General features: G+C 48.5%; 3 protein-coding genes across 7 annotated transcripts in view; 1 reads left to right on the forward strand and 2 right to left on the reverse strand.

Moving 5' to 3' along the window:
• Positions 1-20,203: 20,203 nt before the first annotated feature.
• On the reverse strand, positions 20,204-23,638 carry LOC129851349 (protein ATP6V1FNB). Its single transcript, XM_055917822.1, has 3 exons — positions 22,054-23,638; positions 21,100-21,281; positions 20,204-20,611 (listed from the first exon to the last, which is right to left on the reverse strand). Exons 1-3 carry the CDS (start codon positions 22,299-22,301, stop codon positions 20,493-20,495), a joined length of 549 nt encoding a protein of 182 aa, XP_055773797.1. The 5' UTR covers positions 22,302-23,638; the 3' UTR covers positions 20,204-20,492.
• Positions 23,639-25,590: 1,952 nt separating this feature from the next.
• Positions 25,591-225,476, reverse strand: LOC129851348 (sarcolemmal membrane-associated protein-like). 5 transcript variants are annotated; one of them, XM_055917818.1, is made up of 22 exons: positions 225,228-225,476; positions 223,830-224,242; positions 208,403-208,550; positions 201,661-201,733; positions 188,661-188,697; positions 183,189-183,251; positions 167,398-167,493; positions 161,357-161,428; positions 160,430-160,570; positions 146,238-146,375; positions 144,394-144,562; positions 144,108-144,158; positions 139,472-139,531; positions 131,458-131,532; positions 126,971-127,051; positions 126,361-126,420; positions 118,681-118,881; positions 113,405-113,710; positions 83,883-84,000; positions 53,254-53,425; positions 45,431-45,565; positions 25,591-29,164 (listed from the first exon to the last, which is right to left on the reverse strand). In XM_055917818.1, exons 2-22 carry the CDS (start codon positions 224,025-224,027, stop codon positions 29,069-29,071), a joined length of 2,490 nt encoding a protein of 829 aa, XP_055773793.1. In that variant the 5' UTR covers positions 224,028-224,242; positions 225,228-225,476; the 3' UTR covers positions 25,591-29,068. The 5 variants fall into 5 exon arrangements, with proteins under 5 accessions (XP_055773793.1, XP_055773792.1, XP_055773795.1 ...); XM_055917819.1 differs by adding an exon at positions 32,980-33,067 and having other exon boundaries at positions 29,076-29,164; positions 223,830-225,475; XM_055917817.1 differs by having other exon boundaries at positions 223,830-225,476.
• A 27,547-nt stretch (positions 225,477-253,023) lies between these two features.
• Positions 253,024-255,708, forward strand: part of LOC129834876 (interleukin-10-like) — a 10,276-nt gene continuing 7,591 nt past the window's right edge. The window contains exons 1-2 of the mRNA XM_055900232.1: positions 253,024-253,194; positions 255,248-255,307. Coding sequence (XP_055756207.1) covers positions 253,024-253,194; positions 255,248-255,307 — 231 coding nt within the window. The remainder of the gene's footprint in view (positions 253,195-255,247; positions 255,308-255,708) is intronic.

The following is a 255,708-nucleotide window of genomic DNA, read 5'->3' on the forward strand; positions in this document are numbered from 1 at the left end:
GTTTTCGCTCTGACCTGCACTGTCAACTGTGGGACCTTATATAGACAGGTGTGTGCCTTTCCAAATCATGTCCAATCAATTAAATTTACCACAAGTAGATTCCAATCAAGTTGTATAAACATCTCAAGGATGATCAATGGAAACAGGATGCACCTGAGCTCAATATCGAGTCTCATGGCATCTTAATACTTATGTAAATAAGGTATGTTTTTTACATTTTTAATACAGTTGCAAAAAATTCCAAAAACCTGTTTTTGCTCTGTCATTATGGTGTATTGTGTGTAGATTGAGGATTATTATTATATATTTTTTAATCCATTTTAGAATAAGGCTGTAACATAACAAAATATGGAAAAAGAAGGGGTCTGAATACGTTCCGAATGCACGGTCACTGTGGGGACGACGTCGTCGATGCACTTATAGATGACGCCGGTGACTGATGTGCTGTACTCCTCAATGCCATCGGATGAATCCCGGAACATATTCCAGTCTGTGCTACATAACAGTCCTGTAGCGTAGCATCCGCGTCATCTGACCACTTCCGTATTGAGTGAGTCACTGGTACTTCCTGCATTGGTTTATGCTTGTAAGCAGGAATCAGGAGGATAGAATTATGGTCAGACTTGTCAAATGGAGGGCGAGGGAGAGCTTTGAATGTGTCTCTGTGTGTGGGGTAAATGTGGTCAAGAGTTTTTTTTTCCTCTGGTTGACATGCTGGTAGAAATTAGGTAAAATCGATTTAAGCTTTCTTGCATGTATAACTGATTTGAGTTCCCCTGCATTAAAGTCCCCGGCCACTAGGAGGGCCACTTCTGGATGAGCGTTTTCCTGTTTGCTTATGGCGGAATACAGCTCATTGAGTGCGGTCTTAGTACCAGCATCGGTTTGTGGTGGTAAATAGACAGCTATGAAAAATATAGATAAACTCTTGGTAAATAGTGTGGTCTACAGTTTATCATGAAGTACTCTACCTCTGGCGAGCAACACCTTGAGACTTCATCAATATCGCACACCAGCTGTTATTGACAAATAGACAGACCACTTCCGCTCGTCTTACCGGAGGTAGCTGTTCTGTCTTGACGGAAAACCCAGTCAACTGTATATTATCCATGTGGTCGTTCAATGACGACGACGACTCGGTGAAACATTAACTGTAATGTACCGTTGGTAGTATGGTCTCGAACGCTCATCCAGTTTATTCTCCAGCGATTCCACATTGGCCAACAGGTCGGATGGTAGAGGCGGGTTACCCACTCTCGGATGAATTCTCGACTCGTCTTCATGTGGATTTGGGCCTGGTCTGGGAGCAGCAGTATATCCTTTGCGAGCGACTGGTTAAAGAAAAATTATTAGTCCAGTTCGAGGTATCGCTGCTCTGAAGCTTTTTGGTCATAAGAGACATACAGTTGAAGTCGGAAGTTTACATACACCTTAGCCAAATACATTTACACGCAGTTTTTCACAATTCCTGACATTTAATCCTGGTAAATATTCCCTGTCTTAGGTCAGTTAGGATCACCACTTTATTTTAAGAATGTAAAATGTCAGAATAATAGTATAGAACGATTTATTTCAGCTTTTATTTCTTTCATCACATTCCCAGTGTGTCAGAAGTCGACATACACAAGTCGTATTTGGTAGCATTGCCTTTAAATTGTTTAACGTGGGTCAAATGTTTCAGGTAGCCTTCCACAAGCTTCCCACAATAAGTTGGGTGAATTCTGGCCCATTCCTCCTGACAGAGCTGGTGTAACTGAGTCAGGTTTGTAGGCCTCCTTGCTCGCATACGCTTTTTCAGTTCTGCCCACAAATTATCTATGGGATTGAGGTCAGGGCTTTGTGATGGCCACTCCAATACCTTGACTTTGTTGTCCTTAAGCCATTTTGCCATAACTTTGGAAGTATGCTTTGGGTCATCATTGACCCATTTGCGACCAAGCTTTAACTTCCTGACTGATGTCTTGAGATGTTGCTTCAATAGATCCACATAATTTCCCTGCCTCATGATACCATCTATTTTGAAGTGCACCAGTCCTTCCTGCAGCAAAGCACCCCCACAACATGATGCTGCCACCCCGTGCTTCATGGTTGGGATGGTGTTCTTCAGCTTGCAAGCCTCCCCCTTTTTCCTTCAAACATAACGATGGTCATTATGGCCAAACAGTTCTATTTTTGTTTCATCAGACCAGAGGACATTTCTCCAAAAAGTACGATCTTTGTCCCCATGTGCAGTTGCAAACCGTAGTCTGGCTTTTTTATGGTGGTTTTGGAGCAGTGGCTTCTTCCTTGCTGAGCGTTCTTTCAGGTTGTCGATATAGGACTCGTTTTACTGTGGATATAAATACTTTTGTACCTGTTTCCTCCAGCATCTTCACAGGGTCCTTTGCTGTTGTTCTGGGATTGATTTGCACTTTTTGCCCCAAAGTACGTTCATCTTTAGGAGGCAGAACGCGTCTCCTTCCTGAGCAGTATGACGGCTGCGTGGTCCCATGGTGTTTATACTTGTGTACTATTGTTTAAAGGTAGGCCTTGAAATACATCCACAGGTACACCTCCAATTGACTCAAATTATGTCAATTAACCTATCAGAAGCTTCTAAAGCCATGACATAATTTTCTGGAATTTTCCAAGCTGTTTATAGGCACAGTCAACTTAGTGTATGTAAACTTCTGACCCACTGGAATTGTGATACAGTGAATTATAAATGAAATAATCTGTCTGTAAACAATTGTTGGAAAAATTACTTGTGTCATGCACAAAGTAGATGTCCTAACTGACTTGCCAAAACTATAGTTTGTTAAACAAGAAATTTGTGGAGAGGTTGAAAAGCGAGTTTTAATGACTCCAACCTACGTGTATGTAAACTTCCGACTTCAACTGAATGTACAAATAAGTTTAACAATGCAAAAAAATAAAAAATGTAGAAATAAAAAGAGATCAATTTGTTAGTAGCCCATAAAAACGTCAGCCACCCCCCTCTGGCGCCATTCTCCTCTAACTGCTACTAATGATCGTAAGTTCAGTTTATATAAAAACATTTACAAATCAAATGTTTGACCCCATAAATAGGACACTCACCTCACATTCAACCCCCTCCTTAGCCAGGACACTCACCTCACATTCAACCCCCTCCTTAGCCAGGACACTCACCTCACATTCAACCCCCTCCTTAGCCAGGACACTCACCTCACATTCAACCCCCTCCTTCGCCAGGACGGCCGCTGCATCCAAACAGAAACCCACACAACGGGAATGTGACACTAGAGTGATATGGGTTCCTGGAGAAGACAGGCAGAAATGGTTGGGTCATGTACAACGTTTTGTAACAAGAGCCTACGAGTGAAATTACGCACCCTTAGGAGTTTTCTGTTTTCCACCACCCACAACTAAGTGGCACATTCCAGGCCTAGATTTCCAGTTCTGTTACTGACCCCTTCAAGCTTCCCTTCACAAGAACAAATAAACTGCCTTGTTTTTCTCCTTTTACCTGAGTGGCCCGGAGGAGGGGGGGGGGGGGTCTGGAGACAGAAAAAAACAGACGCCATCTGCCAATCAGCAGACCGCCTTGTGATTTGCATGTTTTACTGGGAATGACCAGCCAGGCTTTCAAGTAGCAAAGGAAGAGCAGTAGCCAGGGTAGTGTATTGCAGGGGAAGAGCAGTAGCCAGGGTAGTGTAGTGCAGGGGAAGAGCAGTAGCCAGGGTAGCGTATTGCAGGGGAAGAGCAGTAGCCAGGGTAGTGTATTGCAGGGGAAGAGCAGTAGCCAGGGTAGTGTAGTGCAGGGGAAGAGCAGTAGCCAGGGTAGTGTATTGCAGGGAAAGAGCAGTAGCCAGGGTAGTGTATTGCAGGGGAAGAGCAGTAGCCACGGTAGTGTATTGCAGGGGAAGAGCAGTAGTCAGGGTAGCAGTAGCCAGGGTAGTGTATTGCAGGGGAAGAGCAGTAGCCAGGGTAGTGTATTGCAGGGGAAGAGCAGTAGTCAGGGTAGCAGTAGCCAGGGTAGCGTATTGCAGGGGAAGAGCAGTAGTCAGGGTAGCAGTAGCCAGGGTAGTGTATTGCAGGGGAAGAGCAGTAGTCAGGGTAGCAGTAGCCAGGGTAGCGTATTGCAGGGGAAGAGCAGTAGTCAGGGTAGCAGTAGCCAGGGTAGTGTATTGCAGGGGAAGAGCAGTAGCCAGGGTAGCGTATTGCTGGGGAAGAGCAGTAGCCAGGGTAGCGTATTGCTGGGGAAGAGCAGTAGCCAGGGTAGCATATTGCTGGGAAAGAGCAGTAGCCAGGGTAGCGTATTGCTGGGGAAGAGCAGTAGCCAGGGTAGTGTATTGCAGGGGAAGAGCAGTAGCCAGGGTAGTGTAGTGCAGGGGAAGAGCAGTAGCCAGGGTAGTGTATTGCAGGGAAAGAGCAGTAGCCAGGGTAGTGTATTGCAGGGGAAGAGCAGTAGCCACGGTAGCGTATTGCAGGGGAAGAGCAGTAGCCACGGTAGCGTATTGCAGGGGAAGAGCAGTAGTCAGGGTAGCAGTAGCCAGGGTAGTGTATTGCAGGGGAAGAGCAGTAGCCAGGGTAGCGTATTGCTGGGGAAGAGCAGTAGCCAGGGTAGCGTATTGCTGGGGAAGAGCAGTAGCCAGGGTAGCATATTGCTGGGGAAGAGCAGTAGCCAGGGTAGCGTATTGCTGGGGAAGAGCAGTAGCCAGGGTAGCGTATTGCAGGGGAAGAGCAGTAGCCAGGGTAGCGTATTGCAGGGGAAGAGCAGTAGCCAGGGTAGTGTATTGCAGGGGAAGAGCAGTAGCCAGGGTAGTGTATTGCAGGGGAAGGGCAGTAGCCAGGGTAGTGTATTGCAGGGGAAGAGCAGTAAACAGGGTAGCGTATGGCTGGGGAGGAGCAGTAGCCACGGTAGCGTATTGCAGGAGAAGAGCAGTAGCCAGGGTAGCAGTAGCCAGGGTAGTGTAGTGCAGGGGAAGAGCAGTAGCCAGGGTAGTGTATTGCTGGGGAAGAGCAGTAGCCAGGGTAGCATATTGCTGGGGAAGAGCAGTAGCCAGGGTAGCGTATTGCTGGGGAAGAGCAGTAGCCAGGGTAGCGTATTGCAGGGGAAGAGCAGTAGCCAGGGTAGCGTATTGCAGGGGAAGAGCAGTAGCCAGGGTAGTGTATTGCAGGGGAAGAGCAGTAGCCAGGGTAGTGTATTGCAGGGGAAGGGCAGTAGCCAGGGTAGTGTATTGCAGGGGAAGAGCAGTAAACAGGGTAGCGTATGGCTGGGGAGGAGCAGTAGCCACGGTAGCGTATTGCAGGGGAAGAGCAGTAGCCAGGGTAGCAGTAGCCAGGGTAGTGTAGTGCAGGGGAAGAGCAGTAGCCAGGGTAGTGTATTGCTGGGGAAGAGCAGTAGCCAGGGTAGTGTATTGCTGGGGAAGAGCAGTAGCCAGGGTAGCGTATTGCAGGGGAAGAGCAGTAGCCAGGGTAGCATATTGCAGGGGAAGAGCAGTAGCCAGGGTAGCGTATTGCTGGGGAAGAGCAGTAGCCAGGGTAGTGTATTGCTGGGGAAGAGCAGTAGCCAGGGTAGTGTATTGCTGGGGAAGAGCAGTAGCCAGGGTAGTGTATTGCTGGGGAAGAGCAGTAGCCAGGGTAGTGTATTGCAGGGGAAGAGCAGTAGCCAGGGTAGTGTATTGCAGGGGAAGAGCAGTAGCCAGGGTAGTGAATTGCAGGGGAAGAGCAGTAGCCAGGGTAGCAGTAGCCAGGGTAGCAGTAGCCAGGGTAGCGTATTGCAGGGGAAGAGCAGTAGCCAGGGTAGTGAATTGCAGGGGAAGAGCAGTAGCCAGGGTAGTGTATTACTGGGGAAGAGCAGTAGCCCGGGTAGTGTACTGCAGGGGAAGAGCAGTAGCCAGGGTAGTGTATTGCTGGGGAAGAGCAGTAGCCAGGGTAGCATATTGCAGGGGAAGAGCAGTAGCCAGGGTAGTGAATTGCAGGGGAAGAGCAGTAGCCAGGGTAGTGTATTACTGGGGAAGAGCAGTAGCCCGGGTAGTGTACTGCAGGGGAAGAGCAGTAGCCAGGGTAGTGTATTGCTGGGGAAGAGCAGTAGCCAGGGTAGCGTATTGCAGGGGAAGCGAACTAGGACCTTTTTTCCTCTATGTAAAATAAGAAATGGCGCCAACACACCCCAGTGACCCTTATGAACAATATAACTGGAGGACATGTTGGTATAACATCACGCATATTTTGACCATTTTCTCCTGGTTGTTCCATGTCATTAATAAAAGGGGTAGAATAAGGATTTACTGTGACATAGAAGGTATGTTTGGCACCTGCAGGCTATGCATTTCATCCTAGAGACAAACTGTTTTCTGTACAGTAGAATCATTCTGTGAACACTTATGAGGAAATCACATATTTATCTCATATGAACATAAATGTGTGGCGTTCTCCGAATCAAGAGTCCGCCCTCTGTGAGTATCACTATAAAATTACAGGACTCGCTAACAGACGTGGTGATCAAGTTTCTTTGAGATGCGGCCACACCAAGTTGAACTGAATAATTCCCATCTCCTTGGAAAACAAACACCTACCGACGACACCCTATCCGACTCAGACAGAATCAATCAATCCCAGAGAACCTGCGGAGAGCACTGTTGTTCATTCAAGACCAACGGACTGAGTTCACAATACATCCCGGGTGGGATCAGAGAAACGGAGGGGGGGAAAAACTAGTAGACATGACTTTCCTGGACTGAGGCCAGAGCGAAGCCGGTCTCGCTCCTTTGGCTGTGAGATATTTTTTGGCCTCAAGCACGACTGTCAAGAGAAGAGGACAACAGACCTTTACGTCATCCTATCCTAGCGGGAACCAACCGGGCAGGCAACGTCAGCATACAAGTAAATGACCCATAGCATTCTTAAATTCCTCTGAAAGTGGCATTGTGTGTGTCTGTAAAGTAGTGGAAGTCATTGAGTAATAGTGGGATGGCAGGTATAATTTACAAGCCCCATGATCAATACTGTCCCAGCATTGTCCACAACGGATGCTGACTGACAGCCTAGCCCCATTGTCCCAGCATTGTCCACAACGGATGCTAACTGACAGCCTAGCCCCATTGTCCAGAACGGATGCTAACTGACAGCCTAGCCCCATTGTCCCAGCATTGTCCACAACGGATGCTAACTGACAGCCTAGCCCCATTGTCCAGAACGGATGCTAACTGACAGCCTAGCCCCATTGTCCATTCCTGTTTGGTGAAGCTATAATTCACAGTCTATAATTCACAGTTGTGACAGTTGTCAATGTAGCCCTCTCACACTTTCTCTTTCAATGAATATGAATCACATAATTCTCAAAGTCCTGTGAAAGTGTTATTGTATTTGAGTCGAGCACGGAAACCAATCATATTCAACTTTGGAGATTCACCTCAAACTGCATTGTATCCCATTGTACATACAGTCTTTATATTGTATCTGTTACCTAATATTTACAACTTATTCTAGTAAATAAAACCTTGAATTAATTATTTGTGACATTAACTTAATTTGTGAGTGATTGGGTTATTGAGGTTTCCAGTGGTAAAACAAAATAATCCTATAACTGAAATTTAAGTCTCAGATGAACTGTCCGGGGCCAAGTTAACCTTATTTGTATACCGGCCACTCATGGTCACTCAGTTGGCTGTTTCCTGTGTCTGTACCATACGGGACTGTTTCGGGTTGTTTGTACTTTTGTTAATTTCGTTCAGTGTTCGTTTTGATTTATTAAAAAGTATCATTATGGACACTTACCACGCTGCGTATTGGTCCTCCGATCCTTCCTACTACTCCTCGTCAGACGAAGAGGACAAAACCCGTTACAATCCATACATCTCCGTTTTGGATAGATAATTCTTCGTGTTGTTGTTTGTTTAGTGTTTTCCAATTTTCCCAGAAGTGGTTAGAGTCTATGGATTCTTCAATTACATTGAGCTGATTTCTGACGTGCTGTTCCTTCTTTTTCCGTAGTGTATTTCTGTATTGTTTTAGTGATTCACCGTAGTGAAGGTGTAGACTCAGGTTTTCTGTATTGTTTTAGTGATTCACCGTAGTGAAGGTGTAGACTCAGGTTTTCTGTATTGTTTTAGTGATTCACCATAGTGAAGGTGTAGACTCAGGTTTTCTGTATTGTTTTAGTGATTCACCATAGTGAAGGTGTAGACTCAGGTTTTCTGTATTGTTTTAGTGATTCACCGTAGTGAAGGTGTAGACTCAGGTTTTCTGTATTGTTTTAGTGATTCACCGTAGTGAAGGTGTAGACTCAGGTTTTCTGTATTGTTTTAGTGATTCACCATAGTGAAGGTGTAGACTCAGGTTTTCTGTATTGTTTTAGTGATTCACCATAGTGAAGGTGTAGACTCAGGTTTTCTGTATTGTTTTAGTGATTCACCATAGTGAAGGCGTAGACTCAGGTTTTCTGTATTGTTTTAGTGATTCACCATAGTGAAGGCGTAGGCTCAGGTTTTCTGGGTCTCTATGTTTTGGGTTGGACAGGTTTCTCCATTTCTTTCTTAGGTTTTTGCATTCTTCATCAAAACATTTGTCATTGTTGTTAATTTTCTTTGGTTTTCTATTTGAATTGCCAAGTTTATACCTTCACTATTACAGTGGAACGTTTTGTCCAGGAAGTTGTCTAAAAGGGATTGAATTTGTTGTTGCCTAATTGTTTTTTGGTTGGTTTCCACACTACTTTCCTTCCATCTATAGCATTTCTTAATATTATTCAGTTCCTTTGGTTTTAATGCCTCATGATTGAGTATTGCTCTGTTCAAGTAGACTGTGATTTTGCTGTGGTCTGATAGGGGTGTCAGTGGGCTGACTGTGAACGCTCTGAGAGACTCTGGGTTGAGGTCAGTGATAAAGTAGTCTACAGTGCTACTGCCAAGAGATGAGCTATAGGTGTACCTACCATAGGAGTCCCTTTGAAGCCTACCGTTGACTATGTACATACCCAGCGTGCGACAGAGCTGCAGGAGTTGTGACCTGTTTTTGTTGGTTATGTTGTCGTAGTTGTGTCTAGGGGGGCATATGGGGGGGGGGAATACTGTCACCTGCAGGTAGGTGTTTGTCCCCCTGTGTGCTGAGGGTGTCAGGTTCTTGTCCAGTTCTGGCATTTAGGTCGCCACAGACTATCACATGTCCCTGGGCTTGGAAATGATTGATTTCCCCCTCCAGGATGGAGATGCTGTTTTCATTCAAGTATGGGGGTTCTAGTGGGGGGGAATCTAGTGTGTGTGTGTGGGGGGGGATTCTAGTGGGGGGGGGGTTCTAGTGGGGGGGATTCTGGTGTGTGTGTGGGGGGGGGGGGATTCTAGTGGGGGGGGGGTTCTAGTGGGGGGGAATCTAGTGTGTGTGTGGGGGGGGGGGATTCTAGTGAGGGGGGGAGGGGGGGATTCTAGTGGGGGGGGTTCTAGTGGGGGGGGGATTCTAGTGGGGGGGGGGATTCTAGTGGGGGGGGGGGTTCTAGTGGGGGGGATTCTGGTGGGGGGGGTTCTAGTGGGGGGGATTCTAGTGGGGGGGGATTCTGGTGGCTGGTGGACATTAGGTGACATGGCAGGCTGGTGGACATTAGGCGACATGGAGGCTGGTGGACATTAGGTGACATGGCAGGCTGGTGGACATTAGGTGACATGGAGGCTGGTGGACATTAGGTGACATGGAGGCTGGTGGACATTAGGTTACATGGAGGCTGGTGGACATTAGGTGACATGGCAGGCTGCTGGACATTAAGTACTTTACAAGCTGAATCAGTCACCTTAGCCCATGCATGCTACATCCATCAGTTTGGGACATCTGAGACTTCAGCCGGTCACTCAGGGAAAAAACAAAGGAGCCATTGAGGTGTTTGAGGGAAGGCGATTCTCCTGATCCTGTAACCTGGCAGGGAAAAGCTGAGGACCCTAGTTCTAGCCTATTACTGCGTGGTTATAGCCCTTTAACTCGGGCGAATCATCCCCAGGATGAATCAGTGACATACTTTGTGCCCCAGACAGAATGTCAGGACGTTGATACACGGCCTATGACTAGGGCCCAGAGTTATTCCTCCCACTCTGTTCATTCATGAGTCCTCGGTAGTCTAGCAGGTAGCCTAGCAGTTAAGAGCATTGGGCCAATAATCAAAAGGTGGCTGGTTCGGTTCCCCAAGCCAACTATGTAAAAAAAAAATATCTGTTGATGTGCCCTTGAGCAAGGCACTTAACCTTATCTGCTCCTGCTAAGTGATGAAAATGTGAGTATGAACCTGTACCGTGCCAGTCGTAGGAATTTATACCAGGCAACTGATGAAGAGGTGACCAGACCATGCTAGCTTGTTAATTATAAACCACAACATTTAAGATGTGGGTTTCCATGTTGCTAGGAGACCAGTTGAACCTGTGACCAACTCATGTCGAGCGTGGCAGCCTGCTTTCTCCTCATGTTGAGCGTGGCAGCCTGCTTTCTCCTCATGTAGAGCGTGTCAGCCTGCTTTCTCCTCATGTAGAGCGTGGCAGCCTGCTTTCTCCTCATGTAGAGCGTGGCAGCCTGCTTTCTCCTCATGTAGAGCGTGGCAGCCTGCTTTCTCCTCATGTAGAGCGTGGCAGCCTGCTTTCTCCTCATGTAGAGCGTGGCAGCCTGCTTTCTCTTCATGTAGAGCGTGGCAGCCTGCTTTCTCCTCATGTCGAGCGTGGCAGCCTGCTTTCTCCTCATGTAGAGCGTGGCAGCCTGCTTTCTCCTCATGTAGAGCGTGGCAGCCTGCTTTCTCTTCATGTAGAGCGTGGCAGCCTGCTTTCTCTTCATGTCGAGCGTGGCTGCCTGCTTTCTCATGTAGAGCGTGGCAGCCTGCTTTCTCCTCATGTAGAGCGTGGCAGCCTGCTTTCTCCTCATGTAGAGCGTGGCAGCCTGCTTTCTCCTCATGTAGAGTGTGGCAGCCTGCTTTCTCCTCATGTAGAGCGTGGCAGCCTGCTTTCTCCTCATGTAGAGCGTGGCAGCCTGCTTTCTCTTCATGTAGAGCGTGGCAGCCTGCTTTCTCCTCATGTCGAGCGTGGCAGCCTGCTTTCTCCTCATGTAGAGCGTGGCAGCCTGCTTTCTCCTCATGTAGAGCGTGGCAGCCTGCTTTCTCTTCATGTCGAGCGTGGCAGCCTGCTTTCTCATGTAGAGCGTGGCAGCCTGCTTTCTCCTCATGTAGAGCGTGGCAGCCTGCTTTCTCCTCATGTAGAGCGTGGCAGCCTGCTTTCTCTTCATGTAGAGCGTGGCAGCCTGCTTTCTCCTCATGTAGAGCGTGGCAGTCTGCTTTCTCGTCATGTAGAGCGTGGCAGTCTGCTTTCTCGTCATGTAGAGCGTGGCAGCCTGCTTTCTCTTCATGTCGAGCGTGGCAGCCTGCTTTCTCATGTAGAGCGTGGCAGCCTGCTTTCTCCTCATGTAGAGCGTGGCAGCCTGCTTTCTCCTCATGTAGAGCGTGGCAGCCTGCTTTCTCCTCATGTAGAGCGTGGCAGCCTGCTTTCTCTTCATGTAGAGCGTGGCAGCCTGCTTTCTCCTCATGTAGAGCGTGGCAGCCTGCTTTCTCCTCATGTAGAGCGTGGCAGCCTGCTTTCTCATGTAGAGCGTGGCATCCTGCTTTCTCATGTCGAGCGTGGCAGCCTGCTTTCTCCTCATGTAGAGCGTGGCAGCCTGCTTTCTCCTCATGTAGAGCGTGGCAGCCTGCTTTCTCCTCATGTAGAGCGTGGCAGCCTGCTTTCTCCTCATGTAGAGCGTGGCAGCCTGCTTTCTCCTCATGTAGAGCGTGGCAGCCTGCTTTCTCATGTAGAGCGTGGCAGCCTGCTTTCTCCTCATGTAGAGCGTGGCAGCCTGCTTTCTCCTCATGTAGAGCGTGGCAGCCTGCTTTCTCATGTAGAGCGTGGCAGCCTGCTTTCTCATATAGAGCGTGGCAGCCTGCTTTCTTCTCATGTAGAGCGTGGCAGCCTGCTTTCTCCTCATGTAGAGCGTGGCAGCCTGCTTTCTCCTCATGTAGAGCGTGGCAGCCTGCTTTCTCCTCATGTAGAGCGTGGCAGCCTGCTTTCTCATGTAGAGCGTGGCAGCCTGCTTTCTCCTCATGTAGAGCGTGGCAGTCTGCTTTCTCCTCATGTAGAGCGTGGCAGCCTGCTTTCTCATGTAGAGCGTGGCAGCCTGCTTTCTCTTCATGTAGAGCGTGGCAGCCTGCTTTCTCATGTAGAGCGTGGCAGCCTGCTTTCTCTTCATGTAGAGCGTGGCAGCCTGCTTTCTCTTCATGTAGAGCGTGGCAGCCTGCTTTCTCTTCATGTAGAGCGTGGCAGCCTGCTTTCTCTTCATGTAGAGCGTGGCAGCCTGCTTTCTCTTCATGTAGAGCGTGGCAGCCTGCTTTCTCTTCATGTAGAGCGTGGCAGCCTGCTTTCTCCTCATGTAGAGCGTGGCAGCCTGCTTTCTCCTCATGTAGAGCGTGGCAGCCTGCTTTCTCATGTAGAGCGTGGCAGCCTGCTTTCTCATGTCGAGCGTGGCAGCCTGCTTTCTCCTCATGTAGAGCGTGGCAGCCTGCTTTCTCCTCATGTAGAGCGTGGCAGCCTGCTTTCTCCTCATGTAGAGCGTGGCAGCCTGCTTTCTCCTCATGTAGAGCGTGGCAGCCTGCTTTCTCCTCATGTAGAGCGTGGCAGCCTGCTTTCTCTTCATGTAGAGCGTGGCAGCCTGCTTTCTCCTCATGTAGAGCGTGGCAGCCTGCTTTCTCCTCATGTAGAGCGTGGCAGCCTGCTTTCTCCTCATGTAGAGCGTGGCAGCCTGCTTTCTCCTCATGTAGAGCGTGGCAGCCTGCTTTCTCCTCATGTAGAGCGTGGCAGCCTGCTTTCTCCTCATGTAGAGCGTGGCAGCCTGCTTTCTCTTCATGTAGAGCGTGGCAGCCTGCTTTCTCCTCATGTCGAGCGTGGCAGCCTGCTTTCTCCTCATGTAGAGCGTGGCAGCCTGCTTTCTCCTCATGTAGAGCGTGGCAGCCTGCTTTCTCCTCATGTAGAGCGTGGCAGCCTGCTTTCTCCTCATGTAGAGCGTGGCAGCCTGCTTTCTCATGTAGAGCGTGGCAGCCTGCTTTCTCCTCATGTCGAGCGTGGCAGCCTGCTTTCTCCTCATGTAGTGTGGCAGCCTGCATTCTCATGTCGAGCGTGGCAGCCTGCTTTCTCCTCATGTAGAGCGTGGCAGCCTGCTTTCTCCTCATGTAGAGCGTGGCAGCCTGCTTTCTCCTCATGTAGAGCGTGGCAGCCTGCTTTCTCCTCATGTAGAGCGTGGCAGCCTGCTTTCTCCTCATGTCGAGCGTGGCAGCCTGCTTTCTCCTCATGTAGAGCGTGGCAGCCTGCTTTCTCCTCATGTAGAGCGTGGCAGCCTGCTTTCTCCTCATGTAGAGCGTGGCAGCCTGCTTTCTCATGTAGAGCGTGGCAGCCTGCTTTCTCATGTAGAGCATGGCAGCCTGCTTTCTCATGTAGAGCATGGCAGCCTGCTTTCTCATGTCGAGCGTGGCAGCCTGCTTTCTCCTCATGTCGAGCGTGGCAGCCTGCTTTCTCCTCATGTAGAGCATGGCAGCCTGCTTTCTCCTCATGTAGAGCGTGGCAGCCTGCTTTCTCATGTAGAGCGTGGCAGCCTGCTTTCTCCTCATGTAGAGCGTGGCAGCCTGCTTTCTCCTCATGTAGAGCGTGGCAGCCTGCTTTCTCCTCATGTCGAGCGTGGCAGCCTGCTTTCTCCTCATGTAGAGCGTGGCAGTCTGCTTTCTCCTCATGTAGAGCGTGGCAGCCTGCTTTCTCCTCATGTAGAGCGTGGCAGCCTGCTTTCTGCTCATGTAGAGCGTGGCAGCCTGCTTTCTCATGTAGAGCGTGGCATCCTGCTTTCTCATGTCGAGCGTGGCAGCCTGCTTTCTCCTCATATAGAGCGTGGCAGCCTGCTTTCTCCTCATGTAGAGCGTGGCAGCCTGCTTTCTCTTCATGTAGAGCGTGGCAGCCTGCTTTCTCCTCATGTCGAGCGTGGCAGCCTGCTTTCTCCTCATGTAGAGCGTGGCAGCCTGCTTTCTCTTCATGTAGAGCGTGGCAGCCTGATTTCTCCTCATGTAGAGCGTGGCAGCCTGCTTTCTCCTCATGTAGAGCGTGGCAGCCTGCTTTCTCGTCATGTAGAGCGTGGCAGCCTGCTTTCTCATGTAGAGCGTGGCAGCCTGCTTTCTCTTCATGTAGAGCGTGGCAGCCTGCTTTCGCTTCATGTAGAGCGTGGCAGCCTGCTTTCTCCTCATGTAGAGCGTGGCAGCCTGCTTTCTCCTCATGTCGAGTGTGGCAGCCTGCTTTCTCCTCATGTAGAGCGTGGCAGCCTGCTTTCTCTTCATGTAGAGCGTGGCAGCCTGCTTTCTCCTCATGTAGAGCGTGGCAGCCTGCTTTCTCTTCATGTAGAGCGTGGCAGCCTGCTTTCTCTTCATGTAGAGCGTGGCAGTCTGCTTTCTCTTCATGTCGAGCGTGGCAGCCTGCTTTCTCTTCATGTAGAGCGTGGCAGCCTGCTTTCTCCTCATGTAGAGCGTGGCAGCCTGCTTTCTCCTCATGTAGAGCGTGGCATCCTGCTTTCTCTTCATGTCGAGCGTGGCAGCCTGCTTTCTCCTCATGTAGAGCGTGGCAGCCTGCTTTCTCCTCATGTAGAGCGTGGCAGCCTGCTTTCTCTTCATGTAGAGCGTGGCAGCCTGCTTTCTCTTCATGTAGAGCGTGGCAGTCTGCTTTCTCTTCATGTCGAGCGTGGCAGCCTGCTTTCTCTTCATGTAGAGCGTGGCAGCCTGCTTTCTCCTCATGTAGAGCGTGGCAGCCTGCTTTCTCCTCATGTAGAGCGTGGCAGCCTGCTTTCTCATGTAGAGCGTGGCAGCCTGCTTTCTCTTCATGTAGAGCGTGGCAGCCTGCTTTCTCATGTCGAGCGTGGCAGCCTGCTTTCTCATGTCGAGCGTGGCAGCCTGCTTTCTCCTCATGTAGAGCGTGGCAGCCTGCTTTCTCCTCATGTAGAGCGTGGCAGCCTGCTTTCTCCTCATGTAGAGCGTGGCAGCCTGCTTTCTCCTCATGTAGAGCGTGGCAGCCTGCTTTCTCATGTCGAGCGTGGCAGCCTGCTTTCTCCTCATGTCGAGCGTGGCAGCCTGCTTTCTCCTCATGTCGAGCGTGGCAGCCTGCTTTCTCCTCATGTCGAGCGTGGCAGCCTGCTTTCTCCTCATGTAGAGCGTGGCAGCCTGCTTTCTCTTCATGTAGAGCGTGGCAGCCTGATTTCTCCTCATGTAGAGCGTGGCAGCCTGCTTTCTCCTCATGTAGAGCGTGGCAGCCTGCTTTCTCGTCATGTAGAGCGTGGCAGCCTGCTTTCTCCTCATGTAGAGCGTGGCAGCCTGCTTTCTCTTCATGTAGAGCGTGGCAGCCTGCTTTCTCTTCATGTAGAGCGTGGCAGCCTGCTTTCTCCTCATGTAGAGCGTGGCAGCCTGCTTTCTCCTCATCTCGAGCGTGGCAGCCTGCTTTCTCCTCATGTAGAGCGTGGCAGCCTGCTTTCTCTTCATGTAGAGCGTGGCAGCCTGCTTTCTCCTCATGTAGAGCGTGGCAGCCTGCTTTCTCTTCATGTAGAGCGTGGCAGCCTGCTTTCTCTTCATGTAGAGCGTGGCAGTCTGCTTTCTCTTCATGTCGAGCGTGGCAGCCTGCTTTCTCTTCATGTAGAGCGTGGCAGCCTGCTTTCTCCTCATGTAGAGCGTGGCAGCCTGCTTTCTCCTCATGTAGAGCGTGGCATCCTGCTTTCTCTTCATGTCGAGCGTGGCAGCCTGCTTTCTCCTCATGTAGAGCGTGGCAGCCTGCTTTCTCCTCATGTAGAGCGTGGCAGCCTGCTTTCTCTTCATGTAGAGCGTGGCAGCCTGCTTTCTCTTCATGTAGAGCGTGGCAGTCTGCTTTCTCTTCATGTCGAGCGTGGCAGCCTGCTTTCTCTTCATGTAGAGCGTGGCAGCCTGCTTTCTCATGTAGAGCGTGGCAGCCTGCTTTCTCCTCATGTAGAGCGTGGCAGCCTGCTTTCTCTTCATGTAGAGCGTGGCAGCCTGATTTCTCTTCATGTAGAGCGTGGCAGCCTGCTTTCTCATGTCGAGCGTGGCAGCCTGCTTTCTCATGTCGAGCGTGGCAGCCTGCTTTCTCCTCATGTAGAGCGTGGCAGCCTGCTTTCTCCTCATGTAGAGCGTGGCAGCCTGCTTTCTCCTCATGTAGAGCGTGGCAGCCTGCTTTCTCATGTCGAGCGTGGCAGCCTGCTTTCTCCTCATGTCGAGCGTGGCAGCTTGCTTTCTCCTCATGTCGAGCGTGGCAGCCTGCTTTCTCCTCATGTCGAGCGTGGCAGCCTGCTTTCTCCTCATGTAGAGCGTGGCAGCCTGCTTTCTCTTCATGTAGAGCGTGGCAGCCTGCTTTCTCATGTAGAGCGTGGCAGCCTGCTTTCTCTTCATGTAGAGCGTGGCAGCCTGCTTTCTCCTCATGTAGAGCGTGGCAGTCTGCTTTCTCTTCATGTCGAGCGTGGCAGCCTGCTTTCTCCTCATGTAGAGCGTGGCAGCCTGCTTTCTCATGTCGAGCGTGGCAGCCTGCTTTCTCCTCATGTAGAGCGTGGCAGCCTGCTTTCTCCTCATGTAGAGCGTGGCAGCCTGCTTTCTCCTCATGTAGAGCGTGGCAGCCTGCTTTCTCTTCATGTAGAGCGTGGCAGCCTGCTTTCTCATGTAGAGCGTGGCAGCCTGCTTTCTCATGTAGAGCGTGGCAGCCTGCTTTCTCTTCATGTAGAGCGTGGCAGCCTGCTTTCTCATGTCGAGCGTGGCAGCCTGCTTTCTCCTCATGTAGAGCGTGGCAGCCTGCTTTCTCCTCATGTAGAGCGTGGCAGCCTGCTTTCTCCTCATGTAGAGCGTGGCAGCCTGCTTTCTCCTCATGTAGAGTGTGGCAGCCTGCTTTCTCTTCATGTAGAGCGTGGCAGCCTGCTTTCTCCTCATGTCGAGCGTGGCAGTCTGCTTTCTCCTCATGTAGAGCGTGGCAGCCTGCTTTCTCATGTAGAGCGTGGCAGCCTGCTTTCTCTTCATGTAGAGCGTGGCAGCCTGCTTTCTCATGTCGAGCGTGGCAGCCTGCTTTCTCATGTAGAGCGTGGCAGCCTGCTTTCTCCTCATGTAGAGCGTGGCAGCCTGCTTTCTCCTCATGTAGAGCGTGGCAGCCTGCTTTCTCCTCATGTAGAGCGTGGCAGCCTGCTTTCTCTTCATGTAGAGCGTGGCAGCCTGCTTTCTCCTCATGTAGAGCGTGGCAGCCTGCTTTCTCCTCATGTAGAGCGTGGCAGCCTGCTTTCTCATGTAGAGCGTGGCATCCTGCTTTCTCATGTCGAGCGTGGCAGCCTGCTTTCTCCTCATGTAGAGCGTGGCAGCCTGCTTTCTCCTCATGTAGAGCGTGGCAGCCTGCTTTCTCATGTAGAGCGTGGCAGCCTGCTTTCTCATGTAGAGCGTGGCAGCCTGCTTTCTCCTCATGTAGAGCGTGGCAGCCTGCTTTCTCATGTAGAGCGTGGCAGCCTGCTTTCTCCTCATGTAGAGCGTGGCAGCCTGCTTTCTTTTCATGTAGAGCGTGGCAGCCTGCTTTCTCTTCATGTAGAGCGTGGCAGTCTGCTTTCTCTTCATGTCGAGCGTGGCAGCCTGCTTTCTCTTCATGTAGAGCGTGGCAGCCTGCTTTCTCATGTAGAGCGTGGCAGCCTGCTTTCTCCTCATGTAGAGCGTGGCAGCCTGCTTTCTCATGTAGAGCGTGGCAGCCTGCTTTCTCTTCATGTAGAGCGTGGCAGCCTGCTTTCTCATGTCGAGCGTGGCAGCCTGCTTTCTCCTCATGTAGAGCGTGGCAGCCTGCTTTCTCCTCATGTAGAGCGTGGCAGCCTGCTTTCTCCTCATGTAGAGCGTGGCAGCCTGCTTTCTCATGTCGAGCGTGGCAGCCTGCTTTCTCCTCATGTCGAGCGTGGCAGCCTGCTTTCTCCTCATGTCGAGCGTGGCAGCCTGCTTTCTCCTCATGTCGAGCGTGGCAGCCTGCTTTCTCCTCATGTAGAGCGTGGCAGCCTGCTTTCTCCTCATGTAGAGCGTGGCAGCCTGCTTTCTCTTCATGTAGAGCGTGGCAGCCTGCTTTCTCATGTAGAGCGTGGCAGCCTGCTTTCTCTTCATGTAGAGCGTGGCAGCCTGCTTTCTCCTCATGTAGAGCGTGGCAGTCTGCTTTCTCTTCATGTCGAGCGTGGCAGCCTGCTTTCTCCTCATGTAGAGCGTGGCAGCCTGCTTTCTCATGTCGAGCGTGGCAGCCTGCTTTCTCCTCATGTAGAGCGTGGCAGCCTGCTTTCTCCTCATGTAGAGCGTGGCAGCCTGCTTTCTCATGTAGAGCGTGGCAGCCTGCTTTCTCATGTAGAGCGTGGCAGCCTGCTTTCTCTTCATGTAGAGCGTGGCAGCCTGCTTTCTCATGTCGAGCGTGGCAGCCTGCTTTCTCCTCATGTAGAGCGTGGCAGCCTGCTTTCTCCTCATGTAGAGCGTGGCAGCCTGCTTTCTCCTCATGTAGAGCGTGGCAGCCTGCTTTCTCCTCATGTAGAGTGTGGCAGCCTGCTTTCTCTTCATGTAGAGCGTGGCAGCCTGCTTTCTCCTCATGTCGAGCGTGGCAGTCTGCTTTCTCCTCATGTAGAGCGTGGCAGCCTGCTTTCTCATGTAGAGCGTGGCAGCCTGCTTTCTCTTCATGTAGAGCGTGGCAGCCTGCTTTCTCATGTCGAGCGTGGCAGCCTGCTTTCTCATGTAGAGCGTGGCAGCCTGCTTTCTCCTCATGTAGAGCGTGGCAGCCTGCTTTCTCCTCATGTAGAGCGTGGCAGCCTGCTTTCTCTTCATGTAGAGCGTGGCAGCCTGCTTTCTCCTCATGTAGAGCGTGGCAGCCTGCTTTCTCCTCATGTAGAGCGTGGCAGCCTGCTTTCTCATGTAGAGCGTGGCATCCTGCTTTCTCATGTCGAGCGTGGCAGCCTGCTTTCTCCTCATGTAGAGCGTGGCAGCCTGCTTTCTCCTCATGTAGAGCGTGGCAGCCTGCTTTCTCATGTAGAGCGTGGCAGCCTGCTTTCTCATGTAGAGCGTGGCAGCCTGCTTTCTCCTCATGTAGAGCGTGGCAGCCTGCTTTCTCATGTAGAGCGTGGCAGCCTGCTTTCTCCTCATGTAGAGCGTGGCAGCCTGCTTTCTCCTCATGTAGAGCGTGGCAGCCTGCTTTCTCATGTAGAGCGTGGCAGCCTGCTTTCTCATATAGAGCGTGGCAGCCTGCTTTCTCCTCATGTAGAGCGTGGCAGCCTGCTTTCTCCTCACGTAGAGCGTGGCAGCCTGCTTTCTCCTCACGTAGAGCGTGGCAGCCTGCTTTCTCCTCACGTAGAGCGTGGCAGCCTGCTTTCTCCTCATGTAGAGCGTGGCAGCCTGCTTTCTCCTCATGTAGAGCGTGGCAGCCTGCTTTCTCCTCATGTAGAGCGTGGCAGCCTGCTTTCTCCTCATGTAGAGCGTGGCAGCCTGCTTTCTCTTCATGTAGAGCGTGGCAGCCTGCTTTCTCTTCATTTAGAGCGTGGCAGCCTGCTTCATCATGTAGAGTGTGGCAGCCTGCTTTCTCCTCATGTAGAGCGTGGCAGCCTGCTTTCTCCTCATGTAGAGCGTGGCAGCCTGCTTTCTCATGTAGAGCGTGGCAGCCTGCTTTCTCCTCATGTAGAGCGTGGCAGCCTGCTTTCTTCTCATGTAGAGCGTGGCAGCCTGCTTTCTCCTCATGTAGAGCGTGGCAGCCTGCTTTCTTCTCATGTAGAGCGTGGCAGCCTGCTTTCTCCTCATGTAGAGCGTGGCAGCCTGCTTTCTCCTCATGTAGAGCGTGGCAGCCTGCTTTCTCATGTAGAGCGTGGCAGCCTGCTTTCTCCTCATGTAGAGCGTGGCAGCCTGCTTTCTCCTCATGTAGAGCGTGGCAGCCTGCTTTCTCCTCATGTAGAGCGTGGCAGCCTGCTTTCTCATGTAGAGCGTGGCAGCCTGCTTTCTCCTCATGTAGAGCGTGGCAGCCTGCTTTCTCCTCATGTAGAGCGTGGCAGCCTGCTTTCTCCTCATGTAGAGCGTGGCAGCCTGCTTTCTCCTCATGTAGAGCGTGGCAGCCTGCTTTCTCCTCATACTTGGCAACCTTTTCACATCTATTATTTTCCCACAGAAATGTTGAAAGCACACAAACCTGACAGCAAATGACTAGAAAAAGTTTTATCCAAACACATGTTATTATAACAACACATTGTCTCCAACAGTTATAACAGTGTGTATATGTAAAGTAACAGCGTTTTCCTAAGAACGGCACATGAACATTATTTATAGCTAACACACATCTGTTTATCCTATAGAAGAGAATATGTTATAAATCAAACAAAGATAGCATCCTCATACAGTGAAAACAAATGAAAGTTATTCTTCATCAATAAAGTATAAAAACCAGGTGAGAAATGAAGCCTCGTCATCCTCGTCATCCTCGTCATCCTCGTCATCCAAGGCGATCAGTTTCGGAGGGAAAATTGAAAATTCCATTCCTGGCGTAAAAAGTGTTCCTCACGAGTCCTGATCTTCCATTGGCTGGCGACCTGTAGTCTCTTCCATAGTCACCTAGACACAGATGGAATGTTGACATTGTAATACCCCATTTTAAATGTGTATTTGAATATTCTGTCTTTATTATTTATTATTTATTTTTATTTATTTATAGCATTGCTTTGTGATAAACACGCTCAAAACAAACACAAACTCATTTGTAATCCTTTCAAGCTTCTTTATTTTGTTATTGTATTGTATTTGATTCTGTTATATTTATTAGCAAGGGGAAATAGCATTAAGATTAACATGATATTTTTCCATTCAGCCCTTCAAAAGGTCTGGCTATATGAAGCATCCCAGAACCAGTCTCCATCCATAGTCATAAAGGCTCATACATGCTTATAACAAGCAACGAAGCATTATACCTGCAGACATAGTGTTATTTAATGGTAAAGTGTTACCATACAATTTCACCAACTCTCCATCCATAGTTATATAGTGTCATACACGCTTATAACAAGTACTACAGCTTCAAGTAACAAGATGACCAAACATCTCACCCAGTCTCCATCCGTAGTCCCAGGAAGACAGTAGAGGGTAGTCAAACTTCTCCTCTGGGCCTTTCTGGGTGCGTGTGTGGAGGTACAGGCTGCGCCCCTTCCCCTCCTTGGAAAAACCCTGGTAGAGAGATTCCTTGGTCTGGGGTGTCACTGCTCTCATCAGAGGAGCCTCGCTCAGTGACCTGGGTTAAAGGTAACCAGGAACATAATTCCGGTAGACATGTTTTAAATCCTCAAAGATTTTTGATATGAAATTGTACAGTTGTATTTGTCTAAAAACGGCCTCATCTGGTGTATTCTGAGCCTGTGAAGGTACAACTGAATAGGTCCATCTTAAAGGTTGAGTTCCTTCTCATTAAACCAAAAAGGTGGCGTAGCCGACTGTAGTGACCCGAGGCTTAGGCCCCTGGGTTTAGGCCCCTGGGCAGTGAAGTAAAGTAAGTCCCTGACACACAAAAGAGCTCATTATATTTCAAATGCTCAGGCATGACAGAAAAAAATGATCCAATTTACACACTTATCAAGAGAATGCATCATCTCTACTGCCTCTGATCTGTCGGACTCGACGAAACCCAAGTTCTACGTTTTATAAGTGATAAGTGTGTGTTTTGGAGTATGCCCCTTGCTGCGTGAAAAAAAAAGAGAAATATAAGCAATTTGATGTATAGCATTTACTTTTGATACATAAGTACATTTTTAAATAAATACTTTAATACTTTTACTCAAGTAGTATTTTACTGGGCACTTTCACTTTCTATTTGGTCATTTTCTATTGAAGTATCTTTACTTTTACTCAAATATGACAATTGGGAACTTTTCCCACCACTGGGCTTAGGTTACCACACACATGTTGGCGTAGTCGGCAAAATCAATAATTGTTGTACTCCTGTGGCTGAGGCAACTCTAGTTGTATTTAAAATGTGTCAAATAAAATGTATTCATTAATTCACTCACCTGTCCATGGGCACTGCAGCCTCTCTCCTCCTCTCCAGGGTAGATAACACAGGTGGCAGGATGGTCTTAGAGGTGGTCAGGGGGAGCTCAGGGAGCCTCAGCCCTACCTGCTCATTGGCCCTGCGGGAGACGAAGCTGGTGGGGTAGTCTCGTCCGTAGCGGCTCTTCCAGGCCAGCCGGGCGTAGAACTCCTTCTCTATCTGCTCCCGGTAACAGTTCTGGTTCTCGGTGGTCAGGAGGTTCCTCATCCTCTAGAGTGTTCCGTCCAGTTCTAGAATGTCCTGTACCTCTTCTAGAGTGTTCTGTCCAGTTCTAGAATGTCCTGTACTCTTCTAGAGTGTTCTGTCCAGTTCTAGAATGTCCTGTACTCTTCTAGAGTGTTCTGTACAGTTCTAGAATGTCCTGTACTCTTCTAGAGTGTTCTGTCCAGTACCTCTTCTAGATTGTCCTGTACTCTTCTAGAGTGTCCTGTACTCTTCTAGAGTGTCCTGTACTCTTCTAGAGTGTCCTGTACTCTTCTAGAGTGTCCTGTACTCTTCTAGAGTGTCCTGTACTCTTCTAGAGTGTCCTGTCCTGTTCTAAAATGCCCTGTTCTGTTCTAGAATGCTAGTTTCTGGTCTAGAATGTCTCTTTACTGTTCTGACCGGTCTGTAGAATAGGCTGTTGCTGCACTGGTTGGCTGGTTCTGCTGTTCTAGTGTCCTGTCCTGGTTGGTTTCAGAGTGAAGACTTCTGGAATATTTATCTTCTCCCTCACTGAACCAGAAGTCTGTCTGCTTTTCCACAGGTATTATCTCAGTCAGAAACCTAACCTTGTGGCTCAGATTCAGAAACCTAAGAACAGTTTGTCAGGTTTCTCTCTCTCTCCCTCTATGGTTAACCAATCAGAGACCAGAACGTTCCAGACAGGTGCCTTTGTGTGTGTGTGTGTGTCTAGAAAACAGATTTCATTTTACCAGCCAGCCTCACAGTGCCCCCACCAGCCAGCTGACAGAACTACAGAACATGACGGAACACAGCATATACAGAACGAGAGAGAGCAGTTCTGCTTCCAGTCCAGATGATGGCGCTGTAGTGTTAAAGTAGTGTTTTCTCTCTGTGAGTCTGCATACTGTGGTCCCTGCTGAGCAATGATACTTAAAGAGAACCTCCATTTTTATTCCAGGAATAGGCTTAATATGGGTCTGGAAACCGGTGCATACCGTCTATAAAGAAGAGAACTGATTTACCCGGCAACAGTGTTTTTTAAAAGGTGTGTGCATGTTTGCCAAGACTGGTATGCCATCCACTATCCTTGCTATCCGGGATCCTTGGGACGTCCCTACCCATTTGAAGCTGACATTTAATGTCCCCCTTCTGTTGCTGTCTAGTGTCTCTCTCCATCATATCCTATTCTAGACCTTTCTAGGTAACACTAGAGGCATAACTCTAGATAACACTACAGGACAGAACCCTCTAGATAACACCACAGACCCATCTAGATAACACTATATGCCTACATATCTAGATAACACTATATGCCTACATATCTAGATAACACTATATGCCTACATATCTAGATAACACTATATGCCTACATATCTAGATAACACTATATGCCTACATATCTAGATAACACTATATGCCTACATATCTAGATAACACTATATGCCTACATATCTAGATAACACTATATGCCTACATATCTAGATAACACTATATGCCTACATATCTAGATAACACTATATGCCTACATATCTAGATAACACTATATGCCTACATATCTAGATAACACTATATGCCTACATATCTAGATAACACTATATGCCTACATATCTAGATAACACTATATGCCTACATATCTAGATAACACTATATGCCTACATATCTAGATAACACTATATGCCTACATATCTAGATAACACTATATGCCTACATATCTAGATAACACTACAGACAGACCCATCTAGATAACACTACATGCCTACATATCTAGATAACACTACAGACAGACCCATCTAGATAACACTACATGCCTACATATCTAGATAACACTAGACAGACCCCTCTAGTTAACACCACCGACAGACTCCACTCTAGATTGCAATACATACCCCTACAGACCTCTCTGGTTCTACAGTTCCACTGAGTGAGGCGAACTGTAGCTTACTGTCAGAGAACAGCATTCACCCTAAAGTCTGCTGGATTTAGTGGACATTAGTTGTCAGGGGTCAGAGGCCACCTTGTGTTCAAAACCGACAACACACAGAAGGCTGCTATTGTCTTGTGGAGGGCCCGATCCGTGCGGGGCGGAGGGCCCGTTATTCATCCCCAGCAGCACGTTGGACATTACCAATACCACTGTTATTCATCCCCAGCAGCACGTTGGACATTACCAATACCACTGTTACTCATCCCCAGCAGCACGTTGGACATTACCAATACCACTGTTACTCATCCCCAGCAGCACGTTGGACATTACCAATACCACTGTTATTCATCCCCAGCAGCACGTTGGACATTACCAATACCCCTGTTATTCATCCCCAGCAGCACGTTGGACATTACTAATACCACTGTTACTCATCCCCAGCAGCACGTTGGACATTACCAATACCCCTGTTATTCATCCCCAGCAGCACGTTGGACATTACCAATACCCCTGTTACTCATCCCCAGCAGCACGTTGGACATTACCAATACCCCTGTTACTCATCCCCAGCAGCACGTTGGACATTACCAATACCACTGTTATTCATCCCCAGCAGCACGTTGGACATTACCAATACCACTGTTATTCTCCTCCAGCAGCACGTTGGACATTACCAATACCACTGTTATTCTACCCCAGCAGCACGTTGGACATTACCAATACCCCTGTTACTCATCCCCAGCAGCACGTTGGACATAACCAATACCACTGTTATTCATCCCCAGCAGCACGTTGGACATTACCAATACCCCTGTTACTCATCCCCAGCAGCACGTTGGACATTACCAATACCCCTGTTACTCATCCCCAGCGGCACGTTGGACATTACCAATACCCGTTACTCATCCCCAGCAGCACGTTGGACATTACCAATACCACTGTTATTCATCCCCAGCAGCACGTTGGACATTACCAATACCCGTTACTCATCCCCAGCAGCACGTTGGACATAACCAATACCACTGTTATTCATCCCCAGCAGCACGTTGGACATTACCAATACCCCTGTTACTCATCCCCAGCAGCACGTTGGACATAACCAATACCACTGTTATTCATCCCCAGCAGCACGTTGGACATTACCAATACCCCTGTTATTCATCCCCAGCAGCACGTTGGACATTACCAATACCACTGTTACTCATCCCCAGCAGCACGTTGGACATTACCAATACCCCTGTTACTCATCCCCAGCAGCACGTTGGACATTACCAATACCCCTGTTACTCATCCCCAGCAGCACGTTGGACATTACCAATACCCCTGTTACTCATCCCCAGCAGCACGTTGGACATTACCAATACCCCTGTTACTCATCCCCAGCATCACGTTGGACATTACCAATACCACTGTTACTCAACTTTTATTTTGTGTATGGAATGTCTATATTTACACACATACATAGAAACATTGTGTCTGCTTTACAACTGAATTCTTCTCCATATTAAAGCAATAATTATATCAATGTTAAAACATGACATTTCGAAAAGCATGAAAAGGAAATATTTTTGTCTTGTCCTTCAGATGATCCTACGACGTAGCACACAATTACTGAGGGACTCCTCTGTGTTAAGACTTGTGCGTTCGCGTACTAGTCGGAACTAGGAAACTGTGAAATGTCCAACTTGCTAACTGGTTGTAGTTACACACGTGCTGCGTTCAACCAGTTCCTAGTTCAGACTAGCACGTGAACGCTGCAGGTGTCACATACAGGTTTCTAGTTCAAGGTGGTCTGCTGACTGTTAAAGGACCGACGTGTTAACCTTCATAGTTACATCCTCCGGTCTACTTGATAGTAGTTTGTCTTCCCTCCTGTGTACAGAAGAGTTCTGTCCAGGCCTTTGTGGTGGTGTAACGGATGTGAAATGGGTAACGACGCTTCGTGGGTGACTGTTGTTGATGTGTGCAGAAGGTCCCTGGTTCGCGCCCGGGGCGAGGGGACGGCATAAAGTTATACTGTTACAGTGGCTCAACAGGAACAGGTTTAGAACAGGGTTAAAGTGTTGACAATGTATTGACACAGTGGAATATGATGTATAGCTTGTTTGTTCTTGGAGTGACTCAGTGTTTAATGACAGCAACAACACGGGCAGTAATGTGGTAAAACCAGACAATCAGTGAGAACAAAGGTTAGTGAACCCTTAGGCATTCCTTCACCCCATAGTTCATTCGGTTGTCTTCCTCTCAGCACCTCCTGACTCGCATTCAGCCTCATAACCCATTCATCAGATCCAGTCTCTCTTCACAGGAGGTTCACCACTGCCCTTTCACCCCATTATAAACCACACGGCACTGGTTTCAGTGTTGTCCTTAGTAGGGGTAGGAGCACAATGATACGAAAACAACCAGTCCATCATGTTTAAAGCTTTCTGCTCCAGATTCAGTCTGGAGGTGAGACAGACTGGTCAGACAGTCCAGGTGGGAGACAGACAGGGAGACTCCGTGTCATAGACAGGTAAGGCAGCAGAATCATCCCAGAGCCTTTGATGAGTTTGTAGTAGTGATCTGATCCACACTACAGAGGGCTTTCTGTGGGCTGGCTAGGGACTAAAACCAACACACTGGTATGGGTCTAGAACCCAGAGACTGCAGAGAACAGAGTCAGAGTACAGAATCTGGGACTAGAACCCAGAAAGTACAGAGAACAGAGTCTGGGACTAGAACCCAGAGAGAATAGAGAACAGAGTCTGGGACTAGATCCCAGAAAGTACAGAGAACAGAGTCTGGGACTAGATCCCAGAGAGAATAGAGAACAGAGTCTGGGACTAGATCCCAGAAAGTACAGAGAACAGAGTCTGGGACTAGATCCCAGAGAGAATAGAGAACAGAGTCTGTGACTAGATCCCAGAGAGTAGTGGGGGCTAGAATAGAAATAGAACCCAACAAGTACTGCGAGCATGAGGCTGGGGACTAGAACCCAGAGAGTACAGAGAGCCAATAACCCAGAGACTAGAAATCCGAGTTAGGCAGGCTAGAGTTTAAAGCAAAGGAAGACAATTGGTTCAGTCCACTTACAGCCTTTACAGACGTTCAACCTGAAGGGGTTTGTGGGCCATAATGTCTTCCAGTGTCCACCCTCTCAAACCCGTGACCACAAACTGTGTTCCAAGTCAACAAGCTCCAAAAAAATGCCCCCCCCCCCCCCAAAAAAAAACCCATCCAAGTAGCACATCAAACTTTCCATTTTAATGACACATGTTCTGTAGTGTTCTCTTGAAACATTCGGATTATTTAGTCCCTAGTTGTTTACAACACACAGCTGAGACAAGACAGTAGGACAGACATACAGGACAGACATACAGTACCATCGTGTGGGGTATAAAAGTTCTTCTGAACATAGTTATCTACCAACAAAGTTATTTAAATGGGTTGTTGTTTTAGTTCAAATGACGTGCCTCTGTAGGAGTGGCACTGTCTTCACAAACACACCTCTGCTGTTCCTTCCCACAGGCCCTTAACCCCGTGTGCACAATGAACGTAAGACCAGTCCCAAATGGCACCCTATTCCCTATATAGTGCACTACTTTACACCAGCCAAATGGCACCCTATTCCCTATATAGTGCACTACTTTACACCAGCCAAATGGCACCCTATTCCCTATATAGTGCACTACTTTACACCAGCCAAATGGCACCCTATTCCCTATATAGTGCACTACTTTACACCAGCCAAATGGCACCCTATTCCCTATATAGTGCACTACTTTACACCAGCCAAATGGCACCCTATTCCCTATATAGTGCACTACTATACACCAGCCAAATGGCACCCTATTCCCTATATAGTGCACTACTTTTGACCAGGGCCGAGGGCACTATACAGAAAATTGGGATTAATTAGGGACGTAACCTCAGAATAATCAGATTGATGATTAAGCTTTAATAATAAACCCTGTTATGTAATAGAACATTAACACCCCGACCTGATAAACCAACCACACAGGAAGTCAACTCAGCTAAACCAACCTGGTAAACCAACCACACAGGAAGTCAACTCAGCTAAACCAACCTGGTAAACCAACCACACAGGAAGTCAACTCAGCTAAAACAACCTGTTAAACCAACCACACAGGAAGTCAACTCAGCTAAAACAACCTGGTAAACCAACCACACAGGAAGTCAACTCAGCTAAACCAATCTGATAAACCAACCACACAGGAAGTCAACTCAGCTAAAACAACCTGGTAAACCAACCACACAGGAAGTCAACTCAGCTAAAACAACCTGGTAAACCAACCACACAGGAAGTCAACTCAGCTAAAACAACCTGGTAAACCAACCACACAGGAAGTCAACTCAGCTAAAACAACCTGGTAAACCAACCACACAGGAAGTCAACTCAGTTAAAACAACCTGGTAAACCAACCACACAGGAAGTCAACTCAGCTAAAACAACCTGGTAAACCAACCACACAGGAAGTCAACTCAGCTAAAACAACCTGGAGCCAAAATAAAAAAATAAAGGTTTGGTACCCATCAGAAAAACTAAACCAAAGCCTATTTTAGGCCACTTTAATAATACCAATAATATTCCCATCATCAAACTGATTAAGAACTGCTGATAAATACTATATCTACGGTAGAAATACTACTATATCTACGGTAGAAATACTACTTCTCTTCTTCCCGTGATCTCTCTCTCTCTATATATACAGTTATACTTTGTACAGTTTAAAGCAGAGGGACTTTCTGTAGGGGAACCGACCAGAGGTAATCAATTAATGGATTAATGAATCAATCAAAATGGGCAGGGGGTTGGTGTGGGCAGAGGTAGAGATGCCAGGCCAGAAGAAGACGTGGTACAGGACATGTAGTAGGTAAGGTCTCAGGTGGAGGTGCTCTTGGAGAAGTTGGGATAAAGCACTGCAGCAGTCACTGCTACCATCACTGCTACGACTGGCATCCAGGGGCTCCAACCGCTCTGCAGGAGACAGATGGACAGAGAGAGACTGGGTTAGTCTAGGCCGTCAGCTAGCCTACACCGGGGCCACAGGTTGGAGAGAGAGAGGGAGACAGATGGACAGAGAGAGACTGGGTTAGTCTAGGCCGTCAGCTAACCTACACCGGGGCCACAGGTTGGAGAGAGAGAGGGAGACAGATGGACAGAGAGAGACTGGGTTAGTCTAGGCCGTCAGCTAGCCTACACCGGGGCCACAGGTTGGAGAGAGAGAGAGAGACTGGGTTAGTCTAGGCCGTCAGCTAGCCTACACCGGGGCCACAGGTTGGAGAGAGAGAGAGAGACTGGGTTAGTCTAGGCCGTCAGCTAGCCTACACCGGGGCCACAGGTTGGAGAGAGAGAGAGAGACTGGGTTAGTCTAGGCCGTCAGCTAGCCTACACCGGGGCCACAGGTTGGAGAGAGAGAGAGAGACTGGGTTAGTCTAGGCCGTCAGCTAGCCTACACCGGGGCCACAGGTTGGAGAGAGAGAGAGAGGGAGATAGAGGGGGGGAGATGGGGTGTAGGAAAGTAACAGCGAAAGAGAGAAGGGGGAGAGAAACAGCGTGGTACCATTACTGGGAGCGAGCCAGTTAAGTTTCCTCACGGGAGAAAAATAATCAGAAAATCAAACACGACTGCTCTGACTGAGAGAACAGTCAAAGGACAAATACTCATTTGTTTTAAAGACAGGAAAACATTTTACAGCTGCAGAAGTATGATGGTCATAAAGCAATCAAAGACAGACGGGCAGCAGGCATCAATTAGTATAGAGTGATCAAAGACAGAGGGCAGCAGGCATCAATTAGTATAGAGTGATCAAAGACAGAGGGCAGCAGGCATCAATTAGTATAGAGTGATCAAAGACAGAGGGCAGCAGGCATCAATTAGTATAGAGTGATCAAAGACAGAGGGCAGCAGGCATCAATTAGTATAGAGTGATCAAAGACAGAGGGCAGCAGGCATCAATTAGTATAGAGTGATCCAAGACAGAGGGCATCCATGATGGTGATAATACATACAGTATAGAGTGATCCAAGACAGACAGAGGGCATCCATGACGGTGATAATACATACAGTATAGAGTGATCCAAGACAGACAGAGGGCATCCATGACGGTGATAATATATACAGTACATTCAGAAAGAATTCAGACCATTGACTTTTACAGCCTTCTTCTAAAATGGATTACATTTATTTTCTGTCAAACTACACACAATACTCCATGACAAAGCAAAAACAGATGAACATTTTGGCAATTGATAATAAAAATAAACTGAAATATCACATTAACATAAGTATTCAGATCCTTTACTCAGTACTTTGTTGAAACACCTTTGGCAGCAATTACAGCCTTGAGTCTTCTTGGGTATGACGCTACAAGCTTGGTACACCTGTATTTGGGGAGTTTCTCCCATTCTTCTCTGCAGATCCGCTCAAGCTCTGTCAGGTTGGATGGGGAGCGTCACTGCACAGCTATTTTCAGGTCTCTCCAGAGATGTTCAATCTTGGTTTCATCAGACCAGAGAATCTTGTTTCTCATGGTCTGAGAGTCCTTTAGGTGCCTTTTGGCAAACTCCAAGAGGTCTGTCATGTGCCTTTTACTGAGAAGTGGCTTCCGTCTGGCCACTCTACCATAAAGGCCTGATTGGTGGAGTGCTGCAGAGATGGTTGTCCTTCTGGAAGGTTCTCCCATCTCCACAGAGGAACTCTGGGGCTCTATCAGTAACCATTGGGTTCTTGGCCACCTCCCTGACCAAGGCCCTTCTCCCCGGGTGTCAACCTCTAGGAAGAGACTTGGGGGGTCTAAACTTCCTATATTAAAGAATGATGGTGCGTTTCTTTCCAAATCCTGTCCAATCAATAGAATTTACCACCGGTGGACTCTAATCAAGTTGTAGAAACATCTAAAGGATGATCAATGGAAACAGGATGCACCTGTATTTCAAGTCTCATCTGTTTTGTTTTTTTAATACATTTGCAAAAAAAATTGCTTTGTCATTATGAGGTATTGTGATGTCATTATGGGGTATTGTGATGTCATTATGGGGTATTGTGATGTCATTATGGGTATTGTACGTAGATTAATGAGGGTAAAACATGTTTTTAATCCATTTTAGAATAAGGCTGTAACGTAACAAAATGTGGAAAAAGTCAAGGGGTCTGAAAACTTTCCAAATGTACTGCAGACTGATAATGCTGACAGGTTAGTTTAGTGCAGGGCTGGTCAACTGATAATATATAGACTGATAATGCTGACAGGTTAGTTTAGTGCAGGGCTGGTCAACTGATAATATACAGACTGATAATGCTGGCAGGTTAGTTTAGTGCAGGGCTGGTCAACTGATAATATATAGACTGATAATGCTGACAGGTTAGTTTAGTGCAGGGCTGGTCAACTGATAATATATAGACTGATAATGCTGACAGGTTAGTTTAGTGCAGGGCTGGTCAACTCCAGTCCTGGTTTTCCTCCTCTCCCTCTACTCAGGGACTGATTCAGACCTGGGACACCAGGTTAGCGCAACTAACTACCAGGTAGAAACAAACACCAGAAGTGAATTTGCCTCCAGGACCAGAGTTGACCAGCCCTGGTTTACTGTAGTTCCCCAGTGTTGGTTCTCGCCAAGCAGCAGGAGTGGATCAATTATAGCCATGCACTGGAAAGTTAGAGTGGATGACACCGACGAGGGCAGTTAGAGCGGATGACACCGACGAGGAGAGTTAGAGCGGATGACACCGACGAGGAGAGTTAGAGCGGATGACACCGACGAGGAGAGTTAGAGCGGATGACACCGACGAGGGCAGTTAGAGCGGATGACACCGACGAGGGCAGTTAGAGCGGATGACACCGACGAGGGCAGTTAGAGCGGATGACACCGACGAGGGCAGTTAGAGCGGATGACACCGACGAGGGCAGTTAGAGCGGATGACACCGACGAGGGCAGTTAGAGCGGATGACACCGACGAGGGCAGTTAGAGCGGATGACACCGACGAGGGCAGTTAGAGCGGATGACACCGACGAGGGCAGTTAGAGCGGATGACACCGACGAGGGCAGTTAGAGCGGGTGACACCGACGAGGGCAGTTAGAGCCACAGTGTCTCCTGACTCAGCCTCCAGTATTTATGCTGCAATAGTTTATGTGTCGGGGGGCTAAGGTCAGTCTGTTATATCTGGAGTATTTCACCTGTCTTATCCGGTGTGAATTTAAGTATGCTCTCTCTAATTCTCTCTCTCTCTTTCTCTCGACTGTTCTGCCTGCGGCTATGGAACCCTGACCTGTTCACCGGACGAGCTACCTTGTCCCAGATCTGCTGTTTTGGACTCTCTCTCTACAGCACCTGCTGTCTCTAACTCTGAATGATATGCTATGAAAAGCCAACTGACATTTACTCCTGAGGTGCTGACTTGCTGCACCCTCAACAACCACTGTGATTATTATCATTTGACCATGCTGGTCATTTATGAACATTTGAACATCTTGGCCATGTTCTGTTATAATCTCCACCCGGCTCAGCCAGAAGAGGACTGGCCACCCCTCATAGCCTGGTTCCTCTCTAGGTTTCTTTCTAGGTTCTGGCCTTTCTAGGGAGTTTTTCCTAGCCACCGTGCTTCTACACCTGCACTGCTTGCTGTTTGGGGTTTTAGGCTGGGTTTCTGTACAGCACTTTGATATATCAACTGATGTAAGAAGGGCTTTATGAATACATTTGATTGGTTAGAGAGGATGCTACTGATGAAGATAGATGATACTGATGATGAAGATAGGAGACAGACGACACAACAGGACCACGGTGTACCTTTCTACCACAACTGGCTGAAGCACCAATACAGCAAAGGCAGGATAAGGCCGAGGAAAAGGGCCTGGGCAGGCTGCAATATGGGTGGCTGAGGGAGGGATCAGAGAGAATAATCAAATAGAATAACCAATATTTTAAACTAATCAAAGAAATTGAAACTAATACAAAATTTAAACTAATCAAACAAAAAACTTGAATGGGGGGGGCCATGGGGATAGTAGCGGCAGGGGGGGAACGGGAGGCAAGAGGAGGGGAATGGGAGGCAGGAGGAGGGGGGGAACGGGAGGCAGGAGGAGGGGGGGAACGGGAGGCAGGAGGAGGGGGGGAACGGGAGGCAGGAGGAGGAGGGGAACTGGAGGCAAGAGGGAGGGAATGGGAGGGGGGGAACTGGAGGCAGGAGAGGGGGAACGGGAGGCAGGAGGGGGGGAACGGGAGGCAGGAGGGGGGGAACGGGAGGCAGGAGGGGGGGAACGGGAGGCAGGAGGGGGGGAACGGGAGGCAGGAGGGGGGGGGGGGGGAACGGGAGGCAGGAGAGGGGGAACGGGAGGCAGGAGGGGGGGAACGGGAGGCAGGAGGGGGGGAACGGGAGGCAGGAGGGGGGGAACGGGAGGCAGGAGGGGGGGAACGGGAGGCAGGAGGGGGGGGGGGGGGGAACGGGAGGCAGGAGGAGGGGGGGAACGGGAGGCAGGAGGAGGAGGGGAACGGGAGGCAGGAGGAGGAGGGGAACTGGAGGGGGGGAACGGGAGGCAGGAGGGGGGAACGGGAGGGGGGGAACGGGAGGCAGGAGGAGGAGGGGAACTGGAGGCAGGAGGGGGGAACGGGAGGCAAGAGGAGGAGGGGAACGGGAGGCAGGAGGAGGGGGGGAACGGGAGGCAAGAGGAGGGGAACGGGATGCAAGAGGGAGGGAATGGGAGGGGGGAAACTGGAGGCAGGAGAGGGTGAACGGGAGGCAGGAGGGGGGGACGGGAGGCAAGAGGGAGGGGAACGGGAGGCAAGAGGAGGGGAACGGGAGGCAAGAGGAGGAGGGGAACTGGAGGCAAGAGGAGGAGGGGAACTGGAGGCAAGAGGAGGAGGGGAACTGGAGGCAAGAGGAGGAGGGGAACTGGAGGCAGGAGAGGGGGAACGGGAGGCAGGAGGGGGGGAACGGGAGGCAGGAGGGGGGGAACGGGAGGCAGGAGGAGGAGGGGAACTGGAGGCAAGAGGAGGAGGGGAACTGGAGGCAAGAGGAGGAGGGGAACTGGAGGCAAGAGGAGGAGGGGAACGGGAGGCAAGAGGGAGGGAACGGGAGGCAAGAGGGAGGGAACGGGAGGGGGGGAACGGGAGGCAAGAGGGAGGGAACGGGAGGGGGGGAACGGGAGGCAAGAGGGAGGGAACGGGAGGGGGGGAACGGGAGGCAAGAGGAGGAGGAACGGGAGGCAAGAGGGAGGGAACGGGAGGGGGGGAACGGGAGGCAAGAGGAGGGGAACTGGAGGCAAGAGGAGGAGGGGAACGGGAGGCAGGAGGAGGAGGGGAACTGGAGGCAAGAGGAGGAGGGGAACTGGAGGCAAGAGGAGGAAGGGAACTGGAGGCAAGAGGAGGAGGGGAACGGGAGGCAAGAGGGAGGGAACGGGAGGGGGGGAACGGGTGGCAAGAGGAGGAGGAACGGGAGGCAAGAGGGAGGGAACGGGAGGGGGGGGACGGGAGGCAAGAGGAGGGGAACTGGAGGCAAGAGGGAGGGAACGGGAGGGGGGGAACTGGAGGCAGGAGAGGGGGAACGGGAGGCAGGAGGGGGGGAACTGGAGGCAGGAGAGGGGGAACGGGAGGCAGGAGGGGGGGAACGGGAGGCAGGAGGAAGGGGGGAATGGGAGGCAAGAGGGGGGGAACGGGAGGCAAGAGGGGGGGGGACTGGAGGCAGGAGGGGGGGGACTGGAGGCAGGAGGGAACGGGAGGGGGGAACAGGAGGCATGAGGGGGGAACGGGAGGCATGAGGAAGGGGGGAACGGGAGGCAGGAGGAGGGGGAACGGGAGGCAGGAGGAGGGGGGAACGGGAGGCAGGGGGGGGGACGGGAGGGGGGAACGGAAGGCAGGAACGGGAGGGGGAACTGGAGGCAGGAGGGGAGAACAGGAGGCAGGAGGGTGGAACGGGAGGGGGGAACTGGAGGCAGGAGGGGGGGACGGGAGGGGGGAACGGGAGGCAGGAACGGGAGGGGGGACCTGGAGGCAGGGGGGGTGAACGGGAGGCAGGAGGAGGGGGGGAACGGGAGGCAGGAGGAGGGGGGGAACGGGAGGCAAGAGGAGGGAACGGGAGGGGGGAACGGGAGGCAGGAGGGGGGAACTGGAGGCGGGAACGGGGAACTGGAGGGGGGAACGGGAGGGAGGGTCAGGAGGCAGGAGGGGGGAACGAGAGGCAGGAGGGGGTGACGGGAGGGGGGAACTGGAGGCAGGAGGGGGGGGACAGGAGGCAGGAGGGGGGGACAGGAGGCAGGAGGGAGGGAGGGGAGGACGGGAGGGGGGACGGGAGGGGGGAACAGGAGGCAGAAGGGGGGGAGACTAGAGGCAGGAGGGGGGAACGGGAGGCAGGAGGTGGGGACTGGAAGCAGGAGGGGGAAACGGGAGGCATGAGGGGGGAACGGGAGGCATGAGGGGGGAACGGGAGGCATGAGGGAGCGACGGGAGGCATGACGGAGCGACGGGAGGCAGGGGAATGGGAGGCAGGAGGGGTTGACGGGAGGGGGGAACTGGAGGCAGGAGGAGGGAACAGGAGGCAGGAGGGGGGGACGGGAGGGGGGAACGGGAGACGGGAGGGGGAGGGCGGGAGACAGGAGGAGGGGGGGAACGGGAGGCAAGAGGGGGGGAACGGGAGGCAGGAGAGGGGGGCCGGGAGGCAGGAGGGGGGAACTGGAGGCGGGAACGGGAGGGAGGGACAGGAGGCAGGAGGGGGGAACGGGAGGCAGGAGGGGGGGACAGGAGGCAGGAGCGAGGGAGGGAGGGGAGGACGGGAGGCAGGAGGGGGGGACGGGAGGGGGCAACTGGAGGCAGGAGGGAGGGACAGGAGGCAGGAGGGGGGGGGACGGGAGGCAGGAGGGGGGGGGTTGCAGGCAGTAGGGGGGAACTGGAGGCAGGAGGGGGGGGAGGGGGGGTATAGTAACACGTCACATCTAGAAGCTGAACACAGGTGTTATTTCTATTCAGGGAGGTCTAGTAGCAGCGAGAACCAGTTATAACTCCCTGAGGTGTATGCTAGCTCACCCGCCATCTTGGATATAAAAGCATTCGCCATCTTAGATATAAAAGCATTCGCCATCTTAGATATAAAAGCATTCGCCATCTTAGATATAAAAGCATTATGCCGTTAGGGTGGATGTAGCCTAGGCTAGAGGCAGTTCCACTATATCTCTTCATTATACCGTTAGGGTGGATGTAGCCTAGGCTAGAGGCAGTTCCACCATATCTCTTCATTATACCGTTAGGGTGGATGTAGCCTAGGCAGTTCCACCATATATCTTCATTATACCGTTAGGGTGGATGTAGCCTAGGCTAGAGGCAGTTCCACCATATCTCTTCATTATACCGTTAGGGTGGATGTAGCCTAGGCAGTTCCACCATATATCTTTATTATACCGTTAGGGTGGATGTAGCCTAGGCTAGAGGCAGTTCCACCATATCTCTTCATTATACCGTTAGGGTGGATGTAGCCTAGGCTAGAGGCAGTTCCACCATATCTCTTCATTATGCCGTTAGGGTGGATGTAGCCTAGGCTAGAGGCAGTTCCACCATATCTCTTCATTATGCCGTTAGGGTGGATGTAGCCTAGGTAGTTCCACCATATCTCTTCATTATGCCGTTAGGGTGGATGTAGCCTAGGCTAGAGGCAGTTCCACCATATCTCTTCATTATGACGTTAGGGTGGATGTAGCCTAGGTAGTTCCACCATATCTCTTCATTATGCCGTTAGGGTGGATGTAGTCTAGGCAGTTCCACCATATCTCTTCCTTATGCCGTTAGGGTGGATGTAGCCTAGGTAGTTCCACCATATCTCTTCATTATACCGTTAGGGTGGATGTAGCCTAGGCTAGAGGCAGTTCCACCATATCTCTTCATTATGCCGTTAGGGTGGATGTAGCCTAGGCTAGAGGCAGTTCCACCATATCTCTTCATTATGCCGTTAGGGTGGATGTAGCCTAGGCAGTTCCACCATATCTCTTCATTATGCCGTTAGGGTGGATGTAGCCTAGGCTAGAGGTAGTTCCACCATATCTCTTCATTATGCCGTTAGGGTGGATGTAGCCTAGGCAGTTCCACCATATCTCTTCATTATGCCGTTAGGGTGGATGTAGCCTAGGCTAGAGGCAGTTCCACCATATCTCTTCATTATGCCGTTAGGGTGGATGTAGTCTAGGCAGTTCCACCATATCTCTTCATTATGCCGTTAGGGTTGATGTAGCCTAGGCTAGAGGCAGTTCAACCATATATCTTCATTATGCCGTTAGGGTGGATGTAGCCTAGGCTAGAGGCAGTTCCACCATATCTCTTCATTATGCCGTTAGGGTGGATGTAGCCTAGGCAGTTCCACCATATCTCATCATTATGCCGTTAGGGTGGATGTAGCCTAGGCTAGAGGCAGTTCCACCATATCTCTTCATTATGCCGTTAGGGTGGATGTAGCCTAGGTAGTTCCACCATATCTCTTCATTATGCCGTTAGGGTGGATGTAGCCTAGGCAGTTCCACCATATCTCTTCATTATGCCGTTAGGGTGGATGTAGCCTAGGCTAGAGGCAGTTCAACCATATCTCTTCATTATACCGTTAGGGTGGATGTAGCCTAGGCTAGAGGCAGTTCCACTATATCTCTTCATTATGCCCTTAGGGTGGATGTAGCCTAGGCAGTTCCACCATATCTCTTCATTATGCTGTTAGGGTGGATGTAGCCTAGGCTAGAGGCAGTTCCACTATATCTCTTCATTATGCCGTTAGGGTGGATGTAGTCTAGGCAGTTCCACCATATCTCTTTATTATGCCGTTAGGGTGGATGTAGCCTAGGCAGTTCCACCATATCTCTTCATTATGCCGTTAGGGTGGATGTAGTCTAGGCAGTTCCACCATATCTCTTCATTATGCCGTTAGGGTGGATGTAGCCTAGGCAGTTCCACCATATCTCTTCATTATGCCGTTAGGGTGGATGTAGCCTAGGCTAGAGGCAGTTCAACCATATCTCTTCATTATGCCGTTAGGGTGGATGTAGCCTAGGCAGTTCCACCATATCTCTTCATTATGCCGTTAGGGTGGATGTAGCCTAGGCAGTTCCACCATATCTCTTCATTATGCCGTTAGGGTGGATGTAGCCTAGGCTAGAGGCAGTTCCACTATATCTCTTCATTACGCCATTAGGGTGGATGTAGTCTAGGCTAGAGGTAGTTCCACCATATCTCTTCATTATGCCGTTAGGGTGGATGTAGCCTAGGCAGTTCCACCATATCTCTTCATTATGCCGTTAGGGTGGATGTAGCCTAGGCTGGAGGCAGTTCCACCATATCTCTTCATTATGCCGTTAGGGTGGATGTAGTCTAGGCAGTTCCACCATATCTCTTTATTATGCCGTTAGGGTGGATGTAGTCTAGGCAGTTCCACCATATCTCTTCCTTATGCCGTTAGGGTGGATGTAGCCTAGGTAGTTCCACCATATCTCTTCATTATACCGTTAGGGTGGATGTAGCCTAGGCTAGAGGCAGTTCCACCATATCTCTTCATTATGCCGTTAGGGTGGATGTAGCCTAGGCTAGAGGCAGTTCCACCATATCTCTTCATTATGCCGTTAGGGTGGATGTAGCCTAGGCAGTTCCACCATATCTCTTCATTATGCCGTTAGGGTGGATGTAGCCTAGGCTAGAGGCAGTTCCACCATATCTCTTTATTATGCCGTTAGGGTGGATGTAGCCTAGGCTAGAGGCAGTTCCACTATATCTCTTCATTATGCCGTTAGGGTGGATGTAGCCTAGGCAGTTCAACCATATCTCTTCATTATACCGTTAGGGAGGATGTAGCCTAGGCTAGAGGCAGTTCAACCATATCTCTTCATTATACCGTTAGGGTGGATGTAGCCTAGGTAGTTCCACCATATCTCTTCATTATGCCGTTAGGGTGGATGTAGCCTAGGCAGTTCCACCATATCTCTTCATTATGCCGTTAGGGTGGATGTAGCCTAGGCTAGAGGCAGTTCCACCATATCTCTTCATTATGCCGTTAGGGTGGATGTAGTCTAGGCAGTTCCACCATATCTCTTCATTATGCCGTTAGGGTGGATGTAGCCTAGGCTAGAGGCAGTTCAACCATATATCTTCATTATGCCGTTAGGGTGGATGTAGCCTAGGCAGTTCCACCATATCTCATCATTATGCCGTTAGGGTGGATGTAGCCTAGGCTAGAGGCAGTTCCACCATATCTCTTCATTATGCCGTTAGGGTGGATGTAGCCTAGGCAGTTCCACCATATCTCTTCATTATGCCGTTAGGGTGGATGTAGCCTAGGCTAGAGGCAGTTCAACCATATCTCTTCATTATACCGTTAGGGTGGATGTAGCCTAGGCTAGAGGCAGTTCCACTATATCTCTTCATTATGCCCTTAGGGTGGATGTAGCCTAGGCAGTTCCACCATATCTCTTCATTATGCTGTTAGGGTGGATGTAGCCTAGGCTAGAGGCAGTTCCACTATATCTCTTCATTATGCCGTTAGGGTGGATGTAGTCTAGGCAGTTCCACCATATCTCTTTATTATGCCGTTAGGGTGGATGTAGCCTAGGCAGTTCCACCATATCTCTTCATTATGCCGTTAGGGTGGATGTAGTCTAGGCAGTTCCACCATATCTCTTCATTATGCCGTTAGGGTGGATGTAGTCTAGGCAGTTCCACCATATCTCTTCATTATGCCGTTAGGGTGGATGTAGCCTAGGCAGTTCCACCATATCTCTTCATTATGCCGTTAGGGTGGATGTAGCCTAGGCTAGAGGCAGTTCAACCATATCTCTTCATTATGCCGTTAGGGTGGATGTAGCCTAGGCAGTTCCACCATATCTCTTCATTATGCCATTAGGGTGGATGTAGCCTAGGCTAGAGGCAGTTCCACCATATCTCTTCATTATGCCGTTAGGGTGGATGTAGCCTAGGCTAGAGGCAGTTCCACCATATCTCTTCATTATGCCGTTAGGGTGGATGTAGCCTAGGCAGTTCCACCATATCTCTTCATTATGCCGTTAGGGTGGATGTAGCCTAGGCTAGAGGCAGTTCCACTATATCTCTTCATTACGCCATTAGGGTGGATGTAGCCTAGGCTAGAGGTAGTTCCACCATATCTCTTCATTATGCCGTTAGGGTGGATGTAGTCTAGGCAGTTCCACCATATCTCTTTATTATGCCGTTAGGGTGGATGTAGCCTAGGCAGTTCCACCATATCTCTTCATTATGCCATTAGGGTGGATGTAGCCTAGGCTAGAGGCAGTTCCACCATATCTCTTCATTATGCCGTTAGGGTGGATGTAGCCTAGGCTAGAGGCAGTTCCACCATATCTCTTCATTATGCCGTTAGGGTGGATGTAGCCTAGGCAGTTCCACCATATCTCTTCATTATGCCGTTAGGGTGGATGTAGCCTAGGCTAGAGGCAGTTCCACTATATCTCTTCATTACGCCATTAGGGTGGATGTAGCCTAGGCTAGAGGTAGTTCCACCATATCTCTTCATTATGCCGTTAGGGTGGATGTAGTCTAGGCAGTTCCACCATATCTCTTTATTATGCCGTTAGGGTGGATGTAGCCTAGGCAGTTCCACCATATGTCTTCATGATGCCGTTAGGGTGGAGGTAGCCTAGGCAGTTCCACCATATCTCTTCATGATGCCGTTAGGGTGGATGTAGCCTAGGCAGTTCCACCATATCTCTTCATTATGCCGTTAGGGTGGATGTAGCCTAGGCAGTTCCGCCATATCTCTTCATTATGCCGTTAGGGTGGATGTAGCCTAGGCTAGAGGCAGTTCCACTATATCTCTTCATTATGCCATTAGGGTGGATGTAGCCTAGGCTAGAGGTAGTTCCACCATATCTCTTCATTATGCCGTTAGGGTGGATGTAGCCTAGGCAGTTCCACCATATCTCTTCATTATGCCGTTAGGGTGGATGTAGCCTAGGCTGGAGGCAGTTCCACCATATCTCTTCATTATGCCGTTAGGGTGGATGTAGTCTAGGCAGTTCCACCATATCTATTTATTAAGCCGTTAGGGTGGATGTAGCCTAGGCAGTTCCACCATATCTCTTCATTATGCCGTTAGGGTGGATGTAGTCTAGGCAGTTCCACCATATCTCATCATTATGCCGTTAGGGTGGATGTAGCCTAGGCTAGAGGCAGTTCCACCATATCTCTTCATTATGCCGTTAGGGTGGATGTAGCCTAGGCAGTTCCACTATATCTCTTCATTATGCCGTTAGGGTGGATGTAGCCTAGGCTAGAGGCAGTTCAACCATATCTCTTCATTATGCCGTTAGGGTGGATGTAGCCTAGGCTAGAGGCAGTTCCACCATATCTCTTCATTATGCCGTTAGGGTGGATGTAGCCTAGGTAGTTCCACCATATCTCTTCATTATGCCGTTAGGGTGGATGTAGCCTAGGCAGTTCCACCATATCTCTTCATTATGCCGTTAGGGTGGATGTAGCCTAGGCAGTTCCACCATATCTCTTCATTATGCCGTTAGGGTGGATGTAGCCTAGGCAGTTCCACCATATCTCTTCATTATGCCGTTAGGGTGGATGTAGCCTAGGCAGTTCTACCATGTCTCTTCATTATGCCGTTAGGGTGGATGTAGCCTAGGCAGTTCCACCATATCTCTTCATTATGCCGTTAGGGTGGATGTAGCCTAGGCTAGAGGCAGTTCCACTATATCTCTTCATTATGCCGTTAGGGTGGATGTAGCCTAGGCTAGAGGCAGTTCCACCATATCTCTTCATTATGCCGTTAGGGTGGATGTAGTCTAGGCAGTTCCACCATATCTCTTCATTATGCCGTTAGGGTGGATGTAGCCTAGGCTGGAGGCAGTTCCACCATATCTCTTCATGATGCCGTTAGGGTGGATGTAGCCTAGGCAGTTCCACCATATCTCTTCATGATGCCGTTAGGGTGGATGTAGCCTAGGCAGTTCCACCATATCTCTTCATTATGCCGTTAGGGTGGATGTAGCCTAGGCAGTCCCACCATATCTCTTCATGATGCCGTTAGGGTGGATGTAGCCTAGGCAGTTCCACCATATCTCTTCATTATGCCGTTAGGGTGGATGTAGCCTAGGCTAGAGGCAGTTCCACCATATCTCTTCATTATGCCGTTAGGGTGGATGTAGCCTAGGCAGTTCCACCATATCTCTTCATTATGCCGTTAGGGTGGATGTAGCCTAGGCTAGAGGCAGTTCCACCATATCTCTTCATTATGCCGTTAGGGTGGATGTAGCCTAGGCAGTTCCACCATATCTCTTCATGATGCCGTTAGGGTGGATGTAGCCTAGGTAGTTCCACCATATCTCTTCATTATGCCGTTAGGGTGGATGTAGCCTAGGCAGTTCCACCATATCTCTTCATGATGCCGTTAGGGTGGATGTAGCCTAGGTAGTTCCACCATATCTCTTCATTATGCCGTTAGGGTGGATGTAGTCTAGGCAGTTCCACTATATCTCTTCATTATGACGTTAGGGTGGATGTAGTCTAGGCAGTTCCACTATATCTCTTCATTATGCCGTTAGGGTGGATGTAGCCTAGGCTAGAGGCAGTTCCACTATATCTCTGCATTATGCCGTTATAGTGGAACTGCCTAGACTACATCCACCCTATCTCTTCATTATGACGTTAGGGTGGATGTAGCCTAGGCTAGAGGCAGTTCCACCATATCTCTTCATTATGCCGTTAGGGTGGATGTAGCCTAGGCAGTTCTACCATATCTCTTCATTATGCCGTTAGGGTGGATGTAGCCTAGGCAGTTCCACCATATCTCTTCATTATGCCGTTAGGGTGGATGTAGCCTAGGCTAGAGGCAGTTCCACTATATCTCTTCATTATGCCGTTAGGGTGGATGTAGCCTAGGCTAGAGGCAGTTCCACCATATCTCTTCATTATGCCGTTAGGGTGGATGTAGTCTAGGCAGTTCCACCATATCTCTTCATTATGCCGTTAGGGTGGATGTAGCCTAGGCTGGAGGCAGTTCCACCATATCTCTTCATGATGCCGTTAGGGTGGATGTAGCCTAGGCAGTTCCACCATATCTCTTCATTATGCCGTTAGGGTGGATGTAGCCTAGGCAGTTCCACCATATCTCTTCATTATGCCGTTAGGGTGGATGTAGCCTAGGCAGTTCCACCATATCTCTTCATGATGCCGTTAGGGTGGATGTAGCCTAGGCAGTTCCACCATATCTCTTCATTATGCCGTTAGGGCGGATGTAGCCTAGGCTAGAGGCAGTTCCACCATATCTCTTCATTATGCCGTTAGGGTGGATGTAGCCTAGGCAGTTCCACCATATCTCTTCATTATGCCGTTAGGGTGGATGTAGCCTAGGCTAGAGGCAGTTCCACCATATCTCTTCATTATGCCGTTAGGGTGGATGTAGCCTAGGCAGTTCCACCATATCTCTTCATGATGCCGTTAGGGTGGATGTAGCCTAGGTAGTTCCACCATATCTCTTCATTATGCCGTTAGGGTGGATGTAGCCTAGGCAGTTCCACCATATCTCTTCATGATGCCGTTAGGGTGGATGTAGCCTAGGTAGTTCCACCATATCTCTTCATTATGCCGTTAGGGTGGATGTAGTCTAGGCAGTTCCACTATATCTCTTCATTATGACGTTAGGGTGGATGTAGTCTAGGCAGTTCCACTATATCTCTTCATTATGCCGTTAGGGTGGATGTAGCCTAGGCTAGAGGCAGTTCCACTATATCTCTGCATTATGCCGTTAGGGTGGATGTAGTCTAGGCAGTTCCACTATATCTCTTCATTATGACGTTAGGGTGGATGTAGCCTAGGCTAGAGGCAGTTCCACCATATCTCTTCATTATGCCGTTAGGGTGGATGTAGCCTAGGCAGTTCCACCATATCTCTTCATTATGCCGTTAGGGTGGATGTAGCCTAGGCTAGAGGCAGTTCCACCATATCTCTTCATTATGCCGTTAGGGTGGATGTAGTCTAGGCAGTTCCACCATATCTCATCATTATGCCGTTAGGGTGGATGTAGCCTAGGCTAGAGGCAGTTCCACCATATATCTTCATTATGCCGTTAGGGTGGATGTAGTCTAGGCAGTTCCACCATATCTCTTCATTATGCCGTTAGGGTGGATGTAGCCTAGGCTGGAGGCAGTTCCACCATATCTCATCATTATGCCGTTAGGGTGGATGTAGCCTAGGCAGTTCCACCATATCTCTTCATTATGCCGTTAGGGTGGATGTAGCCTAGGCTAGAGGCAGTTCCACCATATCTCTTCATTATGCCGTTAGGGTGGATGTAGTCTAGGCAGTTCCACCATATCTCTTCATTATGCCGTTAGGATGGATGTAGCCTAGGCAGTTCCACCATATCTCTTCATTATGCCGTTAGGGTGGATGTAGCCTAGGCTAGAGGCAGTTCCACCATATCTCTTCATTATGCCGTTAGGGTGGATGTAGCCTAGGCTAGAGGCAGTTCCACTATATCTCTTCATTATGCCGTTAAGATGGATGTAGCCTAGGCTAGAGGCAGTTCCACTATATCTCTTCATTATGCCGTTAGGGTGGATGTAGCCTAGGCTAGAGGCAGTTCCACCATATCTCTTCATTATGCCGTTAGGGTGGATGTAGCCTAGGCTAGAGGCAGTTCCACCATATCTCTTCATTATGCCGTTAGGGTGGATGTAGCCTAGGCAGTTCCACCATATCTCTTCATTATGCCGTTAGGGTGGATGTAGCCTAGGCAGTTCCACCATATCTCTTCATTATGCCGTTAGGGTGGATGTAGCCTAGGCTAGAGGCAGTTCCACCATATTTCGTCATTATTCATTTTGTTATTCTGGTCATCCCTCAGGCTGGGAACTCTAAATAGTAGTAGTAGTAGTAGTATATAGTCTTCGGCATCCCAACACTCTGGACAGCTACTTTCACCTGCCTTTGTAGATCTCATAAAAGTATGTGTGATTGACTGATAGAAATAAATTACAATGAAATGCCCTATGGGACATTCTGACTCCAGGCAATCCTTTACTTGTCCAAGACGTACTCACAATCAAATGTCTTGCAAAAATAACATTTCATTGGAAGCATCATTAAATGGTTCTTATAACAGACATAGCTGTCCCAGAGCACCCAGTGGGATCCCTGTAGCATATCCAGTACAGGCTCTGAACCAGAGGCAAGAGAGAGATTGGTGGCCACTGTTTAGGGTCAGGGGGGGGGGGGGGGGGGGGGGGGGTCGGTCACTACTCACATTCTTGCCCTTGTCCTGCAGCAGTTTGAGGTTAACTTTACACTGTTCCAGCTCCTCGTTGATGGATCGTTTCTCCTGCTCTGTCCTCTCATAACGCTGCCTCAGATCACACAGCATGTTCTGAGTGTCCTCATACTGTGGGGGGAGAGAGAGAAGGGTGGGAGAGAGAGAGAAGGGTGGGAGAGAAGAGTGGGAGAGAGAGGTAGAGAGGGAGAGAGAAGGGTGGGAGAGAGAGAGAGAAGGGTGGGAGTGAGAGAGAGAAGGGTGGGAGAGAGAGAGAGAAGGGTGGGAGAGAGAGAGAGAAGGGTGGGAGAGAGAGAGAGAAGGGTGGGAGAGAGAGAGAGAAAGGTGGGAGAGAAGGGTGGGAGAGAGAGAGAAGGGTGGGAGAGAGAGAGAAGGGTGGGAGAGAAGGGTGGGAGAGAGAGGTAGAGAGAGAGAGAGAAGGGTGGGAGAGAGAGAGAGAAGGGTGGGAGAGAGAGAGAGAAGGGTGGGAGAGAGAGAGAGAAGGGTGGGAGAGAGAGAGAGAAGGGTGGGAGAGAGAGAGAAGGGTGGGAGAGAGAGAGAGAAGGGTGGGAGAGAGAGAGAGAAGGGTGGGAGAGAGAGAGAAGGGTGGGAGAGAGAGAGAGAAGGGTGGGAGAGAGAGAGAAGGGTGGGAGAGAGAGAGAGAAGGGTGGGAGAGAGAGAGAGAAGGGTGGGAGAGAGAGAGAGAAGGGTGGGAGAGAGAGAGAGAAGGGTGGGAGAGAGAGAGAGAAGGGTGGGAGAGAGAGAGAGAAGGGTGGGAGAGAGAGAGAGAAGGGTGGGAGAGAGAGAGAGAAGGGTGGGAGAGAGAGAGAGAAGGGTGGGAGAAAGAGAGAAGGGTGGGAGAGAGAGAGAAGGGTGGGAGAGAGAGAAGGGTGGGAGAGAGAGAGAGAAGGGTGGGAGAGAGAGAGAGAAGGGTGGGAGAGAGAGAGAAGGGTGGGAGAGAGAGAGAAGGGTGGGAGAGAGAGAGAAGGGGGGAGAGAGAGAGAAGGGGGGAGAGAGAGAGAAGGGTGGGAGAGAGAGAGAAGGGTGGGAGAGAGAGAGAGAGAAGGGTGGGAGAGAGAGAGAGAGAAGGGTGGGAGAGAGAGAGAAGGGTGGGAGAGAGAGAGAAGGGTGGGAGAGAGAGAGAAGGGTGGGAGAGAGAGAGAGAAGGGTGGGAGAGAGAGAGAAGGGTGGGAGAGAGAGAGAGAGAAGGGTGGGAGAGAGAGAGAAGCAACAGAAAGCATCAGACACGTGTTTGTACCATACCTCTCTCTGCAGGCTAAGTGTCCTGCTAGCAGCCTGGTCCAGCTGTGTGTGTCCTGTATGATAATACCTCTCTCTGTGTCCTGCTAGCAGCCTGGTCCAGCTGTGTGTGTCCTGTATGATAATACCTCTCTCTGTGTCCTGCTAGCAGCCTGGTCCAGCTGTGTGTGTACTGTATGATAATACCTCTCTCTGTGTCCTGCTAGCAGCCTGGTCCAGCTGTGTGTGTACTGTATGATAATACCTCTCTCTGTGTCCTGCTAGCAGCCTGGTCCAGCTGTGTGTGTACTGTATGATAATACCTCTCTCTGTGTCCTGCTAGCAGCCTGGTCCAGCTGTGTGTGTACTGTCTGCTAATACCTCTCTGTGTCCTGCTAGCAGCCTGGTCCAGCTGTGTGTGTACTGTATGATAATACCTCTCTCTGTATCCTGCTAGCAGCCTGGTCCAGCTGTGTGTGTCCTGTATGATAATACCTCTCTCTGTGTCCTGCTAGCAGCCTGGTCCAGCTGTGTGTGTACTGTCTGCTAATACCTCTCTGTGTCCTGCTAGCAGCCTGGTCCAGCTGTGTGTGTCCTGTATGATAATACCTCTCTCTGTGTCCTGCTAGCAGCCTGGTCCAGCTGTGTGTGTCCTGTATGATAATACCTCTCTCTGTGTCCTGCTAGCAGCCTGGTCCAGCTGTGTGTCCTGCTAGCAGCCTGGTCCAGCTGTGTGTGTCCTGTATGATAATACCTCTCTCTGTGTCCTGCTAGCAGCCTGGTCCAGCTGTGTGTGTACTGTATGATAATACCTCTCTCTGTGTCCTGCTAGCAGCCTGGTCCAGCTGTGTGTCCTGCTAGCAGCCTGGTCCAGCTGTGTGTGTCCTGTATGATAATACCTCTCTCTGTGTCCTGCTAGCAGCCTGGTCCAGCTGTGTGTGTACTGTCTGCTAATACCTCTCTCTGTGTCCTGCTAGCAGCCTGGTCCAGCTGTGTGTGTCCTGTATGATAATACCTCTCTCTGTGTCCTGCTAGCAGCCTGGTCCAGCTGTGTGTGTACTGTATGATAATACCTCTCTCTGTGTCCTGCTAGCAGCCTGGTCCAGCTGTGTGTGTACTGTCTGCTAATACCTCTCTCTGTGTCCTGCTAGCAGCCTGGTCCAGCTGTGTGTGTCCTGTATGATAATACCTCTCTCTGTGTCCTGCTAGCAGCCTGGTCCAGCTGTGTGTGTCCTGTATGATAATACCTCTCTCTGTGTCCTGCTAGCAGCCTGGTCCAGCTGTGTGTGTACTGTCTGCTAATACCTCTCTCTGTGTCCTGCTAGCAGCCTGGTCCAGCTGTGTGTGTCCTGTATGATAATACCGCTCTCTGTGTCCTGCTAGCAGCCTGGTCCAGCTGTGTGTGTACTGTCTGCTAATACCTCTCTCTGTGTCCTGCTAGCAGCCTGGTCCAGCTGTGTGTGTCCTGTATGATAATACCTCTCTCTGTGTCCTGCTAGCAGCCTGGTCCAGCTGTGTGTGTACTGTCTGATAATACCTCTCTCTGTGTCCTGCTAGCAGCCTGGTCCAGCTGTGTGTCCTGCTAGCAGCCTGGTCCAGCTGTGTGTGTCCTGTATGATAATACCTCTCTCTGTGTCCTGCTAGCAGCCTGGTCCAGCTGTGTGTGTCCTGTATGATAATACCTCTCTCTGTGTCCTGCTAGCAGCCTGGTCCAGCTGTGTGTGTACTGTATGATAATACCTCTCTCTGTGTCCTGCTAGCAGCCTGGTCCAGCTGTGTGTGTCCTGTATGATAATACCTCTCTCTGTGTCCTGCTAGCAGCCTGGTCCAGCTGTGTGTGTCCTGTATGATAATACCTCTCTCTGTGTCCTGCTAGCAGCCTGGTCCAGCTGTGTGTGTCCTGTATGATAATACCTCTCTCTGTGTCCTGCTAGCAGCCTGGTCCAGCTGTGTGTGTACTGTATGATAATACCTCTCTCTGTGTCCTGCTAGCAGCCTGGTCCAGCTGTGTGTGTACTGTATGATAATACCTCTCTCTGTGTCCTGCTAGCAGCCTGGTCCAGCTGTGTGTGTACTGTATGATAATACCTCTCTCTGTGTCCTGCTAGCAGCCTGGTCCAGCTGTGTGTGTCCTGTATGATAATACCTCTCTCTGTGTCCTGCTAGCAGCCTGGTCCAGCTGTGTGTGTCCTGTATGATAATACCTCTCTCTGTGTCCTGCTAGCAGCCTGGTCCAGCTGTGTGTGTACTGTCTGCTAATACCTCTCTCTGTGTCCTGCTAGCAGCCTGGTCCAGCTGTGTGTGTCCTGTATGATAATACCTCTCTCTGTGTCCTGCTAGCAGCCTGGTCCAGCTGTGTGTGTACTGTCTGCTAATACCTCTCTCTGTGTCCTGCTAGCAGCCTGGTCCAGCTGTGTGTGTCCTGTATGATAATACCTCTCTCTGTGTCCTGCTAGCAGCCTGGTCCAGCTGTGTGTGTACTGTCTGATAATACCTCTCTCTGTGTCCTGCTAGCAGCCTGGTCCAGCTGTGTGTCCTGCTAGCAGCCTGGTCCAGCTGTGTGTGTCCTGTATGATAATACCTCTCTCTGTGTCCTGCTAGCAGCCTGGTCCAGCTGTGTGTGTCCTGTATGATAATACCTCTCTCTGTGTCCTGCTAGCAGCCTGGTCCAGCTGTGTGTGTACTGTATGATAATACCTCTCTCTGTGTCCTGCTAGCAGCCTGGTCCAGCTGTGTGTGTCCTGTATGATAATACCTCTCTCTGTGTCCTGCTAGCAGCCTGGTCCAGCTGTGTGTGTCCTGTATGATAATACCTCTCTCTGTGTCCTGCTAGCAGCCTGGTCCAGCTGTGTGTGTCCTGTATGATAATACCTCTCTCTGTGTCCTGCTAGCAGCCTGGTCCAGCTGTGTGTGTACTGTATGATAATACCTCTCTCTGTGTCCTGCTAGCAGCCTGGTCCAGCTGTGTGTGTACTGTATGATAATACCTCTCTCTGTGTCCTGCTAGCAGCCTGGTCCAGCTGTGTGTGTCCTGTATGATAATACCTCTCTCTGCAGGCTCTGTGTCCTGCTAGCAGCCTGGTCCAGCTGTGTGTGTCCTGTATGATAATACCTCTCTCTGTATCCTGCTAGCAGCCTGGTCCAGCTGTGTGTGTCCTGTATGATAATACCTCTCTCTGTATCCTGCTAGCAGCCTGGTCCAGCTGTGTGTGTCCTGTATGATAATACCTCTCTCTGTGTCCTGCTAGCAGCCTGGTCCAGCTGTGTGTGTCCTGTATGATAATACCTCTCTCTGTGTCCTGCTAGCAGCCTGGTCCAGCTGTGTGTGTACTGTATGATAATACCTCTCTCTGTGTCCTGCTAGCAGCCTGGTCCAGCTGTGTGTGTCCTGTATGATAATACCTCTCTCTGTGTCCTGCTAGCAGCCTGGTCCAGCTGTGTGTGTACTGTATGATAATACCTCTCTCTGTGTCCTGCTAGCAGCCTGGTCCAGCTGTGTGTGTACTGTATGATAATACCTCTCTCTGTATCCTGCTAGCAGCCTGGTCCAGCTGTGTGTGTACTGTATGATAATACCTCTCTCTGTATCCTGCTAGCAGCCTGGTCCAGCTGTGTGTGTCCTGTATGATAATACCTCTCTCTGTGTCCTGCTAGCAGCCTGGTCCAGCTGTGTGTGTCCTGTATGATAATACCTTTCTCTGTGTCCTGCTAGCAGCCTGGTCCAGCTGTGTGTGTCCTGTATGATAATACCTTTCCCTGTGTCCTGCTAGCAGCCTGGTCCAGCTGTGTGTGTCCTGTATGATAATACCTCTCTCTGTGTCCTGCTAGCAGCCTGGTCCAGCTGTGTGTGTCCTGTATGATAATACCTCTCTCTGTGTCCTGCTAGCAGCCTGGTCCAGCTGTGTGTCCTGCTAGCAGCCTGGTCCAGCTGTGTGTGTCCTGTATGATAATACCTCTCTCTGTGTCCTGCTAGCAGCCTGGTCCAGCTGTGTGTCCTGCTAGCAGCCTGGTCCAGCTGTGTGTCCTGCTAGCAGCCTGGTCCAGCTGTGTGTGTCCTGTATGATAATACCTCTCTCTGTGTCCTGCTAGCAGCCTGGTCCAGCTGTGTGTCCTGCTAGCAGCCTGGTCCAGCTGTGTGTGTCCTGTATGATAATACCTCTCTCTGTGTCCTGCTAGCAGCCTGGTCCAGCTGTGTGTGTCCTGTATGATAATACCTCTCTCTGCAGGCTCTGTGTCCTGCTAGCAGCCTGGTCCAGCTGTGTGTGTCCTGTATGATAATACCTCTCTCTGTGTCCTGCTAGCAGCCTGGTCCAGCTGTGTGTGTCCTGTATGATAATACCTCTCTCTGTGTCCTGCTAGCAGCCTGGTCCAGCTGTGTGTGTCCTGTATGATAATACCTCTCTCTGTGTCCTGCTAGCAGCCTGGTCCAGCTGTGTGTCCTGCTAGCAGCCTGGTCCAGCTGTGTGTGTCCTGTATGATAATACCTCTCTCTGTGTCCTGCTAGCAGCCTGGTCCAGCTGTGTGTCCTGCTAGCAGCCTGGTCCAGCTGTGTGTCCTGCTAGCAGCCTGGTCCAGCTGTGTGTGTCCTGTATGATAATACCTCTCTCTGTGTCCTGCTAGCAGCCTGGTCCAGCTGTGTGTGTCCTGTATGATAATACCTCTCTCTGCAGGCTCTGTGTCCTGCTAGCAGCCTGGTCCAGCTGTGTGTGTCCTGTATGATAATACCTCTCTCTGTGTCCTGCTAGCAGCCTGGTCCAGCTGTGTGTGTCCTGTATGATAATACCTCTCTCTGTGTCCTGCTAGCAGCCTGGTCCAGCTGTGTGTGTCCTGTATGATAATACCTCTCTCTGTGTCCTGCTAGCAGCCTGGTCCAGCTGTGTGTGTCCTGTATGATAATACCTCTCTCTGTGTCCTGCTAGCAGCCTGGTCCAGCTGTGTGTGTACTGTCTGCTAATACCTCTCTCTGTGTCCTGCTAGCAGCCTGGTCCAGCTGTGTGTGTCCTGTATGATAATACCTCTCTCTGTGTCCTGCTAGCAGCCTGGTCCAGCTGTGTGTGTACTGTATGATAATACCTCTCTCTGTGTCCTGCTAGCAGCCTGGTCCAGCTGTGTGTGTCCTGTATGATAATACCTCTCTCTGTGTCCTGCTAGCAGCCTGGTCCAGCTGTGTGTGTCCTGTATGATAATACCTCTCTCTGTGTCCTGCTAGCAGCCTGGTCCAGCTGTGTGTGTCCTGTATGATAATACCTCTCTCTGTGTCCTGCTAGCAGCCTGGTCCAGCTGTGTGTGTCCTGTATGATAATACCTCTCTCTGTGTCCTGCTAGCAGCCTGGTCCAGCTGTGTGTGTCCTGTATGATAATACCTCTCTCTGTGTCCTGCTAGCAGCCTGGTCCAGCTGTGTGTGTCCTGTATGATAATACCTCTCTCTGTGTCCTGCTAGCAGCCTGGTCCAGCTGTGTGTGTCCTGTATGATAATACCTCTCTCTGTGTCCTGCTAGCAGCCTGGTCCAGCTGTGTGTGTACTGTCTGATAATACCTCTCTCTGTGTCCTGCTAGCAGCCTGGTCCAGCTGTGTGTCCTGCTAGCAGCCTGGTCCAGCTGTGTGTGTCCTGTATGATAATACCTCTCTCTGTGTCCTGCTAGCAGCCTGGTCCAGCTGTGTGTGTCCTGTATGATAATACCTCTCTCTGTGTCCTGCTAGCAGCCTGGTCCAGCTGTGTGTCCTGCTAGCAGCCTGGTCCAGCTGTGTGTGTCCTGTATGATAATACCTCTCTCTGTGTCCTGCTAGCAGCCTGGTCCAGCTGTGTGTGTCCTGTATGATAATACCTCTCTCTGTGTCCTGCTAGCAGCCTGGTCCAGCTGTGTGTCCTGCTAGCAGCCTGGTCCAGCTGTGTGTGTCCTGTATGATAATACCTCTCTCTGTGTCCTGCTAGCAGCCTGGTCCAGCTGTGTGTGTCCTGTATGATAATACCTCTCTCTGTGTCCTGCTAGCAGCCTGGTCCAGCTGTGTGTGTCCTGTATGATAATACCTCTCTCTGTGTCCTGCTAGCAGCCTGGTCCAGCTGTGTGTGTCCTGTATGATAATACCTCTCTCTGTGTCCTGCTAGCAGCCTGGTCCAGCTGTGTGTGTCCTGTATGATAATACCTCTCTCTGTGTCCTGCTAGCAGCCTGGTCCAGCTGTGTGTCCTGCTAGCAGCCTGGTCCAGCTGTGTGTGTCCTGTATGATAATACCTCTCTCTGTGTCCTGCTAGCAGCCTGGTCCAGCTGTGTGTGTCCTGTATGATAATACCTCTCTCTGTGTCCTGCTAGCAGCCTGGTCCAGCTGTGTGTGTCCTGTATGATAATACCTCTCTCTGTGTCCTGCTAGCAGCCTGGTCCAGCTGTGTGTGTACTGTCTGATAATACCTCTCTCTGTGTCCTGCTAGCAGCCTGGTCCAGCTGTGTGTGTCCTGTATGATAATACCTCTCTCTGTGTCCTGCTAGCAGCCTGGTCCAGCTGTGTGTGTCCTGTATGATAATACCTCTCTCTGTGTCCTGCTAGCAGCCTGGTCCAGCTGTGTGTGTCCTGTATGATAATACCTCTCTCTGCAGGCTCTGTGTCCTGCTAGCAGCCTGGTCCAGCTGTGACTGCAGCTTGTTAGCGTCCTGGAGGTGTTGGTCCTGTAGTGAACCCAGTCTAATCTGCATCTCTCCCCGGGACTTCTCCAGACGCTCCAGACTGCTGCTCAGACTGGCAGTCTGCTTCCTGGAACTGAGGGGGACAAAGAGACCATATAAAACCATGTCCAGAACAGGGTCTAGTGGATCTTCTGAACACATCAGTCTGCTGCTGACTGGCAGTCGGCTCCGTGGAAGACGAGGACAGTAGAAGATCCTGTCTGGATAAGGTCAGCACACGGGCGGAAGTCTAAAGTCTTTGTAAATGTTGTATATCAGAGAAAGGACAGTTACTACCTGCTAGCCCAGCCACCTCTACCCCACACAGTTACTACCTGCTAGTCCAGCCACCTCTACCCCACACCCACACAGTTACTACCTGCTAGTCCAGCCACCTCTACCCCACACAGTTACTACCTGCTAGCCCAGCCACCTCTACCCCACACAGTTACTACCTGCTAGTCCAGCCACCTCTACCCCAGACAGTTACTACCTGCTAGCCCAGCCACCTCTACCCCACACAGTTACTACCTGCTAGCCCAGCCACCTCTACCCCACACAGTTACTACCTGCTAGTCCAGCCACCTCTACCCCAGACAGTTACTACCTGCTAGCCCAGCCACCTCTACCCCACACAATTACTACCTGCTAGCCCAGCCACCTCTACCCCACACAGTTACTACCTGCTAGCCCAGCCACCTCTACCCCACACAGTTACTACCTGCTAGTCCAGCCACCTCTACCCCAGACAGTTACTACCTGCTAGCCCAGCCACCTCTACCCCACACAGTTACTACCTGCTAGCCCAGCCACCTCTACCCCACACAGTTACTACCTGCTAGTCCAGCCACCTCTACCCCAGACAGTTACTACCTGCTAGCCCAGCCACCTCTACCCCACACAGTTACTACCTGCTAGCCCAGCCACCTCTACCCCAGACAGTTACTACCACTAGTCCAGCCACCTCTACCCCACACAGTTACTACCTGCTAGCCCAGCCACCTCTACCCCACACAGTTACTACCTGCTAGTCCAGCCACCTCTACCCCACACAGTTACTACCTGCTAGTCCAGCCACCTCTACCCCACACAGTTACTACCTGCTAGTCCAGCCACCTCTACCCCACACCCAGACAGTTACTACCTGCTAGCCCAGCCACCTCTACCCCACACAGTTACTACCTGCTAGCCCAGCCACCTCTACCCCACACAGTTACTACCTGCTAGTCCAGCCACCTCTACCCCACACAGTTACTACCTGCTAGCCCAGCCACCTCTACCCCACACAGTTACTACCTGCTAGTCCAGCCACCTCTACCCCACACAGTTACTACCTGCTAGTCCAGCCACCTCTACCCCACACAGTTACTACCTGCTAGTCCAGCCACCTCTACCCCACACCCAGACAGTTACTACCTGCTAGCCCAGCCACCTCTACCCCACACAGTTACTACCTGCTAGTCCAGCCACCTCTACCCCACACAGTTACTACCTGCTAGTCCAGCCACCTCTACCCCACACCCAGACAGTTACTACCTGCTAGCCCAGCCACCTCTACCCCACACAGTTACTACCTGCTAGTCCAGCCACCTCTACCCCACACAGTTACTACCTGCTAGTCCAGCCACCTCTACCCCACACCCACACAGTTACTACCTGCTAGCCCAGCCACCTCTACCCCACACAGTTACTACCTGCTAGTCCAGCCACCTCTACCCCACACAGTTACTACCTGCTAGTCCAGCCACCTCTACCCCACACAGTTACTACCTGCTAGTCCAGCCACCTCTACCCCACACCCAGACAGTTACTACCTGCTAGTCCAGCCACCTCTACCCCACACAGTTACTACCTGCTAGTCCAGCCACCTCTACCCCACACCCAGACAGTTACTACCACTAGTCCAGCCACCTCTACCCCACACCCAGACAGTTACTACCACTAGTCCAGCCACCTCTACCCCACACCCAGACAGTTACTACCACTAGTCCAGCCACCTCTACCCCACACCCAGACAGTTACTACCTGCTAGTCCAGCCACCTCTACCCCACACCCAGACAGTTACTACCTGCTAGTCCAGCCACCTCTACCCCACACCCAGACAGTTACTACCTGCTAGTCCAGCCACCTCTACCCCACACCCAGACAGGTACTACCTGCTAGCCCAGCCACCTCTACCCCACACAGTTACTACCTGCTAGTCCAGCCACCTCTACCCCACACAGTTACTACCTGCTAGTCCAGCCACCTCTACCCCACACCCAGACAGTTACTACCTGCTAGCCCAGCCACCTCTACCCCACACAGTTACTACCTGCTAGCCCAGCCACCTCTACCCCAGACAGGTACTACCTGCTAGTCCAGCCACCTCTACCCCACACCCAGACAGTTACTACCACTAGTCCAGCCACCTCTACCCCACACCCAGACAGTTACTACCTGCTAGTCCAGCCACCTCTACCCCACACCCAGACAGTTACTACCTGCTAGTCCAGCCACCTCTACCCCACACCCAGACAGTTACTACCACTAGTCCAGCCACCTCTACCCCACACCCAGACAGTTACTACCACTAGTCCAGCCACCTCTACCCCACACCCAGACAGTTACTACCACTAGTCCAGCCACCTCTACCCCACACCCAGACAGTTACTACCACTAGTCCAGCCACCTCTACCCCACACCCAGACAGTTACTACCACTAGTCCAGCCACCTCTACCCCACACAGTTACTACCTGCTAGTCCAGCCACCTCTACCCCACACCCAGACAGTTACTACCTGCTAGCCCAGCCACCTCTACCCCACACCCAGACAGTTACTACCTGCTAGCCCAGCCACCTCTACCCCACACCCAGACAGTTACTACCTGCTAGTCCAGCCACCTCTACCCCACACCCAGACAGTTACTACCTGCTAGTCCAGCCACCTCTACCCCACACCCAGACAGTTACTACCTGCTAGCCCAGCCACCTCTACCCCACACCCAGACAGTTACTACCACTAGTCCAGCCACCTCTACCCCACACAGTTACTACCTGCTAGTCCAGCCACCTCTACCCCACACAGTTACTACCTGCTAGCCCAGCCACCTCTACCCCACAGTTACTACCTGCTAGTCCAGCCACCTCTACCCCACACAGTTACTACCTGCTAGTCCAGCCACATCTACCCCACACCCAGACAGTTACTACCTGCTAGTCCAGCCACCTCTACCCCACACAGTTACTACCTGCTAGCCCAGCCACCTCTACCCCACACAGTTACTACCTGCTAGTCCAGCCACCTCTACCCCACACCCAGACAGTTACTACCTGCTAGTCCAGCCACCTCTACCCCACACAGTTACTACCTGCTAGTCCAGCCACCTCTACCCCACACAGTTACTACCTGCTAGTCCAGCCACCTCTACCCCACACAGTTACTACCTGCTAGTGCAGCCACCTCTACCCCACACCCAGACAGTTACTACCACTAGTCCAGCCACCTCTACCCCACACCCAGACAGTTACTACCTGCTAGTCCAGCCACCTCTACCCCACACCCAGACAGTTACTACCTGCTAGTCCAGCCACCTCTACCCCACACAGTTACTACCACTAGTCCAGCCACCTCTACCCCACACAGTTACTACCACTAGTCCAGCAACCTCTACCCCACACAGTTACTACCACTAGTCCAGCCACCTCTACCCCACACCCAGACAGTTACTACCTGCTAGCCCAGCCACCTCTACCCCACACCCAGACAGTTACTACCTGCTAGTCCAGCCACCTCTACCCCACACCCAGACAGTTACTACCTGCTAGTCTAGCCACCTCTACCCCACACAGTTACTACCACTAGTCCAGCCACCTCTACCCCACACAGTTACTACCACTAGTCCAGCCACCTCTACCCCACACCCAGACAGTTACTACCTGCTAGCCCAGCCACCTCTACCCCACACCCAGACAGTTACTACCACTAGTCCAGCCACCTCTACCCCACACCCAGACAGTTACTACCACTAGTCCAGCAACCTCTACCCCACACCCAGACAGTAACTACCACTAGTCCAGCCACCTCTACCCCACACCCAGACAGTTACTATCACTAGTCCAGCCACCTCTACCCCACACCCAGACAGTTACTACCTGCTAGTCCAGCCACCTCTACCCCACACAGTTACTACCTGCTAGCCCAGCCACCTCTACCCCACACAGTTACTACCTGCTAGTCCAGCCACCTCTACCCCACACCCAGACAGTTACTACCACTAGTCCAGCCACCTCTACCCCACACCCAGACAGTTACTACCTGCTAGTCCAGCCACCTCTACCCCACACCCAGACAGTTACTACCTGCTAGTCCAGCCACCTCTACCCCACACCCAGACAGGTACTACCTGCTAGCCCAGCCACCTCTACCCCACACAGTTACTACCTGCTAGTCCAGCCACCTCTACCCCACACCCAGACAGTTACTACCTGCTAGCCCAGCCACCTCTACCCCACACAGTTACTACCTGCTAGTCCAGCCACCTCTACCCCACACAGTTACTACCTGCTAGTCCAGCCACCTCTACCCCACACCCAGACAGTTACTACCTGCTAGCCCAGCCACCTCTACCCCACACAGTTACTACCTGCTAGCCCAGCCACCTCTACCCCAGACAGGTACTACCTGCTAGTCCAGCCACCTCTACCCCACACCCAGACAGTTACTACCACTAGTCCAGCCACCTCTACCCCACACCCAGACAGTTACTACCTGCTAGTCCAGCCACCTCTACCCCACACCCAGACAGTTACTACCTGCTAGTCCAGCCACCTCTACCCCACACCCAGACAGTTACTACCTGCTAGCCCAGCCACTTCTACCCCACACCCAGACAGTTACTACCTGCTAGTCCAGCCATCTCTACCCCACACCCAGACAGTTACTACCACTAGTCCAGCCACCTCTACCCCACACCCAGACAGTTACTACCACTAGTCCAGCCACCTCTACCCCACACCCAGACAGTTACTACCACTAGTCCAGCCACCTCTACCCCACACCCAGACAGTTACTACCACTAGTCCAGCCACCTCTACCCCACACCCAGACAGTTACTACCACTAGTCCAGCCACCTCTACCCCACACAGTTACTACCTGCTAGTCCAGCCACCTCTACCCTACACCCAGACAGTTACTACCTGCTAGCCCAGCCACCTCTACCCCACACCCAGACAGTTACTACCTGCTAGCCCAGCCACCTCTACCCCACACCCAGACAGTTACTACCTGCTAGTCCAGCCACCTCTACCCCACACCCAGACAGTTACTACCTGCTAGTCCAGCCACCTCTACCCCACACCCAGACAGTTACTACCTGCTAGCCCAGCCACCTCTACCCCACACCCAGACAGTTACTACCACTAGTCCAGCCACCTCTACCCCACACAGTTACTACCTGCTAGTCCAGCATCCTCTACCCCACACAGTTACTACCTGCTAGCCCAGCCACCTCTACCCCACACAATTACTACCTGCTAGTCCAGCCACCTCTACCCCACACAGTTACTACCTGCTAGTCCAGCCACCTCTACCCCACACCCAGACAGTTACTACCTGCTAGCCCAGCCACCTCTACCCCACACAGTTACTACCTGCTAGTCCAGCCACCTCTACCCCACACAGTTACTACCTGCTAGTCCAGCCACCTCTACCCCACACCCAGACAGTTACTACCTGCTAGCCCAGCCACCTCTACCCCACACAGTTACTACCTGCTAGCCCAGCCACCTCTACCCCAGACAGGTACTACCTGCTAGTCCAGCCACCTCTACCCCACACCCAGACAGTTACTACCTGCTAGTCCAGCCACCTCTACCCCACACCCAGACAGTTACTACCTGCTAGTCCAGCCACCTCTACCCCACACCCAGACAGTTACTACCTGCTAGCCCAGCCACCTCTACCCCACACCCAGACAGTTACTACCTGCTAGTCCAGCCACCTCTACCCCACACCCAGACAGTTACTACCTGCTAGTCCAGCCACCTCTACCCCACACCCAGACAGATACTACCACTAGTCCAGCCACCTCTACCCCACACCCAGACAGTTACTACCACTAGTCCAGCCACCTCTACCCCACACCCAGACAGTTACTACCTGCTAGTCCAGCCACCTCTACCCCACACCCAGACAGTTACTACCACTAGTCCAGCCACCTCTACCCCACACCCAGACAGTTACTACCACTAGTCCAGCCACCTCTACCCCACACCCAGACAGTTACTACCACTAGTCCAGCCACCTCTACCCCACACCCAGACAGTTACTACCACTAGTCCAGCCACCTCTACCCCACACCCAGACAGTTACTACCACTAGTCCAGCCACCTCTACCCCACACAGTTACTACCTGCTAGTCCAGCCACCTCTACCCCACACCCAGACAGTTACTACCTGCTAGCCCAGCCACCTCTACCCCACACCCAGACAGTTACTACCTGCTAGCCCAGCCACCTCTACCCCACACCCAGACAGTTACTACCTGCTAGTCCAGCCACCTCTACCCCACACCCAGACAGTTACTACCTGCTAGTCCAGCCACCTCTACCCCACACCCAGACAGTTACTACCTGCTAGCCCAGCCACCTCTACCCCACACCCAGACAGTTACTACCACTAGTCCAGCCACCTCTACCCCACACAGTTACTACCTGCTAGTCCAGCCACCTCTACCCCACACAGTTACTACCTGCTAGCCCAGCCACCTCTACCCAACACAGTTACTACCTGCTAGTCCAGCCACCTCTACCCCAAACAGTTACTACCTGCTAGTCCAGCCACCTCTACCCCACACCCAGACAGTTACTACCTGCTAGTCCAGCCACCTCTACCCCACACAGTTACTACCTGCTAGCCCAGCCACCTCTACCCCACACAGTTACTACCTGCTAGTCCAGCCACCTCTACCCCACACCCAGACAGTTACTACCTGCTAGTCCAGCCACCTCTACCCCACACAGTTACTACCTGCTAGTCCAGCCACCTCTACCCCACACAGTTACTACCTGCTAGTCCAGCCACCTCTACCCCACACAGTTACTACCTGCTAGTGCAGCCACCTCTACCCCACACCCAGACAGTTCCTACCACTAGTCCAGCCACCTCTACCCCACACCCAGACAGTTACTACCTGCTAGTCCAGCCACCTCTACCCCACACCCAGACAGTTACTACCTGCTAGTCCAGCCACCTCTACCCCACACAGTTACTACCACTAGTCCAGCCACCTCTACCCCACACCCAGACAGTTACTACCACTAGTCCAGCCACCTCTACCCCACACCCAGACAGTTACTACCACTAGTCCAGCCACCTCTACCCCACACAGTTACTACCTGCTAGTCCAGCCACCTCTACCCCACACCCAGACAGTTACTACCTGCTAGCCCAGCCACCTCTACCCCACACCCAGACAGTTACTACCTGCTAGTCCAGCCACCTCTACCCCACACCCAGACAGTTACTACCTGCTAGCCCAGCCACCTCTACCCCACACAGTTACTACCTGCTAGCCCAGCCACCTCTACCCCAGACAGGTACTACCTGCTAGTCCAGCCACCTCTACCCCACACCCAGACAGTTACTACCTGCTAGTCCAGCCACCTCTACCCCACACCCAGACAGTTACTACCTGCTAGTCCAGCCACCTCTACCCCACACCCAGACAGTTACTACCTGCTAGCCCAGCCACCTCTACCCCACACCCAGACAGTTACTACCTGCTAGTCCAGCCACCTCTACCCCACACCCAGACAGTTACTACCTGCTAGTCCAGCCACCTCTACCCCACACCCAGACAGTTACTACCACTAGTCCAGCCACCTCTACCCCACACCCAGACAGTTACTACCACTAGTCCAGCCACCTCTACCCCACACCCAGACAGTTACTACCTGCTAGTCCAGCCACCTCTACCCCACACCCAGACAGTTACTACCACTAGTCCAGCCACCTCTACCCCACACCCAGACAGTTACTACCACTAGTCCAGCCACCTCTACCCCACACCCAGACAGTTACTACCACTAGTCCAGCCACCTCTACCCCACACCCAGACAGTTACTACCACTAGTCCAGCCACCTCTACCCCACACCCAGACAGTTACTACCACTAGTCCAGCCACCTCTACCCCACACAGTTACTACCTGCTAGTCCAGCCACCTCTACCCCACACCCAGACAGTTACTACCTGCTAGCCCAGCCACCTCTACCCCACACCCAGACAGTTACTACCTGCTAGCCCAGCCACCTCTACCCCACACCCAGACAGTTACTACCTGCTAGTCCAGCCACCTCTACCCCACACCCAGACAGTTACTACCTGCTAGTCCAGCCACCTCTACCCCACACCCAGACAGTTACTACCTGCTAGCCCAGCCACCTCTACCCCACACCCAGACAGTTACTACCACTAGTCCAGCCACCTCTACCCCACACAGTTACTACCTGCTAGTCCAGCCACCTCTACCCCACACAGTTACTACCTGCTAGCCCAGCCACCTCTACCCCACACAGTTACTACCTGCTAGTCCAGCCACCTCTACCCCAAACAGTTACTACCTGCTAGTCCAGCCACCTCTACCCCACACCCAGACAGTTACTACCTGCTAGTCCAGCCACCTCTACCCCACACAGTTACTACCTGCTAGCCCAGCCACCTCTACCCCACACAGGTACTACCTGCTAGTCCAGCCACCTCTACCCCACACCCAGACAGTTACTACCTGCTAGTCCAGCCACCTCTACCCCACACAGTTACTACCTGCTAGTCCAGCCACCTCTACCCCACACAGTTACTACCTGCTAGTCCAGCCACCTCTACCCCACACAGTTACTACCTGCTAGTGCAGCCACCTCTACCCCACACCCAGACAGTTACTACCACTAGTCCAGCCACCTCTACCCCACACCCAGACAGTTACTACCTGCTAGTCCAGCCACCTCTACCCCACACCCAGACAGTTACTACCTGCTAGTCCAGCCACCTCTACCCCACACAGTTACTACCACTAGTCCAGCCACCTCTACCCCACACCCAGACAGTTACTACCACTAGTCCAGCCACCTCTACCCCACACCCAGACAGTTACTACCACTAGTCCAGCCACCTCTACCCCACACAGTTACTACCACTAGTCCAGCCACCTCTACCCCACACCCAGACAGTTACTACCTGCTAGCCCAGCCACCTCTACCCCACACCCAGACAGTTACTACCTGCTAGCCCAGCCACCTCTACCCCACACCCAGACAGTTACTACCTGCTAGTCCAGCCACCTCTACCCCACACCCAGACAGTTACTACCTGCTAGTCCAGCCACCTCTACCCCACACCCAGACAGTTACTACCTGCTAGCCCAGCCACCTCTACCCCACACCCAGACAGTTACTACCACTAGTCCAGCCACCTCTACCCCACACAGTTACTACCTGCTAGTCCAGCCACCTCTACCCCACACAGTTACTACCTGCTAGCCCAGCCACCTCTACCCCACACAGTTACTACCTGCTAGTCCAGCCACCTCTACCCCACACCCAGACAGTTACTACCTGCTAGCCCAGCCACCTCTACCCCACACAGTTACTACCTGCTAGTCCAGCCACCTCTACCCCACACAGTTACTACCTGCTAGTCCAGCCACCTCTACCCCACACCCAGACAGTTACTACCTGCTAGCCCAGCCACCTCTACCCCACACAGTTACTACCTGCTAGCCCAGCCACCTCTACCCCAGACAGGTACTACCTGCTAGTCCAGCCACCTCTACCCCACACCCAGACAGTTACTACCACTAGTCCAGCCACCTCTACCCCACACCCAGACAGTTACTACCTGCTAGTCCAGCCACCTCTACCCCACACCCACACAGTTACTACCTGCTAGCCCAGCCACCTCTACCCCACACAGTTACTACCTGCTAGTCCAGCCACCTCTACCCCACACAGTTACTACCTGCTAGTCCAGCCACCTCTACCCCACACAGTTACTACCTGCTAGTCCAGCCACCTCTACCCCACACCCAGACAGTTACTACCTGCTAGTCCAGCCACCTCTACCCCACACAGTTACTACCTGCTAGTCCAGCCACCTCTACCCCACACCCAGACAGTTACTACCTGCTAGTCCAGCCACCTCTACCCCACACCCAGACAGTTACTACCTGCTAGTCCAGCCACCTCTACCCCACACCCAGACAGGTACTACCTGCTAGCCCAGCCACCTCTACCCCACACAGTTACTACCTGCTAGTCCAGCCACCTCTACCCCACACCCAGACAGTTACTACCTGCTAGCCCAGCCACCTCTACCCCACACAGTTACTACCTGCTAGTCCAGCCACCTCTACCCCACACAGTTACTACCTGCTAGTCCAGCCACCTCTACCCCACACCCAGACAGTTACTACCTGCTAGCCCAGCCACCTCTACCCCACACAGTTACTACCTGCTAGCCCAGCCACCTCTACCCCAGACAGGTACTACCTGCTAGTCCAGCCACCTCTACCCCACACCCAGACAGTTACTACCACTAGTCCAGCCACCTCTACCCCACACCCAGACAGTTACTACCTGCTAGTCCAGCCACCTCTACCCCACACCCAGACAGTTACTACCTGCTAGTCCAGCCACCTCTACCCCACACCCAGACAGTTACTACCTGCTAGCCCAGCCACCTCTACCCCACACCCAGACAGTTACTACCTGCTAGTCCAGCCACCTCTACCCCACACCCAGACAGTTACTACCTGCTAGTCCAGCCACCTCTACCCCACACCCAGACAGTTACTACCACTAGTCCAGCCACCTCTACCACACACCCAGACAGTTACTACCACTAGTCCAGCCACCTCTACCCCACACCCAGACAGTTACTACCACTAGTCCAGCCACTTCTACCCCACACCCAGACAGTTACTACCACTAGTCCAGCCACCTCTACCCCACACCCAGACAGTTACTACCACTAGTCCAGCCACCTCTACCCCACACAGTTACTACCTGCTAGTCCAGCCACCTCTACCCCACACCCAGACAGTTACTACCTGCTAGCCCAGCCACCTCTACCCCACACCCAGACAGTTACTACCTGCTAGCCCAGCCACCTCTACCCCACACCCAGACAGTTACTACCTGCTAGTCCAGCCACCTCTACCCCACACCCAGACAGTTACTACCTGCTAGTCCAGCCACCTCTACCCCACACCCAGACAGTTACTACCTGCTAGCCCAGCCACCTCTACCCCACACCCAGACAGTTACTACCACTAGTCCAGCCACCTCTACCCCACACAGTTACTACCTGCTAGTCCAGCCACCTCTACCCCACACAGTTACTACCTGCTAGCCCAGCCACCACTACCCCACAGTTACTACCTGCTAGTCCAGCCACCTCTACCCCACACAGTTACTACCTGCTAGTCCAGCCACATCTACCCCACACCCAGACAGTTACTACCTGCTAGTCCAGCCACCTCTACCCCACACAGTTACTACCTGCTAGCCCAGCCACCTCTACCCCACACAGTTACTACCTGCTAGTCCAGCCACCTCTACCCCACACCCAGACAGTTACTACCTGCTAGTCCAGCCACCTCTACCCCACACAGTTACTACCTGCTAGTCCAGCCACCTCTACCCCACACAGTTACTACCTGCTAGTCCAGCCACCTCTACCCCACACAGTTACTACCTGCTAGTGCAGCCACCTCTACCCCACACCCAGACAGTTACTACCACTAGTCCAGCCACCTCTACCCCACACCCAGACAGTTACTACCTGCTAGTCCAGCCACCTCTACCCCACACCCAGACAGTTACTACCTGCTAGTCCAGCCACCTCTACCCCACACAGTTACTACCACTAGTCCAGCCACCTCTACCCCACACAGTTACTACCACTAGTCCAGCAACCTCTACCCCACACAGTTACTACCACTAGTCCAGCCACCTCTACCCCACACCCAGACAGTTACTACCTGCTAGCCCAGCCACCTCTACCCCACACCCAGACAGTTACTACCTGCTAGTCCAGCCACCTCTACCCCACACCCAGACAGTTACTACCTGCTAGTCTAGCCACCTCTACCCCACACAGTTACTACCACTAGTCCAGCCACCTCTACCCCACACAGTTACTACCACTAGTCCAGCCACCTCTACCCCACACCCAGACAGTTACTACCTGCTAGCCCAGCCACCTCTACCCCACACCCAGACAGTTACTACCACTAGTCCAGCCACCTCTACCCCACACCCAGACAGTTACTACCACTAGTCCAGCAACCTCTACCCCACACCCAGACAGTAACTACCACTAGTCCAGCCACCTCTACCCCACACCCAGACAGTTACTATCACTAGTCCAGCCACCTCTACCCCACACCCAGACAGTTACTACCTGCTAGTCCAGCCACCTCTACCCCACACAGTTACTACCTGCTAGCCCAGCCACCTCTACCCCACACAGTTACTACCTGCTAGTCCAGCCACCTCTACCCCACACCCAGACAGTTACTACCACTAGTCCAGCCACCTCTACCCCACACCCAGACAGTTACTACCTGCTAGTCCAGCCACCTCTACCCCACACCCAGACAGTTACTACCTGCTAGTCCAGCCACCTCTACCCCACACCCAGACAGGTACTACCTGCTAGCCCAGCCACCTCTACCCCACACAGTTACTACCTGCTAGTCCAGCCACCTCTACCCCACACCCAGACAGTTACTACCTGCTAGCCCAGCCACCTCTACCCCACACAGTTACTACCTGCTAGTCCAGCCACCTCTACCCCACACAGTTACTACCTGCTAGTCCAGCCACCTCTACCCCACACCCAGACAGTTACTACCTGCTAGCCCAGCCACCTCTACCCCACACAGTTACTACCTGCTAGCCCAGCCACCTCTACCCCAGACAGGTACTACCTGCTAGTCCAGCCACCTCTACCCCACACCCAGACAGTTACTACCACTAGTCCAGCCACCTCTACCCCACACCCAGACAGTTACTACCTGCTAGTCCAGCCACCTCTACCCCACACCCAGACAGTTACTACCTGCTAGTCCAGCCACCTCTACCCCACACCCAGACAGTTACTACCTGCTAGCCCAGCCACTTCTACCCCACACCCAGACAGTTACTACCTGCTAGTCCAGCCATCTCTACCCCACACCCAGACAGTTACTACCACTAGTCCAGCCACCTCTACCCCACACCCAGACAGTTACTACCACTAGTCCAGCCACCTCTACCCCACACCCAGACAGTTACTACCACTAGTCCAGCCACCTCTACCCCACACCCAGACAGTTACTACCACTAGTCCAGCCACCTCTACCCCACACCCAGACAGTTACTACCACTAGTCCAGCCACCTCTACCACACACCCAGACAGTTACTACCACTAGTCCAGCCACCTCTACCCCACACCCAGACAGTTACTACCACTAGTCCAGCCACTTCTACCCCACACCCAGACAGTTACTACCACTAGTCCAGCCACCTCTACCCCACACCCAGACAGTTACTACCACTAGTCCAGCCACCTCTACCCCACACAGTTACTACCTGCTAGTCCAGCCACCTCTACCCCACACCCAGACAGTTACTACCTGCTAGCCCAGCCACCTCTACCCCACACCCAGACAGTTACTACCTGCTAGCCCAGCCACCTCTACCCCACACCCAGACAGTTACTACCTGCTAGTCCAGCCACCTCTACCCCACACCCAGACAGTTACTACCTGCTAGTCCAGCCACCTCTACCCCACACCCAGACAGTTACTACCTGCTAGCCCAGCCACCTCTACCCCACACCCAGACAGTTACTACCACTAGTCCAGCCACCTCTACCCCACACAGTTACTACCTGCTAGTCCAGCCACCTCTACCCCACACAGTTACTACCTGCTAGCCCAGCCACCACTACCCCACAGTTACTACCTGCTAGTCCAGCCACCTCTACCCCACACAGTTACTACCTGCTAGTCCAGCCACATCTACCCCACACCCAGACAGTTACTACCTGCTAGTCCAGCCACCTCTACCCCACACAGTTACTACCTGCTAGCCCAGCCACCTCTACCCCACACAGTTACTACCTGCTAGTCCAGCCACCTCTACCCCACACCCAGACAGTTACTACCTGCTAGTCCAGCCACCTCTACCCCACACAGTTACTACCTGCTAGTCCAGCCACCTCTACCCCACACAGTTACTACCTGCTAGTCCAGCCACCTCTACCCCACACAGTTACTACCTGCTAGTGCAGCCACCTCTACCCCACACCCAGACAGTTACTACCACTAGTCCAGCCACCTCTACCCCACACCCAGACAGTTACTACCTGCTAGTCCAGCCACCTCTACCCCACACCCAGACAGTTACTACCTGCTAGTCCAGCCACCTCTACCCCACACAGTTACTACCACTAGTCCAGCCACCTCTACCCCACACAGTTACTACCACTAGTCCAGCAACCTCTACCCCACACAGTTACTACCACTAGTCCAGCCACCTCTACCCCACACCCAGACAGTTACTACCTGCTAGCCCAGCCACCTCTACCCCACACCCAGACAGTTACTACCTGCTAGTCCAGCCACCTCTACCCCACACCCAGACAGTTACTACCTGCTAGTCTAGCCACCTCTACCCCACACAGTTACTACCACTAGTCCAGCCACCTCTACCCCACACAGTTACTACCACTAGTCCAGCCACCTCTACCCCACACCCAGACAGTTACTACCTGCTAGCCCAGCCACCTCTACCCCACACCCAGACAGTTACTACCACTAGTCCAGCCACCTCTACCCCACACCCAGACAGTTACTACCACTAGTCCAGCAACCTCTACCCCACACCCAGACAGTAACTACCACTAGTCCAGCCACCTCTACCCCACACCCAGACAGTTACTATCACTAGTCCAGCCACCTCTACCCCACACCCAGACAGTTACTACCTGCTAGTCCAGCCACCTCTACCCCACACAGTTACTACCTGCTAGCCCAGCCACCTCTACCCCACACAGTTACTACCTGCTAGTCCAGCCACCTCTACCCCACACCCAGACAGTTACTACCACTAGTCCAGCCACCTCTACCCCACACCCAGACAGTTACTACCTGCTAGTCCAGCCACCTCTACCCCACACCCAGACAGTTACTACCTGCTAGTCCAGCCACCTCTACCCCACACCCAGACAGGTACTACCTGCTAGCCCAGCCACCTCTACCCCACACAGTTACTACCTGCTAGTCCAGCCACCTCTACCCCACACCCAGACAGTTACTACCTGCTAGCCCAGCCACCTCTACCCCACACAGTTACTACCTGCTAGTCCAGCCACCTCTACCCCACACAGTTACTACCTGCTAGTCCAGCCACCTCTACCCCACACCCAGACAGTTACTACCTGCTAGCCCAGCCACCTCTACCCCACACAGTTACTACCTGCTAGCCCAGCCACCTCTACCCCAGACAGGTACTACCTGCTAGTCCAGCCACCTCTACCCCACACCCAGACAGTTACTACCACTAGTCCAGCCACCTCTACCCCACACCCAGACAGTTACTACCTGCTAGTCCAGCCACCTCTACCCCACACCCAGACAGTTACTACCTGCTAGTCCAGCCACCTCTACCCCACACCCAGACAGTTACTACCTGCTAGCCCAGCCACTTCTACCCCACACCCAGACAGTTACTACCTGCTAGTCCAGCCATCTCTACCCCACACCCAGACAGTTACTACCACTAGTCCAGCCACCTCTACCCCACACCCAGACAGTTACTACCACTAGTCCAGCCACCTCTACCCCACACCCAGACAGTTACTACCACTAGTCCAGCCACCTCTACCCCACACCCAGACAGTTACTACCACTAGTCCAGCCACCTCTACCCCACACCCAGACAGTTACTACCACTAGTCCAGCCACCTCTACCCCACACAGTTACTACCTGCTAGTCCAGCCACCTCTACCCTACACCCAGACAGTTACTACCTGCTAGCCCAGCCACCTCTACCCCACACCCAGACAGTTACTACCTGCTAGCCCAGCCACCTCTACCCCACACCCAGACAGTTACTACCTGCTAGTCCAGCCACCTCTACCCCACACCCAGACAGTTACTACCTGCTAGTCCAGCCACCTCTACCCCACACCCAGACAGTTACTACCTGCTAGCCCAGCCACCTCTACCCCACACCCAGACAGTTACTACCACTAGTCCAGCCACCTCTACCCCACACAGTTACTACCTGCTAGTCCAGCATCCTCTACCCCACACAGTTACTACCTGCTAGCCCAGCCACCTCTACCCCACACAATTACTACCTGCTAGTCCAGCCACCTCTACCCCACACAGTTACTACCTGCTAGTCCAGCCACCTCTACCCCACACCCAGACAGTTACTACCTGCTAGCCCAGCCACCTCTACCCCACACAGTTACTACCTGCTAGTCCAGCCACCTCTACCCCACACAGTTACTACCTGCTAGTCCAGCCACCTCTACCCCACACCCAGACAGTTACTACCTGCTAGCCCAGCCACCTCTACCCCACACAGTTACTACCTGCTAGCCCAGCCACCTCTACCCCAGACAGGTACTACCTGCTAGTCCAGCCACCTCTACCCCACACCCAGACAGTTACTACCTGCTAGTCCAGCCACCTCTACCCCACACCCAGACAGTTACTACCTGCTAGTCCAGCCACCTCTACCCCACACCCAGACAGTTACTACCTGCTAGCCCAGCCACCTCTACCCCACACCCAGACAGTTACTACCTGCTAGTCCAGCCACCTCTACCCCACACCCAGACAGTTACTACCTGCTAGTCCAGCCACCTCTACCCCACACCCAGACAGTTACTACCACTAGTCCAGCCACCTCTACCCCACACCCAGACAGTTACTACCACTAGTCCAGCCACCTCTACCCCACACCCAGACAGTTACTACCTGCTAGTCCAGCCACCTCTACCCCACACCCAGACAGTTACTACCACTAGTCCAGCCACCTCTACCCCACACCCAGACAGTTACTACCACTAGTCCAGCCACCTCTACCCCACACCCAGACAGTTACTACCACTAGTCCAGCCACCTCTACCCCACACCCAGACAGTTACTACCACTAGTCCAGCCACCTCTACCCCACACCCAGACAGTTACTACCACTAGTCCAGCCACCTCTACCCCACACAGTTACTACCTGCTAGTCCAGCCACCTCTACCCCACACCCAGACAGTTACTACCTGCTAGTCCAGCCACCTCTACCCCACACCCAGACAGTTACTACCTGCTAGCCCAGCCACCTCTACCCCACACCCAGACAGTTACTACCTGCTAGTCCAGCCACCTCTACCCCACACCCAGACAGTTACTACCTGCTAGTCCAGCCACCTCTACCCCACACCCAGACAGTTACTACCTGCTAGCCCAGCCACCTCTACCCCACACCCAGACAGTTACTACCACTAGTCCAGCCACCTCTACCCCACACAGTTACTACCTGCTAGTCCAGCCACCTCTACCCCACACAGTTACTACCTGCTAGCCCAGCCACCTCTACCCCACACAGTTACTACCTGCTAGTCCAGCCACCTCTACCCCAAACAGTTACTACCTGCTAGTCCAGCCACCTCTACCCCACACCCAGACAGTTACTACCTGCTAGTCCAGCCACCTCTACCCCACACAGTTACTACCTGCTAGCCCAGCCACCTCTACCCCACACAGTTACTACCTGCTAGTCCAGCCACCTCTACCCCACACCCAGACAGTTACTACCTGCTAGTCCAGCCACCTCTACCCCACACAGTTACTACCTGCTAGTCCAGCCACCTCTACCCCACACAGTTACTACCTGCTAGTCCAGCCACCTCTACCCCACACAGTTACTACCTGCTAGTGCAGCCACCTCTACCCCACACCCAGACAGTTCCTACCACTAGTCCAGCCACCTCTACCCCACACCCAGACAGTTACTACCTGCTAGTCCAGCCACCTCTACCCCACACCCAGACAGTTACTACCTGCTAGTCCAGCCACCTCTACCCCACACAGTTACTACCACTAGTCCAGCCACCTCTACCCCACACCCAGACAGTTACTACCACTAGTCCAGCCACCTCTACCCCACACCCAGACAGTTACTACCACTAGTCCAGCCACCTCTACCCCACACAGTTACTACCTGCTAGTCCAGCCACCTCTACCCCACACCCAGACAGTTACTACCTGCTAGCCCAGCCACCTCTACCCCACACCCAGACAGTTACTACCTGCTAGTCCAGCCACCTCTACCCCACACCCAGACAGTTACTACCTGCTAGCCCAGCCACCTCTACCCCACACAGTTACTACCTGCTAGTCCAGCCACCTCTACCCCACACAGTTACTACCTGCTAGTCCAGCCACCTCTACCCCACACCCAGACAGTTACTACCTGCTAGCCCAGCCACCTCTACCCCACACAGTTACTACCTGCTAGCCCAGCCACCTCTACCCCAGACAGGTACTACCTGCTAGTCCAGCCACCTCTACCCCACACCCAGACAGTTACTACCTGCTAGTCCAGCCACCTCTACCCCACACCCAGACAGTTACTACCTGCTAGTCCAGCCACCTCTACCCCACACCCAGACAGTTACTACCTGCTAGCCCAGCCACCTATACCCCACACCCAGACAGTTACTACCTGCTAGTCCAGCCACCTCTACCCCACACCCAGACAGTTACTACCTGCTAGTCCAGCCACCTCTACCCCACACCCAGACAGTTACTACCACTAGTCCAGCCACCTCTACCCCACACCCAGACAGTTACTACCACTAGTCCAGCCACCTCTACCCCACACCCAGACAGTTACTACCTGCTAGTCCAGCCACCTCTACCCCACACCCAGACAGTTACTACCACTAGTCCAGCCACCTCTACCCCACACCCAGACAGTTACTACCACTAGTCCAGCCACCTCTACCCCACACCCAGACAGTTACTACCACTAGTCCAGCCACCTCTACCCCACACCCAGACAGTTACTACCACTAGTCCAGCCACCTCTACCCCACACAGTTACTACCTGCTAGTCCAGCCACCTCTACCCCACACCCAGACAGTTACTACCTGCTAGCCCAGCCACCTCTACCCCACACCCAGACAGTTACTACCTGCTAGCCCAGCCACCTCTACCCCACACCCAGACAGTTACTACCTGCTAGTCCAGCCACCTCTACCCCACACCCAGACAGTTACTACCTGCTAGTCCAGCCACCTCTACCCCACACCCAGACAGTTACTACCTGCTAGCCCAGCCACCTCTACCCCACACCCAGACAGTTACTACCACTAGTCCAGCCACCTCTACCCCACACAGTTACTACCTGCTAGTCCAGCCACCTCTACCCCACACAGTTACTACCTGCTAGCCCAGCCACCTCTACCCCACACAGTTACTACCTGCTAGTCCAGCCACCTCTACCCCAAACAGTTACTACCTGCTAGTCCAGCCACCTCTACCCCACACCCAGACAGTTACTACCTGCTAGTCCAGCCACCTCTACCCCACACAGTTACTACCTGCTAGCCCAGCCACCTCTACCCCACACAGGTACTACCTGCTAGTCCAGCCACCTCTACCCCACACAGTTACTACCTGCTAGTGCAGCCACCTCTACCCCACACCCAGACAGTTACTACCTGCTAGCCCAGCCACCTCTACCCCACACCCAGACAGTTACTACCACTAGTCCAGCCACCTCTACCCCACACAGTTACTACCTGCTAGTCCAGCCACCTCTACCCCACACAGTTACTACCTGCTAGCCCAGCCACCTCTACCCCACACAGTTACTACCTGCTAGTCCAGCCACCTCTACCCCAAACAGTTACTACCTGCTAGTCCAGCCACCTCTACCCCACACCCAGACAGTTACTACCTGCTAGTCCAGCCACCTCTACCCCACACAGTTACTACCTGCTAGCCCAGCCACCTCTACCCCACACAGGTACTACCTGCTAGTCCAGCCACCTCTACCCCACACAGTTACTACCTGCTAGTGCAGCCACCTCTACCCCACACCCAGACAGTTACTACCACTAGTCCAGCCACCTCTACCCCACACCCAGACAGTTACTACCTGCTAGTCCAGCCACCTCTACCCCACACCCAGACAGTTACTACCTGCTAGTCCAGCCACCTCTACCCCACACAGTTACTACCACTAGTCCAGCCACCTCTACCCCACACCCAGACAGTTACTACCACTAGTCCAGCCACCTCTACCCCACACCCAGACAGTTACTACCACTAGTCCAGCCACCTCTACCCCACACAGTTACTACCTGCTAGTCCAGCCACCTCTACCCCACACCCAGACAGTTACTACCTGCTAGCCCAGCCACCTCTACCCCACACCCAGACAGTTACTACCTGCTAGCCCAGCCACCTCTACCCCACACCCAGACAGTTACTACCTGCTAGTCCAGCCACCTCTACCCCACACCCAGACAGTTACTACCTGCTAGTCCAGCCACCTCTACCCCACACCCAGACAGTTACTACCTGCTAGCCCAGCCACCTCTACCCCACACCCAGACAGTTACTACCACTAGTCCAGCCACCTCTACCCCACACAATTACTACCTGCTAGTCCAGCCACCTCTACCCCACACAGTTACTACCTGCTAGCCCAGCCACCTCTACCCCACACAGTTACTACCTGCTAGTCCAGCCACCTCTACCCCACACAGTTACTACCTGCTAGTCCAGCCACCTCTACCCCACACCCAGACAGTTACTACCTGCTAGTCCAGCCACCTCTACCCCACACAGTTACTACCTGCTAGTCCAGCCACCTCTACCCCACACCCAGACAGTTACTACCACTAGTCCAGCCACCTCTACCCCACACCCAGACAGTTACTACCACTAGTCCAGCCACCTCTACCCCACACCCAGACAGTTACTACCACTAGTCCAGCCACCTCTACCCCACACAGTTACTACCTGCTAGTCCAGCCACCTCTACCCCACACCCAGACAGTTACTACCTGCTAGCCCAGCCACCTCTACCCCACACCCAGACAGTTACTACCTGCTAGCCCAGCCACCTCTACCCCACACCCAGACAGTTACTACCTGCTAGTCCAGCCACCTCTACCCCACACCCAGACAGTTACTACCTGCTAGTCCAGCCACCTCTACCCCACACCCAGACAGTTACTACCTGCTAGCCCAGCCACCTCTACCCCACACCCAGACAGTTACTACCACTAGTCCAGCCACCTCTACCCCACACAGTTACTACCTGCTAGTCCAGCCACCTCTACCCCACACAGTTACTACCTGCTAGCCCAGCCACCTCTACCCCACACAGTTACTACCTGCTAGTCCAGCCACCTCTACCCCAAACAGTTACTACCTGCTAGTCCAGCCACCTCTACCCCACACCCAGACAGTTACTACCTGCTAGTCCAGCCACCTCTACCCCACACAGTTACTACCTGCTAGCCCAGCCACCTCTACCCCACACAGGTACTACCTGCTAGTCCAGCCACCTCTACCCCACACCCAGACAGTTACTACCTGCTAGTCCAGCCACCTCTACCCCACACAGTTACTACCTGCTAGTCCAGCCACCTCTACCCCACACAGTTACTACCTGCTAGTCCAGCCACCTCTACCCCACACAGTTACTACCTGCTAGTGCAGCCACCTCTACCCCACACCCAGACAGTTACTACCACTAGTCCAGCCACCTCTACCCCACACCCAGACAGTTACTACCTGCTAGTCCAGCCACCTCTACCCCACACCCAGACAGTTACTACCTGCTAGTCCAGCCACCTCTACCCCACACAGTTACTACCACTAGTCCAGCCACCTCTACCCCACACCCAGACAGTTACTACCACTAGTCCAGCCACCTCTACCCCACACCCAGACAGTTACTACCACTAGTCCAGCCACCTCTACCCCACACAGTTACTACCTGCTAGTCCAGCCACCTCTACCCCACACCCAGACAGTTACTACCTGCTAGCCCAGCCACCTCTACCCCACACCCAGACAGTTACTACCTGCTAGCCCAGCCACCTCTACCCCACACCCAGACAGTTACTACCTGCTAGTCCAGCCACCTCTACCCCACACCCAGACAGTTACTACCTGCTAGTCCAGCCACCTCTACCCCACACCCAGACAGTTACTACCTGCTAGCCCAGCCACCTCTACCCCACACCCAGACAGTTACTACCACTAGTCCAGCCACCTCTACCCCACACAGTTACTACCTGCTAGTCCAGCCACCTCTACCCCACACAGTTACTACCTGCTAGCCCAGCCACCTCTACCCCACACAGTTACTACCTGCTAGTCCAGCCACCTCTACCCCACACAGTTACTACCTGCTAGTCCAGCCACCTCTACCCCACACCCAGACAGTTACTACCTGCTAGTCCAGCCACCTCTACCCCACACAGTTACTACCTGCTAGCCCAGCCACCTCTACCCCACACAGTTACTACCTGCTAGTCCAGCCACCTCTACCCCACACCCAGACAGTTACTACCTGCTAGTCCAGCCACCTCTACCCCACACAGTTACTACCTGCTAGTCCAGCCACCTCTACCCCACACAGTTACTACCTGCTAGTCCAGCCACCTCTACCCCACACAGTTACTACCTGCTAGTGCAGCCACCTCTACCCCACACCCAGACAGTTACTACCACTAGTCCAGCCACCTCTACCCCACACCCAGACAGTTACTACCTGCTAGTCCAGCCACCTCTACCCCACACCCAGACAGTTACTACCTGCTAGTCCAGCCACCTCTACCCCACACAGTTACTACCACTAGTCCAGCCACCTCTACCCCACACAGTTACTACCACTAGTCCAGCCACCTCTACCCCACACAGTTACTACCACTAGTCCAGCCACCTCTACCCCACACCCAGACAGTTACTACCTGCTAGCCCAGCCACCTCTACCCCACACCCAGACAGTTACTACCTGCTAGTCCAGCCACCTCTACCCCACACCCAGACAGTTACTACCTGCTAGTCTAGCCACCTCTACCCCACACAGTTACTACCACTAGTCCAGCCACCTCTACCCCACACAGTTACTACCACTAGTCCAGCCACCTCTACCCCACACAGTTACTACCACTTGTCCAGCCACCTCTACCCCACACCCAGACAGTTACTACCTGCTAGCCCAGCCACCTCTACCCCACACCCAGACAGGTACTACCTGCTAGTCCAGCCACCTCTACCCCACACCCAGACAGTTACTACCTGCTAGTCCAGCCACCTCTACCCCACACCCAGACAGTTACTACCTGCTAGTCCAGCCACCTCTACCCCACACCCAGACAGGTACTACCTGCTAGCCCAGCCACCTCTACCCCACACCCAGACAGTTACTACCTGCTAGTCCAGCCACCTCTACCCCACACCCAGACAGTTACTACCTGCTAGTCTAGCCACCTCTACCCCACACAGTTACTACCACTAGTCCAGCCACCTCTACCCCACACAGTTACTACCACTAGTCCAGCCACCTCTACCCCACACAGTTACTACCACTTGTCCAGCCACCTCTACCCCACACCCAGACAGTTACTACCTGCTAGCCCAGCCACCTCTACCCCACACCCAGACAGGTACTACCTGCTAGTCCAGCCACCTCTACCCCACACCCAGACAGTTACTACCTGCTAGTCCAGCCACCTCTACCCCACACCCAGACAGTTACTACCTGCTAGTCCAGCCACCTCTACCCCACACCCAGACAGGTACTACCTGCTAGTCCAGCCACCTCTACCCCACACCCAGACAGTTACTACCACTAGTCCAGCCACCTCTACCCCACACCCAGACAGTTACTACCACTAGTCCAGCCACCTCTACCCCACACCCAGACAGTTACTACCTGCTAGTCCAGCCACCTCTACCCCACACCCAGACAGTTACTACCTGCTAGTCCAGCCACCTCTACCCCACACCCAGACAGTTACTACCTGCTAGCCCAGCCACCTCTACCCCACACCCAGACAGTTACTACCTGCTAGTCCAGCCACCTCTACCCCACACCCAGACAGTTACTACCTGCTAGTCCAGCCACCTCTACCCCACACCCAGACAGTTACTACCTGCTAGCCCAGCCACCTCTACCCCACACCCAGACAGTTACTACCACTAGTCCAGCCACCTCTACCCCACACAGTTACTACCTGCTAGTCCAGCCACCTCTACCCCACACAGTTACTACCTGCTAGCCCAGCCACCTCTACCCCACACAGTTACTACCTGCTAGTCCAGCCACCTCTACCCCACACAGTTACTACCTGCTAGTCCAGCCACCTCTACCCCACACCCAGACAGTTACTACCTGCTAGTCCAGCCACCTCTACCCCACACAGTTACTACCTGCTAGTCCAGCCACCTCTACCCCACACAGTTACTACCTGCTAGTCCAGCCACCTGGGAGAGATGCTGAAATGTCTAACCACATGAACACCGTAGTGAAGAAACAACAGCGACTCTTCAATCTCAGGATGCTGAAGAAATTCGGCCTATCCCAGAGGGCCCTCAGTGTTCTACAGGAGCGCCAGAGAGCACACGTTCTGATCCACGGACCACAAAGCACTTCAGAGATGCAGCTGAACGCTGGGTGACCACTGCCTGCCTAACAGGACACCTACAACACCAGTTGACACTGGAAGGCCAAGAAGATCACCCCTGCCACGACCTGTCCTCCCTGCCACGCCCTGCACCCCAGCCACGCCCTGCACCACAGCCACGCCCTGTCCTCCCTGCCACGCCCTGCACCACAGCCACGCCCTGTCCTCCCTGCCACGCCCTGCACCCCAGCCACGCCCTGCACCCCAGCCACGCCCTGCACCACAGCCACGCCCTGTCCTCCCTGCCACGCCCTGCACCACAGCCACGCCCTGTCCTCCCTGCCACGCCCTGCACCCCAGCCACGCCCTGCACCACAGCCACGCCCTGTCCTCCCTGCCACGCCCTGTCCTCCCAGCCACGCCCTGTCCTCCCAGCCACGCCCTGTCCTCCCAGCCACGCCCTGTCCTCCCAGCCACGCCCTGTCCTCCCTGCCACGCCCTGCACCACAGCCACGCCCTGTCCTCCCTGCCACGTCCTGCACCACAGCCACGCCCTGTCCTCCCTGCCACGCCCTGCACCACAGCCACGCCCTGTCCTCCCTGCCACGCCCTGTCCTCCCTGCCACGTCCTGCACCACAGCCACGCCCTGTCCTCCCTGCCACGTCCTGCACCACAGCCACGCCCTGTCCTCCCTGCCACGCCCTGCACCACAGCCACGCCCTGTCCTCCCTGCCACGTCCTGCACCACAGCCACGCCCTGTCCTCCCTGCCACGCCCTGCACCACAGCCACGCCCTGTCCTCCCTGCCACGCCCTGCACCACAGCCACGCCCTGTCCTCCCTGCCACGCCCTGTCCTCCCTGCCACGCCCTGTCCTCCCTGCCACGCCCTGTCCTCCCTGCCACGCCCTGTCCTCCCTGCTTCAATCACTCAGACGAGGGCAAATACTGTAAGCCTGGACAATAGTTTATACCCACAGACCATCAGGCTGCTGAATAGCCACCACTACTTAGCTACCTGCTCCCCCCTCCCCCAACTCTCACTAACCTTACCTGCTACTCCCCCCACTGTTCCCCCTATGGTCATCCCCCCCACCTCCTCAATGATCATACTGCTGTTCCCCCTATGGTCACCCCCCCACCTCCTCAATGATCATACTGCTGTTCCCCCTATGGTCACCCCCCCCACCTCCTCAATGATAATACTGCTGTTCCCCCTATGGTCACCCCCCCACCTCCTCAATGATAATACTGCTGTTCCCCCTATGGTCACCCCCCCCCACCTCCTCAATGATAATACTGCTGTTCCCCCTATGGTCACCCCCCCCCCCACCTCCTCAATGATAATACTGCTGTTCCCCCTATGGTCACCCCCCCCCCACCTCCTCAATGATAATACTGCTGTTCCCCCTATGGTCACCCCCCCCACCTCCTCAATGATAATACTGCTGTTCCCCCTATGGTCACCCCCCCCACCTCCTCAATGATAATACTGCTGTTCCCCCTATGGTCATCTCCCCCCACCTCCTCAATGATAATACTGCTGTTCCCCCTATGGTCACCCCCCCCCACCTCCTCAATGATAATACTGCTGTTCCCCCTATGGTCACCCCCCCACCTCCTCAATGATAATACTGCTGTTCCCCCTATGGTCACCCCCCCCACCTCCTCAATGATAATACTGCTGTTCCCCCTATGGTCACCCCCCCCCACCTCCTCAATGATAATACTGCTGTTCCCCCTATGGTCACCCCCCCCACCTCCTCAATGATAATACTGCTGTTCCCCCTATGGTCACCCCCCCCACCTCCTCAATGATAATACTGCTGTTCCCCCTATGGTCACCCCCCCCCACCTCCTCAATGATAATACTGCTGTTCCCCCTATGGTCACCCCCCCCCCCCCACCTCCTCAATGATAATAATGGTGTTCCCCCTATGGTCACCCCCCCTCCTCAATGATAATACTGCTGTTCCCCCTATGGTCACCCCCCCCACCTCCTCAATGATCATACTGCTGTTCCCCCTACGGTCACCCCCCCCCTCCTCAATGATAATGCTGCTGTTCCCCCTATGGTCACCCCCCCCACCTCCTCAATGATAATACTGCTGTTCCCCCTATGGTCACCCCCCCCACCTCCTCAATGATCATACTGCTGTTCCCCCTACGGTCACCCCCCCCTCCTCAATGATAATGCTGCTGTTCCCCCTATGGTCATCCCCCCCCACCTCCTCAATGATCATACTGCTTTTCCCCCTATGGTCACCCCCCCCCCCCCCCCCCCCCACCTCCTCAATGATAATACTGCTGTTCCCCCTATGGTCACCCCCCCCCCCCCCCACCTCCTCAATGATCATACTGCTGTTCCCCCTATGGTCACCCGCCCACCTCCTCAATGATAATACTGCTGTTCCCCCTATGGTCATCCCCCCCCACCTCCTCAATGATAATACTGCTGTTCCCCCTATGGTCACCCCCCCCCACCTCCTCAATGATCATACTGCTGTTCCCCCTACGGTCACCCCCCCTCCTCAATGATAATGCTGCTGTTCCCCCTATGGTCATCCCCCCCCACCTCCTCAATGATCATACTGCTGTTCCCCCTATGGTCACCCCCCCACCTCCTCAATGATAATACTGCTGTTCCCCCTATGGTCACCCCCCCCACCTCCTCAATGATAATACTGCTGTTCCCCCTATGGTCACCCCCCCCACCTCCTCAATGATAATAATGGTGTTCCCCCTATGGTCACCCCCCCACCTCCTCAATGATAATACTGCTGTTCCCCCTATGGTCACCCCCCCCACCTCCTCAATGATCATACTGCTGTTCCCCCTACGGTCACCCCCCCCCCCCCCCTCCTCAATGATAATGCTGCTGTTCCCCCTATGGTCATCCCCCCCCACCTCCTCAATGATCATACTGCTGTTCCCCCTATGGTCACCCCCCCCCCCCCTCCCACCTCCTCAATGATCATACTGCTGTTCCCCCTATGGTCACCCCCCCACCTCCTCAATGATAATACTGCTGTTCCCCCTATGGTCATCCCCCCCCACCTCCTCAATGATATTACTGCTGTTCCCCCTATGGTCACCCCCCCACCTCCTCAATGATCATACTGCTGTTCCCCCTATGGTCATCCCCCCACCTCCTCAATGATAATACTGCTGTTCCCCCTATGGTCATCCCCCCACCTCCTCAATGATAATACTGCTGTTCCCCTTATGGTCACCCCCCCCCCCCCCTCCTCAATGATAATACTGCTGTTCCCCCTATGGTCATCCCCCCACCTCCTCAATGATAATACTGCTGTTCCCCTTATGGTCACCCCCCCCCACCTCCTCAATGATATTACTGCTGTTCCCCCTATGGTCATCCCCCCACCTCCTCAATGATAATACTGCTGTTCCCCCTATGGTCATCCCCCCACCTCCTCAATGATAATACTGCTGTTCCCCTTATGGTCATCCCCCACCTCCTCAATGATAATACTGCTGTTCCCCCTATGGTCACCCCCCCCCCCCCCCCCCTCCTCAATGATAATACTGCTGTTCCCCCTATGGTCACCCCCCCCCCACCTCCTCAATGATAATACTGCTGTTCCCCCTATGGTCACCCCCTCCCCCCCCCACCTCCTCAATGATAATACTGCTGTTTCCCCTATGGTCATCCCCCCACCTCCTCTATGATAATACTGCTGTTCCCCCTATGGTCACCCCCCCCCACCTCCTCAATGATAATACTGCTGTTCCCCCTATGGTCACCCCCCCCCCCCCCCCTCCTCAATGATAATACTGCTGTTCCCCCTATGGTCACCCCCCCCCCACCTCCTCAATGATAATACTGCTGTTCCCCCTATGGTCACCCCCCCCCCACCTCCTCAATGATAATACTGCTGTTCCCCTATGGTCACCCCCCCCCCCACCTCCTCAATGATCATACTGCTGTTCCCCCTATGGTCATCCCCCCCACCTCCTCAATGATAATACTGCTGTTCCCCCTATGGTCACCCCCCCCCCCCCCTCAATGATCATACTGCTGTTCCCCCCATGGTCACCCCCCCACCTCCTCAATTATCATACTGCTGTTCCCCCTATGGTCACCCCCCCCCCACCTCCTCAATGATAATACTGCTGGTCATCCCCTCATACTGCTGCTATTCCAGTTTCAACTGTTCTGCCTGCGGTTATGGAACCCCTACCTGTCCCAGACCTGCTGTTTTCAACTCTTAATGATCGGCTATGAAAAGCCAACTGAAAATTATTCCTGATTATTATTTGACCATGCTTGTCATTTATGAACATTTGAACATCTTGGCCATGTTCTGTTATAATCTCCACCCGGCTCAGCCAGAAGAGGACTGGCCACCCCTCATAGCCTGGTTCCTCTCTATGTTTCTTCCTAGGTTTTGGCCTTTCTAGGGAGTTTTTCCCTAGCCACCGTGCTTCTACACCTGCATTGCTTGCTGTTTTGGGGTTTTAGGCTGGGTTTCTGTACAGCACTTCGATATATTAGCTGATATACGAAGGGCTGTATAAAATAAACTTGATTTGATTTGATCATACTGCTGTTCCCCCTATGGGGTGACCTCAACCCACCTGGTACAGGCAGCGGTGAGAGTGACCTCAACCCACCTGGTACAGGCAGCGGTGGGAGTGACCTCAACCCACCTTGTACAGGCAGCGGTGGGAGTGACCTCAACCCACCTGGTACAGGCAGCGGTGAGAGTGACCTCAACCCACCTGGTACATGCAGCGGATGGAGTGACCTCAACCCACCTGGTACAGGCAGCGGTGAGAGTGACCTCAACCCACCTGGTACAGGCAGCGGTGGGAGTGACCTCAACCCACCTTGTACAGGCAGCGGTGGGAGTGACCTCAACCCACCTGGTACAGGCAGCGGTGGGAGTGACCTCAACCCTGTACCTTGTACAGGCAGCGGTGGGAGTGACCTCAACCCTGTACCTTGTACAGGCAGCGGTGGGAGTGACCTCAACCCACCTTGTACAGTTAGCGGTGGGAGTGACCTCAACCCACCTGGTACAGGCAGCGGTGAGAGTGACCTCAACCCACCTGGTACAGGCAGCGGTGGGAGTGACCTCAACCCACCTGGTACAGGCAGCGGTGGGAGTGACCTCAACCCACCTGGTACAGGCAGCGGTGGGAGTGACCTCAACCCTGTACCTTGTACAGGCAGCGGTGGGAGTGACCTCAACCCACCTGGTACAGGCAGCGGTGGGAGTGACCTCAACCCTGTACCTTGTACAGGCAGCGGTGGGAGTGACCTCAACCCACCTGGTACAGGCAGCGGTGGGAGTGACCTCAACCCTGTACCTTGTACAGGCAGCGGTGAGAGTGACCTCAACCCACCTGGTACAGGCAGCGGTGGGAGTGACCTCAACCCTGTACCTTGTACAGGCAGCGGTGGGAGTGACCTCAACCCACCTGGTACAGGCAGCGGTGGGAGTGACCTCAACCCTGTACCTTGTACAGGCAGCGGTGGGAGTGACCTCAACCCACCTGGTACAGGCAGCGGTGGGAGTGACCTCAACCCTGTACCTTGTACAGGCAGCGGTGGGAGTGACCTCAACCCTGTACCTTGTACAGGCAGCGGTGAGAGTGACCTCAACCCACCTTGTACAGGCAGCGGTTGGAGTGACCTCAACCCACCTGGTACAGGCAGCGGTGGGAGTGACCTCAACCCACCTTGTACAGGCAGCGGTGGGAGTGACCTCAACCCACCTTGTACAGGCAGCGGTGGGAGTGACCTCAACCCACCCCCTAACATGTCTAGTGTGACGGCTACGGTGTTCAGTTGACAGTCCCCCCCCCAAATCTGCAGTGTGTAGACCCACCTGTCCAGGTCAGTCTCCAGTCTGTGCAGTCTGTTCACCAGGGTAGTCTTCTCAGAACGGAGACAGTCACACTCCTGCTGCAGACCGGACCAGCCCTTCTGAAGACGCTCCACCTCCCCTACAGAGAGGAGACGTAGACCGGTTACAACAGCTGATCCTCTATGAACAGTCATAGAGCCTTAAAAACATTCATAACATTCTTCTTGAGCCATTTGTTGACATGTAACAGACAGGATGAAGGCAACATGGTAGTAGGTAGTATGGTACGGGATATGGCAGTAGGTACCATGTTTTGTGCTGCTGCCATGTTGTGTTGCTACCATGCTGTTGTCTTAGGTTTCTCTGTTGTCTCTCTTGTGATGTGTGTTATGTCCTATATTTATATTGTATTTTTTATTAATCCCAGGCCACCGTCCCCGCAGGAGGCCTTCTGCCTTTTGGTAGGCCGTCATTGGAAATATTTTTTAATTTCAAATTTCTTTAACCATGTAGGCCAGTTGAGAACAAGTTCTCATTTACAACTGCGACCTGGCCAAGATAAATCAAAGCAGTTCGACACAAACAACAACACAGAGTTACACATGGAATAAACAAAAGTACACTCAATACCAGAAAAATCTATATACAGTGTGTGCAAATGGAGTAAGGAGGTAAGGCAATAAATAGGCCATAGTAGCGAAGGTGGGCTTTTTACAGATGAGCTATGTACAGCTGCAGCGATCAGTTAGCTGCTCTGACAGCTGGTGCTTAAAGTTAGTGAGAGAGATATGAGTTTCCAACTTCAGCGATTTTTGCATTTCGTTCCAGTCATTGGCAGCAGAGAACTGGAAGGAAAGGCAGCCAAAGGAGGAATAGGCTTTGGGGATGACCAGTTAAATATACCTGCTTGAGCGCGTGCTGCAGGTGGGTGCTGCTATGGTGACCAGTGAGCTGAGAGAAGGGGGGACTTTACCTAGCAGGGTCTTGTAGATGACCTGGAGCCAGTGGGTTTGGCGACGAATATGAAGCGAGGGCCAGCCAACGAGAGTGTACAGGTCACAGTGGTGGGTGGTTTATGGGGCTTTGGTGACAAAACGGGTGGCACTGTGATAGATTGCATCCAATTTGTTGAGTAGAGTGTTGGAGGCTATTTTGTAAATGACATCCCCGAAGTCAAGGATCGGTAGGATAGTCAGTTTTAAGAGGGTATGTTTGATAGCATGAGTGAAGGAGGCTTCTACATCACTAGAGAGTCTGGTGACGTGTTCTACATCACCACTAGAGTCTGGTGACGTGTTCTACATCACCACTAGAGTCTAGTGACGTGTTCTACATCACCACTAGAGAGTCTGGTGACGTGTTCTACATCACTAGAGAGTCTGGTGACGTGTTCTACATCACCACTAGAGAGTCTGGTGACGTGTTCTACATCACTACTAGAGAGTCTGGTGACGTGTTCTACATCACCACTAGAGTCTGGTGACGTGTTCTACATCACCACTAGAGAGTCTGGTGACGTGTTCTACATCACCACTAGAGAGTCTGGTGACGTGTTCTACATCACCACTAGAGTCTGGTAACGTGTTCTACATCACCACTAGAGAGTCTGGTGACGTGTTCTACATCACCACTAGAGAGTCTGGTGACGTGTTCTACATCACCACTAGAGTCTGGTGACGTGTTCTACATCACCACTAGAGAGTCTGGTGACGTGTTCTACATCACCACTAGAGAGTCTGGTGACGTGTTCTACATCACCACTAGAGAGTCTGGTGACGTGTTCTACATCACCACTAGAGAGTCTGGTGACGTGTTCTACATCACCGCTAGAGAGTCTGGTGACGTGTTCTACATCACCACTAGAGAGTCTGGTGACGTGTTCTACATCACCACTAGAGAGTCTAGTGACGTGTTCTACATCACCACTAGAGAGTCTAGTGACGTGTTCTACATCACCACTAGAGAGTCTGGTGACGTGTTCTACATCACCACTAGAGAGTCTGGTGACGTGTTCTACATCACCACTAGAGAGTCTGGTGACGTGTTCTACATCACCACTAGAGTCTGGTGACGTGTTCTACATCACCACTAGAGTCTAGTGACGTGTTCTACATCACCACTAGAGAGTCTGGTGACGTGTTCTACATCACTAGAGAGTCTGGTGACGTGTTCTACATCACCACTAGAGAGTCTGGTGACGTGTTCTACATCACTACTAGAGAGTCTGGTGACGTGTTCTACATCACCACTAGAGTCTGGTGACGTGTTCTACATCACCACTAGAGAGTCTGGTGACGTGTTCTACATCACCACTAGAGAGTCTGGTGACGTGTTCTACATCACCACTAGAGTCTGGTAACGTGTTCTACATCACCACTAGAGAGTCTGGTGACGTGTTCTACATCACCACTAGAGAGTCTGGTGACGTGTTCTACATCACCACTAGAGAGTCTGGTGACGTGTTCTACATCACCACTAGAGAGTCTGGTGACGTGTTCTACATCACCACTAGAGAGTCTGGTGACGTGTTCTACATCACCACTAGAGAGTCTGGTGACGTGTTCTACATCACCACTAGAGTCTGGTGACGTGTTCTACATCACCACTAGAGAGTCTGGTGACGTGTTCTACATCACCACTAGAGAGTCTGGTGACGTGTTCTACATCACCACTAGAGAGTCTGGTGACGTGTTCTACATCACCGCTAGAGAGTCTGGTGACGTGTTCTACATCACCACTAGAGAGTCTGGTGACGTGTTCTACATCACCACTAGAGAGTCTAGTGACGTGTTCTACATCACCACTAGAGAGTCTAGTGACGTGTTCTACATCACCACTAGAGAGTCTGGTGACGTGTTCTACATCACCACTAGAGAGTCTGGTGACGTGTTCTACATCACCACTAGAGAGTCTGGTGACGTGTTCTACATCACCACTAGAGTCTGGTGACGTGTTCTACATCACCACTAGAGTCTGGTGACGTGTTCTACATCACCACTAGAGTCTGGTGACGTGTTCTACATCACCACTAGAGAGTCTGGTGACGTGTTCTACATCACCACTAGAGTCTGGTGACGTGTTCTACATCACCACTAGAGAGTCTGGTGACGTGTTCTACATCACCACTAGAGAGTCTGGTGACGTGTTCTACATCACCACTAGAGAGTCTGGTGACGTGTTCTACATCACCACTAGAGAGTCTGGTGACGTGTTCTACATCACCACTAGAGTCTGGTGACGTGTTCTACATCACCACTAGAGTCTGGTGACGTGTTCTACATCACCACTAGAGTCTGGTGACGTGTTCTACATCACCACTAGAGAGTCTGGTGACGTGTTCTACATCACCACTAGAGAGTCTGGTGACGTGTTCTACATCACCACTAGAGAGTCTAGTGACGTGTTCTACATCACCACTAGAGAGTCTGGTGACGTGTTCTACATCACCACTAGAGTCTAGTGACGTGTTCTACATCACTAGAGAGTCTGGTGACGTGTTCTACATCACCACTAGAGAGTCTGGTGACGTGTTCTACATCACCACTAGAGAGTCTGGTGACATGTTCTACATCACCACTAGAGTCTAGTGACGTGTTCTACATCACCACTAGAGAGTCTAGTGACGTGTTCTACATCACCACTAGAGAGTCTGGTGACGTGTTCTACATCACCACTAGAGAGTCTAGTGACGTGTTCTACATCACCACTAGAGTCTGGTGACGTGTTCTACATCACCACTAGAGTCTGGTGACGTGTTCTACATCACCACTAGAGTCTGGTGACGTGTTCTACATCACCACTAGAGAGTCTGGTGACGTGTTCTACATCACCACTAGAGTCTGGTGACGTGTTCTACATCACCACTAGAGTCTGGTGACGTGTTCTACATCACCACTAGAGAGTCTGGTGACGTGTTCTACATCACCACTAGAGAGTCTGGTGACGTGTTCTACATCACCACTAGAGAGTCTGGTGACGTGTTCTACATCACCACTAGAGAGTCTGGTGACGTGTTCTACATCACCACTAGAGTCTGGTGACGTGTTCTACATCACCACTAGAGTCTGGTGACGTGTTCTACATCACCACTAGAGTCTGGTGACGTGTTCTACATCACCACTAGAGAGTCTGGTGACGTGTTCTACATCACCACTAGAGTCTGGTGACGTGTTCTACATCACCACTAGAGAGTCTAGTGACGTGTTCTACATCACCACTAGAGTCTGGTGACGTGTTCTACATCACCACTAGAGAGTCTGGTGACGTGTTCTACATCACCACTAGAGAGTCTGGTGACGTGTTCTACATCACCACTAGAGAGTCTAGTGACGTGTTCTACATCACCACTAGAGTCTGGTGACGTGTTCTACATCACTAGAGAGTCTGGTGACGTGTTCTACATCACTAGAGAGTCTGGTGACGTGTTCTACATCACCACTAGAGTCTAGTGACGTGTTCTACATCACTAGAGAGTCTGGTGACGTGTTCTACATCACCACTAGAGTCTGGTGACGTGTTCTACATCACCACTAGAGAGTCTGGTGACGTGTTCTACATCACCACTAGAGTCTAGTGACGTGTTCTACATCACCACTAGAGAGTCTGGTGACGTGTTCTACATCACCACTAGAGAGTCTGGTGACGTGTTCTACATCACCACTAGAGAGTCTAGTGACGTGTTCTACATCACCACTAGAGTCTGGTGACGTGTTCTACATCACCACTAGAGTCTGGTGACGTGTTCTACATCACCACTAGAGAGTCTAGTGACGTGTTCTACATCACCACTAGAGAGTCTGGTGACGTGTTCTACATCACCACTAGAGAGTCTGGTGACGTGTTCTACATCACCACTAGAGAGTCTGGTGACGTGTTCTACATCACCACTAGAGAGTCTGGTGACGTGTTCTACATCACCACTAGAGAGTCTAGTGACGTGTTCTACATCACCACTAGAGAGTCTGGTGACGTGTTCTACATCACCACTAGAGAGTCTGGTGACGTGTTCTACATCACCACTAGAGAGTCTAGTGACGTGTTCTACATCACCACTAGAGTCTGGTGACGTGTTCTACATCACCACTAGAGAGTCTGGTGACGTGTTCTACATCACCACTAGAGAGTCTGGTGACGTGTTCTACATCACCACTAGAGAGTCTGGTGACGTGTTCTACATCACCACTAGAGAGTCTGGTGACGTGTTCTACATCACCACTAGAGTCTGGTGACGTGTTCTACATCACCACTAGAGTCTGGTGACGTGTTCTACATCACCACTAGAGTCTGGTGACGTGTTCTACATCACCACTAGAGTCTGGTGACGTGTTCTACATCACCACTAGAGAGTCTGGTGACGTGTTCTACATCACCACTAGAGTCTGGTGACGTGTTCTACATCACCACTAGAGAGTCTAGTGACGTGTTCTACATCACCACTAGAGTCTGGTGACGTGTTCTACATCACCACTAGAGAGTCTGGTGACGTGTTCTACATCACCACTAGAGAGTCTGGTGACGTGTTCTACATCACCACTAGAGAGTCTAGTGACGTGTTCTACATCACCACTAGAGTCTGGTGACGTGTTCTACATCACCACTAGAGAGTCTGGTGACGTGTTCTACATCACTAGAGAGTCTGGTGACGTGTTCTACATCACCAGAGAGTCTGGTGACGTGTTCTACATCACCACTAGAGTCTGGTGACGTGTTCTACATCACCCTAGAGAGTCTGGTGACGTGTTCTACATCACCACTAGAGTCTGGTGACGTGTTCTACATCACCACTAGAGAGTCTGGTGACGTGTTCTACATCACCACTAGAGTCTGGTGACGTGTTCTACATCACCACTAGAGAGTCTGGTGACGTGTTCTACATCACCACTAGAGAGTCTAGTGACGTGTTCTACATCACCACTAGAGTCTGGTGACGTGTTCTACATCACCACTAGAGTCTGGTGACGTGTTCTACATCACCACTAGAGAGTCTGGTGACGTGTTCTACATCACCACTAGAGAGTCTGGTGACGTGTTCTACATCACCACTAGAGTCTGGTGACGTGTTCTACATCACCACTAGAGAGTCTGGTGACGTGTTCTACATCACCACTAGAGAGTCTGGTGACGTGTTCTACATCACCACTAGAGAGTCTGGTGACGTGTTCTACATCACCACTAGAGAGTCTGGTGACGTGTTCTACATCACCACTAGAGAGTCTGGTGACGTGTTCTACATCACCACTAGAGAGTCTGGTGACGTGTTCTACATCACCACTAGAGTCTGGTGACGTGTTCTACATCACCACTGAGAGTCTGGTGACGTGTTCTACATCACCACTAGAGTCTGGTGACGTGTTCTACATCACCACTAGAGAGTCTGGTGACGTGTTCTACATCACCACTAGAGTCTGGTGACGTGTTCTACATCACCACTAGAGAGTCTAGTGACGTGTTCTACATCACCACTAGAGTCTGGTGACGTGTTCTACATCACCACTAGAGAGTCTGGTGACGTGTTCTACATCACCACTAGAGAGTCTGGTGACGTGTTCTACATCACCACTAGAGAGTCTAGTGACGTGTTCTACATCACCACTAGAGTCTGGTGACGTGTTCTACATCACCACTAGAGAGTCTGGTGACGTGTTCTACATCACCACTAGAGAGTCTAGTGACGTGTTCTACATCACCACTAGAGTCTAGTGACGTGTTCTACATCACCACTAGAGAGTCTGGTGACGTGTTCTACATCACCACTAGAGAGTCTGGTGACGTGTTCTACATCACCACTAGAGAGTCTGGTGACGTGTTCTACATCACCACTAGAGTCTAGTGACGTGTTCTACATCACCACTAGAGAGTCTGGTGACGTGTTCTACATCACCACTAGAGTCTGGTGACGTGTTCTACATCACCACTAGAGAGTCTGGTGACGTGTTCTACATCACCACTAGAGAGTCTGGTGACGTGTTCTACATCACCACTAGAGAGTCTAGTGACGTGTTCTACATCACCACTAGAGAGTCTGGTGACGTGTTCTACATCACCACTAGAGAGTCTAGTGACGTGTTCTACATCACCACTAGAGAGTCTAGTGACGTGTTCTACATCACCACTAGAGAGTCTGGTGACGTGTTCTACATCACCACTAGAGAGTCGAGTGAAGTGTTCTACATCACCACTAGAGAGTCTGGTGACGTGTTCTACATCACCACTAGAGAGTCTGGTGACGTGTTCTACATCACCACTAGAGAGTCTAGTGACGTGTTCTACATCACCACTAGAGAGTCTGGTGACGTGTTCTCCATCACCACTAGAGAGTCTGGTGACGTGTTCTACATCACCACTAGAGAGTCTAGTGACGTGTTCTACATCACCGCTAGAGAGTCTGGTGACGTGTTCTACATCACCGCTAGAGAGTCTGGTGACGTGTTCTACATCACCGCTAGAGAGTCTGGTGACGTGTTCTACATCACCGCTAGAGAGTCTGGTGACGTGTTCTACATCACCACTAGAGAGTCTGGTGACGTGTTCTACATCACCACTAGAGAGTCTGGTGACGTGTTCTACATCACCACTAGAGAGTCTGGTGACGTGTTCTACATCACCACTAGAGAGTCTGGTGACGTGTTCTACATCACCACTAGAGAGTCTAGTGACGTGTTCTACATCACCACTAGAGAGTCTGGTGACGTGTTCTACATCACCACTAGAGAGTCTAGTGACGTGTTCTACATCACCACTAGAGTCTGGTGACGTGTTCTACATCACCACTAGAGAGTCTGGTGACGTGTTCTACATCACCACTAGAGTCTGGTGACGTGTTCTACATCACCGCTAGAGAGTCTGGTGACGTGTTCTACATCACCGCTAGAGTCTGGTGACGTGTTCTACATCACCGCTAGAGAGTCTGGTGACGTGTTCTACATCACCGCTAGAGAGTCTGGTGACGTGTTCTACATCACCACTAGAGAGTCTGGTGACGTGTTCTACATCACCACTAGAGTCTGGTGACGTGTTCTACATCACCACTAGAGAGTCTAGTGACGTGTTCTACATCACCACTAGAGTCTGGTGACGTGTTCTACATCACCACTAGAGAGTCTGGTGACGTGTTCTACATCACCACTAGAGAGTCTAGTGACGTGTTCTACATCACCACTAGAGTCTGGTGACGTGTTCTACATCACCACTAGAGAGTCTGGTGACGTGTTCTACATCACCACTAGAGAGTCTGGTGACGTGTTCTACATCACCACTAGAGAGTCTGGTGACGTGTTCTACATCACCACTAGAGAGTCTGGTGACGTGTTCTACATCACCACTAGAGAGTCTAGTGACGTGTTCTACATCACCACTAGAGTCTGGTGACGTGTTCTACATCACCACTAGAGAGTCTGGTGACGTGTTCTACATCACCACTAGAGAGTCTGGTGACGTGTTCTACATCACCACTAGAGAGTCTGGTGACGTGTTCTACATCACCACTAGAGTCTGGTGACGTGTTCTCCATCACCACTAGAGAGTCTGGTGACGTGTTCTCCATCACCACTAGAGAGTCTAGTGACGTGTTCTACATCACCACTAGAGAGTCTAGTGACGTGTTCTACATCACCGCTAGAGAGTCTGGTGACGTGTTCTACATCACCGCTAGAGAGTCTGGTGACGTGTTCTACATCACCACTAGAGAGTCTGGTGACGTGTTCTACATCACCACTAGAGAGTCTGGTGACGTGTTCTACATCACCACTAGAGAGTCTGGTGACGTGTTCTACATCACCACTAGAGAGTCTGGTGACGTGTTCTACATCACCACTAGAGAGTCTGGTGACGTGTTCTACATCACCACTAGAGAGTCTGGTGACGTGTTCTACATCACCACTAGAGAGTCTAGTGACGTGTTCTACATCACCACTAGAGAGTCTGGTGACGTGTTCTACATCACCACTAGAGAGTCTAGTGACGTGTTCTACATCACCACTAGAGTCTGGTGACGTGTTCTACATCACCACTAGAGAGTCTGGTGACGTGTTCTACATCACCACTAGAGTCTGGTGACGTGTTCTACATCACCGCTAGAGAGTCTGGTGACGTGTTCTACATCACCGCTAGAGTCTGGTGACGTGTTCTACATCACCGCTAGAGAGTCTGGTGACGTGTTCTACATCACCGCTAGAGAGTCTGGTGACGTGTTCTACATCACCACTAGAGAGTCTGGTGACGTGTTCTACATCACCACTAGAGTCTGGTGACGTGTTCTACATCACCACTAGAGAGTCTAGTGACGTGTTCTACATCACCACTAGAGTCTGGTGACGTGTTCTACATCACCACTAGAGAGTCTGGTGACGTGTTCTACATCACCACTAGAGAGTCTAGTGACGTGTTCTACATCACCACTAGAGTCTGGTGACGTGTTCTACATCACCACTAGAGAGTCTGGTGACGTGTTCTACATCACCACTAGAGAGTCTGGTGACGTGTTCTACATCACCACTAGAGAGTCTGGTGACGTGTTCTACATCACCACTAGAGTATCTGGTGACGTGTTCTACATCACCACTAGAGAGTCTAGTGACGTGTTCTACATCACCACTAGAGTCTGGTGACGTGTTCTACATCACCACTAGAGAGTCTGGTGACGTGTTCTACATCACCACTAGAGAGTCTGGTGACGTGTTCTACATCACCACTAGAGAGTCTGGTGACGTGTTCTACATCACCACTAGAGTCTGGTGACGTGTTCTACATCACCACTAGAGAGTCTGGTGACGTGTTCTACATCACCACTAGAGAGTCTGGTGCCGTGTTCTACATCACCACTAGAGAGTCTGGTGACGTGTTCTACATCACCACTAGAGAGTCTAGTGACGTGTTCTACATCACCACTAGAGTCTGGTGACGTGTTCTACATCACCACTAGAGAGTCTAGTGACGTGTTCTACATCACCACTAGAGTCTGGTGACGTGTTCTACATCACCACTAGAGTCTGGTGACGTGTTCTACATCACCACTAGAGTCTAGTGACGTGTTCTACATCACCACTAGAGAGTCTGGTGACGTGTTCTACATCACCACTAGAGAGTCTAGTGACGTGTTCTACATCACCACTAGAGAGTCTAGTGACGTGTTCTACATCACCACTAGAGAGTCTAGTGACGTGTTCTACATCACCACTAGAGAGTCTGGTGACGTGTTCTACATCACCACTAGAGAGTCTGGTGACGTGTTCTACATCACCACTAGAGAGTCTGGTGACGTGTACTACATCACCACTAGAGAGTCTAGTGACGTGTTCTACATCACCACTAGAGTCTGGTGACGTGTTCTACATCACCACTAGAGTCTGGTGACGTGTTCTACATCACCACTAGAGAGTCTGGTGACGTGTTCTACATCACCACTAGAGTCTGGTGACGTGTTCTACATCACCACTAGAGTCTGGTGACGTGTTCTACATCACCACTAGAGTCTGGTGACGTGTTCTACATCACCACTAGAGAGTCTGGTGACGTGTTCTACATCACCACTAGAGAGTCTGGTGACGTGTTCTACATCACCACTAGAGTCTGGTGACGTGTTCTACATCACCACTAGAGAGTCTGGTGACGTGTTCTACATCACCACTAGAGTCTGGTGACGTGTTCTACATCACCACTAGACAGTCTGGTGACGTGTTCTACATCACCACTAGAGTCTGGTGACGTGTTCTACATCACCACTAGAGAGTCTGGTGACGTGTTCTACATCAACACTAGAGAGTCTAGTGACGTGTTCTACATCACCACTAGAGAGTCTAGTGACGTGTTCTACATCACCACTAGAGAGTCTGGTGACGTGTTCTACATCACCACTAGAGAGTCTGGTGACGTGTTCTACATCACCACTAGAGAGTCTGGTGACGTGTACTACATCACCACTAGAGAGTCTAGTGACGTGTTCTACATCACCACTAGAGTCTGGTGACGTGTTCTACATCACCACTAGAGTCTGGTGACGTGTTCTACATCACCACTAGAGAGTCTGGTGACGTGTTCTACATCACCACTAGAGTCTGGTGACGTGTTCTACATCACCACTAGAGTCTGGTGACGTGTTCTACATCACCACTAGAGTCTGGTGACGTGTTCTACATCACCACTAGAGAGTCTGGTGACGTGTTCTACATCACCACTAGAGAGTCTGGTGACGTGTTCTACATCACCACTAGAGTCTGGTGACGTGTTCTACATCACCACTAGAGAGTCTAGTGACGTGTTCTACATCACCACTAGAGTCTGGTGACGTGTTCTACATCACCACTAGAGAGTCTGGTGACGTGTTCTACATCACCACTAGAGTCTGGTGACGTGTTCTACATCACCACTAGAGAGTCTGGTGACGTGTTCTACATCACCACTAGAGTCTGGTGACGTGTTCTACATCACCACTAGAGAGTCTGGTGACGTGTTCTACATCACCACTAGAGAGTCTGGTGACGTGTTCTACATCACCACTAGAGAGTCTGGTGACGTGTTCTACATCACCACTAGAGAGTCTGGTGACGTGTTCTACATCACCACTAGAGAGTCTGGTGACGTGTTCTACATCACCACTAGAGAGTCTGGTGACGTGTTCTACATCACCACTAGAGAGTCTGGTGACGTGTTCTACATCACCACTAGAGAGTCTGGTGACGTGTTCTACATCACCACTAGAGAGTCTAGTGACGTGTTCTACATCACCACTAGAGAGTCTGGTGACGTGTTCTACATCACCACTAGAGTCTGGTGACGTGTTCTACATCACCACTAGAGAGTCTGGTGACGTGTTCTACATCACCACTAGAGTCTGGTGACGTGTTCTACATCACCACTAGAGAGTCTAGTGACGTGTTCTACATCACCACTAGAGAGTCTGGTGACGTGTTCTACATCACCACTAGAGTCTGGTGACGTGTTCTACATCACCACTAGAGAGTCTAGTGACGTGTTCTACATCACCACTAGAGTCTAGTGACGTGTTCTACATCACCACTAGAGAGTCTGGTGACGTGTTCTACATCACCACTAGAGAGTCTGGTGACGTGTTCTACATCACCACTAGAGTCTGGTGACGTGTTCTACATCACCACTAGAGTCTGGTGACGTGTTCTACATCACCACTAGAGTCTGGTGACGTGTTCTACATCACCACTAGAGAGTCTGGTGACGTGTTCTACAGCACCACTAGAGAGTCTGGTGACGTGTTCTACATCACCACTAGAGTCTGGTGACGTGTTCTACATCACCACTAGAGAGTCTAGTGACGTGTTCTACATCACCACTAGAGTCTGGTGACGTGTTCTACATCACCACTAGAGAGTCTGGTGACGTGTTCTACATCACCACTAGAGTCTGGTGACGTGTTATACATCACCACTAGAGAGTCTGGTGACGTGTTCTACATCACCACTAGAGTCTGGTGACGTGCTCTACATCACCACTAGAGAGTCTGGTGACGTGTTCTACATCACCACTAGAGAGTCTGGTGACGTGTTCTACATCACCACTAGAGAGTCTGGTGACGTGTTCTACATCACCACTAGAGAGTCTGGTGACGTGTTCTACATCACCACTAGAGAGTCTGGTGACGTGTTCTACATCACCACTAGAGTCTGGTGACGTGTTCTACATCACCACTAGAGTCTGGTGACGTGTTCTACATCACCACTAGAGTCTGGTGACGTGTTCTACATCACCACTAGAGAGTCTGGTGACGTGTTCTACATCACCACTAGAGAGTCTGGTGACGTGTTCTACATCACCACTAGAGTCTGGTGACGTGTTCTACATCACCACTAGAGAGTCTAGTGACGTGTTCTACATCACCACTAGAGTCTGGTGACGTGTTCTACATCACCACTAGAGAGTCTGGTGACGTGTTCTACATCACCACTAGAGAGTCTGGTGACGTGTTCTACATCACCACTAGAGAGTCTAGTGATGTGTTCTACATCACCACTAGAGTCTGGTGACGTGTTCTACATCACCACTAGAGAGTCTGGTGAAGTGTTCTACATCACCACTAGAGAGTCTAGTGACGTGTTCTACATCACCACTAGAGTCTAGTGACGTGTTCTACATCACCACTAGAGAGTCTGGTGACGTGTTCTACATCACCACTAGAGAGTCTGGTGACGTGTTCTACATCACCACTAGAGAGTCTGGTGACGTGTTCTACATCACCACTAGAGTCTAGTGACGTGTTCTACATCACCACTAGAGAGTCTGGTGACGTGTTCTACATCACCACTAGAGTCTGGTGACGTGTTCTACATCACCACTAGAGAGTCTGGTGACGTGTTCTACATCACCACTAGAGAGTCTAGTGACGTGTTCTACATCACCACTAGAGAGTCTAGTGACGTGTTCTACATCACCACTAGAGAGTCGAGTGACGTGTTCTATATCACCACTAGAGAGTCGAGTGACGTGTTCTACATCACCACTAGAGAGTCTGGTGACGTGTTCTACATCACCACTAGAGAGTCTAGTGACGTGTTCTACATCACCACTAGAGAGTCTGGTGACGTGTTCTACATCACCACTAGAGAGTCTGGTGACGTGTTCTACATCACCACTAGAGAGTCTAGTGACGTGTTCTACATCACCACTAGAGAGTCTGGTGACGTGTTCTCCATCACCACTAGAGAGTCTAGTGACGTGTTCTACATCACCACTAGAGAGTCTAGTGACGTGTTCTACATCACCACTAGAGAGTCTAGTGACGTGTTCTACATCACCACTAGAGAGTCTGGTGACGTGTTCTACATCACCGCTAGAGAGTCTGGTGACGTGTTCTACATCACCGCTAGAGAGTCTGGTGACGTGTTCTACATCACCGCTAGAGAGTCTGGTGACGTGTTCTACATCACCACTAGAGTCTGGTGACGTGTTCTACATCACCACTAGAGAGTCTAGTGACGTGTTCTACATCACCACTAGAGAGTCTGGTGACGTGTTCTACATCACCACTAGAGAGTCTGGTGACGTGTTCTACATCACCACTAGAGAGTCTGGTGACGTGTTCTACATCACCACTAGAGAGTCTAGTGACGTGTTCTACATCACCACTAGAGTCTGGTGACGTGTTCTACATCACCACTAGAGAGTCTGGTGACGTGTTCTACATCACCACTAGAGTCTGGTGACGTGTTCTACATCACCACTAGAGAGTCTGGTGACGTGTTCTACATCACCGCTAGAGAGTCTGGTGACGTGTTCTACATCACCGCTAGAGAGTCTGGTGACGTGTTCTACATCACCGCTAGAGAGTCTGGTGACGTGTTCTACATCACCGCTAGAGAGTCTGGTGACGTGTTCTACATCACCACTAGAGTCTGGTGACGTGTTCTACATCACCACTAGAGAGTCTAGTGACGTGTTCTACATCACCACTAGAGTCTGGTGACGTGTTCTACATCACCACTAGAGAGTCTGGTGACGTGTTCTACATCACCACTAGAGAGTCTAGTGACGTGTTCTACATCACCACTAGAGTCTGGTGACGTGTTCTACATCACCACTAGAGAGTCTGGTGACGTGTTCTACATCACCACTAGAGAGTCTGGTGACGTGTTCTACATCACCACTAGAGAGTCTGGTGACGTGTTCTACATCACCACTAGAGAGTCTGGTGACGTGTTCTACATCACCACTAGAGTCTGGTGACGTGTTCTACATCACCACTAGAGAGTCTAGTGACGTGTTCTACATCACCACTAGAGTCTGGTGACGTGTTCTACATCACCACTAGAGAGTCTGGTGACGTGTTCTACATCACCACTAGAGTCTGGTGACGTGTTCTACATCACCACTAGAGAGTCTAGTGACGTGTTCTACATCACCACTAGAGTCTGGTGACGTGTTCTACATCACCACTAGAGAGTCTGGTGACGTGTTCTACATCACCACTAGAGTCTAGTGACGTGTTCTACATCACCACTAGAGAGTCTGGTGACGTGTTCTACATCACCACTAGAGAGTCTAGTGACGTGTTCTACATCACCACTAGAGAGTCTAGTGACGTGTTCTACATCACCACTAGAGAGTCTAGTGACGTGTTCTACATCACCACTAGAGAGTCTGGTGACGTGTTCTACATCACCACTAGAGAGTCTGGTGACGTGTTCTACATCACCACTAGAGAGTCTGGTGACGTGTTCTACATCACCACTAGAGAGTCTGGTGACGTGTTCTACATCACCACTAGAGTCTGGTGACGTGTTCTACATCACCACTAGAGAGTCTGGTGACGTGTTCTACATCACCACTAGAGTCTGGTGACGTGTTCTACATCACCACTAGAGAGTCTAGTGACGTGTTCTACATCACCACTAGAGTCTGGTGACGTGTTCTACATCACCACTAGAGAGTCTGGTGACGTGTTCTACATCACCACTAGAGAGTCTAGTGACGTGTTCTACATCACCACTAGAGTCTAGTGACGTGTTCTACATCACCACTAGAGAGTCTGGTGACGTGTTCTACATCACAACTAGAGAGTCTGGTGACGTGTTCTACATCACCACTAGAGTCTAGTGACGTGTTCTACATCACCACTAGAGAGTCTGGTGACGTGTTCTACATCACCACTAGAGAGTCTGGTGACGTGTTCTACATCACCACTAGAGAGTCTAGTGACGTGTTCTACATCACCACTAGAGAGTCTGGTGACGTGTTCTACATCACCACTAGAGAGTCTAGTGACGTGTTCTACATCACCACTAGAGAGTCTAGTGACGTGTTCTACATCACCACTAGAGAGTCTGGTGACGTGTTCTACATCACCACTAGAGAGTCTAGTGACGTGTTCTACATCACCACTAGAGAGTCTGGTGACGTGTTCTACATCACCACTAGAGAGTCTGGTGACGTGTTCTACATCACCACTAGAGAGTCTAGTGACGTGTTCTACATCACCACTAGAGAGTCTGGTGACGTGTTCTCCATCACCACTAGAGAGTCTAGTGACGTGTTCTACATCACCACTAGAGAGTCTAGTGACGTGTTCTACATCACCACTAGAGAGTCTGGTGACGTGTTCTACATCACCGCTAGAGAGTCTGGTGACGTGTTCTACATCACCGCTAGAGAGTCTGGTGACGTGTTCTACATCACCGCTAGAGAGTCTGGTGACGTGTTCTACATCACCACTAGAGAGTCTGGTGACGTGTTCTACATCACCACTAGAGAGTCTGGTGACGTGTTCTACATCACCACTAGAGAGTCTGGTGACGTGTTCTACATCACCACTAGAGAGTCTGGTGACGTGTTCTACATCACCACTAGAGAGTCTGGTGACGTGTTCTACATCACCACTAGAGAGTCTAGTGACGTGTTCTACATCACCACTAGAGAGTCTAGTGACGTGTTCTACATCACCACTAGAGAGTCTGGTGACGTGTTCTACATCACCACTAGAGAGTCTAGTGACGTGTTCTACATCACCACTAGAGTCTGGTGACGTGTTCTACATCACCACTAGAGAGTCTGGTGACGTGTTCTACATCACCACTAGAGTCTGGTGACGTGTTCTACATCACCACTAGAGAGTCTGGTGACGTGTTCTACATCACAGCTAGAGTCTGGTGACGTGTTCTACATCACCGCTAGAGAGTCTGGTGACGTGTTCTACATCACCGCTAGAGAGTCTGGTGACGTGTTCTACATCACCGCTAGAGAGTCTGGTGACGTGTTCTACATCACCACTAGTGTCTGGTGACGTGTTCTACATCACCACTAGAGAGTCTAGTGACGTGTTCTACATCACCACTAGAGTCTGGTGACGTGTTCTACATCACCACTAGAGAGTCTGGTGACGTGTTCTACATCACCACTAGAAAGTCTAGTGACGTGTTCTACATCACCACTAGAGTCTGGTGACGTGTTCTACATCACCACTAGAGAGTCTGGTGACGTGTTCTACATCACCACTAGAGAGTCTGGTGACGTGTTCTACATCACCACTAGAGAGTCTGGTGACGTGTTCTACATCACCACTAGAGAGTCTGGTGACGTGTTCTACATCACCACTAGAGAGTCTAGTGACGTGTTCTACATCACCACTAGAGAGTCTAGTGACGTGTTCTACATCACCACTAGAGAGTCTGGTGACGTGTTCTACATCACCACTAGAGAGTCTGGTGACGTGTTCTACATCACCACTAGAGTCTGGTGACGTGTTCTACATCACCACTAGAGAGTCTGGTGACGTGTTCTACATCACCACTAGAGTCTGGTGACGTGTTCTACATCACCACTAGAGAGTCTGGTGACGTGTTCTACATCACCGCTAGAGTCTGGTGACGTGTTCTACATCACCGCTAGAGAGTCTGGTGACGTGTTCTACATCACCGCTAGAGAGTCTGGTGACGTGTTCTACATCACCGCTAGAGAGTCTGGTGACGTGTTCTACATCACCACTAGAGTCTGGTGACGTGTTCTACATCACCACTAGAGAGTCTAGTGACGTGTTCTACATCACCACTAGAGTCTGGTGACGTGTTCTACATCACCACTAGAGAGTCTGGTGACGTGTTCTACATCACCACTAGAGAGTCTAGTGACGTGTTCTACATCACCACTAGAGTCTGGTGACGTGTTCTACATCACCACTAGAGAGTCTGGTGACGTGTTCTACATCACCACTAGAGAGTCTGGTGACGTGTTCTACATCACCACTAGAGAGTCTGGTGACGTGTTCTACATCACCACTAGAGTCTGGTGACGTGTTCTACATCACCACTAGAGTCTGGTGACGTGTTCTACATCACCACTAGAGTCTGGTGACGTGTTCTACATCACCACTAGAGAGTCTGGTGACGTGTTCTACATCACCACTAGAGTCTGGTGACGTGTTCTACATCACCACTAGAGAGTCTGGTGACGTGTTCTACATCACCACTAGAGAGTCTGGTGACGTGTTCTACATCACCACTAGAGAGTCTGGTGACGTGTTCTACATCACCACTAGAGAGTCTGGTGACGTGTTCTACATCACCACTAGAGAGTCTGGTGACGTGTTCTACATCACCACTAGAGAGTCTAGTGACGTGTTCTACATCACCACTAGAGAGTCTAGTGACGTGTTCTACATCACCACTAGAGAGTCTGGTGACGTGTTCTACATCACCACTAGAGAGTCTGGTGACGTGTTCTACATCACCACTAGAGAGTCTAGTGACGTGTTCTACATCACCACTAGAGAGTCTGGTGACGTGTTCTCCATCACCACTAGAGAGTCTAGTGACGTGTTCTCCATCACCACTAGAGAGTCTAGTGACGTGTTCTACATCACCAATAGAGAGTCTAGTGACGTGTTCTACATCACCGCTAGAGAGTCTGGTGACGTGTTCTACATCACCGCTAGAGAGTCTGGTGACGTGTTCTACATCACCACTAGAGAGTCTGGTGACGTGTTCTACATCACCACTAGAGTCTGGTGACGTGTTCTACATCACCACTAGAGAGTCTGGTGACGTGTTCTACATCACCACTAGAGAGTCTGGTGACGTGTTCTACATCACCACTAGAGAGTCTGGTGACGTGTTCTACATCACCACTAGAGAGTCTGGTGACGTGTTCTACATCACCACTAGAGAGTCTGGTGACGTGTTCTACATCACCACTAGAGAGTCTGGTGACGTGTTCTACATCACCACTAGAGAGTCTGGTGACGTGTTCTACATCACCACTAGAGAGTCTGGTGACGTGTTCTACATCACCACTAGAGAGTCTAGTGACGTGTTCTACATCACCACTAGAGTCTGGTGACGTGTTCTACATCACCACTAGAGAGTCTGGTGACGTGTTCTACATCACCGCTAGAGTCTGGTGACGTGTTCTACATCACCACTAGTGTCTGGTGACGTGTTCTACATCACCACTAGAGAGTCTAGTGACGTGTTCTACATCACCACTAGAGTCTGGTGACGTGTTCTACATCACCACTAGAGAGTCTGGTGACGTGTTCTACATCACCACTAGAAAGTCTAGTGACGTGTTCTACATCACCACTAGAGTCTGGTGACGTGTTCTACATCACCACTAGAGAGTCTGGTGACGTGTTCTACATCACCACTAGAGAGTCTGGTGACGTGTTCTACATCACCACTAGAGAGTCTGGTGACGTGTTCTACATCACCACTAGAGAGTCTGGTGACGTGTTCTACATCACCACTAGAGAGTCTAGTGACGTGTTCTACATCACCACTAGAGAGTCTAGTGACGTGTTCTACATCACCACTAGAGAGTCTGGTGACGTGTTCTACATCACCACTAGAGAGTCTGGTGACGTGTTCTACATCACCACTAGAGTCTGGTGACGTGTTCTACATCACCACTAGAGAGTCTGGTGACGTGTTCTACATCACCACTAGAGTCTGGTGACGTGTTCTACATCACCACTAGAGAGTCTGGTGACGTGTTCTACATCACCGCTAGAGTCTGGTGACGTGTTCTACATCACCGCTAGAGAGTCTGGTGACGTGTTCTACATCACCGCTAGAGAGTCTGGTGACGTGTTCTACATCACCGCTAGAGAGTCTGGTGACGTGTTCTACATCACCACTAGAGTCTGGTGACGTGTTCTACATCACCACTAGAGAGTCTAGTGACGTGTTCTACATCACCACTAGAGTCTGGTGACGTGTTCTACATCACCACTAGAGAGTCTGGTGACGTGTTCTACATCACCACTAGAGAGTCTAGTGACGTGTTCTACATCACCACTAGAGTCTGGTGACGTGTTCTACATCACCACTAGAGAGTCTGGTGACGTGTTCTACATCACCACTAGAGAGTCTGGTGACGTGTTCTACATCACCACTAGAGAGTCTGGTGACGTGTTCTACATCACCACTAGAGTCTGGTGACGTGTTCTACATCACCACTAGAGTCTGGTGACGTGTTCTACATCACCACTAGAGTCTGGTGACGTGTTCTACATCACCACTAGAGTCTGGTGACGTGTTCTACATCACCACTAGAGAGTCTGGTGACGTGTTCTACATCACCACTAGAGTCTGGTGACGTGTTCTACATCACCACTAGAGAGTCTGGTGACGTGTTCTACATCACCACTAGAGAGTCTGGTGACGTGTTCTACATCACCACTAGAGAGTCTGGTGACGTGTTCTACATCACCACTAGAGAGTCTGGTGACGTGTTCTACATCACCACTAGAGAGTCTGGTGACGTGTTCTACATCACCACTAGAGAGTCTAGTGACGTGTTCTACATCACCACTAGAGAGTCTAGTGACGTGTTCTACATCACCACTAGAGAGTCTGGTGACGTGTTCTACATCACCACTAGAGAGTCTGGTGACGTGTTCTACATCACCACTAGAGAGTCTAGTGACGTGTTCTACATCACCACTAGAGAGTCTGGTGACGTGTTCTCCATCACCACTAGAGAGTCTAGTGACGTGTTCTCCATCACCACTAGAGAGTCTAGTGACGTGTTCTACATCACCAATAGAGAGTCTAGTGACGTGTTCTACATCACCGCTAGAGAGTCTGGTGACGTGTTCTACATCACCGCTAGAGAGTCTGGTGACGTGTTCTACATCACCACTAGAGAGTCTGGTGACGTGTTCTACATCACCACTAGAGTCTGGTGACGTGTTCTACATCACCACTAGAGAGTCTGGTGACGTGTTCTACATCACCACTAGAGAGTCTGGTGACGTGTTCTACATCACCACTAGAGAGTCTGGTGACGTGTTCTACATCACCACTAGAGAGTCTGGTGACGTGTTCTACATCACCACTAGAGAGTCTGGTGACGTGTTCTACATCACCACTAGAGAGTCTGGTGACGTGTTCTACATCACCACTAGAGAGTCTGGTGACGTGTTCTACATCACCACTAGAGAGTCTGGTGACGTGTTCTACATCACCACTAGAGAGTCTAGTGACGTGTTCTACATCACCACTAGAGTCTGGTGACGTGTTCTACATCACCACTAGAGAGTCTGGTGACGTGTTCTACATCACCGCTAGAGTCTGGTGACGTGTTCTACATCACCGCTAGAGAGTCTGGTGACGTGTTCTACATCACCGCTAGAGAGTCTGGTGACGTGTTCTACATCACCACTAGAGAGTCTGGTGACGTGTTCTACATCACCACTAGAGAGTCTGGTGACGTGTTCTACATCACCACTAGAGAGTCTGGTGACGTGTTCTACATCACCACTAGAGTCTGGTGACGTGTTCTACATCACCACTAGAGAGTCTGGTGACGTGTTCTACATCACCACTAGAGTCTGGTGACGTGTTCTACATCACCACTAGAGAGTCTGGTGACGTGTTCTACATCACCGCTAGAGTCTGGTGACGTGTTCTACATCACCGCTAGAGAGTCTGGTGACGTGTTCTACATCACCGCTAGAGAGTCTGGTGACGTGTTCTACATCACCGCTAGAGAGTCTGGTGACGTGTTCTACATCACCACTAGAGTCTGGTGACGTGTTCTACATCACCACTAGAGAGTCTAGTGACGTGTTCTACATCACCACTAGAGTCTGGTGACGTGTTCTACATCACCACTAGAGAGTCTGGTGACGTGTTCTACATCACCACTAGAGAGTCTAGTGACGTGTTCTACATCACCACTAGAGTCTGGTGACGTGTTCTACATCACCACTAGAGAGTCTGGTGACGTGTTCTACATCACCACTAGAGAGTCTGGTGACGTGTTCTACATCACCACTAGAGAGTCTGGTGACGTGTTCTACATCACCACTAGAGTCTGGTGACGTGTTCTACATCACCACTAGAGTCTGGTGACGTGTTCTACATCACCACTAGAGTCTGGTGACGTGTTCTACATCACCACTAGAGAGTCTGGTGACGTGTTCTACATCACCACTAGAGTCTGGTGACGTGTTCTACATCACCACTAGAGAGTCTGGTGACGTGTTCTACATCACCACTAGAGAGTCTGGTGACGTGTTCTACATCACCACTAGAGAGTCTGGTGACGTGTTCTACATCACCACTAGAGAGTCTGGTGACGTGTTCTACATCACCACTAGAGAGTCTGGTGACGTGTTCTACATCACCACTAGAGAGTCTAGTGACGTGTTCTACATCACCACTAGAGAGTCTAGTGACGTGTTCTACATCACCACTAGAGAGTCTGGTGACGTGTTCTACATCACCACTAGAGAGTCTGGTGACGTGTTCTACATCACCACTAGAGAGTCTAGTGACGTGTTCTACATCACCACTAGAGAGTCTGGTGACGTGTTCTCCATCACCACTAGTCTAGTGACGTGTTCTCCATCACCACTAGAGAGTCTAGTGACGTGTTCTACATCACCAATAGAGAGTCTAGTGACGTGTTCTACATCACCGCTAGAGAGTCTGGTGACGTGTTCTACATCACCGCTAGAGAGTCTGGTGACGTGTTCTACATCACCACTAGAGAGTCTGGTGACGTGTTCTACATCACCACTAGAGAGTCTGGTGACGTGTTCTACATCACCACTAGAGAGTCTGGTGACGTGTTCTACATCACCACTAGAGAGTCTGGTGACGTGTTCTACATCACCACTAGAGAGTCTAGTGACGTGTTCTACATCACCACTAGAGAGTCTGGTGACGTGTTCTACATCACCACTAGAGAGTCTAGTGACGTGTTCTACATCACCACTAGAGTCTGGTGACGTGTTCTACATCACCACTAGAGAGTCTGGTGACGTGTTCTACATCACCACTAGAGTCTGGTGACGTGTTCTACATCACCACTAGAGAGTCTGGTGACGTGTTCTACATCACCGCTAGAGTCTGGTGACGTGTTCTACATCACCGCTAGAGAGTCTGGTGACGTGTTCTACATCACCGCTAGAGAGTCTGGTGACGTGTTCTACATCACCACTAGAGAGTCTGGTGACGTGTTCTACATCACCACTAGAGTCTGGTGACGTGTTCTACATCACCACTAGAGAGTCTGGTGACGTGTTCTACATCACCACTAGAGAGTCTAGTGACGTGTTCTACATCACCACTAGAGTCTGGTGACGTGTTCTACATCACCACTAGAGAGTCTGGTGACGTGTTCTACATCACCACTAGAGAGTCTAGTGACGTGTTCTGCATCACCACTAGAGTCTGGTGACGTGTTCTACATCACCACTAGAGAGTCTGGTGACGTGTTCTACATCACCACTAGAGAGTCTGGTGACGTGTTCTACATCACCACTAGAGAGTCTGGTGACGTGTTCTACATCACCACTAGAGTCTGGTGACGTGTTCTACATCACCACTAGAGAGTCTGGTGACGTGTTCTACATCACCACTAGAGATGTGGTGCTCCGGTCTTGCTCCGGTTTGGAGCGAGCGGTCGCATTTGCATTCGCTCTGCAGGTAGTATAAATTTTCATTTCATTTTCATTACATTTCATTATAGTACAACGGTTTAATTTGTCTAACCTTAGCAATTTCTTCTTAGCTAGCTACTTAGCCGTCTGTGTATAAAAGATAATTGCGTAATTATCGTATTCCGTCGTCTATCGTAGTCCACACTGCTATCTGCCCAGTAGCTAGCAAACGTCCACCGTCTACCGAATAGTAGTATAAACTTTTCATTATAGTACAACGGTCTGATTTTCATTTTCACTACAGTACAACGGTTTGATTTGTTTGATCTTAGCTAGCTACATAGCCGTCTTTGCATCAAACATAATTGTGTAGTTATTGAGGTTCGCCAGCCAGCTATTTTCGCCCTAACATAACGCAACGTAGCCAAACACTGCTAGCTAGCCAGCTTGCCACCGAATAGCAGCATTGTAGAAACGAGTGCATTACAACGGAACGACTTGATCAGTGTAGTGTTGGCTGACTACACAGTTGTCTTTGCTATCTTTGATTTGTATTTGTTCGATCTTAGCTAGCTACTTAGCTGGCTACATAGCCGTCTTTGTATCGGTGATAATTGTGTAGTTATCAAGGTTCGCTGAGGTTCGCTAGCCAGGTATTCTCGCCCTAACGTAACGTAGTCAACCCTGCTAGCTAGCCAGCTAGCCACCGATTAGCAGCACTGTAGAAACGATTACATTACAACGGAACGACTTGACTTGTGTAGTGTTAGCTAGCTACATAGTTTTCTTTGCTATCTTTCTATCTAAGATAATTGTGTAGCTTTGAGTAATTATCGGTTAGCTAGCCAGCTATTTTTCGCCTCCCGCGCTGCCGTCCTCCTACCTAGCCAACACTGCTAGCTAGCCAACTTCTACCGAATAGCAGCACTGTAGAAACTTACATTACAATAGGAACGACTTGATTAGCGTAGTGTTAGCTAGTTGTCTTTCCTGTCCTTGTATCCATGATAATTGTGTAGTTTAGAGAAATTTAGTGAAATTGTCGAGGTTACCTAGCCAGCTTCACTTTCAACAACGTAGCCACTGCTAGCCAGGCTACTTCACCAGCCAGCAGTACTATATCATTTTAGTCAATAAGATCTTGTATTTTATTCTTATTTTTTGCAACGTAAGCTTAACTTTCTGAACATTCGAGACGTGTAGCCCACTTGTCATTCTAATCTCCTTTGCATTAGCGTAGCCTCTTCTGTAGCCTGTCAACCATGTGTCTGTCTATCCCTGTTCTCTCCTCTCTGCACAGACCATACAAACGCTTCGCACCGCGTGGCCGCGCCCACCCTAACCTGGTGGTCCCAGCCCGCACGACCCACGTGGAGTTCCAGGTCTCCGGTAGCCTCTGGAACTGCCGATCTGCGGCCAACAAGGCAGAGCTCATCTCAGCCTATGCGTCCCTCCAGTCCCTCGACTTCCTGGCACTGACGGAAACATGGCTCACCACAGATAACACTGCTACTCCTACTGCTCTCTCTTCGTCTGCCCACGTGTTCTCGCACACCCCGAGACCTTCTGGTCAGCGGGGTGGTGGCACCGGGATCCTCATCTCTCCCAAGTGGTCATTCTCTCTTTCTCCCCTTACCCATCTGTCTATCGCCTCCTTTGAATTCCATGCTGTCACAGTTACCAGCCCTTTCAAGCTTAACATCCTTATCATTTATCGCCCTCCAGGTTCCCTTGGAGAGTTCATCAATGAGCTTGATGCCTTGATAAGCTCCTTTCCTGAGGACGGCTCACCTCTCACAGTTCTGGGTGACTTTAACCTCCCCATGTCTACCTTTGACTCATTCCTCTCTGCCTCCTTCTTTCCACTCCTCTCCTCTTTTGACCTCACCCTCTCACCTTCCCCCCCTACTCACAAGGCAGGCAATACGCTTGACCTCATCTTTACTAGATGCTGTTCTTCCACTAACCTCATTGCAACTCCCCTCCAAGTCTCCGACCACTACCTTGTATCCTTCTCCCTCTCGCTCTCATCCAACACTTCCCACACTGCCCCTACTCGGATGGTATCGCGCCGTCCCAACCTCCGCTCTCTCTCCCCCGCTACTCTCTCCTCTTCCATCCTATCATCTCTTCCCTCTGCCCAAACCTTCTCCAACCTATCTCCTGATTCTGCCTCCTCAACCCTCCTCTCCTCCCTTTCTGCATCCTTTGACTCTCTATGTCCCCTATCCTCCAGGCCGGCTCGGTCCTCCCCTCCCGCTCCGTGGCTCGACGACTCATTGCGAGCTCACAGAACAGGGCTCCGGGCAGCCGAGCGGAAATGGAGGAAAACTCGCCTCCCTGCGGACCTGGCATCCTTTCACTCCCTCCTCTCTACATTTTCCTCTTCTGTCTCTGCTGCTAAAGCCACTTTCTACCACTCTAAATTCCAAGCATCTGCCTCTAACCCTAGGAAGCTCTTTGCCACCTTCTCCTCCCTCCTGAATCCTCCTCCCCCTCCCCCCCCCCTCCTCCCTCTCTGCAGACGACTTCGTCAACCATTTTGAAAAGAAGGTCGACGACATCCGATCCTCGTTCGCTAAGTCAAACGACACCGCTGGTTCTGCTCACACTGCCCAACCCTGTGCTTTGACCTCTTTCTCCCCTCTCTCTCCAGATGAAATCTCGCGTCTTGTGACGGCCGGCCGCCCAACAACCTGCCCGCTTGACCCTATCCCCTCCTCTCTTCTCCAGACCATTTCCGGAGACCTTCTACCTTACCTCACCTCGCTCATCAACTCATCCTTGACCGCTGGCTACGTCCCTTCCGTCTTCAAGAGAGCGAGAGTTGCACCCCTTCTGAAAAAACCTACACTCGATCCCTCCGATGTCAACAACTACAGACCAGTATCCCTTCTTTCTTTTCTCTCCAAAACTCTTGAACGTGCCGTCCTTGGCCAGCTCTCCTGCTATCTCTCTCAGAATGACCTTCTTGATCCAAATCAGTCAGGTTTCAAGACTAGTCACTCAACTGAGACTGCTCTTCTCTGTATCACGGAGGCGCTCCGCACTGCTAAAGCTAACTCTCTCTCCTCTGCTCTCATCCTTCTAGACCTATCGGCTGCCTTCGATACTGTGAACCATCAGATCCTCCTCTCCACCCTCTCCGAGTTGGGCATCTCCGGCACGGCCCACGCTTGGATTGCGTCCTACCTGACAGGTCGCTCCTACCAGGTGGCGTGGCGAGAATCTGTCTCCTCACCACGCGCTCTCACCACTGGTGTCCCCCAGGGCTCTGTTCTAGGCCCTCTCCTATTCTCGCTATACACCAAGTCACTTGGCTCTGTCATAACCTCACATGGTCTCTCCTATCATTGCTATGCAGACGACACACAATTAATCTTCTCCTTTCCCCCTTCTGATGACCAGGTGGCGAATCGCATCTCTGCATGTCTGGCAGACATATCAGTGTGGATGACGGATCACCACCTCAAGCTGAACCTCGGCAAGACGGAGCTGCTCTTCCTCCCGGGGAAGGACTGTCCGTTCCATGATCTCGCCATCACGGTCGACAACTCCATTGTGTCCTCCTCCCAGAGCGCTAAGAACCTTGGCGTGATCCTGGACAACACCCTGTCGTTCTCCACCAACATCAAGGCGGTGGCCCGTTCCTGTAGGTTCATGCTCTACAACATCCGCAGAGTACGACCCTGCCTCACACAGGAAGCGGCGCAGGTCCTAATCCAGGCACTTGTCATCTCCCGTCTGGATTACTGCAACTCGCTGCTGGCTGGGCTCCCTGCCTGTGCCATTAAACCCCTACAACTCATCCAGAACGCCGCAGCCCGTCTGGTGTTCAACCTTCCCAAGTTCTCTCACGTCACCCCGCTCCTCCGCTCTCTCCACTGGCTTCCAGTTGAAGCTCGCATCCGCTACAAGACCATGGTGCTTGCCTACGGAGCTGTGAGGGGAACGGCACCTCAGTACCTTCAGGCTCTGATCAGGCCCTACACCCAAACAAGGGCACTGCGTTCATCCACCTCTGGCCTGCTCGCCTCCCTACCACTGAGGAAGTACAGTTCCCGCTCAGCCCAGTCAAAACTGTTCGCTGCTCTGGCCCCCCAATGGTGGAACAAACTCCCTCACGACGCCAGGACAGCGGAGTCAATCACCACCTTCCGGAGACACCTGAAACCCCACCTCTTCAAGGAATACCTAGGATAAAGCAATCCTTCTGCCCCCCCCCCCCCCCCCCCTCCCTTAAAAGATCTGATGCACTATTGTAAAGTGGCTGTTCCACTGGATGTCATAAGGTGAATGCACCAATTTGTAAGTCGCTCTGGATAAGAGCGTCTGCTAAATGACTTAAATGTAAATGTAAATGTAATGTGTTCTACATCACCACTAGAGAGTCTAGTGACGTGTTCTACATCACCACTAGAGAGTCTGGTGACGTGTTCTACATCACCACTAGAGAGTCTGGTGACGTGTTCTACATCACCACTAGAGAGTCTGGTGACGTGTTCTACATCACCACTAGAGAGTCTGGTGACGTGTTCTACATCACCACTAGAGTCTGGTGACGTGTTCTACATCACCACTAGAGAGTCTGGTGACGTGTTCTACATCACCACTAGAGAGTCTGGTGACGTGTTCTACATCACCACTAGAGAGTCTGGTGACGTGTTCTACATCACCACTAGAGAGTCTGGTGACGTGTTCTACATCACCACTAGAGAGTCTGGTGACGTGTTCTACATCACCACTAGAGAGTCTGGTGACGTGTTCTACATCACCACTAGAGAGTCTGGTGACGTGTTCTACATCACCACTAGAGAGTCTGGTGACGTGTTCTACATCACCACTAGAGAGTCTGGTGACGTGTTCTACATCACCACTAGAGAGTCTGGTGACGTGTTCTACATCACCACTAGAGAGTCTAGTGACGTGTTCTACATCACCACTAGAGAGTCTGGTGACGTGTTCTACATCACCACTAGAGTCTGGTGACGTGTTCTACATCACCACTAGAGAGTCTAGTGACGTGTTCTACATCACCACTAGAGTCTGGTGACGTGTTCTACATCACCACTAGAGAGTCTGGTGACGTGTTCTACATCACCGCTAGAGAGTCTGGTGACGTGTTCTACATCACCACTAGAGAGTCTGGTGACGTGTTCTACATCACCACTAGAGAGTCTGGTGACGTGTTCTACATCACCACTAGAGAGTCTGGTGACGTGTTCTACATCACCACTAGAGTCTAGTGACGTGTTCTACATCACCACTAGAGAGTCTGGTGACGTGTTCTACATCACCACTAGAGAGTCTGGTGACGTGTTCTACATCACCACTAGAGTCTGGTGACGTGTTCTACATCACCACTAGAGAGTCTAGTGACGTGTTCTACATCACCACTAGAGTCTGGTGACGTGTTCTACATCACCACTAGAGAGTCTGGTGACGTGTTCTACATCACCACTAGAGTCTGGTGACGTGTTCTACATCACCACTAGAGAGTCTGGTGACGTGTTCTACATCACCACTAGAGTGTCTGGTGACGTGTTCTACATCACCGCTAGAGAGTCTGGTGACGTGTTCTACATCACCACTAGAGAGTCTGGTGACGTGTTCTACATCACCGCTAGAGAGTCTGGTGACGTGTTCTACATCACCGCTAGAGAGTCTGGTGACGTGTTCTACATCACCACTAGAGTCTGGTGACGTGTTCTACATCACCACTAGAGAGTCTGGTGACGTGTTCTACATCACCACTAGAGTCTGGTGACGTGTTCTACATCACCACTAGAGAGTCTGGTGACGTGTTCTACATCACCGCTAGAGTCTGGTGATGTGTTCTACATCACCACTAGAGTCTGGTGACGTGTTCTACATCACCACTAGAGAGTCTGGTGACGTGTTCTACATCACCACTAGAGTCTGGTGACGTGTTCTACATCACCACTAGAGTCTGGTGACGTGTTCTACATCACCACTAGAGTGAGCCAGACATTAGAAATAAAACAAGTTTTAATCATCGTCGTATTGAAAAGTGCAACAGCAAACTGGACTGATGACAATTAAACATGTCAGGACAGTCATTTGCCTTTCTTCTTTTTTTTGTTGGTGCTCCTTACTTTTTGAAGTTAGATTAACATAGTATCGTATCTGCTGTTGGAAGGGTTAGGGGTCAGTGATTAGGTTTAGTATAGTATCGTACCTTGTAGATCGTTAGTACTCTGCTGGTGCAGGCTCTGCTGTTGGAAGGTGGCCTGCAGGGAGTTGATCTCCTGTTCGTATTTGGACGCAGCCTGACGCCACTTCTCCAGCTCGGCCGTGACACCTCCCAGGTCCCTCTGCAGGGCGGCGATGTCTCGCTCCCTCTCGGCCGTGGCGGCCTCCATGGCGTGGTGGAGAACTAGCACCTCCTCCTGAGCCGAGTACAGCTCCTCCTGTGTGCTGCTGACGCTGCTCTCTCTTTGCTCCTTCAGCTCCTCCATGTCTACCGCTAGCTTCCCCAATTGACCTGGAAACAGATGGTATATACTGTCATATACACATAGATAATAGACACATGCACATTTGTGGCCTGCTGGAGGTCATTTTGCAGGGTTCTGGCAGTGCACCTCCTTGCACAAAGGCGGAGGTAGCGGTCCTGCTGCTGGGTTGTTGCCCTCCTACGGCCTCCTCCACGTCTCCTGATGTACTGGCCTGTCTCCTGGTAGCGCCTCCATGCTCTGGACAATACGCTGACAGACACAGCAAACCTTTTTTCCACAGCTCGCATTGATGTGCCATCCTGGATGAACTGCACTACCTGAGCCACTTGTGTGGGTTGTAGACTCCGTCTCATGCTACCACTAGAGTGAAAGCACCGCCAGCATTCAAAAGTGACAAAAACATCAGCCAGGAAGCATAGGAACTGAGAAGTGGTCTGTGGTCACCACCTGCAGAATCACTCCTGTTTTGGGGGGTGTCTTACTAATTGCCTATAATTTCCACCTTTTGTCTATTCCATTTGCACAACAGCATGTGAAATTTATTGTCAATCAGTGTTGCTTCCTAAGTGGACAGTTTGATTTCACAGAAGTGTGATTGACTTGGAGTTACATTGTGTTGTTTAAGTGTTCCCTTTATTTTTTTGAGCAGTGTAGAACATCTCTCCCCCAACTGACCTGGAAACAGATGGTATATACTGTCATATACAATAGATAATATAGGACATCTCTCCCCCAACTGACCTGGAAACAGATGGTATATACTGTCATATACACATAGATAATATAGGACATCTCTCCCCCAACTGACCTGGAAACAGATGGTATATACTGTCATATACACTAGATAATATAGGACATCTCTCCCCCAACTGACCTGGAAACAGATGGTATACACTGTCATATACACTAGATAATATAGGACATCTCTCCCCCAACTGACCTGGAAACAGATGGTATATACTGTCATATACACATAGATAATATAGGACATCTCTCCCCCAACTGACCTGGAAACAGATGGTATACACTGTCATATACACTAGATAATATAGGACATCTCTCCCCCAACTGACCTGGAAACAGATGGTATATACTGTCATATACACATAGATAATATAGAACATCTCTGCCCCAACTGACCTGGAAACAGATGGGATATACTGTCATAAAGACATAGATAATATAGGACATCTCTCCCCCAACTGACCTGGAGACAGATGGTATATACTGTCATATACACTAGATAATATAGAACATCTCTCCCCCAACTGACCTGGAAACAGATGGTATACACTGTCATAAAGACATAGATAATATAGGACATCTCTCCCCCAACTGACCTGGAGACAGATGGTATATACTGTCATATACACTAGATAATATAGGACATCTCTCCCCCAACTGACCTGGAAACAGATGGTATACACTGTCATATACACATAGATAATATAGGACATCTCTCCCCCAACTGACCTGGAAACAGATGGTATATACTGTCATAAAGACATAGATAATATAGGACATCTCTCCCCCAACTGACCTGGAAACAGATGGTATATACTGTCATATACACATAGATAATATAGAACATCTCTCCCCCAACTGACCTGGAAACAGATGGTATATACTGTCATATACACATAGATAATATAGGACATCTCTCCCCCAACTGACCTGGAAACAGATGGTATATACTGTCATATACACATAGATAATATAGAACATCTCTCCCCCAACTGACCTGGAAACAGATGGTATACACGATATAATAGAACAACTCTTTCATGACATACACTGACCAAGTGAATTCTATGATCCGTTATTGATGTCACCTGTTAAATCCACTTCAAATCAGTGTAGCTGAAGGGGAGGAGACGGGGTTAAAGATGGATTTTTAAGCCTTTTGATAATTGAGACATGGATTGTGTACATGTGCCATTCATTTACATTTTACATTTAAGTCATTTAGCAGACGCTCTTATCCAGAGCGACTTACAAATTGGAAAGTTCATACATATTCATCCTGGTCCCCCCGTGGGAATTGAACCCTGGTCCTCCCGTGGGAATTGAACCCACAACCCTGGCGTTGCAAGCGCCATGCTCTACCAACTGAGCCACACGGGACCATGAGGGTGAATAGTAGTAGGTGCCAGGCGAACCGGTTTGTTTTCCAGAACTGCAGAGCTACTGGGTTTATAACGCTCAACAGTTTCCCCGTGTGTATCAAGAATGGTCCTCCACCCAAAGGACCTCCAACCAACTTGACACAACTGTGGGAAGCATTGGAGGCAACACAGGCCAGCATCCCTGTGGAACGCTCGACACCTTGTAGAGTCCATGACCCGACAAATTGAATTGAGGCTGTTCTGAGTGCAACTCGTTAATAGGAAGATGTCCTTCATGTTTTGTACACTCAGTGTACACTACAAGGCCAAAAGTATGTTGACACCTGCTCTTCGAACATCTCATTCCAAAATCTTGGGCATTAACATAGAGTTGGTCCCCCCATATACTGCTATAACAGCCTCCACTCTTCAGGCTTTCCACCAGACAACCTCACTTTGTGCACATGGGAATTGTCATGCTGAAACAGGAAAGGGCCTTCCCCAAACTGTTGCCACAAAGTTGGAAGCACAGAATCGTCTAGAATGTAATTTCCTGCTGAAGCGCTAAGATTTCCCTTCACTGGAACAAAGGGGCCTGAACCATGAAAAACAGCCACAGACCATTATTCCTAGTCCACCAAACTTTACAGTTGGCACTATGCAGTCGGGCAGGTAGCGTTCACCAGGCATCCGCCAAACCCAGATTTGTCCATCGGACTGCCAGATGGTGAGTGATTCATTACTCCAGAAAATACGTTTTCACTGCTCCAGAGTCCAATGGTGGCAAGCTTTACACCACTCCAGCCGATGCTTGGCATTGCGCATGGTGATCTTAGGCTTGTGTGCGGCTGCTCGGCCATGGAAATCCATTTCATGAAGCTCCCGACGAACAATTCTTTGGAAGCAACGTAGTGAGTGTTCCAACCCGAAGACAAACACGCTCCAGAACACAGCGGTCCCGTTCGGTGAGTTTGTGTGGCCTACCACTTCGCGGCTTAGCCGTTGTTGCTCCTGGACGTTTACACTTCACAATAACAGCACTTACAGTTGACTCTAGCATGGCAGAAATTTAAAATTGTTTTATAAAAAAAAAACTAAACAACTGAAACAATTTACTCAGTACTTTGTTGAAGCACCTTTGCCAGCGATTACAGCCTCGATTCTTCTTGGGTATGACGCTACGCGCTTGGCACACCTGTATTTGGGGAGTTTCTCCCATTCTTCTCTGCAGATCCTCTCAAGCTCTGTCAGGTTGGATGGGGAGCATCGCTGCACAGCTATTTTCAGGTCTCTCCAGAGATGTTAGATCGGGTTCAAGTCCGGGGTCTGGCTGGGCAACTCAAAGACATTCAGAGACATGTCCCGAAGCCACTCCTGCGTTGTCTTGGCTGTGTGCTTAGGGTCGTTGTCCTGTTGGAAGGTGAAACTTCACCTCAGTCGGAGGTCCTGAGCGCTCTGGAGCAGGTTTTCATCAAGGATCTCTCTGTGCTTTGCTCCGTTCATCTTTCCCTCGATCCTGACTAGTCTCCCAGTGCTTGCCACTGAAAAACATCCCCACAGCATGATGCTGCCACCACCATGCTTCACCGTAGGGATGGTGCCAAGTTTATCCAGACGTGACGCTTTGCAGTCAGGCCAAAGAGTTCAATCTTGGTTTCATCAGACCAGAGAATGTTGTTTCTCACAGTCAGAGTGCTTTAGGTGCCTTTTGGTCAAACTCCAAACGGGCTGTCGTGCCTTTTACTGAGGAGTGGCTTCCGTCTGGCCACTCTACCATAAAGGCCTGAGTGGTGGAGTGCTGCAGAGATGGTTGTCCTTCTGGAAGGTTCTCCCATCTCCACAGAGGAACTCTGGAGCTCTGTCAGGGTGACCATTGGGTGCTTGGTCACCTCCCTGACCAATGCCGTTCTACACCGATTGCTTAGTTTGGCCGGGCGACCAGCTCTAGGAAGAGTCTTGGTGGTTCCAAACTTCTTCAATTTAAGAATGATGTAGGCCACTATGTTCTTGGGGACCTTCAAAGCTGCAGACATTTTTTTGGTACCCTTCCCCAGATCTGTACATCGACACAATCCTGTCTCGGAGCTCTACGGACAATTCCTTCAATCTCCTTGCTTGGTTTTAGCTCTGACCTGCACCGTCAACTGTGTGACCTTATATAGACATGGGCTTTCCTTTCAGAATCATGTCCAATCATCTTAAGGATGATCAATGGAAACAAGATGCACCTGAGCTCAATTCAAAGGGTCTGAATACTTATATTATAATATTTATATTTAATACATTTGCAAAAATGTCTAAAAACGTATTCGCTTTGTCATTTTGGGTTGTTGTGTGTCGATTGATGAGAAATAAATCCTAATTTTAGAATAAGGTTGTAGCGTAACAAAATTTAGAAAAAGTCAAGGGGTCTGAATACTTTCCAAAGGCATTGTATGTGTGTGTGTGTATGTGATCCAAGTCATAGTTTTTATTTTATTTAACTAGGCAAGTCAGTTAAGAGCAAATTCGTATTTTCAATGACGGCCTAGGAACAGTGGGTTAACTGCCTTGTTCAGGGGCAGAACGACAGATTTTTACCTTGTCAGCTCGGGGACTCGATCTAGGAACCTTTCAGTTTATTACTAGTCCAACGCTCTAACCACTAGGCTACCTGTCGCCCCAAGGTTAACTCTACTCCCTCTGCAGGTACCGATCGGTACTATACTCACTCTGTAGGTACTGGTCTGTACTTTACTCACTCTGTAGGTACTGATCAGTACTATACTCCCTCTGCAGGTACTGATCCGTACTATACTCCCTCTGCAGGTACTGATCCGTACTATACTCCCTCTGCAGGTACTGATCCGTACTATACTCCCTCTGCAGGTACTGATCAGTACTATACTCACTCTGTAGGTACTGGATCTGCTTGGCTGACTCCTCAGTCTGCTGCTTGTTACTCCTCCTCTCCTCTTCCAGTAAGGCCTGGAGCTCCAGACACTTCTGCTTGCCTGTGTTGGCCAACTCCTGGGTCTCCAGCAGTTCTTTGTGGAGGTGGTGAATCACCTGCTCTCTGTCCCTAGGCTCCAGGTTGGCCATCCGCAGCTCATCTAGACCGGGATGGACAGGTGGGATAAAGTTAGATATAGGCATAGAGGAAAGTAAAGAGATGAGGGTGCTAGAGCGGGTCGGTGGGATCTGAACCCATGCTGGCAGCTGTAATGCAGAGGCTGGGGCTTAGATTGAAAAGGCCACCCAGGCCACAGAAACACTTCTAATCAAAGTCAGTTGTGTATTTATGTTTTCATCATTGATCAGGAAGTTCTGGATAGGGTTGGGCAGTGTGGAGATGTCCATACCGTCATACCGGTTCTGTTTTTCACTGTATTATTGACTATATGTTTGTTTTTACTCCATGTGTAACTATGTGTTGTTGTATGTGTCGAACTGCTTTGCTTTATCTTGGCCAGGTCGCAATTGTAAATGAGAACGTGTTCTCAATTTGCCTACCTGGTTAAATAAAGGTTAAATAAAAAAAAAATAAAAAAAATACCGGTTCTGTACCATACAGAGGTATATGGTATTCCCCAATGTGTACAGAAGAAGCGCTATTTAAAATAAGACAGGGATCTGGATCCAGGAGGGGGTTGAACATCTCAGCTGTTACCAAGAAGCTTGATCTTGACAGCTAGCAAGTTAACAAACCACATGCATAGCTGGAGCCCTGAGCAGGATAATTTCACACTTCTTAGATTTCTTAGTTATACTTCACTGAATAGTTACACGCACTGGCGTAGCAAACATCTCTGCGAGATGTCGGTATTTAGAAATACCCCAGCATACGGTATATCGCCAAGCCTAGATACGGACATCTGTACCGTATCTGTATAGCCACGTGGCTGGCTGCCTGTTGCTTAAATTATTTGTGACACACTACAGTGATGAATAATCAACCATGGCTCGGCCTCAGTCCCTAATTAATACCGGTCCGCGTGGGAGTATTTTAAGTCCTTTCAGATGGGGACCCACTCCTCGACCAGCCCATTCGTACCCTTACCCACTCCGGTCCTTCCATGAAATTTTTTGCACTTGGGGAAAATGTTGGAAGAGCGTTTCCACCCCCCTGTAACCCGACCCCCTCCAGCAGCTACTCCGTCAGGGTCCACCACCCTGTAACCCTACCCCCTCCAGCAGCTACTCCATCAGGGTCCACCACCTCAACCCCAACCCCTCCAGCAGCCACTCCATCAGGGTCCACCACCCCAACCCCTCCAGCAGCTACTCCGTCAGGGTCCACCACCCTGTAACCCGACCCCCTCCAACAGCTACTCCGTCAGGGTCCACCACCCTGTAACCCTACCCCCTCCAGCAGCCACTCCGTCAGGGTCCACCACCTCAACCCCTCCAGCAGCCACTCCATCAGGGTCCACCACCTCAACCCCTCCAGCAGCCACTCCATCAGGGTCCACCACCTCAACCCCTCCAGCAGCCACTCCGTCAGGGTCCACCACCTCAACCCCTCCAGCAGCCACTCCGTCAGGGTCCACCACCCCAACCCTAATCCCTCCAGCAGCCACTCAGTCAGGGTCCACCACCTCAACCCCTCCAGCAGCCACTCCATCAGGGTCCACCACCTCAACCCCTCCAGCAGCCACTCCATCAGGGTCCACCACCTCAACCCCTCCAGCAGCCACTCCATCAGGGTCCACCACCTCAACCCCTCCAGCAGCCACTCCATCAGGGTCCACCACCCCAACCCTAATCCCTATAGCAGCAGCCACTCCATCAGGGTCCACCACCCCAACCCTAATCCCTCCAGCAGCCACTCAGTCAGGGTCCACCACCTCAACCCCTCCAGCAGCCACTCCATCAGGGTCCACCACCCCAACCCCTCCAGCAGCCACTCCATCAGGGTCCACCACCCCAACCCTAATCCCCCCAGCAGCCACTCCATCAGGGTCCACCACCCCAACCCCTCCAGCAGCCACTCCATCAGGGTCCACCACCCCAACCCTAATCCCCCCAGCAGCTACTCCATCAGGGTCCACCACCCCAACCCTAATCCCTCCAGCAGCCACTCCGTCAGGGTCCACCACACCAACCCTAATCCCTCCAGCAGCCACTCCATCAGGGTCCACCACCCCAACCCTAATCCCCCCAGCAGCCACTCCATCAGGGTCCACCACCCCAACCCTAATCCCTATAGCAGCAGCCACTCCATCAGGGTCCACCACCCCAACCCTAATCCCTATAGCAGCAGCCACTCCATCAGGGTCCACCACCTCAACCCTAATCCCTCCAGCAGCCACTCCATCAGGGTCCACCACCTCAACCCTAATCCCTATAGCAGCAGCCACTCCATCAGGGTCCACCACCCCAACCCTAATCCCTATAGCAGCAGCCACTCCATCAGGGTCCACCACCCCAACCCTAATCCCTATAGCAGCAGCCACTCCATCAGGGTCCACCACCTCAACCCTAATCCCTCCAGCAGCCACTCCATCAGGGTCCACCACCCCAACCCTAATCCCTATAGCAGCAGCCACTCCATCAGGGTCCACCACCTCAACCCTAATCCCTATAGCAGCAGCCACTCCATCAGGGTCCACCACCCCAACCCTAATCCCTCCAGCAGCTACTCAGTCAGGGTCCACCACCTCAACCCTAATCCCTATAGCAGCAGCCACTCCATCAGGGTCCACCACCTCAACCCTAATCCCTATAGCAGCAGCCCCTCCATCAGGGTCCACCACCCCAACCCTAATCCCTATAGCAGCAGCCACTCCATCAGGGTCCACCACCTCAACCCCAACCCCTCCAGCAGCCACTCCATCAGGGTCCACCACCCCAACCCTAATCCCTCCAGCAGCCACTCCATCAGGGTCCACCACCTCAACCCTAATCCCTCCAGCAGCCACTCCATCAGGGTCCACCACCTCAACCCTAATCCCTCCAGCAGCCACTCCATCAGGGTCCACCACCCCAACCCCTCCAGCAGCCACTCCATCAGGGTCCACCACCTCAACCCTAATCCCTCCAGCAGCCACTCCATCAGGGTCCACCACCCCAACCCTAATCCCTATAGCAGCAGCCACTCCATCAGGGTCCACCACCCCAACCCTAATCCCTATAGCAGCAGCCCCTCCATCAGGGTCCACCACCCCAACCCTAATCCCTATAGCAGCAGCCCCTCCATCAGGGTCCACCACCCCAACCCTAATCCCTATAGCAGCAGCCACTCCATCAGGGTCCACCACCCCAACCCCTCCAGCAGCCACTCCATCAGGGTCCACCACCCCAACCCTAATCCCTATAGCAGCAGCCACTCCATCAGGGTCCACCACCCCAACCCTAATCCCTATAGCAGCAGCCACTCCATCAGGGTCCACCACCTCAACCCTAATCCCTATAGCAGCAGCCACTCCATCAGGGTCCACCACCCCAACCCTAATCCCTATAGCAGCAGCCACTCCATCAGGGTCCACCACCCCAACCCTAATCCCTATAGCAGCAGCCACTCCATCAGGGTCCACCACCCCAACCCCTCCAGCAGCCACTCCGTCAGGGTCCACCACCCCAACCCTAATCCCTCCAGCAGCCACTCCATCAGGGTCCACCACCCCAACCCTAATCCCTATAGCAGCAGCCACTCCATCAGGGTCCACCACCCCAACCCCTCCAGCAGCCACTCCGTCAGGGTCCACCACCCCAACCCTAATCCCTCCAGCAGCCACTCAGTCAGAGTTCACCCCTCCCTCCTCCAGACAAATCCATTTATTTTTATTTTAAAACAGGTGACTGAAGATGGGACGGCCGGGCGTGTGGTCGAGACCGTTTCTGCGGTAACATGGACCCTTTACAACATGATAAAACTTTGTTACTCCTTGCTGAAACAAGCAAGGTGTTCCCAAGGTTGCCTAGGGAACGTGCTCCACAACGCAGCACACAGGAATAGAACCGCTACATCCGCGATTACATCTGCATAATGTGTACGCGACCAATAACATTTGATATTTGGCAATGATTACTACAAGTTTAGATAACCGGGCAAGATTAACTTACCAATGTACATTTTTTTACTGACATGGCAAATTGAGTGTCAATCTTTTTTTATTTTACCTTTATTTAACTAGGCAAGTCAGTTAATAACAAATTCTTATTTTCAATGACGGCCTACCAGGTAAAAGTGGGTTTAACAGCCTTGTTCAGGGACAGAACGACAGATTTGTACCTTGTCGGCTCGGGATTCGATCTTGCAACCTTTCGGTTACTAGTCCAACGCTCTAACCACTAGGCTACGCTGCCACCTCTACACTCTAACCACTAGGCTACGCTGCCACCTCTACACTCTAACCACTAGGCTACGCTGCCACCTCTACACTCTAACCACTAGGCTACGCTGCCACCTCTACACTCTAACCACTAGGCTACGCTGCCACCTCTACACTCTAACCACTAGGCTACGCTGCCACCTCTACACTCTAACCACTAGGCTACGCTGCCACCTCTACACTCTAACCACTAGGCTACGCTGCCACCTCTACACTCTAACCACTAGGCTACGCTGCCACCTCTACACTCTAACCACTAGGCTACGCTGCCACCTCTACACTCTAACCACTAGGCTACGCTGCCGCCTCTACACTCTAACCACTAGGCTACGCTGCCGCCTCTACACTCTAACCACTAGGCTACGCTGCCACCTCTACACTCTAACCACTAGGCTACGCTGCCACCTCTACACTCTAACCACTAGGCTACGCTGCCACCTCTACACTCTAACCACTAGGCTACGCTGCCACCTCTACACTCTAACCACTAGGCTACGCTGCCACCTCTACACTCTAACCACTAGGCTACGCTGCCACCTCTACACTCTAACCACTAGGCTACGCTGCCACCTCTACACTCTAACCACTAGGCTACGCTGCCACCTCTACACTCTAACCACTAGGCTACGCTGGCGCCCCGCTATCAGTGACTGACAAAACAAGAGAAATACTGCTGATTCATAATCTAATAGTGAAATTGCACCTATTCTACCTCTCAACAGTAAGTTGATACCCTGACTGAGTTCCTCCACCCAAAAAAAGTGTGACGTCGCTTATGCCTGGAACCGGCCCTGTGGATGCGTGACATGACATCCACTCTGTGCCAGTTACCTCCGTGCTCTGGCTTCTCTTGACTAATTGGTTTACATTCCAACAACGTGCCGACAACAGCACAGAGCCCTGCAGTGCATTAATTGGGACAGCAGCAGGATCAGCGACATGTGGTTTGCACGCAGGAGAAACAGCTGCAGCACAGACAGCTGTTAATGCTGAAGGTATGAGATCTATTCCAGAACAAGGTAACAGCTGTTAATGCTGAAGGTAGGAGATCTATTCCAGAACAATGTAACAGCTGTTAATGCTTAAGGTATGAGATCTATTCCAGAACAAGGTAACAGCTGTTAATGCTTAAGGTATGAGATCTATTCCAGAACAAGGTAACAGCTGTTAATGCTTAAGGTATGAGATCTATTCCAGAACAAGGTAACAGCTGTTAATGCTTAAGGTATGAGATCTATTCCAGAACAAGGTAACAGCTGTTAATGCTGAAGGTATAATATCTATTCTAGCAGCCTGATTAATGCAATGGGATGTTGTTGAGACTGTCTTAGTACACTAATCTGGAGCATGTGGTGAAATAACAGGTGTATTTTAATTAAGAATGGGCTCTAATCAAACTGCACAGCTCTGTAAAGTGGCTGCGTACTTTGGTTAACTGCAGTGACAATGCCAATCGAGTCCCCCAGGCAACAGCCTGGTTTGGCCTCCCCATCCCACCCCAAAGCTCCATATATACAGTACTGGTCAAAAGCTTTAAAACACCTACTCATTCAAGGGTTTTTCTTTATTTTTACTATTTTCTACATTGTAGAATAATAGTGAAGACATCAAAACTTTGAAACACGTATGGAGTCATGTAGTAACCCAAAAAAGTGTTTAACAAATCCAAATATATTTTCATATAGCCACCCTTTGTCTTGAAAGTTTTGCACACTCTTGGCATTCTCTCAACCAGCTTCATGAGGTAGTCACCTGGAAAGTATTTCAATTAACAGGTGTGCCTTCTTAAAAGTTAATTTGTGGAATTTATTTTCTTCTTAACTTCTTTGGGATAGGGGGTGGTATTTTGAGGTCCGGATGAAAAGCGTGCCCAAAGTAAACTGCCTGCTACTCAGGTCCAGAAGCTAGGGTATGCATAATAATTGGTAGATTTATAGAAAACAATCTAAATATGTTAAAATAATGTCTGTGAGTATAACAGAACTGAAATGGCAGGCAAAACCCCGAGGACAATCCACCCCCCCACCCCCCCCCCCAAAAAATCATCCTACCACTGATTTCAATGGCTGGCCTTTCAATAATAGGGCAAAATCGTGCCCGATTGCAGTTCCTAGGGCTTCCACTAGATGTCAACAGTCTTTAGAAAGAGTTTCAGGCTGGTTTTTGGAAAAATTAGATAGAAATTGTAGTTTTTCCCAGTGGCTCCCATTTTGGCTGTAGTGTTTCCAAGCTCGTGACTGAGAGCGCGTTTTGGTATTGTTCTGCGGTAAAGACAATAACGATTCTTCGTCTTAAATTGTATTGTTTATTTACGTATTAGGGTACCTATGGATTGATTATAAACGTTGATTGACTTGTTTGGATAAGTTTATTGGTAACGTTTGGGATTAATTTTGTATGCATTTTGAAGGAGGGAAAACGAGTGGATTATTGACTGAGTTTTTATGGATAAAAAGAAGGACATTATCGAAAAAAGGACCATTTGTATTGAAACTGGGACATATTGGAGTGCCAACAGAAGAAGATCTTCAAATGTAAGGCATTTATTATATCGCCATTTCTGACTTTCGTGTCGCAACTCCCGGGTTGAAAATGATTTGTTATGCATGTGTGTGCTGGGCGCTGTCCTCAGATAATCGCATGGTTTGCGAGTATTAATATGAGCCCTCTGATTACAATTAAGAGCAGTGACCCAACACAACACAGTGACCCAACACACCTTTAGGCTGTGTAAGGGATATTTGACCCAGAAGGAGAGTGATGGAGTGCTGCATCAGATGACCTGGCCTCCACAATCCCCCGACCTTAAGCCAATTGAGATGGGTTGGGATGAGTCGGACCGCAGAGTGAAGGAAAAGCAGCCAACAAGTGCTCAGCATATTTGGGAACACCTTCAAGACTGTTGAAAAGCATTCCAGGTGAAGCTGGTTGAGAGAATGCCAAGAGTGTGCAAAGCTGTCAACAAGGCAAAGGGTGTATAATATTTTTTGATTTGCTTAACACTTTTTTGGTTACTACATGATTCCATGTGTAATTTCATAGTGTTGAAGTCTTAACTATTATTCTACAACGTAGGAAATAAAAAAAAGAAAGAAAAATCCTTGAATGAGTATGTGTTCTAAAACTTTTGACCGGTAGTGTATTCAATGGAGTCCCCCAGGCACCAGCCATGTTTGACACTGTTGATCCATCCAGCTACCTCTCTTGACAACAGATTTTATGGCAACGAGACGCAATAAAACATTAAATATGTATTACCTTTGAGCAGGGCGACCCTGTTCTGTGGCTCGTTCAGCTCATGATCATCCATGTTTCCATCTACACACACATAGAGAGAAAGAAGAGGAAGAGATAGGAGAGGAGAGGAAGAGGAGAGGAAGAGGAGAGGAAGAGGAGAGGAAGAGGAGAGGAAGAGAAGAGGAAGAGAAGAGGAAGAGGAAAGAGGAGAGGAAGGTGAGTGGAAGAGTGAACAGGGAGAGTGAGAAGATTAACAGTGAGCTAGGACCAGACCAGGTCAAACAAGAAAACTAAACGAGTGACAGTAAATCTATAGTTATTCCATGGCTCTGTTCTGGACACAATACTGCATATTATAATTAATCATTCAGGGTTCAAATAATACAACAATACATTTACATAGTTACAATGTTAATATCGTACGTTTAAGGACATGCTTTTAGTTCATAAACATGAAGACAAATTCATTAACTTCATGAATTAATATACAAATGATTTAACTTTTTCAGTCCTCATAAATGAATAGAAAATATCTACATACCTCTGACAACTTCACAATTGTTCATCTTTTAGCCAAAAAGATGGCTTGTTTATACATTTCAACATCTGACTATTTATGAGGTGTTGTTACCTGACGTGTCGTCACTGCTGCGGTCCTTGCTGGGGCTCAGTGTATCGGACATTTCAGAGTCTTTAGCAACCAGGTGGTTTTCTACAGAGACACAGGAAGATACAACTTACAACAGGGGACAACTACTATAAAACATTCTCAGAACACTGAGAAATAAATCACATGAAATAACATGTCTACTATGTAGAGTTGATCAGGCTGTGGAATGTTGTCCCACTCCTCTTAAATTGCGCCACCCGGCCTCCCTCCTGCTGTCGTACACGTCTATACAGAGCATCCCAAACATGCTCAACGGGTGACATGTCTGGTGAGTATGGAGGCCATGGAAGAACTTAGACATTTTCAGCTTCCAGGAATTGTGTTCAGATCCTTGTGACATTGGGTTATCAAGCTGAAACATGAGGTGATGGTGGTGGATGAATGGCACCACAATGGGACTCAGGATCTCGTCACGGTATCTCTGTGCATTCAAATTACCATCGATAAAATCCAATTGTGTTTGTTGTCCGTAGCTTATGCCTGACCCATACCATAACCCCACTGCCACGGGGCGCTCTGTTCACAACGTTGACATCAGCAAACCACTCGCACACACGACGCCATACTGCCAGGTACAGTTGAAACCGGGATTCATCTGTGAAGAGCACACGTCTCAAGTGTGCCAGTGGCCATCGAAGGTGAACATTTGAAGTCTATTAAAACGCTGAATTGGGGAGGACGACGACTACGCAGAAGAGCTTCCCTGAGACGGTTTCTGACAGTTTGTGCAGAAATCTTTGGTTGTGTAAAATCAGTTTCATCAGCTGTCCGGGTGGCTGGTCTCAGACGATCCCACAGGTGAAGAAGACAGAAGTGGAAGTTCTGGGCTGGCGTGGTTACACGTGGTCTGCGGTACTGAGGCCGGTTGGACGTACTGCCAAAATTCTCTAAACGGAGTTGGATGCGGCTTATGGTTGAGAAATTAACATTGAATAATCTGGCAACAGCTCTGGTGAACATTCCTGCAGTCAGCATGCTAATTGCACACTCCCTCAACTTGAGAAATCTGTGGCATTGTGTTGTGACATTTTAGAGTGGCCTTTTATTGCCCCCCCAGCACAAGGTGCACCTGTGTAATGAGCATGCTGTTTAATCAGCTTCTTGATATGCCACACCTGTCAGATGGATTATTACGGCAAAGGAAATATGCTCACTAAACAAGGATGTAAACAAATCTGTGCGCAAAATTTGAGAGAAAAAAAACTTTTGCGCGTATGGAAAAGTTCAGCTCATGAAACATGGGACCAACACTTTACATGTTGTGTTTCTATTGTTGTTCAGTGTGGATGGGCTCTGATAACATACAGGAACCATACGTTTTAATTGTAAATGATTTGGTGCAACTGTTTTATAAGGGGAACAAAGTGATGTGATTCGATAAGGGGAACAAAGTGATGCGATTCGATAAGGGGAACAAAGTGATGTGATTCGATAAGGGGAACAAAGTGATGTGATTCGATAAGGGGAACAAAGTGATGCGATTCGATAAGGGGAACAAAGTGATGCGATTCGATAAGGGGAACAAAGTGATGTGATTCGATAAGGGGAACAAAGTGATGTGATTCGATAAGGGGAACAAAGTGATGCGATTCGATAAGGGGAACAAAGTGATGCGATTTGATAAGGGGAACAAAGTGATGCGATTTGATAAGGGGAACAAAGTGATGTGATTTGATAAGGGGAACAAAGTGATGCGATTTGATAAGGGGAACAAAGTGATGCGATTTGATAAGGGGAACAAAGTGATGCGATTTGATAAGGGGAACAAAGTGATGCGATTCGATAAGGGGAACAAAGTGATGTGATTCGATAAGGGGAACTAAGTGATGTGATTCGATAAGGGGAACTAAGTGATGCGATTCGATAAGGGGAACAAAGTGATGCGATTTGATAAGGGGAACAAAGTGATGCGATTCGATAAGGGGAACGAAGTGATGCGATTCGATAAGGGGAACGAAGTGATGCGATTCGATAAGGGGAACGAAGTGATGCGATTCGATAAGGGGAACGAAGTGATGTGATTCGATAAGGGGAACGAAGTGATGTGATTCGATAAGGGGAACGAAGTGATGCGATTCGATAAGGGGAACGAAGTGATGCGATTCGATAAGGGGAACGAAGTGATGTGATTTGATAAGGGGAACAAAGTGATGTGATTCGATAAGGGGAACAAAGTGATGTGATTCGATAAGGGGAACAAAGTGATGTGATTCGATTCGATAAGGGGAACAAAGTGATGTGATTCGATAAGGGGAACAAAGTGATGTGATTCGATAAGGGGAACAAAGTGATGTGATTCGATAAGGGGAACAAAGTGATGCGATTCGATAAGGGGAACAAAGTGATGTGATTCGATTCTATACACTGTTTTACATGAACATTCATTTCCCATTTAAAATGATCTTCATAGTGCAGACTGAGTATCTACCACCCCACTATCAGATTATGGATGGGGGAATTGTATGCTTTTTGTCCCCCCACTTTATATGAAATCACCATCACCCACTGATTACGTTGTCATTTTATTTGAAATCCCCCACTGAATGAGTTGTCATTTTATTTGAAATCCCCCACTGAATGAGTTGTCATTTTATTTGAAATCCCCCACTGAATGAGTTGTCATTTTATTTGAAATCCCCCACTGAATGAGTTGTCATTTTATTTGAAATCCCCCACTGAATGAGTTGTCATTTTATTTGAAATCACCCACTGAATGAGTTGTCATTTTATTTGAAATCACCCACTGAATGAGTTGTCATTTTATTTGAAATCACCCACTGAATGAGTTGTCATTTTATTTGAAATCCCCCACTGAATGAGTTGTCATTTTTGCAGCAATGTTTTGGGGGGAGCCAGTACTATGTCAATATTAAATCTTCAGAAATTAGCATGGCATTTAGCTTCTCCCGCTCCGACCAATGAATGAGACTATGCGCATCTAGTAAAAATTATTGCTGTCGTCCTTTATGAAATTATCACGTTCATGTACAAATACACCGACTGTTTAAAACAAAACTACCCAAACTATTTCTTATGGTGAACCTGAACGGTTGAAAACCCCAATCAGCAGTTGGAGGATCCACTCTGGTAGACTACACAAGTCCAGTTGGATGTGAGTTACATCCCCTCTGGTAGACTACACAAGTCCAGTTGGATGTGAGTTACATCCTCTCTGGTAGACTACACAAGTCCAGTTGGATGTGAGTTACATCCCCTCTGGTAGACTACACAAGTCCAGTTGGATGTGAGTTACATCCTCTCTGGTAGGTTACACAAGTCCAGTTGGATGTGAGTTACATCCCCTCTGGTAGGTTACACAAGTCCAGTTGGATGTGAGTTACATCCCCTCTGGTAGGTTACACAAGTCCAGTTGGATGTGAGTTACATCCCCTCTGGTAGACTACACAAGTCCAGTTGGATGTGAGTTACATCCCCTCTGGTAGACTACACAAGTCCAGTTGGATGTGAGTTACATCCTCTCTGGTAGGTTACACAAGTCCAGTTGGATGTGAGTTACATCCCCTCTGGTAGGTTACACAAGTCCAGTTGGATGTGAGTTACATCCCCTCTGGTAGGTTACACAAGTCCAGTTGGATGTGAGTTACATCCTCTCTGGTAGACTACACAAGTCCAGTTGGATGTGAGTTACATCCCCTCTGGTAGACTACACAAGTCCAGTTGGATGTGAGTTACATCCTCTCTGGTAGGTTACACAAGTCCAGTTGGATGTGAGTTACATCCCCTCTGGTAGACTACACAAGTCCAGTTGGATGTGAGTTACATCCTCTCTGGTAGACTACACAAGTCCAGTTGGATGTGAGTTACATCCCCTCTGGTAGACTACACAAGTCCAGTTGGATGTGAGTTACATCCCCTCTGGTAGACTACACAAGTCCAGTTGGATGTGAGTTACATCCCCTCTGGTAGACTACACAAGTCCAGTTGGATGTGAGTTACATCCCCTCTGGTAGACTACACAAGTCCAGTTGGATGTGAGTTACATCCCCTCTGGTAGACTACACAAGTCCAGTTGGATGTGAGTTACATCCCCTCTGGTAGACTACACAAGTCCAGTTGGATGTGAGTTACATCCCCTCTGGTAGGTTACACAAGTCCAGTTGGATGTGAGTTACATCCACTCTGGTAGACTACACAAGTCCAGTTGGATGTGAGTTACATCCCCTCTGGTAGACTACACAAGTCCAGTTGGATGTGTATGGTGTGTGGTTATAGACTATTTTTACAAGGTCAGTCATAGTAGTATGATAGGTGCAGTGTAATGTGTTGTTTTACAGGGTCAGCCAAAGTAGGACAGCACAAATTAGGATGAAGTGCCTTGCTCAAGAGCACAGACAGAATAATCGAACCAGGAACCTTTTCGTTCCTAGCCCAAAGCTCTAACCACTAGGCTACCTGTTGATTATTGTTGAACCAAAAGCTTCGCTTACCTTTGAGTCTGTCAGGATTGTCAAGGTGCTCTCCTGCTGCTGTCTGGCTGTTCTGCAGGTGGGCATCTATAACCTCTGAGAAAGACATGGAGACTCCGTTACTAACATAGAACGACCAGGCTCATACCACTACATACCGGCGGGAACAACCAGGCTCATACCACTACATACCGGCGGGAACAACCAGGCTCATACCACTACATACCGGCGGGAACAACCAGGCTCATACCACTACATACCAGTGGGAACGACCAGGCTCATACCACTACATACCAGTGGGAATGACCAGGCTCATACCACTACATACCAGCGGGAACGACCAGGCTCATACCACTACATACCGGCGGGAACAACCAGGCTCATACCACTACATACCAGTGGGAACGACCAGCCTCATACCACTACATACCAGTGGGAACGACCAGGCTCATACCACTACATACCAGTGGGAACAACCAGGCTCATACCACTACATACCGGCGGGAACGACCAGGCTCATACCACTACATACCGGCAGGAACAACCAGGCTCATACCACTACATACCAGTGGGAACGACCAGGCTCATACCACTACATACCAGTGGGAACGACCAGGCTCATACCACTACATACCGGCAGGAACGACCAGGCTCATACCACTACATACCGGTGGGAACGACCAGGCTCATACCACTACATACCGGCAGGAACGACCAGGCTCATACCACTACATACCGGCAGGAACAACCAGGCTCATACCACTACATACCGGCAGGAACAACCAGGCTCATACCACTACATACCGGCAGGAACGACCAGGCTCATACCACTACATACCGGCAGGAACAACCAGGCTCATACCACTACATACCAGCGGGAACGACCAGGCTCATACCACTACATACCGGCAGGAACAACCAGGCTCATACCACTACATACCAGTGGGAACGACCAGGCTCATACCAGCGGGAACGACCAGGCTCATACCACTACATACCGGCGGGAACGACCAGGCTCATACCACTACATACCAGTGGGAACGACCAGGCTCATACCACTACATACCAGCGGGAACGACCAGGCTCATACCACTACATACCAGCGGGAACGACCAGGCTCATACCACTACATACCAGCGGGAACGACCAGGCTCATACCACTACATACCGGCAGGAACGACCAGGCTCATACCACTACATACCGGCAGGAACAACCAGGCTCATACCACTACATACCAGTGGGAACGACCAGGCTCATACCACTACATACCGGCGGGAACAACCAGGCTCATACCACTACATACCGGCAGGAACAACCAGGCTCATACCACTACATACCGGCAGGAACGACCAGGCTCATACCACTACATACCGGCAGGAACGACCAGGCTCATACCACTACATACCAGTGGGAACGACCAGGCTCATACCACTACATACCGGCAGGAACGACCAGGCTCATACCACTACATACCAGTGGGAACGACCAGGCTCATACCACTACATACCGGCAGGAACGACCAGGCTCATACCACTACATACCAGTGGGAACGACCAGGCTCATACCACTACATACCGGCAGGAACGACCAGGCTCATACCACTACATACCGGCAGGAACAACCAGGCTCATACCACTACATACCGGCAGGAACAACCAGGCTCATACCACTACATACCAGCGGGAACGACCAGGCTCATACCACTACATACCGGCGGGAACAACCAGGCTCATACCACTACATACCAGTGGGAACGACCAGGCTCATACCAGTGGGAACGACCAGGCTCATACCACTACATACCGGCAGGAACGACCAGGCTCATACCACTACATACCAGTGGGAACGACCAGGCTCATACCACTACATACCAGTGGGAACGACCAGGCTCATACCACTACATACCGGCGGGAACGACCAGGCTCATACCACTACATAGCAGTGGGAACGACCAGGCTCATACCACTACATAGCAGCGGGAACGACCAGGCTCATACCACTACATAGCAGTGGGAACGACCAGGCTCATACCACTACATACCAGTGGGAACGACCAGGCTCATACCACTACATACCAGCGGGAACGACCAGGCTCATACCACTACATACCAGCGGGAACGACCAGGCTCATACCACTACATACCAGCGGGAACAACCAGGCTCATAACCACTACATACCAGTGGGAACGACCAGGCTCATACCACTACATACCAGTGGGAACGACCAGGCTCATACCACTACATACCAGCGGGAACGACCAGGCTCATACCACTACATAGCAGCGGGAACGACCAGGCTCATACCACTACATAGCAGCGGGAACGACCAGGCTCATTCCACTACATACCAGCGGGAACGACCAGGCTCATACCACTACATACCAGTGGGAACGACCAGGCTCATACCACTACATACCAGTGGGAACGACCAGGCTCATACCACTACATACCAGTGGGAACGACCAGGCTCATACCACTACATACCAGTGGGAACGACCAGGCTCATACCACTACATACCAGTGGGAACGACCAGGCTCATACCACTACATACCGGTGGGAACGACCAGGCTCATACCACTACATACCAGTGGGAACGACCAGGCTCATACCACTACATACCGGCAGGAACGACCAGCCTCATACCACTACATACCGGCAGGAACAACCAGGCTCATACCACTACATACCAGTGGGAACGACCAGGCTCATACCACTACATACCAGTGGGAACGACCAGGCTCATACCACTACATACCAGCGGGAACGACCAGGCTCATACCACTACATACCAGCGGGAACGACCAGGCTCATACCACTACATGGCAGTGGGAACGACTTGCCAAAACTATAGTTTGTTAACAAGAAATGTGTGGAGTGGTTGAAAAACGAGTTAATGAATCCAACCTGAGTGCATGTAAACTTCTGACTTCAACTGTATACAGGCATCCTTTTATGAGAGTTGACTCAGCCATATACAGGGCATTCGGAAAGAATTCAGACTCCTTCACTTTTTCCACATTTTGTTACGTTACAGCCTTCATTCTAAAATGGAATAAAACAACTATTCAATCTACACACATTAGCCAATAATGACAAAGCAAAAACAGGTGTAGAAATGTTTAGGTTTAGTATTCAGACCCTTTACTCAGGACCTCACACTGGGGCGAAGGTTCCCCCTTTCAACAGGACAACGACCCCTAACCCCAGAGCCAAAACAACGCAGGAGTGGCTTCGGGACAAGTCTCTGAATGTCCTTGAGTGGCCCAGCCAGAACCTGGACTTGAACCCCATCAAACATCTCTGAAGAGACCTGAGAATTGCAGTTCAGTGACGCTCCCCATCCAACCTGACAGAGCTTGAGAGGATCTGCAGAGAAGAATGGGAGAAACTCCCCAAATACAGGTGTACCAAGCTTGTAGCGTCATACCCAAGAAGACTCAAGGCTGTAATTCCTGCCAAAGGTGCTTCAACAAAGTACTGAGTAAAGGGTCTGAATACTTACGTAAATGTAATTTGTTTATTTTTAATAGATTTGCAAAATATCTAAAAATCAGTTTTTGCTTCGTCATTATGGGGTATTGTGTGTAGATTAATGAGGGGGGAAAAACATTGAATCCATTTTAGAATAAGGCTGTAACAAAGTGTGCTATTCATTCAAAGGTTTCTTTATTTTTCATATTTTCTACGTTGTAGAATAATAGTAAAGACATCAAAATTATGAAATAACAGCAACAGCCCCAAAACATCACTGCTCTAGAGGAGATCTGCATGGAGGAATGGGCCAAAATACCAGCAACAGTGTGTGAAAACCTTGTGAAGACTTACAGAAAACGTTTGACCTCTGTCATTGCCAACAAAGAGTATATAACAAAGTATTGAGATAAACTTTTGTTATTGACCAAATACTTATTTTCCACCATAATTTGCAAATAAATTCATTAAAAATCCTACAATGTGATTTTCTGGATTTCTTTTTCTCATTTTTTGTCTGTCATAGTTGAAATGTACCTATGATGAAAATTACTGGCCTCTCTCATCTTTTTAAGTGGGAGAACTTGCACAATTGGTGGCTGACTAAACTACTTTTTTGCCCCACTGTACGTGAAGAGCTGCCTTGTCTAAAACCCACTGTGACTCAGAGCAGGTACGTGAAGAGCTGCCTTGTCTAAAACCCACTGTGACTCAGAGCAGGTACGTGAAGAGCTGCCTTGTCTAAAACCCACTGTGACTCAGAGCAGGTACGTGAGGAGCTGCCTTGTCTAAAACCCACTGTGACTCAGAGCAGGTACGTGAGGAGCTGCCTTGTCTAAAACCCACTGTGACTCAGAGCAGGTACGTGAGGAGCTGCCTTGTCTAAAACCCACTGTGACTCAGAGCAGGTACGTGAGGAGCTGCCTTGTCTAAAACCCACTGTGACTCAGAGCAGGTACGTGAAGAGCTGCCTTGTCTAAAACCCACTGTGACTCAGAGCAGGTACGTGAAGAGCTGCCTTGTCTAAAACCCACTGTGACTCAGAGCAGGTACGTGAAGAGCTGCCTTGTCTAAAACCCACTGTGACTCAGAGCAGGTACGTGAGGAGCTGCCTTGTCTAAAACCCACTGTGACTCAGAGCAGGTACGTGAGGAGCTGCCTTGTCTAAAACCCACTGTGACTCAGAGCAGGTACGTGAGGAGCTGCCTTGTCTAAAACCCACTGTGACTCAGAGCAGGTACGTGAGGAGCTGCCTTGTCTAAAACCCACTGTGACTCAGAGCAGGTACGTGAAGAGCTGCCTTGTCTAAAACCCACTGTGACTCAGAGCAGGTACGTGAAGAGCTGCCTTGTCTAAAACCCACTGTGACTCAGAGCAGGTACGTGAGGAGCTGCCTTGTTTAAAACCCACTGTGACTCAGAGCAGGTACGTGAGGAGCTGCCTTGTCTAAAACCCACTGTGACTCAGAGCAGGTACATGAGGAGCTGCCTTGTCTAAAACCCACTGTGACTCAGAGCAGGTACGTGAAGAGCTGCCTTGTCTAAAACCCACTGTGACTCAGAGCAGGTACGTGAGGAGCTGCCTTGTTTAAAACCCACTGTGACTCAGAGCAGGTACGTGAGGAGCTGCCTTGTTTAAAACCCACTGTGACTCAGAGCAGGTACGTGAGGAGCTGCCTTGTTTAAAACCCACTGTGACTCAGAGCAGGTACGTGAGGAGCTGCCTTGTTTAAAACCCACTGTGACTCAGAGCAGGTACGTGAGGAGCTGCCTTGTCTAAAACCCACTGTGACTCAGAGCAGGTACGTGAGGAGCTGCCTTGTCTAAAACCCACTGTGACTCAGAGCAGGTACGTGAGGAGCTGCCTTGTCTAAAACCCACTGTGACTCAGAGCAGGTACGTGAGGAGCTGCCTTGTTTAAAACCCACTGTGACTCAGAGCAGGTACGTGAGGAGCTGCCTTGTTTAAAACCCACTGTGACTCAGAGCAGGTACGTGAGGAGCTGCCTTGTCTAAAACCCACTGTGACTCAGAGCAGGTACGTGAGGAGCTGCCTTGTCTAAAACCCACTGTGACTCAGAGCAGGTACGTGAGGAGCTGCCTTGTCTAAAACCCACTGTGACTCAGAGCAGGTACGTGAAGAGCTGCCTTGTCTAAAACCCACTGTGACTCAGAGCAGGTACGTGAAGAGCTGCCTTGTCTAAAACCCACTGTGACTCAGAGCAGGTACGTGAGGAGCTGCCTTGTTTAAAACCCACTGTGACTCAGAGCAGGTACGTGAGGAGCTGCCTTGTCTAAAACCCACTGTGACTCAGAGCAGGTACATGAGGAGCTGCCTTGTCTAAAACCCACTGTGACTCAGAGCAGGTACGTGAAGAGCTGCCTTGTCTAAAACCCACTGTGACTCAGAGCAGGTACGTGAGGAGCTGCCTTGTTTAAAACCCACTGTGACTCAGAGCAGGTACGTGAGGAGCTGCCTTGTCTAAAACCCACTGTGACTCAGAGCAGGTACGTGAGGAGCTGCCTTGTCTAAAACCCACTGTGACTCAGAGCAGGTACGTGAGGAGCTGCCTTGTTTAAAACCCACTGTGACTCAGAGCAGGTACGTGAGGAGCTGCCTTGTTTAAAACCCACTGTGACTCAGAGCAGGTACGTGAGGAGCTGCCTTGTCTAAAACCCACTGTGACTCAGAGCAGGTACGTGAAGAGCTGCCTTGTCTAAAACCCACTGTGACTCAGAGCAGGTACGTGAGGAGCTGCCTTGTCTAAAACCCACTGTGACTCAGAGCAGGTACGTGAGGAGCTGCCTTGTCTAAAACCCACTGTGACTCAGAGCAGGTACGTGAGGAGCTGCCTTGTCTAAAACCCACTGTGACTCAGAGCAGGTACGTGAAGAGCTGCCTTGTCTAAAACCCACTGTGACTCAGAGCAGGTACGTGAGGAGCTGCCTTGTCTAAAACCCACTGTGACTCAGAGCAGGTACGTGAGGAGCTGCCTTGTCTAAAACCCACTGTGACTCAGAGCAGGTACGTGAGGAGCTGCCTTGTCTAAAACCCACTGTGACTCAGAGCAGGTACGTGAGGAGCTGCCTTGTCTAAAACCCACTGTGACTCAGAGCAGGTACGTGAGGAGCTGCCTTGTCTAAAACCCACTGTGACTCAGAGCAGGTACGTGAGGAGCTGCCTTGTCTAAAACCCACTGTGACTCAGAGCAGGTACGTGAGGAGCTGCCTTGTTTAAAACCCACTGTGACTCAGAGCAGGTACGTGAGGAGCTGCCTTGTCTAAAACCCACTGTGACTCAGAGCAGGTACGTGAGGAGCTGCCTTGTCTAAAACCCACTGTGACTCAGAGCAGGTACGTGAGGAGCTGCCTTGTCTAAAACCCACTGTGACTCAGAGCAGGTACGTGAGGAGCTGCCTTGTCTAAAACCCACTGTGACTCAGAGCAGGTACGTGAGGAGCTGCCTTGTCTAAAACCCACTGTGACTCAGAGCAGGTACGTGAGGAGCTGCCTTGTCTAAAACCCACTGTGACTCAGAGCAGGTACGTGAGGAGCTGCCTTGTCTAAAACCCACTGTGACTCAGAGCAGGTACGTGAGGAGCTGCCTTGTCTAAAACCCACTGTGACTCAGAGCAGGTACGTGAGGAGCTGCCTTGTCTAAAACCCACTGTGACTCAGAGCAGGTACGTGAAGAGCTGCCTTGTCTAAAACCCACTGTGACTCAGAGCAGGTACGTGAGGAGCTGCCTTGTCTAAAACCCACTGTGACTCAGAGCAGGTACGTGAGGAGCTGCCTTGTCTAAAACCCACTGTGACTCAGAGCAGGTACGTGAGGAGCTGCCTTGTCTAAAACCCACTGTGACTCAGAGCAGGTACGTGAGGAGCTGCCTTGTCTAAAACCCACTGTGACTCAGAGCAGGTACGTGAGGAGCTGCCTTGTCTAAAACCCACTGTGACTCAGAGCAGGTACGTGAAGAGCTGCCTTGTCTAAAACCCACTGTGACTCAGAGCAGGTACGTGAGGAGCTGCCTTGTCTAAAACCCACTGTGACTCAGAGCAGGTACGTGAGGAGCTGCCTTGTCTAAAACCCACTGTGACTCAGAGCAGGTACGTGAGGAGCTGCCTTGTCTAAAACCCACTGCATGGTACTACTAGATGTAGCAAAAGCCTTCACAGATCATTTTGAGGAGAGAGGTGTCAATATTAACAACATACTCGCTATTACAACTGACGGTTCCCCCGCTATGGTGGGGAAACAAAATATTCTCTAAGCTGATTGAAGATAAGCTTGGCCACCCTGTGGTTAAATGTCACTGTCATTCACCAAGAGAATCTGTGTTCCAAGATCAAGCCAGTCATGCTAATGGACAGCGCATCTGCTAAGCGGGCTATGGAATTATTTCCGTTTGTGGGAAATTAGAGACTCAATATACAATTAGTTGTAATGCACATATGAAAATCATTACTGGCACGCAGATCTTTAGAAATGTTAGGATAAATTGTAAAATTGTCACTCCACACAATTTCTTTTGCCAACCCCTGCCATAGAGACACACGTAACTTACCATCAAAGTTAGCCAGCTTGTGCAATGACGAACCCACTGCTTCTTTCAACTGCTTCACAGCTGCAGTGTGATTAAAAAAACAAAGATCAACATCATGACATCTGACATGTCTAGACGTGTTTCCTCTAGACAGCTTCTGAGGAGCAGTATCTGACATGTTACCTCTAGACAGCTTCTGAGGAGCACTAGACATGTTACCTCTAGACAGCTTCTGAGGAGCAGTATCTGACATGTTACCTCTAGACAGCTTCTGAGGAGCAGTATCTGACATGTTACCTCTAGACAGCTTCTGAGGAGCACTAGACATGTTACCTCTAGACAGCTTCTGAGGAGCAGTATCTGACATGTTACCTCTAGACAGCTTCTGAGGAGCAGTACCTGACATGTTACCTCTAGACAGCTTCTGAGGAGCAGTATCTGACATGTTACCTCTAGACAGCTTCTGAGGAGCAGTATCTGACATGTTACCTCTAGACAGCTTCTGAGGAGCACTAGACATGTTACCTCTAGACAGCTTCTGAGGAGCACTAGACATGTTACCTCTAGACAGCTTCTGAGGAGCACTAGACATGTTACCTCTAGACAGCTTCTGAGGAGCAGTAGGTAGTCATTTTAATAAGAACAGCAAAACAATAAATGTTCATCATGGCCTGTGAAATAGCTGTAGTCTATATGAGGTCTACAGTCATGGCTCAGGGCAATCACTGATCGTGGAGGAATTATCCAAAGTAATACATCATGCTATAATTCTTTCCTGAACATGACACAAAGCAGTCAGAATGTATTGTTACAGACCGGTGCAGAGAGAACAGGTGGCGTCATCATTAGCGAATAAACTACAGCACCAAACATGCACCAGGGAAGTGAAACGCCCCGGACAGTACAAGAGAGGAACCAAACAGTTTAGGCTAATAATATCTGGTGAAAAGCTAGAAAGGTGTTGTTGGCATGCAGAAAGCGATGTGCGATTGTGAATGTCTCAACAGAAGAGAACAAGTCTATGCAATTATATGAAGGGGGGGAAAAAAATGGGGACAAAAATGGGGAAATCATGTTTGTGAGAATGAAAGGACGACTTCATTTCCTGATACTGCTACAACGTTGAACCACTCCAGTAGGCCTCAGATGCACTGAGCGAGGATAACCCTTAGAACACGGCAGTGCCCTTCACAACAGGAGAACGCTGGTTCTATCATCACGGTATTTGGTATTTAATTATGGCTCTCCATTAGAGGTCGACCGATTAATCGGAATGGCCGATTAATTAGGGCCGATTTCAAGTTTTCATAAAATCGGAACTCTGAATTTTTGGCCGCCGATTTGCCGATTTTTTTTTTTTTTTTTTTAAATTAAATTTTTACACCTTTATTTAATCTTTATTTAACTAGGCAAGTCAGTTAAGAACACATTCTTATTTTCAATGACGGCCTAGGAACGTTGGGTTAACTGCCTCGTTCAGGGGCAGAACGTCAGATTTTTTACCTTGTCAGCTCGGGGGATCCAATTTTGCAACATTACAGTTAACTAGTCCAATGCTCTAACACCTGATTACATTGCACTCCACGATGAGCCTGCCTGTTACGCCAATGCAGTAAGCTAAGGTAAATTGCTAGCTAGCATTAAACCTATCTTATAAAAAACAATCAGTCATTGCTCCAATGTGTACTTAACCATAAACATCAATGCCTTTCTTAAAAATATATACTTGTGTATTGATTTTAAACCTGCATATTTAGCTAAAAGAAATCCAGGTTAGCAGGCAATATTAACCAGGTGAAATTGTGTCATTTCTCTTGCGTTCATTGCACGCAGAGTCAGGGTATATGCAACAGTTTGGGCCGCCTGGCTCTTTGCGAACTAATTTGCCAGAATTTTACGTAATTATGACATAACATTGAAGGTTGTGCAATGTAACAGGAATATTTAGACTCATGGATGCCAACCGTTAGATAAAATACGGAACGGAATAAACGTTTTGTTTTCGAGGTGATAGTTTCCGGATTAGTCAAAGGTATATGGTTTAGAGAGAAATAGTCGACGTGTTATAATTCCTGTAATAACTTGCGGCTGAACTTGAAAGGGGTTCCTTCGTTATTTTACTGTTCATGTCTTCCATAGAGAACGTCTTGATCTACTTCAAATAAGGTCTGTGTTTCGCGGAGGAGCAGACTGACAGGGGACCATGCAGACAAGCTCTGCTTTCTGCACTACAACATAAAACTTAACTGGGAATATTGAAGACCCATGAAAGCTGGTGGTTCGTTTTAACATATGTTCTCATGTTATTTCAGACTGAATTGATTTTATTTATGTATTATATTAAGTTAAAATAAAAAAGTGTTCATTGTTCATTCTGTATTGTCATTATTACAAAAATGTGTGTGTGTGTGATATATATATAGATATATAAATATTTTTTTCTATATATATTATTATTAATATTTCTTTTGAAATCTTTTTTTATTATTATTATATATATATTTTTTTTAAATCGGACAAATAATCGGTATCGGCTTTTTTTGTCCTCCAATAATCGGTATCGGCGTTGAAAAATCATAATCGGTCGACCTCTACTCTCCATTAGCTGTTGCAAAAACAGCAGCTACTCTTCCTGGGGTCCACATTAATGTCAGGTGGATGGATTATCTTGGCAAAGGAGAAATGCTCACTAACAGGGACGTAAACACATTTGTAAACAAAGCTTTTGTGCTACTGCAAAATGGGATCTTTTATTTCAGCTCATGAAACAAGGGACCAACACTTTACATGTTGTGTTTACATTGTTGTTCAGTACAGAATTACGGCTGTTGTTCAGTGTAGTAAATCAAAACAGCTGACAACCTTAAGTGTGGTTACTCCTACTGCCCATCCCATACAGTATCGTGGTTACTCCTACTGCCCATCCCATACAGTATCGTGGTTACTCCTACTGTCCATCCCATACAGTATCGTGGTTACTCCTACTGCCCATCCCATACAGTATCGTGGTTACTCCTACTGCCCATCCCATACAGTATCGTGGTTACTCCTACTGCCCATCCCATACAGTATGGTGGTTACTCCTACTGCCCATCCCATACAGTATCGTGGTTACTCCTACTGCCCATCCCATACAGTATCGTGGTTACTCCTACTGCCCATCCCATACAGTATCGTGGTTACTGCTACTGCCCATCCCATACAGTATCGTGGTTACTCCTACTGCCCATCCCATACAGTATCGTGGTTACTCCTACTGCCCATCCCATACAGTATCGTGGTTACTCCTACTGTCCATCCCATACAGTATCGTGGTTACTCCTACTGCCCATCCCATACAGTATCGTGGTTACTCCTACTGCCCATCCCATACAGTATCGTGGTTACTCCTACTGCACATCCCATACAGTATCGTGGTTACTCCTACTGCCCTTCCCATACAGTATCGTGGTTACTCCTACTGCCCTTCCCATACAGTATCGTGGTTACTCCTACTGCCCTTCCCATACAGTATCGTGGTTACTCCTACTGCCCTTCCCATACAGTATCGTGGTTACTCCTACTGCCCATCCCATACAGTATGGTGGTTACTCCTACTGCACATCCCATACAGTATCGTGGTTACTCCTACTGCCCATCCCATACAGTATCGTGGTTACTCCTACTGCACATCCCATACAGTATCGTGGTTACTCCTACTGCACATCCCATACAGTATCGTGGTTACTCCTACTGCCCATCCCATACAGTATCGTGGTTACTCCTACTGCACATCCCATACAGTATCGTGGTTACTCCTACTGCCCATCCCATACAGTATCGTGGTTACTCCTACTGCACATCCCATACAGTATCGTGGTTACTCCTACTGCCCATCCCATACAGTATCGTGGTTACTCCTACTGCCCATCCCATACAGTATCGTGGTTACTCCTACTGCACATCCCATACAGTATCGTGGTTACTCCTACTGCCCATCCCATACAGTATCGTGGTTACTCCTACTGCACATCCCATACAGTATCGTGGTTACTCCTACTGCACATCCCATACAGTATCATGGTTACTCCTACTGCCCATCCCATACAGTATCGTGGTTACTCCTACTGCCCATCCCATACAGTATGGTGGTTACTCCTACTGCACATCCCATACAGTATCGTGGTTACTCCTACTGCACATCCCATACAGTATCATGGTTACTCCTACTGCCCATCCCATACAGTATCGTGGTTACTCCTACTGCCCATCCCATACAGTATGGTGGTTACTCCTACTGCACATCCCATACAGTATCGTGGTTACTCCTACTGCACATCCCATACAGTATGGTGGTTACTCCTACTGCCCATCCCATACAGTATCGTGGTTACTGCTACTGCACATCCCATACAGTATCAGATCTCCCACAGAAACACAGAGACTGGGTACAGCAGGATTCTTACATGCTTGATGAACAAACGGTATCTACAGTAACCAGCAGCTAGCTACTGTTCACACAGAACACAAGATTGACGGAAACGGACGTCGGGACGGAACAAAGAACAACAAGCAACGAAAGGAAGAGTCCATTATGTCAGTAGATAATAACATGGAGGAAAAGATGAGTTTATGCAAGGTAACTGATAGACCCCAGCCGACCCAGACCCCCACTCACCTAAACTGTTATTGTCCTTGATGCTTTTCTCCTGCAGCTGTTCTAAACCAACTGTAAACAACAACAATAACAATAACAACACTAGATTAGAGAGGATGGAGGAGGGACTAAAACAAGCCAATTCCTAGATCACCCGTTTCATCTGCTAGGGTTCGGTGAGGGAAAACTCTTCCCCACACAGGTGACATTTCAGGGGTAGAGGAGATGGATCGATAACCCATGCATCTTTCACGACCACGCAGCAAAGATCTGGAGCACCAGTGTCTGTGTGTGTGTGTTATATTACCTTGCAGGGCAGTGAGGCGTTCGTTAGAGAAGTCGTTATCAGCCTGTAAGGCCTCAAAACGGGCCTGTAGAGTCTGTTCCCTCTCCTCCAGCTCATCGATACAAAGCTGCAGTTCCTTCTTCTCCATCTGACCCCTCTGAGTCAACTCCTCCTGACGACCCTCTGCCAGCTACACACACACACACACACACACACACACACACACACACACACACACACACACACACACACAGGAACAAAAACACACACAAAATTATGCTATGGGTACTTTTGGTTGGGTTGGTCACTAAATAGCAATATCACTCATCTCTGCCACATCAAGTCAAGGCTTATTCCACATCCCCAACCCCTGGCACTTTTCTCAAGGAATCCTTACGTCATTTCCTGGATCCTATCTCCTCACCTCTTTCTCAAAACCCATTGGAGGAGATCATACGGGAAGGACCCTGTACCTGATTGGAGAAGGTGGTCACAGAGGGGAAGGACCCTGTACCTGATTGGAGAAGGTGGTCACAGAGGGGAAGGACCCTGTACCTGATTGGAGAAGGTGGTCACAGAGGGGAAGGACCCTGTACCTGATTGGAGAAGGTGGTCACAGAGGGGAAGGACCCTGTACCTGATTGGAGAAGGTGGTCACAGAGGGGAAGGACCCTGTACCTGATTGGAGAAGGACCCTGTACCTGATTGGAGAAGGTGGTCACAGAGGGGAAGGATCCTGTACCTGATTGGAGAAGGTGGTCACAGAGGGGAAGGACCCTGTACCTGATTGGAGAAGGTGGTCACAGAGGGGAAGGACCCTGTACCTGATTGGAGAAGGTGGTCACAGAGGGGAAGGACCCTGTACCTGATTGGAGAAGGACCCTGTACCTGATTGGAGAAGGACCCTGTACCTGATTGGAGAAGGTGGTCACAGAGGGGAAGGACCCTGTACCTGATTGGAGAAGGTGGTCACAGAGGGGAAGGACCCTGTACCTGATTGGAGAAGGTGGTCACAGAGGGGAAGGACCCTGTACCTGATTGGAGAAGGTGGTCACAGAGGGGAAGGACCCTGTACCTGATTGGAGAAGGTGGTCACAGAGGGGAAGGACCCTGTACCTGATTGGAGAAGGACCCTGTACCTGATTGGAGAAGGTGGTCACAGAGGGGAAGGATCCTGTACCTGATTGGAGAAGGTGGTCACAGAGGGGAAGGATCCTGTACCTGATTGGAGAAGGTGGTCACAGAGGAGAAGGACCCTGTACCTGATTGGAGAAGGTGGTCACAGAGGGGAAGGACCCTGTACCTGATTGGAGAAGGACCCTGTACCTGATTGGAGAAGGTGGTCACAGAGGGGAAGGACCCTGTACCTGATTGGAGAAGGACCCTGTACCTGATTGGAGAAGGTGGTCACAGAGGGGAAGGATCCTGTACCTGATTGGAGAAGGTGGTCACAGAGGGGAAGGATCCTGTACCTGATTGGAGAAGGACCCTGTACCTGATTGGAGAAGGTGGTCACAGAGGGGAAGGACCCTGTACCTGATTGGAGAAGGTGGTCACAGAGGGGAAGGATCCTGTACCTGATTGGAGAAGGTGGTCACAGAGGGGAAGGACCCTGTACCTGATTGGAGAAGGTGGTCACAGAGGGGAAGGACCCTGTAACTGATTGGAGAAGGTGGTCACAGAGGGGAAGGATCCTGTACCTGATTGGAGAAGGTGGTCACAGAGGGGAAGGATCCTGTACCTGATTGGAGAAGGTGGTCACAGAGGAGAAGGACCCTGTACCTTCTCCAGTACAGGTGAGAAGGAGGCGAGGAGATAGGAGGCGAGGAATAAAGCTAATTGAGATAGAGGCCTCTGTCCACTACCTTTATCTTGTCAGTGAGGTTCTTGATCTCGTTGACGGCTCCGTTGTATTTATTAGCCAGTTCTCTGAGCTCTTCATGGTTCCTCTCCTTCATCTCCTTCAGGTGGGAACACTCATCCTCCGTGTTACTGAGGCTTCGCTAAAAGGAAAAATCACAGGAGACCCATCATCATCATCATCATCAATATGGAACCCCACCCAGCCCTGCAGTCAGCCAGGACAAGATTAATCATGTATTTAACCACTCCACTCAGCCTGCAGTCAGCCAGGACAAGATTAATCATGTATTTAACCACTCCACCCAGCCCTGCATTCAGCCAGGACAAGATTAATCATGTATTTAACCACTCCACCCAGCCCTGCAGTCAGCCAGGACAAGATTAATCATGTATTTAACCACTCCACCCAGCCCTGCAGTCAGCCAGGACAAGATTAATCATGTATTTAACCACTCCACCCAGCCCTGCAGTCAGCCAGGACAAGATTAATCATGTATTTAACCACTCCACCCAGCCCTGCAGTCAGCCAGGTCAAGATTAATCATGTATTTAACCACTCCACCCAGCCTGCAATCAGTCAGGACAAGATTAATCATGTATTTAACCACTCCACCCAGCCTGCAGTCAGCCAGGACAAGATTAATCATGTATTTAACCACTCCACCCAGCCTGCATTCAGCCAGGACAAGATTAATCATGTATTTAACCACTCCACCCAGCCTGCATTCAGCCAGGACAAGATTAATCATGTATTTAACCACTCCACCCAGCCCTGCATTTAGCCAGGACAAGATTAATCATGTATTTAACCACTCCACCCAGCCTGCAGTCAGCCAGGACAAGATTAATCATGTATTTAACCACTCCACCCAGCCTGCAGTCAGCCAGGACAAGATTAATCATGTATTTAACCACTCCACCCAGCCCTGCATTCAGCCAGGACAAGCTTAATCATGTATTTACCCACTCCACCCAGCCTGCAGTCAGCCAGGACAAGATTAATCATGTATTTAACCACTCCACCCAGCCTGCAGTCAGCCAGGACAAGATTAATCATGTATTTAACCACTCCACCCAGCCCTGCATTCAGCCAGGACAAGATTAATCATGTATTTAACCACTCCACCCAGCCCTGCATTCAGCCAGGACAAGCTTAATCATGTATTTACCCACTCCACCCAGCCTGCATTCAGCCAGGACAAGATTAATCATGTATTTAACCACTCCACCCAGCCTGCAGTCAGCCAGGACAAGATTAATCATGTATTTAACCACTCCACCCAGCCTGCAGTCAGCCAGGACAAGATTAATCATGTATTTAACCACTCCACCCAGCCCTGCATTCAGCCAGGACAAGATTAATCATGTATTTACCCACTCCACCCAGCCTGCAGTCAGCCAGGACAAGATTAATCATGTATTTAACCACTCCACCCAGCCTGCAGTCAGCCAGGACAAGATTAATCATGTATTTAACCACTCCACCCAGCCCTGCATTCAGCCAGGACAAGATTAATCATGTATTTAACCACTCCACCCAGCCCTGCATTCAGCCAGGACAAGCTTAATCATGTATTTACCCACTCCACCCAGCCTGCATTCAGCCAGGACAAGATTAATCATGTATTTAACCACTCCACCCAGCCTGCATTCAGCCAGGACAAGATTAATCATGTATTTAACCACTCCACCCAGCCTGCAGTCAGCCAGGACAAGATTAATCATGTATTGGGTGGAGTTGATGAAACATCCGGTTTGGAGCGAGCGGTCGCATTTGCGGTCGCATTTGCATTCGCATTCGCTCTGCAGGTAGTATAAATTTTCATTTCATTTTCATTACATTTCATTATAGTACAACGGTTTAATTTGTCTAACCTTAGCAATTTCTTCTTAGCTAGCTACTTAGCCGTCTGTGTATAAAAGATAATTGCGTAATTATCGTATTCCGTCGTCTATCGTAGTCCACACTGCTATCTGCCCAGTAGCTAGCAAACGTCCACCGTCTACCGAATAGTAGTATAAACTTTTCATTATAGTACAACGGTCTGATTTTCATTTTCACTACAGTACAACGGTTTGATTTGTTTGATCTTAGCTAGCTACATAGCCGTCTTTGCATCAAACATAATTGTGTAGTTATTGAGGTTCGCCAGCCAGCTATTTTCGCCCTAACATAACGCAACGTAGCCAAACACTGCTAGCTAGCCAGCTTGCCACCGAATAGCAGCATTGTAGAAACGAGTGCATTACAACGGAACGACTTGATCAGTGTAGTGTTGGCTGACTACACAGTTGTCTTTGCTATCTTTGATTTGTATTTGTTCGATCTTAGCTAGCTACTTAGCTGGCTACATAGCCGTCTTTGTATCGGTGATAATTGTGTAGTTATCAAGGTTCGCTGAGGTTCGCTAGCCAGGTATTCTCGCCCTAACGTAACGTAGTCAACCCTGCTAGCTAGCCAGCTAGCCACCGATTAGCAGCACTGTAGAAACGATTACATTACAACGGAACGACTTGACTTGTGTAGTGTTAGCTAGCTACTTAGTTTTCTTTGCTATCTTTCTATCTAAGATAATTGTGTAGCTTTGAGTAATTATCGGTTAGCTAGCCAGCTATTTTTCGCCTCCCGCGCTGCCGTCCTCCTACCTAGCCAACACTGCTAGCTAGCCAACTTCTACCGAATAGCAGCACTGTAGAAACTTACATTACAATAGGAACGACTTGATTAGCGTAGTGTTAGCTAGTTGTCTTTCCTGTCCTTGTATCCATGATAATTGTGTAGTTTAGAGAAATTTAGTGAAATTGTCGAGGTTACCTAGCCAGCTTCACTTTCAACAACGTAGCCACTGCTAGCCAGGCTACTTCACCAGCCAGCAGTACTATATCATTTTAGTCAATAAGATCTTGTATTTTATTCTTATGTTTTGCAACGTAAGCTTAACTTTCTGAACATTCGAGACGTGTAGCCCACTTGTCATTCTAATCTCCTTTGCATTAGCGTAGCCTCTTCTGTAGCCTGTCAACCATGTGTCTGTCTATCCCTGTTCTCTCCTCTCTGCACAGACCATACAAACGCTTCGCACCGCGTGGCCGCGCCCACCCTAACCTGGTGGTCCCAGCCCGCACGACCCACGTGGAGTTCCAGGTCTCCGGTAGCCTCTGGAACTGCCGATCTGCGGCCAACAAGGCAGAGCTCATCTCAGCCTATGCGTCCCTCCAGTCCCTCGACTTCCTGGCACTGACGGAAACATGGCTCACCACAGATAACACTGCTACTCCTACTGCTCTCTCTTCGTCTGCCCACGTGTTCTCGCACACCCCGAGACCTTCTGGTCAGCGGGGTGGTGGCACCGGGATCCTCATCTCTCCCAAGTGGTCATTCTCTCTTTCTCCCCTTACCCATCTGTCTATCGCCTCCTTTGAATTCCATGCTGTCACAGTTACCAGCCCTTTCAAGCTTAACATCCTTATCATTTATCGCCCTCCAGGTTCCCTTGGAGAGTTCATCAATGAGCTTGATGCCTTGATAAGCTCCTTTCCTGAGGACGGCTCACCTCTCACAGTTCTGGGTGACTTTAACCTCCCCATGTCTACCTTTGACTCATTCCTCTCTGCCTCCTTCTTTCCACTCCTCTCCTCTTTTGACCTCACCCTCTCACCTTCCCCCCCTACTCACAAGGCAGGCAATACGCTTGACCTCATCTTTACTAGATGCTGTTCTTCCACTAACCTCATTGCAACTCCCCTCCAAGTCTCCGACCACTACCTTGTATCCTTCTCCCTCTCGCTCTCATCCAACACTTCCCACACTGCCCCTACTCGGATGGTATCGCGCCGTCCCAACCTCCGCTCTCTCTCCCCCGCTACTCTCTCCTCTTCCATCCTATCATCTCTTCCCTCTGCCCAAACCTTCTCCAACCTACCTCCTGATTCTGCCTCCTCAACCCTCCTCTCCTCCCTTTCTGCATCCTTTGACTCTCTATGTCCCCTATCCTCCAGGCCGGCTCGGTCCTCCCCTCCCGCTCCGTGGCTCGACGACTCATTGCGAGCTCACAGAACAGGGCTCCGGGCAGCCGAGCGGAAATGGAGGAAAACTCGCCTCCCTGCGGACCTGGCATCCTTTCACTCCCTCCTCTCTACATTTTCCTCTTCTGTCTCTGCTGCTAAAGCCACTTTCTACCACTCTAAATTCCAAGCATCTGCCTCTAACCCTAGGAAGCTCTTTACCACCTTCTCCTCCCTCCTGAATCCTCCTCCCCCTCCCCCCCCCTCCTCCCTCTCTGCAGACGACTTCGTCAACCATTTTGAAAAGAAGGTCGACGACATCCGATCCTCGTTCGCTAAGTCAAACGACACCGCTGGTTCTGCTCACACTGCCCAACCCTGTGCTTTGACCTCTTTCTCCCCTCTCTCTCCAGATGAAATCTCGCGTCTTGTGACGGCCGGCCGCCCAACAACCTGCCCGCTTGACCCTATCCCCTCCTCTCTTCTCCAGACCATTTCCGGAGACCTTCTACCTTACCTCACCTCGCTCATCAACTCATCCTTGACCGCTGGCTACGTCCCTTCCGTCTTCAAGAGAGCGAGAGTTGCACCCCTTCTGAAAAAACCTACACTCGATCCCTCCGATGTCAACAACTACAGACCAGTATCCCTTCTTTCTTTTCTCTCCAAAACTCTTGAACGTGCCGTCCTTGGCCAGCTCTCCTGCTATCTCTCTCAGAATGACCTTCTTGATCCAAATCAGTCAGGTTTCAAGACTAGTCACTCAACTGAGACTGCTCTTCTCTGTATCACGGAGGCGCTCCGCACTGCTAAAGCTAACTCTCTCTCCTCTGCTCTCATCCTTCTAGACCTATCGGCTGCCTTCGATACTGTGAACCATCAGATCCTCCTCTCCACCCTCTCCGAGTTGGGCATCTCCGGCACGGCCCACGCTTGGATTGCGTCCTACCTGACAGGTCGCTCCTACCAGGTGGCGTGGCGAGAATCTGTCTCCTCACCACGCGCTCTCACCACTGGTGTCCCCCAGGGCTCTGTTCTAGGCCCTCTCCTATTCTCGCTATACACCAAGTCACTTGGCTCTGTCATAACCTCACATGGTCTCTCCTATCATTGCTATGCAGACGACACACAATTAATCTTCTCCTTTCCCCCTTCTGATGACCAGGTGGCGAATCGCATCTCTGCATGTCTGGCAGACATATCAGTGTGGATGACGGATCACCACCTCAAGCTGAACCTCGGCAAGACGGAGCTGCTCTTCCTCCCGGGGAAGGACTGTCCGTTCCATGATCTCGCCATCACGGTTGACAACTCCATTGTGTCCTCCTCCCAGAGCGCTAAGAACCTTGGCGTGATCCTGGACAACACCCTGTCGTTCTCCACCAACATCAAGGCGGTGGCCCGTTCCTGTAGGTTCATGCTCTACAACATCCGCAGAGTACGACCCTGCCTCACACAGGAAGCGGCGCAGGTCCTAATCCAGGCACTTGTCATCTCCCGTCTGGATTACTGCAACTCGCTGCTGGCTGGGCTCCCTGCCTGTGCCATTAAACCCCTACAACTCATCCAGAACGCCGCAGCCCGTCTGGTGTTCAACCTTCCCAAGTTCTCTCACGTCACCCCGCTCCTCCGCTCTCTCCACTGGCTTCCAGTTGAAGCTCGCATCCGCTACAAGACCATGGTGCTTGCCTACGGAGCTGTGAGGGGAACGGCACCTCAGTACCTTCAGGCTCTGATCAGGCCCTACACCCAAACAAGGGCACTGCGTTCATCCACCTCTGGCCTGCTCGCCTCCCTACCACTGAGGAAGTACAGTTCCCGCTCAGCCCAGTCAAAACTGTTCGCTGCTCTGGCCCCCCAATGGTGGAACAAACTCCCTCACGACGCCAGGACAGCGGAGTCAATCACCACCTTCCGGAGACACCTGAAACCCCACCTCTTCAAGGAATACCTAGGATAAAGCAATCCTTCTGCCCCCCCCCCCCCCCCCCTCCCTTAAAAGATCTGATGCACTATTGTAAAGTGGCTGTTCCACTGGATGTCATAAGGTGAATGCACCAATTTGTAAGTCGCTCTGGATAAGAGCGTCTGCTAAATGACTTAAATGTAAATGTAAATGTAAATTTAACCACTCCACTCAGCCTGCATTCAGCCAGGACAAGATTAATCATGTATTTAACCACTCCACCCAGCCCTGCATTCAGCCAGGACAAGATTAATCATGTATTTACCCACTCCACCCAGCCTGCATTCAGCCAGGACAAGATTAATCATGTATTTACCCACTCCACCCAGCCTGCATTCAGCCAGGACAAGATTAATCATGTATTTACCCACTCCACCCAGCCTGCATTCAGCCAGGACAAGATTAATCATGTATTTACCCACTCCACCCAGCCCTGCAGTCAGCCAGGACAAGATTAATCATGTATTTAACCACTCCACCCAGCCTGCATTCAGCCAGGACAAGATTAATCATGTATTTACCCACTCCACCCAGTACCATGTCTAATAGACAAATGTTTTAAAATATTTAGCAACGTTGTGCTGTACTGAACAGGCCCCAGCCAGGTATGAAGGTCTGTCTCACCTCGACCTCTGACAGATTCCTGACCACCTCTACCTAGTCTCAAATCTAACCCTTTCCAGCTCATTTTGGAACATTGCTGTGGGCACAGCCAAACAACAGAAGCAATGGATTCGACTTTCGCTTTACTTCCTTACTGCAGTGCCAGTGGCAAACTTGCCAGACTAAATTATTAGAAAGAGTCAATTTCTAGATAATAAAAGGTCAAATATACAAGTCTAAGTGTCATTTTATATTAATTGAATTGAAGTTGGCTTGAAAATGTTTTGAGTTTATGCCGCGACCGTTAGTGGTATATGGTGGCATTCTGTCTCTGCACCACACTATCACAAGGGGGAGTTATCAGTAGTCTAAACTGTGGTACAAATTATCTTTTCATAAATTAATGGAGGTGTTTTTCAGTCTGAGAATCTCTCTTCTGGCACTAGAGTCCTGCATCAGGCAACAATAACAAAAACTGTTGGTGGTCCTGGAATTAAGGCAGAGCTTGGGTAAATACAAATTGGGGGAATGTCACTTGACATGTGGACTGACGATTTTTGAAAAACTGTCTGTATTTAGCAGAGTGAAAGAGTGATAGCCCCTCTATATGAAGTGAGTTTCTGAAACACAGAGTCCTTCTTTGCTGATGTGAAGAAGAAACTGAATGAAAAAGAGTCCAGCGAGGATTTGTCAGCAATAAAGCTGATTGACTCCCTCATTCTTGGCTTTGGATCAAAATAATTAAGTACCAACATTCTTTCTGATAGTCTTTAATAAAGAAATGTTTTGACCAAGTTAATCTGCTCATGTGTGTGTTCAATTACTTATTTGTGACATTATGGTTACAGTGAAATAAACAAAATAAATCCTATCCATGATGAATAATCAGATGCATGTTGCAAGCTACATTTCCCTTTTCTTGTACTCATTTTATCTCCAGCGCCCACATCACTCTGCCTCAGGGCCTCAAACTGCACCATTTTGTTTCTCCATCGCCCACACGCACTTTAAAACATTAGGATAATAAAGCTTTTAAAGGCTGACATTGGTTGATTTTAATACTTCTGGACAGCCAAATGTCTAACTCCACCCATACCTTTTTAACATTCCCAGAAGGCAGTTTATTATAACCTACTGCAGCCCTAAAACCAATGTGTTTAACCTTCTGAATTAACCATTATATTGAAGATAGAAGCCTTAATGAGTCCCGAGAGCCGATCTGTTATCCAACCATTATTATATTCTTATTATTAACCCTGCGTTATAATTCTATAAAAGCCCCTTAGATATTCTCTGTAGGGTTTTACATTTCTAAATCAATATCACAGACCAGATTTGCCCCTTTGATTTTAATTTAGAATCCTCCAATCCTCTAAATGTAATTCGATCTACAGGGACATTTTATTGATCTGAGAGTATTTTCATTTAGAATCCGCCTCTTAATCAGTAACGAGAGCCGTGTCATACCAATTATTATTGGATTATCCACCATGGCAACCACTTGTTAGGGGGAAAATGTAAATGATGTGCGTAATATTGTTGTTGAATACAATAATATATTTGTACCACTAGATGAAGTGTTAATTTACAGTAGTGATGACAGCTCAAGGCATTTTGTTTTTCACAAGCGTAGCAAACTGTGAATTCTGTAAACAACGTTTTCACGATGAGCTATGAGCAGGACAATAGACTCTTCAACCTTTACAAAAGGATAGTCCAATACCTCATGCAAACGCAAAAATATCTAGAGTAGCTAGATATAGCTAGAGTTAAGTCCCGGAGCCATCCACCAAGCTAATAACTAGCATGATAAACTACAGAACACATAACTTGATGCTCGAGTTAAGTCCCGGAGCCATCCAACTGGCCAATAACTAGCATGATAAACTACAGAACACATAACTTGATGCTCGAGTTAAGTCCCGGAGCCATCCAACTGGCCAATAACTAGCATGATAAACTACAGAACACATAACTTGATGCTCGAGTTAAGTCCCGGAGCCATCCAACTGGCCAATAACTAGCATGATAAACTACAGAACACATAACTAGAACAACGCTGGGGACCATCCACTCTAGAGGAAAGTTTGTCTATCTTTCTACAGTCCTACACCTGTCAATCAACTGATCAAATCAAATCAAATGTATTTATAAAGCCCTTCTTACATCAGCTGATATCTCAAAGTGCTGTACAGAAACCCAGCCTAAAACCCCAAACAGCAAGCAATGCAGGTGTAGAAGCACGGTGGCTAGGAAAAACTCCCTAGAAAGGCCAAAACCTAGGAAGAAACCTAGAGAGGAACCAGGCTATGAGGGGTGGCCAGTCCTCTTCTGGCTGTGCCGGGTGGAGATTATAACAGAACATGGCCAAGATGTTCAAATGTTCATAGATGACCAGCAGGGTCAAATAATAATAATCACAGTAGTTGTCGAGGGTGTAGCAAGTCAGCACCTCAGGAGTAAATGTCAGTTGGCTTTTCATAGCCGATCATTAAGAGTATCACTACCGCTCCTCCTCCTGCAGGCTCCCTATTAATAAGGTAGTAACAAGACCATTCATGAGGTCTCTAACCCACAGATACTGGTTCAGACCATTGATGAGGTCTCTAAAACCCACAGATACTGGTTCAGACCATTCATGAAGTCTCTAAAACCCACAGATACTGGTTCAGACCATTGATGAGGTCTCTAAAACCCACAGATACTGGTTAAGACCATTCATGAAGTCTCTAAAACCCACAGATACTGGTTCAGACCATTCATGAAGTCTCTAAAACCCACAGATACTGGTTCAGACCATTCATGAAGTCTCTAAAACCCACAGATACTGGTTCAGACCATTCATGAAGTCTCTAAAACCCACAGATACTGGTTCAGACCATTCATGAAGTCTCTAAAACCCAGATACTGGTTCAGACCATTGATGAAGTCTCTAAAACCCACAGATACTGGTTCAGACCATTCATGAAGTCTCTAACCCACAGATACTGGTTCAGACCATTGATGAAGTCTCTAAAACCCACAGATACTGGTTCAGACCATTCATGAAGTCTCTAAAACCCACAGATACTGGTTCACACCATTCATGAAGTCTCTAAAACCCACAGATACTGGTTCAGACCATTCATGAAGTCTCTAAAACCCACAGATACTGGTTCAGACCATTCATGAAGTCTCTAAAACACTCAGATACTGGTTCAGACCATTCATGAAGTCTCTATACTGGTTCAGACCATTCATGAAGTCTCTAAAACCCACAGATACTGGTTCAGACCATTCATGAAGTCTCTAAAACCCACAGATACTGGTTCAGACCATTCATGAAGTCTCTAACCCACAGATACTGGTTCAGACCATTCATGAAGTCTCTAAAACCCACAGATACTGGTTCAGACCATTGATGAAGTCTCTAAAACCCACAGATACTGGTTCAGACCATTCATGAAGTCTCTAAAACCCACAGATACTGGTTCAGACCATTCATGAAGTCTCTAAAACCCACAGATACTGGTTCAGACCATTCATGAAGTCTCTAAAACCCACAGATACTGGTTCAGACCATTCATGAAGTCTCTAAAACACTCAGATACTGGTTCAGACCATTCATGCGGTCTCTATACTGGTTCAGACCATTCATGAAGTCTCTAAAACCCACAGATACTGGTTCAGACCATTCATGAAGTCTCTAAAACCCACAGATACTGGTTCAGACCATTCATGAAGTCTCTAACCCACAGATACTGGTTCAGACCATTGATGAAGTCTCTAAAACCCACAGATACTGGTTCAGACCATTGATGAGGTCTCTAAAACCCACAGATACTGGTTCAGACCATTCATGAAGTCTCTAAAACCCACAGATACTGGTTCAGACCATTCATGAAGTCTCTAAAACCCACAGATACTGGTTCAGACCATTCATGAAGTCTCTAAAACCCACAGATACTGGTTCAGACCATTCATGAAGTCTCTAAAACCCACAGATAGTGGTTCAGACCATTCATGAAGTCTCTAAAACCCACAGATAGTGGTTCAGACCATTCATGAAGTCTCTAAAACCCTCAGATAGTGGTTCAGACCATTCATGAAGTCTCTAAAACCCTCAGATACTGGTTCAGACCATTCATGAGGTCTCTAACCCACAGATACTGGTTCAGACCATTCAGTGCTTTCAGGGTGTGTTCACTGTCATAGTGACAACTGCACATAATACTTCAGTGTAAATGTAGGCCTATTAATATAGTGACTATTTAAATGTAGCTGTTTAGCCTGCACATCTTCTACATGGCGTTTGCGTGCCCTCGTGGCGTTTGCGCGTTTGCGTGCCCTCGTGGCGTTGTGATTTCCACCGGTCTATTACTTTGGGTCTTTTTCACTGTGCTCATCTCTATGTGCTGTGCAACTATTTGCAATGCACCAGTGCAACAATGTAATCATAACCGGCCAAAAGTGATCACCAACGCACACTCTCTCATCTTTCACCCGACATGCTTTTTCTATGCTGTAGGCCTGTTTTACATTCAGCAATTAAACAGAACGAGCATGTTTCTTTCTACGAATAGGCTATTAAGCCTCGTATAAAACATGATCAAAATACATTTCCTATAGCTTCCCTGTTATTCCACGAGAAGAGGAAAGGCCTATTGCGGAGAGGCTTCCTTAGACTATAGCCTGTTGGCACGGGAACAGCGAGGCTAGTTCCCCGGGTGCCGAAGACGTGGATGTAGATTAAGACAGCATCCCACATCCCTCTGATTCTGAGGGGGGGGTTCAATGCGAAAGACACATTTCAGTTGAAGGCATTCAGTTGGACAACTGACTAGGTATCCCCCTTTCCAACTGACCAGGTTTCCCCCTTTCCAACTGACCAGGTTTCCCCCTTTCCAACTGACCAGGTTTCCCCCTTTCCAACTGACCAGGTTTCCCCCTTTCCAACTGACCAGGTATCCCCCTTTCCAACTGACCAGGTATCCCCCTTTCCAACTGACCAGGTTTCCCCCTTTCCAACTGACCAGGTTTCCCCCTTTCCAACTGACCAGGTTTCCCCCTTTCCAACTGACCAGGTTTCCCCCTTTCCAACTGACCAGGTTTCCCCCTTTCCAACTGACCAGGTTTCCCCCTTTTCCCTTTAGTGATGTGTAGCCGAAGTAAGAAGCTAAATATTAGCTAGATATTAACCTGTCACAATGCAAGAAAAACCAGTTAACAGATGATGAAATGTCAGATCTGTAGTGCGGTCCTCTGCGCTGTGTGGTCCCCGGGCGTACAAAGCTCCACTATTGGTTAAACCCAGTGTGGTCCCCGGGTGTACAAAGCTCCACTATTGGTTAAACCCAGTATGGTCCGCGGGTGTACAAAGCTCCACTACTGGTTAAACCCAGTGTGGTCCCCGGGCGTACAAAGCTCCACTACTGGTTAAACCCAGTGTGGTCCCCGGGCGTACAAAGCTCCACTATTGGTTAAACCCAGTGTGGTCCCCGGGCGTACAAAGCTCCACTATTGGTTAAACCCAGTGTGGTCCCCGGGCGTACAAAGCTCCACTATTGGTTAAACCCAGTGTGGTCCCCGGGCGTACAAAGCTCCACTATTGGTTAAACCCAGTGTGGTCCCCGGGCGTACAAAGCTCCACTATTGGTTAAACCCAGTGTGGTCCCCGGGCGTACAAAGCTCCACTATTGGTTAAACCCAGTGTGGTCCCCGGGCGTACAAAGCTCCACTATTGGTTATACCCAGTGTGGTCCCAGGGCGTACAAAGCTCCCCTATTGGTTAAACCCAGTGTGGTCCCCGGGCGTACAAAGCTCCCCTATTGGTTAAACCCAGTGTGGTCCCCGGGCGTACAAAGCTCCACTACTGGTTAAACCCAGTGTGGTCCCTGGGCGTACAAAGCTCCACTATTGGTTAAACCCAGTGTGGTCCCCGGGCGTACAAAGCTCCACTACTGGTTAAACCCACGGTGATCCCCGGGCGTACAAAGCTCCACTATTGGTTAAACCCAGTGTGGTCCCCGGGCGTACAAAGCTCCCCTATTGGTTAAACCCAGTGTGGTCCCCGGGCGTAAAAAGCTCCACTATTGGTTAAACCCAGTGTGGTCCCCGGGCGTACAAAGCTCCACTATTGGTTAAACCCAGTGTGGTCCCTGGGCGTACAAAGCTCCACTATTGGTTAAACCCAGGCCTATGTTCTTAGACCATGTAATTCTGGTCACGCAACCATTCAGATCAGTCTGGGTCCGTTCTCACTAGGCCTGGTCACGCAACCATTCGGATCAGTCTGGGTCCGTTCTCACTAGGCCTGGTCACGCAACCATTCGGATCAGTCTGGGTCCGCTCTCACTAGGCCTGGTCGCGCAACCATTCGGATCAGTCTGGGTCCGTTCTCACTAGGCCTGGTCACGCAACCATTCGGATCAGTCTGGGTCCGTTCTCACTAGGCCTGGTCGCGCAACCATTCGGATCAGTCTGGGTCCGTTCTCACTAGGCCTGGTCACGCAACCATTCGGATCAGTCGTGGTCCGTTCTCACTAGGCCTGGTCACGCAACCATTCGGATCAGTCTGCGTCCGTTCTGCTCTCCCCAGGCTGAGTGGTCTCCCTCCCAGGCCAAGGGGTTCAAGGTAGCTCCACTATGTGCTCTCCCCAGACTGAGTGGTCTCCCTCCCAGGCCAAGGGGTTCAAGGTAGCTCCACTATGTGCTCTCCCCAGACTGAGTGGTCTCCCTCCCAGGCCAAGGGGTTCAAGGTAGCTCCACTATGTGCTCTCCCCAGACTGAGTGGTCTCCCTCCCAGGCCAAGGGGTTCAAGGTAGCTCCACTATGTGCTCTCCCCATGCTGAATGGTCTCTCTCCCAGGCCACGGGGTTCAAGGTAGCTCCACTATGTGCTCTCCCCAGACTGAGTGGTCTCCCTCCCAGGCCAAGGGGTTCAAGGTAGCTCCACTATGTGCTCTCCCCAGACTGAGTGGTCTCCCTCCCAGGCCAAGGGGTTCAAGGTAGCTCCACTATGTGCTCTCCCCATGCTGAATGGTCTCTCTTCCAGGCCACGGGGTTCAAGGTAGCTCCACTATGTGCTCTCCCCATGCTGAATGGTCTCTCTCCCAGGCCACGGGGTTCAAGGTAGCTCCACTATGTGCTCTCCCCAGACTGAGTGGTCACCCTCCCAAGCCCCAGATTCAAGGTCCAAAAACGACCATATTTTAGGGCCAACAAAATGTATCCTACCCAGGCTACAACAACACAATGTACTGAAGAATGTTAGAATCATTTTCAAGCGAGAACAAAACTCTAGGCTGGAAACGGCAGTGAATATCCCATGTCATTAGAATAAGTCTGGTGAGTTGAACGCATATTCATTTAGAAATAAGTGCATCTAGATCGGACCTAACCAATCGGATCGGTTATGGGGTTTTTCTCAGCAGTTTAGCCTAAAAAAGGTCCAGGCACATCAGCAGGACAATAACATGGTGTTATCAGCTAACAGAAACATGCTAATGCAGGGATTTATAGAGTCGCATATTCATTAAAACAATTAGCATGGAGGAAGTGGTATCCGTTGTTTCCACGTTTGGCTTCCGTGTTTTAAAAGCGTTAGAAAATGAGGTGGATTGAACAGGTAAGTCAGTCTCACCTCAACCTCTGACAGCTTCCTGGCCACCTCGATCTTCTCCTGTAGGACCCTCCTCAGGGACTCTTTGGCAGTAATCTCATAGTTGAATTTGTCTTCCTGCAGAGTTACCAGCTCGTTACGCATCCCATCCTCTGTTTGGTTCTGAAGAGAAAGAGAGGGAGAGAGAAATAGAGCGAGAGAGAGAAAGACGTCCCAAGTTTCATCATTGCGCTTGATGGTTTTTGCGACTGCACTTGAATAAACTTTCCTCAACACTTTTTTGGTTACTACATGATTCCATATGTGTTATTTCATAGTTTTGATGTCTTCACTATTATTCTACAATGTAGAAAAAATTTAAAATAAAGAAAAACCGATGAATGAGTAGGTGTGGCTACATTTTTGACAGGTACAATTTAAAATCAATTTCAGGTAAGGCTGTAACGTAACAAAATGTGTAGAATTCAAGGGGTCTGAATACTTTCCAAATGCACTGCACACACTGTACATACATACATACATACATACTGAACAAAAATATTAAAGCGACAATTTCAACGATATTACTGATTTAGTTCATATAAAGAAATCAGTCAATTCATTAGGCCTTAATCTATGGATTGGCCCTGGAAGGCTTGTGTAATGATCATGCTGTTTAATCAGCTTCTTGATAATCCATTCACCTGACAGGTGTGGCATATCTTGGCAAAGGAGAAAGGCTCAATAACAGGGATGTAAACACATTTGGGGCAAAAACTTGAGAGAAATACATTTTGGTGCATCTGAAGAAGAAAAAAATCGGGGATTTTTTTATTTCAGCTCATGAAACATCGGACCAAAACTTTACATGTTGCGTTTATATTTTTGTTCAATATATATTGTCTTGGTCAGACTTATTTTAAAATGTTCTTACTTCAGAGAAGGTATTTATAATTGAAATGTTCTTACTTTAGAGTAGGACTGCAGCTGGTTGCCCATCACCTCTAGTCTGGTGAGAAGCCGGTCCTCATCTATCAGAGCCTAGCAGAGAGAGAGACAGGTCAGTACACCATAACCATCATAACCAGACATAACCTTAAACACCATAACCATAACCAGACATAACCTTAATCACCATAACCATCATACATAACCAGACATAACCTTAAACACCATAACCATCATACATAACCAGACATAACCTTAAACACCATAACCATCATACATAACCAGACATAACCTTAAACACCATAACCATCATACATAACCAGACATAACCTTAAACACCATAACCATCATACATAACCTTAAACATCATAACCATCATACATAACCAGACATAACCTTAAACACCATAACCATCATACATAACCAGACATAACCTTAAACACCATAACCATCATACATAACCAGACATAACCTTAAACACCATAACCATCATACATAACCAGACATAACCTTAAACACCATAACCATCATACATAACCAGACATAACCTTAAACATCATAACCATCATACATAACCAGACATAACCTTAAACACCATAACCATCATACATAACCAGACATAACCTTAAACACCATAACCATCATACATAACCAGACATAACCTTAAACACCATAACCATCATACATAACCTTAAACACCATAACCATCATACATAACCAGACATAACCTTAAACACCATAACCATCATACATAACCAGACATAACCTTAAACACCATAACCATCATACATAACCAGACATAACCTTAAACACCATAACCATCATACATAACCTTAAACACCATAACCAGACATACATAACCAGACATAACCTTAAACACCATAACCAGACATACATAACCAGACATAACCTTAAACACCATAACCATCATACATAACCAGACATAACCTTAAACACCATAACCATCATACATAACCAGACATAACCTTAAACACCATAACCATCATACATAACCAGACATAACCTTAAACACCATAACCATCATACATAACCAGACATAACCTTAAACACCATAACCATCATACATAACCAGACATAACCTTAAACACCATAACCATCATACATAACCATAGATAACCTTAAACACCATAACCAGACATACATAACCAGACATAACCTTAAACACCATAACCATAACCATACATAACCTTACACAACCATAACCATACATACATAACCAGACATAACCATAACAACATAACCAGACATAACCATAAACACCATAACCAGACATAACCATAACACCATAACCAGACATAACCAGACATAACCATAACACCATAACCAGACATAACCAGACATAACCATAACACCATAACCAGACATAACCAGACATAACCATAACACCATAACCATAACCACCATAACACAATAACCATAAACACCATAACACCAGAAGTACATAGAGAAGGCAAATAGAACAAGTAGTCAGACAGGAGGGGGCTTGTTTCTAATGTTGATGTTTTGACTCCATCTGAAATACATAACAACATGACCACCATAACACCATAACCATAACCATAACACCATAACCAGACATAACCATAAACACCATAACCATAACCAGACATAACCAACATACATAGCAACATGACTGAATTCTTTATCCAGTTTACCTCCCAGTTTGGAAAAATGTGTTGTGGTATTGTGTAGAAAGATATGACTTCACAATTAAAATGGCTGAACATTGAATTCAGTGTGTTGTTTTAGACATTGTCTAGGCCGATACGTAAGAGAACGTAGAGCCTTTAACCGGTCTCCTTTTGAGATTAAAGGCCCAGTGCAGTCAAAGATGTGATTCCCCAGTATTTTACATTCAATACGTGGCCAAAAGTATGTGGACAGCTGCTCGTCGAACATCTCATTCCAAAATCATGGCCATTACTATTTAGTTGGTCCCTCTTTGCTGCTATAACAGCCTCCACTCTTCTGGGAAGGCTTTCTACTAGATGTTGGAACATTGCTGCTATAACAGCCTCCACTCTTCTGGGAAGGCTTTCCACTAGATGTTGGAACATTGCTGCTATAACAGCCTCCACTCTTCTGGGAAGGCTTTCCACCAGATGTTGGAACATTGCTGCTATAACAGCCTCCACTCTTCTGGGAAGGCTTTCCACTAGATGTTGGAACATTGCTGCTATAACAGCCTCCACTCTTCTGGGAAGGCGTTCCACTAGATGTTGGAACATTGCTGCTATAACAGCCTCCACTCTTCTGGGAAGGCTTTCCACTAGATGTTGGAACATTGCTGCTATAACAGCCTCCACTCTTCTGGGAAGGCTTTCCACTAGATGTTGGAACATTGCTGCTATAACAGCCTCCACTCTTCTGGGAAGGCTTTCCACTAGATGTTGGAACATTGCTGCTATAACAGCCTCCACTCTTCTGGGAAGGCTTTCCACTAGATGTTGGAACATTGCTGCTATAACAGCCTCCACTCTTCTGGGAAGGCGTTCCACTAGATGTTGGAACATTGCTGCTATAACAGCCTCCACTCTTCTGGGAAGGCTTTCCACTAGATGTTGGAACATTGCTGCTATAACAGCCTCCACTCTTCTGGGAAGGCTTTCCACTAGATGTTGGAACATTGATGCTATAACAGCCTCCACTCTTCTGGGAAGGCTTTCCACTAGATGTTGGAACATTGCTGCTATAACAGCCTCCACTCTTCTGGGAAGGCTTTCCACTAGATGTTGGAACATTGCTGCTATAACAGCCTCCACTCTTCTGGGAAGGCTTTCCACTAGATGTTGGAACATTGCTGCTATAACAGCCTCCACTCTTCTGGGAAGGCGTTCCACTAGATGTTGGAACATTGCTGCTATAACAGCCTCCACTCTTCTGGGAAGGCTTTCCACTAGATGTTGGAACATTGCTGTATAACAGCCTCCACTCTTCTGGGAAGGCTTTCCACTAGATGTTGGAACATTGCTGTATAACAGCCTCCACTCTTCTGGGAAGGCTTTCCACTAGATGTTGGAACATTGCTGCTATAACAGCCTCCACTCTTCTGGGAAGGCTTTCCACTAGATGTTGGAACATTGCTGCTATAACAGCCTCCACTCTTCTGGGAAGGCTTTCCCCTAGATGTTGGAACATTGCTGTATAACAGCCTCCACTCTTCTGGGAAGGCTTTCCACTAGATGTTGGAACATTGCTGCGGGGACTTGCTTCCATTCAGCCACAAGAGCATTAGTGAGGTCAGGCACTGATGTTGGGCGATTAGACCTGGCTCGCAGTTGGCGTTCAAATTCATCCCAAAGGTGTTAGATGGGGTTGAGGTCAAGGCTCTGTGCAGGTCAGTCAAGTTCTTCCACACCGATCTCGACAAACCATTTCTGTATGGACCTCGCTTTGTGCACGGGGGCATTGTCATGCTGAAACAGGAAAGGGCCTTCCCCAAACTGATGTCACAAAGTTGGGAGCACAGAATCGTCTAGAATGTCATTGTAATCTGTAACGTTCAGATTTCCCTAAACTGAAGTAAGGAGGATAGAATTATGGTTAGATTTGCCAAATGAGAGCGAGGGAGAGATTTGCACGCGTCTCTGTGTGTGGAGTAAAGGTGTTCTCTAATTTTTTCCCCTCTGGTGCACATTTAACATGCTGACAGAAATTTGGTATAACTGATTTGAGTTCCCCTGCATTAAAGTCCCCGGCCACTAGGAGCGCCGCCTCTGGATGAGCGTTTTCCTGTTTGCTTATGGCCGTATACAGCTCATTGATTGCGGTCTTAATGCCAGCCTGTGACTGTAGTGGTATGTAAACAGCTACGATAAATACAGATGGAAACTCTCTAGGTAGGTAGTGTGGTCTACAGCTTATCATGAGATACTCTACCTCAGACGAGCAAAACCTTGAGACTTCCTTAGATATCGTGCACCAGCAGTTCTTTACAAAAATGCATAGGCCCCCGCCCCTTCTCTTACCAGAAGCTGCTGTTCTGTCCTGTCGATAGAGTGTATAACCTGCCAGCTGTATGTTATTCAGCAACAAATCGGTGAAACATAAGATATTACAGTTAATGTCCTGTTGGTAGAATATACGTGCTTTCAGTTCGTCCCATTTGATTTCTAGGGATTGAACGTTAGCTAGCAGAACTCGTTGTCTTATCCTCACAAGGCATCCTGATCTCATTCCGCAAAACCTACGTTTCCTTTTCCAGCGAATCACGGAGATCTGGGCCTGGTGTCCGTAGTATATACCTTGCATCCGACTCATCTAAGAACAACTCCTCGTCCAGAGGTGAGTAATCCCAGTTCTGATGTCCAGAAGCTCTTTTTCGGTCATAAGTGACGGTAGCAGCAACATTATGTATGATTTAGCCGCGTCAGAAAACAATTAGGATAAGAATATGTAGACGTGTAAGAAAAAAAAGAATTTCTACTCATCGTTACCATTTCCATTACATGGGACGTACAATTTCACGCAAATCATGCTCTCCTCTGTGTAAGGAAATGCAACTGCGTTTTACAAAGCAGTGAAAGGTCAGTTGTGGTGTAGATTCATTAGCTGTGAAGGCTGGTTACGACAGGTTACAACACGGGGCTGGTTACAACACGGGGCTGGTTACAACACGGGGCTGGTTACAACACGGGGCTGGTTACAACACGGGGCTGGTTACAACACGGGGCTGGTTACAACACGGGGCTGGTTACAACACGGGGCTGGTCACAACACGGGGCTGGTTACAACACGGGGCTGGTCACAACACGGGGCTGGTCACAACACGGGGCTGGTCACAACACGGGGCTGGTCACAACACGGGGCTGGTCACAACACGGGGCTGGTCACAACACGGGGCTGGTCACAACACGGGGCTGGTCACAACACGGGGCTGGTCACAACACGGGGCTGGTCACAACGTGGGGCTGGTCACAACACGGGGCTGGTCACAACACGGGGCTGGTTACAACACGGGGCTGGTCACAACACGAGGCTGGTCACAACACGGGGCTGGTTACAACACGGGGCTGGTTACAACACGGGGCTGGTTACAACACGGGGCTGGTTACAACACGGGGCTGGTTACAACACGGGGCTGGTTACAACACGGGGCTGGTCACAACACGGGGCTGGTCACAACACGGGGCTGGTCACAACACGGGGCTGGTCACAACACGGGGCTGGTCACAACACGGGGCTGGTTACAACACGGGGCTGGTTACAACACAGGGCTGGTTACAACACAGGGCTGGTTACAACACAGGGCTGGTTACAACACAGGGCTGGTTACAACACGGGGCTTTAGTATCAGGGTCTGGTGGTACTGCTAACTACTCAGGACCACATATCGGCACTGGAAGCAGTGGTTACATCGTTTTCCGCCAACTTCCTGTGTTCCGCCAACTTCCTGTGTTCCGCCAACATCCCTCTAATCTATTAGTTCATTCATCTCACCATTTTAACTTATATCTGTCAATAAAAATAAAATAAAAAATCTGTACCTGCCAGCTGCTCTCTGAAGCCTCCTGTGTGGTGGCCAGGAGGGTTAGGGTGGTAGTGTATAGTAACTACCTGCCAGCTGCTCTCTGAAGCCTCCTGTGTGGTGGCCAGGAGGGTTAGGGCGGTATAGTAACTACCTGCCAGCTGCTCTCTGAAGCCTCCTGTGTGGTGGCCAGGAGGGTTAGGGTGGTAGTGTATAGTAACTACCTGCCAGCTGCTCTCTGAAGCCTCCTGTGTGGTGGCCAGGAGGGTTAGGGCGGTAGTGTATAGTAACTACCTGCCAGCTGCTCTCTGAAGCCTCCTGTGTGGTGGCCAGGAGGGTTAGGGTGGTAGTGTATAGTAACTACCTGCCAGCTGCTCTCTGAAGCCTCCTGTGTGGTGGCCAGGCGGGTTAGGGTGGTAGTGTATAGTAACTACCTGCCAGCTGCTCTCTGAAGCCTCCTGTGTGGTGGCCAGTAGGGTTAGGGTGGTAGTGTATAGTAACTACCTGCCAGCTGCTCTCTGAAGCCTCCTGTGTGGTGGCCAGTAGGGTTAGGGTGGTAGTGTATAGTAACTACCTGCCAGCTGCTCTCTGAAGCCTCCTGTGTGGTGGCCAGGAGGCACTGCAGCGTTGCCAACTTCTGTTCCAACATCTGCTCCCTGTGTAGGGCCTCCTGGCAGGGGAGAGAGAGCGAGAGGAGAGGAAGGGAGAGCGAAGAGAGAGAGATGGGAAGAGAGAGATAGAGAGAGAGGGGACGGGCCAAGGGGGGTGGAGGGGAGAGCGGGCCAAGGGGAGAGCGGGGCGAGAGGGCGGAGGGGAGAGCGGGGCGAGAGGGCGGAGGGGAGAGAGAGAGGGGACGGGCCGAGAGTAGAGAGGGGACGGGCCAAGGGGGGCGGAGGGGAGAGCGGGCCAAGGGGAGAGCGAAGAGAGAGAGAGATGGGAAGAGAGAGATAGAGAGAGAGGGGACGGGCCGAGGGTAGAGGGGGGACGGGCCAAGGGGGGCGGAGGGGAGAGCGGGCCAAGGGGAGAGCGGGGCGAGAGGGCGGAGGGGAGAGGGGGGCGAGAGGGCGGAGGGGAGAGAGGGGCGAGAGGGGGGCGAAAGGGCGGAGGGGAGAGCGGGGCGAGAGGGCGGAGGGGAGAGCGGGGCGAGAGGGGACGGGCCGAGGGTAGAGAGGGGACGAGCCAAGGGGGGCGGAGGGGAGAGCGGGGCGAGAGGGGACGGGCCGAGGGTAGAGAGGGGACAGGCCAAGGGGGGCGGAGGGGAGAGAGAGAGAGAAGGGAGAGCGGGCCGAGGGAGGCGGAGGGGAGAGCGGGCCGAGGGAGGCGGAGGGGAGAGCGGGCCGAGGGGGGCGGAGGGGAGAGCGGGCCGAGGGGGGCGGAGGGGAGAGCGGGCCGAGGGGGGCGGAGGGGAGAGCGGGCCGAGGGGAGCGGAGGGGAGAGCGGGGCGAGGGAAGAGCGGGCCGAGGGGGGCAGAGGGGAGAGCGGAGAGGGAGGGTTAGGGGTATTTGCAAGAGATAAGGAGTAATCAGGAAGTCCTATTTTATGACATTAACACCAGATTACATATTTCGCCTGTCATGCCGTGTGGTTACGGAAAAATGGTTACAGTCGGTAAAATAATACGTAGGGTCCAGTCAGTATAATAATACGTAGGATCCAGTCAGTATAATAATACGTAGGGGATCCAGTCAGTATAATAATACGTAGGGGATCCAGTCAGTATAATAATACGTAGGGGGTCCAGTCAGTATAATAATACGTAGGGGTTCCAGTCAGTATAATAATACGTAGGGTCCAGTCAGTATAATAATACGTAGGGGGTCCAGTCAGTATAATAATACGTAGGGGGCCCAGTCAGTATAATAATACGTAGGGGGTCCAGTCAGTATAATAATACGTAGGATCCAGTCAGTATAATAATACGTAGGGGGTCCAGTCAGTATAATAATACGTAGGGGGTCCAGTCAGTATAATAATACGTAGGGTCCAGTCAGTATAATAATACGTAGGGGATCCAGTCAGTATAATAATACGTAGGGGGTCCAGTCAGTATAACAATACGTAGGGTCCAGTCAGTATAATAATACGTAGGGGATCCAGTCAATATAATAATACGTAGGGGATCCAGTCAGTATAATAATACGTAGGGTCCAGTCAGTATAATAATACGTAGGGTCCAGTCAGTATAATAATACGTATCGGGTCCAGTCAGTATAATAATACGTATCGGGTCCAGTCAGTATAATAATACGTAGGGGGTCCAGTCAGTATAATAATACGTAGGGGGTCCAGTCAGTATAATAATACGTAGGGGGTCCAGTCAGTATAATAATACGTAGGGTCCAGTCAGTATAATAATACGTAGGGGGTCCAGTCAGTATAATAATACGTAGGGTCCAGTCAGTATAATAATACGTAGGGTCCAGTCAGTATAATAATACGTAGGGGGTCCAGTCAGTATAATAATACGTAGGGGGTCCAGTCAGTATAATAATACGTAGGGGGTCCAGTCAGTATAATAATACGTAGGGGATCCAGTCAGTATAATAATACGTAGGGGGTCCAGTCAGTATAATAATACGTAGGGTCCAGTCAGTATAATAATACGTAGGGTCCAGTCAGTATAATAATACGTAGGGGGTCCAGTCAGTATAATAATACGTAGGGTCCAGTCAGTATAATAATACGTAGGGTCCAGTCAGTATAATAATACGTAGGGTCCAGTCAGTATAATAATACGTAGGGGGTCCAGTCAGTATAATAATACGTAGGGGGTCCAGTCAGTATAATAATACGTAGGGGGTCCAGTCAGTATAATAATACGTAGGGGGTCCAGTCAGTATAATAATACGTAGGGGGTCCAGTCAGTATAATAATACGTAGGGGGTCCAGTCAGTATAATAATACGTAGGGGGTCCAGTCAGTATAATAATACGTAGGGGGTCCAGTCAGTATAATAATACGTAGGGTCCAGTCAGTATAATAATACGTAGGGTCCAGTCAGTATAATAATACGTAGGGTCCAGTCAGTATAATAATACGTAGGGTCCAGTCAGTATAATAATACGTAGGGTCCAGTCAGTATAATAATACGTAGGGTCCAGTCAGTATAATAATACGTAGGGTCAAGTCAGTATAATAATACGTAGGGGGTCCAGTCAGTATAATAATACGTAGGGGTTCCAGTCAGTATAATAATACGTAGGGGGTCCAGTCAGTATAATAATACGTAGGGGGTCCAGTCAGTATAATAATACGTAGGGGGTCCAGTCAGTATAATAATACGTAGGGTCCAGTCAGTATAATAATACGTAGGGTCCAGTCAGTATAATAATACGTAGGGTCCAGTCAGTATAATAATACGTAGGGTCCAGTCAGTATAATAATACGTAGGGTCCAGTCAGTATAATAATACGTAGGGTCCAGTCAGTATAATAATACGTAGGGTCCAGTCAGTATAATAATACGTAGGGGGTCCAGTCAGTATAATAATACGTAGGGGATCCAGTCAGTATAATAATACGTAGGGGCTCCAGTCAGTATAATAATACGTAGGGGATCCAGTCAGTATAATAATACGTAGGGGGTCCAGTCAGTATAATAATACGTAGGGGTTCCAGTCAGTATAATAATACGTAGGGGGTCCAGTCAGTATAATAATACGTAGGGGATCCAGTCAGTATAATAATACGTAGGGTCCAGTCAGTATAATAATACGTAGGGGGTCCAGTCAGTATAATAATACGTAGGGTCCAGTCAGTATAATAATACGTAGGGTCCAGTCAGTATAATAATACGTAGGGGATCCAGTCAGTATAATAATACGTAGGGGGTCCAGTCAGTATAATAATACGTAGGGTCCAGTCAGTATAATAATACGTAGGGGGTCCAGTCAGTATAATAATACGTAGGGTCCAGTCAGTATAATAATACGTAGGGTCCAGTCAGTATAATAATACGTAGGGTCCAGTCAGTATAATAATACGTAGGGTCCAGTCAGTATAATAATACGTAGGGTCCAGTCAGTATAATAATACGTAGGGTCCAGTCAGTATAATAATACGTAGGGTCCAGTCAGTATAATAATACGTAGGGTCCAGTCAGTATAATAATACGTAGGGTCCAGTCAGTATAATAATACGTAGGGTCCAGTCAGTATAATAATACGTAGGGGGTCCAGTCAGTATAATAATACGTAGGGGGTCCAGTCAGTATAATAATACGTAGGGTCCAGTCAGTATAATAATACGTAGGGTCCAGTCAGTATAATAATACGTAGGGTCCAGTCAGTATAATAATACGTAGGGTCCAGTCAGTATAATAATACGTAGGGGGTCCAGTCAGTATAATAATACGTAGGGTCCAGTCAGTATAATAATACGTAGGGTCCAGTCAGTATAATAATACGTAGGGTCCAGTCAGTATAATAATACGTAGGGGGTCCAGTCAGTATAATAATACGTAGGGTCCAGTCAGTATAATAATACGTAGGGTCCAGTCAGTATAATAATACGTAGGGGGTCCAGTCAGTATAATAATACGTAGGGGGTCCAGTCAGTATAATAATACGTAGGGGGTCCAGTCAGTATAATAATACGTAGGGTCCAGTCAGTATAATAATACGTAGGGTCCAGTCAGTATAATAATACGTAGGGTCCAGTCAGTATAATAATACGTAGGGTCCAGTCAGTATAATAATACGTAGGGTCCAGTCAGTATAATAATACGTAGGGTCCAGTCAGTATAATAATACGTAGGGGGTCCAGTCAGTATAATAATACGTAGGGGGTCCAGTCAGTATAATAATACGTAGGGGTTCCAGTCAGTATAATAATACGTAGGGGGTCCAGTCAGTATAATAATACGTAGGGTCCAGTCAGTATAATAATACGTAGGGTCCAGTCAGTATAATAATACGTAGGGTCCAGTCAGTATAATAATACGTAGGGTCCAGTCAGTATAATAATACGTAGGGTCCAGTCAGTATAATAATACGTAGGGGGTCCAGTCGGTATAATAATACGTAGGGGGTCCAGTCGGTATAATAATACGTAGGGTCCAGTCAGTATAATAATACGTAGGGTCCAGTCAGTATAATAATACGTAGGGTCCAGTCAGTATAATAATACGTAGGGGGGCCAGTCAGTATAATAATACGTAGGGTCCAGTCAGTATAATAATACGTAGGGTCCAGTCAGTATAATAATACGTAGGGTCCAGTCAGTATAATAATACGTAGGGTCCAGTCAGTATAATAATACGTAGGGTCCAGTCAGTATAATAATACGTAGGGGGTCCAGTCAGTATAATAATACGTAGGGTCCAGTCAGTATAATAATACGTAGGGTCCAGTCAGTATAATAATACGTAGGGTCCAGTCAGTATAATAATACGTAGGGTCCAGTCAGTATAATAATACGTAGGGTCCAGTCAGTATAATAATACGTAGGGGTCCAGTCAGTATAATAATACGTAGGGTCCAGTCAGTATAATAATACGTAGGGTCCAGTCAGTATAATAATACGTAGGGTCCAGTCAGTATAATAATACGTAGGGTCCAGTCAGTATAATAATACGTAGGGTCCAGTCAGTATAATAATACGTAGGGGGTCCAGTCAGTATAATAATACGTAGGGGGTCCAGTCAGTATAATAATACGTAGGGGGTCCAGTCAGTATAATAATACGTAGGGGTCCAGTCAGTATAATAATACGTAGGGTCCAGTCAGTATAATAATACGTAGGGTCCAGTCAGTATAATAATACGTAGGGTCCAGTCAGTATAATAATACGTAGGGTCCAGTCAGTATAATAATACGTAGGGTCCAGTCAGTATAATAATACGTAGGGGGTCCAGTCAGTATAATAATACGTAGGGTCCAGTCAGTATAATAATACGTAGGGTCCAGTCAGTATAATAATACGTAGGGTCCAGTCAGTATAATAATACGTAGGGTCCAGTCAGTATAATAATACGTAGGGGGTCCAGTCAGTATAATAATACGTAGGGTCCAGTCAGTATAATAATACGTAGGGGTCCAGTCAGTATAATAATACGTAGGGTCCAGTCAGTATAATAATACGTAGGGTCCAGTCAGTATAATAATACGTAGGGTCCAGTCAGTATAATAATACGTAGGGGGTCCAGTCAGTATAATAATACGTAGGGTCCAGTCAGTATAATAATACGTAGGGTCCAGTCAGTATAATAATACGTAGGGTCCAGTCAGTATAATAATACGTAGGGGTCCAGTCAGTATAATAATACGTAGGGTCCAGTCAGTATAATAATACGTAGGGTCCAGTCAGTATAATAATACGTAGGGGGTCCAGTCAGTATAATAATACGTAGGGGGTCCAGTCAGTATAATAATACGTAGGGGGTCCAGTCAGTATAATAATACGTAGGGTCCAGTCAGTATAATAATACGTAGGGTCCAGTCAGTATAATAATACGTAGGGTCCAGTCAGTATAATAATACGTAGGGTCCAGTCAGTATAATAATACGTAGGGTCCAGTCAGTATAATAATACGTAGGGTCCAGTCAGTATAATAATACGTAGGGGGTCCAGTCAGTATAATAATACGTAGGGGGTCCAGTCAGTATAATAATACGTAGGGGTCCAGTCAGTATAATAATACGTAGGGGTCCAGTCAGTATAATAATACGTAGGGTCCAGTCAGTATAATAATACGTAGGGTCCAGTCAGTATAATAATACGTAGGGTCCAGTCAGTATAATAATACGTAGGGTCCAGTCAGTATAATAATACGTAGGGGGTCCAGTCAGTATAATAATACGTAGGGGTCCAGTCAGTATAATAATACGTAGGGGTCCAGTCAGTATAATAATACGTAGGGTCCAGTCAGTATAATAATACGTAGGGTCCAGTCAGTATAATAATACGTAGGGTCCAGTCAGTATAATAATACGTAGGGTCCAGTCAGTATAATAATACGTAGGGTCCAGTCAGTATAATAATACGTAGGGTCCAGTCAGTATAATAATACGTAGGGGGTCCAGTCAGTATAATAATACGTAGGGGTCCAGTCAGTATAATAATACGTAGGGGTCCAGTCAGTATAATAATACGTAGGGGTCCAGTCAGTATAATAATACGTAGGGGTCCAGTCAGTATAATAATACGTAGGGGTCCAGTCAGTATAATAATACGTAGGGTCCAGTCAGTATAATAATACGTAGGGGTCCAGTCAGTATAATAATACGTAGGGTCCAGTCAGTATAATAATACGTAGGGGGTCCAGTCAGTATAATAATACGTAGGGTCCAGTCAGTATAATAATACGTAGGGTCCAGTCAGTATAATAATACGTAGGGGATCCAGTCAGTATAATAATACGTAGGGGGTCCAGTCAGTATAATAATACGTAGGGTCCAGTCAGTATAATAATACGTAGGGGGGCCAGTCAGTATAATAATACGTAGGGTCCAGTCAGTATAATAATACGTAGGGTCCAGTCAGTATAATAATACGTAGGGTCCAGTCAGTATAATAATACGTAGGGTCCAGTCAGTATAATAATACGTAGGGTCCAGTCAGTATAATAATACGTAGGGGGTCCAGTCAGTATAATAATACGTAGGGGTCCAGTCAGTATAATAATACGTAGGGTCCAGTCAGTATAATAATACGTAGGGTCCAGTCAGTATAATAATACGTAGGGTCCAGTCAGTATAATAATACGTAGGGTCCAGTCAGTATAATAATACGTAGGGTCCAGTCAGTATAATAATACGTAGGGGTCCAGTCAGTATAATAATACGTAGGGGGTCCAGTCAGTATAATAATACGTAGGGTCCAGTCAGTATAATAATACGTAGGGTCCAGTCAGTATAATAATACGTAGGGTCCAGTCAGTATAATAATACGTAGGGTCCAGTCAGTATAATAATACGTAGGGTCCAGTCAGTATAATAATACGTAGGGTCCAGTCAGTATAATAATACGTAGGGGGTCCAGTCAGTATAATAATACGTAGGGGGTCCAGTCAGTATAATAATACGTAGGGGTCCAGTCAGTATAATAATACGTAGGGGTCCAGTCAGTATAATAATACGTAGGGTCCAGTCAGTATAATAATACGTAGGGTCCAGTCAGTATAATAATACGTAGGGTCCAGTCAGTATAATAATACGTAGGGTCCAGTCAGTATAATAATACGTAGGGTCCAGTCAGTATAATAATACGTAGGGGGTCCAGTCAGTATAATAATACGTAGGGTCCAGTCAGTATAATAATACGTAGGGTCCAGTCAGTATAATAATACGTAGGGTCCAGTCAGTATAATAATACGTAGGGTCCAGTCAGTATAATAATACGTAGGGTCCAGTCAGTATAATAATACGTAGGGGTCCAGTCAGTATAATAATACGTAGGGTCCAGTCAGTATAATAATACGTAGGGGGTCCAGTCAGTATAATAATACGTAGGGTCCAGTCAGTATAATAATACGTAGGGTCCAGTCAGTATAATAATACGTAGGGTCCAGTCAGTATAATAATACGTAGGGGTCCAGTCAGTATAATAATACGTAGGGTCCAGTCAGTATAATAATACGTAGGGTCCAGTCAGTATAATAATACGTAGGGGTCCAGTCAGTATAATAATACGTAGGGTCCAGTCAGTATAATAATACGTAGGGTCCAGTCAGTATAATAATACGTAGGGGTCCAGTCAGTATAATAATACGTAGGGGGTCCAGTCAGTATAATAATACGTAGGGGGTCCAGTCAGTATAATAATACGTAGGGTCCAGTCAGTATAATAATACGTAGGGTCCAGTCAGTATAATAATACGTAGGGTCCAGTCAGTATAATAATACGTAGGGTCCAGTCAGTATAATAATACGTAGGGTCCAGTCAGTATAATAATACGTAGGGTCCAGTCAGTATAATAATACGTAGGGGGTCCAGTCAGTATAATAATACGTAGGGGTCCAGTCAGTATAATAATACGTAGGGGTCCAGTCAGTATAATAATACGTAGGGGTCCAGTCAGTATAATAATACGTAGGGTCCAGTCAGTATAATAATACGTAGGGTCCAGTCAGTATAATAATACGTAGGGGTTCCAGTCAGTATAATAATACGTAGGGTCCAGTCAGTATAATAATACGTAGGGGGTCCAGTCAGTATAATAATACGTAGGGTCCAGTCAGTATAATAATACGTAGGGGGTCCAGTCAGTATAATAATACGTAGGGTCCAGTCAGTATAATAATACGTAGGGTCCAGTCAGTATAATAATACGTAGGGGATCCAGTCAGTATAATAATACGTAGGGGGTCCAGTCAGTATAATAATACGTAGGGTCCAGTCAGTATAATAATACGTAGGGGGTCCAGTCAGTATAATAATACGTAGGGTCCAGTCAGTATAATAATACGTAGGGTCCAGTCAGTATAATAATACGTAGGGTCCAGTCAGTATAATAATACGTAGGGTCCAGTCAGTATAATAATACGTAGGGTCCAGTCAGTATAATAATACGTAGGGGGTCCAGTCAGTATAATAATACGTAGGGGTCCAGTCAGTATAATAATACGTAGGGGGTCCAGTCAGTATAATAATACGTAGGGTCCAGTCAGTATAATAATACGTAGGGTCCAGTCAGTATAATAATACGTAGGGTCCAGTCAGTATAATAATACGTAGGGTCCAGTCAGTATAATAATACGTAGGGTCCAGTCAGTATAATAATACGTAGGGTCCAGTCAGTATAATAATACGTAGGGTCCAGTCAGTATAATAATACGTAGGGGGTCCAGTCAGTATAATAATACGTAGGGTCCAGTCAGTATAATAATACGTAGGGGTCCAGTCAGTATAATAATACGTAGGGGTCCAGTCAGTATAATAATACGTAGGGGGTCCAGTCAGTATAATAATACGTAGGGTCCAGTCAGTATAATAATACGTAGGGGGTCCAGTCAGTATAATAATACGTAGGGTCCAGTCAGTATAATAATACGTAGGGGGTCCAGTCAGTATAATAATACGTAGGGTCCAGTCAGTATAATAATACGTAGGGTCCAGTCAGTATAATAATACGTAGGGGATCCAGTCAGTATAATAATACGTAGGGGTCCAGTCAGTATAATAATACGTAGGGTCCAGTCAGTATAATAATACGTAGGGGGTCCAGTCAGTATAATAATACGTAGGGTCCAGTCAGTATAATAATACGTAGGGTCCAGTCAGTATAATAATACGTAGGGTCCAGTCAGTATAATAATACGTAGGGTCCAGTCAGTATAATAATACGTAGGGTCCAGTCAGTATAATAATACGTAGGGGGTCCAGTCAGTATAATAATACGTAGGGGGTCCAGTCAGTATAATAATACGTAGGGTCCAGTCAGTATAATAATACGTAGGGTCCAGTCAGTATAATAATACGTAGGGTCCAGTCAGTATAATAATACGTAGGGTCCAGTCAGTATAATAATACGTAGGGTCCAGTCAGTATAATAATACGTAGGGGTACCAGTCAGTATAATAATACGTAGGGGGTCCAGTCAGTATAATAATACGTAGGGTCCAGTCAGTATAATAATACGTAGGGTCCAGTCAGTATAATAATACGTAGGGTCCAGTCAGTATAATAATACGTAGGGTCCAGTCAGTATAATAATACGTAGGGTCCAGTCAGTATAATAATACGTAGGGTCCAGTCAGTATAATAATACGTAGGGGGTCCAGTCAGTATAATAATACGTAGGGGGTCCAGTCAGTATAATAATACGTAGGGGTCCAGTCAGTATAATAATACGTAGGGGGTCCAGTCAGTATAATAATACGTAGGGTCCAGTCAGTATAATAATACGTAGGGTCCAGTCAGTATAATAATACGTAGGGTCCAGTCAGTATAATAATACGTAGGGTCCAGTCAGTATAATAATACGTAGGGTCCAGTCAGTATAATAATACGTAGGGTCCAGTCAGTATAATAATACGTAGGGGTCCAGTCAGTATAATAATACGTAGGGTCCAGTCAGTATAATAATACGTAGGGTCCAGTCAGTATAATAATACGTAGGGTCCAGTCAGTATAATAATACGTAGGGTCCAGTCAGTATAATAATACGTAGGGTCCAGTCAGTATAATAATACGTAGGGGTCCAGTCAGTATAATAATACGTAGGGTCCAGTCAGTATAATAATACGTAGGGGTCCAGTCAGTATAATAATACGTAGGGGGTCCAGTCAGTATAATAATACGTAGGGTCCAGTCAGTATAATAATACGTAGGGTCCAGTCAGTATAATAATACGTAGGGTCCAGTCAGTATAATAATACGTAGGGGGTCCAGTCAGTATAATAATACGTAGGGTCCAGTCAGTATAATAATACGTAGGGTCCAGTCAGTATAATAATACGTAGGGGGTCCAGTCAGTATAATAATACGTAGGGTCCAGTCAGTATAATAATACGTAGGGTCCAGTCAGTATAATAATACGTAGGGGTCCAGTCAGTATAATAATACGTAGGGGGTCCAGTCAGTATAATAATACGTAGGGGGTCCAGTCAGTATAATAATACGTAGGGTCCAGTCAGTATAATAATACGTAGGGTCCAGTCAGTATAATAATACGTAGGGTCCAGTCAGTATAATAATACGTAGGGTCCAGTCAGTATAATAATACGTAGGGTCCAGTCAGTATAATAATACGTAGGGTCCAGTCAGTATAATAATACGTAGGGGGTCCAGTCAGTATAATAATACGTAGGGGGTCCAGTCAGTATAATAATACGTAGGGGGTCCAGTCAGTATAATAATACGTAGGGGGTCCAGTCAGTATAATAATACGTAGGGTCCAGTCAGTATAATAATACGTAGGGTCCAGTCAGTATAATAATACGTAGGGGTTCCAGTCAGTATAATAATACGTAGGGTCCAGTCAGTATAATAATACGTAGGGGGTCCAGTCAGTATAATAATACGTAGGGTCCAGTCAGTATAATAATACGTAGGGGGTCCAGTCAGTATAATAATACGTAGGGTCCAGTCAGTATAATAATACGTAGGGTCCAGTCAGTATAATAATACGTAGGGGATCCAGTCAGTATAATAATACGTAGGGGGTCCAGTCAGTATAATAATACGTAGGGTCCAGTCAGTATAATAATACGTAGGGGGTCCAGTCAGTATAATAATACGTAGGGTCCAGTCAGTATAATAATACGTAGGGTCCAGTCAGTATAATAATACGTAGGGTCCAGTCAGTATAATAATACGTAGGGTCCAGTCAGTATAATAATACGTAGGGTCCAGTCAGTATAATAATACGTAGGGGGTCCAGTCAGTATAATAATACGTAGGGGGTCCAGTCAGTATAATAATACGTAGGGTCCAGTCAGTATAATAATACGTAGGGTCCAGTCAGTATAATAATACGTAGGGTCCAGTCAGTATAATAATACGTAGGGTCCAGTCAGTATAATAATACGTAGGGTCCAGTCAGTATAATAATACGTAGGGGAACCAGTCGGTATAATAATACGTAGGGGGTCCAGTCGGTATAATAATACGTAGGGTCCAGTCAGTATAATAATACGTAGGGTCCAGTCAGTATAATAATACGTAGGGTCCAGTCAGTATAATAATACGTAGGGTCCAGTCAGTATAATAATACGTAGGGTCCAGTCAGTATAATAATACGTAGGGTCCAGTCAGTATAATAATACGTAGGGGGTCCAGTCAGTATAATAATACGTAGGGGGTAGTCAGTATAATAATACGTAGGGGGTCCAGTCAGTATAATAATACGTAGGGGGTCCAGTCAGTATAATAATACGTAGGGTCCAGTCAGTATAATAATACGTAGGGTCCAGTCAGTATAATAATACGTAGGGTCCAGTCAGTATAATAATACGTAGGGTCCAGTCAGTATAATAATACGTAGGGTCCAGTCAGTATAATAATACGTAGGGGGTCCAGTCAGTATAATAATACGTAGGGTCCAGTCAGTATAATAATACGTAGGGTCCAGTCAGTATAATAATACGTAGGGTCCAGTCAGTATAATAATACGTAGGGTCCAGTCAGTATAATAATACGTAGGGTCCAGTCAGTATAATAATACGTAGGGGGTCCAGTCAGTATAATAATACGTAGGGTCCAGTCAGTATAATAATACGTAGGGGGTCCAGTCAGTATAATAATACGTAGGGTCCAGTCAGTATAATAATACGTAGGGTCCAGTCAGTATAATAATACGTAGGGTCCAGTCAGTATAATAATACGTAGGGGGTCCAGTCAGTATAATAATACGTAGGGTCCAGTCAGTATAATAATACGTAGGGTCCAGTCAGTATAATAATACGTAGGGGGTCCAGTCAGTATAATAATACGTAGGGTCCAGTCAGTATAATAATACGTAGGATCCAGTCAGTATAATAATACGTAGGGGGTCCAGTCAGTATAATAATACGTAGGGGGTCCAGTCGGTATAATAATACGTAGGGGGTCCAGTCGGTATAATAATACGTAGGGTCCAGTCAGTATAATAATACGTAGGGTCCAGTCAGTATAATAATACGTAGGGTCCAGTCAGTATAATAATACGTAGGGTCCAGTCAGTATAATAATACGTAGGGTCCAGTCAGTATAATAATACGTAGGGTCCAGTCAGTATAATAATACGTAGGGGGTCCAGTCAGTATAATAATACGTAGGGGGTAGTCAGTATAATAATACGTAGGGGGTCCAGTCAGTATAATAATACGTAGGGGGTCCAGTCAGTATAATAATACGTAGGGTCCAGTCAGTATAATAATACGTAGGGTCCAGTCAGTATAATAATACGTAGGGTCCAGTCAGTATAATAATACGTAGGATCCAGTCAGTATAATAATACGTAGGGGGTCCAGTCGGTATAATAATACGTAGGGGGCCCAGTCGGTATAATAATACGTAGGGGATCCAGTCGGTATAATAATACGTAGGGTCCAGTCAGTATAATAATACGTAGGGTCCAGTCAGTATAATAATACGTAGGGTCCAGTCAGTATAATAATACGTAGGGTCCAGTCAGTATAATAATACGTAGGGTCCAGTCAGTATAATAATACGTAGGGTCCAGTCAGTATAATAATACGTAGGGTCCAGTCAGTATAATAATACGTAGGGGGTCCAGTCAGTATAATAATACGTAGGGGGTAGTCAGTATAATAATACGTAGGGGGTCCAGTCAGTATAATAATACGTAGGGTCCAGTCAGTATAATAATACGTAGGGTCCAGTCAGTATAATAATACGTAGGGTCCAGTCAGTATAATAATACGTAGGGTCCAGTCAGTATAATAATACGTAGGATCCAGTCAGTATAATAATACGTAGGGTCCAGTCAGTATAATAATACGTAGGGGGTCCAGTCGGTATAATAATACGTAGGGGGTCCAGTCGGTATAATAATACGTAGGGTCCAGTCAGTATAATAATACGTAGGGTCCAGTCAGTATAATAATACGTAGGGTCCAGTCAGTATAATAATACGTAGGGTCCAGTCAGTATAATAATACGTAGGGTCCAGTCAGTATAATAATACGTAGGGTCCAGTCAGTATAATAATACGTAGGGGGTCCAGTCAGTATAATAATACGTAGGGGGTAGTCAGTATAATAATACGTAGGGGGTCCAGTCAGTATAATAATACGTAGGGGGTCCAGTCAGTATAATAATACGTAGGGTCCAGTCAGTATAATAATACGTAGGGTCCAGTCAGTATAATAATACGTAGGGTCCAGTCAGTATAATAATACGTAGGGTCCAGTCAGTATAATAATACGTAGGGTCCAGTCAGTATAATAATACGTAGGGGGCCAGTCAGTATAATAATACGTAGGGTCCAGTCAGTATAATAATACGTAGGGTCCAGTCAGTATAATAATACGTAGGGTCCAGTCAGTATAATAATACGTAGGGTCCAGTCAGTATAATAATACGTAGGGTCCAGTCAGTATAATAATAGGTAGGGGGTCCAGTCAGTATAATAATACGTAGGGTCCAGTCAGTATAATAATACGTAGGGGGTCCAGTCAGTATAATAATACGTAGGGTCCAGTCAGTATAATAATACGTAGGATCCAGTCAGTATAATAATACGTAGGGTCCAGTCAGTATAATAATACGTAGGGGGTCCAGTCAGTATAATAATACGTAGGGTCCAGTCAGTATAATAATACGTAGGGTCCAGTCAGTATAATAATACGTAGGGGGTCCAGTCAGTATAATAATACGTAGGGTCCAGTCAGTATAATAATACGTAGGATCCAGTCAGTATAATAATACGTAGGGGGTCCAGTCAGTATAATAATACGTAGGGGGTCCAGTCGGTATAATAATACGTAGGGTCCAGTCAGTATAATAATACGTAGGGTCCAGTCAGTATAATAATACGTAGGGTCCAGTCAGTATAATAATACGTAGGGTCCAGTCAGTATAATAATACGTAGGGTCCAGTCAGTATAATAATACGTAGGGGGTCCAGTCAGTATAATAATACGTAGGGGGTCCAGTCAGTATAATAATACGTAGGGGGTCCAGTCAGTATAATAATACGTAGGGGGTAGTCAGTATAATAATACGTAGGGGGTCCAGTCAGTATAATAATACGTAGGGGGTCCAGTCAGTATAATAATACGTAGGGTCCAGTCAGTATAATAATACGTAGGGTCCAGTCAGTATAATAATACGTAGGGTCCAGTCAGTATAATAATACGTAGGATCCAGTCAGTATAATAATACGTAGGGGGTCCAGTCAGTATAATAATACGTAGGGGGTCCAGTCGGTATAATAATACGTAGGGGGTCCAGTCGGTATAATAATACGTAGGGTCCAGTCAGTATAATAATACGTAGGGTCCAGTCAGTATAATAATACGTAGGGTCCAGTCAGTATAATAATACGTAGGGTCCAGTCAGTATAATAATACGTAGGGTCCAGTCAGTATAATAATACGTAGGGTCCAGTCAGTATAATAATACGTAGGGGGTCCAGTCAGTATAATAATACGTAGGGGGTCCAGTCAGTATAATAATACGTAGGGGGTCCAGTCAGTATAATAATACGTAGGGGGTCCAGTCAGTATAATAATACGTAGGGTCCAGTCAGTATAATAATACGTAGGGTCCAGTCAGTATAATAATACGTAGGGTCCAGTCAGTATAATAATACGTAGGGTCCAGTCAGTATAATAATACGTAGGGTCCAGTCAGCATAAGACAGAGCTGATCACAAGAACAAACAGTTCAAATCTTCCAAAAAGTAAAGTAGACATAAAGAGCACAGTGCCGTGCAGTAGCAGTGTGTGGCCAGTAGGTGTCACTGTTGTTCCTTACATACCTGCAGATACTGGGAGAGCTGGAAGAGTTCCTGAGAGTACATAATGGGAGTGTTGGCCGCAACCTGCAGGAGGAGAAGACACACACGCCAGGACATCAGGTTAGACAGGAACACTGGGTCTGTGCACACACTGAACACCTTATCAGGCAGCCGACTACCTAGGCTCATCAACTGGAAAGGGCAGCGAGATCACGACATGCTCACAACCTACTCAGAGTGAAATAATACCAAGTGAAATTTGATTTATTATGATAAATAAGTAGGGTCTGACTAGCTGGATCACTGTTCCAGCCAATATGTGCCTTGATGTGTGTATAGAGCAGGGCAGTATACCGTGTGTGTATAGAGCAGGGCAGTATACCGTGTGTGTATAGAGCAGGGCAGTATACCGTGTGTGTATAGAACAGGGCAGTATACCGTGTATGTATAGAGCAGGGCATTATACCGTGTATGTATAGAACAGGGCATTATACCGTGTATGTATAGAGCAGGGCATTATACCGTGTGTGTATAGAGCAGGGCAGTATACCGTGTATGTATAGAGCAGGGCAGTATACCGTGTATGTATAGAACAGGTTTGGGCAGTATACCTGGGTATTTGGAAATAGCCACAGGATGGTTTTTCAATACTGTCAAAACAATTTCTTTGAATTTTGTGCAACACGTTAGGAGATTAGACTGCATTCTTCATTTCACCTGTCAAATCTTTCATTAAGAAACTCAGCGGTAGTCCGCAGTCATGTGGTGCTTGTTTACAAGGACACAATGACGAGAGAATGGAGACTTGTATTTATTATGGATCCCCATTAGTTCCTGCCAAGGCAGCAGCTACTCTTCCTGGGGTTTATTATGGATCCCCATTAGTTCCTGCCAAGGCAGCAGCTACTCTTCCTGGGGTTTATTATGGATCCCCATTAGTTCCTGCCAAGACAGCAGCTACTCTTCCTGGGGTTTATTATGGATCCCCATTAGTTCCTGCCAAGGCAGCAGCTACTCTTCCTGGGGTTTATTATGGATCCCCATTAGTTCCTGCCAAGGCAGCAGCTACTCTTCCTGGGGTTTATTATGGATCTCCATTAGTTCCTGCCAAGGCAGCCGATACTCCTCTTGGGGTCCGGCGAAATTAAGGCATTAAACAATTTTAAAAACATTACAATATATTCAGAACAGATTTCACAACACACTAAGTGTGTGCCCTCAGGCCCATACGCCACTACCACATATCTACAACAACAAATCCATGTGTACGTGTGTGTATGTATAGTGCCTATGTTATCATGTGTGTGTATGAATGCGTCTGTGTCTATGTGTTGCTTCACAGTCCCCGCTGTTCCATAAGGTGTATGTATATATATATTTATATATATTTTTTTAATAATCTGATTCTACTGTTTGCATCAGTCACCTGATGTGGAATAGTGTTCCATGTAGTCATGGCTCTATGTAGTACTGTGGAATAGTGTTCCATGTAGTCATGGCTCTATGTAGTACTGTGGAATAGTGTTCCATGTAGTCATGGCTCTATGTAGTACTGTGGAATAGAGTTCCATGTAGTAATGGCTCTATGTAGTACTGTGGAATAGAGTTCCATGTAGTCATGGCTCTATGTAGTACTGTGGATTAGTGTTCCATGTAGTCATGGCTCTATGTAGTACTGTGGATTAGTGTTCCATGTAGTCATGGCTCTATGTAGTACTGTGGATTAGTGTTCCATGTAGTCATGGCTCTATGTAGTACTGTGGATTAGTGTTCCATGTAGTCATGGCTCTATGTAGTACTGTGGAATAGAGTTCCATGTAGTCATGGCTCTATGTAGTACTGTGGAATAGTGTTCCATGTAGTAATGGCTCTATGTAGTACTGTGTGCCTCCCATAGTCTGTTCTGGACTTGGGGAGTGTGAAGAGACCTCTGGTGGCATGTCTTGTGGGTTATGTATGGGTGTCTGAGCTGTGTGCTAGTCGTTTAAAACAGACAGCTCTGTGCTTTCAACAAGTCAAAACCTCTCACAAATACAAGTAGTGATGAAGTCAATCTCTCCTCCACAATGAGCAAGGAGAGATTGACATGCATATTAATGTTTGGTATGTGGGTACATCCAAGGGCCAGCCGTGCTGCCCTGTTCTGAGCCAATTGCAATTTTCCTAAGTCCCTCTTTGTAGCACCTGACCACACGACTGAACAGTAGACCAGGTGCAACAGAAATAGGGCCTGTAGGACCTGCCTTGTTGATAGTGTTGTTAAGAAGGTAGAAACTAGGGTCTGTAGGGCCTGCCTTGTTGATAGTGTTGTTAAGAAGGTAGAGCAGCGCTTCATTATGGACAGACTTCTCCCCATCTTAGCTACTGTTGAATCAATATGTTTTGACCATGACAGTTTACAATCCAGGGTTACTCCAAGCAGTTTAGTCACCTCAACTTGCTCAATTTCCACAAGATTTAGTTGAGGTTTAGGGTTTAGTGAATTATTTATCACTAATTTATTCCCTGCCAGCCATTCTGAAACTAACTGCAGCTCTTTGTTAAGTGTTGCAGTCATTTTAGTTGCTGTAGTAGCTGACGTCTATAGTGTTGAGTCATCCACATACATAGACACTCTGGCTTAGCTCAAAGTCAGTGGCATGTCATTAGTAAAACATTAAGGGGCCCAGACAGCTGCCCTGGGGAATTCCTGATTCTACCTGGATTATGTTGCTATATTGTATTTACTTCGCCACCATGGCCTTTTTTTTGCCTTTACGTCCCTTATCTCACCTCATTTGCTCACATTGTATATAGACTTGTTTTTCTGCTGTATTATTGACTATATGTTTGTTTTACTCCATGTGTAACTCTGTGTTGTTGTATGTGTCGAACTGCTTTGCTTTATCTTGGCCAGGTCGCAATTGTAAATGAGAACTTGTTCTCAACTGACCTACCTGGTTAAATAAAGGTGAAATAAATAAATGTTGGAGCGGCTTCCATTAACTTCTTGAGAATACAGGGGGTGCTGTTTTTGCATTAGCATAATTTCCTCTACAGATTAAACTGTCTCTTATTCAATTATTGCTGTTACTATATGCATATAACCATATACCATTGGATAGAAAACAAGCTATGGTTTCTAAAACCGTTTCAATTTTGTCTCTGAGTGAAACATAAGTCATTTGACAGCACTTTCCCTGAGCAAGAAGAAGATTGCAAGATGTGTATGCTCGCTTCAACGCTCTGCCTATATATGGTCACGCCACCTATGACCCGAAACACACTTCATTCGTCTTCCTCTGGGTGTCATGAAGACGTCAGAGGAGAATTTTTTTGTTTATCTTGTACTGACGTGAAATAAGACCTATTTCTTTAGCGTGACCGACAACTTCCGGTTCTCTGAAACGCGCGTTTTAGAGGTGCAATTGTCTTTTGTTATGCTGCCGTTACGGATGAAAACTATCTCCGTCTCGAAGTTTGTTTGATACATGTGACCATATCATCTTAATGTATGTTTTTTCAATATAGTTTAATCAGATTATTTGAATTTTTTCGGGAGTTTTGCCGTGTTCCGTTCTGTGAGTTTTTTAACTTTGGACAGAACCGTGCTAGTCGACCAGTACCTATGCTAAATGAAGAGGGAAAGTTGTCATTGTGAATGGATTGAACGACTCATCAGGACTAAGGACACCTTTATCAACATTCTGATGAAAGATCAGCAATAGTAAGACCCAATTTACGATGTTATTTCATATATCTGTCGTGCATGTGAACTGGTCGGGTGCGCCCAGTTGGTTCTGGCTGGCGTGGCTATGCTAATTTAGCGCTACATTTTGTTTTCGCTATAAAACATTTAATAAATCTGAACTATTGTTTGGATTCACCAGATGTTGGGCTTCAATATCTGTACGCTGTGTATTTTTTCTGAAATGTTTTAAGACAAGTAATTAATTATATGACGTTGGTCTCTGTAATTGTTCTGGCTGCATCAGCACTATATCAGATTGCAGCTGCAATGTAGAACTGTGATTTATACCTGAAAAATGCACATTTAAAAAAAAAAAACTATGCTATACCATAAATGTTATCAGACTGTCATCTTATGAATTTGTTTCTTGGTTTGTGGCTATATATTTTTTCATTTAGTCGAATTAGTGATATCTACTGACGCAGGAAAAAACTGTTGGAGTAAAAAAATGGTGTCTTTTGCTAACGTGTTTAGCTAATAGATTTACATATTGTGTCTTCCCTGTAAAACATTTGAAAAATCTGAAATGGTGGCTTTATTCACAAGATCTGTGTCTTTCATTGGGTGTCTTGGACTTGTGATTTAATGATATTTAGATGCTACTATTTAATTGTGACGCTATGCTAGCGATGCTAATCAGTGTGGGGGGGGGTGGGGGGTGCTCCCGAATCCGGGTTAGGTACTCGGTAGAGGTTAAAGAACACCCTCTGTGTTCTGTTAGACAGGTAACTCTTTATCCACATTATAGCAGGGGGTGTAAAGCCATAACACTTACGTCCTTCCAATAGCAGTCTATGACCGACAATGGCAAAAGCCGCACTGAAATCTTACAAGACAGCCCCCACAACCATTTTATCAACAATCTCTCTCAGCCAATCAGTCATTTGTTTAAGTGCTGTGCTTGTTGAGTGTCCTTTCCCTATAAGCGTGCTAAAAATGTTTGTTGTCAATTTGTGGTAGAACAGTCGGAAGCAGCCTTGTGATGTCCTGTACTCGTGCTCCTGGGTAGCTCAGTGTTTTTGCCTTGGGAACCGAGATGTTTTACACCATAGAGCTGTCTATGATGGTAATGTTGAACAAACCAAAGTAAACACAGCTCCTGCAGCGCTGGAAACGTTCAATAGCGTCCTCCATTTGAGACCTCCGAGCCAGCTAGGCTAGCTGGGCTTTTACGTCTCTCCCCCGTTCAATAGCGTCCTCCATTTGAGACCTCCGAGCCAGCTAGGATAGCTGGGCTTTCGTGTCTCTCCATCGTTCAATAGTGACCTCCATTTGAGACCGCCGAGCCAGCTAGGCTAGCTGGGCTTTCACGTCTCTCCCCCGTTCAATAGCGTCCTCCATTTGAGACCTCCGAGCCAGCTAGGCTAGCTGGGCTTTCGTGTCTCTCCCCCGTTCAATAGCGTCCTCCATTTGAGACCTCCGAGCCAGCTAGGCTAGCTGGGCTTTCGTGTCTCTCCATCGTTCAATAGCGTCCTCCATTTGAGACCTCCGAGCCAGCTAGGCTAGCTGGGCTTTCGTGTCTCTCCCCCTATGTGGAAACTAGCAGGAACCCAGGACAGACAGTAGCGCTCACAGCAATTTATCCCAACAGAGCCGTTTTATCCAAAATAAAAGTATTTAAAAACACTGTCAGACACTGTTTCAACAACAACAAAGATACGTCTGATGACGTGCAGACAAGGTGTGATGCACATCTCACACACACACCTGCCACCACAGACGGACAGGCAGACGGACATGGACAGACAGACGAATCCGCCTACCTTATCAACAGGAAGTGGTAAAGGTGCTTGGGTGACACTGTGGAGAGGACAGAGGTCAGAGTTCAGAAGGAGGATAAAGCTCATTCAACAGTTTATAACACACAACAGTAATTCAACGTTTAACATAAGAGTCTGTGTCTGAATGGCTATTCAACACTGAACTAAAATATTAAAAACGCAACAAGTGTTGGTCCCATGTTTCATGAGCTGAAATAAAAAGATCCCAGAAATGCACAAAAAGGGTATTTCTCTTAAATGTAGTGCATACATTTTACATCCCTGTTAGTGAGCATTTCTCCTTTGCAAAAATAATCCATCCATCTGATTGGTCTGGCATATGAAGAAAGTGATGATCATTACACAGGTGAACCTTGTGCTGCGGACAATAAAAGGCCACTCAAATTTGCAGTTGTCACAGAAGTCTCAAATTTAGGAAACATGCAATTGGCATGCTGACTGCAGGAATGTCCACCAGAGCATTGAATGTTCATTTCTCTACCATAAGCTGCCTCAATTGTCGTTTTTGAGAATTTGGCAGTACGTCCAACCGGCCTCACAACCGCAGACCACGCCAGACCAGAACCTCCACATCCGGCCTTATCACCTGTGGGATCAAATCAAATCTTCAAATCAAATTTTGGTCACATGCGCCGAATACAACAGGTGTAGACCTTACTGTGAAACGCTTACTTACAAGCCCTTAACCAACAATGCAATTCAAGAAATAGTTTTAAAAATATTGACTAAATATACTAAAAAAAAATTTTGCCAAAAGTAACAAAATTACATAATCACGAGTCCACAGTTGAAGTCGGAAGTTTACATACACATAGGTTGGAGTCATTAAAACTTGTTTTTCAACCACTCCACAAATTTCTTGTTAACAAACTAGTTTTGGCAAGTCGGTTAGGACATCTACTTTGTGCATGACACAAGTCATTTTTCCAGCAATTGTTTACAGACAGATTATTTCACGGTATCCCAATTCCAGTGGTTCACAAGTTTACATTCACTAAGTTGACTGTGCCTTTAAACAGCTTGAAAATGTCCAGAAAATTATGTCATGGCTTTAGAAGCTTCTGATAGGCTAATTTACATAATTTGAGTCAATTGGAGGTGTACCTGTGGATGTATTTCAAAGCCTACCTTCAAACTCAGTGCCTCTTTCATTGACATAATGGGAAAATCAGCCAAGGTATCAGAAACTAACTTGCAGATAAGTCTGGTTCATCATTGGGAGCAATTTCCAAACGTCTGAAGGTACCACGTTCATCTGTACAAACAATAGTACGCAAGTATAAACACCATGGGACCACGCAGCAGTCATACTGCTCAAGAAAGAGACGCGTTCTGTCTCCTAGAGATGAACGTACTTTGGTGCGAAAAGCGCAAATCAATCCCAGAACAACAGCAAAGGACCTTGTGAAGATGCTGGAGGAAACAGGTACAAAAGTATCTGTATCCACAGTAAAACGAGTCCTATACCGACATAACCTGAAAGGCCGCTCAGCAAGGAAGAAGCCACTGCTCCAAAACCGCCATAAAAAAGCCAGACTACTAAACTTCCGACTTCAACTGTATATACAGGGGGTTCCGGTACAGAGTCAATGTGCGGGGTACAGGTTAGTCGAGGTAATTTGTTAAGTGACGTGTGATGCGTAGATAATAAACACAGGTAGCAAAACAACTCTGGTCCTCTATCCATTCATTATAAACAGCGAGTAGCAGCAGTGTAAAAACACAAATGTAAATAGGTGGCCATTTAATTAATTGTTTGACAGTCTTATGGCTTGGGGGTATAAGCTGTTAAGGAGCCTTTTGGTCCTAGACTTGGCGCTCCGGTACCGCTTGCCATGCGGTAGCAGAGAAAACATTGTATGACTTGGGTGACTGGAGTCTCCCACAATTTTATGGACCTTCCTCTGACACCGCCTGGCATAGTTGTCCCGGATGTCAGGAAGCTTGGCCCCAGTGATGTACTGGGCCGTTCGCACTACCCTATGTAGTGCCTTGCAGTCGGAGGCCGAGCAGTTGCAGTACCAGGCAGTGATACAAGCAGTCAGGATGCTCTCGATGGTGCAGCTGAAGAACTTTGAGGATCTGGGGGCCCATGCCAAATCCTGAGGGGGAATAGGTTTTGTTGTGCCCTCTTCACAACTGTCTTGGTTTGTTTGGACAATTATAGTTTGTTGGTGATATGGGCACCAAGGAACTTGAAACTCTCGACCCGCTCCACTTCAGCTCAGCCGATATTAATAGGGGCCTGTTCGGCCCTCAATTTGCAGAGTGAGGTGTTCAGTCTTTAGCGGAGTGATGAGCTTTGTGGGTACTGTGGTGTTGAATGCCGAGCTGTAGTCAATTAACAGCATGCTCACGTAGTTGTTCCTTTTGTCCAGGTCGGAAAGGGCAGTGCGGAGTGCGATTAATCTGTGGATCTGTTGGGGCGAATTGGAGTGGGTCCAGGGTTTCCGGCATGATGGTGTTGATGTTGGCCATGACCTGGCCTTTCAAAGCACTTCATGACGTGAGTGCGACAGGGCGGAAATTATTTTGGCAGGTTACCTTCTTGGGCACAGGGACCACGGTGGTCTGTTTGAAACACGTACACTACCGGCCTAAAGTTTTAGAACACCTACTCATTCAAGGGTTTTTCTTTATTTTTACTGTTTCCACATTGAAGATTAATAGTGGAGACATCAAAACTATGAAATAACACATATTGAATCATGTAACCAAAAAACTGTAAAACAAATCAAAATATATTTTATATTTGAGATTCTTCAAACAGCCACCCTTTACATTCTCTCAACCAGCTTCGCCAGGAATTCCAACAGTCTTGAAGGAGTTCCCACATATGCTGAGAACTTGTTGGCTGCTTTTCCTTCACTCTGCAGTCCGACTTTGGTCCAACTCATCCCAAACCATCTCAAGCTGGTTGAGGTGGGGGATTGTGGAGGTCAGCTCATCTGATGCAGCACTCCATCACTCTCCTTCTTAGTAAAAATAACCCTTACACAGCCTGGAGCGGTGTTGGGTCATTGTCCTGTTGAGAAACAAATGATAGTCCTACTAAGCCCAAACCGGATGGCGTTCGCTGGAGAATGCTGTGGTAGCTATGCTGGTTAAGTGTGCCTTGAATTCAAAATAAATGACTGAGTCACAGCAAAGCACCTCCACACCATAACACCTTCTCCTCCATGCTTCACAGTGGGAAATACATTCGGATATCCGTTCACCCACACCGAGTCTCACAAAGATGAAAATCATCAATTTGGACTCCAGACCAAAAGGACAAATTTCCACCGGTCTAATGTCCATCGCTCGCATTTCTTGGTCCAAGCAAGTCTCTTCTTATTGCTGTCCTTTAGTAGTGGTTTCTTTGCAGCAATTCAACCATGAAGGCCTGATTCACGCAGTCTCCTCTGAAACAGTTGATGTCTGTTACCTGAACTCTGTGAAGCACTCATTTGGGTTGCAATTTCTGAAGCTGGTAACTCTATTGAACTTATCCTCTGCAGCAGAGGTAACTATGGGTTTATTCAAATGCGACTGCACTTGAATAAACTTTCAACGATCTTGAAATGTTCTGTATTGACTGACCTTCACGTCTTAAAGTTGTGTTATCTTTATTTAACTAGGCAAGACAGTTAAGAACACATTCTTATTTTCAATGATGGCCTAGGAACAGTGGGTAATATTTACCAAATAGGGCTATCTTCTGTATACTCCCACCCCCCTACCTTGTCACAACTGATTGAGCCAAAGAAACGAGGAAAGAAAATCCACAAATTAACTTTTAAGGCACACCTGTTAATTGAAATGCATACCAGGTGACTACGTCATGAAGCTGGTTGAGAGAATGCCAAGAGTGTGCAAAGATGTCACCAAGGCAAAGGGTGGCTATTTGAAGAATCTCAAATATAATTGTTACTTATTTATGTTACTACATGGTTCCATATGTGTTATTAATAGTTTTGATGTCTTCACTATTATACAATGTTGAAAAGAGTAAGAATAAAGAAAAACACTTGAATGAGGTGTTCTAAAACTTTTGACCGGTAGTGTTGGTATTACAGATTCAGTCAGGGAGAGGTTGAAAAGGTCAGCGCAGACACTTGCCAGTTGGTCCGTGCATGCTTTGAGTACGCATCCTGGTAATCCGTCTGTCCCCGGCGACTTGGGGAATGTTGCCCTGTTTAAAAGGTCTTGCTCACGTAAGGATCACAGTCATCCGGAACAGCTGGTGCTCTCATGTATGCTTCAGTGTCGCTTGCCTCGAAGCGAGCATAAAAAGCATTTAGCTCATCTGGTAGGCTCGCGTTATTGGGCAGCTAGCGGGTTTGTTTCCCTTTGCAGTTGGTAATATTTTTCAAGCCCTGCCACATCTGATGAGCATCAGAGCCGGTGTAGTAGGATTCAGTCTTAGTCCTGTATTGACGCATCACCCGTTTGATGGTTCGTCTGCGGGCATATCGCGATTTCTTACACACGTCCGGATTAGTGTACCGCTCGTTGAAAGCAGCAGCTCTAGCCTTTAGCGCAGTGCGGATGTTACCTGTAATCCATGGCTTCTGGTTGGGAAATGTACGTACGGTCACTGTGGGGACCGGCTTATTGATGAAGCCGGTGACTGAGGTGGTATACTCCTCTCAATGCCATTGGCTGAATCCCGGAACATATTCCAGTCTGTGATAGCAAAACAGTCCTGTAGCGTAGCATCCACGTCATCTAACCACTTCCTGCTTTAGCTTTTGCTTGTAAGCAGGAATCAGGAGGATAGAATTATGGTCATATTTGCCAAACGGAGGGCGAGGGAGAGCTTTGTATGCGTCTCTGTGTGTGGAGTAAAGGTGGTCGAGTTTTTTCCCCCCTCTGGTTGCACATGTGACAAGCTGGCAGAAATGAGGTAAAAGGGATTTAAGTTCCCCTGCAATAAAGTCCCCGGCCACTAGGAGCTCCACTTCTGGATGAGCATTCTCTTGCTTGCTTATGGCCTTATACAGCACGTTGCGTGCAGTCAGTGCCAGCATCGGTTTGTGGTGGTAAATAGATGGTTCCGAATAATATAGATGAAAACTCTCTTGGTAGATAGCGTGGTCTACAACTTATCATGAGGTATTCTACCTAAGGCGAGCAATACCTTCGAGACTTCCATAGATAATCTTTAACAGACATCACGCACCAGCAGTTAGACAAAGACCCCCCGTCCCCCCCCCCGTCTTACCAGACGTAGCTGCTCTGTCCTGCCAATGCACGGAGAAGCTAGCCAGCTTCTGTTCTCTATATTATCTGTGTCGTTCAGCCACGTATCGGTCAGACATATTACAGTTAATGTCCCGTTGCTAAGATAGTCTTAAATCATAGATAGTCCAGTTTGTTTTCCAATGATTGCACGTTGGCCAATAATATGGAGGGTAGTTGTGGTTTACCTACTTGTCGGCGAGTAAAGGCACCCCGCCCTCCACGCCCTTTTCCTCCGTCTTTTCTTCACGCTGATGACGGGGATTTGGCCCTTGTCTTGACCAAGCAGTATATCCTACACGTCGGACTCATTGAAGAAAACTATGTCCAGTTCAAGGTGAGTTCTGATGTCCAGAACTTATTTTTGGTCATAAGAGACGGTAGCAGCAACATTATGTACAAAATAAGTTACAGACCACGTGAATTTTTTTTTTTTTAAATAGCTTAGTTGGTTAGGGGCCCGTAAAACTGCAGCCATCCCATCTGGCGCCATCATTAAATAATCATCCCAGGAGGGTTGCTGAGGAGTGTTTGTCTGTAATAAAGCCCTTTTGTGGGGAAAGACTCATTCTGACTGGCTGGGCCTGGCATCTTATTTCAACTCATGAAACATGGGACCAACACCAACATTTTTGTTCAGTATATACGTCTACACTGTATTTATGACCAATTTGACGTTATTTTAATGGTCAGAAACTGTGCTTTTCTATCAAAAACCTGGACATTTCTAAGTGATCCCAAACTTTTGAAGGGGTGTGTGTGTGTAATATACACACACACATATATAGAAGAAAACTCCCCTCTCGGACAATCACTGGTATGGCTGATTAGCTGTCTTAAGTCAAATATATAGAAAAGGGAATTTAAGTGAGACCATCCTACTACTCTCAACACCAATGGGAACCGTCAACACGGCTGGCTAGCTATCTTCCAAGGAGCATCTTTCAGAGTGAACAACAGTAGAAGACAGGAAAGACCCCTTCAGGACAATCAGAGCCATACAAGCATGCAGCTGAAAGGCCAACAACCTTCCTAAGGGCTGTTTCCGACAGAGATAAACACAGAAAGAAGGCATTCACACGTAACGTTAAATACATTCCTGATTTCTTACTTCAAAGCGGGTGGTGGTTCGTGTGCAAAGTATACGATTACTGTGAGAATAGTTTCTAAAATGTATTAAAGATAAGTCTCCCCCTCTCGTTGTGTAACAGCCCACCATATGTTGTGTCAGTCCGCTAGGGACCTTTTTCTCATGTATTGTGTTATTTTTATTCTGTGTTATTATTTACTTACCTTGTACATAAATAATTAAACCAATGTGTAGAACTGAACCATAAGTTTTTTTTTTTTTGCAAATCCAAGGTTACGACTGTTCAGAATGATGATATGATAAGACGTAATGATTAATACATTGACTGTTTTATAGTTGTGATAGGTAAAGAGCATTAGAGTTTAATTCAGAAGATGGTAAATCTTTAAAACAACCGCTCTCGTGGCGCGCCAAATTCCTAATGAGTTAAATTGTTACATGATTAATAAAAATTAAAAAGAATAAAAATCGGGTAACAATTAAACATAGTTGATTAGATTACTTTCATTAATCTGATGACTGTTAAGTCACAACACCATAGAGGATGGTAAAGTGTCAACATCTTGTTGAGATCACGGAAGCCGCTCTGAATGCATGCAGGTTAGGATATTTGGCAGACTTTGGGAAGATTTTGTATATTCTGCTTTCTTTATTGCAGTTAAGACTCTTCTACATGACTGACAGTTTTGGCAGGCCTAATAGCAACAACAGTGTGGCTCTTTGTTTTACCTCGGCCAGTCTGGATTCCTCTTGGATGGCTTCGAGTTGGCAGAATATGGTTTTTACAGACGCTTCTCGTTGATGTGATGAACCAGAGGTAAATTTCCTGAGATTCCATAGGAAATCTGGTAAGTAGTCAAATATTTGTGGCGCCCATTTCACTTAACTGACCACACAGACAACACTAATATACTGTAACTGTCCACCGATGGCTAAAGTAGAAAGAGATAGTTTTTACCACCATAACTTGGTATTCTTGTACAAATGAATTACTTTTCTAATTAGTTCAATACATTGTTGATTTCCAACTAAGTTGGTTTAATTCTGTTTCATTGTCTGTTTATTCAGAGATTCCGTCCACATTCTCCACAACAGATTTCATAGGGCCCTACACTCCCTGAGGGTTTAAATAGTGTTGTCTGAGCCAGCGGAGGGAGGGAGAGGGATAGGCCTCTTACTGCTGCCAGCCAGCCAGGACTCTTACTGCTGCCAGCCAGCCAGCCAGCCAGGACTCTTACTGCTGCCAGCCAGCCAGGACTCTTACTGCTGCCAGCCAGCCAGCCAGCCAGCCAGGCTTCTTACTGCTACCAGCCCGCCAGCCAGCCAGCCAGCCAGGCCTCTTACTGCTGCCAGCCCGCCAGCCAGCCAGCCAGCCAGCCAGGCCTTTTACTACTGCTGCCAGCCCGCCAGCCAGCCAGCCAGCCAGGCCTTTTACTACTGCTGCCAGCCCGCCAGCCCGCCAGCCAGCCAGCCAGCCAGGCCTTTTACTACTGCTGCCAGCCAGCCCGCCAGCCAGCCAGCCCGCCAGCCAGCCCGCCAGGCCTTTTACTACTGCTGCCAGCCCGCCAGCCAGCCAGCCCGCCAGCCAGCCCGCCAGCCCACCAGCCAGGCCTTTTACTACTGCTGCCAGCCAGCCAGCCAGGCCTCTTGCTGCTGCCTGCCAGCCAGGCCTCTTGCTGCTGCCTGCCAGCCAGGCCTCTTGCTGCTGCCTGCCAGCCAGGCCTCTTGCTGCTGCCTGCCAGCCAGGCCTCTTGCTGCTGCCTGCCAGCCAGGCCTCTTGCTGCTGCCTGCCAGCCAGGCCTCTTGCTGCTGCCTGCCAGCCAGGCCTCTTGCTGCTGCCTGCCAGCCAGGCCTCTTGCTGCTGCCTGCCAGCCAGGCCTCTTGCTGCTGCCTGCCAGCCAGGCCTCTTGCTGCTGCCTGCCAGCCAGGCCTCTTGCTGCTGCCTGCCAGCCAGGCCTCTTGCTGCTGCCTGCCAGCCAGGCAGGCCACTTGCTGCTGCCTGCCAGCCAGGCCTCTTGCTGCTGCCTGCCAGCCAGCCAGCCAGCCAACCAGCCAGCCAACCAGCCAGCCAACCAGCCAGCCAGCCAGCCCCAGCAAGGCCAACACATGGTTTTCCTGAGGCTCATGTCATAAAGGTCTTTATAGATTCCGGTCCTGCATGGTGTTATTTCTCTCTACTCTACAACCCGCTGCTGAAGGATGTCTGAAGCTTGGTCTGAGTGGCTGGCCTGTTTCCATGTGGTTACAGTTGGCAAAATCAGACCTCTCCTGTGATGGAGCAAAAGGGAAACAGAGCGAGGAGAGAGAGTAAGGGAAAGCAGGAGAGAGGGGGAAGGGTGAGTGAGAAAGGGGGGGGGGGGGTCTGGTCTGCCAAGGAAAACATTCTGTGGGCAAGTCATGTGTCCCATAAACAAACACACACACCTTGTAAAAGACAAGCAAACAAACACACAAGTTTAAACAGTCTACTGTACTACAGATGGGCTGCAAGAGGAGACCTCATCCAGTCTACTGTACTACAGATGGGCTATAAGAGGAGAGGAGACCTCATCCATTCTACTGTACTACAGATGGGCTCTAAGAGGAGACCTCATCCAGTCTACTGTACTACAGATGGGCTGCAAGAGGAGACCTCATCCAGTCTACTGTACTACAGATGGGCTGCAAGAGGAGACCTCATCCAGTCTACTGTACTACAGATGGGCTCTAAGAGGAGACCTCATCCAGTCTACTGTACTACAGATGGGCTGCAAGAGGAGACCTCATCCAGTCTACTGTACTACAGATGGGCTGTAAGAAGAGACCTCATCCAGTCTACTGTACTACAGATGGGCTGCAAGAGGAGACCTCATCCAGTCTACTGTACTACAGATGGGCTCTAAGAGGAGACCTCATCCAGTCTACTGTACTACAGATGGGCTGCAAGAGGAGACCTCATCCAGTCTACTGTACTACAGATGGGCTGCAAGAGGAGACCTCATCCAGTCTACTGTACTACAGATGGGCTGCAAGAGGAGACCTCATCCAGTCTACTGTACTACAGATGGGCTGCAAGAGGAGACCTCATCCAGTCTACTGTACTACAGATGGGCTCTAAGAGGAGACCTCATCCAGTCTACTGTACTACAGATGGGCTGCAAGAGGAGACCTCATCCAGTCTACTGTACTACAGATGGGCTGCAAGAGGAGACCTCATCCAGTCTACTGTACTACAGATGGGCTGCAAGAGGAGACCTCATCCAGTCTACTGTACTACAGATGGGCTCTAAGAGGAGTGGAGACCTCATCCAGTCTACTGTACTACAGATGGGCTGCAAGAGGAGACCTCATCCAGTCTACTGTACTACAGATGGGCTCTAAGAGGAGTGGAGACCTCATCCAGTCTACTGTACTACAGATGGGCTGCAAGAGGAGACCTCATCCAGTCTACTGTACTACAGATGGGCTGCAAGAGGAGACCTCATCCAGTCTACTGTACTACAGATGGGCTGCAAGAGGAGACCTCATCCAGTCTACTGTACTACAGATGGGCTCTAAGAGGGGACCTCATCCAGTCTACTGTACTACAGATGGGCTGCAAGAGGAGACCTCATCCAGTCTACTGTACTACAGATGGGCTGCAAGAGGAGACCTCATCCAGTCTACTGTACTACAGATGGGCTATAAGAGGAGACCTCATCCAGTCTACTGTACTACAGATGGGCTCTAAGAGGAGACCTCATCCAGTCTACTGTACTACAGATGGGCTCTAAGAGGAGACCTCATCCTCCAGTCTACTGTACTACAGATGGGCTGCAAGAGGAGACCTCATCCTCCAGTCTACTGTACTACAGATGGGCTGCAAGAGGAGACCTCATCCAGTCTACTGTACTACAGATGGGCTGCAAGAGGAGACCTCATCCAGTCTACTGTACTACAGATGGGCTGCAAGAGGAGACCTCATCCAGTCTACTGTACTACAGATGGGCTCTAAGAGGAGTGGAGACCTCATCCAGTCTACTGTACTACAGATGGGCTGCAAGAGGAGTGGAGACCTCATCCAGTCTACCGTACTACAGATGGGCTCTAAGAGGAGACCTCATCCAGTCTACCGTACTACAGATGGGCTCTAAGAGGAGACCTCATCTAGTCTACTGTACTACAGATGGGCTCTAAGAGGAGACTTCATCCAGTCTACTGTACTACAGATGGGATCTAAGAGGAGACCTCATCCAGTCTACTGTACTACAGATGGGCTGCAAGAGGAGACCTCATCCAGTCTACTGTACTACAGATGGGCTCTAAATGGAGAGGAGACCTCATCCAGTCTACTGTACTACAGATGGGCTCTAAGAGGAGACCTCATCCAGTCTACTGTACTAGATGGGCTCTAAGAGGAGACCTCATCCAGTCTACTGTACTACAGATGGGCTATAAAGAGGAGAGGAGACCTCATCCAGTCTACTGTACTACAGATGGGCTCTAAGAGGAGACCTCATCCAGTCTACTGTACTACAGATGGGCTGCAAGAGGAGACCTCATCCAGTCTACTGTACTACAGATGGGCTGCAAGAGGAGACCTCATCCAGTCTACTGTACTACAGATGGGCTGCAAGAGGAGACCTCATCCAGTCTACTGTACTACAGATGGGCTCTAAGAGGAGTGGAGACCTCATCCAGTCTACTGTACTACAGATGGGCTATAAGAGGAGAGGAGACCTCATCCAGTCTACTGTACTACAGATGGGCTCTAAGAGGAGACCTCATCCAGTCTACTGTACTACAGATGGGCTGCAAGAGGAGACCTCATCCAGTCTACTGTACTACAGATGGGCTGCAAGAGGAGACCTCATCCAGTCTACTGTACTACAGATGGGCTCTAAGAGGAGAGGAGACCTCATCCAGTCTACTGTACTACAGATGGGCTCTAAGAGGAGACCTCATCCAGTCTACTGTACTACAGATGGGCTGCAAGAGGAGACCTCATCCAGTCTACTGTACTACAGATGGGCTGCAAGAGGAGACCTCTCCGAACACATTGACAAGCTGCAGAGTAAAGAAAAGCAGAAGCTTGACGAGCTATAGATGGGCTATAAGTGACCTCATCCAGTCTACTACTACTACTACTAAGAGGAGAGGAGACTTTATCCAGTGTAATTCAAATTGTTGCCAGTAGCACAGTTGCAGTCACCAATCCTCCGGACAATGTAACAGTTAACAAGCCCTGTTTGAGCGAGTAAAATGGTCAGAGTGAGTTGTTGCCTCATTTGTCTGGAAGTAGCTAGCAAACGTTAGCCAGTTAGCTTGGGTGCCGTTAGGTCAGAACGCTCGGATCAACCCTACTCCTCGGCCAGAGCTCAGAGAGCAAAACGCTCAGAGTTTACGAACACCCAGAGTGCACTCTGAGCACACACTGGCACTCCAGAATGAACACACCCGTAGTATAAACCAGCCTTTAGTCTTGAATTCTTTGGTCATTTAGCCTCACATGTGAATCCTTAAAGAGATGGGTGGGGCAAAAGCTTAAGAGGGTGTGAACGATGCTGAATGGGTGTAGACAAAGAAGAGCTCTCCAGTAGGTACCAAAACATTCAACGGCCATTTTCTCAAAAAGTGGGGTTACAAGTTTATCAACTATCAAGGCAGAATTTATTTCCCCATTGTTCGTTAACTGCAGTGTACGATACCATTTTCTAGCTCGGAGTCTCTACTTTTATCCAATGTAAAAAGTACAATTTCAAATTATGCTACATAAATCGAGCCAGTCATCACAATTGTCAGTTATTTTTTTATACATGTAATCCAGCTTGTCATGTTAAATTGGCAGTTTCTTCCCCCATGTAACTCAGTTTGTGTCATGTTAATTTAGATATTTCTCCATGTAACTCAGTTTGTGTCATGTTTAATTTAGATATTCCCCCATGTAACTCAGTTTGTGTCATGTTAATTTAGATGTTTCTCTATGTAACTCAGTTTGTGTCATGTTAATTTAGATGTTTCTCTATGTAATTCAGTTTGTGTCATGTTAATTTAGATGTTTCTCTATGTAATTCAGTTTGTGTCATGTTAATTTAGATGTTTCTCTATGTAATTCAGTTTGTGTCATGTTAATTTAGATGTTTCTCTATGTAACTCAGTTTGTGTCATGTTAATTTAGATGTTTCTCTATGTAATTCAGTTTGTGTCATGTTAATTTAGATGTTTCTCTATGTAATTCAGTTTGTGTCATGTTAATTTAGATATTTCTCCATGTAACTCAGTTTGTGTCATGTTAATTTAGATATTCCCCCATGTAACTCAGTTTGTGTCATATTATTTTAGAAGGTTTCTCCCCATTTAACTCCGCTGGGTAAAAAAAAAATGTAATTAATCTGTTTTGTTCCATGTAATTCGGTTAATTTCATGTTCATTTGACTTTTTGCGAAACAAAGAAAGAACTTAGCAGACAACCACAACATTGGTCTGTCAGAGATGGTGCAAATTATCAAATGTATTAGGTTACGAAATTTGACTTTCTGGATATAAATGTTAAATTACATGTTACAGAAAGACCCCACTGAACTATTCAGTACATGGAGAATCATATTTGACGGTGTAAAATGTATTTTACATCTGGGCAAAATGAGCAGACACCGGGCATTATACAGTCTGTTTTCCTCACTAGTATTCCCAACGTAACTAAGTACTTACTCTGATCGTCGTCGAGCCTCCATGCCGTCCGGGAGAAACAGCTTGATTGTAGACACTATGCAGCCATGGGTGACTGCAACACACCCACAGAAGACACGTTATTAATCACCCTCATGCCGCGACCCATTCCTACACCCTCATGTCGCGACCCCTTCCTACACCCTCATGTCGCAACCCCTTCCTACACCCTCAGGTCGCGACCCCTTCCTACACCCTCAGGTCGCGACCCCTTCCTACACCCTCATGTCGCGACCCCTTCCTACACCCTCAGGTCGCGACCCCTTCCTACACCCTCAGGTCGCGACCCCTTCCTACACCCTCATGTCGCGACCCCTTCCTACACCCTCAGGTCGCGACCCCTTCCTACACCCTCAGGTCGCGACCCCTTCCTACACCCTCAGGTCGCGACCCCTTCCTACACCCTCAGGTCGCGACCCCTTCCTACACCCTCATGTCGCGACCCCTTCCTACACCCTCAGGTCGCGACCCATTCCTACACCCTCATGTCGCGACCCCTTCCTACACCCTCAGGTCGCGACCCATTCCTACACCCTCATGTCGCGACCCATTCCTACACCCTCATGTCGCGACCCCTTCCTACACCCTCATGTCGCGACCCATTCCTACACCCTCATGTCGCGACCCATTCCTACACCCTCATGTCGCGACCCATTCCTACACCCTCATGTCACGACCCATTCCTACACCCTCATGTCATGACCCATTCCTACACCCTCATGTCACGACCCATTCCTACACCCTCATGTCACGACCCATTCCTACATTCAGAAAGTATTCAGACCCCTTGACTTGGTCCACATTTTGTTGCGTTACAGCCTTATTCTAAAAATGATTATATTGTTATTTTCTCATCAATCTATACAATACTCCATAATGACAAAGTAAAAACAGGTAATTAGAAATGTTTGCAGATATACATAAAAAATAATAATAATATGTAAGTGTAAACAAAATTAAAAAACAGAGCAAAACAAGCTCACATTAGTCTCTGACAAGGCAAGATGAACAAGGCATCCACAAGTCACATTCAATAAGAATCAATTGGCACATCATTAACCTTGATGTCCAAGAAAATTGTAGACCACAAATCTGGTTCATCCTTGGGAGCAATTTCCAAATGCCTGAAGGTACCACGTTCATCTGTACAAACAATAGTACGCAAATATAAACACCATGGGACCAGGCAGCCGTTATACCGCTCAGGAAGGAGACGCGTTCTGTCCACTAGAGATGAACGTACTTTGGTGGAAAAGTGAAAATCAATCCCAGCACAACAGCAAAGGACCTTGTGAAGATGCTGGAGGAAACAGGTACAAAAGTATCAATATCCACAGTAAAACAAGTCCTATATCGACAACCTGAAAGGCCGCTCAGCAAGAAAGAAGCCACTGCTCCAAAACCGCCATAAAAAAATGCGACTACAGTTTGCAACTGCACATGGGGACAAAGATCGTACTTTTAGGAGAAATGTCCTCTGGTCTGATGAAACAAAAATAGAACTGTTTGGCCATAATGACCATCGTTATGTTTGGAGGAAAAATGGAGGAGGCTTGCAAGCTGAAGAACACCATCCTAACCGTGAAGCACGGGGGTGGCAGCATCATGTTGTGGGGGTGCTTTGCTGCAGGAGGGGCTGGTGCACTTCACAAAATAGATGGCATCATGAGGCAGGAAAATTATATGGATATATTGAAGCAACATCTCAAGACATCAGTCAGGAAGTTAAAGCTTGGTCACAAATGGGTCTTCCAAATGGACAATGACCCAAAGCATACTTCCAAAGTTGTGGCAAAATGGCTTAATAAGGACAACAAAGTCAAGGTATTGGAGTAGCCATCACAAAGCCCTGACCTCAATCCTATAGAGAATTTGTGGGCAGAACTGAAAAAACGTGTGCGAGCAAGGAGGCCTACAAACCTGACTCAGTTACAACAGCTCTGTCAAGAGGAATGGGACAGAATTCACCCAACTTATTGTGGGAAGGTTGTGGAAGGCTACCCGACGCGTTTGACCCAAGGTAAACAATTTAAAGGCAATGCTACCAAATATGACTTGTGTATGTCGACTTCTGACACACTGGCAATGTGATGAAAGAAATAAAAGGTGAATTAAATCATTCTCTCTAATATTATTCTGCCATTTCACATTCTTAAAATAAAGTGGTGATCCTAACTGACCTAAGACAGGGAATATTTACTCGGATTAAATGTCAGCAATTGTCAAAAACTGAGTTTAAATGTATTTAGCTAAGGTGTATGTAAACTTCCGACTTCAACTGTATACATGTTGGGTTTTGCTAATTTATTCATAGTGGAGAAACAACCACACTGATGCAGACTTCACTCGTCAGTTACCAAGAAGCTGTGACGAAATAGTGTAGGCTTGGGCAATATACTGTTTAAACCATACACCGGGGTATTTCAAAATTGACAATACCGTTTAAAAAAATAATAATACATTTGAGGCAGTGTGCATGCTACAGAACTGCTTATAACTATGAAGTGTAACAATAAGAAATCTAAGAAGTGTCAAATTATATCCAGCTAAGGGCTCCTGCTATGCATGTGGTTTGCTAACTTGCTAGCCAAATGGCTAGATATTAATGTCAAGCTTCTTGGTCACAGCAGAGACATTCAACCCCCTCCTGGATCAAGATCCCCGTTGCCAAAATAGCATCCCGTGTGTGCACATTCGGTAATATCGTATACCCCGGAATGGTCCAGAAACAGTATGGAAATCTGGATAGCACCAAAAACATAATATAGTGTAGTTGAGTTGCTAAGAAGCTATTGTTGCATCATGAAGAAGCCATTTCATAAGTTCTCGTTTCAACACGGCTGCAATCAGACACTACTGCAGTCTGTCAACTCTCCAAAACACTCCTTACATTTACATTTAAGTCATTTAGCAGACGCTCTTATCCAGAGCGACTTACAAATTGGTGCATTCACCTTATGACATCCAGAGAGCCTCCTCAGAGACTCCTCAGAGAGCACGCGTGTACACACACCCTGGACTCCCTGCCAAGATGCTTACATCATGGCCTAACCGTGCATTTTAAAATGGCCAGCAGCATAACACACACCAAAAAAAAGTGTTAAATCAAAATGTATTTTATATTTGAGATTCTTCAAAGTAGCCATCCTTTGCATTTGACAGCTTTGCACACACTTGGCATTCTCTCAACCAGATTCACCTGGAATGCTTTTCCAATAGTCTTGAAGGAGTTCTCACATATGCTGAGAACTTGTTGGCTGCTTTTCCTTCACTCTGCAGTCCAACTCATCCCAAACCATCTCAATTAAGTTGAGGTCAGGGGATTGTGGAGGCTGGTAACTAATGAACTTATCCTCTGCAGAGGTAACTCTGGGTCTTCCTTTCCTGTAGCTGTCCTCATGAGAGCCAGTTTCATCATAGCGCTTGATGGTTTTTGTGACTGCACTTGAAGAAATGTTCATTATGATCATTACTTTAAAGACATGAAGGTCAGTCAATCCAAAAAAGTTCAAGAACTGAACGTTTCTTTAAGTGCAGTCACAAAAACCAAGCACTATGATGAAACTGGCTCTCATTTCTCTTCACTTATTTGAGCTGTTCTTGCCATAATATGAACACCAGCCAAGACTTACTGGGGCTGAAAGACTGACCTGAATGTGTGTGTGGGGGGGGGGGGGGGGGGGGGGGCTCCCGTCCAGACACCTAAACATTCTAGTGGGCTCCCGTCCAGACACCTAAATATTCTAGTGGGCTCCCGTCCAGACATCTAAATATTCTAGTGGGCTCCCGTCCACACACCTAAACATTCTAGTGGGCTCCCGTCCACACACCTAAACATTCTAGGGGGCTCCCGTCCAGACACCTAAACATTCTAGTGGGCTCCCGTCCAGACACCTAAACATTCTAGTGGGCTCCCGTCCAGACACCTAAACATTCTAGTGGGCTCCCGTCCAGACACCTAAACATTCTAGGGGGCTCCCGTCCAGACACCTAAACATTCTAGTGGGCTCCCGTCCAGACCCCTAAACATTCTAGTGGGCTCCCGTCCAGACACCTAAACATTCTAGTGGGCTCCCGTCCAGACCCCTAAACATTCTAGGGGGCTCCCGTCCAGACACCTAAACATTCTAGTGGGCTCCCGTCCAGACACCTAAACATTCTAGTGGGCTCCCGTCCAGACACCTAAACATTCTAGTGGGCTCCCGTCCAGACACCTAAACATTCTAGTGGGCTCCCGTCCAGACACCTAAACATTCTAGTGGGCTCCCGTCCAGACACCTAAACATTCTAGTGGGCTCTCGTCCAGACATTTTAGTTTATTGTGCAGAGCCTGGAAGCTTCACGTTCCCCAGAGTCAGATGAACAGTTGATACCATTTGTACGTCTCTGTGTCCAGTGTGAAGGAAGTTAGAGGTAGTTTCAAGAGCCAATGCTAACTAGCGTCAGCGCATTGACTGGAAGTCTATGGTTATCTGCTAGCATGCTAACCCTGAAGTATCCCTTTAAACAGTAAAAACACCTCATAGCTCAATCGGAAATTACCTTTAAAAACAACCCAAAGCCGACAAAGAGTGATCGGATTGAATCCTGCGTGGGACAAAAAAGCCGATGGCAAGTTCTATCACATCTCTACTGGCATCATTCCACAGTGCAAACTAACCTCAAAACCCACCCAATAATGGCTCCTTTCTCCTGAATTGTACACTCCAGTCACTCACTACTTCCCACAAATCTAAAATGATTGGATTGGTGGAGGAATAGAAAGGGGAGTTGTCACCTTTTCTTATACCAGTCATATGGAATCAGTGAATGGAAGTGAACGAGTGCACACTTTGGGAGGAAGAACAGATAATTGGGATGCAACCCTTGTTGTGTACCATTGAGATGGGCGTACTTCAAATCAAATCAAATGTATTTATATAGCCCTTCGTACATCAGCTGATATCTCAAAGTGCTGTACAGAAACCCAGCCTAAAACCCCCAAACAGCAAGCAATGCAGTTGTAGTGGCACGTACTTGCACTATTGAAAGGCTTTTAGACTATATACACAAACTCCAGCACAGTAGGGGGCAGTATGCACCTTTTCAGTTTGTTTACAAAAAAGGCCCTGCCCATACTGTCACAGGAGAAGCCATAATTAGGGTGCTCTTTCCAACTCTGATGTGTACTCATATACTACACAACACACATACAAGTCAGAAGCTTACATACACCTTAGCCAAATAAATTTTAAAAACTCAGTTTTTCACAATTCCTGACATTTAATCCTAGTAAATATTCCCTGTCTTAGGTCAGTTAGGATCACCACTTTATTTTAAGTACGTAAAATGACAGAATAATAGTAGAGAGAATCATTTATTTCAGCTTTTATTTCTCATCACATTCCCAGTGGGTCAGAAGTTTACATACACGCAATTCGTATTTGGTAACATTGCCTTCAAATTGTTTAAGTTGGGTCAAACATTTCGGGTAGCCTTCCACAAGCTTCCCACAATAAGTTGGGTGAATTTTGGCCCATTCCTCCTGACAGAGCTGGTGTAACTGAGTCAGGTTTGAAGGCCTTACTCACACACGCTTTTTTCATTTTGCCACAACTTTGGAAGTATGCCTGGGGTCATTGTCCAAATTGGAAGACCCAATTGCGTCCAAGCTTTAACTTCCTGACTGATATCTTGAGATGTTGCTTCAATATATTCACATCATTTTCCGTCCTCATGATGACATCTATTTTGTGAAGTGCACCAGTCCCTCCTGCAGCAAAGCACCCCCACAACATGATGCTGCCACCCGCGTGCTTCACAGTTGGGATTGTGTTCTTCAGCTTGCAAGCATCCTCCTTTTTCCTCCGAACATAACAATGGTCATTATGGCCAAACAGTTCCATTTTTGTTTCATCAGACCAGAGGTAATTTCTCCAAAAAGTACAATCTTTGTCCCCATGTACAGTTGCAAACTGTAGTCTGGCTTTTTTATGGTGGTTTTGGAGCAGTGGCTTATTCCATGCTGAGCGGCCTTTCAGGTTATGTTGATATAGGACTTGTTTTACTGTGGATGTAGATACTTTTGTACCTGTTTCCTCCAGCATCTTCACAAGGTCCTTTGCTGTTGTTCTGGGATTGATTTGCGCTTTTCGCACCAAAGTACGTTCATCTCTAGGAGACAGAACGCGTCTCCTTCCTGAGCGGTATGACGGCTGCGTAGTCCCATGGTGTTTATACTTGTGTACTATTGTTTGTACAGATGAACGTGGTACCTTCAGGCATTTGAAAATTGCTCCCAAGGATGAACCAGACTTTCTTTTGATTTTCTCATGATGTCAAGCAAAGTGGCACTGAGTTTGAAGGTAGGCCTTGAAATACATCCAAAGGCGCACCTCTAATTGACTCAAATGATGTCAATTAGCTTTAGAAGCTTCTGATAGGCTATGACATTTTCCAAGCTGTTTAAAGGCACAGTCAACTTAGTGTATGTAAACTTGTGAACCACTGGAATTATGATACAGTGAATTATAAGTGAAATAATCTGTCTGTAAACAATTGTTGGAAAAACGACTTGTGTCATTCACAAAGCAGATGTCCTAACCGACTTGCAAAAACTATAGTTTGTTAACAAGAAGCAGGAAGCAGTGGTTGAAAAACTAGTTTTAATGACTCCAACCTAAGGGTATGTAAAGTTTCGACTTCAACTGTATAGTGGACATCATCGTTGTGTGTGTGTGTGTACCTTTACGGGTGTTCTCTGTGACGTCCACACCAAACTGGATGAAGTCACCAGAGAGGACCTCACAGGGAGGACTCTCCTCGGACCCCCGGCTCAGACGCTGGCTGTTGATGAACGTCCCGTTACTGCTCTTAGTGTCCTGCAGGTAGAACTGAAACAATGAGAGGAATACAGAGTTACAATACAATAGAACAAGTTACAATACTGTATTGTAACTGCCAGGGACCTTGTAACTGCCAGGGAATTGCCAGGGACCTTATGATACGATATTATCACGATACTTTGGTGCCGATACAATACGCATTGCGATTTTCACAATTCTATGTGCATTGCGATGTTCCAAACACATTGCTTACCATAGGTCTGCTGCTGAGGGACAAGAGAGCCATGAGAACACATATTTGGAAATATACTGAACAAAAATATAAATGCAAAATACAAAAACAAAAGAATTTACTGAGTTACAGTTCATATAAAGAAATCCGTCAACTGAAATAAATTCATTAGGCCTTAATCTATAGATTTCACATGTCGAGGCAGGGGCACAGCCATGGGTGGGCATATTCCCACCCACTGGGGAGCCAGGACCAGCCAATCAGAATGAGTTTTTCCCAACGAAAGGGCTTTATTACAGACAGAAATACTCATCAGCACCCAGCCCCCTCAGACTTTAATTTTTATTTCACCTTTATTTAACCAGATAAGCTAGTTGAGAACAAGTTCTCATGTACAATGTACAACAAAGATGGGGCGTTACGGCTGATGTTCAGTGGTCAGGGAAGATGGGGCGTTACGGCTGATGTTCAGCGGTCAGGGAAGACAAGCCGTGACGGCCCATGTTCGGCGGTCAGAGAAGATGGGGCGTTACGGCTGATGTTCGGCGGTCAGAGAAGATGGGGCGTTACGGCCGATGTTCGGCGGTCAGGGAAGACGGGGCGTTACGGCCGATGTTCGGCGGTCAGGGAAGACGGGGCGTTACGGCTGATGTTCAGCGGTCAGGGAAGACGGGGTGTTACGGCTGATGTTCAGCGGTCAGGGGAAGATGGAGCGTTACGGCTGATGTTCAGGTCAGGGAAGACGGGGCGTTACGGCTGATGTTCAGCGGTCAGGGGAGACGGGGCGTTACGGCTGATGTTCAGCGGTCAGGGAAGATGGAGCGTTACGGCTGATGTTCAGGTCAGGGAAGATGGGGCGTTACGGCTGATGTTCAGTGGTAAGGGGAAGATGGGGCGTTACGGCTGATGTTCAGTGGTAAGGGGAAGATGGGGCGTTACGGCTGATGTTCAGTGGAAAGGGGAAGATGGGGCGTTACGGCTGATGTTCAGTGGTCAGGGGAAGATGGGGCGTTACGGCTGATGTTCAGCGGTCAGGGGAAGATGGGGCGTTACGGCTGATGGGTCAGGGAAGATGGGGCGTTACGGCTGATGTTCAGCGGTCAGGGGAAGATGGGGCGTTACGGCTGATGTTCAGCGGTCAGGGAAGATGGGGCGTTACGGCTGATGTTCAGCGGTCAGGGGAAGATGGGGCGTTACGGCCGATGTTCAGCGGTCAGGGAAGACGGGGCGTTACGGCTGATGTTCAGCGGTCAGGGAAGACGGGGCGTTACGGCTGATGGGTCAGGGAAGATGGGGCGTTACGGCTGATGTTCAGTGGTCAGGGGAGACGGGGCGTTACGGCTGATGGGTCAGGGAAGATGGAGCGTTACGGCTGATGTTCAACAGTCAGGGGAGACGGGGCGTTACGGCTGATGGGTCAGAGAAGATGGGGCGTTACGGCTGATGTTCAGCGGTCAGGGAAGATAGGGCGTTACGGCTGATGTTCAGTGGTCAGGGAAGATGGAGCGTTACGGCTGATGTTCAGCGGTCAGGGAAGACGGGGCGTTACGACTGATGTTCAGCGGTCAGGGAAGATAGGACGTTACGGCTGATGTTCAGCGGTCAGGGGAAGACGGGGCGTTACGGCTGATGTTCAGCGGTCAGGGAAGACGGGGCGTTACGGCTGATGTTCAGCGGTCAGGGAAGACGGGGCGTTACGGCTGATGTTCAGCGCTCAGGGAAGACGGGGCGTTACGGCTGATGTTCAGCGCTCAGGGAAGACGGGGCGTTACGGCTGATGTTCAGCGCTCAGGGGAAGATGGGGCGTTACGGCCGATGTTCGGCGGTCAGGGAAGACGGGGCGTTACGGCCGATGTTCAGCGGTCAGGGAAGATGGGGCGTTACGGCTGATGTTCAGCGGTCAGGGGAAGATGGGGCGTTACGGCTGATGTTCAGCGGTCAGGGAAGATGGGGCGTTACGGCTGATGTTCAGCGCTCAGGGGAAGATGGGGCGTTACGGCTGATGTTCGGCGCTCAGGGGAAGATGGGGCGTTACGGCCGATGTTCGGCGGTCAGGGAAGACGGGGCGTTACGGCCGATGTTCAGCGGTCAGGGAAGACGGGGCGTTACGGCTGATGTTCAGCGGTCAGGGGAAGATGGGGCGTTACGGCTGATGTTCAGCGGTCAGGGGAAGACGGGGCGTTACGGCTGATGGGTCAGGGAAGATGGGGCGTTACGGCTGATGTTCAGCGGTCAGGGAAGATGGGGGCGTTACGGCTGATGTTCAACGGTCAGGGGAAGATGGGGCGTTACGGCTGATGTTCGGCGGTCAGGGAAGATGGGGCGTTACGGCTGATGTTCAGTGGTCAGGGGAAGACGGGGCGTTACGGCTGATGTTCAGGTCAGGGAAGACGGGGCGTTACGGCTGATGTTCAGCGGTCAGGGGAGACGGGGCGTTACGGCTGATGTTCAGCGGTCAGGGAAGATGGAGCGTTACGGCTGATGTTCAGGTCAGGGAAGATGGGGCGTTACGGCTGATGTTCAGTGGTAAGGGGAAGATGGGGCGTTACGGCTGATGTTCAGTGGTAAGGGGAAGATGGGGCGTTACGGCTGATGTTCAGTGGTCAGGGGAAGATGGGGCGTTACGGCTGATGTTCAGCGGTCAGGGGAAGATGGGGCGTTACGGCTGATGGGTCAGGGAAGATGGGGCGTTACGGCTGATGTTCAGCGGTCAGGGGAAGATGGGGCGTTACGGCTGATGTTCAGCGGTCAGGGAAGATGGGGCGTTACGGCTGATGTTCAGCGCTCAGGGGAAGATGGGGCGTTACGGCCGATGTTCAGCGGTCAGGGAAGACGGGGCGTTACGGCTGATGTTCAGCGGTCAGGGAAGACGGGGCGTTACGGCTGATGGGTCAGGGAAGATGGGGCGTTACGGCTGATGTTCAGTGGTCAGGGGAGACGGGGCGTTACGGCTGATGGGTCAGGGAAGATGGAGCGTTACGGCTGATGTTCAACAGTCAGGGGAGACGGGGCGTTACGGCTGATGGGTCAGAGAAGATGGGGCGTTACGGCTGATGTTCAGCGGTCAGGGAAGATAGGGCGTTACGGCTGATGTTCAGTGGTCAGGGAAGATGGAGCGTTACGGCTGATGTTCAGCGGTCAGGGAAGACGGGGCGTTACGACTGATGTTCAGCGGTCAGGGAAGATAGGACGTTACGGCTGATGTTCAGCGCTCAGGGAAGACGGGGCGTTACGGCTGATGTTCAGCGCTCAGGGAAGACGGGGCGTTACGGCTGATGTTCAGCGCTCAGGGAAGACGGGGCGTTACGGCTGATGTTCAGCGCTCAGGGAAGACGGGGCGTTACGGCTGATGTTCAGCGCTCAGGGGAAGATGGGGCGTTACGGCCGATGTTCGGCGGTCAGGGAAGACGGGGCGTTACGGCCGATGTTCAGCGGTCAGGGAAGACGGGGCGTTACGGCTGATGTTCAGCGGTCAGGGGAAGATGGGGCGTTACGGCTGATGTTCAGCGGTCAGGGAAGATGGGGCGTTACGGCTGATATTCAGCGCTCAGGGGAAGATGGGGCGTTACGGCCGATGTTCGGCGGTCAGGGAAGACGGGGCGTTACGGCCGATGTTCAGCGGTCAGGGAAGACGGGGCGTTACGGCTGATGTTCAGCGGTCAGGGGAAGATGGGGCGTTACGGCTGATGTTCAGCGGTCAGGGAAGATGGGGCGTTACGGCTGATGTTCAGCGGTCAGGGAAGACGGGGTGTTACGGCTGATGTTCAGCGGTCAGGGAAGACGGGGCGTTACGGCTGATGTTCAGCGGTCAGGGAAGACGGGGCGTTACGGCTGATGTTCAGCGGTCAGGGAAGACGGGGCGTTACGGCTGATGTTCGGCGGTCAGGGAAGACGGGGCGTTACGGCTGATGTTCAGCGGTCAGGGGAAGATGGGGCGTTACGGCTGATGTTCAGTGGTCATGGAAGATGGGGCGTTACGGCTGATGTTCAGTGGTCAGGGAAGATGGGGCGTTACGGCTGATGTTCAGCGGTCAGGGTAAGACGGGGCGTTACGGCTGATGTTCAGCGGTCAGGGTAAGACGGGGCGTTACGGCTGATGTTCAGCGGTCAGGGTAAGACGGGGCGTTACGGCTGATGTTCAGCGGTCAGGGAAGACGGGGCGTTACGGCTGATGTTCAGCGGTCAGGGGAAGATGGGGCGTTACGGCTGATGTTCAGCGGTCAGGGAAGATGGGGCGTTACGGCTGATGTTCAGCGCTCAGGGGAAGATGGGGCGTTACGGCCGATGTTCGGCGGTCAGGGAAGACGGGGCGTTACGGCCGATGTTCAGCGGTCAGGGAAGACGGGGCGTTACGGCTGATGTTCAGCGGTCAGGGGAAGATGGGGCGTTACGGCTGATGTTCAGCGGTCAGGGAAGATGGGGCGTTACGGCTGATGTTCAGCGGTCAGGGAAGATGGGGTGTTACGGCTGATGTTCAGTGGTCAGGGAAGACGGGGCGTTACGGCTGATGTTCAGCGGTCAGGGAAGACGGGGCGTTACGGCTGATGTTCAGCGGTCAGGGAAGACGGGGCGTTACGGCTGATGTTCAGCGGTCAGGGAAGACGGGGCGTTACGGCTGATGTTCAGCGGTCAGGGAAGACGGGGCGTTACGGCTGATGTTCAGCGCTCAGGGAAGACGGGGCGTTACGGCTGATGTTCGGCGCTCAGGGGAAGATGGGCCGTCACGGCTGATGTTCGGCGGTCAGAGAAGATGGGGCGTTACGGCCGATGTTCGGCGGTCAGAGAAGATGGGGCGTTACGGCCGATGTTCGGCGGTCAGGGAAGACGGGGCGTTACGGCCGATGTTCAGCGGTCAGGGAAGACGGGGCGTTACGGCCGATGTTCAGCGGTCAGGGAAGACGGGGCGTTACGGCCGATGTTCAGCGGTCAGGGAAGACGGGGCGTTACGGCTGATGTTCAGCGGTCAGGGGAAGATGGGGCGTTACGGCTGATGTTCAGCGGTCAGGGGAAGATGGGGCGTTACGGCTGATGTTCAGCGGTCATGGAAGATGGGGCGTTACGGCTGATGTTCAGCGGTCATGGAAGATGGGGCGTTACGGCTGATGTTCAGCGGTCAGGGAAGATGGGGCGTTACGGCTGATGTTCAGCGGTCAGGGTAAGACGGGGCGTTACGGCTGATGTTCAGCGGTCAGGGTAAGACGGGGCGTTACGGCTGATGTTCAGCGGTCAGGGAAGATGGGGCGTTACGGCTGATGTTCAGCGGTCAGGGTAAGACGGGGCGTTACGGCTGATGTTCAGCGGTCAGGGGAAGATGGGGCGTTACGGCTGATGTTCAGCGGTCAGGGAAGATGGGGCGTTACGGCTGATGTTCAGCGGTCAGGGTAAGACGGGGCGTTACGGCTGATGTTCAGCGGTCAGGGAAGACGGGGCGTTACGGCTGATGTTCAGCGGTCATGGAAGATGGGGCGTTACGGCTGATGTTCAGCGGTCAGGGAAGATGGGGCGTTACGGCTGATGTTCAGCGGTCAGGGTAAGACGGGGCGTTACGGCTGATGTTCAGCGGTCAGGGTAAGACGGGGCGTTACGGCTGATGTTCAGCGGTCAGGGAAGATGGGGCGTTACGGCTGATGTTCAGCGGTCAGGGTAAGACGGGGCGTTACGGCTGATGTTCAGCGGTCAGGGGAAGATGGGGCGTTACGGCTGATGTTCAGCGGTCAGGGAAGATGGGGCGTTACGGCTGATGTTCAGCGGTCAGGGAAGACGGGGCGTTACGGCTGATGTTCAGCGGTCAGGGAAGACGGGGCGTTACGGCTGATGTTCAGCGGTCAGGGAAGATGGGACGTTACGGCTGATGTTCAGCGGTCAGGGAAGACGGGGCGTTACGGCTGATGTTCAGCGGTCAGGGAAGACGGGGCGTTACGGCTGATGTTCAGCGGTCAGGGTAAGACGGGGCGTTACGGCTGATGTTCAGCGGTCAGGGAAGATGGGGCGTTACGGCTGATGTTCAGCGGTCAGGGGAAGACGGGGCGTTACGGCTGATGTTCAGCGGTCAGGGGAAGACGGGGCGTTACGGCTGATGTTCAGCGGTCAGGGTAAGACGGGGCGTTACGGCTGATGTTCAGCGGTCAGGGAAGACGGGGCGTTACGGCTGATGTTCAGCGGTCAGGGAAGATGGAGCGTTACGGCTGATGTTCAGTGGTCAGGGGAAGATGGAGCGTTACGGCTGATGTTCAGCGGTCAGGGAAGATGGGGCGTTACGGCTGATGTTCAGCGGTCAGGGAAGATGGGGCGTTACGGCTGATGTTCAGCGGTCAGGGAAGATGGGGCGTTACGACTGATATTCAGCGGTCAGGGGAAGACGGGGCGTTACGGCTGATGTTCAGCGGTCAGGGGAAGACGGGGCGTTACGGCTGATGTTCAGCGGTCAGGGGAAGACGGGGCGTTACGGCTGATGTTCAGCGGTCAGGGAAGATGGGACGAACACCTGCTGCTTTATCAGCACGATCTGGTTTGTCCTTCAAGCAGCGAGAGGGGGGGGGGGGGGGTGTAGTGTATTAGCACCAGCAGGAAGAACCGGACTGCATTTCAAGTAAGGGGTGTGTCTGTCTATATTCAACTCCAGACGCTGCCTGCTGCACCTATAACGCTGGTCTAACTAAGACGTTCAGAGAGGCCTGGTTATTAGCAACAGGAAGCACAACATGACACATAGACACCTAGCTTATAAAACAGACATTTAATTCTCCAGGGATTTGAGGGAGAGGACTGGTTACAGCACCTCCGAAATCAGTTTAGCAAACTTACTAGTTCATGATCTACTGTAGGCCTACTGATATGGAGTGGGTGGAGGACAGTAACTGGTTTGGTAAACATCCAGAGAAAACCCCACATTATCTGGCTGTCAAAATTTTAGTCACATTGAACCCCTGACACATGACCTAGTGCAACTGAAGTCTCAGGTACAGGTAGGCTGGTGTGTGCCAACTGTGCTAAACTGTACCCAGTCCAGGACTCACTGATCTGATGGGTTTCCTCAGTTGAAAAGGAAGTCCAGTGAGATGAACCAATTCCAGCCCTCTAACTTTCCAATCACAACACTGCCCTGTGAAAGCAACCTAATAACATTAGTGCCTGACAACCCTTGATCACGTGCTGATTCTACTACAGAACTGGATTGATGTGGGTACATGAGAAAGGCCTTGGGGGAGGTATGTAACGCATGTAGGGTGGGGTGTCGTCTTGAGTTGTCAATCTAGCAGGCATTTGTTTTGTGTGTGGGTCTTGCATTAACAGGTCTTTATCCAGGCTCACTAGCTTCATGAGATGTCCATGTATCATTTGATTGACACAACATGCCTACCATTTTGAAGATGCAAAATATTTTTGTGAAACAAACACAAAAAAATGAAAACTTGAGTGTGCTTAACAATTCAGCCCCCAAAAGTCAATACTTTGTCGAGCCACCTTTTGCAGCAATTACAGCTGCAAGTCTCTTGGGGTATGTCTCTATAAGCTTGGCACATCTAGCCACTGGGATTTGTATGCGTTTCTGTGTGTGGAGTGGAGGTGATTCAGAGTTGTGACCTGTGCAACATGCTGGTAGAAATTAGGTAAAATAGATTTCAGTTTCCGTACATGAAAGTCCCCGGCCACTAGGAGAACCACCTCTGGGTGAGCATTGTCTTGCTTGCTTATGGTCCTCTACAGCTCGTTGAGTGTGGTCTTAGTACCAGCATCGGTTTGTGGTGGTAAATAGACTGCTACGAAAAATATAGATAAACTCATGGTAAATATATTGAACAAACACATAAAATCGTAACATGCAAAAATGTCAAAGTCAAGGTATTGGAGTGGCTATGACAAAGCCCTGACCTCAATCCTATAGAAAATTTGTGGGCAGAACTGAAAAAGCGTGTGCGAGCAAGGAGGCCTACAAACCTGACTCAGTTACACCAGCTCCGTCAGGAGGAATCCTACCAAATACTAACTGAGTGTATGTAAACTTCTGACCCACTGGGAATGTGATGAAAATAAAAGCTGAAATAAATAATTCTCTCTACTATTACTCTGACATTTCACATTCTGAAAATAAAGTGGTGATCCTAACTGACCTAAGACAGGGAATGTTCACTAGGATTAAATGTCAGGAATTGTGAAAAACCGAGTTCAAATGTATTTGGCTAAGGTGTATGTAAACTTCCGACTTCAACTGTACATACAGCATCTACCTCAATTACCACATACCCCTACACACACACTCAGTACTGTTACCCCGTGTATATAGCCAAGTTATTACCTCATACCCCTACACACACACACTCAGTACTGTTACCCCGTGTATATAGCCAAGTTATTAACTCATACCCCTACACACACACACTCAGTACTGTTACCCCGTGTATATAGCCAAGTTATTACCTCATACCACTACACACACACTCAGTACTGTTACCCCATGTATATAGCCAAGTTATTACCTCATACCCCTGCACATCCACTCAGTACTGGTACCCCGTGTACATAGCCACGTTATTACCTCGTACCCCTGCACATTGACTCAGTACTGGTACCCTGTATATAGCCATGTTACTACCTCGTACCCCTGCACATTGACTCAGTACTGGTACCCTGTATATAGCCATGTTACTACCTCGTACCCCTGCACATTGACTCAGTACTGGTACCCTGTGTATATAACCATGTTATTATTGACTCAGTACTGGTACCCTGTGTATATAACCATGTTATTATTGACTCAGTACTGGTACCCTGTGTATATAACCATGTTATTATTGACTCAATATGGGTACCCTGTGTATATAACCATGTTATTATTGACTCAATATGGGTACCCTGTGTATATAACCATGTTATTATTGACTCAATATGGGTACCCTGTGTATATAACCATGTTATTATTGACTCAATATGGGTACCCTGTGTATATAACCATGTTATTATTGACTCAATATGGGTACCCTGTGTATATAACCATGTTACTACCTCGTACCCCTGCACATTGACTCAGTACTGGTACCCTGTGTATATAACCATGTTATTGACTCAGTACTGGTACCCTGTGTATATAGCCATGTTACTACCTCGTACCCCTGCACATTGACTCAGTACTGGTACCCTGTATATAGCCATGTTATTACCTCGTACCCCTGCACATTGACTCAGTACTGGTACCCTGTGTATATAACCATGTTATTATTGACTCAGTACTGGTACCCTGTGTATATAACCATGTTATTATTGACTCAGTACTGGTACCCTGTGTATATAACCATGTTACTACCTCGTACCCCTGCACATTGACTCAGTACTGGTACCCTGTGTATATAACCATGTTATTGACTCAGTACTGGTACCCTGTATATATAACCATGTTATTGACTCAGTACTGGTACCCTGTGTATATAGCCATGTTATTATTGACTCAGTACTAGTACCCTGTGTATATAACCATGTTATTATTGACTCAGTACTGGTACCCTGTGTATATAACCATGTTATTATTGACTCAGTACTGGTACCCTGTGTATATAACCATGTTATTATTGACTCAGTACTGGTACCCTGTGTATATAACCATGTTATTATTGACTCAGTACTGGTACCCTGTGTATAACCATGTTATTATTGACTCAGTACTGGTACCCTGTATATAGCCATGTTATTATTGACTCAGTACTGGTACCCTGTGTATATAGCCATGTTATTATTGACTCAGTACTGGTACCCTGTGTATATAGCCATGTTATTACTGACTCAGTACTGGTACCCTGTATATAACCATGTTATTATTGACTCAGTACTGGTACCCTGTATATAGCCATGTTATTATTGATTCAGTACTGGTACCCTGTGTATATAACCATGTTATTATTGACTCAGTACTGGTACCCTGTGTATATAACCATGTTATTATTGACTCAGTACTGGTACCCTGTGTATTGTATATAACCATGTTATTATTGACTCAGTACTGGTACCCTGTATATAACCATGTTATTATTGACTCAGTACTGGTACCCTGTGTATATAACCATGTTATTATTGACTCAGTACTGGTACCCTGTGTATATAACCATGTTATTATTGACTCAGTACTGGTACCCTGTGTATATAATCATGTTATTATTGACTCAGTACTGGTACCCTGTATATAACCATGTTATTATTGACTCAGTACTGGTACCCTGTGTATAACCATGTTATTATTGACTCAGTACTGGTACCCTGTGTATATAATCATGTTATTATTGACTCAGTACTGGTACCCTGTGTATATAACCATGTTATTATTGACTCAGTACTGGTACCCTGTATATAACCATGTTATTATTGACTCAGTACTGGTACCCTGTATATAGCCATGTTATTATTGATTCAGTACTGGTACCCTGTGTATATAACCATGTTATTATTGATTCAGTACTGGTACCCTGTGTATATAACCATGTTATTATTGACTCAGTACTGGTACCCTGTATATAACCATGTTATTATTGACTCAGTACTGGTACCCTGTGTATATAACCATGTTATTATTGACTCAGTACTGGTACCCTGTGTATATAACCATGTTATTATTGACTCAGTACTGGTACCCTGTGTATAACCATGTTATTATTGACTCAGTACTGGTACCCTGTGTATAACCATGTTATTATTGACTCAGTACTGGTACCCTGTGTATATAATCATGTTATTATTGACTCAGTACTGGTACCCTGTGTATATAACCATGTTATTATTGACTCAGTACTGGTACCCTGTGTATATAACCATGTTATTATTGACTCAGTACTGGTACCCTGTATATAACCATGTTATTATTGACTCAGTACTGGTACCCTGTATATAGCCATGTTATTATTGACTCAGTACTGGTACCCTGTGTATATAACCATGTTATTATTGTGTATTTATTATCACATGTTTACTTTCTATTATTTTTCTCTGCATTGTTGGGACCTGTCGGTAAGCATTTCACTGTTAGTCAGACTATTGTTTACAAAGCATATGACAAATAAAATTTGATTTGAGACAGACAAGTAGACACATATAGCACTGTCCTATAACCCTACACAAAACATCGACCAATGGTTTCATATTCCATCTCAGTACAGTCGCCATAGCTGGCTGTCATTGTGTGTCAACCCTGCAGCTATGATCCATTATTTCTCAAAAGGTAGCAGACTGACCATGGAGTTACCTGGTTTGCGGCTGATTACAAGCCTGTTCAACATGCCTGTCTGGCAGTGACTGTTCGTTCAGGCAGGAGAGACAGAGACAGAGAGAGAGAGAGACAGAGAGAGAGAGAGAGAGAGAGAGAGCAGTCTGCAGCACCCGGCCTCATCCTACTAGAATCTGAAGACAAATGTCTGTTTACTGATGATCTGGTGCTTCTGTCCCCAACCAAGGAGGGCCTACAGCAGCACCTAGATCTTCTGCACAGATTCTGTCAGACCTGGGTCCTGGCAGTAAATCTCAGTAAAACCAAAATAATGGTATTCCAAAAAAGGTCCAGTTGCCAGGACAACAAATACAAATTCCATCTAGACACCGTTTCCCTAGAGCACACAAAAACACGATATATACCTCGGCCTAAACATCAGCGCCACAGGTAACTTCCACAAAGCTGTGAACGATCTGAGAAAAAAGGCAAGAAAGGCCTTCTACGCCATCAAAAGGAACATACAATTTGACATACCAATTAGGATCTGGCTAAAAATACTTGAATCAGTTATAGTATCCATTGCCCTTTATGGTTGAGGTCTGGGGTCCGCTCACCAACCAAGAATTCACAAAACGGAACATTTTTTTACATTTTAGTCATTTAGCAGACGCTCTTATCCAGAGCGACTTACAGTAGAGTGCATACATTTTATTACATTATACATACTGAGACAAGGATATCCCTACCGGCCAAACCCTCCCTAACCCGGACGATGCTATGCCAATTGTGCGTCGCCCCACGGACCTCCCGGTTGCGGCCGGCTGCGACAGAGCCTGGGCGTGAACCCAGAGACTCTGGTGGCACAGCTAGCACTGCGATGCAGTGCCCTAGACCACTGTGCCACCCGGGAGGAACAATCAGCAAATTGAGAATTCTGCAAAAATATCCTGTGTACAACATAAAACCATATAATATAATGCATGCTGAGCAGAACTAGGCCATTAACCAGTAATTATCAAAACACCAGAAAAGAGCGGTTAAATTCTACAACCAGCTAAAAGGAAGCGATTCCCAAACCTTTCATAACAAAGCCATCATCTACAGAGAGATGAATCTGGAGAAGGGTCCCCTAAGCAAGCTGGTCCTGGGGCTCTGTTCACAAACACAAACAGACCCCACAGAGCCCCAGGACAACAGCACAATTAGACCCAACCAAATCATGAGAAAACAAAAAGATAATTCTTTCCAATGTGTCAAGCAATTAACAAAAAAAACAGAGCAACCTAGAATGCTATTTGGGCCTAAACAGAGTACATAGTGGCAGGATACCTGACCACTGTGACTGACCCAAACTTAAGGAAATCTTTGACTATGTACAGACTCAGTGACCACAGCCTTGCTATTGAGAAAGACTGTCATAGTCATAGGCAGACCTGACGGGGAGGAAGGGGGGGGAGAGGAGGAGAGAGAGGGGAGAGGGGTGAAATTGAGGGAGACCACCATTTATTTATTTTATTTAACCTTTATTTAACTAGGCAAGTCGGTTAATTAAGAACAAATTCTCCACATCTTGTGGCGTACTGCATTAGCATCGAATAGCCCCAGCGATATGCAACTTTTCAGGGAAGTCAGGCACCAAAATACACAGGCAGTTAGGAAAGCTAAGGCTAGCTTTTTCAAACAGAAATATGCATCCTGTGGCACAAACTCCAAAAAGTTCTGGGACACTAAAGTCCATGGAGAATAAGAGCACCTCCTCCCAGCTGCCCACTGCACTGAGGTTGGAAACACAGTCACCACCAATAAATCCACAATAATTGAGAATTTCAATAAGCATTTTTCTACAGCTGGCCACCTGGCTACCACCTGGCTACCCCTACCCCGGTCAACAGCTCTGCACCCCCCACATCAACTTACCCAAACCTCCCACATTTCTCCTTCACCCAAATCCAGATAGCTGATGTTCTGAAAGAGTTTCTAAATCTGGACCCCTACAAATCAGCCGGGCTAGACAATCTGGAACTCTAAAATTATCCGCCACAATTGTTGCAACCCCTATTACTAGCCTGTTCAACCTCTCTTTCGTTTCGTCTGAGATTCCCAAAGATTGGAAAGCTGCCACAGCATCAGCATCCCCCTCTTCAAAGGGGGAGACACTCTAGACCAAAACTGTTACAGACCTATATCTATCCTACCCTGCCTTTCTAAAGTCTTCGAAAGCCAAGTTAACAAACAGATCACTGAACATTTCGAATCCCACTGTACCTTCTCCACTATGCAATCTGGTTTACGAGCTGGTCATGGGTGCACCTCAGCCACGCTCAAGGTCGTAACGATATCATAACCGCCATCGATAAAAGACAATACTGTGCAGCCGTATTCGTCGACCTGGCCAAGGCTTTCGACTCTGTCAATCACCACATTCTTATCGGCAGACTCAACAGCCTTGGTTTCTCAAATGACTGCCTCGCCTGGTTCACCAACTACTTCTCAGACAGAGTTCAGTGTGTCAAATCAGAGGGCCTGTTGTCCAGACCTCTGGCAGTCTCTATGGGGGTGCAACAGGGTTCAATCCTCGGGCCGACACTTTTCTCTGTATACATCAATGATGTCGCTCTTGCTGCTGGTGATTCTCTTATTCACCTCTACGCAGATGACACCATTCTGTATACTTCTGGCTCTTCTTTGGACACTGTGTTAACTAACCTCCAAACGAGCTTCAATGCCATTACAACTCTCCTTCCGTGGCCTCCAACTGCTCTTAAATGCAAGTAAAACAAAATGCATGCTCTTCACCCGATCGCTGCCCGCACCTGCCCGCCCATCCAGCATCACTACTCTGGAAGGTTCTGACTTAGAATATGTGGACAACTACAAATACCTAGGTGTCTGGTTAGACTGTAAACTCTCCTTCCAGAATCACATTAAGCATTTCCAATCCAAAATTAAATCTAGAATCAGTTAACTATTTCGCAACAAAGCATCCTTCACTCATGCTACCAAACATACCCTCGTAAAACTGACTGTCCTACCGATCCTTGACTTCAGCGATGTCATTTACAAAATAGCCTCCAACACTCTACTCAGCAAATTGGATGCAGTCTATCACAGTGCCATCCGTTTTGTCACCAAAGCCCCAATACTACCCACCACTGCGAATGGTATGCTCTCGTTGCCAAACCCACTGGCTCCAGGTCATCTATAAGTCTTTGCTAGGTAAAGCCCCGCCTTATCTCAGCTCACTGGTCACCATAGCAGCACCCACCCGTACCACACACTCCAGCAGGTACATTTCACCGGTCACCCCCAAAGCCTATTCCTCCTTTGGCTGCCTTTCCTTACAGTTTTCTGCTGCAAATGACTGGAACGAATTGCAAAAATCCCTGAAGCTGGAAACTCATATCTCCCTCACTAACTTTAAACATCAGCTGTCAGAGCAGCTCACAGATCATTGCACCTGTACATAGCACATTTGTAAAAAGCCCATCCAACTACCTCATCTCCATATTGTTTTCTTTTTTCACCTTTGCACCCCAGTATCTCTACTTGCACATGTATCACTCTTGTGTTTAATAGCTAAATTGTAATTACTTCGCCACCACGGCCTATTTATTGCCTAACCTCCCTAATCTTACCTCATTTGCACACACTGTATATATATTTATTCTATTGTATTATTGACTGCATGTTTGTTTAACCCATACGTAACTCTGGGTTGTTGTTTGTGTTGCACTGCTTTGCTTTATCTTGGCCAGGTCGCAGTTGTAAATTATTACTTGTTCTCAACTGGCCTACCTGGTTAAATAAAGGTGAAATTTAAAAAATGTACAATGACCATGCTAGGTAAAAGCTGTACCATGCAAGGTAAAAGCTAGTAGTTAGCCGACTGGTTGACAGTCAGACTCACCTTGCCAGTCTTGTGATCAAACCAGACCAGGGCATGGTTCCGTGACAAAACCTTGCAGTCGAACGTCGCGTTGTTCTGAGCGGGTCGGCATCGCGCCACAGAGCGCCCGATCCTGACTGGCTCGTCCATGTAGACATGACGTTCCTGAAAAGGGTGTGAATTCGGACGGCAGGAGAAGATGGCCAGCGCTGAAGGCATTGATGATGGCTTGGGAGTGTTACTCCAATCAGCGACGAAAGACAAGGTTTCTTGATCCAGAATGACTAACTTCAGTCTTACATCCTCGGCTGTTGTGTTAATAAACCATGTAACCTGGCTATTCGCTGTCTGGCTGGCTCTTCTATTTTAAGTTAGGCACTGCTAGCTAGCCATTCATTTGGACGTTTTTTCTCCTTTTGATTCAGTAAAACCTCCTGTAATAACGTAAAAATGACAAAATAAACATGTATCTATGGTATCTTTCTACAGAGCTACCTTACGTCCAGTGAATGACTCAATACGACTACGTACAGGCCACAATACAGTACAGCCAAAACCATTTGACGATAGCAACAGTAGCAATCTAGAACATATTTTCCCACGCCCATCAAAATGTATAGCGAGAGAAGCTATATTATGCCGCGCAAGTTAGCGGCAGGCAGCTAATCTTTAGCCCATCGGATAAATCCAGATAGCTATATTACACAATCTGACCATCGCGCGGTTTCCTATCCCTGCTGATGATACGGTTAGCCATTGAAACACACCCGCTGACAATTGGACCGTGGTTTAATATGTCATCAATAAGTGTTTTTTTCCCCCCATAGAGGCTGAGTTAACATTAAGTTGTTTACCATACTCACTATGGACAGGTGCTAAAGAATGAGTATCTGAGGTTGTTTGCTAGCTAAATGTCTAACTAGCTAATGCAACCTCTAGCCACTCCCAATTTAGGAAGACTAGCAGGCTAATATTTAGTTTCAAGGCCCCAAACAGCAACAAATCCTTCTAATCGTGAAGCATAATGTTCCAAACCGGTTCAAAGACACGCCTTAAAACGAGTATGGTAGAGGTAAGTAGAGCTGGACAGGCCTAGTGTAATAACACTGTTAGTTATAAAAAGTAGCTAGCTACATGGCTAGTTAAGCTAACGCGCTAAGAACTTGTCATTTAGCTGGAATAGTAGTCGGGCCTCTTCGGGTGAATAGTCGTGATCAACTAGCTCTGGAACGGTTGTGTTACTTCAGGTAAACTTGTGTTATTTTTGACAAACAACTCAAAACAAGTAGGCAATAAACTGGCCTCATTGCAAAAGTTCACGTTAGCCGAGTCGGAAAGAGTTACATAGGAAAGACTAGGTAGTTAGCTGACTGACAGAGCTAACTCGGAAAACGGAGACATGTTTGACTGCAGCATCACCTGTCCAGTAATCTTCTGAAGAGTCCCAAGAAGAAGAAAAAAAAACATGTGTTGCGTTGATGTTATAAATGTCAGTCGAAACACTATCGATCACAAAAAAGTTTGAATTAAAGCTTTCTTCAGTTGAACTGAACATTTCTAACAACTTGCCGTCCTCTGTAAGTATCCGCTGCCATACTCATAACAACATACACAAAACGACCGGACGGCGCAACTGCCATTAGCGCACGCGACATGCCCACAAACGTCATTGGAGGCGGGAACTTGACAAACAGATTGACAGACTGGGATCCAATCAAAATAGACATTAATGACACGCTGCAGTGCATGCATCCGGTTTTCCGTTGTCACTAGTTACCATAAACACAAAGTTAGACTTGGATAAAAAAAAATGTATGAGATCAAAAATGAGCTTTTTGGTCTTAATTTAAGGTTAGGGTTAGATTTTAAGAAGATGGAGTGAGCACGGAATGTTGAGCCCCCGCTTAAATTTACAAGAATATTCTAATAATATTCTAATTCTAATTCTAATCTAATTTTTAATTATCTGAATGTAGGTAACATTAACGCGTAAACGGGACAAACAGAAGAAAGAACAAAGATCAGCGAGAAAACGGAGAAACAGCACTGTCGATGCAATGGTGTGCACCGAATCGGGTTTACAATTTGCAGGGGGACAACATGAGCTGAATGAATCCTCACCCGCTCTATCATAAGTGAAGAGATAGGCACAGCAATCAAGGGTGAAGGTGGTATGGTCCGGTGGTAAGGTGGTATGGTCCGGTGATAAGGTGGTATGGTCCGGTGATAAGGTGGTATGGTCCGGGGTTGTGCCCCCCCCCCCTCCCCTTCGCGTGAACGCGCACGCACTCTATTCTTCATTGCTGCGACTAGCTTGCTAGTTGAGATTTCTGATCACGTTAGGCTGCGTTTCATTTTATTTTTTTACGTCGGTTTGATCGCGGGGAGGAACTAGTAATGTCTGCAGTTTTCGGTTTAGCTATTTGTTTCAAGTGTATTGGTCTATAAATAAATATCTTTGCCAAAACTCGTCATCTCTCCCATATCTTATTCGACTAGTAGTTGTTTAGAAATGTTTATTGCTTGCCTACATTTTACTCCCTCTATGTTTAATATACACACATTAATTAATTATTCATTTCGGTTGCCTATCCTGATGTGAAGTTTGTTCTATAGAAAGTATTTGACTCTGATGTGTGCCACAGAAAGTATTTGACTCTAGCCACAAAATTAAGGAAATTAGAATGGGAGGGTAGGATTTTGGCAGGGCTATTTTCTTGCCTACCGAAATCCCAAACCCCCCCCCCCTTCTATCTTGGGACTGCAAGGCCTGGCACACTACTGAACCATCTTGGTAGCTCATGTTGACCAGTAGTGTGTCCCACAGAAAGTATTTGACTCTAGACACAAAATGAAGGAAATTAGAATGGGGGGGGGGGGGGCGATTTCGGGAAGGGGGCACAACACCTGTTCCGCATCCCAGTAAAATAAATAATGGGGGTACGCCGTACTGGTAAAACAATGAATACAAGATGCCGAAAAAAACTCTAGGCTATTGCATAAGAAATTACATCTGCTTTCACCCCTGACAGCAATAGACAACAAGCTCCAACCAAGTCTGGAAACCACTACGATATCAGTCGTGGAGTGTAATAAGAATATAGCCATAGTCGATATAGCCATGTCTAAAGTGGATGACAGGGTGTCTGAATTTGAAGAATCCCATGGTTTTCTCAGAAGAAAACGCCAAACTTCGCGACAAGCTTGACGTTTTGGAAATGCACAGTCATAAATGTAATCTTCGTGTCATAGGACTTGATAATGACATCGAACAAGAAAATCCGATGGCTTCCATGACAGCTTTTCTCACAGAACTTATCCAGGCTGAGGATCTTCCCGGTGAACCAGCCGTGGAGAATGCACATCGAACTGTACACCAAGTCGGAACCGTAGGAAAAAGTTACGGGGGCTTATAGGCAGACAATGAAATCTCTTACAATATTCAACAATTACATTTCTCTAAAACAGGCTATAGGCTACATGTGCACCACCAAGTCAGAATAGTTGGCTAAATTCTGAGGGGGAAAGGGACCAAACTATTAGGGTGAAGCACATGGGATAGTAACAGCTTACTACACAACATACACGTCGTATTACTTTCTGCCACCACCGTGCTTCACCGTAGGGATGGTGTCAGGTTTCCTCCAGATGTGACGCTTGGCATTCAGGCCAAAGAGTTCAATCTTGGTTTCATCAGACCAGAGTTTTTGGCAAACTCCAAGAGGTCTGTCATGTGCCATTTACTGAGGAGTGCCTTCTGTCTGGCCATTCTACCATAAAGACCTGATTGCTGGAATGCTGCAGAGATGGTTGTCTTTCTGGAAGGTTCTCCCATCTCCACAGAGGAACTCTGGAATGCTGTCAGAGTGACCATTGGGTGCTTGGTTACCACCCTGACCAAGGCCCCCCCCCCCCCCCCATTTGCTCAGTTTGGCCGGGCGGCCAGCTCTAAGAAGAGTCCAAACTTCTTCCATTTAATAATGACGGAGGCTACAGTGTTCTTGGGGACCTTCAATCCTGCAGAAATGCCTCGACACAATCCTGTCTCAGAGCTGTACTGACAATTCCTTCGACTTCATGTCTTGGTTTTTGCTCTGACATGCACTGTCAACTGTGGGACCTTATATAGACAGGTGTGTGCCTTTCCAAATCATGTCCAATCAATTGAATTTACCACCGGTGGACTCCAATCAAGTTGAAGAAACATTTCAAGGATGATCAATGGAAACAGGATGCACCTGAGCTCAATTTCAAGTCTCATAGGAAAGGGTCTGTTTACTTATGTCAATAAGATATATTTCTGTTTTTATTTTTAATACATTTGAAAAAACTTCATCTGACCTCGGGCCGAAATTCTTACTCATCCCTAATCCACGGCTGTCCTACCTTATCAGTGACTGCAACCAGACTGTTGCCCTTTGCCTCCCTCCATAGGATCCATGAGATTTAACAATAATATGTTCGACAGAATGTAGATTGGTGAGAATTTGTATTTATTTAATCCATTTATAGAATAAGGCTGTAACGAAACAAAATGTGGAAAAAGGGAAGGGGTCTGAATACTTTCCGAATGCACTGTGTATATATATATATTACACACACTCTACCGTTCAAAACTTTGGGGTCACTTAGAATTGTCCTTGTTTTTGAAAGAAAAGCTATTTTTTTGTCCATTAAAATAACATCAAATTGATCAGAAATACAGTGTAGACATTGTTAATGTTGTAAATGACTATTGTAGCTGGAAACGGCTGATTTTTAATGGAATATCTACATAGGCGTACAGAGGGCCATTATCAGCAACCATCACTCCTGTGTTCCAATGGCACGTTGTGTTAGCTAATCCAAGTTGATCATTTTAAAAGGCTAATTGATCATTAGAAAACCCTTTTACAATTATGTTAGCACAGCTGAAAACTGTGGTCCTGATTAAAGAAGCAATAAAACTGGCTTTCTTTAGACTAGTTGAGTATCTGGAGCATCAGCATTTGTTGGACGAATCTAAGTTTGAGGTGTTCGGATCACAAAGATCAACATTCGTGAGACGCAGAAAAATGTAAAGATGCTGGAGGAGTACTTGACGCCGTCTTTCATTGGAGGCAATGTGATGGTCTGGGGTTGCTTTGGGGGTGGTAAACTGGGAGATTTGTACAGTGTAAAAGGGATCTTGAAGAAGGAAGGCTATCACTCCATTTTGCAACGCCATGCCATACCCTGTGGACGGAGCTTAATTGGAGCCAAGTTCCTCCTACAACAGGACAATGACCCAAAGCACAGCTCCAAACTATGCAATAGCTGTTTAGGGATGAAGCAGTCAGCTGGTATTCTGTCTGTTAGCCACTCCATTATAGTCACCGGATCTCAACCCTATTGAGCTGTTGTGGGGCCAGCTTGACCGTGTGGTACGTAAGAAGTGCCCATCAAGCCAATCCAACTTGTGGGAGGTGCTTCAGGAAGCATGGGGGTGAAATATCTTCAGATTACCTCAACAAATTGACGACTAGAATGCCAAAGATCTGCAAGGCTGTAATTGCTGCAAATGGAGGATTCTTTGACGAAAGCAAAGTTTGAAGGACAGAATTATTATTTCAATTAAAAATCATTATTTATAACCTTGTCAACGTCTTGACTATATTTCCTATTCATTTTGCATCTGGGGTTAGTCAGAAATGACTTTTCTAAGTGACCCCAAACTTTTGAACGGTAGTGTAATATTATATATATATATATAAATACACACACGGAGTATACAAAACATGAAGAGCACCTGCTCTTTCCTTGACAGACTGACCAGGTGAATCCAGGTGAAACTATGATGCCTTCATGTCATTTGTTAAAGCCACTTCAATCAGTGTAGATGAAGTGGGAGGAGACAGGTTAAAGAAGGATTTTTAAGCCTTCAGACATGGATTGTGTATATGTGTCATTCAGAGAGTGAATGGGCAAGACAAATGATTTAAGTGCCTTTGAACGGGGTATGGTAGTAGTGTAACGGATGTGAAATGGCTAGCTAGTTAGCGGGTGCGCGTTAGTAGCATTTCAATCAGTTACGTCACTTGCTCTGAGACATTAAGTAGGGTTGCCCCTTGCTCTGCAAGGGCCGTGGCCTTTGTGGAGCGATGGGTAACGATGCTTTGTGGGCAACCGTTGTTGATGTGTGCAGAGGTTCCCTGGTTCGCGCCCGTATCGGGGCGAGGGGACGACGTGAAGTTAAACTGTTACAGTAGGTGGCAGGCTCACCGGTTAGTGTCAAGAACTGCAATGCTACTGTGTTTTTCAAGCTCAACAATTTCCTGTGTGTATCAAGAATGGTCCACCGCCCAAAGGACATCCAGCCAACTTGACAACTGTGGCAAGCATTGGAGTCAACATGGGCCACCATCTCATGTTGGAACGCTTTCAACACCTTGTCGAGTTCATGCCCTGACTAATTGAGGCTCTTCTGAGGGCGAAGAGTGAAGGTCAGTAGCACCACATGACCAGCAGATAGCAGTGTTAACCCTATTCTGTCTTGTCTTGTACATCACAGGAAGGTGTTCCTCATGTTTGGTAAACTCAGTATATGCTGTATCAGTATTGCTATACTGAACAAAAATAAACCCAACATGCAACAATTTTAAAGATTTTACAGAGTTACAGTTCATATCAGGAAATCAGTCAATTGAAATAAATAAATTTGGCTCTGATCTATGGATTTCTCATGACTGGGCAGGGGTGCAGCCATGTGTGGGCCTGGGAGGGCATAGGTCTACCCACTTGGCAGCCAGGCCCAGCCAATCAGAATTAGTTTTTCCCCACAAAAGGGGTTTATTACAGACATTTCTGCAGTCAGCATGCCAATTGTGCACTTCCTCAAAACTTGAGACATCTGTGGCATTGTGTTGTGTGACAAAACAGAACATTTTGAAGTGGCCTTCTATTGTCCCGAGCACAAGGTGCTCACTGACAGGGTAAACAAATTTGTGTTAAAAATTTGAGAGAAATTAGCTTTTTGTAAGAATGGAAAATGTATGGGATTTCTTTTATTTCAGCTCATGAAACACGAGACGAACGCTTTACATGTTGCACATACCTACATGCCAGTTAATTAGGTACACCGCAAGTCGTGCTAGGTTACACCGGATCCCATATCTCAGAAACGACAGCGTTCCTCACAACCATAACACCTAACCGTGCCCCTGACTCTAACCCCAGTCACAACCATAACACCTAACCGTGCCCCCTGACTCTAACCCCAGTCACAACCATAACACCTAACCGTGCCCCTGACTCTAACCCCAGTCACAACCATAACACCTAACCGTGCCCCCTGACTCTAACCCCAGTCACAACCATAACACCTAACCGTGCCCCTGACTCTAACCCCAGTCACAACCATAACACCTAACCGTGCCCCTGACTCTAACCCCGGTCACAACCGTAACACCTAACCGTGCCCCTGACTCTAACCCCAGTCACAACCATAACACCTAACCGTGCCCCCTGACTCTAACCCCAGTCACAACCATAACACCTAACCGTGCCCCTGACTCTAACCCCAGTCACAACCATAACACCTAACCGTGCCCCTGACTCTAACCCCAGTCACGACCATAACACCTAACCGTGCCCCTGACTCTAACCCCAGTGCCCCTGACTCTAACCCCAGTCACAACCATGACACCTAACCGTGCCCCTGACTCTAACCCCAGTGCCCCTGACTCTAACCCCAGTCACAACCATAACACCTAACCGTGCCCCTGACTCTAACCCCAGTGCCCCTGACTCTAACCCCAGTCCCAACCATAACACCTAACCGTGCCCCTGACTCTAACCCCAGTCACAACCATAACACCTAACCGTGCCCCTGACTCTAACCCCAGTCACAACCATAACACCTAACCGTGCCCCTGACTCTAACCCCGGTCACAACCATTACACATTGTGTGTGGACATCTGACCACTTTAACCCATAGAGTACTAGCAATACAAACCGATTGACAAAGCTAGCTAAAGCTAAACAGCTACGTTTAATATTAGTTAGCTAGCTAACATTAGGCTATAACTAGCAATGGAAATGGCTTTTTGAGATTGTATTACAACACAGATCATGCACATAACATTAGCAGGCGAGCTAACAGTACACTTTAACTTGGGGCCTTTTGTTTAGACATGTAGCCAGCTAGCTAGCTAAAGAATTAACCATCATCTCAATCCATAGAGTACTAGCAATACAAACCGAAGCTGTGTATAAAATACTCCTACCAACCACACTAACAATACTATTATACCAATGACCAGCCAGTCATAATATGAATATAGTTAGTACGCCAAAAGTTCCCGGATGTCGTACTACATTCGGCAAAATACAAAGTATACAAGCAGTGGACCTTAAGGGGGGGGTTCTGTCACGTTCCTGACCTGTTTTCTCTTGTTTTGTATGTCTTTATTGGTCAGGGCGTGAGTGTTGGGTGGGCAGTCTATGTTTTGTATTTCTAGGTTGGTTTTTGTGTTCGGCCTGGTATGATTCTCAATTAGAGACAGGTGTGTATCGTTTGTCTCTAATTGAGAGTCATACTAAGGCAGCCAGGGTTTCACTGGGGTTTTGTGGGTGTTTGTTCCTGTGTCCACACATGGACAGTTGAAGGTTAGTCACGTTTGTTGTTTTGTAGTTTTGTAGTGTCTTGTTTGCTGTTTTCATTAAAAGATGGCTTATTTCCCTCAATCCGCATCTTGGTCCTATCCATGCTCCTCCTCGTTTGAGGAGGAGAACAACATTGACCGCCTTTACAGAAACACCCACCATAACAGGACCAAGCGGATTGAGGAGAGAGAAAAGGAACTAAGGCACTGGACACAGGAGGAATGGTCTTGGGAGATCATGGACGGAAAGGGACCCTGGGGAAGGGTTGGAGAGAATCGCCGCTCTCGGGAGGGGAGGAAGGCAGCCACAGCCCAGGAGCGCTGGTATGAGGAGGCAGCACATAGGAGAGGCTGGAAGCCCGAGAGGCTCACCCCAAAATTTCTTGGGGGGGGGGGCTAAAGGGGAGTGTGGCGAAGCCGGGTTGGATACCTGAGCCAACTCCCCGGGCTTGCCGTGGAGTAAGAGGGCGTCGTACTGGTCAGACACCGTGTTATGCGGTAAAGCGCACGGTGTCCCCAGTACGCGTGCTTAGCCCAGTGCGGGCTATTCCACCTTGCCGCACTGGGAGGGCTAGGTTGGGCATCGAGCCGAGTGCCATGAAGCCGGCCCAACGTATCTGGTCTCCAGTACGTCTCCTCGGGCCGGCGTACATGGCACCAGCCTTACAGGTGGTGTCCCCGGTTCGCCTGCAGAGCCCAGTGCGGGCTATTCCACCTCGCCGCACTGGCAGGGCTACGGGGACCATTCAACCTGGTAAGGTTGGGGAGGCTCGGTGCTCAAGAGCACGTGTCCTCCTTCACGGTCCGGTATATCCGGCGCCACCTTCCCACCCCAGCTCAGTACCACCAGTGCCTACACCACGCACCAGGCTTCCAGTGCATCTCCAGAGCCCTGTTCCTCTTCCACGCACTCTCCCTATGGTGCGTGTCTCCAGCCCGGTACCTCCAGTTCCGGTACCACGCACCAGGCCTAGAGTGCGCCACGAGAGTCCAGTGTGCCCAGTTCCTGTTCCCCGCACTCGCCCTGAGGTGCGTGCCCTCAGCCCGGTACCTCCAGTTCCGGTACCACGCACCAGGCCTATAGTGCGTCTCAGCCGGCCAGAGTCTGCCGTCTGCTTAGCGCCAGAGCCGTCCTGCCATGACCAGCCAGAGCCGTCCTGCCATGACCAGCCAGAGCCGTCCTGCCATGACCAGCCAGAGCCGTCCTGCCATGACCAGCCAGAGCCGTCCTGCCATGACCAGCCAGAGCCGTCCTGCCATGACCAGCCAGAGCCGTCCTGCCATGACCAGCCAGAGCCGTCCTGCCATGACCTGCCAGAGCCGTCCAGCCAGGACCTGCCAGAGCCGTCCAGCCAGGACCTGCCAGAGCCGTCCAGCCAGGACCTGCCAGAGCCGTCCAGCCAGGACCTGCCAGAGCCGTCCAGCCAGGACCTGCCAGAGCCGTCCAGCCAGGACCTGCCAGAGCCGTCCAGCCAGGACCTGCCAGAGCCGTCCAGCCAGGACCTGCCAGAGCCGTCCAGCCAGGACCTACCGGAGTCCCTACGCCCGGACCGGTCGGAGTCCCTACGCCCGGACCGGTCGGAGTCCCTACGCCCGGACCGGTCGGAGTCCCTACGCCCGGACCGGTCGGAGTCCCTCAGCCCGGACCTGCCGGAGTCCTTACGCCCGGACCTGCCGGAGTCCCTAAACCAGGACCTGCCGGAGTCCCTCAGCCAGGACCTGCCGGAGTCCCTCAGCCAGGACCTGCCGGAGTCCCTCAGCCAGGACCTGCCGCCCCTTATCCCGGTGCTGCCCCTTATCCCGGTGCTGCCCCTTGTCCCGGTGCTGGTCCTTATCCCGGTGCTGCCCCTTATCCCGGTGCTGCCCCTTCATTTAGGTGGTGTTAGTGGGAGGGTGGTCATTGGGAGGGGGATAAAGAAGCGGGGATTGATTATGGTGGGGTGGGGACCTCGCCCTCAGCCTGAGCCACCACCGTGGACAGACGCCCACCCAGACCCTCCCCTAGACTTTGTGCTGGTGCGCCCGGAGTTCGCACCTTAAGGGGGGGGTTCTGTCACGTTCCTGACCTGTTTTCTCTTGTTTTGTATGTCTTTATTGGTCAGGGCGTGAGTGTTGGGTGGGTAGTCTATGTTTTGTATTTCTAGGTTGGTTTTTGTGTTCGGCCTGGTATGATTCTCAATTAGAGACAGGTGTGTATCGTTTGTCTCTAATTGAGAGTCATACTAAGGCAGCCAGGGTTTCACTGGGGTTTTGTGGGTGTTTGTTCCTGTGTCCACACATGGACAGTTGAAGGTTAGTCACGTTTGTTGTTTTGTAGTTTTGTAGTGTCTTGTTTGCTGTTTTCATTAAAAGATGGCTTATTTCCCTCAATCCGCATCTTGGTCCTATCCATGCTCCTCCTCGTTTGAGGAGGAGAACAACATTGACTGCCTTTACAATGTCCGTGCTTTTAGGGCCCATAATGCAATTCAGAAAATGGCCGTGGCTTCACAACGTTTTCAGATTTGAAGAAAATGGCGGAAAATATGCAGCCGAAGTCCGACTTGAGCGGATACAATTAAACTTCGGAGCAGGGCACCTGCCAAAGGATTTATAGCTGGAGTCTCGTTGGATCAAATTGTATTTGTCACGTGCGCCGAATACAACAGGTGTAGTAGACCTTACTGTGAAATGCTGACTTACAAGCCCTTAACCAACAATGCAGTTCAAGAAACACAGTTAAGTAAATACTTACTAAATAAAGTAAAGTGAAAAATAAATAAATAAATAAAAGTAACACAACAAAATTACATAACAATAACGAGTCTATATACAGGGGGTTCCGGTCCCAAGTCAATGTGGGGGCAGGGCTACAGGTTAGTCGAGGTAATTTGTAAAGTGACTATGCACAGATAATAAAAAGTGAGTAGCAGCAGAGTAAAAACAAAGGGGGGGGGGTCAATGTAAATAGTCTGGGTGGCCATTTGATCAATTGTTCAGCAGTCTTATGGCTTGGGGGGTAGAATCTGTTATGGAGCCATTTGGTCCTAGACTTGACGCTCCGGTACCGCTTGAGAGAACAGTCTATGACTTGGGTGACTGGAGTCTGACAATTTGTTGGGCCTTCCTCTGACACCACCAGGTATATAGGTCCTGGATGCTAGGAAGCTTGGCCCCAGTGATGTACTGGGCCGTACCCACTACCCTCTGTAGCGCCTTACAGTCAGATGCCAAGCAGTTGCCGTACCAGTCAGGATGCTCTCGATGGTGCAGCTGCAGAACGTTTTGAGGATCTGGGGACCCATGCCAAATCTTTTCAGTTTCCTGAGGTGGAAAAGTTGTTGTCGTGCCCTCTTCACAACTGTCTTGGTGTGTTTGGACCATGGTAGTTCGTTGGTGATGTGGACAAGGAACTTGAAAACTCTCGACCCGCTCCTCTTCAGCCCCATCGTTGTTAATGGGGGCCTGTTCGGTCCTCCTTTTCCTGTAGTCCACAATCAGCTCCTTTGTCTTGATCATGTTGAGGGAGAGGTTGTTGTCCTGGCACCACACTGCCAGGTCTCTGACCTCCTCCCTATAGGCTGTCTCATCGTTGTCGGTGATCAGGCCTACCACTGTTGTGTCGTCAGCAAACGTAATGATGGTGTTGGAGTCGTGCCTGACCATGCAGTCATGGGTGAACAGGGAGTACAGGAGGGGACTGAGCACACACCCCTGTGGAGCTCCAGTGTTGAGGATCAGCGTGGCAGATGTGTTGTTGCCTACTCTTACCACCTGGGGGCACCTCTTACCACCTGGAGTCCAGATGCAGAGGGAGGTGTTTAGTCCCAGGGTCCTTAGCTTAGTGATGAGCTTTTATGGGCACTATGGTGTTAAATGCTGAGCTGTAGTCAATGAACAGCATTCTCACATAGGTGTTCCTTTTGTCCAGGTGGGAAAGGGCAGTGTGGAGTGCGATTGAGATTGCATCATCTGTAGATCTGTTGGGGTGGTATGCGAATTGGAGGTGCATTGTCGGTTAGGGGCTTGTAAGTTACAACTAAGCTAAGGTTCCTGGGAAATGCATTTCACTGTAAGGTTGTTGTATTTGGCGCATGTGACAAATAAAGTTTGATTTGATTTGACCTGCCGAAAGACAGAAACACCTGCTGAAAGACTGAAACACCTGCTGAATGACATAAACACCTGCTGAAAGACTGAAACACCTGCTGAATGACAGAAACACCTGCTGAAAGACTGAAACACCTGCTGAATGACAGAAACACTTGCTGAAAGACAGAAACACCTGCTGAAAGACAGAAACACCTGCCGAAAGACAGAAACACCTGCCGAAAGACAGAAACACCTGCTGAAAGACTGAAACACCTGCTGAAAGACAGAAACACCTGCTGAAAGACTGAAACACCTGCTGAAAGACAGAAACACCTGCTGAAAGACAGAAACACCTGCTGAAAGACAGAAACACCTGCTGAAAGACAGAAACACCTTCTGAAAGACTGAAACACCTGCTGAAAGACAGAAACACCTGCTGAAAGACAGAAACACCTGCTGAATGACAGAAACACCTGCTGAATGACAGAAACACCTGCTGAAAGACAGAAACACCTGCTGAAAGACAGAAACACCTGCTGAAAGACAGAAACACCTGCTGAAAGACAGAAACACCTGCTGAAAGACAGAAACACCTGCTGAAAGACAGAAACACCTGCTGAAAGACAGAAACACCTGCTGAAAGACTGAAACACCTGCTGAATGACAGAAACACCTGCCGAATGACAGAAACACCTGCCGAAAGACAAAAACACCTGCCGAAAGACAGAAACACCTGCCGAATGACAGAAACACCTGCCGAATGACAGAAACACCTGCTGAAAGACAGAAACACCTGCCGAATGACAGAAACACCTGCCGAATGACAGAAACACCTGCTGAAAGACAGAAACACCTGCTGAAAGACAGAAACACCTGCTGAAAGACTGAAACACCTGCTGAAAGACTGAAACACCTGCTGAATGACAGAAACACCTGCCGAATGACAGAAACACCTGCCGAATGACATAAACACCTGCTGAAAGACAGAAACACCTGCTGAAAGACAGAAACACCTGCTGAAAGACAGAAACACCTGCTGAAAGACAGAAACACCTGCTGAAAGACTGAAACACCTGCTGAAAGACTGAAACACCTGCTGAAAGACAGAAACACCTGCCGAATGACAGAAACACCTGCTGAAAGACTGAAACACCTGCTGAAAGACTGAAACACCTGCTGAATGACAGAAACACCTGCTGAAAGACTGAAACACCTGCTGAAAGACTGAAACACCTGCTGAATGACAGAAACACCTGCCGAATGAAAGAAACACCTGCCGAATGAAAGAAACACCTGCCGAAAGACAGAAACACCTGCCGAATGACAGAAACACCTGCCGAATGAAAGAAACACCTGCCGAATGACAGAAACACCTGCCGAATGACAGAAACACCTGCCGAATGACAGCAACACCTGCTGAAAGACTGAAACACCTGCTGAAAGACAGAAACACCTGCCGAATGAAAGAAACACCTGCTGAAAGACAGAAACACCTGCTGAATGACAGAAACACCTGCCGAATGACAGCAACACCTGCTGAAAGACTGAAACACCTGCTGAATGACAGCAACACCTGCTGAAAGACAGAAACACCTGCCGAATGACAGAAACACCTGCCGAAAGACAGAAACATACAGGGACATATAGACTGTTGTACAGGACCACGTCCTCGGAAATCATTTTCATGGTAAATTAGCAGAATGAATCTTAATCTGAAAAGCAGCAATGTCAATAGTAACACAACTTCACATGCCATGATTTACCTGTCAGCCAGTCAGCCAGTCAGTCAGCCAGCCAGTTAGTCAGTCAGCCAGTCAGCCAGTCAGCCAGCCAGTCAGCCAGCCAGTCAGCCAGCCAGTCAGCCAGTCAGCCAGCCAGTCAACCAGTCAGTCAGTCAGCCAGCCAGTCAGCCAGCCAGTCAGCCAGTCAGTCAGCCAGTCAGCCAGCCAGTCAGCCAATCAGTCAGTCAGCCAGCCAGTCAGCCAGTCAGCCAGTCAGTCAGCCAGTCAGCCAGTCAGCCAGTCAGCCAGCCAGTCAGCCAGTCAGTCAGTCAGCCAGTCAGCCAGTCAGTCAGTCAGTCAGCCAGCCAGTCAGCCAGTCAGCCACTCAGTCAGTCAGCCAGTCAGCCAGTCAGCCAGTCAGCCAGTCAGCCAGCCAGTCAGCCAGTCAGCCAGTCAGCCAGTCAGTCCGTCAGTCAGTCAGCCAGTCAGCCAGTCAGCCAGTCAGCCAGTCAGTCAGTCAGCCAGTCAGTCAGTCAGTCAGCCATTCAATGAGTCAGTCAGTCAGTCAGCCATTCAATGAGTCAGTCAGCCAGTCAGCCAGTCAGCCAGTCAGCCAGTCAGCCAGTCAGCCAGTCAGCCAGTCAGCCAGTCAGCCAGCCAGTCAGCCAGTCAGCCAGTCAGTCAGTCAGCCAGTCAGTCAGTCAGTCAGTCAGCCATTCAATGAGTCAGTCAGTTAGTCAGCCAGTCAGTCAGTCAGCCAGTCAGTTAGTCAGTCAGTCAGTCAGCCAGTCAGCCAGTCAGCCAGTCAGTCAGTCAGCCAGTCAGCCAGTCAGTCAGCCAGCCAGTCAGTCAGCCAGTCAGCCAGTCAGTCAGCCAGTCAGTCAGTCAGTCAGTCAGTCAGCCAGTCAATCAGTCAGTCAGCCAGTCAGCCAGTCAGCCAGTCAGCCAGTCAGCCAGCCAGCCAGTCAGTCAGCCAGTCAGCCAGTCAGTCAGTCAGTCAGCCAGTCAATCAGTCAGCCAGTCAGCCAGTCAGCCAGTCAGCCAGTCAGCCAGCCAGCCAGTCAGTCAGCCAGTTAGTCAGTCAGTCAGCCAGTCATTCAACCAGTCAGACAGTCAGCCAATGAGCCAGTCATTCAGGCAGTCAGTCAGTCAGCCATTCAATGAGTCAGCCAGTCAACCAGCCAGTCATTCAGCCAGTCAGACAGTCAGCCAATGAGTCAGTCAGTCAGCCATTCAATGAGTCAGCCAGTCACCTCTGACCATCTCTCTTTGATCTGAAATGAGGTCAGACAGTTTCAGCACATTACAAAAACGTGCACACCGTGTGAAATGAAAACACCCAGACACATCCTACACAGAGAGAGAACATCAGACTAAACTTTGCATGCTAGGAAGATATGAAACCTGAATAGTCTGAATGAACAATAGCATACCTCCCCTCGTACGAAAACACAATCCTCATTCCCGGAGGTGTTCACGCCATACTGTACTTCGAAAGCCCAAGGTTTCAGAGCAGATGTGATTTGATGACGTGTGAGAACATTTTAAATCCTGAACACAGAAGAAGAAATCATTTGAATAGAAGAGAATATAGGTTTGTGTCCCAGTGACCAGGCTTCATGATATAGGTCAGGTGTGTGTGTGTTAGTTTTATTAGTCTTTAAATGCTCAAGGAAACAGGAGACCGACTCCGACTCACACAATCTAAAGCATAGCAACATACTGTGATATTTTATTTTCCATTTTGAACTACTCCCAATGAAGAAAAGTATAGCACTGATTTTTAAATCCTGAACACAGAAGAAGAAATCATTTGAATAGAAGAGAATATAGGTTTGTGTCCCAGTGAACAGGCTTCATGATATAGGTCAGGTTTGTGTCCCAGTGACCAAGCTTCATGATATAGGTCAGGTTTGTGTCCCAGCGAACAGGCTTCATGATATGGGTCAGGTTTGTGTCCCAGTGACCAAGCTTCATGATATAGGTCAGGTTTGTGTCCCAGTGACCAGGCTTCATGATATAGGTCAGCTTTGTGTCCCAGTGACCAGGCTTCATGATATAGGTCAGGTTTGTGTCTCAGTGAACAGGCTTCATGATATAGGTCAGGTTTGTGTCCCAGTGACCAAGCTTCATGGTATAGGTCAGGTTTGTGTCCCAGTAAACAGGTTACATGATATAGGTCAGGTTTGTGTCCCAGTAAACAGGTTACATGATATAGGTCAGGTTTGTGTCCCAGTGATCAGGCTTCATGATATAGGTCAGGTTTGTGTCCCAGTGATCAGGCTTCATGATATAGGTCAGGTTTGTGTCCCAGTGACCAGGCGTCATGATATAGGTCAGGTTTGTGTCTCAGTGAACAGGCTTCATGATATAGGTCAGGTTTGTGTCCCAGTGACCAGGCTTCATGATATAGGTCAGGTTTGTGTCTCAGTGAACAGGCTTCATGATATAGGTCAGGTTTGTGTCCCAGTGACCAGGCTTCATGATATAGGTCAGGTTTGTGTCCCAGTGAACAGGCTTCATGATATAGGTCAGGTTTGTGTCTCAGTGAACAGGCTTCATGATATAGGTCAGGTTTGTGTCTCAGTGAACAGGCTTCATGATATAGGTCAGGTTTGTGTCTCAGTGAACAGGCTTCATGATATAGGTCAGGTTTGTGTCCCAGTGAACAGGCTTCATGATATAGGTCAGGTTTGTGTCCCAGTGAACAGGCTTCATGATATAGGTCAGGTTTGTGTCCCAGTGACCAGGTTACATGATATAGGTCAGGTTTGTGTCCCAGCGAACAGGCTTCATGATATAGGTCAGGTTTGTGTCCCAGCGAACAGGCTTCATGATATAGGTCAGGGTTGTGTCCCAGTGAACAGGCTTCATGATATAGGTCAGGTTTGTGTCCCAGTGAACAGGCTTCATGATATAGGTCAGGTTTGTGTCTCAGTGACCAGGCTTCATGATATAGGTCAGGTTTGTGTCCCAGTGACCAGGCTTCATGATATAGGTCAGGTTTGTGTCTCAGTGAACAGGCTTCGTGATATAGGTCAGGTTTGTGTCCCAGTGAACAGGCTTCGTGATATAGGTCAGGTTTGTGTCCCAGTGACCAGGCTTCATGATATAGGTCAGGTTTGTGTCCCAGTGACCAAGCTTCATGATTTAGGTCAGGTTTGTGTCCCAGTGACCAGGCTTCATGATATAGGTCAGGTTTGTGTCCCAGTGATCAGGCTTCATGATATAGGTCAGGTTTGTGTCCCAGTGACCAGGCTTCATGATATAGGTCAGGTTTGTGTCCCAGTGACCAGGCTTCATGATATAGGTCAGGTTTGTGTCCCAGTGAACAGGCTTCATGATATAGGTCAGGTTTGTGTCCCAGCGAACAGGCTTCATGATATAGGTCAGGTTTGTGTCCCAGTGACCAGTGATGTACTGGGCCGTACGCACTATCCTCTGTTGTGCCTTGCGATCGGAGGCCGAGCAGTTGCCGTACCAGGCAGTGATGCAACCGGTCAGGATGCTCTCGATGGTGCAGCTGTAGAACTTTTTGAGGATCTGAGGACCATGCCAAATCTTTTCAGTCTCCTGAGGGTGAATACGTTTTGTTGTGCCCTCTTCACGAATGTCTTGGTGTACTTGGACCATGTTAGATTCTTATTGATGTGGACACCAAGGAACTTGAAGCTCTCAACCTGGTCCACTGCAGCCCCGTCGATGAGAAGGGGGGCGTGCTCGATCTTCTTTTTCCTGTAGTCCACAATCATCTACTTTGTCTTGATCATGTTGAGGGAGAGGTTGTTGTCCTGGTTGTTGTCCTGGCCAGGTCTCTGACCTCCTCCCTATAGGCTGTCTCGTCGTTGTCGGTGATCAGGCCTACCACTGTTGTGTCATCAGCAAATGTAATGATGGTGTTGGAGTCGTGCCTGGTCATGCAGTCATGAGTGAACAGGGAGTACAGGAGGGGACTGAGCACACACCCCTCAGGGGCCCCTGTGTTGAGGATCAGCGTGGCAGATGTGTTGTTCCCTACCGTCACCACCTGGGGGCGGCTCGTCAGGAAGTCCAGGATCCAGTTGCAGAGGGAGGTGTTTTGTCCCAGGATCCTTAGCTTAGTGATGAGATTTGAGGGCACTATGGAGTAGAACGCTGAGCTGTAGTCATTGAATAGTATTCTCACATAGGTGTTCCTTTTGTCCAGGTGTGAAAGGGCAGTGTGGAGTGCAATAGAGATTGCATCATCTGTGGATCTGTTGGGGCGGTATGCAAATTGGAGTGGGTCTAGGGTTTCTGGGATAATGGTGTTAATGTGAGCCATGACCAGCTTTTCAAAGAACTTGATGGCTACAGACATGAGTGCTACGGGTCGGTAGTCATGTAGGCAGGTTACCTTAGTATTCTTGGACACAGGGACTATGGTGGTCTGCTTGAAACATGATGGTATTACAGACTCAGACAGGGAGAGGTTGAAAATGTCAGTAAAGACACTTGCCGGTTGGTCAGCGCATGCTCGCAGTACAGGTCCTGGTAATCCGTCTGGCCCTGCGGCCTTGTGAATGTTGACCTGTTTAAAGGTCTTACTCACATCGGCTGCGGAGAGCGTGATCACACAGTAGTAGTTTAGCTTGTCTGGTAGGCTCGTGTCACTGGGCAGCTCCTGCCACATACGACGAGCGTCAGAGCCGGTGTAGTACGATTCAATCTTAGTCCTGTATTGATGTTTTGCCTTTTTGATGGTTCGTCGGAGGGCATAGCAGGATTTCTTAAAAGCTTCCAGGTTAGAGGCCCGCATCTTGAAAGCAGCAGCTCTAGCCTTTAGCTCAGTGCAGAGGCTGCCTGTAATCCATGGCTTCTGGACGGGGTATGTACGTACGGTCATTGTGGGAACGACGTCATCGTTGCACTTATTAATGAAGCCAGTGACTGATGTGGTATACTCCTCAATGCCATTGGAGGAATCCCGGAACATATTCCAGTCTGTGCTAGTGTGAAAGGAGTGAAAGGAGCAAGATAAATAAATAAATACAGTATGGGGATGAGGTAGTTGGATGGGCTATGTACAGGTGCAGTGATCTGACAGCTGGTGCTTAAAGTTAGTGAGGGAGATATGGGTCTCCAGCTTCAATGATTTTTGCAATTCGTTCCAGTCAATGGCAGCAGAGAACTGGAAGGAAAGGTGGACAAAGTAGGAATTGGCTTTGGGGGTGACCAGTGAAATATACCTGCTGGAGCGCGTGCTACGGGTGGGTGCTGCTATGGTGACCAGTGAGCTGAGATAAGGCGGGGCTTTACCTAGCAAAGACTTATAGATGACCTGGAGCCAGTGGGTTTGGCGACGAATGTGAAGCGAGGGCCAGCCAACGAGAGCATATAGGTCGCAGTGGTGGGTGGTATATGGGACTTGGTGACAAACCGATGGCACTGTGATAGACTGCATCCAATTTTCTGAGTAGAGTGTTGGAGGCTATTTTGTAAATGACATCGCCGAAATCAAGGATCGGCAGGATAGTCAGTTTTACGAGGGTATGTTTGGCAGCATGAGTGAAGAATGCTTTGTTGCGAAATAGGAAGCCAATTCTAGATTTAATTTTGGATTGGAGATGCTTAACTTCTCTGGGATAGGTGGCAGTATTTTCATGTCCGGATGAAAAGCGTCTCCAAAGTAAACTCCCTGCTACTCAGGCCCAGAAGCTAAGATATGCATATTATTAGTCGATTTGGATAGAAAACACTCTGAAGTTTCTAAAACTGTTTGAATCATATCTGTGAGTATAACAGAACTTATTTGGCAGGCGAAACCCAGAGGACAAGGTCACTCTTTTGAGGTCACTCTCTTTTCAATGAGGTTTCATTGGGAATCTAGATTTCTAAGGACCTTCTTGCAGTTCCTATCGCTTCCACTGGATGTCAACAGTCTTTAGAAATTGGTTGAGGTTTTTCCTTTGAGAAATGAAGAAGTAGCACTGTTCAGAATGAGGCTCGAGGGAAGTGTACTCTTTGTTAGAGGCGCGTGACCAGAAAGCATGCTACAAGTTGTTTTCCTCCGGTATTGAACACAGATCATCCCGTCTTAAATTTTATCGATTATTTACGTTAAAAAATACCTAAAGTTGTATTCCAAAAGTAGTTTTGAAATGTTTTGACAAAGCTTACAGGTAACTTATGAGATATTTTGTAGTCACGTTGCGCAAGTTGGAACCGGTGTTTTTCTGGTTTATATTGCTTTATATTGAACACAATCAGAACACGATCCGCTCTCGCAAATTCTTGAAGATGGAGAGAAGAGATGGAGTGAAGAGATGGAGAGAAGAGGTGGAGAGAAGAGACGTAGAGAAGAGACGTAGAGAAGAGACGTAGAGAAGAGGTGGAGAGAAGAGATGGAGAGAAGAGGTGGAGAGAAGAGATGGAGAGAAGAGACGTAGAGAAGAGGTGGAGAGAAGAGACGTAGAGAAGAGGTGGAGAGAAGACATAGAGAAGAGACGTAGAGAAGAGACGTAGAGAAGAGGTGGAGAGAAGAGGTGGAGAGAAGAGATGGAGAGAAGAGATGGAGAGAAGAGACGTAGAGAAGAGGTGGAGAGAAGAGGTGGAGAGAAGAGATGGAGAGAAGAGACGTAGAGAAGAGGTGGAGAGAAAAGACGTAGAGAAGAGACGTAGAGAAGAGGTGGAGAGAAGAGATGGAGAGAAGAGGTGGAGAGAAGAGATGGAGAGAAGAGGTGGAGAGAAGACATAGAGAAGAGACGTAGAGAAGAGACGTAGAGAAGAGGTGGAGAGAAGAGATGGAGAGAAGAGACGTAGAGAAGAGGTGGAGAGAAAAGACGTAGAGAAGAGACGTAGAGAAGAGACGTAGAGAAGAGGTGGAGAGAAGAGATGGAGAGAAGAGGTGGAGAGAAGAGATGGAGAGAAGAGACGTAGAGAAGACATAGAGAAGAGACGTAGAGAAGAGACGTAGAGAAGAGGTGGAGAGAAGAGATGGAGAGAAGAGACGTAGAGAAGAGGTGGAGAGAAAAGACGTAGAGAAGAGACGTAGAGAAGAGGTGGAGAGAAAAGACGTAGAGAAGAGACGTAGAGAAGAGACGTAGAGAAGAGACGTAGAGAAGAGGTGGAGAGAAGAGACGTAGAGAAGAGGTGGAGAGAAGAGACGTAGAGAAGAGACGTAGAGAAGAGACGTAGAGAAGAGACGTAGAGAAGAGACGTAGAGAAGAGACGTAGAGAAGAGGTGGAGAGAAGAGACGTAGAGAAGAGACGTAGAGAAGAGACGTAGAGAAGAGGTGGAGAGAAGAGGTGGAGAGAAGAGATGGAGAGAAGAGACGTAGAGAAGAGACGTAGAGAAGAGACGTAGAGAAGAGACGTAGAGAAGAGACGTAGAGAAGAGACGTAGAGAAGAGATGGAGAGAAGAGACGTAGAGAAGAGGTGGAGAGAAGAGGTGGAGAGAAGAGACGTAGAGAAGAGACGTAGAGAAGAGGTGGAGAGAAGAGACGTAGAGAAGAGGTGGAGAGAAGAGATGGAGAGAAGAGACGTAGAGAAGAGGTGGAGAGAAAAGACGTAGAGAAGAGACGTAGAGAAGAGGTGGAGAGAAGAGACGTAGAGAAGAGGTGGAGAGAAGAGATGGAGAGAAGAGACGTAGAGAAGAGACGTAGAGAAGAGACGTAGAGAAGAGACGTAGAGAATAGACGTAGAGAAGAGACGTAGAGAAGAGATGGAGAGAAGAGACGTAGAGAAGAGACGTAGAGAAGAGACGTAGAGAAGAGACGTAGAGAAGAGACGTAGAGAAGAGGTGGAGAGAAGAGACGTAGAGAAGAGGTGGAGAGAAGAGATGGAGAGAAGAGACGTAGAGAAGAGGTGGAGAGAAAAGACGTAGAGAAGAGACGTAGAGAAGAGACGTAGAGAAGAGACGTAGAGAAGAGGTGGAGAGAAGAGGTGGAGAGAAGAGACGTAGAGAAGAGACGTAGAGAAGAGGTGGAGAGAAGAGACGTAGAGAAGAGACGTAGAGAAGAGACGTAGAGAAGAGACGTAGAGAAGAGGTGTAGAGAAGAGACGTAGAGAAGAGACGTAGAGAAGAGACGTAGAGAAGAGACGTAGAGAAGAGACGTAGAGAAGAGACGTAGAGAAGAGACGTAGAGAAGAGGTGTAGAGAAGAGACGTAGAGAAGAGACGTAGAGAAGAGACGTAGAGAAGAGACGTAGAGAAGAGACGTAGAGAAGAGACGTAGAGAAGAGGTGGAGAGAAGAGACGTAGAGAAGAGGTGGAGAGAAGAGACGTAGAGAAGAGACGTAGAGAAGAGACGTAGAGAAGAGACGTAGAGAAGAGATGGAGAGAAGAGACGTAGAGAAGAGGTGGAGAGAAGAGACGTAGAGAAGAGACGTAGAGAAGAGACGTAGAGAAGAGACGTTGAGAAGAGATGGAGAGAAGAGACGTAGAGAAGAGGTGGAGAGAAGAGATGGAGAGAAGAGACGTAGAGAAGAGACGTAGAGAAGAGACGTAGAGAAGAGGTGGAGAGAAGAGACGTATAGAAGAGACGTAGAGAAGAGACGTAGAGAAGAGGTGGAGAGAAGAGACGTAGAGAAGAGACGTAGAGAAGAGACGTAGAGAAGAGGTGGAGAGAAGAGACGTAGAGAAGAGACGTAGAGAAGAGGTGGAGAGAAGAGACATAGAGAAGAGGTGGAGAGAAGAGACGTAGAGAAGAGACGTAGAGAAGAGACGTAGAGAAGAGACGTAGAGAAGAGACGTATAGAAGAGACGTAGAGAAGAGGTGGAGAGAAGAGACGTAGAGAAGAGGTGGAGAGAAGAGACGTATAGAAGAGGTGGAGAGAAGAGACGTATAGAAGAGACGTAGAGAAGAGACGTAGAGAAGAGGTGGAGAGAAGAGACGTATAGAAGAGGTGGAGAGAAGAGACGTAGAGAAGAGACGTAGAGAAGAGGTGGAGAGAAGAGACGTATAGAAGAGGTGGAGAGAAGAGACGTAGAGAAGAGGTGGAGAGAAGAGACGTAGAGAAGAGACGTAGAGAAGAGGTGGAGAGAAGAGACGTAGAGAAGAGACGTAGAGAAGAGGTGGAGAGAAGAGACGTAGAGAAGAGGTGGAGAGAAGAGACGTATAGAAGAGGTGGAGAGAAGAGACGTATAGAAGAGACGTAGAGAAGAGACGTAGAGAAGAGGTGGAGAGAAGAGACGTATAGAAGAGGTGGAGAGAAGAGACGTAGAGAAGAGACGTAGAGAAGAGGTGGAGAGAAGAGACGTATAGAAGAGGTGGAGAGAAGAGACGTAGAGAAGAGGTGGAGAGAAGAGACGTAGAGAAGAGACGTAGAGAAGAGACGTAGAGAAGAGGTGGAGAGAAGAGACGTAGAGAAGAGACGTAGAGAAGAGGTGGAGAGAAGAGACGTAGAGAAGAGACGTAGAGAAGAGACGTAGAGAAGAGGTGGAGAGAAGAGACGTATAGAAGAGACGTAGAGAAGAGACGTAGAGAAGAGGTGGAGAGAAGAGACGTATAGAAGAGACGTAGAGAAGAGACGTAGAGAAGAGGTGGAGAGAAGAGACGTAGAGAAGAGACGTAGAGAAGAGGTGGAGAGAAGAGACGTAGAGAAGAGACGTAGAGAAGAGACGTATAGAAGAGACGTAGAGAAGAGACGTAGAGAAGAGACGTAGAGAAGAGACGTATAGAAGAGGTGGAGAGAAGAGACGTATAGAAGAGACGTAGAGAAAAGACGTAGAGAAGAGACGTAGAGAAGAGACGTAGAGAAGAGACGTAGAGAAGAGGTGGAGAGAAGAGACGTATAGAAGAGACGTAGAGAAGAGACGTAGAGAAGAGACGTAGAGAAGAGACGTAGAGAAGAGACGTATAGAAGAGACGTAGAGAAGAGACGTAGAGAAGAGACGTAGAGAAGAGACGTAGAGAAGAGACGTAGAGAAGAGGTGGAGAGAAGAGACGTAGAGAAGAGACGTAGAGAAGAGACGTAGAGAAGAGACGTAGAGAAGAGACGTAGAGAAGAGACGTAGAGAAGAGACGTAGAGAAGCCGTAGAGAACCACAGAACAGACAAACAGAACAGTCACAGCATGAGAGGAGTGTCAGCTGTGAAACACACCCTTTCTTTCTCATTCACCAGATCACATCACAAAGAAAATATATACACTGCTCAAAAAAATAAAGGGAACACTTAAACAACACAATGTAACTCCAAGTCAATCACACTGCTGTGAAATCAAACTGTCCACTTAGGAAGCAACACTGATTGACAATACATTTCACATGCTGTTGTTTAAATGGAATAGACAACAGGTGGAAATTATAGGCAATTAGCAAGACACCCCCAATAAAGGAGTGGTTCTGCAGGTGGTGACCACAGACCACTTCTCAGTTCCTATGCTTCCTGGCTGATGTTTTGGTCACTTTTGAATGCTGGCGGTGCTTTCACTCTAGTGGTAGCATGAGACGGAGTCTACAACCCACACAAGTGGCTCAGGTAGTGCAGCTCATCCAGGATGGCACATCAATGCGAGCTGTGGCAAGAAGGTTTGCTGTGTCTGTCAGCGTAGTGTCCAGAGCATGCAGGCGCTACCAGGAGACAGGCCAGTACATCAGGAGCGGTGGAGGAGGCCGTAGGAGGGCAACAACCCAGCAGCAGGACCGCTACCTCCGCCTTTGTACAAGGAGGAGCAGGAGGAGCACTGCCAGAGCCCTGCAAAATGACCTCCAGCAGGCCACAAATGTGCATGTGTTTGCTCAAACGGTCAGAAACAGACTCCATGAGGGTGGTATGAGGGCCCGACGTCCACAGGTGGGGGTTGTGCTTACAGCCCAACACCGTGCAGGACGTTTGGCATTTGCCAGAGAACACCAAGTTTGGCAAATTCGCCACTGGCGCCCTGCGCTCTTCACAGATGAAAGCAGGTTCACACTGAGCACATGTGACAGACGTGACAGAGTCTGGAGACGCCGTGGAGAACGTTCTGCTGCCTGCAACATCCTCCAGCATGACCGGTTTGGCGGTGGGTCAGTCATGGTGTGGGGTGGCATTTCTTTGGGGGGCCGCACAGCCCTCCATGTGCTCGCCAGAGGTAGCCTGACTGCCATTAGGTACCGAGATGAGATCCTCAGACCCCTTGTGAGACCATATGCTGGTGCGGTTGGCCCTGGGTTCCTCCTAATGCAGACAATGCTAGACCTCATGTGGCTGGAGTGTGTCAGCAGTTCCTGCAAGAGGAAGGCATTGATGCTATGGACTGGCCCGCCCGTTCCCCAGACCTGAATCCAATTGAGCACATCTGGGACATCATGTCTCACTCCATCCACCAACGCCACGTTGCACCACAGACTGTCCAGGAGTTGGCGGATGCTTTAGTCCAGGTCTGGGAGGGGATCTCTCAGGAGACCATCCGCCACCTCATCAGGAGCATGCCCAGGCGTTGTAGGGAGGTCATACAGGCAAGTGGAGGCCACACACACTACTGAGCCTCATTTAGACTTGTTTTAAGGACATTACATCAAAGTTGGATCAGCCTGTAGTGTGGTTTTCCACATTAATTTTGAGTGTGACTCCAAATCCAGACCTCCATGGGTTGATAAATTTGATTTCCATTGATCATTTTTGTGTGATTTTGTTGTCAGCACATTCAACTATGTAAAGAAAAAAGTATTTAATAAGAATATTTCATTCATTCAGATCTAGGATGTGTTATTTTAGTGTTCCCTTTATTTTTTTGAGCAGTGTATATATAAATATATATATACATTTATATTAATATACTACTGTGTAAGTGCTCTGTATATATATACATATACTACTATCTAAGTAGAGATGAGAAGAGAAGAGGTGGAGAGAAGACGTAGAGAACCACAGAGCAGACAAACTGAAGTCACAGCATGAGAGGAGTGTCAGCTGTGAAACACACCCTTTCTTTCTCATCTCTTTTCTCTTTCTCTCATATCTCTCTCTCTTTTTTATCTTTCTCTTTTTTCAGTGACATCAAGTGTATTCAAGATGAGTAGGGTGGTCTTTAAAACTTAAAAATAAACTTATTTTTAATCACAAAATATATATATTTTTTAAAAGAGAAGCTCCCAAATGTGATTTACTAGCACACTCTCTCTCTCTCTCTCTCTCTCTCTCTCTCTCTCTCTCTCTCTCTCTCTCTCTCTCACACACTCACTCTCACAAGCTCCAGCGAGTAACCAGATAACCACCAAGCTCATCATTTACCGTCATACATACTCATATCCCCCCCGTTCACCTGAAACCAGTCACAAATCAACTGGGGGTAAACGCAAATGTGGACAAGTGAGTCATGTTTGTCAACGTCTCCCCCTAAAACCCAATCTTGTGACAGGTGTCATTTAATTCGCCCTTTTTCAACTAAAGCAGTCTTTCCCAAGCTCTGTCCTGGGGACCCCAAGGGGTGCAGGTTTTTATTATTGCCCCTAGCACTACACAGCTGATTCAAATGATCAACACATCATCAAACTTTGAATATTTTAATCAGCGGTGCAGTGCTTGGACAAAAACAAAACATGCACCTGAAATTAGTGTATTTTATTTTACAGAAGGTAATCTAATCCAATTTTACAGCAGGTAATCTAATCCAACTTTACAGAAGGTAATCTAATCCAATTTTACATAAAGTAATCTAATCCAATTTTACAGAAGGTAATCTAATCCAATTTTTTAAAAAGTAATCTAATCCAATTTTACAGCAGATAATCTAATCCAATTTTACAGAATGTAATCTGATCCAATTTTACAGCAGATAATCTAATCCAATTTTACAACAGGTAATCTAATCGAATTTTACAGCTGGTAATCTAATCCAATTTTACAGCAGGTAATCTAATCCAATTTTACAGCAGGTAATCTAATCCAATTTTACAGCAGGTAATCTAATCCAATTTTACAGCAGGAAATCTGATCCAATTTTACAGCAGGTAATCTAATCAAATTTTACAGCATGTAATCTAATCCGACTTTACAGCATGTAATCTAAGCATACCAGTATTTGTAAGAAAAATATCTATGTTGGGGGTACTGGAGGACTGGAGTTGGGAAACACTGTTGGGATACTGGAGGACTGGAGTTGGGAAACACTGTTGGGGATACTGGAGGACTGGAGTTGGGAACCACTGTTGGGGTACTGGAGGACTGGAGTTGGGAACCACTGTTGGGGTACTGGAGGACTGGAGTTGGGAACCACTGTTGGGGTACTGGAGGACTGGAGTTGGGAACCACTGTTGGGGTACTGGAGGACTGGAGTTGGGAAACACTGTTGGGGTACTGGAGGACTGGAGGACTGGAGTTGGGAAACACTGTTGGGGTACTGGAGGACTGGAGTTGGGAAACACTGTTGGGGTACTGGAGGACTGGAGTTGGGAACCACTGTTGGGGTACTGGAGGACTGGAGTTGGGAACCACTGTTGGGGTACTGGAGGACTGGAGTTGGGAAACACTGTTGGGGGTACTGGAGGACTGGAGTTGGGAACCACTGTTGGGGTACTGGAGGACTGGAGTTGGGAAACACTGTTGGGGTACTGGAGGACTGGAGGACTGGAGTTGGGAAACACTGTTGGGGTACTGGAGGACTGGAGTTGGGGAACACTGTTGGGGTACTGGAGGACTGGAGTTGGGAACCACTGTTGGGGGTACTGGAGGACTGGAGTTGGGAAACACTGTTGGGGTACTGGAGGACTGGAGTAGGGAACCACTGTTGGGGTACTGGAGGACTGGAGTTGGGGACCACTGTTGGGGATACTGGAGGACTGGAGTTGGGAAACACTGTTGGGGTACTGGAGGACTGGAGGACTGGAGTTGGGAACCACTGTTGGGGTACTGGAGGACTGGAGTTGGGAAACACTGTTGGGGTACTGGAGGACTGGAGTTGGGAACCACTGTGGGGGTACTGGAGGACTGGAGTTGGGAACCACTGTTGGGGATACTGGAGGACTGGAGTTGGGAACCACTGTCATATGGGGTCAAAAAAACTGTTTGAATGAATTGATGCACAATTAATGAACATGACCAGTAAGTACATAATTGAGAGAAACACTGGACTAGCAGAATTATATCATGATAGGGTGAAACTGGGATAAATCTACAAAGCAAATTAAACATATAAATAGATATTTCACATGAATCACGCATTTATAAAAAAAAATCTATTTAAATGTCTATACCAGGAATGCCTCTCTATTTCTGTCTATGGTCTCGATGATGTAGAGAATTGGAATGAGGAGGAAGTAAATTACACAGTCATAACTTTCCCCATCGCAACAGATATGGTAATGACTGAATATGTTGCAGCATGAACGTCAAGTTTGCTGAGTTAACCTTAGTTCTGTCAGGAACTCCCTCCCCTTTCCCCCCAATCACCAGATCACAACACAAAGGAAATAGGTGAGGACAGAGTTTCTCAGGGTATAAATGATGAAGGGTTGAGGCCAGACAGTACACATGCTCCCCTGTCTGCTGCTGAACAGGACATCTACAGGACCGGCAGACCCAGTAGACTCCAGCACCAGACGGTGTCAGGTCCAGAGCATCAGTATCTCCAGCACCAGTAGACTCCAGCACCAGACGGTGTCAGGTCCAGAGGATCAGTATCTCCAGCACCAGACGGTGTCAGGACCAGAGGATCAGTATCTCCAGCACCAGACGGTGTCAGGACCAGAGGATCAGTATCTCCAGCACCAGTAGACTCCAGCACCAGACGGTGTCAGGACCAGAGCATCAGTATCTCCAGCACCAGACGGTGTCAGGACCAGAGGATCAGTATCTCCAGCACCAGACGGTGTCAGGCCCAGAGGATCAGTATCTCCAGCACCAGTAGACTCCAGGATGTCTCCCTCCTCTCTTCTCCTGTCCCTGCTGCTGGCTGCAATGTTGCAGTGTGAGCATGCCCAGAGCAGACGTGTGACATGCTCCGACCGCTGCTGCTCCTTTATAGAGGGCTTCCCCGTCAGACTGAAGGAGCTCCGTACCGCCTTCTCCACCATCAGAGACTACTACGTAAGTACCTTCTCTAAATATATATATATATATATATATATATACATTTATATTAATATACTACGTAAGTACTCTATCTAAATATATATATATATACATTTATATTAATATACTATGTAAGTGCTCTCTCTAAATATATATATATTTATATACATATTAATTTACTACTACGTAAGTACCCTCTCTAAATATAAATATATATATATATATACATATTAATTTACTACTATGTAAGTACTCTAATATATACATTTATATTAATATACTGCTATGTAAGGACTCTAATATATATACATTTATATTAATATACTACTATGTAAGTACTCTAATATATACATTTATATTAATTTACTACTATGTAAGTACTCTAATATATACATTTATATTAATTTACTACTATGTAAGTACTCTAATATATACATTTATATTAATTTACTACTGTGTAAGTACTCTAATATATACATTTGTATTAATTTACTACTATGTAAGTACTCTAATATATACATTTATATTAATTTACTACTGTGTAAGTACTCTAATATATACATTTGTATTAATTTACTACTATGTAAGTACTCTAATATATACATTTATATTAATATACTGCTATGTAAGTACTCTAATATATATACATTTATATTAATATAGTACCATGTAGGTACTCTCTCTCTCTATATATATATATATATACACACATTTATATTAATTAGTAGTATGTAAGTACTCTATATATACATTTATATTAATATGCTACTATGTAAGTACTCTAATATATATACATTTATATACTACTATCTAAGTACTATATATATATATTTAAATTAATATACTACTATGTAAGTACTCTACACAGTGCTTTAGGAAAGTATTCAGACCCCTTGACTTTCTACACATGTTGTTATGTTACGGCCTTATTCTAAAATATATATATATATATATATATATATATACATCATATATGTATATATAGTCCAGGCTCTGGCTGGACCACTCAAGGACATTCAAAGACTTGTCCCGAAGCCACTCCTGCATTGTATTGGCTGTGTGCTTAGAGTCGTTGTCCTGTTGGAAGGTGAACCTTCGCCCCAGTCGGAGGTCCTGAGCGCTCTGGAGAAGGTTTTCATCAAGGATCTCTCTGTACTTTGCTCCGTTCATCCTTACCTCGATTTAGCCCGACTCGTCTCCCAGTCCCTGCTGCTGAAAAACATCCTCATAGCATGATGCTGCCAACACCATGCTTCACTGTAGGGATGGTGCAAGGTTTCCTCCAGATGTGACGCTTGGCATTCAGGCCAAAGAGGTCAATCTTGGTTTCATCAGACCAGAGAATCTTGTTTCTCATGGTCTGAGAGTCCTTTAGGTGCCTTTTGGCAAACTCCAAGCGGGCCGTCATGTGCCTTTTACTGAGAAGTGGCGTCCGTCTGGCCACTCTACCATAAAGGCCTGATTGGTGGAGTGCTGCAGAGATGGTTGTCCTTCTGGAAGGTTCTCCCATCTCCACAGAGGAACTCTGGAGCTCTGTCAGAGTGACCATTGGGTTCTTGGTCACCTCCCTGACCATTGCCCTTCTCCCCTGAGTGCTCTAGGAAGAGTCTTGGTGGTTCCAAACCTGTTTTTGCTTTGTCATTATGGGGTATTGTGATGTCATTATGGGGTATTATGATGTTATTATGGGGTATTGTGATGTCATTATGGGGTATTATGATGTCATTATGGGGTATTGTGATGTCATTATGGGGTATTATGATGTTATTATGGGGTATTGGGATGTCATTATGGGGTATTGTGATGTCATTATGGGGTATTATGTGTAGATTGATGAGGGAAAAAAACAATTTAATAAATTTTAGAACAAGTCAATGGGTCAATACTTTCCGAAGGCTGTGTACATAACCCTTACCAAGCATATCATTGTACCAATTACACCCACTGCTTGATCTAACCTTTATATACAACCCTTTAGTAAGCACCTCATTGTACCGTTTACACCCACTGCATGATTGGATATGATACTAAACAGACTTCACTAAACTGGGCTGTTTGTTGTCTGCAGGAGGCTAATGATGAGCTGGAGACACCTCTTCTAGACAAGGAGATTCTAGACCACATCAAGGTGAGTTCATACTGTCTCCTCTTCTAGACGAGGGGATTCTACACCACATCAAGGTGAGTTCATACTGTCTCCTCTGATAGACGAGGGGATTCTACACCACATCAAGGTGAGTTCATACTGTCTCCTCTGATAGACGAGGGGATTCTAGACCACATCAAGGTGAGTTCATACTGTCTCCTCTGATAGACGAGGGGATTCTACACCACATCAAGGTGAGTTCATACTGTCTCCTCTTCTAGACGAGGAGATTCTACACCACATCAAGGTGAGTTCATACGGTCTCCTCTTCTAGACGAGGGGATTCTAGACCACATCAAGGTGAGTTCATACTGTCTCCTCTGATAGACGAGGGGATTCTAGACCACATCAAGGTGAGTTCATACTGTCTCCTCTGATAGACG

The sequence above is a fragment of the Salvelinus fontinalis genome, chromosome 3, assembly GCF_029448725.1.
Source record: "Salvelinus fontinalis isolate EN_2023a chromosome 3, ASM2944872v1, whole genome shotgun sequence".
Lineage (NCBI taxonomy): Eukaryota > Metazoa > Chordata > Actinopteri > Salmoniformes > Salmonidae > Salvelinus > Salvelinus fontinalis.

What these genes read in the sequence shown, in the direction of transcription:
- LOC129851349 (XM_055917822.1), bottom strand. Translation starts at nt 22,301, where the DNA reads ATGAGGAACCTCCTGACCACCGAGAACCAGAACTGTTACCGGGAGCAG. An exon ending in GCTGCAGTGCCCATGGACAG is followed by an intron (nt 21,282 to 22,053) that starts GTGAGTGAATTA and finishes CCTTTAACCCAG; the next exon opens with GTCACTGAGCGAGGCTCCTC. An exon ending in GGACTACGGATGGAGACTGG is followed by an intron (nt 20,612 to 21,099) that starts GTGAGATGTTTG and finishes ATCTGTGTCTAG; the next exon opens with GTGACTATGGAAGAGACTAC.
- LOC129851348 (XM_055917818.1), bottom strand. Translation starts at nt 224,027, where the DNA reads ATGCCTTCAGCGCTGGCCATCTTCTCCTGCCGTCCGAATTCACACCCT. An exon ending in CAAGCTGGCTAACTTTGATG is followed by an intron (nt 131,533 to 139,471) that starts GTAAGTTACGTG and finishes TGTCTTTCTCAG; the next exon opens with AGGTTATAGATGCCCACCTG. An exon ending in GAGTACTAACGATCTACAAG is followed by an intron (nt 84,001 to 113,404) that starts GTACGATACTAT and finishes TCCTCTCTGTAG; the next exon opens with GGGAGGTGGAGCGTCTTCAG.